Raw genomic sequence first — 288,358 nt, forward strand, 5'->3', positions numbered from 1 at the left:
TTATTCTACTATTTTTTTCATAAGATGACTTGTGTTTTGATCTTTAAAAATATTTAACCAAGTAATACATCCTAATCAGATGAGCTGACATTAGCATCAACACCGAAATGCAACTGGCTGAGGATAAAAAAAAATGCTACTCACAAAAGCATTTGCCCATCTGATCTTTTGTATCCCATCAGTCTTCTTCCCGTGCTATCTAGGTAGTGATGTTTACCAAACTAGTTTTGAGTTTATCTCCCAGAAAAGACTCACTTTATCAGAAAAAAAATATATAACATTTTTTATAGTTCTATTTTCAAAAATCTTTGGAATATTTTAAAATAGCATAATTAAAATAAAAGATCCATCAGCAACAAATATATATAAAACAATGTACAAAAATACAAATTTTGTTTTGTAGAAAAGCATTATATACAGGTATAATACGTATAAGTGCTAAGTCCTCAGTCTCAGCTACAGTATATGAAAATGCATTTTCTGCACTACGACTGGACAGTGAGGCCTTTATCCAGCTGAGGAAATTCTTCTACTTCAGCATGAAACATCAGTTCTGGAAGAGAAAGAAAATCAGTATTTTTAAATGCTTTAGTGAAAAACCATATAAATGATTGCTGAATATTTTCTCCTGCTTTTCTCCAAACTTCCTCTTTGAGTTGTCTTCTAAGTAATAATACCAACACCTTGATAATGGCAAGCGACATCCCTGTCCCCACCAAGCTGCCATTGTACTAAAAGCCTTAGTACGATGAGGAATGTTCAATGCCAGCAAACCCCCACACAGCAGTATCCTCCATTTGGACTAGTGACATTATCAAAAATACAAACAGCAAAATAAACTAACCAGACAAGTCAACATTAGAAAGTTTTTAAAATTACATTACAATCAGAAAGCAGAATTCAATTTAGAATATTATCAATTTTTATCTAGCTGGCAGCACATTTAGCTGAGGAAAAAAATATACTTCAGCATATAGCTGGATCCACCACATTTGCTGATGACCTCCATATGCTGTTTCAGATGGCGATTTTTTTTTTACTCAATGAAGTATGAGCTTGTTAGACTGTTTTTGAATAGTTTTGAGTTTCCTTCAGTCTGTTTAAGATAGTCCTGAGATGAACCTTCTCAGAATTTCTCTCTCAAAACTTTTAAGGCACTGTCCTCTAGTCAGTGGTTAGCGCCCGGAAACACGGAGGAGTTCTGGGCCAGACCATGCCATCGGCTCACCTTGGGAAAGTCAATTTCACCTCTTTGTGTCTCAGCTTCCCCATTTCTAAGGCTCTTTTCAATAATACTATTATATATTGCTTGCAGTCCAAAGATTTAAAAATCCAGCTGGATTTTTGAATTTCAACTCCCCTCCCAACACGTATGAATGACACCAGGAAAGGGAGTAGGGGACAGCAGGGAACTGAGATATAAAAAGTTGTTAAATGTTGTAAAGCAGCTTGAAGAAATATTTTAAAGCTCCATAAATCTACAAAATACTATCAAAGGGGATTTTTTTGGTGACATCAGTTGACATGTGATTGAAACCCAAGCAACCTACATATTCACTGTAGGTTCACTGGACTGGCTAAGCTGTGCTCTGTACAAGTCTGGGAGGAGTGGCAAAGGTAGCATTAAGCAACCTTTTAGTTCCTGATCCTGACACCAAAGGGCACTAGCCCCATTCCGAGATAACAGAGCAGCATCCAGGCTCTGCACCAAACAGACAAGGGGACTATGCACTGTCCCTGAGCTCTGGAGGACCCAGTACATTCAAAGCCTGCAAAATTTGAACTGAATAAGTAATTCAATCATAACATAATAAATGACGCACTATTGCTGTGTGAGGGAGATTAATGGGCCTGTATCACTGGACAGGGGGAGTTTGACGGTGTAGGAAGGTCTAGGTAAGGACTACGCCTGCTTTTCTGGTCTGTTAAAAAGAATTTGCTGCCCAAGCAGTATTGTACATACATTCAACAAACGTCATTCATGAAATGTGCACTTTAAAACATAATATATAGTCTTCTAATATATAAGCAGAGTACATAATTTTCAAATGGTTTGAACTTTTTTAAAATCAAAGTCATGCTTCCCTCCTTCCCTCCCTCATATTTCAAAAGTCATCTTATTTTGCGTTAGCCAGGACAAATTACTGGTTAGGTTTCCTTGTTTGTTTAACACACACAGGGGGAAAAATTCCATCCTACAGCATTCAAAAATGACAGTATTATTTCCTCAAATTTAAAAAAAAATAATCAGAAGAGAACAACAAAGGACAATTTAATTCCAAGAAGTGAATTCTTTGGAAAGTTCTGAGTATTCAGAGGGAGAGAGAGAGAGAAGGAGAAAAAAGGATTATAATAGAATTATAATGCTATTTTACCCTTAACTATAGCACTGATACATTTCTAAGGACCAGTTCTGAACACAGAACAGAGTAGATCTGGGAGGGCCAAAGGAACATAGCAGTCTCCAACTTTCCTCTAGGCTTAATGTTCCATACCTTCACTGTGATCTAGCTCTGGTCGGTAAGATAAGAAGAGCCACGATAGCCCAACTAGAAGGGCCACCACCAGATTCACCACAATCCATGGCTGAAGAATCTGTTCCTCTGCACCTGCAGTCCTGAGAAAAGCATTAGATACTTATTAGGGTGAAGATAGTGAGGCTTTTCCTGGTGTGTATATATTATTATTTTAACAACTTCTACCATGTAGCACTCTGGCAGCTAGATGCTTTAACTGGAGAAATTAAAAACACCAAACAAAAACAAAATCAAATACTGAACAACAAATGTTTCTCACCTCATGCTCTAAAGCAGGGGTGGCCAACCTGAGCCTCAGAAGGAGCCAGAATTTACCAATGTACAAAAAGAGCCACAGAAATATGTCAGCTGCCCCCATCCATCAGCTCCCTTGCCCCTGCTCCCAGCACCTCCCACCCACCAGCAGCCCTCCCCACACCTCCCTGATCAGCTGTTTCATGGCATGCAGGAGGGAAGAGGGCATGGCAGGCTCAGGAGACGGGGTGGGAAGGGGTGGACTGGGGGCTGGGCCTGTGGCAGAGCAAGGGGTTGAGCAATGAGCACCCCCCAGCACACTGGAAAGTTGGCACCTGTAGCTCCAGCCCCGGAGTCGGTGCCTATACAAGGAGCCACATATTAACTTCTGAAGAGCCGCATGTGGCTCTGGAGCCATAGGTTGGCCACCCCTGCTCTAAAGGTTTTGGGATCTGACGGGCTGTAGAGGAGAGTGAATACCAAAGGCTATGATGCAACTGAGAAGCCCCACTACTTAGCATGGAGTGAGTGTTCAAGTTAGATTTCATCACTAACCCACTTCCCTAGCTGGGAGACAGAAAATAAAGGAGCAGGATTAAATGGTCAATTGTCATCCTGGCAAAAGGTTAACAACAGGGGGCCTCAAGGTTCCATATTAGACCCAGTGTTGTTTAATATATTTATTAATGATCTGGAAAGGGGAATGAGTAGTGAGGTAGTAAAATTTGCAGAGGAGACAAACTTTTAATTATGACTGTGACAGAGTGGGATATGTCTATATCAAATTACCAATTCTGTTTTTACTTTGTGTTGAACACTTGTCTGAACTTCCCTAAGGGCTGCATTCCAGACAGCTGTCCTGCCTAGAAAGGAGTATGACACCTTGTTGAAGGACTGTCTCTGAGAGCCATGAAGACTACAGACTAGGAACATGAAATTTGATTCTGTCTCAACTACTGGCCCACCCTCCAAGAAGCGATGGTCTTTCTACACAAAGGCCGATAATTCTGTAGTAGCCTCTTGTTTAGTGTCTTTTTATGGCACTTTTCCCTAATTTGTTAGAGAGAATAGATAATCTCCTCCAAAAAAGACACTGGCACTCCACAGATTGATCTGCTCCAGGAAAGAAAATGTGCCATCTCTGTGATGTGCCATTTCACAGTTTGGTCACTTCCAAAACAGGGGCCTGAGGACAAAGCCAATTAAGGTGTATAAAGGATACATTTAACCATTAGACACAGTGAGCCCTATTGTGAGTTGCTAAACACCCTCAATTCTCAAAGTCATCAAGGGCTCAGTTTAAGGTCTCAAATGCAAAAATATTAGGACAGGTTTAGTTTTGGGAATCTTTTATAACACTTAGATGTGTACTACATGACATCACTAAACCAATGTTAATTAAACATTCTTACATGGTCTGTGTCATAGAAGGGGCAAGAAAATGTTAAAAAATAATGCTATTTAGATTTCCTACCAGAGGCTCCCATTCTCCGAAGGTGGTGTATAGAGGTTGATTCTGTCACTTGTCATCTGCTGGCTCAGAGACAAGATGAGAGCAACAAAGTATACTGGGATAAATGGAAAGAAATGTGCAGCTTTCACTAATTTTACATAAAACACTATCTAGTCACAAAATAATGATTTTTAATAATGCTCTCTCTCTCTCCCTCCACCCCACTGTCTCCAAAATCATAGAATGTGCTGCTCACTTCCACTGCCCAGTCTTCTTCTCCAGCACTCTCCTTAATCTCTCAAATCTGCCTTCTGCCCCCTGCATTCTACCATCCTGACCAAGGCCACTAACCACCTGCTGGCTAAGTCAAAGGGATATGTCATTATTCTTGTTCTACTTCGTACATGTGCTGCATTCAAAATGGAAAAAAATACATTACAAGGGGTAAGGAAGAGAAAAAGGATTCAGAAGAACTACAAATCCCACCACTCATTCCAAACTTTTACTTTTAAATAGTTAGTGAAACATTCAGCTCTTTGACCCTCCATTTTTATCTAACAGACTGAAGTGATAATATTTAATACAGTAATGTAAATTTTTTTAAAGTAGGGAACAATTAGGGATGAAATTTCCATTAACAGTACTGTAGATTGCATGTTTAAATTCAGCACTGAAAACGTATGCCAAGATGCATAAAGGCTGTAATTTTCTGCTACTGAATGTTATGGTCTGCTGTATACTCACAGAAAGAGGCTATGGCTGCTGGATCCAGGGTCAGGAAGCCTCGCACTGCTACTGATGCTTTAGCCAAGTCAACCCTGGACAGATATATTATATAAATATAAAGAAATGAAATCATTTACTTATAATAAAATTTCTTCAGGATGGCTCTGTGTATGTACACTTACGGGTACTGAGCCACCTCGTGGTAGAAAGTTCTTCCAGCAGTGTAAGAAGCATTCTCATGCCCTGCCTCCTATGCCTCTCCTCTCAGTTACTGACATTCTGAAGACAAGGCTGTATAGGGGTAAGGTGCCCTCATCACTTCAGTTCCTTCTACCACAAAGCCAGAGAAACCAAACAAACAAAGACTCTGACAGAGAGAAAGTCAGGTGGGAAGAGTGAATATGCAGAGCAATCTCAAAGAACCTTGGTTACAAGGAAGTAACCTTAAGTTCTTCTTTGCGTGGTTCTGCATATTCCCTCTTAAGGGATAGAGCGATAGGCAGTGCTGAAAACTGACCTGGAGGTGGAACAGAGTCCTAATTGAATAGACTAGCACCGCTTTACCAAATCCAGTGCCTACCCTAGAGGCCATGTCCAAGGCATAATGTTTACTGGAAGTCCAGGCAGCAGCTCTGCAAATTTCAGCAACTGGCACCTCCCTAAGACAAGCGAAGGAAGAAGCCACAATGATAGAATCAAAGCAGGTATAGGAACTTTTGCTAGTGTGTAACATTCAGCAATACATCGTTAATCCATAGAGATACAGTCTGGAAAGAAACCATATAACCCTTTCAATTTTTAGCATAAGACACAAACAATCTTGATAATTTACAAAACCTCTTAGTTCTATCTATATAATAAGCAAGGGTCCTTCTGGCATCCTCTTTATTAGAGCAAGGCCTCGGGGAAAACAGCAAATTAATTGTCTGCTTGATGTGAAAATCAGATACCACCTTAAGTAAAAGCCTGGGATCAGGTCAGAGAACTCCTCTGTTTATGAAAAAAAGTGAAAGTTGGATCAGCCAAAATGGTATTCAATTCTCTCACTCTGAAGGGGATAATGAAAGCCATCTTGATAGATCAAATGATACAGAGAACATTCAGCAAAGGGTTCAAAGGGCAATTTTACCAGCATGGGCAATACCAAATTTAGATCCCAAGAAGGGACAGGATCTCTAACCAGGGGGTAGGTGGGTGTGTGTGTGTGTGTGTGTGTGTGTGTTATGCATCTGATAAACCTTTTGACTAAACACGGAACTGTTGTGGTTTAAATGCAAGACAAACAAAGCTTTTAGCAAGCAAGCAGGCTGGTCTGCCGTGTTGGCTTTTTACCCTTTTTTTAATTTTTTTTTATTTATGCGCATTACATACTTTAACAGCAAAAGGAAACAGCAAAAGGAATAATATGACTTTGATTAATATTTTTATTTACCAGCTTTTATTTACTACATTTTTTGCTCTTGGACCTTGAGCCCAGTCTGGGGAGGCTTCCCACGGTTCATGTCCTTTGGACGACTTCCCATGGTTCATGTCCTTGGAAGGAGCAGTGTGTGCACTGCTCCTACACAACACTCAGGGTGTGCCCTGAATGTTTCCTAGTGCATGAACCCTGCATGAACCCTTCACGGAACAAACAGTGATCTTTCATCAACTAGAAGTCTGATATGCTGAGATGGCTGCCAAATAAACTTTTAATGATGAATCAGTTAACACTTAAGACTTCAAGTATATTAATTATTCCAGAACACAAGGAATGGAAGCAGATACAGGGGAATCAGGTTTTCCCTTCATCCATGCTTGAAATCTGATCCAATTTAAACTAACAGCTTCTAGTGGACTGTTTTCTAGAGTTAACTAGTATGTCCTGTACAAGCAAAGAAAAGCAGGAGCAGACCGAGTGAATGTCCAATCACCCACAGCATCTGGTGAAGAGACTGTAGGTCTGGGCAAAAGATCTTTCCCTCCTGCTGAGACAGCAGGTCTGGAGACAGAGGAAGACACAAAGACTCTGCAGTACAGTTGCAGGAGATTGGTAAATCACTGTTGATGTGGCCAACCCAGGGAAAAGAAAAGGAGTACTTGTGGCACCTTAGAGACCAACAAATTTATTTGAGCATAAGCTTTTGTGAGCTTCAGCTATAGCTCACGAAAGCTTATGCTCAAATAAATTTGTTAGTCTCTAAGGTGCCACTAGTACTCCTTTTCTTTTTGCGAATACAGACTAACACGGCTGCTACTCTGAAACCAGGGAAAAGAGAATCATTTGGGAGAAGCATACATTAGAGTCTTTCCCCAGTGGAGAAGGAAAGCATTTGACAGAGATAGATTGTCTCTGCCCGCTCTGGAATAGAAGAGGCAACACTTTTTGTTGGACCTCATTGCAAACTCGTCCACATCTGGGTGATCCCAGCGGAAGAACATGGTCTGAACCGACTGATACTTTAAGGACCATTCATGCACTGTCTCTGCTAAGTCGATCTGTAACTACATTATTTTACCTTGCCAGATGCAAGGCCACAGGACAGACATCGGGAAGGATACCCCAATACCATAGATTTACAGTCTCTGCACACAAGAGCAGAATGAACACCCCATGCTTGTTGATGTTCCACATTGCCAACATACTGTCCATCACCACCTGCACCACCCTCCCTTATAGGTGAAGAAGGAATGACTTCAGGGCCAAACAGTTCTCAATTCCAACATACTGATGTGCAGGGTGTCTCCTGATAAAAGGAATGCCCTTGAACTGTCAGCTGATTAAGATGAACCCCCCGCAACCCTTGCTTGAAGCATCCAACTTGACTATCAGAGATGGATCTAGGAGACTGAACTATATACCTCTGAACAACTGCTCTCACTGACCACCATTTCAGGGAGGCTATAATGTTCTGAGGTATGATGATCAACATATGGAGGCTGTCCCAACTTGCTCTGTAGACCCAAGACATTCAATGCTGCATAGGTCTCATACTCAGATAAGCAAAAGGAGTCACATAAGTAGTGGCTGCCGTAAGGCCCAAAAAGAATTTTATTCTTTGAGCGACACACCACTGAAATCTTTCATCTGGTAGAAAACCCCTCCCTTCCACAGAGTCTGGTATACAGCCTATAAAGGGAATCCTTTCAGTAGGACAGAGAATTGACTTTGGGTGGTTGAGAAGAAGTCCAACATCTGAAAAGAGATTAGTTGTAAAAACAATATGGCTTAACAGGTCCTTGCATACAGCAGCTCCAGTAGCCAATCATCCAAATAAGGGTAAATAAAAATACCCTCATTCCTCAGATGAGCCTCTACCACAGGGTGGCATCTTGTAAAAATTCTGGGCACTGTGGAGAGGCCAAAAGAAAACACCTTGTACTAAAAATGGCATCCGGCCACCATGAAACAGAGGTACTTACAATGCGTGACAAATTGATATAGGGAAAAAATGAGTCATTTAAATCAAGAGTTGTGAACCAATCCATGACTGAAAGCGAAGGGATGTCAACATAGGGAACTGGAACTTCCAAATGTGCTTGTTCAAGTCACTCGAGTCTCGTATCGGATGAAATACCGCCCCCCATCCTTCTTCCACACCACAAAGTAATGGGAATAGCAGCCATGACTCTCCCCCTCTCCAGTATTCGGGGACCTCCACAACTGGTCCCACCCAAAGTAATTTTTCTATTTCTGCAAGAATACCACCCTTGTGAGAGAGGTCCCTGAAGAGTGATGGGTATGGGGGTAATGGAGGATGATGATCAATCTTTTGAATTGTATGACACAGCCCCTTTCCATAATCTCTAAAACCCATTCATTCAACATAATTTGTCTTCATGTGTTAATAAAGTGAGCTAGTCTCTTTCCAAAGAAGGGGGCTGATTGGTTCTGACTGGCTGGTTCTTGATTTCAATCATCCTGTCAAAATTAAGGCTTGTTTCATGATGAAGGTGCTGATGAGGAAGTGGATTGTTCAGATTTAGACCTCGGGCTGAAAAAGGCCTCTTATTATGCTGGCTCTGGAATGCTGCAGACTGCTGATATTTTTCATGTCTCTGACCTGACAAAAGTAAAACCACGAAGACTTGGTAGAGCTGTCTCTGGTACCGGAAAGAAGGAGTAGAGGGTCTACTCCTAGCATGGGAAATCATACCCAAAGAGCAGGCAGTCGATCTCATGTTCTTTAGTTTTTCTGACTGCAGGAGGTGATCCAGAGGGTGATACAAGGAGAGGCACAAGTCTCTGCATTTTTAATCTATCTTCCTCCTGGAAAGGATCCAGGTCTAGATCTGAAACAGAATGCACCATGGATAACAGCAGATCCAGAGAGAAGTATGGAGATCCAGCTCTTTGTGGAGACCCTGTACGGGGTCCCAGGAGGAAGCAGCATAAGGTGTTCCAGGGAAAAGACCAGCAGCATCTTCTGATCACTCCTTCCTAACAAGAGACAAGGGAGAAGATCTTGGAACCAGGATAACGTGCCTCTTTTTGAATGACTTGTGTTTCACACTCAGAAGTAAAACGTGAACTGGAGCTGGAAGATGAACTTGGGCTGCCATGGTGACACAGCTCTCCAGAACTGAGGATATAGCCCGAACGGAGCCAGGAACTGACAACGGATGTGACAATGTGGACAACCTCAGATCCAACATTATAAATAAATCCATGTTCCTTGCTACTGAAGGCAGGTCTGGAACAGATCTCCACTTTGGAACTGTAGAGGCCCTGTCAGAATCGGATGGATCGGACAGTTCTGATACCCAGGAACCAGCACTGCTAACAGTGATCATTTAGTCTCTATGCCTCTTTCTCTTCAACGCTGTGACAGACTGAACTAAAGGTGCTGAAGGTCCAGATTCTTATACATCAGTTCCATCTTCCTGGATCCAGAAGTGGAAGTCAGAACCTATTCTGTTCCATAGGAATTCCGTCAGGTCCAGGTAGCTGGGATGAACAAGGTACACAACCAGTGGCCAAACTCTCTCTCAACCTCTCTTCCAGACAGGGGCAGTTAGATCCAACCACATGGCACTTGCTTTGGACATCTGTAGCCTCGGGGGCTTAACTGAGGGAATCTGCAGGAACCAAATCAGGCCCCGACAGGGGTTGCAGCTTCTTGAAGCCATTCAGGTCACAGAGGCAGAGACTGGCCTCTTAGAGCTAGGATCCAAGACCTTAGCAGGTCCAGAGGATCTAGCCTCAATACCTTCCTTTAGAAAGAGGAGCTCTTGCGAGTCTCCCTATTCTTATGGCCTCTGGGAATAAAGGTTTGGCAAATAAAACACTCTGTAAGAGACAGTCCTTCTCCCAGGCACTTAAGGCACTGCATGGATAGTGGGAAGACAGCCATGCTGGAACTGCACTTCTTGAGTCCTGGCTTCCTCTGTTTCTTCATTTCCTTCGTAACCCGGAAAAACACTAAGGGTATGTCTACACTATGAAATTACGTCGATTTTATAGAAGTCCATTTTTTGGAAGTGGTTTTATACAGTTGATTGCATGCACCCCCTTAAACCCAGTAAGTTGGCATAGTGCGTCCACAGTACCGTGGCCAGCATCGACTTTCTGAGCAGGAGACTGTGGGTAGCTATCCCACAGTCTCCACTGCCCACTGGAATTCTGGCTGAGCTCGTAATGCCTGATGGGGCAAAAACATTGTCGCGGGTGGTTTTGGGTGCATGTCGTCAGTCGCCCCTCCTTCCCTCCATGAAAGCAATGGCAGACAATCGTTTTGTGGCCTTTTTCCTGGGTTAACTGCGCAGACACCATAGCACTGCAAGCTGGAGCCCGCTCAGCTCACTGTCACCACTGCTGTTGCAGGCCAGTCTACTGTGGGGGCTGCTGTGATCCAAGTAGCCGCTGCAATCATTGATGTTCTGTTATCAAGGATAGCAACTCTGGGAAATGTGCGGGCCTTTTTAGATTTTAGGTTCATCATATTCCTGTCCTTTGTTGCTGGTGAAGAATCTTGCAGCCGTACATTCCACATGTAACAAGTCCAGGGCTCTTGCTCTTTTGCTTTGGCCACACAGCAGCAGCTCCTGGGTGCCTTCGCATCAATGGTGAACGGCTCTACCGCTTCCGCTGCAACTCTGCTATCCTGATCTGCTGCAACTCTGCAGCGGACTGTGCAGTAGGACTGCTAGCTGTCCTCATCAACAGTGATTTGCTCTCTCCACCGCTTCCCCTGCAACTCTGCTATCCTGATCTCCTGCGAGCCGGAGGCTTATGCCTCAGGCTGCTCTCCCAGCTGGCGGCACTGCACGGTCGCACCTACCCCAGCCTACCCCTTGCTCCCATGGCTCATGAAGCCTGGACAGTAGTAAGGAGCAGTTCAATCATAGTCTGAGCAAGTGCAGAATGGTGGCAGAATGTGCCTTTGGACATTTAAAAGCTCGCTGGCGCTGTTGGTCAGACCTCAGTGCAACCAACATTCCCACTGTTATTGCTGCTTGCTGTGTGCTCCATAATATCTGTTAGAGTAAGGGGGAGACGTTTATGGCAGGGTGGTCGATTGAGGCAAATCGCCTGGCATCAGATTTTGAGCAGCCAGACATCGATTAGAAGAGCACAGCAAGGCGTGCTGCGCATCACAGAGACTTTGAAAACCAGTTTCATGACTGGCTAGGCTACGGTGTGACAGTTGTGTGTGTTTCTACTGGATGCAAACCCACCCCCTTTGTTGATTTTAATTCTCTGTAAGACAACCACCCTTCCCCCTTTGAAATAAAGTAACTATTGTTTTGAAACCATGCATTCTTTCTTTATTAAATTTTTAAGAATTGAGATAACGGACAAGGTAGCCGGGGGTGGTTTTGGGTACATGTCGTCAGTGACCATTCCCTCCCTCCATCCGTGAGAGCAATGGCAGACAATCATTTCTCGCCCTTTTTCCTGGATTGCCCGTGCATACACCATAGCACTGCAAGTGGGAGCCCGCTCCAATCACCGCTGCAGTTGTGGGCATTGTAAACACCTTGCATTTGCCCTTGGAGATTTTGGCATATATATTGGCATTACGTCTTTTGGAACGGAGTTCTGATAGCACGGATTAGTCTCCCCATAAAGCGATCAGATCCAATTCCTCCCATTCAGTCCATGCTGGAGCTCTTTTGCGATTCTGGGACTGCATGGTGGCCTGTGCCGATGAGCTCGCCATGCTGGCTAAACAGGAAATGAAATTCAAAAGCTCCCAGGGCTTTTCCTGTGTATCTGACTAGTGTATCTGAGTTGAAAGTGCTGGCCAGAATGGTCACAATGGAGCACTCTGGGATAGCTCCCAGAGACCAATACCGTCAAATTGCATCCCACTACCCCAAATTCGACCCAGCGATGTTGATTTTAGCGCTAATCCCCTCGTCAGGGAGGAGTACAAAAATCGATTTTAAGAGCCCTGTAAGTCGACAAAAATGGCTTTGGCGTGTGGACAGGTGCAAGGTTAAAACGACCTAACGGTGCTAAATTCGACCTAAACTCGTAGTGTAGATCAGGGCTAACTCACAGACTCTTCACAATTAGCTAATACTAACTATTCCTAAGAAACAAGAATCTCCAAAGAGACCGGAGTACTTCACATCTGACCAGGCACATGGTTGGAAGCAACTGAAGTGGTGAAGATGCTCCTCTCCTATATAGCCTTGTCCTCAGAACACCAGTTACCCTGACAGGAGATGCGGCGGGCACAAAAGCGCTCTAGCTTACACCGCAAGAGGAAGGATCTATCACAAAGTACCACAAGTGGGAACATACATATCCACTCAAGGAAGAAAGGCTCACTGAACACAGTACAGGGAGACAGTAAATAACTGTCTCCTTTAGTACTTTACCATTCTGTTATTTTTGCAAAATACATGTGTATGCATCCACTACATTCCCTTAATGTAAAAATATATGGCATATATACATATGGAGGATAAATCTTCTTTTGTCAAGGTAGAGCAAGGCAGAAATGAACTGCAGCAAATGAAGCAATCTATAGTACGTTCTATCACCAGTGAGAAAAGTGCCACAGAAAGAAATTTTGTGATTAGATGACTTTAGAAAGGGATGTATGGCATACAAATTATGTAAGTTATACAAATGAACATTTTACCTGTCAAAGGCTGAAACTGTGCTGATCGCCAACAACAAATAAAGGAAACTCTGAGCAGGATATGCTAAGGCCTTGTACTGCTCTAGCAGGTTTGAGAGTGTGGATAGCTTGTTTCCTGCGAGAATGTATATTACAATAATGTTCCACACAGCATAGCCAGCAAGAAAGCCATGAGTAAAGAGTCCAATCACCCTAAATGGAGAAGAGATTGTTAGAGTTTTTGTAAGTAGCTGTAATCTCAGCAAAAGTTCATGGTCCAGATTGTCATAGAATCATAGAAGCTAAAGATGGAAAAGACCTATTAGGTTATCCACTCCACCTCTGCTAGGACAGGAGGATTGTTCCTTATGTATCATTTCTACCTGTTCCCTTGAAAGACTGCTTCACAGCCTAAGAGGTCTTACTAAGGAAATTTTTACTGATGTTTAGCCTTTTCTCTATCCCATTACTCCTATAGCTATATTAGTTATATTCCTTTGCAGTGCTCTAAATAATTCCTCTCCAAACTTGGTGTTCATACTCTTCAAATATAGAAGCTATGTGCACTCCTCCCTGCTGTAGCCCCCCAATTCCATTTTAGTAGTATTTTATCCAAACTATATGTATCTTTTTTCCCCCTTATAAGTAAGTCTCTCCAGCTCAATGTTAATTTTTGCTGCTGTTCTCTGAATTCCTTGCTAACACATTGCCCAGAAGTGAACACAATGTTCACACAGTACAAATATACCAGAGCCAGATAGAGAAGAGCTATTATTTTCCTGCTCCATATCATAATGTCTCTGCACTACCAAAAATCACATGGGCCTTTTTGCTACTATATCACATTGCAAACTCATGCCTAATTTGATTTAAATTTCATTCCTAATTCTTTTTCAGCATTACTAATTTCCAAGTTTTTCCCTCATGAGCTACGTATTTTTCAAATATTTTCTTCCCAGATGCATTACAGTAGTTACATATATCTCATTTTTAATCTCTTTCCTCTGTAGGTCCCTGGGTATTACTTCTGTCCTCACGAACATTTGCACCTCTTTCCACTTTAGTTTCATCTGTGAATTTCAGTGAATTTATTACTTCTTCAAGATCATTTCTGACGACGTTAAATAAGACTGGACCTAACACAATCACTAATCACCTCATACTAGCTCATTACACTGCTGTTTATCATTACATTTCACTTTGGCTGTTACAACCTCTCTTCAGGCTAGTCCATTTGCCTTTTTTCTACAAATGGTACACTAAAAACAGCTTCTGTATTTCATTCAAACTAAAAATCTGTTATTTTCTAAAATTATACATGATACATTTACAGTCTCTCCTACAGTTTAAATTCTGCCTGCAAAACTGCAACTTTTTCCCTGTCCCCTCAGAAGCAGGCACTCTCAGGCAAAACAAAACAAACTATACTATAATTTGCTAGAGTGCTGAGAAGCTTTAGGCATAGTCCATCAACAGAAAAGCTTGCAGTTATTCAGTTCTGCACTCATCCATTGTTCGTTGAGTGTGTCCAAAGAGACTAAAAGAGACATCTACAAGATAGACAGAAGGCGTTCACTTCAAAAGCATTCCCTAGCCAGAGAGAAAAAGAAATGGATTTCACACAACAGGTCAATATTTTGAAGAAAGAAAAGAGACTATCAGATACCTGAAACCACGGTGCACTGAGAGTGCCACATCCCTGGTGGTCCATAAAGCCTTTACATCCAAAAATACATCAATGTTTTCTGTGGTTTTAACCAATTCTGTGCGGTCAGCTGCCTGGAAATGCCCTAAAAAGAAAATCTTTACTGAATCATGGAGATTACTATTACTTCCTATTATTTGTATTGCAGTAATACTTTGCCCCTTGTCTATACTAGGAAGTTTTACTGACATTCTGCTACCAACATAGCTATTTCAGTAGAATGCGTCTACATGTGTACCACTACAGTGTGTCCTCAGAATCAAGTTGTATCAGCAAAGGACATGCTACATTGTAAGCAGGCATCCAGTGTCTCCCATACCACCATCAGGCACACTAACATCCAGGAAATTTTTGCATTATATTGTGGGATATCATCACTCCTCTCTGGGAACTGTGGGAGTTTGGGATCAAACCCATAATCCACTTTTTCACGCTGTTTTTAAATCCCTCCATTTCTTGCAGTCCAAAAACATAGATGCTGCACAGACCAAAGAATCTTTCATCTATTTTAGGACAAGGTAAGTGTTTCTTTTATATTTGTGGAATCTTGGTAACCCATCATGTAGAGGGGATACTGAGGAGTGGATGATGATACAGACAGTGAATGAAAGCAACCAGCTGCTTCAGATATTCATTGACTAGCTGCACACAGAGGAGCGGTGGTTCTTGGCACCGAGTGATGGGACCAGATTGTGATGCAAACCTGGGATGACCTACAGAACTTTTGGATGCAGAAGGTCCCATTCCTGGACTTGTGTTCTGAGCTCACCTCAGTCCTGTAGCAGACACTCCAGAATGAGAGCTGCTTTAATAGTGGAGAAACAGATAGCAATCACTTTCTGGAAGCTTGTAATCCTGGACTGCTATCTGTCAGTAGACAATCAGTTCAGGGTTGGAAAATCAACAGTTGGGATGGTCATCATCCAGGTGTGCAAGGCCATTAAGCATGTCCAGCTGTACAGGATTGGGACTCTGAGCAATGCTTAAGGAAATAATAGATGGATTCTTCCCTAACTGTGGTGGGGTAGTAGATGGAACACATATCCTGCTTCTGTCCCCTGCTCCTATCTTACAGCTGAGTACATAAACAATGATGATCCCCAAGACGTCCTGGCAGAGTACTATGGGAAGGTATCCTACCAGGGTGAGAGAAATGTTCCTCACCTAGAAATGTCCAGAACTACTCACTTGTTACAGGGGACCAGAAAACTAAACATAAATGGTCTTCTCCGCAAGTGGCAGAAGGCCCCCGGGACTCCTGGAGAACAAGTGAACCTGTCCATATCAAAACCCTCCTTCCCCTCCCAAAGCTACCCACACACTGTTTTTATCTCTTTATCTATCTTTTATCTTTCCTGAACTAGATGCAAGTAATATGATTTGGAGTTGAAATCCTGCATCCAATCAGTTTACAACGGATTTTCTGCAAAATCACATACAGTAGAATGAATGCTCACTTATCGAGTTGTGTGTAGCTTACAGTCAGTGCAAGTATGTTTACTGTCTGTAACATATTGAATTGTACTTGGTTATTGTCAAGCATTGCCAGCGAAAGTACTGGCAAAAGTATATATTTGGAAATGGTTTTGGGTGCTTTAACCCGATTCTCTGATTGTATTACTTACTACTGCCAGTTCACACCCTGGAAATAAACTGGCTATTTTAAAACAGAATTCCTTTGCTCCCTGCCCATGCACAGTCGGCTGCCAATTTGACGGGGGAGAAGACGGTGACCTCCCCTCCCCAGTGGGCCCTGGAGAAAGTAAAAAAATGGCATGCATTAACAGGGACAGTAAATTACACCTACAGGTTGCCCCCTTCTTCAATAATTAGTTCTCTCTCTAGGTTCAGCTGGGTCTCAAAGAGGTCCTGGTGTCAGACTTGCATCATCCACATCCCCCTCATCAGCAAGCTCCTACTTGGTCTGCAGTTCCAGGGTGCCCTGCTCTGGAACTTGCAAAGTGCCCTCCGTCACTGGTGGGTTGCTTGTGGATGCTCTACATGGCATTGAGCTCCACACAAGGTGGATAAATATCAATGAATTATTTTTTAAATAAAAAAAAAAGATTTTTTTTATTTAAATCCAATTTTTTTGATAAAATGCTTTTAGAGGAAAAAACCTATCTAAAGATAGTTTTAATTATGATATCTTTGAGCTATGTATCTCATCATGGAATAGGGATTACAAATTCTAATTCTATAGTATGAAACAATATATTCATGGAATGGTTAAGAAAAATTTTGTAAACGAGTTTCAATAGTTCATGAAATAGGGACCCAATCTTATGGGGTTCCAGGGGCTTCTGTATAGATTATTTAGGTTAATCTTTTTATCTACCCAATGGGACCCAGTGCTTAGTCTAGAAGATACCATCAGAGATGCTTTGTTTTGCAGTTCTCAAACTGTGGATTTGTGTTGCCAGAGATAACATGCTTGTTAACAGCAAAAATGTTTTTAAATAAAATAAATAAATAAATATATAGAGGTGAGAAATAACAGACCTCAACCCTATTGTCCCTCTGCAAATTTGTGTACACAGTCAATCCCTTACCTCTCTCTAAAAGTGCAAAGTTTCATAAAGTTCAATGAATAGAAGATTGTTGGGAGCAGAACAGATCTGGACATGGAGATGAAATCTGGAGATAAATGTGAGAAGGGAGGGACAGGCAGTAGAAACAAAAGTGAAACTATTTGAGCAGCATATTCCAGAAGTCTTGAGGTCTTTCTGAGTGTAGCCTTCATTGATTTGAGATCTACCATACCATTCTCTCACTAGAAGAGAAAACCTATAATGGCAACAGGCCGCAAGAGAGACCCAGGTTGGGAATAAGAACCATTCAAGAAATATATGTTTGCTGATGATGTTTTAAAGAAAGTCACACCAGTGAACTGGTGGAAGTCGCTTAAGAACCTGGATTCAGAGACTGTTGAAGTGATAATCTCACTTTTAACAGCAGTAGCTTCTACTGCCCGTGTAGAAAGAATATTTTCTTCCTTTGGACTAATTCATTCCAAATTGAGAAATCATTTGGGACCTGAAAAAGCAAGAAAGCTTGTTTTTCTTTTCTAGATTATGAATAAACAGGAAAATGAAGGTGAAGATGACTGAGTAAGCTGTAGAAGCTTTATTTAAAGTTTCTCATGTTGACCTGGCTGACATAATCAGTTTAGTTTTTGTTTTTAAAATATTTCATTTAACTATTTTAGTTAACACAATTTTAACAAAAACAAACCTGTTTTAAAAAACTTGAATGTTTAACTAAATTCAAAAATTCATATGTTTGTTTTGTTAAAATATTATAAGTTTGCTGTTGAAGAAAACAATCCAGAATACATAACGTTGTTGTTTTAGTTAAATAAAACAATTTAAACATCTGTCTGGTGATGTTCTCCTCCTAATACAGCATGGCAAGAAAATCCTCCAAATATTAATGATTAATCTGTTGAACTGGAGATATTTATGAAGTCATTGGGAGGTGAACTATCTGCTTCAATTACATGTGGTAAATGAAAAAAACAATTATTCATTTTCTGATATAGCTGTAAAACTAATCTGAAAAGTTTTCAAAATAAATCACTTTAAAAATGTATAGTGTGTACCTTCTAAAAATGAAACCTACATCTATCTCTGAGTTGTGAAGAATATGTATTAAGGTTATAACAACCAACAAGAATGCACTTTTATTAAAAAATCCATGACTCTTGAGGGGAAGTGCCAGACTTTTTGTTGCCTTCCTTTTTCTTCTGTAAGCCTACTGCAGCTCCTTCCCCTTTGCCTGGCATAGGCCCTCATCCTTGCTGTGTCCCCCTGCTTCTGAATCTCCTTTGCAATATCAGTATATACATCTTGATTCCTGTGGCTGTACAACTCCATCCACTTCACAGACTGAAGAAATCCAGGACCTCTTTCCTGGACCAGGTAGCAGCATAAGGTTTAGCTGGAATCATGCTGGTACAAGAGCGCTTGCAAAGGTGGCAGGCAGGTTAAGTATTTCCAAAACATGCTGGCAAATTTAAATGGGAGACAGGCTTCCAGTCACTGCAAGCCCTGTGCAGCAGAGTTCAAAAAGTTGACCAGAGAGGTCACTGCTGCTAGGACAGCTGCACTGTGGGCTTGTTGCTGGAGGACTGCATTTGCTGGTACAGGTATTTCTGTCTCCTCACAGGCAATTTGATTGCACAACTATACTGATAGAGGCGTTATGTCACTTGGTGAACTGGTTTAATTTTGCCAGCAAAAGTTCAGGGGTTTGTTGGCTGGACTCAGTTTTTAGTGTGGATGCATGCAGAGCTATGCTGAATACAGTTTTGCCAGTAAAACCTTCTAGTGCAGATCAGACTTTAGAAATCTCAATCAGGATGAAGTCCTTGCAATACTGAGTGCTGCACAGGGAGGAAGACTTTAAAACATTTTGGCTCTTATGTTCCCTAACTGTTACCAAGACCCCAAAACATACCTGGTTTCAATAATAGCTTCAGAGCAACTACAGTTTTCACTTAAAAGAAAAATGCTTTGGCATCCCATTTTGTCTCCCATAAAAACCTCTTTCATGCCTCTTCCTTTGTATTCAAAAAGTATATGAACATACGGGCCTTCCTATAGTATGTTTTCCCTAAAATTTCTCACCAGGGTAGCAACACTGAAAATACTAGTTAGATAAAGCTCCGTCAGCTAGACTTGCTCTGAGCCGGGGAATCAGTTAACTCTGTGATTAAAAAACTAGTGCTCGCAGGACTCGCGTCAAGATGAGTGCAAGAGTAATTCTTGCTTTCCATTAATTTAACTTTGGGGAGCGTGACATTTTCAGAAAGAATGCTCTACTTCAGGAGTACACAATGATATATTTTAAGTCAAATTACACATATGCAGAAATTTGATAACTTTAAAAATATACATAAGGCCACATGCTCAGGCGGTTTTAATGTTGTAACTATTTCTGCAGAAAAATACATTTGGACAATTTCTCTTTTTTAACAGGACAGCATTAACTTTTTCATTATTATTAAAATGTCTGAAGTTAAAGGAATAAGAAATTACTTACGATTTTTTTCAACAAACACCTTGCTCACAGGCTGGCTAGCACCAGTGGGAGCAGCAAACACAAGCTGCTGATCTGGACTTTTTGTTTGTTCATCTTCAATAATGTCCTCTTCCTCCACTCCCAGTTCATTGGAGCAGCGTATTTCTGCTGGCCGAGTCTTCCTATCATCACAGGATATGTGGAGAGAAAAAGAACAAGGTCAAAAGCTTTAAAGACTAATGCTCTAATACTGTAAACACTTAAGTACATGCCTAATTTTACTGGTTTGAATAGTATGGAATACTCACGTATATAAAGTTTCTTCTGAGTGCAACTGCTTGTAGGATTAGGGCCTAAAATTCTTCTTTATGGAAGTATAAAATCACCATCATCAAGCAAACCCCCAATAACTGTTTTAATATTTTACTTTTGTTTTATGACAAACCAGACATGAAAAGATTATTGTAATAGAAAGAATGCAGAAGAAATAAGTTAAAGAAAAAAGCTAAATAAACTGAAATACTTAGGCAGGAAGAGAAGTAAAAGTGTTTTAAAGGAGCAACATTCAGAAGCTGAAGGAAAGTGGAGACAAAATAAAGAGCAAAAGTAATGTTCTGACAAAGTTAAGAAATAAGAGTGAAAGTTAAAGAAAAGCAGAAATCAAATGATTAGGTTCTATCTACACTACAGACTCCTACCAGCACAGACAGCTATGTCAGTCAAGGGTGTGAAGAGGTGTGATCCCTGACTGCAATAATTGTGCTAGCTGAAGTCCCTAGCCACACTTTTACTGGTATAGCTTCTTTTATTTGTGGGAGGTGGTTTCACGATACCAGTACAAAGCACAGCTTTGCAGGTATTGCTGAATCCACACTAAGATCACTTTTGCCAGTGCAATAGTGGTATTCCTATACCATTAAAGCACTCTAGTGCAGATATGGCCTATGTTACATATTCTGATTTATTTTTTAAGTTCTGTGATTTAAGTACTGTATTTATACTATCATGCTCACAATTGTAGTGTAGATTTGAAGAATGTTTAAATTAATAAATTGCCAAAATCTACCTCAATATTTCTTAATACTAAATTCTAAGCATTCACTGTGACCACGGATTAAAAAAAACAAAGTTAATCCCTGACCCTGCAAAGATTTCCACACACGCTTACCTTTCCGCACACGAACAGGCACAATCTGATTTCCACACATGCACACGTACATTTCCGCACACGCACAATCTGAGTAGCTCCAGAGACATCATGTCTTTGCAGGATCAGGGCCTTAAATACTAACACATATTAACACATTATCATAAGTATTCTGTGACAAGAATTATAATGCACCTCAGAAATTCTCACTTTGTTTTTTTCCGATGTTTACGAATCACTGTTTCTTCAGAGGGCTGGGGATCCATGCCATTTCCAGTATGAAAAAAGGATGTGTTGGGAACATTCTGCTGGGTGAAAGAGGTCTCAGACTCTGAAGATTTAAAATAAACCGCAAAAATAACCTATCTGCAGGCTAGTACAGAGTAGGAAACATATGCACTGAGACATTTGTATAACTATAATGCATTCACTGTGAACAAAAAGCACCATGTTCTGAGTTTCAGTTAATACAAAATGCTAACAGAGGATCATCTATAATTCTCCATTTCCAAAATTTGATGTTTCCATTAATCTTGTGACAATTTTTAACCTATTTATCTTTTAATATACTTTTAACAATTTAGGAATTGTGATTGTGTGCGGCAGTATGGTGCCAGTAAACTAAAGCGTTACATGTTTTCAAAGTAACACTTCTAAGTGTTTCAAAGGCAACTTTCACAGCAAAGACTGGTGTGCTGTTTGTCTCATTAAAAATATTAAATCTGGGATCAGCATTGGAAAAGCAATTTTCTATTTTTCACTCTAAGAAATAATCAAAGTTCTTACATTATTTTCTTATGATCACATACAATCAGCCCACCACTGGTCTTTAAATCTTTTAGCAGATGCAGACACCTCAACGTGTTTGCTTTTGGACTGAAAATAGATACTTGAATAATACAATATCCTAAAAAATATTACAAGATTGCTCTAATTTATTCTATTGTTAAAATCAGAAAATATTCAAATTAAAAAACTAGCAATAATGAAACCCTGGAAAAGTAAACATTCAAAACTCAGGAAATTCCAAAATGTAAATTTCTACTGGAACACTGATTTGGCCCCAATTCACATTATATATGCATATATTTTATGGTGTAGATTACAAAACCTAGCAGCAGTAATAAAATATGGCTCATATTTAACAAGATAAACGGAAGATACTACATAGATGGCAGAATACTACATAGACGGCAAGACAGAAGAGTTATCACTCCAGTAGAAACCTGAACATCTAGAATTGCATGACGCTTGAGTGTTGCATTTCTCAGCCTACTGCTTCATTGACGTGAATTTTCACAGACTCCAAGGATTTACGCTAGAGATGACTTTGGCCTGTAAACAATGCAGATGCACTTATTCTAATGGCTTAAGAAATAGAAATTTAAGAAGTGGGCTCGCAAGATTTTATGCTGCCAAGCCTAATTCCATCTTCCATCCTTTCTGTCAGTCTCCACATACCGGGAGGCATTCTCTTCTTCTTGCGTTTCCTCTGAGGTGGAGCATCCTGAACCTCAGGAGTTAGAGGCTCGCTACTCTCAGATGGCCGACGGACAGCTGCATGAACGATACCCTCTGAAAAGCAGAATAAAAGAAAAAGAATTCAGTTCAATGGTAGGGTGAGCCTTCCTGGGAAGGCAACCAGGGCATATCTGCACTTTGTATTTCCTCTTTCTCTGTTTAGCTACTAGGTTGAATTCATGTGGAACACACTTTGTGAACAATCCATCTCCTCTGTGAGATGTTAAAGAATACCTGACAATATTTAAATCTATTACAGAAACAGGCATAGTAGTATTTACTTGGATTTGTGTTGAGTCAATTCAGAATTCAGAGCACTTAGTAAAATCATCAGTTTGCAAAGCATTTCATGGCTGTGGATAACTGCCTAGTCTCAAGGACCCAAGCAACTGAGGTAACCAGGAAGGGAAAAAATAGCAAGAAAAAAATTCAAGGAATTTGTCAATGCTGTATCAGCACCTGCTGCTTTATTAGCAACCAGAATTGAGGGGAAAAAGCCCAATGACTTTAGTATTAAGACTATAATTCTAACTCATACCGCTTCAGAAGAAAAAAAATCACAATGTATAAAAACTGTGACAAATATGGCAATTTCCTACAATATCTTTGGGAGATCTTATTGAATTATATTTAAATAGCTTTGGAGTCCATTGTATTATAAATGCTAGTTTATGTATTATTGTGGGATTGTATTCAGAGGAACAGCCGTGTTAGTCTGTATTCGCAAAAAGAAAAGGAGTACTTGTGGCACCTTAGAGACTAACCAATTTATTTGAGCATGAGCTTTCGTGAGCTACAGCTCACTTCATCAGATGTGATGAACATCTGATGAAGTGAGCTGTAGCTCACGAAAGCTCATGCTCAAATAAATTGGTTAGTCTCTAAGGTGCCACAAGTACTCCTTTTCTTTTTGTGGGATTGTATCTAACTTTTCCAGGGGAGAGACATGGACAACGTAAACCCTGGGAAACATTAGGTGCTTCAAGGGACTATCTTAAACAACGTAACAGAAAAGAAGGAACTTTCAGGACCAACAAAGTTAAATGGGTTAAGTGGGAAATATATGGGGGAAAGGGAATGCAAATGGCCACATCAGCACCTAACCTTTTGAAGCTACACCCTGAGAAGAGAACCACTGTCTCATTGATTACCTATTCATAGTTTCTGAAGATCAAAGACTCAAGCTAAATAAAGGAAAGGCTAGCCAATGCATAGGGGTGCTTGTTCTGAGGAAATAGCTGTTAAGAACTTGTAACCACAGAAAAACCCCATAGTGGGATTTAAAGAACTGATCATGTCCCAGAGCCGTTGCTGGAGTTTGGGGTGATCTCTGGTAAGTTTACCACCATGTGTGTAAGTTATTTTATTTTTCTTAATACGTTTTCTCTGTGATGCTTTCACCATAAGAACATAGGTGCTTGCTTATATGTTTATAGCCTCTGAGGAGAGAGCAAAGCAGGCCTGCTTAGGCAATCTGATTTGCTGGGGAATTTGCAGTGTAAGGAGAGAACTTTGCAGCCCAGAAAAACCCCAGTCAGGAGGAAGAGACAGACAGGTTTCAGCCCAAGAGAGGTGATGGCTGGGGAGTCAGAAGCCTAAAAGTGGGTCCCCTTGTTGGACCATGAGGGGGAAATACAAGTGCAGTTGCTTTGAACTGTGACAATAACCAATGAAGATGAACGACCCAGGAAGACTAAAAGTTGCCCTGTTAGGAATGGTAGGTATGAAATCCAAGGATGCATTTGTCAGGAGATCAGCTACAGTACAGAGTTCCTCCAGCATTCCAAGTATATCTTTCACTCCTGGAAGCTTCTTACCCAGTGCATTTTTTCCTTTGGGCTTCTTTCTTTTTGGACGACTAAGTGGAATTTCATCTGTAAGATGTAAAATAAAGGAACTAGTTACACACTATGGAGGAATCCGTGCTCTCTTTCTAACAACTCTACTTCAACCCAGAAAGGGGAATCCCTTTGGAAGTGAAGAGGATTGGGATTTCCTAGCCCTCTCTTTACACAAGAGAACCCTCATCAGGAGAGTAAAGAGAAGGAAGAGTACAGCAAGGAGTGGGGAAGTAATAGGAAATAAAAAACCTGCCCAGACTGCAAGATGTGTTAAAAAAACACATAGGATGGGCATTTAAAAAAAACAAAAACAAAAAAACCAGGAAATTATAATAATGATGCGCCATAGGAAAAATTTCTCATATACAGCATAGTGTCCAATTCTGGTCACTTCACCTCAAGACAGATATAGTAGAGAATGAAAAAGTCCAGAGAAGGGCAACCATGAGGTGAGGCCTGCACAAATGAGTGACTTTAAAGACTCTCTCCTCTTTTCTAAGCTATATAACTCTCGTCTGAAGATAAGGCCCCTTTAAGGTGTCTCCAATTGACCACCCAAAAGCATAAGCCACTTTCTAAAATCTTGACCCATGTACACATAAAGCACTAAATAAATAAATTATAATACTTACCATACTGCTTTTAGGCAAAACTTTAAAAATGATTAACTGAAGTCAACAGGAACTGTTAAACAGAATGCACAGCACTTAATACTTAAACTCACCTTGGCTTCCACTTCAGATCCAAGATTTTCCCATTTAAATAAAAAAAAAAATCAGAAAGGAATATAAAAGGAACAAGAATGTTAGTTTTGAATTAGTTACAACTCAGAACTGTGTTAGAGCTCACAATGCAATTGGTTTATGTGGTCACAGAACTTATACATAAAAGCCATCCACCTCCCCTGAGCCCTATTTCTTTTTACGAACATTTGAATATGACAAGATTGCGGCTGCTTAGCAATAGACAAAACAATAGTCTGTTTGCTACTTGTGACTATGTACAGTTTCTTGATTTGTTAACTGTTCATGAGATTGAAACTTTCATTTTACCTGGCTCTTTAATTGGAACCTGTCTTACTGTCTGACACAAACTAACAGAAGAAGTTATATGATAGTGAAGCAAGCAGCTAACAAAAAAATATTCAGACTCCTCAAAGCGTTTATGGGCTACTATGTACATATGTCTTAAGGCACTGAAGAGGATTTTCGACTTAACAGACCATAACAACGTTCTTTCCTATCATCAAAATCTACCTTGGCTCATGGATCATTGAACCCTCAGAACCATAACCTCTCCATCTTTTGCCTCAATATGGTATTCACTGATGATATTATTTATACCACACTCAAAAGTATGCTAGGCACCAAGTTGATTTTAAAAAGTCTCTGCCCCAAAGTGCTTGCAATTTAAAATACAGATGAGAGACAGCATTCAACAGCAATAAACAATGAGGCGAAGACCAGGAAAAGAAAACAAGGGGTTGAAAATACAGAAGTTACTGAGACTGAAGTAGTTTTTAAAATCTTTGATGCATTTTTCCCCTCCAAATGACAGAAGCAATGAGATATTATGAAGTAAACGGTTTCCCAATCTTTTTACAACACAAAACTTCTTTTCTACTATATGATTGGAAAACAAGCATCCTATACCCCAAAGCCCATGGAAAGTCAAAGGAGGAAGTTACACATACCCAAACTCTTACATTTTTAAGGTACTTTTTAAAAATTAGATAAAAAAAAAGTTATTTGCTGCTAGGCTAAAACTTACATAAAAATGTTAAAAGAAAAGACGTACTTGTGGCACCTTAGAGACTACCAATTCATTTGAGCATCAGCTTTCGTGAGCTACAGCTCACTTCATCAGATGCATACTGTGGAAAGTACAGAAGATCTTTTTATACACACAAACCATGAAAAAATGGGTGTTTACCACTGCAAAAGGTTCTCTCTCTCCCCACCCCACTCTCCTGCTGGTAACAGCTTATCTAAAGTGATCACTCTCCTTACAATCTGTATGATAATCAGGGTGGGCCATTTCCAGCACAAATCCAGGGTTTAACAAGAACGTCCGGGGGGGGTGGGGGGGGAGTACGAAAAAACAAGGGGAAATAGGCTTGAATAGAGACTGGGAGTGGCTAAGTCATTATGCAAGGTAACCTAAATTAATTGTATCCAATTTGCAAATGAATTCCAATTCAACAGTCTCTCACTGGAGTCTGGATTTGAAGTTTTTCTGTTGTAATATCGCAACTTTCATGTCTGTAATCGCGTGACCAGAGAGATTGAAGTGTTCTCCGACTGGTTTATGAATGTTATAATTCTTGACATCTGATTTATGTCCATTTATTCTTTTACGTAGAGACTGTCCAGTTTGACCAATGTACATGGCAGAGGGGCACTGCTGGAACATGGTGGCATATATCACATTGGTGGATGTGCAGGTGAACGAGCCTCTGATAGTGTGGCTGATGTTATTAGGCCCTGTGATGGTGTGCCCTGAATACATATGTGGGCACAGTTGGCAACGGGCTTTGTTGCAAGGATAGGTTCCTGGGTTAGTGGTTCTGTTGTGTGGTACGTGGTTGCTGGTGAGTATTTGCTTCAGGTTGGGGGGCTGTCTGTAGGCAAGGACTGGCCTGTCTCCCAAGATTTGTGAGAGTGTTGGGTCATCCTTCAGGATAGGTTGTAGATCCTTAATAATGCGTTGGAGGGGTTTTAGTTGGGGGCTGAAAGTGACGGCTAGTGGCGTTCTGTTATTTTCTTTGTTAGGGCTGTCCTGTAGTAGGTGACTTCTGGGAACTCTTCTGGCTCTGTCAGTCTGTTTCTTCACTTCCACAGGTGGGTATTGTAGTTGTAAGAATGCTTGATAGGCCAGTCCTTTCCACAGTATGCATCCGATGCAGTGAGCTGTAGCTCACAAAAGCTTATGCTCAAATAAATTGGTTAGTCTCTAAGGTGCCACAAGTACTCCTTTTCTTTTTGTGAATACAGACTAACACGGCTGTTACTCTGAAACCTATAAAAATGTTAGTCTATTGCAATTTTTTGTGGTGAAATGCAAAACTGAAATAAAGCTAGGTTTATAATGAAACTGCTGACACAGCCTTCACCCTAGTTTCACAAATGCAAGTTTGATTTTATTTTAAACTTTGTTCAGCACAGAATTGAAAGCATATTTGTCTCTTTAAGACACTTAGCAAAATGTCACTAAAGTCAGTGAGAGCATTATGAGATTTTTGTTGAGTTCATTTTTCTTAATTTCACAACTTTCAAGTACATTCCAGGGCACAAAAATTACCATATTTCATATAATCAGCTAATCTTACCTTGGAACTGGAGGAAGGGCACGGGGTGGGCACTGAAATAAAAAAATCTTCCATTAGTATGTTATGAAACCATCTCCCTTCTAAACCCTTGCTAAGCCATTTCACAGAAACAAGCTAATTCCACACATCCAACAAATATTAAAACTTCTGATAGGCGATTCTGAACATAACGTACATATGTATATGTACACAAGTGCATTGAGATCCTTGGATGGAAGGTACTATGTAGTATATGATACTAAAGTAGTATATGATACAAATTTGATGTCAATGCCTAAATTCAGATGTGTGCTGGATTTTAGAGAGATACCATAGACACCTCAGAAGCATATGTAGCTGTTCTCTTTAAATATTTTTACTTCTCTTATAATAAACTACACAAACAGGAAAGTTAATTCATCACTCCAATCAGTTGTTGAAAATATTATCTACAAAAACACTGCCAAAAATTAGGCATTTAATATCAACATATTTGCAGATTATAGTATGAAGAGTTGCAGGTACTTTACTAGTGAAATTATAAATTTAAAGATAGAACAGTCTAATATGATAAAATGTGCAAGAAAACACAACCTTTTCAAATTATTTTGACCATAAGGTCAAAACAAAATTAAAACTACAAAATAATAAAACCTCTCGTTAACAGACTAGCTGAAGCATAGCTCACACACCTGATAAATGTTTCTCACCTAGAAAAAATGAGGCAGCTTAGATTCAGATTTTGTATTAAATAAGTAAACTGGACAAAGGAAAAATCCCCATTCTCCGAAGACTTTATTTCAATTAAAAATTACACAGACAATGTAGTTAAAGGCTTGCTAGAACTGAACTCACCACTTGTTTCTTCCCCATACCATTCAAAATCAGTCCTTGAGAGAGACACTGAACAGCTTCCTAAACCCGACAGTGTTGACTCTGACCTCAGCTTACTCTGCACAAAAATAAGCTTCTGATAGACAGGATTAGCTAGACATGAACCTTGTTGTCCCTGATATTGCTCTTATTTAAGTCTATGGGAATTTTGCCATCAACTTTCCAAATGGAACAGCAGTAGGTCTTAATGCTGCTTGCAATTAAAGAAATCCAAGATCCCATGACCCTTTACTCACAAGAGTAATTCTTACCCATGCTTACATTGATTGGGATGTGGGACAAAGGGTTAAATATCGGGACATCTGGTCACCCTATCCAAACGTGACCCAGGCTAAATTGCACTGAACTGAATTTATTTGCCACAGAAGCATAACGGGCTAAGTCAGCACTGCCAGGATTTAAACCAGTGGTTCTGAGGAGTGTAGGTACTGCAAGTCCTGAGATTTAGACCATTCTTATTTTTATAGCTCTTTACATCTTCAAAACACATTACACTGATTTAAAAACGCTATGATATAAACATATTTATTATAAGGATAAGGAAACCAAGGCAGTAAGAGAGACTTGCTTGCCCAAGCCCACAACAGAACAGGGATCAGAAATTCCTGGCTGCCATTTGCACGAGACCATGATCATGTTCATGTACAAGACATTGCTAGTTATTTGATCAATAAAGGGGGTTAATATGTCCCCTTGGAAAAAGTCACTCTTTTTGGTCTATATGGGGGGGGGGGGCAAAAAAAAGCCCACAATTGTTAACACTGGTGAACTCCAACAGCAACAGCACCAGTGTAAACAACGCTCCCACAAGCACTAGCATTCTTAATACAGTACTGTATTATGTAGGTCTGAGCAGGGTTAACAACACTGTTAAAAAAGTTGGTGGCCACAGGAGCTTGGTCTACGCGAGGGCTCCCAATATTGCTACAACTAAGATGCAATTGCAAAACACGCTGCCTGCTCAGTTATTTCAGCAAACTGATTTTAAGCACTGTTTTTAAAGCTACAATCTCCTAACGTGGCCGTGCTGGCCAGCTCAGATGGGGCACAGAACTTCACTGAAAGGGCTTTTGAAAAAAAGACTTTTCAAGATTGGTCTGCACCATGAACGGTTCTTAAACTACAGCTTTTAATCAAGATCTGGGTCCCATGTGCACAACCGAGGTAGCAGAATCCATATTCAACACAGTTACTTAGCACAGCTGAAAATGCAGGTCAGGTTGGGGGCCTCAGAAAGCTCAGCAGGATTAAAAGCCTCCATATAGCCATCCATCTGTGTTACACACCGAACTGGAGCTGAAGGGGGGCCACTGACAGGGAGACGTCAAAACCCCTGCCTCCAATCTGAGAGGAAGAGGCTGTAAATCTCAAAAATAACTCTAAGAGCCCCCCCCATCCTGCACCCTCCCCCCATGAGGGAGCTTTCCCCCCCACACCCCTTTCCCAACCTACAACCCTCCCCCACACACTCTCCCTCTCCACCTACACACGACCCCCATGAGGAAGCCTCACCCTACCTCCAACCCCCAACACATTCCCCCATAAGGGAGCTTCTCCCCACACAACCGCTCCCCACCTGCAACCCCCCCCTCCCTCCTACATGCCCTCTCCCCACACTCCCTGCTCCCCACCTCCAACCCCCAACCCATTCCCCCGATAAGGGAGCCACCCTGCATTTCCCCTCCTCTCGCCGCGGCAACCTGCCCAGGCCCCTCACCTGGCGGGCTCCCTGCTGCGGGGTCTCCATGCCGCGCCTTGCCTGGAGCTCGCCGCCGGCTCCACAGCCCAGCGCGCCCGTCGCCGAGACGCTGGAGCCGCGGGGGAAGGGGAGGGTGCTGCCGGGCAGGGATTTCCGGGCGGCCACCAGGGGCTCAGCGAGGAGGCTGCGGGCCTAGAGGTTAACGCCCCCCCCCGCCCCGGCCCCTGGCTCTGCCCCTGCCCCGGCCCAGGCTGCACAGCAAGGCGCGGGCGGGCCCGCCCCCCCAGCAGGGACCACCCCGGCCGGGCTGGAGCCCGCGCTGCGTGAGGCGGGGGGCTGGAGCGTACGTGTGGCTCCGGCCCCCGGGGAGAGGATGGCGAGCTCGGGGGGGGGGGCGGCCTGGTGTAGCAGCTGGAGCCCCCCCTCCAGCTCGGGGCGAGGCCGCTTTTGGCTCATCGCTCCTGCCTCTGGCCTAGGCGGGGTTGGTGGGGGCTCCGCTCTCCAAGGCCAAGAGCGCCGGGGGTAGCGCCCAGGCCCCCAGCTGCTGGGTCACGCAGCCATCGCCCCTAGCCGGCTCCCCCTCCGGCCCTTGTGTCAGACACTGTAGGGTGTAGGCGTCAAGCAGGCCCGAGCGGGCAGCCCCCTCTCCTTACAAGCAGGACCTGCAGTTAGGGCTCCGCCCCGGCGGCCCTTGCGCCCCATGGGGCTGTGGTCTGCAACCTTTGCTGGAGCATCTCTCCCTAGTGACGACAGGGAACCTCACTTTTAAGTGCATCTTGAAATGTTTTGTTTAACCTGGACCAAGGGGGTGGGGGGGGGGGGGGGAGGGCTGGGGAAGAAGCCTCAAAAAGAACACAACGATGAACAGCAGGGCCCTGCAATAGTACTTTGCATGGCCATCCTTGGAGCCTTTGCTCGTTTACCAATCGAGTTAGCTCATGTTCATTTGCGATGCCCCCTGCCAATTCAAGGTTCCTCTGCAGTCCTGGACAGGAAGAATCAGAAGGAAAGTGGGGGTTTGTGCAGTCAGGCTCTGAAGGAGAGGAAATAATATAAGTACAGAAATAAGTACAGTATCACAGAAAAAAAATGGAACTAGCAAGAGGAATCCAGACTAAGAAAAACAAAATATATGGATTTGCACAATTCTAAGAAAAATCTAAACAAAACTCCCACTATCTAAACTAGGCTCTCTGTTCAATGACTGAACACATACTCTTAAAAGGGCAAAATACAAGAGCCACCAGGATGGTGTGAAAGAGCTCTGTGTGGCTTGTCAAATACAACTATTTTCCAACTCTACCATTGCATTAAAATATGCTTTTAATATCACCACTTTTAAATGTGCAGGTTTTTTGTTTTGTGTTTTTAAAACAGCCTTGACTGGCAATTATGAGAGACCAAAGATTGCATTTTAAAAGCTCTTACAGGAAATCAAATGTAGAAAAAAGACAGGAAGACCATAACACCAATGCCCAAGCTGCCCTGTGATCAAAGGAACTGATTGTTGGGAAACACACCTACACATGAACACGGCATAGTGTTTCAGAAGGAGAGAGAAACCATCACCAGGTTCTCTTCAGTTTGCTGGTAGTAGGGAGGGAAAGAACTGGAAGGAACCTATTCCTTTATACTGTCCTGACGTGTACTTTACACACTTGTCCAGAGTAGTTATGTATTGGCACATGAATAGTCAATAGCTGGTATAAGATACCAATCTCTAAAAGTGCACTCAACTGGAAGTGTATTACCTGGGTTTATTGTGTATTATAATTTTTAGCTAGAGCAGTCAGTAGGTGTAAGAATTGTGCGAAGGGAAAACCCAGAATCTTTTCTATTAGACTTAAGAAACCCACATACATAGCCTTAACATTTGCGTTACTTATTTTCTGTAATGGTGAATGACTAGTGCAACACGTACAGTAGAAAACTCAGGTGCATAAGGCACTGGACACTGAGCTCTGCACTCTTGCTTTCCCTAGCTTTGAAAATAAAACTTTTTTGCTAAATGCTTTAAACCTCTAATTGTTCTGTTTTACATAAATTAAAAATGACCCAGGAAAAGGAAGTTTTTACCAGTTTACCCAATTGACCTTGCAACATGTTTCAGTTATACTGGTTAGGATGAGAGAGGAGTGCAGAGTAACCAAATGCAAGTAAGTACTTGATGGAGTTTATAGTGTTCTACTTCTACATAAATTCGGACGAGAGAGGATTCAGTTCTAAAGATGCCATTATTCTTTAGTATATTACACAAACCTGTTCATTATCAGAGATCATAAATACACATTTGCTTCTAGTGGACAACAGTGGATTACTAGTATAAGCCAAGATGCACCAAAGGGAGTCAGGAGTTAGAGTTACCAGCAGCTGTCCTCCTTTTGATGGTGCATCTCATTTCTAAATCCTGGACCAGAAGCAGGGTGCTGCCATCAATCAGTTGTGCACATCATCATCTGCCATTCTTATTTACTGCTGTGTTTGGGAACCCTTGCAACCAAAGGACTCAGAACCCAAGGATGCTCTCTTACACTTAGGCACATGAGTAACTTCACTGATTTGACTTCAGTTAGACTAGTCATGTGAATAAGCATTTGCAGTATCAGGCACTTAACTGCTTCTAGACTGATAAACCTGCTCTTGTAAATTGCTTCTGCTAACCTGCTATGGACTAGATCATCATTACATTTAGTGATGTGTCTTTACAAAGATGATATCTGTCAGCATTTAATAGCTGTAAAAAAATTAAAATAAAGTCAATTTTATTTTACAGGTGAATGTGAGTTCTGGAGTCATTTGTGTTGTGAATGGCATTAAACCTAATTTAAAAAGAAAGATCAGCTAAGAAACTTGTTTGAGACAGAAGCAAGCAGCAGAATAATACATTTATAAAGCACTCTCCCCTGGTGCATCAAGTCAACCTACTAAGCATACTCCAAACTTGCTACATCTTGATAAAACCATGGGGGATTATCCTTTGGGAATACACAAGCATCATAAAAATGAAGAAGGCTCTAACAAAAAGGAAGTATGGGAAGCACTTTTTCTTTAACTCAGGTATGATTAGACCACACAAGTACATGCAAGAAAACAGATCTTTTATTTTTGTAATTCTGAGATACTACAGCACTTTTTTGGTACAAAATTGATGTTAAGCATCACATGTTGCAGTAAGAACTACAATGAAGACAGTATGATTATCTCATTATAGCTTTTTTCCTAATCCCCCTCCAAACTCTCTCCACACAAAGATATATTCTTACAATCCTGACAGGATTATTCTGGAGGTAAAACATAAGATATAATCTTTGTGAAGCTGCCTGCTTCTCAGAATTATGGCTGAGTATCTGAACAAATCCATGTAGCAGGGACCCACTGGGGATCATCCTGTGCCTGATGGACTGCAGACAGCAGCTGCACACAGGCCTCTTGTAAGTTGTCATTTACAATCACTTGATCAAAGAATTGACCAAACTGAGCTTCCATTTTCTTAGCACAGTCCTCCATCTCCTGCAAGTCTTCCTCCTGTAAGAGACAGTACAGACCTATAGAACATTATAGTTTCATGTGGGACACTTTTGGATGGGAATAGGTTTATCCAAGTTTTCACTTTCTACTCTTCCAAAGAGGTACTGGAGGTTAGTGGCTAGATGACAGAACTGGGAGCCAGGAGATTTGATTTCTCTTCCCAGCTCTACTATTGACTCAGTATGTGACCTTGGGCAAGACACTTAGCCCGTCTGTGCTTAAGTTTCCAATTTGTAAAATAAAGGATACTACTACTTCCTTACCTCACAGGGAGGTTATGAGGGTTAATTCACTGATGTTCATAAAACACTTTGAGATCCTCATATAAAAGGTGGCATAGAAATACAAAGTAATATTATTATAAATAAAGACCTTCTATTCTGCCATGGTTCCCCCTGAAAGTGTTGCAGACATCCCTTCAGAAAACTTAGTTTCTATATGTCAACTCCAAACCATTTGCATGCGTGTCCCATTATAAACCTCATGCTTCTTGGAATAAGCTCCCCTGTATTAAAATATGATCACTTGATATTCGTTTGAGAATAAGAGGGAGTTCTTGCATATAATTTCCAGTGGGACTCAATCCTGCAAACCATCTGCAAGCAGAAGCTCTGACTGAAGTCATTGCAAGTTCCACGGGGCTTCCAGGATCAGTTATTTTGTATGTCTTTTCAGGGTAGGGACGATTTGGAAAACCACACCATGGGCCAGATCCTCAGCTAGTGTAAATTGGCGAAGTTCTAGTGACTTCAATGAAGCCATGCCAATTTACATCAGCTGAGGATGGTTCCTGTCTGTAAATGTTAACACAAATGGAAATTATTCTGACTTATAACCTATAACAACTGTAAGATACGCATGCCATTACAATGGTAATCAATTCTAAACCTTTGGAGCACGACTGATGGCTTGCATGGTTCACAAGAAGTCTTCCTCTACCCCCACATGCTGCATTGCACAGTTGCCTAGATGAGGTGAGGGTGCTGTTATTTGCCTCTGAAGTATCACTGTACTGGCTAATGCTACAGGCAGAATCCAGATGTGATAGACCAGAGGTCTGATCAGTCTTGCCACACCTATGTTCCTAATCTGTATTTCAGTTTGTCAGCAATATTTCCCCAAATTCCATGTTTTTAGTTATGTAATTATGATCACCTCCCACAGACAAAATGAAGGAAAAGGGAGTCTAGGAAGTCATCAGAAATCTAAAATTTTAAAATACAGAGCTAGACAATGAAGGTCAAATTGAAGACTAAAAGTTATAGAAAAAAGTTTGACTTTTTTTGAATCCTGTTCAATTTTTGTTAAGTGTCTAGACAAAGTAAGGCATCAATAATTTTACTGTAATATAGGTAGGAATGCATCACATGCAGAACACAACCACTGTGCTTTTGTTTGAAATATCTATAGCGGATGTCTATAGGAAAAGGGACTCTATGACAACACTGAAGGAAGATGGTTCCACATATTTAACTTTAAATGACATGGAAGTGCCTACCCAGAGATCTAGGCACCTTGGCTATATATTACAAAAACAAATCAAATAACGCAAATATAAATACAGAAATCAGACTTCCTCCAAAGAAACCCACTCTAGCCACATATCCCAACCCCAGGGCACAATTCCCAGCCCTCTGTTCTCCACTTCCACTCCAAAACACCAGGAAGAGAGAGGGGCTTCGCAACATGCTGAATGTTATCAGATCTGATTTATTTCAGACCAAAGACACGAGGGTCCTTTAAACCATTAATACAATATAGGAATGTGGCAGTTTCTGACTGAACCATCACTGTTGCACCACCTTCATTCTCTGAAACTCACCTTGAATTTCATGTTCACATAATAGTCTGTAATGACCCTGGCGTTTTTCCGAGACTGTCTCATGCAGCTCATACTAGGTGGCTTGATGAATATAATATAGGCTTTTAGATCGTGTGTCCGAGCCATTTGGATACCCTGCAAGTCAAGGTCAGATAGTAGTTACATTAAAATGTATAAGTCGTATTCATCCCATATTTTATTTCTATTAAAAACAAATGGTTATGTACCATCATTTCCAGACTTTGCAGTATTCAAAATCCTAACATGGCCATTAAAAGGTTACATCCGCTACCTTTTAAGGGAGTTTTAAATCTTCAATTGTAATTCTTTTTTAGAGGCTCAAAACTGTCTTGGTTTTGGGGCTGCCTTTGGAAAATATTGATTCTCCTGCTCCATGTATTGCAAGGCAATGTCTGCCTTTTGTTTCCTTCTCTCCATGCATTGATGCAATTGTTGATGTCAACAGATCACTGTGAGTAAGTAGTATTTGTAACCTGTTGTGAAAAGCAGGGGGAGTTCAAAAACTAATGAGTACAAAGTATGTTCTGCCACAGTGGCAAAATCAAATTTCCTTTTTTCATTGAGAACTGAATTCAGGTGAAGAAATGGACAAGAAGAAAAACTCGAAAGGCAGCAGGAGCACAGGGAACATCAATGCGCAGCATAGGAGCCTTCATGGTAGGTTGTTTTGTTATGGTTTTGAGCAGCACACAACTTCACACCTGAGGCTGTGTAACTTATCTTCATTTCTTCAACCAGCACAAGCCACTACACCAAGTCAAAGCCTGCACAATTCCAGGTCCATGTATCTAAAGGAAGTTTCCCTCTGGAATTTATTGTGCCACAGAGCCTTTCTTCCAGTTATGTTTTTAAATGATATTTTGTTAGGTTCCCAGAGACACCCAGGTATGGAAGCCCTCTAAAATTAGAAGAATACATACCAGCAAATAAGGGAGTAATTTAGAAAAATTTTAGAAGGGTTCTTTGCAGGACTTAAAGCCTTCAGCACCTTCTGACAACTACTAACTCAGACCTTTATTAGCCTTATCCCTCCCTACCAGCAAGCCTAGGGCCAGGAATTAGAAAGAAGAAAGCCTATGTGAACTAGCAGGATGCTGACTTTTTCATTTGGCTGAGTGGTCTAGAAATGGATCAGGAATCGTAAAGGGAGCTGAGAGAAATCTTGTTCTTTTCTGGCCTTCGGAGAAATATTTTTTGCAGTGCCCAAAAGAGGAGCATATGTGGAAGTTATCTTAATGTTTGATTTCAGAGTAACAGCCGTGTTAGTCTGTATTCGCAAAAAGAAAAGGAGTACTTGTGGCACCTTAGAGACTAACCAGAAGTGAGCTGTAGCTCACGAAAGCTCATGCTCAAATAAATTGGTTAGTCTCTAAGGTGCCACAAGTACTCCTTTTCTTAATGTTTGAAGCACTGATTGTGACCATCAGTTAAGAATAGTAGCTCCATCTAAGGAGCAACATTTTTAGACCTTTAAGGTGATACAACCTAAACTTCTCTAACCAATCACCTCGCTGAGGAGATATAGTGACCATTCCGCCTCATAAAAGAATCTCAAGTCACACAGGCAGCTTCTGAAAAATTCTTTTGTTAACTCCACCCTGGTTCTCACCAATCAGTGAGAAGGAAGAGGAAAAAGGGGTTCTCCCTCTAACCCAGGGGTGGCCAACCTGAGCCTAAGCCGCCAGAATTTACCAACGTACATTGCCAAAGAGCCACAGTAATATGTCAGCAGCCCCCCCATGAGCTCCCACCCCACCCCAGCGCCTCCCACCCACCAGCAGTCCTTCTGATCAGCGCCTTCCCCTCCCTCCCCGCACCTCCGGATCAGCTGTTTCGTGGCATGCAGGAGGCTTGGAGGGGGAGTGGGAGGAACGAAGCCACAGCAGGCTTAGGGCTGGAGTGGGGGCAGGGCCTGTGGCAGAGCCAGGGGTGGAGCAGTGAGCACCCCCTGGCCCATTGGAAAGTTGGCACCTGTAGCTCCAGCCCCGGAGTCGGTGCCGCATATTAACTTCTGAAGAGCCGCATGTGGCTCTAGAGCCACAGGTTCGCCACCCCTGCTCTAAGCATTTAGAGAGAATTGGGGAAGGTGTTTCTTCAGTGACATTGCTGTGGCACTACTTTTAAGTCTAAAGAACACAACAATGTAAAATTAAGCTGGGGACACTTTAGACTGTCTCGGGAGAATCATTCTTTCTTAAACGTTCCCGTCTCTCCTACTGGATTAAGTTTCCAAGCTATGAACGAACAGTTTTTTCAGTCGCTAGTAGCATTCGTTCAGGATGTACTGTCTTATTGTACAAAACAGTATAAGGCAATATGGGTCAGTGTCCATTTTTCCTGGAAAATTTTCAATTGGAAGTATGTGATACAATAACCAGAATAGACTTCTAAACCATGGTGATAAGCACATTAGAAATGATAGCATGTGTGCATGTATATACTCCACCTCACTTTGTTGTTTACAATGTACACAATCTTATTAATGAATCCTGATCCAATTTTATAGTAAGTTTGCTAATTGAACCTTCTCTCCAAGCAGTTCTCAGGACCTGTAGGATGCAGAAGACAGTCTCTTCCATGAAGTTTAAGTCTTAGATCCCCCTAGTTACCTGTGGTTCCAAATCCACTATACAGATCTTCCCTTCATCAAGAACTGTTCGCACAGCATCAACAGTGGTGCCATATAGGTGTCCCTTGTATTCCCCATGCTCCAGCATTCTGCAAGAGGGGTGAGAAGGGAGAATGAGAAGAGAAGTGAAGCAGACCCTTTAAATGACAGCCTCTGAAATATGCATTTAGCAATGAAATCAAGAGACCGAAGAGCTAAAGAAGGATTACTCCTCTGAGAAAACTGAATGATATTAAGATACAGGAACTGTTACTGAGGATAAAAATCTAGATTAAACAGGACTGTCAGATCCAAATCTCCAGTCTCTGAAGAGACTCCAAAATTATGTATTTCTACCCACTTCCCCTCCAAATATACATGAGAAGGTTCAGAAGTCATGGTTTTGATTGGTATCAAGACATCTATATGGAAATTCTACACTGGTATTTACTACAGTAATAACAAAACCAATACTTTGCATTTATGTAGGGCTAACCATCGGGATCTCAAAAAGACAGTTACCTTTTCCGTAACTGGTGTTCTTCAAGATATGTTGCTCCTGTCTATTCAACTTAGGTGTGTGTGCTCACCACATACACCGGTCCCGGAAGTTTTTCCCTCAGCAGTATCCGTAGGGGACACACATGCCGCGGTATATAGGGCACTGCTAGTTCTCCCCACCCTCAGTTCCTTCTTGCCAGAAACTCCGACAGTGGGGAAGGAGGGCAGGTTGTGGAATAGACATGAGCAACACATCTTGAAGAACACCAGTTATGGAAAAGATAACTGTCTTTTCTTCGAGTGCTTGCTCATGTCCATTCAACTTAGGTGACTCCCAACCAGTATCCCTCGGAGGTGGGTAGGAGTTCACGGACGTGGAGATTGCAACACTGCTCTGCCGAACTCAACGTCATCCCTGGCCTCCTGGGTAATGGCGTAGACGGCTGTGAATGTGTGCACTGAGGGCTACGTTGTGACTCAAAAGATGTCCTGGATTGGGAAGTGTTCCAGGAAGGCCACCAAAGATGCCTGTGCTCTGGTTGAGTGGGCTCTGATGATTGGCGCCGGAGCACTGCCAGGAGCATGGTCCTGGTAGCAGGTGTGCCCTAGTCCATAATAGCCCAGAACTCCTTCCTAGAAGCCTCAGGAAGGGAGCCCTTGAACTTGGCTATGGCTTGCCACATGTTAAAATCATAGCATCTCAGGAGGGCTTGATGGTTGGCCACCCTCAACTGGAGGACGAATAAACCTTACGCCCAAACAAGTCTAGTCTCTTGGAGTCTTTGTTCTTAGGGGTACCCCAGGTTGACCTTGTTGTCCCCTGTGGATAACTGCTTCTACCACTAGGGAGTTGGGAGCAGGGTGGGTGTACAGGTACTCGTGGCCTTTGGATGGCACAAAATACTTGCGCTCGGCCCTCTTGGAGATGGGAGGAAGGAGTTTGCCACAGGGCATTAGTGATCTTAGAGACCCCATCATGAAGGGTAGAGCCACCCTGGCCAGTGCTGTGGAGCAGAGGACATTGAAGAGAGAATCCGAAGGCTCCTCTAGCTCCTCCGCCTGAAGATCAGGTTGGCAGCAACCCTCTTCAGTAGTTCCTGGTGTGCTTTACCATCATCCGGAGGAACCGGGAGAGGTGACCCCGTTATAGCCTCGTCTGGTGATGACGAGGAAGATGCGGGTGCAGTAGGGTCCTCCACAACCATTTGTGGCCCAGTGGCTTGTTCCCCTGGTCCCTCTTTGACCTGCGGGGTCCTTGCACCCAAGGCTTTGTGCACCACAGGAGGGCGGGAGAGGCAGCTGGTCTCTCCGAGGCGCCGGACACCGAGCGGGCGGCCTGGGAGGGCTGGGTGAACCTGGCCTGAGGCCACGGGGCTGGTTTTGGGGCTGACCATGGAGCCAGTACCGCTGATACCGGAGCTTGTCCCGCTGTCAGGGAACCTTGCTCTGAACCAGGGCTGGATCCTGAGTGGTCACTCCCAGGTGACCAGGACAGAGAGGAACGGTGGCTCTGTCCTGACCGGTGCCAGTCACTCTTCCTGGAGTCTGATCTGGAGCGGGGTCTTAGGGACCAGTGGCGCTCGACGGATCCGCGATGGCTTGGAGCTGGTGATCTAAGTCTCGCACTTGACAAGCGGTACCGGGGTGAGGAGTGGGCCCAGTGCCGGGAAGCGCCCAAATGTGGTGGTGATGTCCTCCTACGGGATTGGCAACAGTCCGAGGAATGGTGACGTCGATCCCTCGATGGGTCCCTGGAGCGGTTCAGCAGCCTCATAGATACCGGGTGCCAGGACTGGTACTCCTGCTGGGGGGGTGCATGCCTCCAAAGGTCTGTGCCCGGTGGCCAGCAAGCTACGCCTCGAGCCTCTCTGCCCGTGCCCAAGGTCTGGGGACCAAATGGGGCTGCGCTGCATCTGCCTTTTGTGGTCAGATGCATGGCGGCTACGGGAGGGCAAGTGCTGGTGGGACGTTCCCAGAGGTGAAAGTAAGCCGGTACGGCATACCGGCAAGAGCCAGTATGCCGTGCCGGACTGGCTTCCCCAAGCTGATGCTTTAAAGGGCCCTGGGCTCCCAGGCCCTTTAAAGTGCCCCCCGAGCCCCGCTGCCAGAGCCCTGGGGTAGCAGCGGCCGGAGCCCCCGGGCTCCCCCGCAGTGGCCCCTCCCACAGCGGCCGGAGCCCCCGGGCCCTTTAAAGCACCCCCCGAGCCCTGCTGCTGGAGCCCTGGGGTAGTGGCGGCAGGGCTCCGGTGCTGATTTGAAGGGCCTGGGGCTCCGGCCACTGCGAGGAGCCCCGCACCCTTTAAAGCACACCCCCAAAGGCTCCCCGCAGCGGCCAGAGCCCCCGGGCCCTTTAAAGTGCCACCTGAGCCCTGCTGCTGGAGCCCTGGGGTAGCGGCGGTAGGGCTCCGGCGGCAATTTAAAGGGCCCAGAGCGCTGCTGCGGTAGCAGTGGCCAGAGCCCGGGACCCTTTAAATCACCCCTGAGCCCCAGGGCTCCCAGCTGCCAGCTCTGGGGGTGATTTAAAGGCCTCAAGGCTCCCAGCCGCAGACAGAGCCTTGGAGCCTTTAAACCTTGATTTAAAGGGCCTGGGTATTTAAAGGCCCCGCCTCTTCCGGTCGAGGCCAAGCCCCCTGCTCAGGACTCCCGAGTACCGGTAAGTCCTTTAAGTTACTTTCACCCCTAGACGTTCCCCATGACGGGGAATGGTGCTGCTGAGGGCGGAAGTGGCCTGAACGCGTATTTACCCCATGACTGAGGAATCGCAGGAGCTGGTGTGGGTGGCATCAGGAGGAACATGATTTCCTGTGCTGCCTGCAGGGCCTCTGGCATGGACGGCACCCAGAGCTGATGGAGGCCTCTGCCGTTATCCAGGGCAGCCGGCGGGGAACGGGTTGGGCTACATCACTCCCTCGGAGCTTGGGCCTGAGATCCTGACATGGGTGAAGAGTTGCCTACCATGGGACCTTGTTCACACTCTGTTTTATCCTTTCTCTTGCGGGAGGTTGGAGACTGGCCTCCCATCACCTTCTTTGGCTTCTTGGTTGGAGCCACGGATGGGAACTGGTGCTGGCCAGTGGACGGCCAATGGGGCGCTGCGTACCAAGGTCACGGTGCTCAGTGCAGAGTCAGAGCATTGCTCTGGTGCTGGGGTGAGGGCTGAATATCGTGCTCCTTAGTCCTTGGCTTGAAGGACTTGCAAATTTTGCACTTCTCACTGACGTGTCCTTCGCCCAAGCAACGCAGACAACTGCTGTCTGAATCACTAATGGGCACGGGCCTCTTGCAGCAATCACAGGGCTTAAAGCCTGGGGATTGGGACATGCCCCATCCCGAGGCAAAGTCCAATTCAGAACCTACAAAGTCTCTAACTATAGCTAAGGGATTTATAAACACTAACAGAAAACTACATACACTATAATACAAGAGATAACTAGTTTGTACGAATGAGCAGCAACAGCACTAGCTGAAGCAACAGTTCCAGCACCATCACTGGCGGCAAGAAGGAACTGAGGGTGGGGAGAACCAGCAGCACCCTATATACCGCGGCACGTGCACGCCACTCCAGGGGGCGCCAGAGCCAGTCCCCTACGAATACTGCTGAGGGAAAAACTTCCAGCACCAGTGCATGTGGCAAGCACACACACGTAAGTTGAATGGACATGAGCAAGCACTCGAAGAAGAAGGGTACATCTACACAGCAAAAAAACCAAAAAAAACACACCCAAATCCTGTGACAGTGAGTCTCAGGGGCTGGGTTTACACACAGGCTCATGGAGCTTGCACTACAAAGCTAAAAAAAAAATAGCCATACTACAGACCTTCTGGCTTGGGCCTGAGCTCAGGCTACGAAGCCCAGGGAAGAGGGTGGGTTTCAGAGCCCAAGCTGGAATGGCTACATCGCTATTTTTAGCACTATGGTGTGAGTCCAAGTCTATAGACCCAGGCTCAGACTTGCTGCTGCAGGATTTTTTTTTGCTGTGTAGATGTATCCAAAGTGTTTTACATGCTTTAATGAATTATGCTTCATAACAGCCCTTTGAATTATGTAAATATCCTCATTTTACTAATGGGGAAACTGCAGCATACAAGTTAGAGGGCACTTTTGAAAATTTGGTCCTTAAAGGTTCTGGTGCCTTCATGGAGATACATTTGACTGCAAGGCCCACTCCCACTAAAGATGTGGATGTGGGATCAGGGCCTGATTTTGAGTGCTCAGTTTTAGCCTTATTTTATAAATGTACAGTCTGATTTTTAGAAGTGTTGAGAACCCATAACTCCAACTGAAGTCCACAGGAGTTGCAGGTGCTCAGGCCTTCTAAGAATCAGGTCCGAGGTTGCTAAAATTAGGCAGTCAAAAACCAACACACTCTAAAGGAGAGGCTACTTTGAAAATCTGGGCCTAAGGGTATTCATGTATACACAGCAATTAGACATCCACTTCTGGGCAGTGCCAGCTGACTCAGGCTCATGGGGTTCGGGCTGTGGAGCTGTTTAATTGCAGTGTAGGCATTCAGGCTTGGGCTGCAGTCCTAGCTCTGGGACTCTCCAACTTTAGAGAGTTAGAGCCTGGGCTTCAGCCCAAGCCTAAACATCTACACTGCAATTAAACAGTCCCTTAGCCTGAGTCCAGTAAGCCCGAGTCAGCTGGCATGGGCCAGCTGTGGGTTTATAAGTGCAGTGAACACATATCCTACAGCTCACACCAGAAGTCTGTGGCAGAAAAGGAAAAGAACCCTGGTCTTCTGACTCCCAGCATTTGGGCTAAACCACAAGACTATCCCTGCCTTGGAGCATGTTAAACTTCAGAGATGAAAGCAATAGGAATCCCAAAATTACCTGTGACTATATACCATGTTTTCAAATGTTTCCTTTGATACATAGTGATACTCACGACCATTCTCTTCATAGCTTTTCTGAGCACGAGTGGTGTCTTAAGAAAGAAAAATAAAAGTTTTTAAAGTTCTTGTAAGTATTTTCTTTCTTCAGTAAATCAATTTGAGAACAAAGTTCATAGTGAAAAGCCAGGACTCCCAAACTCCATTTTTGGAGCTGTGAATATATAAATTTTAAAAACTCTGTTCATTTTCACAAGTAATCAAATGGAAATAATATAACTAATGGTTTCTACTTTCTAGCCCACAGCAAAAGCCCTGTCTACACTAGAGTGAGATCAGTAAATCTTCCAAAATTGAATGTGTGTCCCCACACTACCCCTTGGGGTCCATTTTAAGCACAATGGGCATTGTTCCTGAAGGAACAGTGAACCATTAGACTTAGACCTTGTCTACACTACACAGTTTTGTCGACAAAAGTCAGCTTTTGTTGACTAAACAGTAGAGTTTTACACACTGCAATGCTCCTCCCGCCAATTTAACTTTCCTGCTACACGGAAAAAATAAAACCACCTCGACAAGTGGCAGTGCATGAAAACTGTTCTGCATTAGTTTAAAAATGGCCTGCACCGCTCCACTTTATATTGTATTAATTTCTTCGAGAAGGCTAAGAAATGTAAGATTGAGGAACTGGAGCAATTTATCAATTTTAAAACTATTAAGACAGGGATTTAGAGCCTTGCACTTCTGGAGTTTTATCTTCACAAAACCTTGTACCGAATGAGCAGATGCCAAACATCTCTCCATTCAAGTCAGAGATGAGAAGTTGTGAGAATCTGCTTTAGATTTAGTATGCTAGAAGGGAAATCTGCAAGGCTTGCTAGTTTCCTGTCTATCTGGATATTTATATGGCCCTCATTACCATAATATCTGGACACCTTATAAACAAACATTCAATGAATTTATCTTCACTACTCCCCTAGGAAGGGCCTCAGCCCCATTTTACAAATGAGAAAAAATGAGGTATAATGAGATTAAGTGACTTGTCCAAAGTCACGCAGGTAATCCATTGGCATAACAAGAATCAAACCCAGACATACCAAGAATCAAATCAAAATAACAGTGGCTTAAACCCAAAGACCATCCTTCCTCTTCCCCTGCCAGTTGCAAATTACTGGCCAAAGACAATATTTTAAATAAAGCCCCGTAAAATAAAGTAGCTTTTCCTTCTTTCCTGTAGTTCCCACAAAAATAAAAGGAAATGTGTATTGTTAGTCTAGACATCTGTGCCCTTTTAACAAATTCACAGATAGCTCAATATTCTTGATTGATAGGGAAACCATCCCTGCAGCAAAGAGTCTATAAATATTCTGTGGCAGAGGAAAGGGAGCTGATATTTCATGTTTTCTTTCCCCAAAACAGGAAGTTAAAGAGTGAAAGGAACATGTCACATACGGGGTACAGCACTTTGAAAATGATGAGGGTTCATTCCAATAAGCCGCCGCCTTAGCTCATTCACGCCAACCCCTGAAGGACCTGGATAGTTTTAAAAAAAGCCACACACAGTACATTAATGACTGAGACTACACATAAAATAGTTTACTAAAACTATGAGTATATTATATTTATAACAGTCATGTTCCGGTATTATCTCATATGCAAGAACTGGTGAAGCAAATGACTAGCATGGAAATCACGTTACTGCTTCCTCCACTGGGCTTCCCAATTGGTGGCATCACAAATTAAGTGCCTGACTTTGAAAAGTGCAAGGCACCTACAGTTCCCATTGAATTCAACAGGAGCTGTGACTGTTTAGTACTCTTCAGGATCAGGTCACCACTTTCTAGCAGAATAGCTACAGGCAGAAGGGGACTCAGCAATACTAATTTGAATTATATCTATAGATCTAGATCTATAGACATATCTCAAACATGTACAGATCTAGGATGAGAGGTTTTCCCCTCACCACAAATACCCAGGAATGCTGCGCCTAGCAAAAATATGAGCAGCTTCCATTCAAACAGTTATTAAATCTAAAATTCCATTTTAGGACCAGCAACCCATCACATATCATGATACTCGCTCAGGGCGAGCCTTATGGGTGGGCAGTGAGGGCAACTGCCCAGGGTGCCGGGGAGTGGTGGCATTTCATGGTCAAGAGGCAGCAGAAGGGCCATGCCCACCCAGGAGGCAGGGGGAGGGGATAAAGAGGGCTGCGGGGCAGGAACCATGACAGCTGCAGTGCTGCTGCCGTTCCTCTGGCCGATATCCACATTGATATCCACTGAGCTTTCCCAGCTGCGTAAACTGAAGTTTTCTAGGCTGGGTTTTTAACATCCCTCCCGCCATTGCTGTTTCTGTTTGTTCTTAACCATAGTCCTATAAAAGCATCACTTCAAGGTCTTGGTCACAAAGGATTTATAAATGTTTTATCATTGCTATATATATAATAACCCCATTGAAGTTAAACTGGACTCCGTTTTTGTAATGAAATGTGTTTTCATCCAATATTTGTTACTGTAGGGTTGTCTGAGAGTATTGCATTGCTGAAACTTTTGAAGCATTGAAGGAAATGTTTTGGAACAACAGGAACCACATACTAGCACACAGACTTTATAAAACTGATGTTTGGAAAAAATAAAAGGTAGGTCAAACTTTGGGTCGACCACCTTAAGGAACTATGTGTTAGGGCCCATGTCACTGCCCACTGCAGTCAGTGGGAGGACTCCCACTGGATTGGGTTTTATTGAATCTCTCATTTCACAAGCGCTTGAGCAGTAAGGACACTTCCCTCTGTATTTACTAGAGCTTGTAAGATTTGCATGAGTAGGTGCATCCCTGTCTGGAGGGCATGCTCCTGTCAGTTGCTGGAACATACCCACTAGCACAATTAGTCGGTTTCGATCTGTCGGATGTCGCTGGTATCTCACCACCTCCTCATAAGGGGCTGCTGCTGCGCTGCAACAGCTGCTGGGACACCGTGCGTAACAGGGCTGCTGGGTGTTCTGGGATTTCCTGCGGCAGAGACGCATGCTTCTACGGAAACCAGCTGAGAAGGGCAGAAAGTAACTAATATTGAAATCCAAGCAGTGGGTGCAGGTGATAACTAGTTCCACTATCTGAATGATCTCCAACTAGGCTACCAAGAACATACTGTGAGTTGTAGCTTTTCTTAAGGTAGAAAATAATTTATCTATAGTTCTTGATACAAGAGTTCGGTGGGGACTCTGAAAGCAGCTTGGATTTCCAAAATAGAAGCACAAGTATTGAAAGTCACTCTAACTTTGTCCAGAATTAGACCCCCAGAAACAAGTCTGCAAAACAAACCAGAGGGAGATTTCCAGCCATATAGATCATTAGGAATGGGTGACTTGCTCTGGAAAATGTAACTGCTCCAAAAATTCATCCAACCTCTCAACTGAATTCAACCTTTTTTTCAGCTCAGTTCATAAGAGTTCCGTAGTTCACTTACCAGACTTGCTGCTTAGCCTCATCCCCAGCAATGGAAACCTCACATGGTCTGCACTGTATAGCTTGGGAAAGCCCCAGAAGCCATTCACACCACAGCATGAGATTTAAGGGGGAGATCTGAAGGACCAGAAGCCTAGTGCAGCTAAGTTATGCAGGGGCTGGCAACCTACTGGGGAGGTGGGCTTATTGGAAAAGAATCAACAAGCAAGGAGCTGAAAGGGAAGGATAGCTTACTGGGATCTATAAAGGCAAAGTGAATACAGATCGGGTCAGGGAATCTTCAGAGGCAAGGGAAAGGAATGCTTCTGAGAAAAATCACACACAATAGATTTAGCCTCAGACAAGCATCCAGTCTAAATCAAACCTTTTGCCTATTCCTAATCACCACATACCAATAAAGACCCGTTGGCCAGATCCACTGAACTCCTCCTCTTCTAGGCATGAAGAACAAACAAGCAGGAAGGAGAAAGGAGGGTGAATACTGAACAGTCAATTGAATTTCCCCTCATCTTTCATATCACAGAATTGGAAATATTTAAGTCACTGATAATGCCACTGAAATAAGGTCATGAAGTACAGAGACCAGTTTACTAAAGTACTGTATAATATCAAAGATTTAAACCAAGTCACTAACATTTCTATGAAAGTGAAATTTAAGCTCATCACCCACTAGAAAGTCTAAATAAGAGTTTAAATTCCTCACTTTATTATCTTTGAAAAGAACAGCTAAAGTGTCACACACTGTTTTTAAATATTCATAATGTAGAAGAGCGGTGTGCAATTTAAGTTCTTCAAGTGAAATCTAGCCATCATGAACTCCTTAAATGCAATATTAAAATAATCAAGAATCTGGGAGCTCAAAATATCAGTAAACCTAAAAAAAAAATCCCAGAACAATTGTAAAAACTTCTGCTGTCTACATCTCAGCCTTAGATTCCACAACCAAAGGCACTTTGATACCTCGCCACTGCCCAAATCACCTGCCTAACCGATCTTCATTTCCTTCTCCTGCACTCATTTTCAGACCTTCTCCCATGCTGTGCTGTGTGCTTGGAACAGCCTTCCTGAACAGTGCACACATTCCCTCCTTAAAACTCCTTTCTTCTGCAAAGCCTCTGATTTCTAATTCCCTACAAATCTCATATCACTCTTCTAGAATAAAACATTTCCAAACTGTATAATAAACAAGATGAAAAAAGTTAAAAATAACTAGCAAGAAACCTATTTTGACAGCAGTGTTCAGATCTCATTTCCCATGGGAAACTGTGCCTCGCCTCGCCTCCCCTCCCCTCCCTCCTGCCCAAGCTAAGCTGTATCTTCTTTCCTGTTATTCAGTTTTATTCTCCCTACATCTTCTGTCTGCTGTCTTTTCTTTGTCTCTTTGGTCTAACTTTATATGGAAGTTGTTCCAGGGCAGGGACATTGTCTTTACATTCACCTGGAAAGTGCCAGGCATGCTATGGGATTACCTTTTAAGATTAGACACTACATCGATGGGTGCCTCATGAACAAATAAGCGCCAAAAAGGTAGTTGAATCGCATGGTGTTGTCCATAGTGGACTTGATAATAGATTCTACTCTTCACTTTTCTCAGGTTCTTTGAAGCTTTTCTTCCTGCCTGTGTACATCAATGAATATACACTAACAACACCTCATGTTTGGTTATAGTGAGAATTCTCTGACAAATAATGGGTTGTGGAGCATGCTCTGAAGACATTCAGGCTAAGGTATATAGCGATAATAAATTGCCTGGTTAGCGAAGATGACAGATTTCTGGATCAGAATAAAATAAAATTGCATTTTAATCTGCCTACCTCACTTCCATGGTCATTTCCTCCTAAGCTCTTGTTTGTTCCTCTGCCTGACCTGACCTCTCCACCCAGAGTTAACAAGCGAATTCAACAACTATGTACTGCAATGGGCTGAATTCCCAAAGGTAACAGGGCTATTGTCTGTAGTATTTTTCTGGCTTTAGCAGATTACTGTTTAAAATCTATAGGAGACAAAAGTTTAAAGTTACCTTCTTTAAGCTCCTCTGGAGATTTGGATAAGTATGTACAAACAAGAAGAGAGAGATGAACAATTAGGGCTCCGAGGAGACCAAGTTCAAGCCTAACTGGGCAAAACTGGACCAATTCATATGTCCTTCAACTTGAGTGCAAACTATGAAACACACAATGCTGGTTTGAAATTAAAATAAGCATGTGCCAGACAAACCACAAAACTTGGATCTGAATCCTACCTCCCTAGACAAGAGAGTGCTCAGGTACAGAGTTTGGCTTTGGCCACTCTCCAATAGCGTACTTGGAAAGTACAACCTATAGTTGCTCCAATGACTCAGTTGTCAAGGTAGAGCAGAGGCCTGAGCTGGGAATGATCTTTGGACTTTTTTCCCTGGCTGCCTGGAAACAGAAAAGAGGGGACTCAGCTAATGAGCAGGATTTGAACTAATTCTCCAAGAACGCAACTATTGCGGGGAAAAGGGCATTAGTGGCCCTAAATAAAGATGCAAGTGACTTCCTCACCAACACCCTTATTCTGTTTTGTAAGCCTCAAGCATTGCCCTCAAAAGAGGAGAAGAATGAAGGTTCTGTGAGTTGGAGTTAAGCAGATGGGGAAGAGCCCACATCCAGATCCTTGGTACTCTTGTACAGCAGCAACAGCACAGCAAGAAAAAGAAGAGGGCAAGTAATTTAACCAAAATAAGAAAGCAAATTATTTGAACTGAGAAATTTAGAAGTGTTGTGGGATCTAATTTGTTCTAAAAGACCAAGTTTTGTAGTACTTCAGATACACAGTTGAACATGTATGACAGGACTTTCAAAGTGTGATTGTACTCTGAAAAGTGTCTGTAAAAATGGCATCCTGAGGTTCCATGATTGAGTGCCATGATTTTCTCTCTGAGGTGCTCAGTTTACAATAAGAAATGTGTTTGTTTCTATGCCTGCCCTGAAAACACAGATTAGGATTTAACAAACAGTTTCTTCATTTGTCTTCATCCACAGTAATAAAGATACCATGGACTAAATTAGGGTCTCATTTATACTTGAGAAATCCCATTATCTTCCAGTTATCCCTTCTGACACCTTCGGTTTGCAAAACATGTAATGGATTAGAGCTTAGTAAACATGACTGTCATTGCTGCATAAGAAGGAAAAGAATTGAGCTCACTTTTCCTTCTGTATATGGGCTCTGCAGGGCAAACAGGAACAAACAGCAGTAAAAATTTATTTTGGTCACTGAAGTCACCCAGATATGGCTCTGGATAAACACAGGGAGCAGTTCTACTGAGTAAACAGGTATAATTTTAGAGAGTCACTTTTCAAGAGAGAATTGCACTTAAATCCTATTGCTTTTTGTTTTTTTTGTTTTTGTTTTTTGTTGGATACCTCTTACTTGTCTTTGAGTCTTAGAGGATGAGACAGAACTGAAATTAAGCAAGAAGAATTTGACTTACCAGACTCAAATGTTTCTTCATCTTTTACGTCACCCAGATAGCAAAAATAGCAAATAGATTTTGTTTCAATACTATTTCTGCTTAAAATAATTTTATCACATCAGAAATTATTTCCCTTCCAATACTGTAAGGACCACATAAGGCTCTGACTCCTGCCAACTTCCCAAACATACTTCCACTGCTTTCTTTTAGTTCAATTAGAAATGAACTTGACCTGCCAAGTGAGAATCTGGATCCAAACTTCTGTCAAAGTTGCTGAAAAGTGAGAACTGGAATCCAAATGTCCACCAGAGTTTGAAGATGTTTGGATCCGGGGTTTTGATTTTTTTCCTCATTTTTACCATCAGTGAAGCACATCCAGCTCCTTGTATTTCACGCAATCCCATTCAGAAGGTTAATGTTCCAGAAATCAAACACAGTATACATGAAAGCTCTGATATGAACATCATCCCTAACTCAAACTCCTTATGGACTTGCATTGAGAAATATAACAGTGGAAAATAGATCCTGCAATTTAGGAACATAGGACTTGCCATACTGAATCAGACCTGCAGTTCATCTTATCCAACATCACAGGGGTGGCCAACCTGTGGCTTCGGAACCACATGCAGCTCTTCAGAAGTTAATATGCAGCTCCTTGTATAGGCACTGACTCTGGGGCTGGAGCTACAGGTGCCAACTTTCCAATGTGCCGGGGGGTGCTCATTGCTCTACCCCTGGCTCTGCCACAGGCTCTGCCCCCACTCCACCCTTTCTGCCCCTTCCCCTGAGCCTGCCTTGCCCTCAGTACTTCCCCCCACCCCACCCCCGAGCCTCCTGCACTCCACGAAACAGCTGATTGGGAGGTATGGGGAGGGAGGGGGAGGCACTGGTCGGTGGGGCTGCTGGCATTGGGAGTAGGGAGCTGATGGGGAGGCTGCTGACGTATTACTGTGGATCTTTGGCAATGTACATTGGTAAATTCTGGCTCCTTCTCAGGCTCAGGTTGGCCACCCCTGCAGTATCATGTCTGCAAGAGTGGCCTTTGCCAGTTGCTTCCGAGGCTAGTGCAAGAAATCCTGTTATGGAATAGCCTGCCTCCAAGAAATCTGTCTAACCTCATTACTAAGAGTTGTATTTGTGCTTTGAAGCAAAAAGGTTTATATCCTTTCTAAAATGCTTGTTTTTTAAATCTGTATTAGTATAACTCTGCATAGTCTTGTTATCAATATATAAACATCCAATCCGTGTTTGAATCCAGCTAAGCTTTCTGCCTCAATGAAAACTTGTGGCAATGAGTTCCAGAGGGTCTTAAAAACCACAGTAACTTAATATTATAGGTTTAATGAGCCAAATTGAGACCAACTAGGTTTTACCCCTTTACATCAGTTCTGAATTTGGTCCACTGAATCTATAATCTGCATGGTAAATGCACTGGATCTCAAATTGAGTTTTATGTATTTAGAACAGCCATTCATTTCAACAGAACATCTTCACTACAACCAAAGATTCATTATAACCAGAATTGCAATCTGTTCGTCTGCAGTGCTTTGAAATGGTCTGGGGCTTTCACTCTACTTCCCACACTCTACTATAAATAGAGTTTCTCTATATATGAGCTCACTATAAGGATGTTCCATTTTATTCAAGAAACACTAGTGGTCTGTCTGGCTGGTATATTGCTGCAAACACAGATGAATCTCCTTAAATGAAGTCAGTTACCTGTTTCTACACACTTCTCATCAATCTGCATGTCGTCCTCTGCAGGTTATAGCAGATAAAAAGAGAAAGGAAATAATCTGATCTCTAAAAGCATTGAAAAAAAAAATCACCAAATTCAAGACTTCAACATCAGAATAAAAACTAATCCCCCCTGAAGCTCAAATTGGGTTAAAACATCTTTAATATTTCAATAGCGCGTCGCTCTGAAGTACTAATAACTTTCTCTTTCAATAGGCAGAGGAAAGAGGCTTCTTATACCAGTGCTCAAAAGGGTTCCCAGCTGGCAACACATCTGATTTGAATTGTCCAGCTGAAGCAAGAAAGGGGTTTAATTTGAACTGATGCAATGTTTATATTTCAGATCATCTATTTGAGAAAGATCAGTATGACTATCAGAACATCATTCCCCGCCCCCATACCCTTTGCATATTTTGCAAGTGTATGTTTTTCTAGAATGCTATACGTACACTGACAATTTTTAAAATTACAATTGGAAAAATAAAGCTTTTTAAACATCTCTCTCTTCTGTTTTTAGTAATTCCTTTGAAGCTTGAAACTGAAATCCATTTCCTTATCAATTTGCTCCCTCCATTGCACACACCACACTGGTCAGCTCTTACAGGTAGGGATGTAAATACCATTTAAAAAGTTAACCATTTAAACTATTAAAAATATTGAGTTTAAATGGTTAACTGATTAAAAGGGCAGGCCGGCACAGGGCTGCTGGGGCCGCTCCAGCTCAGGGGTTAATGGTTGAGGTGGGTTAACCAATAAGACTAATGCTTACCAGTTAACTGGTTAACATTTTACATCCCTTCTTAGAGGTTCATACAAGAATAGGGTGAATATCCTGGTTTTCAGAGTCGGATGTGCTCAAAACACACAGTTTTGTCCTAGTGTTTGTATAGATCTGCAGACTGGATCCATGAAGGGGCAGCTACCCAGCTGGGAAAATGTGACAGCAAGCGGGCTATGTTCCTGGTACAAACTTCAGGGACTGTCCTCCACCAGGCCACCTGTTGTCACCCTTCCTCACTGTGCACTGCCCTCAGAAGTAGACTCATAGGATTTTAAAGCCAGAAGGATCATCTAATCTGACCTGCTGCATAACACAATTAATAGGATTTCACCCAATAATTCCTACTTCAGGCCCAACATCTTGTAGTAGGGAGGCAAGATGCCCTACTCCCTACCCTCTTCCCCCTGCCTCTTAATATATGCTTCACAGCTGCTCCTAGCATTGGTGGGCTGCTGCAGCAACAAGAGAACAAGAAGGTACCCTTTTCTTCTTCCAAGCAGCCTGGTGTACCTTCCTGACTGCCCACCAAAACTCTCCCATTCCCCTCTCCATGCAACACAAGCTCCGAGTTTTCCAGTTCAAACATCTGATCAGACACATGACTGCTGAGCTATGGGTATTTTTAAGTTAACAAAACCACAATGAAGCATTTGTTTAGTCACCCTATTTACACATAATGCAGATAGACTTGGCAGAGAGATGTAAAAGGAAATCTGCCCCAACCAATCCTGACATGTATCCTTGTAAGTACAAGTATAGCATCTAGTCATTTTTAAAGTCTTTATAAACAGACAGAAAAGGAGTACTTGTGGCACCTTAGAGACTAACCAATTTATTTGAGCATGAGCTTTCGTGAGCTACAGCTCACTTTGAAGTGAGCTGTAGCTCACGAAAGCTCATGCTCAAATAAATTGGTTAGTCTCTAAGGTGCCACAAGTACTCCTTTTCTTTTTGCGAATACAGACTAACACGGCTGTTCCTCTGAAACCTATAAACAGACAGTATCTTGTACATTTAGATATCAGCTAACATTGGACTTGAAAGGGGATGTGAGGTACTGCAATGTGGTGTCATCCAGGCATCATCTCTTACCTTCTTCCACAGTACTCACTGTCCACGGCAAATCCATTGAAGCAGTTAAAAATAAATACACAGCTAAAGCTATTGCCAGTGCTACAGTTACCAAGTAAAATCAACTGCACCAGAAAGACTCTTGAAAGATGAAAATACAGAGCATTGACTTAACTGTGAAATTCACCTCATGGGTCATTAAAAGTATCAGTAAGTAATAATGCAGACCACAGAAAAACAGAGAAGTTGTGGGAGAGGGAAAGGGGAAGTAGGAGAAAGTAAATGTCCTGGCTAGGAAATTATTGCATTTATAGCCAGTAGAAGGATAGTTTAGGTGGGAGGTACATTTCTGGCTTCTTACTTTACAAATAAACCACAAAGTCAATTGGTTATATCTGTTTTTCCATGTCATCTTAGACACTAGGCCCAGAAATCAACTAAAATTCGCAATGAACAAGCATTCATATGAGGAAAGAGACAGCTTTAATAAGAGAACTACAGTTTAAAACTATCAAATTTATTCTAAAAGGAAAGAATGAAAAATGAAATGGTATGATTGCAGTAACTGAAATGCTATACATGACACATTGCAGAATATTTTCTGGTACAGAACTGCTAGCTATTCCTTAGTCTCCCTTCCATGGAAATCTACAATAAACTTGTCTTATAAACACTTCAGGAGGGAATAGACAGATTTTTTGCTGCAAATAGCCTATATATAAGGCTCAGTCCTGGATGGTGTTGAGTACTCTCAGCTGCCATTGACTTAAATGGGAATTCAAGGTGCTCAGCACTTCACAGGATCAGATCCTAAATATACTGTATTCTGAGAACAATAATGATCCTTAGAATCCAAAATAGGTTAAGTGCCAAATTCAGATACACCTGCTACTCCCACAGATTTCAGTGGGGATTCTGAATGCATTTCTGAGGTCATAATATGGCCCAATGAATGATTCTTGGTATATAAACTCATTTGATCATGTTTAATTTCTGTATTACTGGATGAAAGAAACAAAAAAAGTCTTCTCCCTCCCCACTTTCACTGGGAGCTGGAGAATTTTGCACTCACATATTGTTGATTTGAGACAGACATGGGGCTGGAAAGGCTGAGACCACCAGAATTCTCGCTGCTTCCTGAACAGAAGAGAATCCAACACAGTAAGAAATCAATTCAGCGTTGCATTACTTTCTACTTAGATGCTCCATTCTATCACCTGCACACAAAATTACAACAGTGCTCAGATCTACCTGAAGGATAAACATCATTACAAACCACCAAGAGCATAGCTAGTGTCTAGGCCACCTACAACTATTGGAGGAAAGCCAGTGTCCTACCACACCTATCAGAATGCCAATATTCAACGTCTCTGGCCTGAAAGTACTGCCTTAAATTAATGAACGTAATGGAGGAGAGCAGTATTAACTGTATTGTGGTACACATGGTTGGAAGTGTGCTGTATTGGGATCTCTCTGAGACACAGTCTTAATTACAACTCCCTCTGGGCCTCTGTGTGTTACAACTCTAAGCTTATCAGTAGTCAGTTGTCTGGCACAATTAGGGGCACCCTACGCTTTTTTTGTTTGTACCCTGGATAGTACAACATGGTTCTAGAACCATGCTAGAGAAGCTGTATAACTAGGCAACTTTGTGTAAAAGGGTCCTTTCTATATATAAACTGACCATATGCAGAAAACAGGGAGGTGGTTGTGTTTTTCTCATTTAAAAAAACCTGTCAGCTCTGCTTTGAGTATGAAAAACACAAAGCTACAGATGCCTCAGACACACCTTTAAAATACTGTAGTGATTTTTAGAAATAATTATGCCTCTGTGGCATAAATTCTGATTTTTATCTTTACATTTTTTGTACCACGAAGGACAGCCCTGAGAAACCAAAGTCCTTAATCTTTGTCTGAAGCTATTTATCTTAGTTTGTGTATATAGGACCGATATTGTTAGGGGCTTTACACACTAATATAAAGACAATGTCTCTGCTCTGAATTACTTACAATCAGACTTAAGGTGAAAAACATCCTGTTTTCACACAAACGTCCATAGTACTATTAAAACAGGAGAAGACACATGCAGAAAGGTCAAACTGTCTGTCAGGCATCAGTGTGTCTTTATTGATTGAATCAATCTGTACTATAATTGCTAAGTTCAGATCATGAAACCCAAGGTAACTGGCTCATTCTCCGGTTTGAGTTCAGAAACACTAATTTTCTTACCTCTTCAGAAGATGGTTTGACGGTATCAGCCCAGCACAGGCACTCAGGTCTGAGACTTGCCTGGCCTGCCACCAGAGGACATCATTCTGGTCAACAATCTGAAGGATTTCACCCTTTTTAAAGGGCAAGCCTGCATCAGCACAAGGTATGGCAGGGTCCTGCAGGGGCCAGTAATCTGCCATTGCTCTCACATAGAGCTGATACAGAACATACAGACATAAGTGAAGGCGAGCTTCTTCAGAACAGATACAGTAACAGTGTGTATGAATATTTACAAACTAAGGGCCTAATCTGACTTCAGATGAAGTTAACAAAAGTTTTCAGAGTAACAGCCGTGTTAGTCTGTATTCGCAAAAAGAAAAGGAGTACTTGTGGCACCTTAGAGACTAACCAATTTATTTGAGCATGAGCTTTCGTGAGCTACAGCTCACTTCATCGGATGCATACCGTGGAAACTGCAGCAGACTTAATGTGTGTATATAAAGTCTGCTGCAGTTTCCACGGTATGCATCCGATGAAGTGAGCTGTAGCTCACGAAAGCTCATGCTCAAATAAATTGGTTAGTCTCTAAGGTGCCACAAGTACTCCTTTTCTTTTAACAAAAGTTTTGTTATTGACTTCAATGGGAAGAGCACCAGGTCCAAAATCCAATTATTTTCCTGATCAAGAAAAATGTAGTCATCTAGTATACTGTGAACAATTTGACCTTCTCCCTCTGGATCACTCCAGAGATGCCTTCACTATCTTTAATTTTATCACAGCTTGCTATATTTAATTACATTACCTACAGCAAACTATTAATTTCAGTGGAGACATATATGTCTAGGCGAGACATGTTATTAGAGATTTCTGTGAGCTGGGCTGGCAATAAATGCTTCTAAACAACCTTACCCTCGTGTATCATACTGTGCAGACTGCCCATTAGACATTATTGGATTAACTGCAGTAACAATAATAATCTGGAAGAAAAAATAAATTAATCTCTTACTGTTGTTTGGTTGCTGACTGGCCGATCAGAAACTGGAATCAGTTTGAACATAATTGTTCCCTGGGACAGAGTCTAAAAGATTTCAGAAATAAAAAAGGTCAAAATATATTTACTACTGGTAACACACTGAAAGCATTTTAAGTTTCATCACTGCAAGATGAATGATGGCTCCAAAAGCCTGTTATAAATATCCTTTCTATAAGAATGGAAATTGCTTAGCTCCAGCAGAATGCCATATACAGAATCATTGTTAAAATAAAGATCTTTAAAGGAAAAAGATAGATTTAATTCCTGTGTCGGAAACTTTGGAACCTTGCTAAGACTTCTAATTCCCTTAAATATATGTCTTGTTATTTTCAGTATCAATTCACAATTAATTTTAGTTCTCAAATCTAATTTAAATTAACTATATAGGGCTGGGAAAGCATACAAGCAGGGAAAAGAATTGTTTTCAAGATTTGTAGATTGTGTGTTATGGTGAAGTTTGTATTTCTAATGGTGTGTTATGCATCTGAAGATAGGTGCTAACAGAGAAATCACGAGAGATAAACAAATAAAAGAACAGACACTAACCAGATTGGAACCTCACTGATTGGCACGAACAACTAGAGAGCCAATGAAGAATACTAAATATTGTGACCTGGTGAGCAAGCTGACCAACTTCAGGGGTAGTGCATCACAGAGTGATCTTTGTTTGCTAATTTTGACAAAGATTATTTAGTTTACATTATTTATGACAGTACTTGGTAACATAGGAGTTAATGCGTTTTGTAAAATGAATGAAGGCTTAGGAATGTGACACCTTATGACAGCATTCTACAACTAATCCTTTGCAGAGAAATGGAGTGAGACTGCTGGGGTAAGGGTTGGCTGAATTATTGATTTTAGATAGAGAATTAGTGAGGTTCTACTGGATTTTGTCCCAAAGGACCCCTAGTACAAATGGCAAAGGGTGGAATGCATCTCTACACAGAGATCTGGGCTTATGCACCACTTCAGCCCTATTTGGAAGGCTTAAATAGCACATAGGCCATGTGCTGGCTCACTGCACAGGATAAATGTGATGTTATTGACATACCCTGCAACCACTGTTATATATTTGCAGCAAATATTGTACAGCAGTTGTCGGGTAAGGTGTCTATATAAAGGCTATGGTTTGCTGGTTATGATTATGCTGTGTGTGTGTGTGTGTGTGTGTGTGTGAGATTTTTGTAGTTGAAGTTATAAATGTTGGCTATGTACTTGTATATCAATGTGTTTTGATTCTGAAGTAGCCTTAGTAAAGCATTTGGTCAGCTTCTTGAGAAAGCAGCGTGCAAATTTAGTGCCCAAACAAGAAACACTTAACTGACAATGGATCTTGGAAAACTCCAATCCACATAAGAAGTCTTCCTGGGAACCTGCAAGGTAGCATGTGGGCCATGGCTGCCACCTGTAAAGAACTGAGTCATGCATCGACATGTGACTTGCCCATGTGACTCCAGACTCCATTTTGCTGTAATTTTCCACAATAAGAACAAAAGGGTGTTCTTACACCTGGAAGAGACTATAAAAGGCAGCTGCCTCATCTCCATCTTGTCTTCAATCCTGCTTCATACCTCTGGAGGAACTTTGCTACAAACTGAAGCTTTGAACAAAGGAATGACCCATCCCAGCTGTGGATGTACTCCAGAGACTTGATTTGAACTTGCATTTTATTCTATCACTGCTACAAGCCTGAACAAAGAATTTTGCCATTACTGTATGTAATTGATTCCATTTAACCAATTCTAGCTCTCACCTATATCTTTTTCCTTTTATGAATGAACCTTTAGATTTTAGATTCTAAAGGATTGGCAACAGTGTGATTTGTGGGTAAGATCTGATTTATATACTGACCTGGGTCTGGGGCTTGGTCCTTTGGCATCAGGAGAACCTTTTTTCTTTTACTGGGGTATGGGTTTTCATAACCATTTGTCCCCATAACAAGTGGCACTGGTGGTGATACTGGGAAACTGGAGCGTCTAAGGGAATTGCTTGTGTGACTTATGGTTAGCCAGTGGGGTAAAACCAAAAAGTCTTCTCTATTTGGCTGGTTTGGTTTGCCTTGGTGTGCATAGAAACCCTAGCCTTGGGCTGTAACTGCCAAGCTTAAAGCAATTTGTCCTGAATTGGCACTCCCAGTTGGGTCCCATCAGAACCAGCATCGTTACAATGAACTTCACCCACAATGAAAAAACAGACAAAGTAGTACATTACATATAAAATTATTGCTTGTGTGTAGGTCTTCCTCCCTCTAAAGTTTACATTGAGAATTTAGGCTGCTCTTTTTAAAGTGCATTTATGAGTACATATAATTACACTTGAGCTACAAATAAATAAAAAAAGAAAAAGAAAAAGAAAAAAGTAAAGTGCATTTCATACCAGAATGTGGATAACTTGCTCTGGCTCTAGTCCCTCCACTGAAACTCCATTCACCTCTACCAGCTTGTCTCCAGCATACAACAACCCTAAAATAAAAAGGTACAGGAAAGAAGACACTTATTATAGAGAAGACGTGATTCTGAAAAAGTTCAGAGATGCAACAGAAGACTGGAGAACAGCCCTGAAATAAGAAATGCTCCTATCCTAGATTCGGACCCGAGTCAGGAATTTCAGATCTGAAGTAGTATTGTGTTGTGGATAAAGCAGACAGCTCTGTATAGCCTTCACTGTGCAATCTCAAGCAATTGACCTGACTTCTCTGAGCCTCAGCTTCTCTATCTGTAGAATAGGTGTATTCAATCTTCCTCTTTTCTGTAAAGCACTTTGAGATCTAGTGATTATGAAAAAGGACTTAAGGAGTGTTAACTATTCTTATCCAAACTAGAGGTCCCCCAAAACTGACGTGTTCCGATTCAGAGTTCTGGTAGTTGCATCTTCCCCTTTAACTGAGTTGAACAGGTTATCTCATCCTAACAGGATTTCATTCAGCCACTGTATACAACTTGCAACTGTATATCCTTGCAACAAACCCCGTTGCCAACTCTGTCCACATATCTATTCAAGGGACACCATCATAGGACCTAATCACATCAACCACACCATCGGGGCTCGTTCACCTGCACATCTACCAAGGTGATATATGCCATGTTCCAGCAATGCCCCTCTGCCATGTACATTGGCCAAACTGGACAGTCTCTACGTAAAAGAATAAGTGGACACAAATCAGACGTCAAGAATTATAACATTCAAAAACCAGTTGAAGAACACTTCAACCTCCCTGGACACTCAATTAAAGACCTAAAAGTAACAATTCCTCAACAAAAAAACTTAAAAAACAGACTCCAACGAGAAACTGCAAAACTGGAATTAATTTGCAAACTGGACACCACCAAATTAGGCTTGAATAAAGACTGGGCGTGGATGGGTCATTGCACAAACTAAAAACTATTTCCCCATCCTAATTTTTCCCCCCTACTGTTACTCACACCTTCTTGTCAAATGTTTGAAATGGGCCATCCTGATTATCACTACAAAAGTTTTTTTTCTCCTGCTGATAATAGCTGACCTTAATTGATTTGTCTCGTTAGAGTTGGTATGGCGACCCCCATCTTTTCATGTTCTCTGTGTATATATCTATATCTTCCTACTGTATTTTCCACTCCATATATCTGATGAAGTGGGTTTTAGCCCATGAAAGCTTATGCCCAAATAAATTTGTTAGTCTTTAAGGTGCCACAAGTACTCCTCGTGCTTTTTGCTGATACAGACTAACACAGCTACCACTCTGAATACTGTAAGATTGTGTTTGAAGCTAGCTGTCTCACCTTTATTTAATGCAACACATTTACCCTGGAATGAGAGAGTCATGAAGAAATAAAAAAAAAAAGTCAGAAGTACTTCAATGTGAGGCAATTACTACTATTTATATGGTATTGTACAAGGTGTGTGCCTAAAAGTTCTAACAGGAGAGAATTTACAGTTGCAGAAAAAAAAACGACTTTTCCCTGCTGTGTGTTTCAAATGACACTTACCACTTCTGTCTGCTAGCCCACCATGGATCACCCTGGCAACCACAATGTCACCCGTTATCTCATGGCGTTTAATGGTGGCACCCTGGAAAAATAAAAATAAATAAATATCTTTCGATTCCTTTAAAACTGCAAGTCTGATCTCCTTAATGCCTGGAGATTACTGAAAGAGATTCCTTTTCCCCTTAAAGCTGCACAGTATTGCAGGACCCGTAAGTACAGTGCACAATACGTTAAAAGATGTGTAAACCTAGTCTCTTAAGGGACATGAACAAAATGGTCATTATACAGCCCAGTTTCCGACTCTCACATTCTATAAAATCTTACATAGGGCCTACTGTAATGCATCTTTTCCATCTCTAATGTTATGATTTTCCAGTGCTAATCCCTGTATTTATCACAAGCATAGTACAACATAAAATCCTTAGTTCACAAGGGCAAACAACTTCCAAGAAATTTTGTTAGTTTTTTTCCTCCTTCCCCCTCCATTTGCCAAGGAGGCACTTTATTTGTTCAAGATGAGTCTGTCAATTTAAAAGAGAATAGAAATAACAAAATTTCTATAGCATTGCTTATAAATAACCCATTTATACAAAACACTTTATTGAATCGATTGCACAAGTTCAAATAATCAAAACATGAGAAAGCTTCCTTACCAGGGGCTGCTTGTTCTTCACTAAGCAGACAATCCTCATGGCTTCTTCATTTTCAGGGATGTTATCTGGTAGAGGGGGAAGGATTGGTTCAAAATCTTTCTGGGCCACAGTATCATGAGCTGATAGTAAGGCCTGTGACATGAAGAAAGAGGCAAGCAAAGGTCATCCCAAGAAATAGCTTTGATTGGGGTCCAGGAGTCAGAAGCGGGAGACTGTATTCTTACATGAATACAGACCCACACAGCGGTGAGTGACATCATAGCTCTTTCCACTGAAAAATTCAATCACTGGACATTTTCCTGATTTCTTGGAATTTAATCTTAGGAGAACTGTGTCCTCGTTTGATGCTATAGCACAAGCACATAAGCTTTGTAATAGTTTTTAAGACAAAACAAGTTTGTTCATGTAAAAATCCTGCCCCGTGTCTCTAAGAATCTTTTTTTAAACAGATCTCTCAAAAGCATAGATATTAAAGACAGCAGTTACCATCAGTCTGTTGTGAGTACTGTAGATATTTAATTCTTTCATAAGGTAGGGGATGAGACACAGACTTCAGAGGTAGGGAAAAGAATCCCACAGTTGCAAATTCACAGATACCATTGTCCACTAATTTCTTCTTGCCATAACTAATCCAAATTTCTATTGCCTTCTTTGCTGTCTTCTGCAGGCAGCTGCAAAGCTCATTCCCCCCATACTGCAGTCGTTTCAGTGAGAGATGTTTCCACTCCCCTTTCAACGGCCAGCACTTGCCTTCAAGTTTGGATTTCGCAGAAGTCGTCTCAGCTCTCTGATCTCTGTAGATTGAGGGACTCCACGTAACAACTCCACCACCTGGTGATGAGAGAGTGGGAACTGGATCCATCTGGAATTCCTATTTTAAATACTGTAGTAAACTATTTGGTGAACTTAATTTGGTAATGTAAACAGACCTTTTCTTTAACTCCATGCTAAGAGACTAAGTGAATTCTCTTCTCCAGTCCTACAACTAGATTTAATGACCAGTATAAGTTTCTAGCATGAACCATTAAGCTTCCAGCTAATTCGGTCATGAACTGATTAAAATCATCCTATCAGAAACCTTATAAAATTCACAGATCTGAGCCAGGCTCCTTTATGGTCAGTTCTTATGACAAGGCAGATTTTGAATTGGGGAAGAGGGACGATCTAGCAGTTAACGCACAGGACTCGTAATCGCTCTGCCACAGCCCATGGGATTCTGGGAATTCCACACCTTCTATGTGCCTTTGATCCCCTATCTGTACAATGGAGATGATTAACTACTTGTCTCACAAGGGAGCGAGGCTACATTCATTAATGCCTGTGATGTGCACTCAGATCCTTGGACAGACTGCGCCACAGATATGCAGAGTATTATTATGTGCAATCAAATTAACAGATTAGGGTTCGGTAAAAAAAGGAATATAGTCTCTTATATAATCTCACCTCACGAGACAGTGCACGTGCTTGGGGTGTGACCGGGACTGGTTTTTTTCTGATAGATTGATGGAGGCATTCATAAACCTATAGGGTAAAATAATAAAGAAAAGGCACAATGCAATACTACTCAATGGGGCGATCCATTCACATGGAAACATACACATATACAGCAGTGCCACACCACTAAGGATTTTCTAGGACTAGCTAGAATAAAAATCATAAATAAGGCTATGAGCTAGTCACGGAATCCATGACTTCCAGCAACCTCCATGACTTTAGCCTGCGGTGATCAGGAGCTGCAGGGTCCCTCGCCACCAGCGAGGGCAGGGAGCTGCAGGGTACCCCCAGCACCTCTGGCAGCTCCCCGAGCCCACAGCTGCCGGTGGGGGAATCCCTGAGCCGCCCGTGCTGCGGATGGCTCCTAGCCCCTACACAGTTGTGTGGGGACTAGCAGATCCCCATTTTGTCAGGTATATTTTTAGTAAAAGTCACGGCGTCCGTGAATTTTTCTTTTTTGCCCATGACCTGTCCATGACTTTTACTGAAAATATCCATGACAAAATCTTGGCCTTTATGATTAAGGCTATCAATCCTTCTGATTCAGGACCTAACTACAGATTGCCAGCTGAGGCCAATCTTAAATCTCTGACATTGTATAGTATTACGCAATTAGCCAGGTACACTGGGGTTTTCCACCTTAATCTGAAGTATCTGGCTGTCAAAGGAAGATAACAGGCTCACTGGACCAGTGTTCCAATCCAGTATGGCAAATCCTCAAAGATTCCACTGTTTCCTTTCTTCCCCTAACTATAATCCTTACTCAAAAAGCAAAGCTAAAGTAAATCACCAAATTTAAAGACTGATTTCAAGGAAATTTTTATTCACCTAGACCAGTGGTCTCTAAACTTTTTACGCCCAAGATCACTTTTTGAATCTAAGGGCAACCCAGGATCTGCCCCGCCCCTTCCCCAAAGCCCTGCCCCACTCACTCCATCCCCTCCCCCCCCCCACCCTCACTCACTTTTACCGGGCTGGGGTAGGGGTTTGGGAGGGGGTGTGGGCTCTAGGGTGGGGGTTCACAGTGTGGGAGGGGGCTCTGGACTGAGCCTGGGGCAGGGGGTTGGGGTGCAGGAGGGGGTGAGGGGTGCAAGCTCTAGAAGGGAGTTTGAGTGCAGGAAGGGGCTCCAGCCTGGGGCAGAGTGTTGAGGGTACAGGGTGCTGGCTCTGGGAGGGTGTTTGGGTGCAGGAGGGGGCTCTGAGCTGGGGCAGAGTATTGGGGTGCAGGAGGGGGTACAGGGTGCTGGCTCCAGGAGGAGGCTCAGGGCTGGGGTGCAGCCTTCCGCCGGGCAGCACTTACATCCAGCAGTGCAGCACTTACGGTGGCGGGTGCAGCAAGACTGAGGCAGGCTCCCTGCCTACCCTGGCTCCACACTGCTCCCAGAAGGGGCCAACATGCCCCGGGGGGGTTGAGGGGGGAAGACACGTGGCTCCGTGCGCTGCACCTCTCTGCAAGCAGCTCTCCCAGCCAATGGAAGCTGCGGTGGTGGTGCTTGCAGGCAGGAGCAGCGCACAGAAGAAGACCCCTGCTCTCCCGCACCCGTGGGGCCACGCCAGCTGCTTCTGGGAGCGGCGTTGGGTAGGGAGTCTGCCTTAGTGGCAGCCACGCTGTGCTGCCAGAGATCGCAATCGACTGGGAAATCCTCTAGGTTGGTGACCAGTGACCTGGAAGGTTTTTTTTATTTTTGTTTTATTAACATTGGACCTGTTTACAGACCTTAAGTTACTTTCCTGCTAAAATGTTTAACTTAGTTTTTTGAACTATTTTGTCTAACAGGAAAAATTTCCTTCCCAGTTTAGTCTGATGCTAAAGTACAGCCCTTGATTATACATCACACCAATGCAATCAATAGTAAATAATATTTCACCCTCATATAGCACTTTTCATTCATTCATTTGTACAAAACAGGACATCACCCCCATTTTACAACTGGGGTACAGATCACCACCTGCAGCCAATCTTAAATCTCCCTGTGATTGCATGGTATTACCCAATTAGCCAGGTACACTGGGATTTTCCACCTTAATTAGAAGTATCTGAATTAACCTACAACCTCCGCGTGGCACATTGAGGCAGATGCCAGTTGGACATATTGTTCATAGAATCATAGAATATTAGGATTGGAAGGGACCTCAAGGAGGTCATCTAGTCCAACCCCCTGCTCAAAACAGGACCAATCCCCAATTTTTGCCCAAAATCCCTAAATGGCCCCCTCAAAGATTGAACTCACAACCCTGGGTTTAGCAGGCCAATGCTCAAACCACTGAGCTATCCCTCCCCTTCTTCTCTAAGGAAGACTGGCCTTGCAGACAAAGAGGACTTTACCTTTAGGAGAGCTTGCAGCCAGGGAGATCTGAGCAGGTCGTATAACACTCCAACTCCATTGACATCTCTTTTACAGAAGAGACTCAATTCTTGTAATACTAGAGTCAGAACATGAGATAAACGTGAGCCCAAGAAACAAGGAAGTGCAGTGCATTTCAGCACCAACAGCTGAACAAAAAAGCTAAGTATTGGCCCAGACCTCTGAGAAGGTAATTCATTTGAATTTACATTCCCTTATAATGTGTCCCAGATACCCAACTGGTAATTCCTTAAGAAAAGGTTCCCTGTCCTCAGCTCTATGGTACATACCTTCTTATCAGCTGTATTTGTGCAGGGCAAGCAATTGTCCACTGATCAGAGAAACATATTCCCCATAGGCATCCCACACCTACTAAGTTTGAATCCAAGTTGACATTTATTCCAACCATGTACTGTAGTAACTCTGCCTTGCCCATGTTTTAGGGATTTCTTTTAGATTGTAAACTCTTTTGGGGGCAGGGCTTGTATCTCTTCTCGACAGCGGAAAGTGCCAACCACATCTCAAGGGCTATCGAATATATAATAATGATGCACATTCCAGTCTGACCTGATAGTTCAGTTAATAAATCTGTACCACTATCAGCCATCCTGTACATTACCTGCTGGGAATGGGGAAAGAGTCAGTCTTATCAGAAACACCACCATTTCCCCTACATAAAGAGAACAGGAATAGTGTGCAGACACAATGGAAATCTAGACCTATTTAGAATCTGAAGGAGGCATAAGACTTTTGGCCCTTATCAGTTTATGACCATTATTCAAAATCAGGCCTATATGCAACAGGAAACTAGATTTTTCCAGCAGTATTGGATCATTTCTAAAGTCCTATGCTCTGCCCAGGAAATATGAGAAAACTGAAAATATTAACATATGAAAGTCTGAGGATATGTGGCTAACTCCCATTGAAAGTCAATAGGACCTATGCATCTAATTCACTGAGGCACTTTGTAAATCCCACTAGGCACCTAGCTGCATCTTCAAGTGCCTAAATACCTTTGTAAATCTGCTCCTAGATGATTTTCTGACACAGGCCAAATAAAACTGATCTGCTCCCTCACCCCCAAATACACTCCGATTTTCAACACTTTCTATTATTTCCTCTCTTCCTTTTTTGTGCTTCCACAGGGTGACTATGCTTCTCCGTCCTGCCTCAAGTCAAGCATCTCACTAGTAAAACCAGTCAAGGGACAACATATTCTCTTCATTTCCTTCTTTCACTCCCCTTTGTTGTTAAGCGCTGAAGGCTGGAATGTCGTTGCCACAGTAACACTGTCCAGGCTACTAAGCTGTTACAGATGCTCAGTGCTTCTGTCAAGGTTCCTTCCCCACTCTGAACTCTAGGGTACAGATATGGGGACCTAGATGAAAACCCCCTAAGCTTATTTTTACCAGCTTAGGTTAAAACTTCCCCAAGGTACAAACTATTTTACCTTTTGCCCTTGGACTTTATTGCTGCCACCACCAAGCATCTAACAAATATATAACAGGGAAAGAGCCCGCTTGGAAACGTCTTTCCCCCCAAAATCCTCCCAAACCCTACACCCCCTTTCCTGGGGAAAATCCTCACCAATTTGCATTGGTGAACACAGATCCAAACCCTTGGATCTTAAGAACAATGAAAAAGCAATCAGGTTCTTAAAAGAAGAATTTTAATTGAAGAAAAAGTAAAAGAATCACCTCTGTAAAATCAGGATGGTAAATACCTTACAGGGTAAACAGATTCAAAACATAGAGAATCCCTCTAGGCAAAACTAAGTTACAAAAAGACACAAAAATAGGAATATACATTCCATTCACCACAGCTTATTTTATCAGCCATTTAAACAAAACAGAATCTAACACCTATCTAGCTAGATTACTTACTAAGTTCTAAGACTCCTTTCCTTTTCTGTTCTCGGCAAAAGCATCACCCAGACAGAGAGAACCTTTGTTTCTCCCCCCTCCAGCTTTGAAAGCATCTTGTCTCCTCATTGGTCATTTTGGTCAGGTGCCAGCGAGGTTATCCTAGCTTCTTAACCCTTTACAGGTGAAAGGGTTTTTCCTCTGGCCAGGAGGGATTTTAAAGGTGTTTACCCTTCCCTTTACATTTATGACAGCTTCTCTTCTTGGAGCTCCGGTGTTATCAGCATTGGAAGAGAGTGCAGCCTGCTAACTTAGCAGACCTTGATGTTACACGTAAGAAAGACCACAAGCTCAGTTCGGTGACAAAGGCACTTGGCCAAGTTTATTGCGCTCAAGACACATACCGGCTCCCTGTCTCTGTGGTTACAGGTACACTAACACATGGTTAGGAGTGGTAAGGAGTGGCTCAGTCATCTGTGGGAGTCTCTTCTGTCACCTCGGCTGCACAAAGAATTAAGGTGAGGTACCCCAACATTTATCGACTGAGACAAAAACTTACTTACTACCTTATGGGTTTCATGACATCTGCTTGTTACCTCCCCTTGTACTTTGCTCCTGATGTCTCGGGCAAAACATCCCTCTTCATCACTTCTGTCAAACCCTCTTATTTTGCGCTAGGTGAGGGTGTACCTGGGCTCATCTTTTGGAAGGTGTTCACGTACATACCCAGTGCCAGGTACTTCTTAGGAGTGCCTGTGTTTTAGCAACGCTAGCAGTACCCTTGCCAAGTTTATGTATCAGACTGCGAACGTGTAAGCACCTGCTTTTAATACATGGCCTGACTTTGGTTCACAGCTTAGCCTGGATTTGCTGACTGTGGTTCAGGCCTCAAGTCTTGCACCAGGCCCCGTGCTCCATGCTCGCTCTCTCTTGCACTCTCTCTACACTACACCCTTTTTGTGCTTTTTTCTGTGCTGCCTTTATGCTTGCAAATATCTCCCTGATCTAGTGCACCAAACAAGTTTCTTCTCATTCAAATGTCTCATAAAACCTCAATTCTTCCACCCGACTGATCATTCCCTCACATAAAATTTATATTAAAAAAAAAACAACCTAGCTACAATACAGTCAGCTTGGGCCACTGCAGATAGTTACGCCAGAAAAAGACTACATCTCTTCTTTTGTTTCCTGCCCTCCTGTCCACAGCCTCTCTACATTTATTGACAGTTCATTTTGGTTTTGCTATCACTTTAGGCCTTGAGCCTTATGCCTGTGCTTAGCTTTAAATTAACTGACTTCAAAATAAAATTATTCAGGTGCTTGTTTGCCAAATCAGTGCCTTAGAGAGTGTCAGCTTTTTGAGGTACGGACTTTGACCTACATTATTGGGAAACACTAGTGATTTTGGATGCTCAATTTGAGAAATTTTAAACAGGTGCCTGATTTGGAGGGAAGGTGCTCAGCGCTTTCTGAAAAAAAAAATCAGACTCTTTTAAGGCATTTAAAAGCAGGCTTCCCAAATTCACTACTCACTTATAAAAATTTAAGCCCTTACCTCAATTGTGCCTGTAAAGCCTGACTCACACCTGTCTGGTACTATATAAAGAATCAAAAATCCTGTTCTTGCTTGGAATTTAGTCTTGTGATGTATACTATCAGTAATATTGTAAAATATCTGCTGACTTGATAAGAAAATCTGCATGTTCTTTCTTGTTTTGAAAAAGAAACACAAGAGTTATGTGCTGTACCGGTTTCCTGGCCATGTACTGCAAGCATCTCCATCTTCTCCTTCCTTCTAGGAGATTCTCCTTGTTTCTCTGAATGGATCATTCACAGCAGCAATGTTTCACAAAACAGACTCCGAACTGGGAAACAAAGAATAAGCATGTTGGAATAACTTTCGATTTGTAAGAAAGTAGAACAAAAATACAATGGGGGATGAAAATAGTGTTTCAGATTCAAATGTCACAAAACAAGATCACGACCAGTTTAAATTAGATATGGGCCGAGAAAACCAAACTGGCAGGACTTGCATCTCAGTTTGAGTCCATGTCGACTGCTAAAGGTTAGGGTGGAATTCAAATTAAAATGCTTTTAGCCTTGTTCATCTCTAATTTAAACAGAGCAGAAGAATATGGTGCACAAAGCCCTGGTGCTCAATGGGCAGCCTACAGGTCAAAAGTAGTCCATGGCTATATTTAAATTAGTAAGTAGATGTATTCTCCATGGGACGCTTGTGCTAAGGTGCATTTCTTTACCTTGATCAAAAGAGTCTCTGGCTGCTTGTAGCACATCTTGGTGCAAGACCACATTTAATATTATCAGCAGTTAATGGGAAAGGCTTATCTGGTCAAACCATTAACTGTTCGAATTTTACCACCGTATTAAACAAGGCATCACTCAGACAGTACGGCTCAAATCTGTTTACGCCTCACATACAGCCCTCCAATTCATGGTAAGTTGCTAATGTGGCTCTTAGCGGGACAAAAATTTGGGAATCCATAGTCAAAAGTAATTGTAGATTTAGTGGTAGTCTTATGTGAATTCATAATTAGCAATACTTTGAAGAGTTTGCCCCATTTGCCATAAAGCTGTTATAGTTTATTGGGTACATCCACATTTTACAAAACTCAGTTTAGATATGACTGAACTATACTGGCTCCTTGCAGTGGGAGGGGAGGGTTTAAGTTGCATGTTTTCAAGGAGTGTCTATGAACTCAAAATCTGCATTACAGTATTACACTAAGCCACTGTATTTAAATTATGAAGTTTCCACTGCCCCCTCAAAAACAAGTCACCCGTGTGAAAGCATGCCATACGCCACATTTTTAAATGCACCACCACGGATAGCTGTAATTTGTTTCCCCCAAGGTATCTGAAAATAAAAATGAATAGCCCGTTTTTCAGTCTACAGGAACCGTCAAGTTAAAAGTCATTTAAAAATAAACCAAATTTCTTGACCTATTACTAATACGTTAGACTATTCATATTGAAAGAATTTGGAAAATCAGATTTGCTTTCCTACCACTAACAGGGCCAGAATCTGCAAAGACGTCTTTGTATAAAGAGTTTAATTGCCTCCAAGTTGCTCTGGTATTCCAGACTTTGCCAGGCATTCCAAGGTATTGACTTCTTGGTATTTCTTTCATCTTGGACAATAAAAGTAGGCTTATCGCTACCACACCCTAGTTCTCATGCACTAATTCAATGCTACAGTGAGCAAGGGAAAGAAGCCATTTAAATCCAAAGTGATTTTCAATTTCATTAAAATTACAAACACTGCTATTAATATAGGCTTTCATCAAACTTACTGTATGAACAGCCTTACAGTATCCCTCTAAAATTTTAGGTATAAAATTATGAAATGTAAAGCGTACACCAAAAACAGCATTAAAAACCAATAAATTCCATTTTTTGTTTTCACTCATAAAAACACTAATTTTTTCCTCAATTTCTCAAAAAATTCCTTCCAACAATCTCTATGATAACATTAAGCCCAATTTACATTTTTATGGGCAGCTTAATACAGCAGTCACCCCTAAAAACTTAGCAACTTTGCCTTCGAGAACTAAGATCCTGATCCTGAAAACACTTATAAACATGCTCAGCTGTACCCAGGTGACATCACTAGAATTGATGGCAAGAGTAAAGTTAAGCATGTGCAGCAGTGTTTGCAAGACTGGGGCCTAAACAGTCTTATCTGAGTATTTGCAAAATAATCTAGACTTGCCTATACTTTCTGTATGGAAAAACGAAGACATTAAAATTAAAATTATTTAGTAATCAAAGGCAAAATTTTCCTCTCTTTTAGGGCAGCCCATGATATAAAACCTGAAAATGGTGTTTGATTATGGAAACACTAATACTTTCCACAGCAGCATGAATCATGGCATTCAAAAATGCTTGCAACTTAAACAAGTTCTTTAAACTTTTTTTTAAGTACACAACATATGGGCAAATGAAATCTGTCAAATGATTACATTTTAAATTAATGATTAGACACAATGGACAACACACCCAGACTGAAATCAGAGGAAACTCTCCATTCCATTTCTTTTAGCAATTGTTGCTATAGGGAGACTGGATCAAGGATTTTTAGAACTGGTATTTTACAGTGGCGGAAGAGTGAATCATCTATTCTAGAGAAAACTGAAGTTTTATGTTCAGTTTTTCATTTCCAGCAGCTCAGTGCCATTCATGAATCTGAAGGAACAGGATGAACACACCACATTCAGTCACATGCAATCTATCAGATTTGAAACCTAGGTCTCCAAAAGTAAAAGATCTGTATCAACCTAGTGTGTCTCCTGGACCCTAATATGATCTGTGTCTTCAACAGTGTTCTGCGTAAGGTTTCAAGGTATAGCCAAGATTACAATTATAAAATTAACATTGAAGAAAACCCTTCCACTGAGAAATTCCTATGTTATAGCTCAATCCAAAGGTAATGCCTCTCACAAACATTAATGAATTGCAACACAAAACATTTGAGCAAGGGAACCAATAACAATACTAATGTACAAGTAGTAAATACCATACCAACCTGTTTTAGATATACTGCAGTTTATCTCCTGGATTACCAAGGCAAGAAGGCAGCCATTTTCCCACTACTGTGGATGGGAAATTTATAAGGTACACCAAGAGATTTATTATCATGATCTGCTTATAAAAGCAGAAGGAATTACTGTCACTTTTACTGCACTTCTTAGTGCCTATTTTTGAAAGGCACTTCTTCTCTTGGGTCATGCCCTATCTTGAAAAGGCAGCTGGGATCAGGGAGAGAATTCAGAAGAGATACCCGATTATGGTTTAATCAACGTACTATTGAATATACCCTATTCACCACAAATTTGCCCCATAAGGGAGCAAAGAAAAGTACCATTTTAAACGTTTGGGGATCTGGTAGGTTCTCGTGTACTGCTTGTATAATTCTATTCCAAGAGATGGTAAAGAATAGTCTTTGAAAACATGCCTTATTGTTTTTTTTTTTTTAAAAAAACATAACCCAGGCTTCCCCCAGCACAGTGTGATTTTCCTACCCCAACAATACACTGAGCAGTTTCTACTTCATTTCCTCTAATGACTCGAACTATTATTCATACATTTTATACATGCGGAGGTTTTCCCCCCTGTATCTTGTAGGTGCCGGTATTTAATGTTCCTCAATAACTTTGAATCTGTTCCTTTAAGAGTCTGTCTTCCCCTTTGTTAAGCAGAGCTGATCTGCCTAATGCTGGGATTTAAACCAAGGAGGCTATGTAAGACAGATCATTAAATACCTGCTTCCTAAACTACTGAGCCATTAGAAAGAGCAATGCAGAAATCCTTTATTGCAGGGTGGCAGAGTGAAGGAAAGAAAATGCTATATGAAGGAGTAAATGAATTCAGGATAGGAGGACTCCTAGCTTCCATTCATTTCAGTCATACTGAAAACACATTACTAACTGCAGGATTTTGTGATATATTTGCAGTTTAGGTGCAACTGTTCAGACTGGTTCCAAAATGCAAGTGCAAACTGCACCCACAGAAGGGGAGGCAATGTTTCTGTAAACGTACCCCTATAGTCTGTGTGGAGAAGTCCAATTCATTTCTTATTGTGGAAAACTAGTCCTAAACCATTTGTAGCTTGATAACTATTCAGACATTGAAGAAGTGGAGATATGTCTCAACAGCTCTGAACTGGGAATGTGGAGCCAGACTTGAGTGCAATTTATTTTTAAGATTATACTGATAAGACATCCATACCCCATCTGAGAAGAGATTTTCTTGGTTTAAAAAAATCCCTTTATCACACACAGGCTTTCTGGGAACTGCAGTTTACATTGAGAAGTTGAAGCTACACTGGAAAATTTCATTTTGAGTAGTCTAAAAGTTTTAAAGTTATGTAGGATGACCATGCTCATCTCCATGTATTTGTTACCACATATATAAATTTTGTAGTAGCTGGTGAATACGAGACAAAAAATAATGACGTATTTTTATAGAGCCAGTCTTCCATCCTCAGGGATCTCAAAGCACTTTTCAAACTATACAATTCATAAACAATAAAGACCAAACTGTTAAGGCTAGGATTCATTCCTGATTGTACTTTTCCATATTTTGTCCAATCCACATTTAAAGTCTCAAACAATGGGGTTTCTCACTACATGTCCCATGGAGTAGACAGGGGATTCTGAGAACACACATGTGGTAAGGTAAAATATAAACCCTAAAAGGAAGCAGAACAAAAATGTTACAATGCACAATATCACCTTCATTATAAGTTTTCCCAGAAGCCTTGGTCAGGAAGAGAGTTTTGGGGGAGTCTTGGAAGTAGTTCAAGTTTTCTGCCTTCTTGTATTAGGTCCAATAAGAGTACCTTTTATTTCTCTTTATTGAAGTCTAAACTAAAACAAAAACCAAAACAAAAAAACCAAAAACCAAAACAAAATCTTTTCAGCTGTGATAATCGCATTGAAATTCCCACCAGAATTCTGATCCCTCTGCCTCTATTTTCTTGACTATTGTAGTCACCAGCCAAACTTGCATGCTGATGTATTGCCCAATGCATAAGGGAGCAGAGCTACGTGATTATATCCTCTTATGATACAAGCAAGTTGAAAAATACTGCATCTCAATGAAAGGCCCAATTACGTACTCCTTACAACCTACAGGGAATTCTCTTGTGCAAGAAATATTGATATCAATATTTGGCTCATGAAGGGAAACTCAAGTTTGAGTATTTCTCAGCTAAGGTGAAGTATACACAATAGATATGGCACCCAAACCAAGAAAACCCACATTTGTAGCTATCTGAGGCATATTTTACAGGTTTCCCACTGGGCAGCTATATTTCACTACAGTAAATAATTGTCAAATAATTAAGTCATGCCGCAAATAAAGCTCAGGCGCATTTCTGGAGGGATAATGACTTTTGAGAGCAGTGTCTCTTTACAATTTCTGGCAGATCCCTTACTCCTTTGTCCATTAAACTAATGCATAGCTCCTGTTTACAGACCATTTGTTTTAATTGAGAATGGATGTGGGATTGGTCTGAAAGTAAGTGCTGTACATGTTACCTAATTCTGAACTTGCCTTTCGCCTTATGGTCACTGACCTCAGTTTTCATGAAACTTGGGTTGGGAAAGCTGTTGCCTGTTGGTAGCCAGCAGCTGAGTGGGAACTCTTGTGCAGCTGTCAGATACCAGATGTGAATGTCAATAGACAAAAACCAGTTACAGATTTCTGGGCCCTTTTACCTTCTAACTGTAGGTTTCCTACTTTACTTTGAAAGAGAAGACATCTAAATATCAAAAGTTTCCATCAGCCACTCAGATTCCTCTCTTTCTCACAAGGTTCACTTCATAGGTTAAAAGGTGGCAATTTGCAAAGAGTGTGGCTACAGTGAATACTCACATACCTCAGGGTTGTTCCAGCGTATGAGGCACTAAGCCAAAGCAGAGGATCTTTCAACTTGTGAGACCCATGAAGCCTGACTTTAGTAGATGCTAGTGCTGAAAGATAATCAGGAACCACTAAGGGAAAGACACATCCCTTGATCCAAGACAGGGCGTTAAAAAGCAGCAGCAAGCAAGACTCATCCAACCACATGGCCTACCCAGGTAGCTACTAGGGAAAGGAGGATAATTATGATGACATCTTCTACAGGGATTAGCACACGGGTGGACAAACTTTTTGGCCTAAGGGCAATATCTATTTGGAGAATTTATATGCAGGGCCATGAATGTAGGGCTGGGGCAGGAGGTTGGGGTGCAGAAGAGAGTGTGGGGTGTGGGAGGGGGTGCACTGTGCAAGGGGGGTGTGGGATGTGGCAGGGCGCTCAGGGCAGGGGGTTGGGGTGTGGCAGGGCACAACAGGGGGCTAGGGAGCTCAGGGCAAGGGGTTGGGGTGCAGCAGGGGGCTCAGGTGCAGGAGGGGGTTGGGATGCAGGACATGGGGTTAGGGTGCAGGAGCGGTTTGGGGGTGCGGGCTCCGGCCCGGCGCCACTTAGCTTGAGCAGCTCTGGGGTGGCAGCGTCGCGCAATGGGGCTAAGGCAGGCTCCCTGCCTGCCCTGGCCCCACGCCGCTCCCGGAAATAGCGAGCATGTCCAGCAGTGGCTCATGGGGGTGGGGTTGGGCAGGCGGCTCCGCCGCATGCTGCCCTGACCTTCAGGTACCATACCCAAACTCTGATTGGCTGCGGTTCCCCGTTCCCAGCCAATGGGAGATGCAGGGGGTGGTGCCTACAGGCCAGGGCAGTGCTTCTGGGAGTGGCGCAAGGCCAGGGCAGGCAGGGAGCCTGCCTTAGCCCCACTGTGCTACGGGCAATCCCACAGGCTGGACTGAAAACCCTGACAGGCCCAGATATGGCCCACGGGCCACAGTTTGCCCTCCCCTGGATTAGCAGCTGGGACTCTGCTAATCTGCCCTAGCACTGATATGATCATGTATTCTACAGGTGTCACAGCCCAGAGAGTCTCCTCAACCCAGGATCATAATAAATTAGATGGCAAAGAACTACTAGAATATTTGGCTTATCTCCCTACCAATGTAGCACTGTTCCCAAAAGCATAAAAGTGTATACACATTACACACATTTTAAGAAGTATGCATCACCATAGTATCTGGGTACACCACATAATTTGGATGAAAAAGCACATTTCTTCAACAGCAGGATGCAGAACTCCTGCATCTATTGAGCCAACTACCTAGAACAAATACTGGCAGGGAACTAATTCAAAGGGAAATTCTAATACCTACCATTAGTCACATGGGTGCAAATTTACAAAGCTTTCTGAACATGGCCAGATTTGAACTCGGATGAAATTCTACTGAGAACAAATGCCAGAGATGAAGTCCAGACATTCAGAAAATCCTGCCTACATCTCCTGCAAGCTGCCTTGCAATATCAGTGATGCTACTGAGCACTGATGTGGCAGAACATAGAGGAAGAAGATGAGCCAATCTATAAGATTACCAGGACCTAGATAATTTAGCTCTTTGTAGATTACAAATTAGTACTAGGGCAGGGTGAAAAAATGCAAAAAGCTTAACTGAAAAAATTAATGAATTGTTTGATGAATATTCAACCAGCTGTAATTATTCACTTCCAGGTGAAATTTAAGGTGTTAAGCAGGCAGTGTATATGCCCGAGAACAGATACAACGTGCTTCCACTGACCTGCCCTTCTCAAAAGTTTCTAATGCTTTGTTAAACAACAAACTAAAACTGGAAAAGTCACTTGATTGCTATGCCTCAGTTTTCCCATTGATGCAATGAGGATAGCATACTTCCCTGACTTTGTAAACTGCTTTGAGATCTACTGGTCAAAGATAATATTACGGTTTTTATATATATAAAATTTTGGATTTACTCTACCCTGTTTTTGACATCAAAAGAGTAAATATTGAGATCTGTTCTTGAAGTTATTCCATGGTGCCACGGTATTGATGTCCACATGCTAAAGTTGCTAATGTAACAAAATATTTGCACATTATTTGCACTGATCTACATTCAGTTATATGTTGACTTCTACTTCCCTCCTGAGCAATTTCCTACTACCTCCACTACATGTATGTAATATTGTTTATAATCGGGACAGTTCCACTGTCAAAGAGTCTGCCGATTAGGTAGAGTATTACATAAGGAAATTACGATTTACAGTGCACATGGAGTTCTGTGAAGCAGTCATCATACTCTCTTTCAGCTGATAATTTGGCCTTGGGTACACAGATCAGCCACAGTTAGTTCATGTTTATTGCTTAAACACATGCTGGCTGACGTATAATAAAGTATGAAAATTAACTCATTGACACACATGGCAAAATCATTCATCATAAGAATGAGATATTAAAAAAGTTGTTTTAAAAAACAAATGCAAAGCAAGGGATATTTGACCAGTCTATTACATTACATACAATAGCAATAAAAGCAGTTAGAAAATTAATCTGGATCTTTACTAGCAGAATAATTACTCATTCTACTGGGTAGAACCTGTCAGTATCATAATGCCTTCTGAAGTTTTGGAAAAAATGCATTTGTTGAAGTCAACAAAATTCTGTTAACAAAAATCACATGATCCTATTTTTATTAAGGAATAACTTTTCCCCTACACAAGTTTCCAACGTCAAATCTTTAGCTAGCAGGCAAAGAACTAAACAGATGTCACAAGTTTATTTAGGGTCCCATTGGTACAAGCCAGATATTTTAAAGACATTTAAATTGGTTTACCTAGAATTATGTCACAGCAACGACATCAAAAACAAATTTCACAGTTGCAGGTGAGAAATGCATCTATGCTGTACAATTTGTCTCTTTCAGCAGAGTGTAAAATTTCTTACCTGTAAATGTTGCAGTATACACCATGTTCCAATCATGTAGAATTGCCACAAGGAAGAATATCTGTGGGCTATTAGTAGCCTAAATCACCTCACCGCCTTAGCTAATCTATGGACATCCTCCCCTTTCTAATCCGCAGAAATCTAACCTTAGAACCAGGGAGAGGAGAAATCTTCTTAACCCTTTTCTTGCATAAAAAGCCTACTTTTAATCATCTTTAACTTATGTAGTTACTTGTTCCCACCAACTTTCCCCAATGACCAACACACTTGGTTCTTAAGGTCTCTCTGCAGTACCACGCCTGTAAATGCAGATGAAGAGAATATGTAATATTTTAGCTTTGATCTCCTATTACACGCAAGCTGAAATCCTGTAACAAGGAAGAAATACCCAGATTTTAATTTATGAACAAAATGTGGTAAAATAAAACGTGGTAAGACAAGTAATAAAGGGAGAGAATCCCTGCAGGTTAACTCATTTCTTGGTTACCTACAGGAGCATACAATCAAAGCTGCCCCTTACTGCATCAGACCACAAAGGTTGAAAAGAGGAATCTTGTCTGATACACATTTACTCCCAAGAATCTTGTCAGCTAATAATTGAGCCATACATCAGAAGGATCAGAAATAATCCACTCACACATTCAGTTGTTTCCACCAATCAGAGGACAAAACACATTCGCAACATCATTGAGTTGCATAAGGGGATTATAAACCTAAAGCAAGTTATTCAATTCTCAGACTTCACATCAGACAATCGGCACTGTTAGAAATTGCCACATCTTTGCAGGTACAAAGTCCCTTTCACGAGCAAGAAATGGGGAAGGGCTGAGGGGGAACCATTTACTGTCCTTAAATCAGTTGCATTTTAAGGTTAAATTTTTTTTCCTACTTTCTTCCTCACGCTTTAAAACACAAATTGGGGCTTTTAATGTGCTTTGAACCACAGGTCAAGGTTAATTGTTTCTACTGAAACTGACATGAATTTTGATCTTCTACAAGAGACACAGGAAAATACTGTTTGTAACGTGATCAGCTGTTGTAGAAGAAAAACCGAACCCTGAATTTAAATCTTGGCAGGTGAGCAGAAGAAGAAAATTATTTCCGTTTATTTTAAATTGTATTTGCTCAAGTCAAATCTGCATGATATTTAGCATGATACACTGTTCCTTTTCAATAGCAATTCTCCCATCGCATGTTTCAACTTGATATTTTCTGTGCACAGAAGTTCTAAAAATTACCTACCTCGAAAATCTACAGCTAGACCAATAATTTACATTGCTGCCTAACCTTTCTTCCTCAGTCATAAGTCTACACAGTATTTGAAAATACTTACTTCTTCTCTTAGGACCACCGCAATTTTATTTTTCAATTGTCACCTATCCCTGACTCCCCCCAAAATATTCAGTATTACATATGGCTAACAAAACCACATTTTAAAGTGAACAATTTTGTTCTCAAAGCATCAAGGGGCCTGATTTTTTTCCCTGTTGAACTCAGTGGCAAAGTTTCAATAGGACATTATCAGACCCATCAACCATACAGAATAGCTTTTGGACTGAAAGGACAACTTCTCAGATACATCCAAAAATTGCAGCCCAGGAAGAAATCTTTCTACAATTATACAAACTAGGATTTCAAGCTGAAACCTTTTGAGATCACTCAGATATTAATGTGATGGTCACATAAATGTCTTGATAAATTAGAAGGAACTATTAAAATATCAGAAGATTGTTAAAATGCACACCATTTCTATATTGTATTGTATTGAATATACAATATATTGTATAATATTGTATCTATATTGAAGTAGTTCACCATTTCTATATTGGCTAAAAAGTCTTGGATGACTTGTATCAAACACCTTCATCTTTTCTCATGTGTACATATAGTAAATATATAGTCACACAAATATGGTAAAGATATAATAAAAAAAATATTTTTATTTGGACTTCAAGAATGTACTTGTAGAGAAAAGAAAGTAATCCCTTTGGAAACTCCACAAGGCTAAAAACTAATTTTTATCACCATAAGCCAACAGGATTCTGATTAAATGAGTCACTTATAGCATTGGAACCACCAATAAAAGTTTGACCTTCTTCTACTTAAATATAATTTTTTGGGGTGGGAAGGGGATAAGGAGAAAGTAGAGGACAATTGGTTTATAAATGTTTCTAATAAAAAGACATGTATTTAGGATGATTGAAGACAACCTGGGACTTTGTCAGTAACTATAAAATGGAGGAATACTTTCCTCCCTCGGAGGTATTCTGAAAGGATAAATATATAAAAGATTTGAAGCATTGTAAGATCCACTAATGAAAAATGCCATAAGAGCCAAAAATTATTAATTATTATTATAGTTTAAGGAGTCTTTGCTATGTTTGAGCATTTTGCTCTCAAAAAATGAAACATCTTACATTTTAAATAGGTTTTTTTCCTGTTTGTATATAGAGTTGCAATGGTATCTTCTTCCTTTAAAAAAAAAAATCTATACTGAAACGATCCATAAATATTAGTAGTCATTATACGTTGACTTGTTCAACACAACCATTAGCTTGGGCATCCAGAGTTAAGTATTACAATTTAAGTACCTTGACAAGACTTTAAAATATGGTAGTTGGCTTCAACTGTCCTCCATTTCAAATGTTGTCATCTTATTTTCTGAAGTGCATCATGCAGACCTTGCATCAACCTTATGCTTGGATGGACAGGAATGTCTCATCTTCTGGACTTGTACATAAACAGGAAGCCTGCCAGAAGCCTGTCAGTTTCTTGGATTGGCTAGTTAGTTCAGCCATATGAAAAGCCCACTATCTTGCTGAACCTACAGTTCCCTCTAGCCTGAAAGCTCTGAAGTACCTTTACTAGTACAAATATGAGAGAGTGTGTTGTTGTATCTACACAAATATTTTATTCTATCAAGGCTGAGATAACAGCTGAACAGAATTTTGCATTGAAGCTCAATTAATATTTCTAATTGAGGTTGTACACATATTTGGCTTTATTGTGATATTCTTTGACACCTTGTTTGGTATTTTCCCAGAAAAATGTTCACACCCAAGAGGAGAAGAAACAAAAGCACAAAATTTGCAAACAATATTGGTCTCTGCTAACCATAATCAAGAATGGGTGTATAAAAATAGATTACTGTAAATGCTAAACAACAAAAGTTTTGTCCATCTAGAAATTGATTTGCATCAGGCACTGCAAATTCTATAGGCTGGTAGAATGGAGATTCAGGTATATCAATTGCACCCAGGCTGGGAACATTTGGATTTTGTTGTAGCATGCTTTTTTTCAGTGTAATCTTAGGTAAGCAGGTGAGCTGTTGATGAACAGACAGTATAAGATAGGCAGATATATTGATAACAAATAAAGGATCAGCAGTATCATGATAAAGTTTTGAAGTACAGAGGAAATACAGGTATGTCTCTGAGGAAGGATTAGGGAGACAGTATGTATAGGAATGTGAAACGGAATAGCCCTTTATAAACATTGAGCCAAATCCTGCCCTCTGATGCATGTATGTGGCTTCCCCTGAAGTCTGCATGGGGAGGGGGGAAGAGAGGAGTTTGGCCTTATTTAGAAAAGCATGACAACAAAATGGGGGGGACTTTTCATTGCATAGAAAGACGGGAGGTGGTCAGTTTTTGTCAAGTTTTCTAAACTTGTTTTTAACAAGTTTTTGCAGACTTCAGTGGTTTAATGTCAGCTCTGCTTCCCTATATTTACTATAAATGTTTGGACTTCACACCTGTCAGAAGATGGCAGATCAGTAGCCCCACTTCCTCTGCTGGTAAGATTCTTACAAAGCGGTATAAAGTAACCTTCCCACATTTTCCACCTCCCCATTCCCAGCACTTATCTTGCTTTCAGCCGTTAGATGGGGACCTTTCTCTAGGAAGTAAGAATAATCAAATAGTTACCTTGGGGGAGGAGAGGCAGGGGACCTCTATATTGATGCAAAATAATATTAAACAAACTACTTTTATTTTGTTTAAGTCATTACAAACTTGTTTGCACCTTTGCTGAATATTGATATAGCTACACCAGTGGTATAGCCAGAATATTTAGAAATGTAACAATATACATCTATAGCTAATTATATTACAAAATGTTAAAGCTAATCAAAGAAATTCCAGAAGGGTTCTGCTTTTATCTCCCAAGGACAAACAAAGAAACCCTTTGACTAAATAGTGGGAGCCAGGTCCAGGAGGTGCCAGAAGAGAAATAATTAGGAAGAGTTGGCCTACCATCTCTTGTTCCTCGAAACTAAATATTTTTAATTGTTTTTAAAACAAAGTAACTTGGCATCATCAGCAGCAATCCCTTGATTTGAGGATGATCTCTACCACGGATTTATATATGGGTCCTGAAACAACTCAGGAGTCTGATCCTGGAACCACAGATCTGCCCTCAATAGGTACAGATATTTCCTGGTGGGCTAGCTGCCAGCTGGGAGAAAGTTTTCTTTTTCCATCCTTCTCTCTCTCTTTTCAGCTTTGAAGGCAAGGCACTTCTCCTTGAAATGGGCCACAGCCTGATGGAGAACATGGCACCACTGGGGTTGGTTGGTGGCATGCTCTCCCAGCTTATGATGTCTACATCAGTTGTCTTGATACACTTTGTAGCATTTCCTTTGACCACCATGGGTGAGCTGAGAGTAAAAGGACTTGTTTTGGGAGGTGAGACTCTGGCATCCGCACACAATGTCCAGCCCAGCAGAATTGGTGCATGAGGATCATTGGTTCAATGCTGGGGAAAATGGCTTCAGTGAGGATGCTGGTGTTAGTGCAGTGATCTTCCCACTTGATGTGAAGGAACTTCCGAAGGCATCATTGTGGGTACCTCTCCAGACTCTTGAGGTGCTGTTGAAAGGTTTCACATCCATAAAGGAATATAGGAATAACAACTGTCTTATAGACCTGGATCTTGGGGTCCTGCCGTAGGTAATGGTCTGAAAACGCACTGGAGTAATTTCCCAAAGGAAGCACTTGCGCACTGGATCCTGTGCTGGATCTCGCTGTCGATTTTTGCGTTTTCTGGAAAGGAAAATCTGCAGAGGACATGTGCATTCATGGTGTCAGTTTTGCAATTAGGAATAGTTAGTCAGCTTACAGTAAATTTTCATGCAACAATTTAAAACTAAACTTTTCAACCTCGCACCATTTAGGGACAATAGCAACACTGCCACGGGTGTGTGTGTGTGTGTGTGTGTGAAGAGAGACAGACAGACACACAATGCCAAGTATTTTTCAACACTTTTCAAAATTCATTTTTAAAATACATTTTAATTTTAGGAAATATTAACTGTAGCCAAATAAAGCCCTGATTAATTGTCTATTGAAATCAACAGGTGCAAGATAAAACAGTTACTTACCTGTACTGTGACTTGTTCTTCAAGGTGTTATGCAGATGGGTATTCTATATAGTGTGCACACGCCCAGACAAAGCTGGAGAATTTTACCTACCAGTAGGGGCAGCATTTGCACCCTGTGGCCCTAGCCCCTCCCCAGTCTATAGGAGAGCAGTGCCACCCAGACCCTCCTCAGTTCCTTCACACTGAATATTAAAAGTATGGACTCTGAGGCAGGGGAGACAGAGGGTAGGTTGTGGAATGGAATACATGTCTACATCACATCTCAAAACAACAACAGTTACAATACAGGTAAGTAACCATTTTTTCTTCTTTGACTAGATGCAGCCATGTATTCCATGTAGGTGACTCAAGCAATACTAGCAGGAGGTGGGGCTCCGAGTCTATTTAAACAAGGACTGCAGGATTGCCTTCCCAAAGTTTTCATCTGATCCGGATGCAGTAATAATGGCATAGTGGTCTGTAAATGTATGCACAGAGGACCAAGTGGCAGACCTGCAAATATCCAATATAGGAACCTCACTTACAAAAGCCATCGACATTGCCGGGGCCCTTGTGAAATCATCTTGCACCTTTTGAGGAGGCATAGTCTGAGCTACTTTGTATGCTGTCATGATGCAAGGGAGTTATCCACCTTGAAAGAGAGTGAGTCTGTGAAGAGAGCGCGCTCACCCCTTCATTCAGTCCGCATATGAAACAGGCGGACGAGATGAATGGCAATGTTTAGTCCTATCCAGGTAAAAAGCTAAAATATTGCATGACATCCAGTGTGTGAAGATGCTGCTCACCTGGGCTTGAATGTAGCTTAGGGAAAAAACACTGCTAGATATAGAACTTGGTTCATGTGAAACCGAGAAGCCACTTTAGATAAAAAGCTTAGGGTGCAGAGCAACAGGGTTACTTTGTCTTTGGAAAATTGCATGTAAGGAAGCTCTGCCATCAAAGCCTGCAACTCTCACACTCTCCTTGCAGATGATACCACCAAAGGGAAAGCAATTTTCTGACACACAAGGGAGAAAAGTTGCCAGAGGCTCAAATGGAAGTCCCATGAGAGCCATTAAGACAGCATTAAGGTCCCACAAAGGAACCAGTTCTTTAACCAGCACGTGGAGATGAGTGTTGCCTTTCAAGAACTTCACTGGCATGGAGTTTGAAAACCACTGATTTCGCATGGATGGGTGGAAGACCTGCTGCCAGATGCCCCAACTCCGACTCCTTCCCCAAATCCCTGCCCTGGCCCTGCCTTCCCAGTCTCCTCCCCTGAGCATGCCATGTTCCCACTTCTCCCCCTCCCTCCCAGCATGCCGGTGGCGAGCAGGAAGCGCTGGGAGGTAGGACGAGGAGCGGGGATGCGACATGCTCAGGGGAGGAGGCGGAGAAGGAAGTGGGGAGCTGGGGGGAGGAGCTTGGCTGCTGGTGGGTGTAGATAACCCACTAATTTTTCCCTGTGGGTGCTCTAGCCCCGGAGCACCTACAGAGTCAGTGCCTATGGTCAGGGCAGCAAAATAGTTACTGTGATATAACATAGGGAATATAGTTGCCAGGGTGACCATAGGGAATCTCACATATCAGATGTATTTGTTGACAGAGGTGGAAGACCCACCTTCAATGCTCTTTCCTGGGATGGGGTGTAGAAGAACTACAGGGCCTCCAGCAGGAGGCCACAAAGGGCCAGGCACACCCCATCACAGGGACGGGTATCGTTTACTGCATGTTTTGCCAAGGGAGGCAATGAAGCAGAAACACTCCAGATGGCCTTTGCAGGATCCAAGAGATCCTCATTTATCAGGAGGGCTACTCTCTCTCTAGAGCGAATGACTGGACAATATGCAACAGCTTATGCATAGTCTCCTGCAGAAAATTCAGCCTGAATGCCTACGGTGGTGGCCATATGCCTAAGGAGATACTGATATGACTTAAAGTCCTCAGGCATCGAGGGAAAGCCCAGCACAATAAAGTCATCCAGAGAGGATGAAGAAGTGGTTTGCTGAGTCAATGATGGGTCCTGTTCTTGAACCCCAGGATCCATTTGGGATAACCCTGGAAGCCCAGAGGGAACAGGCTCAGCAGTTGCTTGTAACTGATCTGAGAAAGGGAACCCCCAATGGGATTGGCGATCTCACTGTGGAGTGGGTCTAAGAATGGGACCTCAAAGATCTGGGAACTTCAAAGGAGGATACTTAGCAAACAGATATGGCATTGGTGGCCAGTAGGCACCAGGCCAAACAGCTCTTCTCCTGACTGAGAGAACAATGCCATTCTCCATACCAATGGTGATCCGAGGATAGTCTCTAGTGCTTATCAGGGCAACAAAGGGGAATACGACCCTGATCTGGATCTCAAGGAGTCTCAGAGATTCAGAGACAATGAAGGAACCAGCCCCGACCCCGACGGGGCAAGCAAACAACTGGACTCATCCAAACTGCAACACAGGGGCGGCATCAATGCCAATGAGGGAATATAGAATCGGCATTGGCAGAACCAAGTGAGATACGCTCTCATCCAATATTAGGAGGCAGTACTGGCACAGAGGCCAAGGGCAGTATCGAACTTGATAACGGGATCAGCTGCTATGGCAATGACAGAGCCGAAGGGCACACCAGCATTGAGGGAGCCTTTGGTGTTTGACACAGCGTCAGCCTCAATTCCAGTCTGGGACCAGGGCAGTGAGAGCTGTGGTGCCGACAAAACCAATATCTCTGCAATGCATCCAGAAGGTTCCAAGGGCACAACAGAGGATGAAGCAGTAGAAGCTCTAATACTGGAAAATTTTCCAGTGACTGGGCTTGGTGTGTGCATACACCTACATTGGAATGGACATGTGCAAGCACTTGAAGAAAACTCCTGAACTAGTGGAGAGTCAGACACAGCAGGTCAGATGCCGCTCAATATGCCACCAGCATCAAAACAGTAGGCACTGGTGCAGACGTGATCAGTACTGGACTCAAGCGCCCCGTCGCCAGAACTAGTGTTGACAGTATGGGCTCTTCCTGATCTTAGCGTTGTACCAGAGAGCAGTTAGACAGACCTACTCCATCCCACATGACAGAAGAAGCATGGTGCCAGTCAGTATTCCTTTTAGAAGATGAGGAAGCATCTCCCCAAGCCGTGGAGTTGTTCCAATTAGTCTTATGGGACCTCTTCCTCATTGCACCAGTGGGGGGAGAGTAACTCCTCTTCCTCTTAGGGGGAACACCAGAGTCCAAAAGTGGAGGAGCATCACTTCCTCATCTGATCAGTGGTAGTCTTTGGAACTGGATCTCAGTGCTGAAGCGGGTCTCATGGCCTGCTCCCGAAGGTGCTGCTTCAACCATAAAAGTCATTCGCCCAAGTCCTCTTTTTGAATGATTTACAGACAGAGCACCACTCCTTAACGTATTCCTCACCAACGCACAACAAGCACCTTGCGTGGGAATCGAGTACAATGCCTCAACCCTGGTGAGGGCACCACACAGAGCAGCCAACTACTCTAACACTAAACTAAACCTAACGTACTACTATTATCTAGAGAAAAAACTCAGAAAACGGAGATCAAAAACATGAGGTGAAAACACCGCACAGATCTTGGACCCTAGCTGCCAGGAGAGGGGCTAAGTCCACAGGGTGCGAGAACCACCCCTACGGGTACTGCTCAGCAAAGTTCTCCAGCTTTGGTGCTATGGGCATGCGCACAACCACATGGAACACACAGCTGAATCTACTGAAAGAAGAAATGGTTGTAAGATACTTTTTTTTAAATAAAAAAAGCCAAAACAAAAATCCATACACTGCAGTCTTCCTTCCCCTTAAGAGGTTTTTGAAATTCAGTAGGAAACACGTTACTTGGATCAAAAATAGTTATTTTAATTATTAAATATTTTCTCTGCAAGTGCATCTTTGATAACAATCATTTGCATTAAAGAGACACCTTTAAAAAAAAGATATTAGCGGGACTCTAGAGATACTTCCTTTATCATCTCTGAGCAGTTAGGTGTTAAATGACATTTTAAGTAGACTCTTGCTATACCTTTTAATTTTCTTTTTTCCAACCATCCACAAAAACAGTCTCAAAGACAAATACTCTTTACTTTATTATGAAAAGTGCTACGTTACAGTCACTGCTCCCAACAGCGTTTCAATGAACAGTTTTGTTTCTGTTTTTTAAAGGGTCAACACACAAGCCATGATTCTGATTTCAAAAACCGATTTAGCCTTTGCTATGCTAATTCAAGGTAAGTCATGAGAAAATTTCATACATCTCCCACTTTTCTGTCAGACATGGTAAAGAACAGCACCCATTGTATCCAAATGTTCACTGGCACTATTTGTATAAATCAATATAAATGTAAACCACAAAAGAACATGCACACACACAAAAACCCAAACACTGAGATTAAGTTTTTGTTTTACAATACCTTTGAGAATGTAACAGTGAGTTTTCCCTTGCTAAGTAACTACAACATAATGGAGGGAGTCAAAAATCTCAATCCAAATCTAGTGTCACTTAGTTTAAAACATATTCTCATTCTCCTGCACCATGGACTTCACAAGACAACTGTTCCAAAAACAGCCTGCACATTGTTCATCCTTGGGCCTTAGAATGCAAGGCTAGGAACAATTAAACTAATAGCTCTGCAAAAAAACTTTAGAAGTACCAAATTCAGCAATGAAATTCAAACCTGCTAGTGCTTTTTGTTTATGAAGTTAATTAAATAAAAAGGATATGTTCTTACCACTACAGATGTAAAGGAGCCCATGTCAATTTGATCATTTCCATAACAGCAACTAAGGGCTGCTTTCAGCAATCCTGCTACAAATGATTCAATCAGAACCCTTCCAGACAGATATTCTGTAAACTGCCTATTATAAATACTAACATAGTAACTTTTCTTCTTTTTTCCCTTTTCCAGAAACAAACATAGTTAGCAGCTTAATTCAGGAAGACACAGAGTGGTTCTATGATGCAATGTAATCCTTTCAAAGGAATCTGTGGTCAGTGCAGGTAGATTCAGGAAAACCAGAAACCCATTGTCTAAGAAGCCATATGCCCAGACTACTCTTTGCATATGAACTCCAAGTTGATGTCATGCCTTTTAAAAACACTGCTAATTTGGGAAGAACAAACAATCCCTCCTTTAGACCAGCAAATAGTCTCTCTTCTTGGAAACTGTTGGACAGGCCAAGTTTAAGTATTACTTTTCTGCTTCTGTCATTTCCTCTAGATGGCCTCAGTACTTGTTTTTTTCAATCTTTATATGAGTTCAGAAGCAATATCCACATATCTCTGTTGTAAGTGCCATTCTAAGGAACATGGATGTTGCTGAAGCTCCACTCAGTAGATACTCATCTACTTTGGTTGCAGAGGCGATCTAGGTCAGCTTTTCATGTTGAATCTGGTAGTAACAAGCCTGAATTGAAACAAAATTCAGTTCAATTTTAAAATACTACTTTCCATGATTTCCCCCTCCCCACCCCCTCCAGTTAACCTACAAAATGTGCTACATATATAGGTTTAATTCCCGCCCCCCAAGAAGCCCAGGAAGTTAGACTTTCTGTGATCAGTTGTGCAGTGACAACATTCACTGTGTGGCAATCTTGTGAAATGTCATGAAGTATCGGGGGAAGGTCTAAGCTTTTAAGTTCAAATTGTGTTTAACGCCTCATGGAGTGGGAGGATGGTTTGGGACTCCGGATACTCAGACATTACAATGAAACGTCCTAGGAGTAGCTAGAAAAAAGAACTAGCTTAGGCAGCCATTCAGTTCCAAAAAACTGTTTCATATATAGTTTAGGTGGGTAGCAACTGGAAACTTTGGGAAAATACTCATACCAATGGCAACCCCCCCCACAATTAGCTACCTTTTTGTCATGATTATTCTTTGAGATGTGTTACTCCGTGTCCATTCCATTCTAGGTGTGCACATGCCCACGTGCATGGTTGTTGGAGATTTTTGCCTTAGCGGTATCCATAGGGTTGGCTGTGGCGCCCCTTGAGTGCTGTGCTCATATATCAGTATATCAGGCACTGCCAGCCCTATGGCCTCTCAGTTCCTTCTTGCCGGCAACTTCGATAGAGGGGCAGGAGGGCGGGTAATGGAATGGACATGAGCAACACATCTTGAAGAACAAGATACGAAAAAGGTAGGTAACCGGTTTTTCTTCAAGTACTTGGCTCATGTCAATTCTATTCTAAGTGACTTACAAGCAGTGTCCAATGGAGGTGGGCTCAGAGTTCACGGTCATGCAGCTTGCAACATTGCTCTGCCAAACCCAGTGTTGTCTGAAGCTTGCCGAGTGCATAATGAGATGCGAACATCTGGACAAATGTCCAGGTAGCGGCTCTACAGATCTCTGATTAGAACCTGTGCCAGGAAGGCTGTTGGTGACCTCTTTTCCCTGATGAAGTAAGCCATCATGAGTGCTGGCAGAGGCACATTTGCCAGCTCTAGCAGTAAGCGGATGCAGGCAATGATGCAGGATGAAATCTTTTGAGTAGACACTGCGCGACATCTCATTCTGTCTGCCACCGCCACAAACAGTTGCATCGACCTACGGAGCAGCCTTTTCCTGTCTACATAGAAGGCCAATGCCCTCCTGACATCCACAGCGTGCAGCCTGCACTCATCATCTGATGTATGAGGCTTTGGAAAGAAGACATGTAAGCATATGTGGTAAGTATATGTCCTGGCCAGTATGAAACTGGGAAACAACCTTGCGTAGAAACACCAGGTGTGGTCGCAGCTGGACCTTATCCTGAAGAATACCATACAGGGCAGTTCTGAAGCAAGCACCCTGATCTTGGACACCCTGCGGGCCAACGTTATTGCAACCAGCAACAAAACCTTCCAGGAGAGAAGTAGGAGACTTGAAGAGGGGACCCATGAGTCTCGACAGCATGAGATTCAGATCCAAGAGAGGAACGGGATCCTAGACATGCAGGTAGAGACGCTCCAGACCTTTCAAAAAACGGGTTGTCATATCATGAGTGAAGACTGACCTGCCTTGGAATGGAGGGTGGAAGGCCGCAATAGCGGCTGGGTGGACCCTGATTGATGACAAGGACAAACCCTGAAGTTTGAAATGCAGAAAATAATCTATGACCTCCTGCAGGGAGGCCTGCGAGGCCCAGATATGGCATTCCGAGGCCCAGCACATGAACCTTTTCCATTCGGCCAAGTAAGCCACTCTGGCGGAGGGTTTCCTGTTACCCACCAAGACCTGCTGAACGTGGGCGGAGCATTCTCGTTGGTCTGAGTTTAGCCATGCTGTCAAGTGTAGCGCCTCCAGGTTCAGGTGCAGAAAGCTGCTGTGGTTCTGGGACAGCAGATCTGGCCAGAGGTGCAGCTGCAGTGGGGCAGCTACTAAAAGGTTCGGCAGCATGCCAAACCAGTGCTGGCGAGGCCAGACAGGGGCTATTAGTATAACCACCCTGTCCTGCTTGATCTTCACAAGGAACCTGTGAATTAACGGCACTGGCTGGAAGGCATATATTAGAGCCCCTGAGAAACCCATCTGACAGGGAGCCCCTTTCCATCCCTCAGAGTGAACAGAAGACATGGCATTTCCTGTTCTGCCTGGATGCGAACAGGTCCACCTGGGGAGTCCCCCACCTCTGGAAGGATTATACTAACCCTCTCTGGATGGAGTGACAACTCGTGGCGAGACAAGAAGATCCTGCTGAGGTGATCTGCTAATATGTTCCTGGTCCTGGTCAGGTGCGTGGCTACCAGATGAATGGTGCGGCACACAAGTCCCAAAACGCAGAGAGCTTCTTGGCAAAGGGCTGATGACCTGGCTCTGCCCTGCCTGTTGATGTAATACATTCCGGTGGTATTATCTGTCAAGATCTGCTCTACCTTGCCCTTGGGTGGGGTGGGGTAAGAAAGCTTGGCAGGCCAGATGAGCCCCTCTGAGCTCCCTGATGTTGATATGGAGGGTGAGCTTGTCCCACAACCAATGGCCCTGGGTGCTGAGCTTGCCCAGGTGGGCTCCCTAGCCCAGGTCTGAAGCAATGGAGACCAGGGTCAGCGACGAGGCTGCAAAGGGAACTCCCTCCAACACCAACCCGGGGTCCAGCCATGCTACCAAGGTAGTGCCATAGAAGTCAACGCAGCCTCTGCTGCCCAATCATGCCGGTGTAGTCTTGAAGAGGGGCTAAACTGCCCTTCTGTGCTGGAGGAATCCCCTTCTGGTAACCACGATGGGGCCATTGGCCCCTGTGTTTGTCTGCTGGCTGTTGCCACTGGAGATTGGTGCTTGGGATGGGAGGACTGTTGCTGGTGTTGGGGAGGACTGGTGATGGGGCGACCGGTATCGTGACGGAGAGTGCTCCCATGGAGTGGGTGACTTAAGATTTGTGCTGAGAGGAAGACTGGCAGGAGGGCGAACGGCACTTGAGGCAGCTGCTGTGGGGGTCACTTACAAGCATAGGCCTGTTAAAGTCCACACAGGGCTTAAACCTGGGGATCAGGTCATGCCCCGCCTGGGACGAAGTCCCCGATTGGACTCTAACTTCTAACTACACTTAACAAATACTTAACACTAACTACTATAAACAGCTATTTACAAGGCCTTAAGGCTCGAAGTCAGAAGAGGAGAAACCGTGAGCCCTTGCTATGCAAGGAAAGGCGCTCCAACTAACCACCACGGGCAGTAAGAACGAACTGAGAGGTGTAGGGCCAGCGGCTCCTCATATACACCGATGTATGAGCACAGCACTCCAGGGGGTGCCACAGCTGACCCTATGGATACAGCTAAGGCAAAAATCTCTGATGACCGCACACCTAGAATGGAATCGACATGAGCAACACATCTTGAAGAACCAGACAGATTGTGTTGTTACTAATTTAACAAAAATAAGATTTTTTTGATATTTCACCTAGAATTTTAACTGCAGTGTTCACCTCCCCTCTGCTGCACCAGGACATAAAAGCAATCCCACTTCCAACTTCCACACTTGGAACCCTTGCACACTAGAACAGAACATCAATAGTTACCATACACTAGAGAGCTCAGTAATCACAGGAGCCACATGTTCAAATCTCTTTATACCAGGAATCTGATTTTTCTGGTGACAGAGAGATCAGAACCAGCACACTAAGTTTAAGTCTGAGCAACATGAAGTGATTTTGTACATGTACATGCGATTTTATTAATAACCAGCATTAACAGGGCTTTGTTACCTTGAAATTTTATCAGTGGGTGGTGCTAGAAGTGGTTGAAAGAATTTGTTGCTAACTTTCATTGAAATGTAAATTGGCTTAGTTGTGGCCATTGCCATAGGAAGAGTACAAAGATTATTAGCTGCCAGAGAAAGGAGAATAGGAATTTTAGACAGTTGATGTGTACATTTCGTACTCACCTTCAGAGTAGTGAACATGATGCCTTGTTCCCCATGCTGGAGATACGGATCCATCAGGTCCTCAATCAAGTGCACCTCAGACCCCAAATTCCTTATCCTGTCACATGAGGAAAAGTCACTATTATATTTTGTTCTAGCCTTGTATACTTTAAGAATCTTTTTTAAATGGGCAAAATGTTTTTTCCAGCCTTTTTCTCAGAAATGGCTGAACTGTTTTAGCTGAACTAGTTAGGGTTGCTAACAGCTCTACCTGCACTAACAGACTACCTTAAGACCCTCCAGCTGTACTGAATACAGTTCTATTTCAACTTTAATAAACCATTCCCATTCAGGAAACAATTTTAGTTGGTCTGTGGGTTCTCTCACATTACTTTAAAACAGCTCACCTGGCTCGTAGCACCACATAGAGAAAAACAGGAAATAAGTCATCCATTGACCACAAGAAGTCTTCCTGAAGAGTGTCAAGCACACTCTGAGAGATCTCCTCAAAAGTCTGCTGGATCACCTTCAGTTTGTCAGATGGGGTAAAGGTTGTACTATTGGGAAAGGAAACCATCAGGATTACAATGAATAGCCGCAAATCGACTTAACTAAATAAAAAGACAGTTTGTTCATTTGTGTTTTTTCTTTCTTTTCTAGAAAGACAGCACCCTTCAAAACAGCCACTGATCACATTTGCATCACAGCCATCAAAAGCTGCCCATTTCTAAGAATATACCACCTGCACAGCATACTGAATTGCAAGTGAACCAGATCAAGAGATATTACTGAACATAAAACAACATTAAGCTATTTTAAATCAGTGCTTGCTGTTCGAAAAGACTTTCTTCATTACTGCCACTCAAACATTTTTAAAACAAGACGACCAGCAACTGAGATGTCTTTTCCAGCCATTAGCTGTGAAAACTCTCCATAAATACGCCATTTTGTCCTGACTGCTTTAAAAAAAAAAAAAAAAAAAAAAAAAAAAAAGCACGTGCACAATTGATTAAGTATATTCTCCCTTTCGTTTCTGTCAAGGTAGCTTACAAAGACCTGCCTAGAAGATACCAACTGCCCCCACACAAAAGGGCTCACCCACCTCCTCACTTTGAAGAGTTATTAACATTTTTGGCAGAAAGACGGAAAAGTCTTTCAAGGCTTCTTGTTACAATGTGAATGGCAAACTGAAGATCACAATCTAATAAATAAATTAAGGCTTTGCCTACACTACCCACCTTTTAGCAACGCAGCTGTGCCACTTCAGCTGTGCTGCTAAAAGGCACGCAGTGTAGCTGCTGATTGTTGGCAGGAGAGAGCTCTCCCACCGACAAAAAAAAGACTTCCACCCCCAACAAGCGGCAGCAGCTTTGTTGGCAGAAGAATGCTCCTGTTCACAACAGCGCTTTTTGTCTGTAAAACTGTTGTTGTTCGGGGGATGTTGGGTTTTTTTTGCCCATGAAGTTCCAGTGTAGACAAAGCCTTAGACTGAAGCAGTATTCTGAGCAGGAAAAGCAAGTCAAAGGGATAAAGTGAAAGGATTACCTGATCTGTTGTAAACATTCAACTGCTGAGGCAAAGCAGACATCTTTTGTGTTTGGTATCACCTAGGTAATCAGGAGAAGATCAGAATCTTTCTAGTAAATACCTCTGACAGCTCACAAGAAAGCGAACATGGCTATTGCAAAGTTAGCTATGCAACTGTATTAAATATAACAAGAGTACTTTTGGCACCTTAGAGACTAAAACTTATTAGAGCATAAGCTTTCGTGGGCTACAGCCCACTTCATCAGATGCATTGAATGGAACATATAGTAAGAAGATATATAGATATAGATACACACATACAGAGAAGGTGGAAGTTGCCATACAAACTGTAAGAGGCTAATTAATTAAGATGAGCTATTATCAGCAGGAGAAAAAAAAACTTTTGTAGTGATAATCAAGATGGCCCATTTAGACGTTGACAAGAAGATGTGAGGATACTTGAACATGTGGAAATAGATTCAACATGTGTAATGACCCAGCCACTCCCAGTCTCTATTCAAACCCAAGTTAATGGTATCTAGTTTGCATATTAATTCAAGCTCAGCAGTTTCTCGTTGGAGTTTGTTTTTACAGCTTTTCTGTTGCAAAATTGCCACCCTTAAATCTTTTACTGAGTGGCCAGAGAGGTCGAAGTGTTCTCCTACCGGTTTTTGAATATTATGATTCTTGATGTCAGATTTGTGTCCATTTATTCTTTTGCGTACCCAATCAGATTCTTAAAAAACAGAACTTTATTAGAAGAACAAAAAAAATAAAAATAAAAGAACAACTCTGAGATTAGAATGGAAGATAATATCACAGGCAGTCAGATTCAAAACAGAGAGAATCCCTCTAGGCAAAACCTTAAGTTACAAAAAGACACAAAAACAGGGATACACATTCCCTCCAGCACAGTGAATGTCACAAGCCAAAAACAAAAGAAAATCTAACGCATTTTCTAGCTAGATTACTTACTAACTCTATAGGAGTTGGATTGCTTGCTTTCTTGATCTGTCCCCGACAGAGGAAATTACAATCCATCAGTGATCTTCCAGAAAACACCATCCTGGCCACTATGGATGTAGAAGTCCTCTACACCAACATTCCACACAAAGATGGACTACAAGCCGTCAGGAACAGTATCCCCGATAATGTCACGGCAAACCGGGTGGCTAACCTTTGTGACTTTGTCTTCACCCACAACTATTTCACATTTGGGGACAATATATACCTTCAAGTCAGCGGCACTGCTATGGGTACCCGCATGGCCCCACAGTATGCCAACATTTTTATGGCTGACTTGAAACAACGCTTCTTCAGCTCTCGTCCCCTAATGCCCCTACTCTACTTGCGCTACATTGATGACATCTTCATCATCTGGACCCATGGAAAAGAAGCCCTTGAGGAATTCCACCATGATTAAAACAATTTCCATCCCACCATCAACCTCAGCCTAGACCAATCCACACAAGCGGTCCATTTCCTGGACACTACTGTGCTAATAAGCAATGGTCACAAACACCACCTTATACCGGAAACCTATTGACCGCTACACTTACCTACATGCCTCCAGCTTCCATCCAGGACACACCACACGATCCATTGTCTACAGCCAAGCTCTAAGATACAACCGCATTTGCTCCAACCCCTCAGACAGAGACAAGCACCTACAAGATCTCTATCAAGCATTCTTACAACTACAATACCCACCTGCTGAAGTGAAGAAACAGCTTGACAGAGCCAGAAGAGTACTCAAAAGTCACCTACTACAGGACAGGGCCAACAAAGAAAATAACAGAATGCCACTAGCTGTCACCTTCAGCCCCCAACTAAAGCCTCTCCAGCGCATCATCAAAAATTTACAATCTATCCTGAAAAATGATCCCTCGCTCTCACAGATCTTGGGAGACAGATCAGTCCTCGCTTACAGACAGCCCCCAAAACCTGAAGCAAATACTCACCAGCAACCACACACCACACAACAGAAACACTAACCCAGGAACCTATCCTTGCAACAAAGCCCGATGCCAACTCTGTCCACATATTTATTCAACTGACACCTTCATAGGACCTAATCACATTAGCCACACCATCAGAGGCTCGTTCACCTGCACATCTACCAATGTGATATATGCCATCATGTGCCAGCAATGCCCCTCTGCCATGTACATTGGCCAAACCGGACCGCCTCTACACAAAAGAATAAATGGACACAAATCTGACATCAGGAATCATAACATTCAAAAACTGGTAGGAGAACACTTCGACCTCTCTGGCCACTCAGTAAAAGATTTAAGGGTGGCAATTTTGCAACAGAAAAGTTTCAAAAACAGACTCCAACGAGAAACTGCTGAGCTTGAATTAATATGCAAACTAGATACCATTAACTTGGGTTTGAATAGAGACTGGGAGTGGCTGGGTCATTACACATATTGAATCTATTTCCACATGTTAAGTATCTTCACACCTTCTTGTCAACTATCTAAATGGGCCATCTTGATTATCACTACAAAAGTTTTTTTTCTCCTGCTGATAATAGCTCATCTTAATTAATTAACCTCTTATAGTTTGTATGGCAACTTCCACCTTCTCTGTATGTGTGTATCTATATCTTCTTACTATATGTTCCATTCAATGCATCTGATGAAGTGGGCTGTAGCCCATGGAAGCTTAATCTCTAATAAATTTGTTAGTCTCTAAGATGCCACGAGTACTCCTGGCTTTTTTGTGGATACAGACTAACACGGCTGCTACTCTGAAACCTGTATTACATATGAGTGAGAAAAATGCAGTAAAATAAAAGTATATTTTTATAAAGTGATTTTGGGGCTCACAAAAGATGCTGGATTGACTTAAGAAATTGAAGTCCTCTGTCAACAAAACTGTTACCTGTCTGGGCAATGTTTACGTAGGTTTCTTCATACTGCCCCACCAACAGATCTCAACTCTCATCTGGAAGGGCCAAGTCCAGAGGCAGAGAAATTCAGTCTTTTTTTATTCAGTCCTTCGCCTCACTCCTCATGATACCAACCAGGAGACTGATTAGAGTGAATTATACTGAAAATTTCTGAGATGGTGATACTTGTCTAAAACGAATTGGAAGGAGACCACCAAAATAGTCTCACATAATAGCAACCATCTGATGGGAAAGAAATTTGGTCACTACTGACCTGTGCTGACTGAAGTAATGACCTAAAACTGAAAGACTCTGCATCTCCATGGAAAATTGAATTTGACGTTTTTGATTAAGTCTTCCACATTTTTCTTCCTCCACAGCATAAATCTAGCCATATACTTAAACTAGTAAGAGACGTCTGATTGTTAAACCACCATTAGCAGAAAACGGAAACTGGCTACTCTAAAGTGGCTATTGTTCCTAACTGTATAATCTGTTCCTTTATCATCCTTATTAATAATGCCTTTTTTGGTGATGATCTACAATAAAAGTGGTATTACTCTATTTTTTAAAAGTCTTTATCAAATGCAATTTACAGCTTATCCTGGTAAGAGATGTTTCTAACCTCATCCTCTTTCACAACTGTGGACCAAACAAAACAGATGCAGGCTTCTTTTAAAATATTACAGGTTCTCAGAACTATGCATCCTCTAATATATGGAATAAGGAAATTCTGGATAGAGCTGCACTTCTGAAGTGACAGCTGCTTACAGTAAGGAAGTCTAATGTAGCTTTAAAATACATACAAAAGATGTAAGCACAAAGGAAAAATAAGAGCATAATAAATGTATTGCCAAGCATGTGAGCTCACATATTCCTCTGTTGCATTAAAAAGTGGATATACCTTTTTATTTTCTCCAAGGATGGACACAGTCACTGGCCAAAATTTGCTGTAAGAAACCACATGTATTCAATTAACAGAATGAGTTGTTGTTTTTAAAAAGTGATTTTAACTTCTCTTTTGCTTGATGCACAGAAAGGGACCCTCAAGATTTTTCTAATTTCCTCCCTCCACCACATGATTACCTACACTTAGCAGAAATAGTGGAAAATACTATAATTTGGAACACTACCCTCGAGTTCTTTAAGAATTGCCATGCCGCTTAAGCAAATTTTACATAACTAAAAAGTTATCAGGCTACTTCTTTTCCTATGACCAAGTCCCATATTAGTTTAAAATGAGCGTGTGTGATCAGCCCCCTCACATACTATTTACTGCAAAGATACAGTTACATATAAATGTTCTGATAATAAAAGAAAAGGAAATATAGAACAGCCCATGAGAGATTCATAGCGCAAAGGACAGCAGTTCTCAAACCGCAGCTCAATTAGCACACAACTGGGGCCCAGCTGTGTGCTAATGGCCGTCGAGACACATGGGGTCTGGGTTCCCGACTGCCTAGCCAGGTTGGAGTTGCTGGCCCCACATGGCGAGGGCCCGGGGCTGCCATTCAGCTCCCCAGAGAGTCAGGGTCGGGGTTGGTCTCGGGACTGCCGGATGGCCCTGCGGGGTCAGGGTCCAGGCTGCCGCCCGGCTCCACACCTAGGTCCAGGGTCGGGGCTGCCACCTAGCCCTCCACGTGTGGCTCCACTCTGTGGAGGTGTCTCTGGGTGGCAGGCACTGGATATAGAGGTCTGTGGGGCCCACAATGATAAGTAGGTCGAGAGCCACTGGCATAGGAAGTTTTCTGGTACAGTGCCTTCACTTGGCCATCATTTTCCAAATATCACATTTTTGTTTTAGTGTTAAGGCCATTACTTTTAACAGCATACTCACATCTGAACTCCAAGAAAGCTCAGAAGAGCTGTATCTGACTGTTTGTTTAGACGAAGAACACATTCCCAGTAAATATCTTCTTCGCGTTCATTGTCTAAGGCATATAACATAAACAAAGGAGGGTAGAGTCGTGGTAACAACACAGGAAGCAGCAGCCCAGAACTGGTTACCACATAACTGAAAAAAGCAGAAAAGACAAAAGGGGTGGGGGGGGGGAGAGAACCAAGACACACATTTATAGAAAATGAATTGAGCCAAACAATTAGAACATATACATAGCCATTTCAGGGTATGTTCAGTTGGGGGAGGAGGATTAGGAGAGGGTGCAGGTTAAGGAATTAACACTTGTGCTAAAGTTACACTTATGAGTAAGATCCTTTATTTAACAACACAGTCCAGGTACAATGCTGTAACACCAAATAGGTACCAAGTAGACTTTCCTACATAAGGCCATAAGAACAGCCACACTGGGTCAGATCAAAGATCCATCTTGTCCAGTATCCTGTCTTCTGGCAGTGGCCAGTGCCAGATGCTTCAGAGCGAATGAACAGAACAGGGCAATGCATCAAGTGATCCATCCTGTCATCCAGTCCCAGCTTCTGGCAGTCAGAGGTTTAGGGACACCTAGAGCATGGGGTTATGATCCTGACCATCTTGGCTAATAGCCATTGATGGACCTATAGCCATGAATTTATCTGATACTTTTTGAGCTCAGTTATACTTTTGGCCTCCACATCATCCCCTGGTAAGCAGTTGCATGGGTTGACTGTACGTTGTGTGAAGAAATACTTCCTTATGTTTGTTTTAAACCTGCCACCTATTGATTTCATAGGGTGCCCCTGGATTCTGTGTTATGTGAAGAGGTAAATTACACTTCCTTATTCACTTTCTCCACACTATTCTTGACTTTATAGACCTCTGTCATATTCCCCACCCCCCGTTGTCTCTTCCAAGCTAAGCAGTGTCAGTGTTTTTAATCTCTCCTCATATGGAAATGGTTCCATACCCCTCATTATTTTTGTTGCCTCTCTCTGTACCTTTCCCAGTTCTAATGTATCTTTTTCGAGATGGGGTGATCAGAACTGCATGCAGTTCCTTCAATTCTAATTCAAAACTTGTATGTAAAATTTGAACTATAATGTAACACTCCTCTCCAAGCCATTCAAGTATGGTATTTGCATTTAGTCTCTACTTTAGGCCACTCAGAATTAAATATTTTTTGTGAATTCACATGGATGTTTGCTTAGGACAATCTGTCCTCAGAGCCAAAAGCTATTTTTCCGCCCTCCTTACTAGACACACTTTCCAAGGAAAAAAGATTTAACATAGGTACAAATCTAAGGTTCCAGTTCAGGACAGCACTTAAGCACATACTTAAATGCTTTCCTAAGAAGGGATTGCTTTATGAATTGGGTACTAGTTTATGAACTGAGTAGTTTATTGGAGATGATTTTTCCCCTACACACCCTGGTTCAGGAGATTCTGATCTGGAGTCCATTTTCCCACTACAGAAGGATTTCCTTCTCTTTGTCTCAGTCACCAAGAGTGGAATTGTGCTGCCCTCATCAGGAAGATCAGGAAACAAGAACCTCAAAAATAAAATCATAATTGCATCACTTGATTTATTAGAAGAGTCCATAAATAGCTAATATATTCATACTCCTCAGGAAAAGCAGGGGAAGTTATTTATTTGAGACACATTTTTCTAACACAAGGTGCACATGGTGATTTCTCCTGCGTGAGCCTAGCAGCAAAGCCATATCCAATTACTTAAGCTTATGACACAAACAGAAACAGCTTGATATACATTAATTAGGTTATTTTTCCTTAGCTTCTTTTTCATTTGGTTCCTCTCTTAATTAGCTAACTATTCAGGGAAGATAGTGTCTTTTTTTAAGATATGACAATCTCATTAAGCTACATCTGGGACCAGTAATTTTAAGAAACTATAAACTATTGACATCATACAACCTCACAAGAGTGCTCAAGAACAGTCAGATTCCTGGAAAATTTGGAGACAGAAAACAAGTATGAAATTATGCGATATAGCACAGAGAATGAATTAGGGTATACTGGAGTTGAAAGAGAATTGTTCTCCTAATTGAAGATTTTCATCCCACATATCCTTATTTTACAGTTCATCCTCTCCTTAGTAGTTAATAATTGAAATTGTCATCAACTACCGACCTGGACAGAGTAGCACACTGTCAGAAGGTTTGCAGAGTGCAACTACTGTTTGGCTTGGAAAAAACAAACAAACTTAAAATGTGTTTGAATATCCTACAGTTTTCTTATTCAGAGTTTCAGATTTCTTATTTAAAATACACGATCTTTAAAAAGCTTACACTAGGGTTCACAGTATGCGTCCACATGTGTAACCATAAGATTTAGTTAAAAGTCTCAGTGTATGTTGGTGTACTGTTTTCCTAGTCAAAATTAAACTAAAACATGCAGTTTTGCACAAACCTTAACTATATTAATATCTACATCTACACCAAAAATGCAGATATCCATGGTAGAATAATAGCTTTGAAAATTACTTACTGTACTATAACTATAGCAGCTAGCAAGAATCTAAGCACAGCTCTTCACTTTAGTGTGAATGGAGATTACTACCAAGAATTCTTACGGAACACACTCTGTGAACCCTGTGCTATGTGTCTGAGCTTGGTTTATATACTGCTCGAATACCATCCCCTCAAACATCCCCTGTACACACTGGTTTGGAATCAGACATTAGGGCTGGTCTACATGATGCACTAGTCCACACTAGACGGGCGTAAATTCTAGTGTGTTGCATACTAACTGGGCTGGCATCCACTACAAAGCTGCATTACTGTAGCACTCTTTGAAACAGGCCAGTTAGTGCACAACATGCTAGTGTGCACTAGAATTTACACTCCTCTAGTGCTGACTAATGCACTATGTGGACAAGCCCTTAGCGCCCAGCTAGAAACAACCACACTGAAGAATGCCTTCCACTGTGGACAGAGCCTTAATGGGTTCCACTGTGGACAGAGCTTTCAGGGGGAAAGGGTTTTCTGTCCAGATTCATCAAGTCAGCTAAGCACAGAATCCTATCATGACTCTTTTCAAATTTAAGAGGAATGCTGGTACACAGAGCCAAATTAATACTAACCAGATTAGGAGAATGAAATGTTTTTCAGTACATCCAGAAGCAATCTAACTTAAAACGTGATGCTTCTTACCTGATCAACTGGAAAATGCGTTTGAGGTAGGATTTAATTTCTCTTACTGCCTCCTGTAGTAACCGCCGATTGGCTCCCACTCCAACGTAAGTCATTCTGTACACAGCTACTAATGTCTCTACAAGCCTCCCCAGAGGGTGGAGAGGGGTGTCACAGGCCTGTTTGGAGAGGTATTAATCAGAGTCACCAGCTATGCAGCAGTAAGACACAGATCCAAGAGACAGAAATGTTATCCCTTATGAATAAAAAACTTGAGTACAAGAGACGCAAGCAGGAGTCTCAGTTCAACTACTCAAGGTTCAATAATTTAACCTTTTTAAAAAGTTATACATGCATATCAACTACATACAACATACTACACATATAAACTAACTTCAGAAATAGTCAAAACTTTATTTTGACCGTAAAGTTTACACTTAGCTGAAAAGTGTAGCAAACTCCTCTATTAGGTAAGAATTCACACTACAGCCGCCTCAGGTAATTCAGCAAATCATCTATGCAGTTATACAGAAAACCCACAAAATATTTCAGTAACCTCACAAGCACTTCAGAATTCTACAGAATGCTCTATTGGGACCCAAACACTTTTTAGGGTGATGAAACATAAGAAGCAAGGAACAGACTCCACGAGCAGATTGGTATTACCAGAGAAGTGACCATGAGGGCTCAAACTTTAGAGAAAGTAGTACCCATATATTTTTCTTAATAATTGGTTGGTTAGGTGAATTTGGCAATTACTTGAGAGAGCAAGAACTTAACTAGGACCTTACTACAGAGAGTAAGACACTGTACATTGATACTGACTGAAATCAGCTGGATAATTTAAGTGGAAATGAACAAGTTACGACACCTGAAATCATGCTTTATAGACAACAGCCAGCAATATTAGAGGATGCTCACGATACCTTTATTAAATATTTCTTGATATTTTCATATTTCTCTAGTGTGAAGGCACCAACATGTTGTGGAATGAACTCTAAACTCTCCAGTGTCTGAGTGTGTGAACGACTCAATAGTTCTGGGCTGTAGAGATATAAGGACAGAGATATTGTATGGATTATACATGAAATAGGTACAGTACATGTGCATATATTTAATCAGATTTTACAGTCTAAAGATATATGACAAAAAAATTTTTTTTTAATTATATGTCTTAAAGTGTGGTGGGAGGATAAATGGTATATTAGGAAACACTTCCCTTCTCAAACCTCTTAAATGTTGACACTGTGGTTCACACTGAACTTTCTTGCTCCTTCTGCATCTAATACATGCAAATGTGCCTATCACCACTTGAACAATATTGCCTCAATTTCATCTCTGCTGAAGTCCTCATCCATACTTTTATCTCTTCTCAACTCTGCTACTGCAATTTACTTCTCTGTGGCCTTCCAAAAATCTCACCTCTACAGAATCCAGGATGTGCAGAATGCTGCTGCCCACTTTGTCATGTCTATGAAACAACATGACCTCACTATATCTCTTTGGTAGAAATATCCATGGAGTTGAACACTGATTTCAGTATCATGTTCAAAATGGCTACTTGTCTGAAAAACCCTGCATAGATTTGCTCCAGCTGTCTCTTGGATCTCTCCCACCTTCATCTAATGCCAACTTCCTCTTTTCCTTTGCACAATTGACACACTTGGTACAAGAGCCTTCCCTAAAGCTCTTTAAAGCCTTTCTGTACCTATTTTCTTTATTAGCGATCTCCAAATTTCAAATCTTCTCCCTAGCTTCTACCTCAGCGTCTCTTCTCCGCAGCTTTTATTTCTTATTTGAACTTTTCAAATACATTATGAATCATTCTGAGAAGTATAAAAGTTGGATTATGTTCTGTACTAACTAAATCCTCTATTACAGAGTTTTTACTTCACTGTCAAGTATCAGGGGGTAGCTGTGTTAGTTATCCACAAAACAAGGAGTCCAGTTGCACCTTAAAGACTAAACAGATTTATCTGGGCATAAGCTTTCATGGGTAAAAAACCACTTTTTCAGATGCAACTGTACTGTATATTTTAAATATACTTCAAAACAGATCATGACTGTTTCTAAACATGATTTAAAATAACTTAAGATATAGACACTTATGTAAATATACAAATATGTTTAAGGAAAATCTCTAATACATATCAATCTGTTGTGACAGATATGGCACTTTCCCAACATATCCTGGACAAACCTTACTGAATTAAGTTAAAATATCTTAGGAATTCATTTTATTACGAAAGCAAATGTTTATGTATTAGTGTGGGATTGTATGTATGGTCTTTAGTGGTGGGGAGATATGAGTGGGTGGTGTTATGAGCTTCAAAAGGACTCTTAAAAATGAATCAGACAAGACAACTTTCAGTTGAATGGGTACCCCCTAGGAAATACTTGAAGAAGAAGGATGGAATTCTGCCCTCCAGACCCATTCTGAAGAGAAACCCATTGTCTGGCTGATTACCTATTCAGGGTCTCCGCAGATCAAAGACCCAAACTCTATAAAGAAAAGATTCAGATTCATAGATGTGTTTCTTCTGAGCTAACAGCTGTTATGAACTTGTGACTCCTTTGTGGGTTTGAAGAACTGTTCACCTGCCACTGCCAGAGCCCTTGTTATAGTTAGGGTAATCTCTGGTAAACATATTAGCATGTAGGTAGGTTCTTTTGTTTGTGATTTTTTTTATGTTTTCTCTGTAATGCTTTCACCTTAAGAATAAATATACTTGCTTAGAAAGGGCGGTGTAGCTAACTTATACCTATGGGCAATTATGCGGTTTACAGCCTCTGAGGAGAAAAACAAAGAAGGCCTACTTAGGTAGTCTGACTTGCTGGGGTACTCAGTGAAGGTAGGGAACTGTGCAGCCTGAAAACCGTGCAGTCAGTCAGGAGACAGACATGTCTCTCCACCCAAGAGAGGCAATGACTAGGGAGCTGAAAGCTTATGAGTGGGTACCGATGAAGGACGAGAGGGAGTGAATACAGGTGCAGTTGCCCTGCACTCTGACACCTGTATCCACTCACACATATATTGCAAAATATGTATAACACCATCTGTAATGATCTAAACTATCTCCTACCAACGGATCTGTTCTGAAAAAGAGATTTTGCATTATGAGGTGAAGTTAAACAATGCACTTCTGAAATTTTCATTAACTATAGATATCTCAAAGAAGTTTTCCTAGTCTTCCCTTGGTGTGATCCCAGCTTCTTCTGAAATAATTTCTTCATCCTGGCTACTATACTTCTGGACACTAACCTGTTTTTGTGTTGACGGCGGTTGGTGGTCAGAGCCACAGCAATGCTGTCCCAAGCCTTCCATCTGTCTCCCTGGCCTGGATTCTCACAACCCAGCTGGTGCCAGCATTCTTCAAACACTGCCTTCCATTTCTCATCAGCAGGCACGGCTAGGTTTCCAAGCTTCCTCCTGATAAAATCATCACCAAATGCCACTCTGATTTCAGACAGTCTTGGAACACAACCCAGTGTGAAACTGCACCTAATTATATCTGTGTGCTTGTAAGATATTCACACTTGTTTGAGGAAATCTGAACATTTAAGATTATATGAATATTAAGTCTTGTGTCTAATGTTATTATTGGACCATTGTAAACTGACCTGGTATATAAAATATCTTTTCTGTTAAGCGTTAGGATTGAATCTAGAACTACTCTGATCTAGAGTAGTTTGACTATCAAAAATTTCTGAAGAGTTCATTTAAGGATTAGCATGGCCCTTATGTTTCTCACTGCAAAGAGAAGCCTTGAAATGTACAGCAATCTGTGTACCTAATAACATTAACAGATTAAACAGAAACTGATACCCCTTCCACAGCTAGAAATGTCAGTCTACTCTTTTTAATAGTGTCTTCCTATGAGACACATAATCTGTTATAATATGGAACACATGTGGTTCCTCAAATATGCATTGCTTTGATGTAATAAATGGTTTTGAGACAAAGGAATGTGCTGCATTTGGCTGTGTCTACTTTCACCATTGTTGATACTCCCAGAAAAAAAGCCTGGAGATCCCCAGAATGAACAAAAGTTACCAGTGATCGACAGTTGTATACAGATTTATGTATAGCCATTAAGATGTTATCGATATGGATAGTTTTTTATTAGTATTCAATTTATTTCACAGCACTTGAGAACTAAGCACAATGAGAACTGCCAGCACTTTGACTGAAACTTTGTCTAGTTTCATACTATCACAAAAGGTGGGCGCTAGCCCTTTTCACAACGATACCAATAGATTACGAACATCAAGGCAACTTGGAAAAAAAAAAAGAGATAGAACTCTTGTTGTTTCACAGCCAGTCTTCACAAGTGTGTACATACATTTATTCATAGACTCCCTACTGGGGTGAAAAGCAGACAGCTAGCTAAGACTGCAAGTGTTCAGTTCAGCAGGGATGCCTGTTTAACTTTGCATTAGGTTGTAGGTGTCACTGCTGTCAAAAGAAACTACCAGTGAATGCTTCAGGAAGCACAGTGACAAGCTAGCCAAGTAAATACACGTGGGTTATAGTTCTCATTCTAACATACGTTTCTGAAATTTCAGAGTGAGCTTTAGTGATCCTGAAACTGAAGAATCTATAATACAAGTATAACCAGGCACAATGCTAGTAAATACTGTGAAGCTTCATCCACAGCTCTGCCAATGAATTTTTGGACAAATGAGAACAAGGATGAAATCAAAATGTATCTTCGTTATGACTTAAAAAGAGACTCAAACACAGGTCTTAGAGACAACAAGTCAGCAGACTAACCCAACGTGCCACTTGTTCCTGATGTTTTCTAGAATTAGCTTTGCCAAGGTGTGAAAACACCATCGTTTGTGATCCAGGAGGTTCCCCCAGTACATTTCCAGTTGCTGTTAGCTACTTTCTCTGCACAGCCCTAGTTCTACTAATATGTTGGGTTTTTTTAAAAACAGATTTCTCCACAGAACTAATGACAGGTCAAAAGGTCTGTGGCCAACAATCCTGCAAATATAAACTATCCCATTCTTTTCCCCTGCAGTCTCTAAACACAGTCATATAACTTGCGTTCTGAAGCGGTCATTATCTTCACCCCCAGCTAGTGTTCTTGGGAGAAGAAAGGAAAAACCATGAGAGAAAAGTAAGCCTCCCAAAGTCCACCATCCTGCACCTTGTCTTCAAGGGCCCGCAATTCCTGCTCAGCAATGCAATGCAGTAATGCCATGCCCTGACCCTTCTCCAACCAGAGAGTTGCTGTGAATGACCCTAGGAAAGCTACAGAAAGTCAAAAGACACTGTTCCAGATCAAATGTTTTTTCCTGAACGTAGCTAGCTTTGAATGAGATTGGTAATGGATTTCAGTTACACTCAAACGCACTACTCTATACTATCAGAATAGCAGCGATTCCCCACCCATAACTCACAATGCTTTAGGTCTGTCCTTCTCACTGTCATACAAGCTGGGTTTGAAGTAGGTTCCAGTGATTTTTATCCCAGATCCCCATTCTCCAGTGAAGAGACCTTCAATGTAATCTCCATTTGGCAAGGTCAGGGTTCCCTTGTGGGGGAGAAAGAGAATTAAACTGAATCCCACTGAGAAATGATTCAAAGAAGAGAACAAATTTACAAAAAGGTACCCAAAAAGTATAATTACAACCTTTCCACTAAGGGTCCAGTTATCTGAAAACTCTCCTTCATAAATTGTATCATCTTCAGAAAGCAAAATCCCAGTCCCCTATATAAAGGGAAAAAACCCGTAATTAACACAACAGAGCAATTATGGACACATGGCATATACAGTAGTCACTATTAAAAAGACCGCATTCTAGGTATAGAGATATCCTAGGAGATCTCAGATTATATCCACTGGCAACTGTTGACTTTTTAAAGTGACAGCTACTATAGGAGATTGCAGTAAAATGTAGACCAGTCATTACAAAGACTATTTTAAAATTACAGGACAGAACTGAAGTGTTAGATTTTGATAGTGATATGTAGAGTGCTGCACAGGATAAACAGCTGGGGAAAAAAGAATATATAGTTTAAGGTCCAACTCACCATCATTTTGTTGTTGCTAAACGCTCCTTCATAGTACAGTCCAAACTGAGTAACCACAACACCATTTCCCTGGCAGAGGTCATCTTGCCATGTTCCCATATATTTTTCTCCTCTGCAGAAATAGGAAAGTATATCTAGATAAAATAGCCTAATTTTTACAGGAAAAAGTGCTTATTATATCTGCTCTCAATTGGGCTCCACTAGGACATTGAAAATGTGATGTCACAAGTTCAGGAAGTCACATGCCATACATTTGAACTCTGTATGGTGTTTTTTAATCTGGTTTAATTAGTTTAATGGAAAGAGGATTCTCACCAGCAGAAATATATATAAACCTTAACTAAAATACTAACTTAACTAAACTAACCTTAACTAAAAATACTCTGAAATGACTGGATGTGGCAAGAGTGTTATTATGAAATTTAGTATTTCAGATGTTCTGGGAGATTTGAGTGTATAAAGAACAGAAAACTCAATAATAATGGGGGGTTTCAACTATCCCCATACTGACTGAGTACATGTCAGCTTAGGATGGGATGCAGAGATGAATGTTCTTGACACTATGAAGGACTGTTTCTTGGAGTAGCTAGTCCCGAAACCCACAAGAGGAGAGGCAATTCTTGATTTAGTCCGAAGAGGAGCACAGGATCAGATCAAGAGGTGAATATAGCTGGACTGGTTGATAATATCAATCGTAATATAATTAAGTTTAACATCTTCATGGGGAGAAAAACAACTCACCAAAAGAGCCCACCACAGTAGCATTTAACTTCAGAAAGGGCAATACACAAAAATTAGGAAGCTATTTAAACAGAAATTAAAAAGGTATAAGTCACAAAAGTGAAAGGCCTGCAACCTACATAGAAACTTTTTTAAAACACCATAATAGAGGTGCAAATTAAATGTGTACCCCAAAATTGAAAAACATAGTAAGAGGATCAAAGAAGTGCCATTATGGGTAAACAAAATGAAAGAAGCAGTTAGAGGCAAAAAAAGTTATCCTTTAAAAACTGGAAGTTAAACCCTATTGAAGAAAATAAAAAGGAGCATGAACACTTGGAAGTCACGTGTAAAAGTATAATTAGGCAGCCCAAGAAAGAATTTGAAGAGCAACTAGCCAAAGATTCAAAAACTACAGCAAAAAAAATTATGTACATCAGAAGCAGGAAACTGCCAAACAAGCAGTGGGGTCACTGAATGATGAAGGTGCTAAAGGAGCACTCAAGAAAGATAAGGCCATTGCAGAGAAGCTAAATTAATTCTTTGCATAGATTTACACTGCAGAGGATGTGGGGGAGATTCCCACATCTGAACCATTCTTTTAGGTGACAAATCTGAGGAACTGTCCCAGATTGAGGTGTCAGTAGAGGAGGTTTTGATTAAACAAACTGTAATAAGTCACCAGGACCAGATGATATTCTCCCAAGAGTTCTGAAGGAGCTCATATATGAAATTGCAGACCTAACTATGGTATGGAATCTAGCCTTAAAATCAGCTTCGGTACCAAACGACTGGAAGATAGCTAACGTGACACCAATTTTTTTAAAAAGGCACCAGAGGTGATCCTGGCAATTACAGGCTGGTAAGCCTAACTTCAGTACCAGGCACACTGGTTGAAACAATTGTAAAGAACAGAATTGTCAAACACAGATGAACACAGCATGTTGGGCAAGAGTCAACATGGCTTTTGTAAAGGGAAACCATGCCTCACCAACTTATTGGAATTCTCTGAGCAGGGTCAAAGACATGGACAATGGGGATACAGTGGATATAACGTACTAGGACTTTCAGAAAGCCTTTGACAAAGTCCCTCACTGACGGTTCTTAAGCAATGTAATCAGTCATGGGATAAGAGAGAAGCGAAGTAATCAATCAGGGATCAGTAACTGGTTAAAATACAGGAAACAAAAGGGCAGGAATAAATGGTCAGTTTTCAGAATGGAAAGAAGTGATTAACAGTGTTCCCCAGGGATCTGTACTGGGTCAGCACTGTTTAACATATTCATAAATGATCTGGAAAAAGGGGTAAACAGGGAGGTGGCAAAATTTTCAGACGATACAAAATGATTCAAGATAGTTAAGTCCAAAGCAGACTGCAAAGAGCTACAAAGAGACTCACAAAACTGGGTGACTGGACAACAAAGTGGCAGGTGAAATTGAATGTTGACAAATGCAAAGTATACACAATCCCAACAATACATACAAAATGATGGGGTCTAAATTAGTTGTTACCAATCAAGAAAGATCTTGGAGTCATTGTGGATAATTCTCTGAAAACATCTGCTCAATGTGCAGCAGCAGTCAAAAAAACTAATATTAGGAACCATTAGAAAAAAGGGACAGCGCATAAGACAGAAAATATCATAATGCTACTATATAAATCCATGGTATACCCACACTTTGAATACTACACGCAGTTCTGGTCTCCCCATCTCAAAAAAAGATATATTCGAAATGGAAAAGGTACAGAGAAGGACAACAAAAATTACAGGGGATACGGAAGGAGAGATTAAAAAGGCTGGGAATTTTCAGTTTGGAGAAGAAAGGACTAAGAGGGGATGTGATAGACAGCTATAAAAATTGTGACTGGTGCAGAAAAAGAATAAGGACGCATTATTTATTCCTTCACATAACACAAGAACCAAGGGTCAACCCAATGAAATTAATAGGCAGCAGATTTAAAACAAACACAAGGAAGTACTTCTTCACATAATGCACAGTCAACCTGGGGAATTCTGTGCCAACTTTGTGGAACTCATTGCCAAGGGATGCTGAAGGCCCAAACTATAATGAGGTTCAAAAAAAAAAAAAGAACTAGTTAGGTTCATGGAAGATAGGTCTGTCAATGGCTATTAGCCAAGATGGCTAGGGATGCCACCCTGTGCTCTGGAGTCCCTAGCCTCTGATTGCCAGAAGCTGGGACTGGATGACAGGGGGTGGATCACAAAATAATTACCTGTTCTGCTCATTCCCTCTAAAGCACCTGGCATTGGCCAGTGTCAGAAGACAGGATATTGGGGTAGATGGACCATTGGTCTGACCCATTATGTTCTTATTTTCAGAAACTGAAAGTTTTAATAAAGCAGAACACAATAAGCCAACATCTAAGCAAGTAGACCTAAACAACTGCTACAGAAGTAACAAGGGAAAAGCCTGCTGGCTGATCTGGATCAGCATAAACTGAGCTTTGGAAAGAGCCACATAAAAGGAGATCCTTACTGATGTGAGGCATGTGCAGAGGGTGAGTGAAGGTTAGATGAAACAAAATAAGATTTCCTTACAATCTTTTTTACCCAGACCTCTTGACTGAATCTTTGATTCCATGACAAACTAACCTGCCCTCACTTGAGCGGGCCCACATTATATACTGGGGTAGGACCAATAAGGGAGGAAGAAGGCAAGTTCCACAGGCTGCAGTTAAATTCAAGAGGGTATGGGGGGAGAAAAAAAAAAAAACACTGTCAGAATAGTCATTTGGTTCATGGACTAATTATATTTAAAGCAAAGGGCTGAAATAAACCAATCAACCAGACATTCATTTTGAGGGTTCTGCAGTATCAAACAAACATTGAGAAAATAAGAGCCATTCTGAAAGAAAGATATTTTGGATAACAACTAAACCTGATTGCTGTCATAAATAGATTAGAGGATCTGAGTTATTTCTTACACATAAACATATGAATCTTTCAAGGCCACTGAAAGACACACGCAAAGGGGCCTTTCCTTTCCAAGTAAAAGGGATCAGCTTAGACTGTATGAATTTAATTGTATGCTTGGAAGTAGATCGAACACTCTCTTCATTTTTTAACTGTCCATGAAAAGGCATATGGTTTTATGTATTTCATGGTCTTCAATTAGTAAGTGAAACCAACTTACAAATGACTTAAAAAAAACCAAAAAACCAAAAGAAACAAACGAAAAAAAACCAAGGGAGCCCAATGACGACTAAACAAATATAATTTTGCCTATGGAATATTTTGCTTTGGCACTCAAGAAAATACAGCCATGATAGAGAGGAAGCTCAATAATGTATTTACCCGGAAAAAAAAAAAAAAAAAAAAAAGCTGCTTGCCACTTAGTACCATGGCCTAGTGGGAGATGCTGGTTTGATTCATGGTTTCAGCCACTCCTGTCTGGTTGGGACTTCTTAGGAAGAAGATGCAGCAGGCTAAGCTTCTGGGACGGAGGAGGGGAGAGGTAAATTTCGGGCTTTGCTCAAAGTCACTATCGCTGCCCAGTAAGACACTAATGGATGAAAGCAGTCTATCCATTCCTTATTCACAGTGCCTTGAGTAAACATACTGAAAGAAATCCTCCTGCCCAAAAACCAATGTTTAATTAAAGTTAAAGAAATATAAAATTCCACATTGCCTTTGATTTTTAATTATCTACAGAGGTGGCAGTGAAAGCTACTTTCTGAAGTCTCCTCCAAAATTCCTAGCTTTTCATAAAGCCAAAACTGAACTTGCAAGTGAAGAGTATTTCAATAGCAAGAATGGCAGGCCTGATACGTGGTTAAGTATTATGGAAGTCTGAAGAATTTTGAGGAAAGTACCTTATGATCAGGACCAAATGTGAAACTGATGTTAAGAACAAACTACAGAGGCCAGAACAGTTCTCCCTCTCATTAAAAACCCAGACCCTGGGTCATGGCTTTTTACTCTTCTACCTCGTAGATGGGCTTTCAGCTCTGAACTAGGACCAGCCACCTTAGCTTCCACGAAAAGCTCTTAGATTGGAGAAAGGAGACCTTGGCAGAGAGGGTTCAGGTGTTTTGTACAGGTGGCTCCTATTTACTTACCTCTGCTCATATAGAATCAGGGGTTTTAAGTACACTCCTGCTACTTACCCCATCTTTTCATTTTGCTCATTCATGAGGAGATGAAGTAACTTGCCCCCAGCTGCCAGAATGAATCAGTGGCTTTACCTGGATTAGAATCCAAGATGACCTAGTTCCTAAATCTTTACTCTAATCAATGGGCAACTCAGCCTTCTGGCTGATGGGATGAGAGAACACTACATATGCCATTTGCAAAGCATGCAGATGTACGGATGGTATTGAAGAAGCTATCACAGTCAGTGCCACACTTCAAGCAGAAGTATGATGGAGAGCATGTAAAAATACTGGTTCAAACAAAAGCAGTGGAATGGAACTCATACTTTGAGCTCCTAATCATCCCCCATCAGCCCCAAAAGCCTACAATGGACTAAAGTCAAATTACAGAAACTGAAAACACAAAGAGATATCTACTGAACATTTTCCCCCCAAGTTTATGTAGTTTTGGGTCAGATTAAAAGTTTAGAATTCCTGCTATCAAACACATTACCTTGTGATATCATCGAAGACGCCATATCCAGTCTTCTTATCCATCACCCACTGGCCAATGAACATACTGGGAGAGGAAGATGTCAGTTTGCCACTGCGCAGGAGACCATGCCCATGACGCACATTGTCCTGAAAACATCCTTCATACACCTCACCAGTGGCATAGCTGTAATGACAAAAAGAATGGGTATGGTTCTTATGATCTGTATTCTTTCATCCCAAGGTTTTCTGGAATAGATACTGAATTTTTCCCTTTTTCTTCAGAGACTGCACTAAACCCAAGCACAATTCTGGAATCAGATTAACAAATATGATTAGGAGGTGAATAAAAAAGGGTTGCTGCTTATGGGTCACTATAACAATGTTAAGAGCCTTTCTTAAGTGAGACATGCAATACCATGAGACATTTGTCACAATGCATTTCAAGAGAACTTGCAGGTTGAAAGAAGGAAGCAACATTAAAACAGAGACAGTGTAACAGCTATCAAGAGTGTGTGTGTGCGCACATGTACAGTAAGAAAACTCCCAAGAAATCTGGAAATTAAGCCATAGTAACTGCAGCCAGGAGTTTGGGAATATGAAAATAGCAATAGGAATGCTAGTGGTGTGGAGACCTGAAACATTAGCCCTCCCCACTGGAAAGAAAACAGATCTAGTGCACCAACCAAAAGGGAATAAACTGCTACTGAAAGCTGCACTAAATATGTTAGCTGAAGTTCAAATAGCTATTGTTCCTTCTTGAACCATACTCTTGCAAGGAGCACAGATTATCTTAATGAAAGAAGGCATTACCTGTAGACTCCTTGTCCACACATTTTGCCCTCCTTCCAGTATCCCACATAATGGTCATCCTTGGTCAATACTTTGTTTGGTATTTTGTATTCACCATACCTGCCAATGCATGAAGATCAAACAAGTGCAGTCATGATACAAATGTACAGATAAACCCAAACTCAGTTATTTACAAAAGCAGGCACAGAACCAAAACCAACATATTTCAACATTAGACTGCACTGGGTGGCTCTGTCTCCAGCTCCAGCAGTTAGAAATAATTTTTTTGTACTGAAAAAAAGGAAGAAGTTCTAAATCACTAGGTTTTTTGTTTTGTTTTTTTTACTGTGTACTGTTTTCCACACATTTAGTTCTTCTTAGAAGTAAGTCTTCTCTTGCTCCATCAGTGCTTAGGCTTTTTGTCCTCCACAGTGGATCCCTGCAGCACAACAATTTGCAACTCTTCAGTAAAGCTATGGAAATTCAAGTCACTCGTGGTGTAGCAAGGCCTCAGTCTACTCTTTGCAAGAATCTCTCTTATTTCAGATCCTAAGGCAGAAGTGGGCAAACTACGACCTTCCAGCCCGGCCCCTGAGCTCCTGGCCTGGGGGGGCTAGTCCCTGGCCCCTCCCCTGCTGTTCCCCCTCCCCCGAGCGCTTGCTGGGCAGCACAGTTGCCCAGTGCTCTGTGCTGTGTGGTGGAGTGGTTGGCTGCAGCTGGGCAGCACGGCTGCCTGTCCTGCTGCTCTGGGCAGCGCAGCTGTAGCGTTGCCAGCCACCAGTGCTCTAGGTAAGGGGGTGCGGCGGTTGGATAGAGGGCAGGGGAGTTGAGGGTGGTGGGAGTGTGGATAGGGGTCAGGACAGTCAGAGGGTGGGGAACAGGGGGGTTGAATGGGGGGGCAGGGGGCAGCCAGGAAGGAGAGGGGGGGTTGGATGGGGCAGCAAGACGGGGGGCGGGGGCGCCAGGCAGGAGTTCCAGGGGCGGTAAGGGGACAGGGAGAAGGAGTTGTTGGATGGGGCAGGGGTCCTGGGGGGGCTGTCAGGAATGAGAGGAAAGGTTAAATGGGGCGGCGGGGGGCAGTCAGGTGCAGAGGGTCCAGGGGCGGTCGGGGGCGTGGATGGGGCAGGGGCCGGGCCATGCCTGACTGTTTTGGGAGGCACAGAGCCTCCCCTACCCAGCCCTCCATACAATTTTGGAAACCAGATGTGGCTCTCAGGCCAAAAAGTTTGCCTGCCTCTGTCCTACGGGATGGTCTTCACTCCGGGGAGAGCAATGCTGCTGCAATTGATGCAGCAGGGGTTGATTTAGCGGGTCTAGTGAAGACCTGCTAAAAACTGATGGCAGTGCGCTCTCCGGTCAACCCCGGTATTCCACCTCTGAGAAGAGTAAAGAAAGTTGACCAGAAAGCGTCTCCTGCGATGCAGCACAGTGAAGACACTGGGGTAAGTTGACCTAAGCTACGTCAACTCCAGCTACACTACTCCAGTGATGTAAATAATGTAACTTAGGTCGACTTATACCAGTAGTGAAGACAAGCCCTAAGTCTGTCTCCATCGCCTGTGCACTGCTCAGGTAAAACAGACAGCTCTGCCTTCAGTATTATTGCAAGCTAAGTTCTTAGATCTCTTTTTACCTTTATGAGTCAGTCACAAACGCGGTTATTTTGGCTATGGACTTAAACATTTATAACCATTGAGAATATCTGAAGGAATAAAAGGATTGTAAAAAGCATCTAGCTAGATGGGGAAGATGGCACAGGTCTTCAATATGCTTATGAAGTGCCAGAGGCTCAAGATGTTGATGCTGCTGTCTTTCCAGACTGGCTTGTGGTTGGGTAGATGGTTCAGACAGGAAGCAATGGACAGCAAAGTATTCAACACTGACCACATGAGCTGCATACTCCCAAATATGTGTAGTGGTGTTTAATTACAAAATTAGTATTTCTAATCTTAACTACAGCTTAATGTTTTTGACCTAGAGAACTCCCCCCCCCCCCTTTTTTTTTTAAATGGATATTCCTGAGATACACTGTTGGCTGTGAATGACCAAATGGTCAGTTGGGGCTCTTAGATCTGTTATGTTGAGCTAGAGAGTTTAGGAAGTTGTCTGGAGGCTGTAAACATTCCAATCTTCCAGCCCCTACAGGTTCAATTACATACATTAGGAAATCCTGCTGCAATGTCTAGGTTGAAGTCCCTTATGAAACCATAAATTCCTTTTAAGTACCTAATATAACCACAGTTCTCATTATCCATATAAAATGTCTATTCCTCTTTTGAAAACTATTAAGCTCTTGGTTTCAATGATATAGTGTAGAAGGAAATTCCATGGGTTAAACTATATGTTGTACACAAAGTTATTCCTTTTTATCAGTTTTAAATGCTGCTTTTCAATTGTATTGAATAGCTCCTTTATCTTGTATTATGAGATGGGAATGCCTATTTATCTAAGTTTTCCTTCTCTATACTATTCATTTTACATATCACTATCATGTACCCTTTCTTGTTCATCAACTCTCTTAAAAGCAGTCCTAACCTCCAGGCTTCTCTTTATGGAATCCTTTGCCTTTTTATTTCTTGTTGCTTTTCACCAGGCCTTTTCTATTTCTACTCTTTTGAGACGAAGTGACCAGAACTTAATACACTATTCAAGATGATGGTGCACTCCTAACTTATATAAAGGCATTATATGCCTTTTGAAAGAACAAATAAAAATAATGAAGCCGAATCATTTAAAAAAAAAAATCTTCAGATACAACAGAAGGCTTACCTGGTAAGCAAAGATAAGAAAAGCATCAGGGGGTAGCTGTGTTAGTCTGTGTCCACAAAAAAAAAACCAAGGAGTCCGGTGGCACCTTAAAGGCTAACAGATTTATTTGGGCATAAGCTTTCGTGGGTAAAAACCCACTTCTTCAGATGCATCTGAAGAAGTGGGTTTTTACCCATGGAATCTTATTTCCAAATAAATCTGTTAGTCTTAAAAGATAAGAAAGTTGACCGATTTTTGCAGTTGACTGATCCTTCTTAAGGGAAGAAGACACAGACTCGCTTGCCCATCTCTCACCATCCCCTCCTCCACTTCCAAACTTAATTTGTTTTTGTATTGTTTACTTACAGACAGTAAGCTTTTTACATACACACAACCTTGATCTAAAAAGAGAGATAACACTATCTACCATAAACACTTTCTCTGTGCTCTAGCTCAGAGGGTAGTGAACTCTGCTCTTACCCATCTTCCAGGCCATTTCGGAACATCCCGGAATACCTCCTTCCATCAGCCCATCTTAGGATCCCTCTGGAACACACGTACACCCACTACAGTTAAGCCAGTTTCACTAGTATTTCATGTTTTATGCAAGGAAAATAATGATTATTTTGCACAGCACCCGAACTACCTCTTCCTATCCCATTCAAATGTTGAGTTTGAATGCTTTTACCTGCCATGGGGTTTCCCAGAAAGCCATCGCCCATCATAGGTGGCATCTTTAAGCCGAGGGTCCTTGTAAAAGGTGTATTTTGCACTACGTGAAATAGGGGGCTCCTGCCTCTGAATATTCCCACCACTTCCATAAGATGGTAAGTCAGATGTCCCCCTTAGGGCCTGATCCACAGCTTGGCTTATAGCCCTCAGCCACTTTGTCTGAAATAGACAGTTTATAGAAGAGTTTATTAGTAATCTAATCCATCTCTCTTTACACAGGTATTACTGCAGGACATATGTAGATAAAAATATAAGACTTTTTAGTTCCTTGGATGAATACTGCTAACATGTGATACCTATTCACATAACAGAGGTGTATCTTGTCTCTCAGGTATTTTCCCCATATCCCCTGTATAGAAGGATGCTTAGTATCACCACACACTCCCACACCATGGAGGAGGAGGAAGAAACAGAAGAAAAATATATAAGGAAAGTTACCTGCAAATCACACAAGAAATCCAAAACAACTATAAATATCTATATCTCATGACAGTCATCCAACAGAAAAAAAACCAAAAAGTGAAACTGCAACAACAGACTGCCACCTCCAGGAAAAAACATGGCACCAGTACTTACCACTTGGACGCTACATGACACCTGATCATCATCAAACTTAATCAAGACTACCCCTAACTGGAGCTGAATTATCTTTACTCTAAGGGCACAGGTGAAAGTAAGCTGGTCCGGTTCGGTCCAGCGTACCGGAAAGAGCTGGTACCCTGTGCCAGACTGGACCGGCTTTCCCATGCTGGTGATTTAAAGGGGCCGGGGCTCCCTGCAGCAGCCAGAGCCCCGGGCCCTTTAAATCAGTGCCGGAGCCCTGCCACCACTACCCCGGGGCTCGGTAGGCGATTTAAACGGCCAGGGGCTCCAGATGCTGCAGGGAGCCCCAGACCCTTTAAATCATCGCCCAAGCCCCGCTGCAGGAGCCCCAGGGTAGTGGCGGCAGGGCTCCGTCGGCGATTTAAAAGGCCTAAAGCCCTGGGCCCTTTAAATTGCCCCTGAGCCCCAGGGCTCCCAGCTGCCTCTGCAGCTGGTAGCTCTGGGGGTGATTTAAAGGGTCCAGAGCTCCCAGCCGCCACTACCACAGCTGGAGTCCCAGGGCCTTTAAAGCTTGATTTAAAGGGCCCAGGTACTCAAAGGCCCTGCCTCTTCCGGTTGAGGCCACGCCCCTTGCTCAGGACTCCAGCATAGGTAAGTCCTTTAAGTTACTTTCACCCCTGTCTAAGGGACTAAATTTCTACCCCTCCACAGAACCTGATACCACACTAACATGTGGAGAACCAGAAGAATTATTCCAGTGATTCTGCCTTGAAGAATTCTTTCACAACTATGATGTCCTCACTGACAATCATAAGAAAAAAGAATCATCTGACTGGATACCAGAGTGGACAAAACAACACTCTTGATCATTACATGGATTGCTCCGGGGGGGAGGGGGGGGGGGGGGAAGGGTGAGAAATCCTTAACATACACCAACATCCTTCACAGTGACAGCATAGCTGCCTGCCTCAAATATTTACAAGACCATGGACAACCCTCAGATAGCCACCCAAACACATCAAACTCAGCCAATTTCATCCTTGCCCAGAACAATTTTACATTCAACAAACATTTTGTCCAAACCATGGGAACAGCCATAGGTCCTAGGACTGCTTCCCAATATGCCAACCTCTTCATGGGCCCCCTTGAAGAGAATTTGTGGACAAATGCACCCAAAACCAATGAAATACCTTAGATATATTGATGCTATTTTTATCATCTGGACTGACTACTTACATTCCCTCAGATTTCAGCAACCACCACTTCTTCATTAAACTCTCTGTGGGACACATGCATCAACTTCCTGGACACCACAATCAGCTTCAAACAATGGAACCCTACGGACAACTATATACAAGGACCTCCCAGATCACCACACCTATCTTCCTAGATCCAGTAACCTCTCAACCAACCACCCCAAGAAATCTGTTATCTACAGCCAGGCACTTAGACACCACAGAAGATGCTCTGAGAAGGAAGTCCGGGATACACACCTTAAACACACAAGACCACCTTCACAACAAAAAACAATACAAAAACAACCAAAACCCCACGCTTCACCAGAGAAGTAGATCACATCATGGAACAGGCCACCCAAGTACTCTGACAGAACCTGCTTCAATACCTACCACCCCACAATGAAACCCATATGGGGTATCAAATTACAACCCATACTCAATGGGGACCCCATCCTGAAGAAATCTTTACTGAACCCCCCACTTCTGGCTTTCATACATCCCTCCAACCTCTCCAAGCTCATCAAAAGCAAGCTACCCACAGACCGGGATACACCTACTCAAAACTGTACCAGACCCTGCCAGAACAACAGATGCAAAACCTGCAGACATATCTCCACTGCTACAAAGATCAACTCCTCCCATAACACACCTTTCAAGATCTAGGGTCCTACACATTTCTATCACAACACGTGGTCCTCACCCAGTGCACTAAATGCTTATGTGTGTGAAACCAGACAATCATTACAATCTTGAATGAACTCACAGAGGAAAATGATACAAGACAAAAACATCGTATCACCTGTTGATGAACGCTTTTCACAAAACGTTCACTCTATACCTGACCTCTCAGTCCTCATCCTTAAAGGAAACATGCACAACACTTTCAAAAAACAAGACTGGGAGTTTAAATTCTTAACTTTGTCAGACACTAAAATTCATGGTCTTAATAAAGTCACTGGATTTATGTCTTACTACAGTAATCTATAAGCCATTACGCCCCCACCCCTCTGTTTTTGTCCTGTTACTACAGAGATGTTAACAGTCCACTCTACCTTGATTGGTCCCATAGAATATGTGATAACTACTTACTTATTCTAAACTATCTGTTCAATCTTGTATTTAGCTGTGACACTCTATGTTTCCCAGGATCTGAAGAACTCTGTATAGCTTGAAAGCTTGTCTCGCTCACCAACAGAAGTTGCTCCAATAAAAGATATTAGCTGACCCACCTTGTCTCTCTAGCGTCACCAGAGGTAATTAAGAAGTTCTGCATCTGCCTACCTTTTCCTGTGGTGTTGATGAAAGAAGAATGAAGTGTTCCTCTGGTGTAGTAACCTTCAAACCATTCCTAAGTGGAAACAAGAATAAAACCATTCAAGAAAAGACCTTTCACTAGCTGGTGAAATTTTCAGCCTGGAAAAATAACCTAGGATTTCTTACTGAAGGAGGGATAGGTTAGCTTTTTTTTTTTTTTTTTTAAATGAGTGTTACAGTGAGCATCACTTAGCTTTAACTGCTGGTTTAAAAGAACAGTAACAAGGAGTCTCAGAAATTGCTAATTTTTGCACTTTTCCTCATCACCCCAACTGTAAATCACATGAGTGCATGAACAAGTACAAAACAAGAATATAGGATTCTGCTATTTTAACCAAGCACAGTGAAATACAAAAATAAATAAATAAATAAATAAATAGAACTACATTAGAAGACTATATGGACCAAGGACACATCCCGTACCATGCCTGGCTTACAAGACTTAGTCCAAATGGTTGCAAATTTTATTTATTATTATTATTATTATTATTAATTATTTAGAGGCATCTGACTATTTCAGCAATAAAAAAAGAATGAACCCTAGTTACAGAGGAATACTCACACATTACCAGCTTCTTCTGAAAGAGCCTCCACCCACAGCGTGGAAAGGGGGAAAATATGATGTGTTGAAAACTGTAGCAAGGGGAAGGAAGGGGGAAAACAAAAAATAAATTGCTCATACCCCCATTTGCCCCAGCCCAAATTCCTTATGATGTATCTTCCCCGCAGTTTTGTCTCCCCGCAGCTGAGAATGCGCATGAGACTTGTGCCCTGAAAGCTAGTTGTTCCTACAAGTGCCAGCTGCAAACCATGACCCCTGTGAAGCCATAATGAAGACTCTGACATATGAATATTTTTTATGCTGGACACACAGGGTTATTTCAACTCTTTGGAAACAGGCAACACTTCTCACTTTTAGGTATCCCAGCACCATCGTGAGACACAATATAAAAACCTAGATTAAGAATGACAGACTCACCATATGACAGGTTTCAGAGTAACAGCCGTGCATCCGATGAAGTGAGCTGTAGCTCACGAAAGCTTATGCTCAAATAAATTGGTTAGTCTCTAAGGTGCCACAAGTACTCCTTTTCTTTAGGCTCACCATATGGAAATATTGTCACATGCTTTCAACCAGCTGGGGTGAAAATAGTTCAGTTCTGAGAGTTATGGGAGCTGGCTCACCTGAGCATGGACAAGAGCATCATTAAAGAGGATGAACCAGTTCACCGAGAATCTCCCAGCATGCTGTAGGGACAACCCTCGATTACTGCTTTCACAGATTAACCGACGTTCTGGTCTCCTCAAGGAATCCTACCATTAAGATTTAAAAAAAAAAAAAAAAAAAAATTATTAAATGTGCTTGAGTGTCTGAATTTCAGTGCAGTCTGTGTTATGATTATTGTTTACAAAAAGGGCCAAATTGAGATATTGGGTTAAAACTTCCAAAAATTAGAGAGGCTCAAGTAGATCATCATCATAAAGCAGGGAAATGTAGGGAGAGGAAAGTAGTGACTTCAGAGCCAGGCCTATACAAACATGCAGTTGGATGCTAGTGGTAATAGCAACTTAGCTGTCATCATACTGTCATTTTCCCAGGAAAGGTCTTCCAGAAGCTTAGTGTGTATTCTGCTTCCTTCCTTTTCCTATTGAGATGGACAGCAAGAGTCTCATAGCAAGAACTGGAATCTTGTAGTTTTTGGTATTCTGGAGATGTCTAAAGGGTAACGAACAAAAATAAGTGGTTCTGTGAGACACAACGTTTCAAAGGATTTGTACCAACCACAATGGGTTAGTAGTTATGAGCCCCTGACTGCAGGGGAGGCCACCCTGCTGCCGAGTGGCTCTGTCCTCAGGCCCTCTGTGACAGCAGAAGTGCAGAGGGCTCCCTGTGCTGCCAGTGACACATGATCCCTGCAGGTGTGGAGAAGGCTGCAGTCCTGGCCTGGCAGAGCAGAGACCCTCAGCCAAGGCCGCAAGGAGGATGACTAGCCCCTGACAATGAGGGAGGCTACCCCACTACTAAACTGCTCCTGCCCAGGGCACAGCCCTTTAGAAATAGGATGGCCTCCCCCATGTCCCGGGGCTCATCCTCCTCCCTGCTGTCACAGGCATGAGGGAGCAGGGCCATGACAGCAGGGCCACAGAAGGCTCCCTGCATGGTGGCAAGGCCAGTGACACTGAATCTCTGCAGGCAAAAGTGAGCGCGCGCCGGGGGGGGGGGAAGAGGAGAAGAGGCTGTACACCTACCAACTGTTACCAATCAATTTTTTTTTTCATCAATTTCAGCATGTCAGCTGAAATCAATGTGTACTGACAGTGATTAAAATAGAATTCTGCCAAGCCTACTTATAAACCTAAAGAGATAAGGGTTTTAATCAAATTGTTGTAGTATAGCCTTATAACAAATATTAGTTTAGTGATTTCATGGTTTGGTGATACCAATGTGTAATCAAAAAACAAGCAATCCCACCCCCAAAATCTCCTACCAATTAAGGTTCATACATGACAAGATGGCTTACCACTTCAAAACATGTAGCAAGCTTTAGCAAAACTCTAGCATAGTTATGAAGTCGTCTGACTGGCAAGAAAAACAGGGTATTTAGCACTTCGACCAACTGTATGTTTTCCTCCTTCATTTCAGCTAGATCTTGTAACAACTCCTGGTTTTTACCTAAAAAGTCACTGAAGGTGAAAGAATGATACAACAAAACAAAACCTTAGTAATGCTTTGAAGTACTATTACAGAGCTCCCCTTATGGGGTTATATCAAACCAGCAGAGATTAAAAAGAGCAAGATGAACAGCACAAAGGATCCATTCCCATTATGGTTTAAGTAGATTTAGTTATAACACAGCAACATAGCTCTATGCTTACTTCAGTACTGGACTTGTTTGCTGATGTCAGTTAATTTAGTGACTGTGCATGTATGCGCAGATTTGCTGAAGGAACAGTTACTCTCCAAGGAGGAAACTAGACAGCTACTTGCCTTTTTCCCATTAGATCTCTAAGTAGCCAGGTGAAAATATACAAGGAGAATGGGTTTCCATGCCACCTGTTAAACTAATGTGTCTCCAATACTGAGAAAAGTGATTTGCATAACAAAGTGCAATAAAAAGTCCCTATCTTTGCTCCAATGTAACTCCCTAAACACCTTTGTGTATTCTATTCCCCACCACTGTTGTTCAATGAAGTTGAACAGCCTTTTCCCCCAGCTAGAAAAAATCATATCCTACTTCAAAGATACACAGGGAATTTAAGTCAATCCTCAGTCTGATTTCCTAAATGGAGGATTAATTTAGTTCATGTAAGAGGATGGAAATAGTTATGAGAATACTACATTTGGGAGCAAGAACAAGATTTCCTCACACACACAAAAATCAACTACACTTCTCCTTTCCTTCAACAAAGGGGTGGGTGGGTGGGTGTGTGTGTGATGCGTGTGCACACACACGCACACACAGGCAATTATTCACAGAAGCTATTTGAACAGGGAATTCTGTGAGGCTCAAGCAATCTGAAAAGCAAGCAACAGAGAACAAAGAACCAGCTTGGAGACTTGCACAGCAGGACATCTAAGAGTTCTACATGATCAGCAAGATGCTGTCGCACAAATATCAAATGAATATACCTTGCCTCGTTCTGCCCATGAGATTTAGGAGTCTTCTTGTTCAATAAGCATAAGGGGAAAACAAGCCTTCTTTGGAGATAAGACTGCTTTTCTTAGGACACAAGACTAACCATCTGGATAGATTGCATTTTTAAAGTGCTTTGAGATCCTCACATGGAAGTCTCTGTAGCAGTATCAAGTAATAGAGTCCTCATGCCCACAGGTCTTGCCCACTGTCTCAGAAGAAATACCCAAGAGTCTGCCAACAAATTAGGACTCCTGGTGAAACTCATACTTTGAGTTTTTTTGTTGTTTACATATATAAGGTTTGACTACTAAAATGTCCATATTGGGAAATATCTATAGGAGATCAGCTTACATTAACCATTGACAGAGACTATCCTGCTGAAAAGCGCTCACAGATAGAATGAATCATTCTAACGACAATTATCTGCAAAGAAACCTTCTTGTTTTTTGTTACAAGGAACAGACCAAATTTCTAAAACTCATTTCCTCCCTGAAGTTTCAGAACCTGAAAAAGTGTTAGCTATCTAATGCGACTTAGGTGTCAGTATTAGAAGCTGTCACTACTGACAGTGACACTAGATAAAGATTTCAGTATGCTGAGTAGCTCCAGTATCTGAAATTGTCAGTGGATCTACAGTTTGTCCCAGAAATTTTGCCTGTACTGGGAGTTTGTATTTAGAGCTTGCAACACTGCACTATTAAAAAAATTGATCAATGCATAGGTAGATGGGTCTGAACCTTTTTCCATTGAAAGATTTCATATTTAGCAAGGCACAGATGGTCCTCAGATGCACTCTAGAATTCTTTGCATTGGCTCCTAGGACACTTTGAAAGGAGGTAACACAGACATGGTTTATGGAGTGCTTTGTACACCAGAGGATGGACAACTAACTGAGTCACTCCCATATCACTGGAAGAATTGAAACAAGAAACTTTTGCAAGACTGCAACTCCTAGGACACCAACTTATAACCCCCAAATTGCAATCACTTTTCCAAAGAATGAAGAGAGCCAAAAGATGTATTAGGTTGTTAATTCTGCATTGACAGAGATGAACTGTTATTTTCAATTGTTATCATACAACTGATAACCATCATTTAAAGAATAAACACTAAACGTCAGTGACATCATTCAGAGCAGCTTGAGAGGATCAACACTATGGAGAGTAAAGTACAATTACTCTTCCTTCCAGTCAAACAAGAGTTCCACTCACCTAATAAGGGACAGTGTTCTCCTTGACAAGAATAAGAAAAGAATAATATTCTTAAAAAGAGAGATGCCTCAAAATGCTGTACTATTAAATACTGCAAAATTAACAAAGATAAGTTAGGAGCAGTATTATCTAAGCTTATTAGCTCTTGAAGAAAGTTAGCTGCCATGGATTTACTTGGGAGTAATCTATATAAGGATCATATTTATAGGCATTGTGAATGGGTGATAGAAGGTTTAGCCTTCAGCTAAGCTCTCATGAACCATGATCTGACAAGTCTATTTAAAATAATGTCAGTCAATTTTTGTTTACTCTTTCTTTCTCCACCTTCAAGAAAGCAGACCTAACTAAATACCTTCACTACTATTTATAAAAAGGGATAATATATCACAGATGAGGACAGGTATACTGAAATTTCTCTTCACCTGATGGGAAAGAAATTACGGTACCCAAAAGTCCTGAAAGATTATGTGAGGGAAGCCAGGAAAATAAAATAAATAAATACATATATCTGTGTGTCCATTATCATGCATATATGTTAACACAAAGTAAGTCCTTCTGATTAAGGAAACAAACACTAGAAAAGATTTACTTACATTGCTGGCTTTGCAAGAAGCATGAATCCTCCCATCACCAGAAAGTTTGTTACAGCTGTGCAATACCTAGAACAGATAAGAAAAAACAAACCTCATTTTCAAATTAAAAAACCACCTTCTGAAATCTCTGGGGAGAAGGGCAGTGAATTCCTTTATCTCTCAGCATTTTTACCAAATAATAATAGATTTTCAGTACCCACTTTATTACAAGAGTGCTCGAAAGATGCTTTTAGGTCAGGAGAGAGAGAGACAGCGCGAGCGAGCGCATGCATGCACGCTACACTTGCACATTTACATTCTCAACAATAATGCAGCTCCGAAGTCAAGGTTTCCATAACAAACTATTAACTCAGCCACATTCAACACCGTGTACATTGCATCCCAAAGTACCGATTTGGCCATTAGTGCCATGTAGCTCTGTTACTTTGCTATAGAAACCTTAGCATTTGGATTTCCCGACGTCTGTGTATCCATGAAATGGCTATCTGGTCCTACACAATGGGCTAGTTTAATTTCTTATTATATTAAAAACAATAGGATCTCTTTCTTGCCATTTTAACCACTCCTTTAACCGGAAATTTGAACAAACATTCCTCTGGAGTGGTTAGGGACAGGCCTTCTACAATCTGACCAAAAGGATTCTCTTGGCCATAGTATTTAATACAACAAATTGTCAGCAAACCAAACCAAAAACAGCATGCATATGGGATATTTTCTGCAGTGTCGGTTTGAGCTTTTCTTTATTGGAAAACTGATTTTGCACTTCATCTTTTGTCCATGCCACAAAGGGCTTTTGTTGAGCAGTACTGATCTTCAGAAGAGAGAGATAAGGTAGGATTTCCATTTTTGCCCTGACAAGAACTTTTGTTTGTTCAATGAATCTTTTGGCATTTCTTGAGCATGCCTGCTTAGCCTCAGTGATACCATGAAGTGGTGAATGTAAAGGAATACAAAAGTTCACATTTTTGACCTGAAGGGATTTTAGTTTTCTGCTGGTTTCCTCCCCCTCCTTCTTTAATCCTCTTCTCCTCTCTCTTACTGTCTCTCAGGCCAGATGTTAAGTATATTGATGAGTAGAGCCCTGTAAATCTGTGGATATTTTATATCCGTAGATGCTGATTTCCACAGACCATTTTTGCAGATTGGATGTGGATACAAATTTTGTATCCATGCAGGGTTCTATTGATTACTATTTTATTATTCATATGACCTTGAAATATTCAGGAACAACCACCTGTCATAAAACCTTGTCCTCCAAACCTTCAGGTTCAGATTCAGAACTTGCTCTTTCTTCAAAAAGGCAACAGGGGAGCTGCTGTAGGAAGAAAACATTTAGTCTGAATCTTCACGACTGCTGGATGAAGATCTTGAACGATGAGCCTTCTTATACTCTCAGACTAGTGCCTTGCTAGACTCTCTTCCGGAGAGGAAAAAAGATAAACTAAAAAACGAGAGACTGCTTTAAAAAAAAATTTCTTGAGCTTCTTCCTTTGTTTATGTTTAGAGACCTACAGTTCTAAAGCAAAGGAGAAATTCCATTTCTGTACAGCTAGACAAAAATATTCCTCCAGATCAGGGAGGACAGTTTTGGTTTTCCTGCAGATCAGAGATAGGAGCCTGGGGATTTATATCTTAACAGAATGACAGGCCCTACCTTTGAAGCATTAAGTAAAGCTTAAAAAGTCACCTAGCATGTACCCTTTTTTAGGCTTTATAAAGAAAACTGGAAAGGATTCTCACTCCCAGGCACAAATGAGAAAATCAGGTTGTATCTACCGTAGAAGATGATTCTATGGTGACTGAAGAACTAATCAAATTATGATATCATAGGAATTGAGAGGAAAGGCAATTTTAATCTTACTATTTTGAACTGTTTTTTTAAAATGGGTGTAACATCAGTACCCAATGAACATTTGGAACAAAAGAATATCTTCGTTAAAAGACAACATTCCTGAGATTTCTGTGGCCCAAAAAAAAAAAAAAAAAAATCAAGCAAATTTTTAAAAAGCTCTACAGGTCATAAAAAATTAGGCTTGGTCTACAACTAAGACTTAGAAGTATAACACTATTTCTTTGGTTTAAAAAAAGAAAAATCACACTACTAAGGTGGTTATACCAGTAATAGCCCTACTGTGGATACACTTATATCAGTATACAGGTGACATAATAGTATAGCTATTCCCCTTCCCCACACAGGAATAAAAGTATCTTTATACTGATATAACTCTGCCTGCACTAGGAGGGCTATACAGCTTTAACTATACCAATAACTTTTATGTTTAGAAAAGCCCTTAAGAAAGGAGGTGAGGCAGTAAGAAGAGGTCTCCACTGACACAAACCTTTCCTGTTTCCCAAAGACAAATATACCTGAGGCCTCTGAAGTAACTGTAACCTTCCTGAATACTCAATCTTTTTCTTCTCACCAACTGCAAGAGATGCAGGGCAGGCCACAGAGATGTCTGCCATAATCAACAGTTTTGTGAGGTATAAAATTCAGCTTCCCTCTCCTGTTGTTCTCCAACCTGGGTGATGCCTGGCTGAGAGGGAGGTTGCCTCTAGCTCTGCTGCTTTGACTGCACTACTTTTAAAAAAGGCACAAGTCCCCCTCAATATATAACTGGAGTATTCAACGTGTGCACTTTTTGAGGTACTGTGAGGACCTTTTAGTTTTGTAATTGGTTCCCTCAGTCATTTGGCGATTCTACCTAGAACTGAAGGAGCACTGTGAGGTGCTTCAGAAAAGAAGGTGCTAATTATCAGAAGACTCCTAAAAGCTAATTTATCAATTTAAGTAAGTTGCCATATATGCCCCTTTTAGGGGGTAAAATTGCTGTTATTTATGCTCTGCAAAGTGGGAGGCCTGAAGGTAGCCAGGTCCTGCTGAGAGAGAGAGAATAATATGGCAAGGAACAAGAAGATAGGATTTAAACCGAAGCCAAAGAGTAACTGGTCCTTAACCCCCAATCTGGCTGACAATAGGCTAGCCCCTCTTTACCACGTCTGTCATTCTTATAGTGGCAAATGCTGTAGTATAACAATCAAGGATAACTCAAAAGAGTTTAAGGTCTCTTTCAAACCTCAGATCAGAAACTGAATCTGTAGACTTGGGAAAAAAAGGAAGATCACAAATCAATGCACTTTCAGAGATGTTAACATCAGTTCCTCCACCTATCTACCACATCAGTTCAGGTTCAATGTTTCCACTACAACAGTGACACCAAACTTTATAAACATTGCAGCAGGCACAGGAAGAAAGTAGTCTCTACAGACCAGCACTTTACATTTGAATATCTAGATTAAAAGACTCACTATAGGAAAAGACAGAAAACGGCTTTAAGGCAGCAGCATAGAAAGACTGGCTGGGAAGTAGCAAGTTCAGCAGTGTCTGGGGCCACAGGAGAGAGCTTTTCCACTGGAACAAAGGACCATCATAAACTTCACCACATCTGCTCTAAGTGCAAGGCACATGCCTTTGACCTTGCTTTTTTCAACATGAATATGTAGCAGCACGTGTTTACACCATATTTTTATAAATTAAAAAATAAAATCCCAAACAAAAACACTCCACTGCGCACTTCTCCACCTGGAGAGAAGTTGACAGAACACATGACAGATACTAGCTTAATGCACTACTAGAAGGCACTCAGATACAACCATGACTAATGAAGTATAAGAACCTACAGAGAATAGAATGGATGGAGAAATATGCAGAGGAGATGAAGAAAAGCATTAAGGACCTGAAGAGAAAGACAGCAGTGAGGAAAAACAGCAGCAGACAGGAGGTGAAAAACAAGAGGAGACTAAGAAAGAATATGCAGAGATCCCAGATGAGAAGGAAAAACAGGGAGAGAAACCAAGAAAACCACCCCGCCAGAAGCAGCACTCTGTTTCAGTCACCAATAATGTGGAAAGCACCAACTACATAAGAGCAAACTAATAGTAAGAACCGGCTCTGGAAACCAAGTCACAGGAAAAGCTGTACCTGGAACAGACAGGAATAGAGACGGTGGGGAGATGTCTGTCGCTGAATAACTTATGGGATGTACTTAAATGCATGATGAGGTTTTGGTTTTTATATGTTATAGTTTTTTTGCTGAGCAAAAAATATCCACTAGTATTGTCAGTTCAGCTCATTAAGAGAAACCAAGTGTCATTTACTGTTGCAGACAGAAACATGAAAATTGTCATCTTGGACATCAAAGAGAGGGAAAGAAACTGGTTATTCCAAATATATTTAAAAACAAAAACATTTGTGTGACTCACACTTAGGAAAGGTGATGTACTGACTGCCCTGGTGACTGAAGTTCAGCCACAAAAACAGGTACAATACAGGCAGCTGTCATGCAGAGTTCCCTTAGAGTCTCTCCAGTGTACTCCAATACTCACCTGTAACAAGGCAACCTCTCCGGTTGAAAACAGGACACATTTTGTGCCCAAGATTTTTGGTAATCTTGACAGAGAGGCCAAAAAGGATGTCAACTGTGGTGGGTTGTAATACCTATCCCCTTGGAAATGAACTAAATACTAAATTCAACTGAACGATTCTCTTTAATCTTCTATTTCTGATCTGGATTCACATTCCCCTATACAAATATTACAATCACTGGGCAGTTAAAACTTCAGGCTGAAGCTGCCTCACTTTTCGTCACTTTTAAAATGCACAAGTTAAGGTGCAATAGCAGACTGCAGTGCCACAAAATCCCAGAAATTCTACATGGGCAGCCATCTGCACGAGTGCAAAGACTGATGGACTTCAAATGGGGCTCTGACGATAGATCTCTGTACAATCACTTACCAGATGGGGACCTTTAATAATTAAATATAGTTCCTATTTCACACTTCTTGATTTAAAGAGGTCAACTAATGGAACATTCAATAAAAATACAGAAGATTGCATACTTAGTGCTATCTTTAATTGTTATATGGTGGACATCATGGTGACGAGTGCTTTGGGAAAAAAGGGCTAGGATATTTAAAAATAATTATTCTAGAAACTAGAATGGCTCCAGCTTTTGGATATAAGTTTGAGGCAGTTATCAAATGTATGTACCTAGTTAGTTAAATATTGCTCCTGTGCCGGGCAACTTAAAAAAAATATTTGTGTAATAGCCTCTTTGAGACAGAATTATCTCCAAAAAAAGAGCATTCAGATTAATCTGGTAAGACCCTTTATAGTACAAGTATACGTATTATATTGACGGTGGAGATAAATTGTTCTGTAATAAACTTTTTTGCAATATTACTTCCTACAGATGTATGTGCAGCAGCCAATCAAATGTGAATAAGTGAACCACTTTTTAAGTATCAAAAAGGTCTAGGCCACTGTATAGACAAAGGACTTGAAATCTGTAGTTTAACACAGAGGGTTTTTTTTTTTTTAAATCTTATTGCAAATTGTTTGAGTTAGGGTTTATCTATGCTTAAAATGCTACAGTGGCACAACTGCAGCGCTACAGCTGTTCTCCCATCGCTGTAGCCAATCTATCTCCCCAGGAGGTGGTAGCTAGGTCAACAGAATTCTTCCATTGACCTAGCACAGACTAGATGAGGGTTTAGGTTGGCATAGCTACATGTCTGAAGGGTGTGGATTTTTCACATTCTTGAGACACGTAGCTATGCCAATGTAAGTTTTCACTGTAGACCAGCCCTTATATTGCAAGATATTAAATTTGCAGAACATTAGGATTCTGCTTGGCAACTGAGGTTTCCTTATGCCAGTCTCCCTATGATATATTCTTCTCTGTTACAGAGATATTCTGCTCTACAGAATAAACCTGCAGACACTCAGTATGAGACAGATGTTAATACTTGCTCTGTATAACTGTCCAAGAAGAGACTAGAATGTTTCAGGATGGCCAAGCTCTTTGCCTCCTTTATCCCATGAAGAAAACTACTCAGAGAAGCTCCATGTTGACCAATCAGATAACACAGCTTGCTGAACCTGCTTGCCATATCCTGCAACTGCTGGACTGTAGTTGTAGTGCCCAAGTTATCTGTAAAAAACAAGAAAGCAATAGAACGTACATTTCCAAAAGAACAGTAACAGTTATATTAATAATGGGAATTAATCCAGGCACTTAATTTGCTATTACAATTTTTGATTTCAAAGAATGCTATCACCTAGTGAATGTCTTCAGACCAATTGGGGTCCACAATCTATGCAATTCCTTCATACACACACACACAGTTTCATCATGGGAAGTGAAGATAATTCCTTGAATCAATTATTGTCTCTTACCTAAACCTAGGAGGGGTCTGAGGACCTGAGATTTGATCTCACTCAGTTTGCAATAGAACCTTCTCTCTGTAGTAGCCAACTCGTGCAAGCTTGCAATATATCCCATAATGTTTCTGTCCACCAAGGCCAAGGAGTTGTCCCCACCTGCTGTCACGCTGCTTATGTACCCTAACTGAAAGAAAAAAATAGAAACTGCTTTAAACACAGTATCCTAATACAAAATGAAAAGTAACCTAAGGTGATGAGCACAGTATAAAAACCTAGACTGGCAGATTAGGATCTTTGCTGGTACTAAATAATTTGATGTCCAAGAGTGTATCCAATACTAGGAAAGTTACTCATTTGTTGGGTGTCAGCTATCTGTTCCCCTTCTTCCCCACCCATCTATGCTAACAACCAACCCATTTTCAAAACTGTCTGACTGGAGCATGATGGAAAGGAGGAAGTCAGAAACCCATATTTAACATCCACTGTCAACCACTGGTAATTTTGCAAGTGTCAACAGGGCCTGGGAGACAAGAGATGATCCTTACCTCATGCAGCTGTCACTCATGCATGAGATACTGACCATGAATTCAGCTACTTTCAAAACAGCAAAATGTTTCTTTGATTTAGCTTTCCCTCAGTTTCTTCATGCATACACACCACATTCCATCCCCAAACAATCTCTCAACTAACCAGGCTATTTCTCCTTAGTGGAGGAAAGAAGATTTTCTTTTTTTCAATGTTTGGGAGTCACGCTGCTCCATTTTTCTCATTTTTTCAGAGCTATATCAATCAGCTCCCTTTCTGATGTGGAAAACATCAGTTAACTGATTGAGTAGGAGTAGTATTACAGTGCTGATTATGGTGTCTACGCTAAATTGTATCATCCAGGCTGCATTACTACTCCTACTCTATCAGTTAGGTAATGATTGTAGGATGCCTCACTACAAGGTCACTGTGAGCTCTTAAGACTTACTGTGGAGCTCCACCAATACTAACTCAGTTTCAGCTATATATAGTGACAGTGTTTCAGATCTCTACTTTTAATTCCCATTTAGTTAAATCTCAAAGAGCTTCTTAGAAGAAACAATGAGCCATCTCAAGAAAGCACCAGTACTATCTAAACCAAACAGAAGGAACAAGAAGTACTCACCTTACTACAGGCTAGCAAAAGAGCTGGAAGCTTAGTGTAATTGTTTCCAGGTGAATTATTTTCCCTAGTCTCCTCTCGACCACTGTAATATAATCCAGGCTGGAAGTCTTCTCCATCCACTAAGAAGAGGGAATAATCTGGTCCTGCTGCTGTGCTCCAGACTCCACTATCATCACACACCTGTAGTTTAGGAGGAAAAAAAAAAAATAGTATCCACCACCTATCAGAGAAGGGAGCCTTAATCTCACACATGATGTTTCTGCACAAAAGAAAGAAATCTGAGTATCAATAAGAATCCTACAAGGACTGACATTCTTTAGACAGACATCAGTCTCCGTAACAAGTAAAATTCCTGTGTCTTGTCGAAAATCTGGCATGTCTCAATCCTTGTACCCCATGGCTGATGCTTTGTAAGATTCATCTGCTTTGTAATGTAAAAGCAAACAGACAAATATGGAAATGGTTCAGATGCTGCTGTCTATATACACATTCCAACAGCATAAGAGACAGCCATTTAAGTTCCTATTGACTAGTTTGTAGGCGAGCTGCAGAACTTTCCTAGCTTTGTGTCAGTGTTTCATTCAGCCAGGCAAACATCAAAAGGCACAGACAAGTGGTTTAGTTCAGGGGTTCTCAACCTTTTTCTTTCTGAGGCCTCGACAACATGCTATAAAAACTCCACAGCCCACCTGTGCCACAATAACTGATTTTCTGAATATAAAAGTCAGCAAAGGTGTTAGGGGATAGCAAGCCGGGAAACTGTGTGGGGCCACGTCACAGGGCCCCCCCGCGAAGCTACATTGATCAGGCTTTGGCTTCAGCCCCAGGTGGCAGGGCTCCAGGCCGTGGGCTTTCGCTGTTTGCGGTAGGGCTTCAGCTTTCTACCATGGGCCCCAGCAAGTCTAATGCTGGCCCTGTTTGGCAGCCCCACTGAAACTTCTTACGGCCTCCCAGGGGGCCCCAGACCCCTGGTTGAGAACCACTGGTTTAGTTGAACCTACACTCATCATTTGGATACACATATCTGATCAAAGAATTTGCTTCTAAAGCCGATCACGACAAACTGATTCTTCGTAAGGCATAACTAACATGTCCAGAAGTATATAGACAAAGGACAACAATGGTAAATTAGTGATTAGGATAACATGAATGAACAGCTTTAACTAAGATTACTGGAACTTTGAAGGCAAAAGATGAATAACTGGGGAGAGACAAGTTATGCTATCAACATCAAATCTGAAAATTATCTTTCAAGGAATAGTATTTTAGATTTGGGCAAAGAGGTAGATATATTTTTAAAAAGAAACTTAAAATTTAAGACTAAATATGCTGGAAATTTCTGTTTCTAAACAAATTAGAGTTTAAAGTCAGAACACTGGAGCATTAAGAATGTGAAAAAGAAAACTGCTAACAGAAAGGAAACTTATTTGAAAGAAATGTAAGATAACTTTCCCTGTTTGTAACTCCCATGTTACAATTCTTATAAATAATTCAGTTGTGACTTTAACTTTGTGTAAAAGTGATTTTTTTTACATTAACAGTGCCTCCTTAAATAACGCTGCTACCCGTTACCATGGGATCATCTGAGGATCAGGGTAACAATGGAAACCAAAAGGTTTTGCAACTTTAGAGCACTATCAAAAGCTTTTCATGGGGTATTTTAACAAAAGAGAAGGTCAGACAGTTTTTCAAAATTCCTTAAAACTCTCTGCTCTGGGAGGAGTCTGTATTATAAAACAGATATGGAATCCATAAATATGAAGACAGTACCTTTGCAAGACGAGGGACAGTAGTTGGAGAATTTAAGTGACCAAGCTGGCCGAAGGTATTACTACCCCACGAATATACCTGTGTAAAAACATGGGGAAAAAATAGTTTGCATGCACAGAGTACACAATAATAAAACCACAGTGACAGACAGCATATATAAACAAGACATTTATGCACGTATGTATAATATCCCTATGGATAAAAATTTTAAACAAAAATCTATATTTGAAGGGGCAGCTGAAGAGAACTTTGGGAAGTGCTTCCTTACCTCCACTCTCTTCCTTCTTACATTTCCTCGTGTGTGTGGGGGGGGTAACCACACTCAAAATATCACATTCTTGTAAGCACAGCAGCAAGGACACATGTTCATACAAAATGCACAAAGTTAATGCAAAAATCAAACAAAAATTCATCATGCACACCACTCAAGACTCTCATTCCACATACGAATACAGAGCCTGGAAGCACATAAAATAAAGAGCAATCCAGAAAACAGTGAACAAGTCAACTATGCTGTGGATGCATGATAAAAGTGACCATTATCCTCATACCTGTGATTTGGCAGTGAGGGCCAAGGAATGGTGGCCACCAGCCGAAAGCTGTATCACTTCTTTACTGTCCAGACTTTTTACACATAATGGTTGAAGCCTGTAACAACCCCACAGAACAAACAAACAAAAAAAACAACCCAGAATCAGGGGTACTCTCAGCATGAAACACAAGAGGCAGGGAACACCAAATATAAAACATTTGGTATATTTTTGAAACAGAACAAACATACACCATAGCACCAGAAATCACAAAGCTCTAGGGTGATAAACCAGCTTAGTCATCAGAAGAAGGGTATTGAGCCACTCCACTGACACTCTAGGTATAATTTCACAATTGACTTCGCCACTTGAACCAGGATTTTGCCCTTCAAGTCCACTAATTAGCCTGCATAAATCACATTAGCGGTAATAGTTAAAACCAAGATTTTCAAAAACAGGAGCCTACCTTTGGGGTCCTAAGACTATATTCAGGCAGTTGACAGACTTTCAAGAGTTCTGAGCACCCAAAAACTATTGTCCCATGAGGTAAGATTAGCTTTCTGCCACTGAAATCTTACCTTGGTAGGACATCACCATGTCCTAACTGTCCTTCCTTCCCTTTCCCCCAGCTCCACACCTCAGTTCTTAAAGATGGGAGAAGTGCATCAGCCTCTCCACTATAGGTTGGGGTCAGAGCCACGGTCCTCATTTTTGCCCGTCCTACTTTTCTTAGGAGCCTTGGAGAAACTAGAAGCAGATCAGGAGAAACTACAATCAATTTTATTTTATTTTATTTTTTGAAAAAGCTCCACACAGAAACTGAGATGGACAACATTAGTTTATCCCTATTTTAAATTAAACACAGCATTTACTCAGAGCTAACGTTTATATGATATGGGTACCATATACTAAGTCACTTGACTTCACTGAAAAAAAAGTGTCCTCTTAGGTATTTTACTTAAGAATTAGTAATGCTGGAGAGAAAAAAGGTACATAGCTGAAGGCAGCTGTAACAGCACATATGCTGATACAGATCTAGGTCTTAAACAGAGCTTACCCATTATTTCCTTTCAATAGCTGTAAACGCAAAGTATGTAATTACACTGAAGTGAATATGACCTGTGATGTTCACTGCCAATAAGATTTTTCTTTCTGAAATAAAAAACTACCCTGTAGAGATCATACACCTTCTGATAATTTCTCTCAGCTTGGAAAGAGTGTCACTGAACTCAACCTTACTACTGTGTGTTACACAAAGTACTGCATATTCAGAACAGTTAACATTAAAAACAAGAAAGGAGAAGACCACCTGGCTAAGAAGTTTGGTAATGGGACAGGGAATTTTTCTAAACCATTGGCTCCAAATCAATCAAGAGCAGTAGTGACAGAGGGTCAGACCAACTGACATCTGTTATGCAGACTACATAAAGTGAGTTGGTGGTTACCAGTCCCTTTTGTAATGAACAAACATCCATATCACCAAAAGCAGCACCACAATGGGTTTGAAATAATCCTTATTTTAAGTCCTTTGTCTTGCTCAAATAGCATGCATTTCCCACTAGTCTTCTCCCCTCTCTCTCCACATTCAATAAGGTCTGAAGGACTCTTCCTTACACACATCTCAGCAGGGGGTTGAATCTGTGTTCATACTGTAGGTAATATTGTCAAATGAGGCATACATCTAGGAATTACCACACAACATTAACTCTCCCTGGCCTCTTGGTTCCTCCTAGTCACTATCTTACCTTGGGACAACAAGCCAGGGAGGGAAAGTCTTCGACTGACTCCTTCAGATTCTTCTTCTCGAATATCCACTAGGCTAGAACTCTTCTTTCCTTGCATTGATTCCAGTTTGACTTGCTCTTCCCGAGTGTCCTTCAGCCCCTCAGGACCGGGGGAAGGACTACCAGACTGAGATCCTAGTTCACCTGGAGTTGTGCCATAGAAATTCATTACTTTCTTCAGAGACAACGCCCCAGCTTCATATGTAGCTGCAACTCTCACACCAACTGCTGATGCACAAGAGACCACCAAGCTGTTCAAGGCAGATGTACTTACACCTGGAGGGCCAGGGAGACAAGCAGTGAGTTCTTCTTCTTGAGAAGGCTAAAAACAGAAAGAGAAATCAATGAAACCTATCATAATTCCCAACCCAGGGCAACAGTGTGACCTTAAATAATTCTAGTACTCTTACACCCTCTGTTGCATTTATCAGACACTGTTAAGACACTTTTTAGTAGTTTAAGTCTACACTTCATAATAATCCTTTATAGTTGGAAGCTGGAAATCAATACCTGTTTCTGTAATAAAACAAAAAGAAAAGGAGTACTTGTGGCACCTTAGAGACTAACAAATTTGAGCATAAGCTTTCGTGAGCTACAGCTCACTTCATCCGATGAAGTGAGCTGTGGCTCACGAAAGCTTATGCTCAAATAAATTGGTTAGTCTCTAAGGTGCCACAAGTACTCCTTTTCTTTTTGCGAATACAGACTAACATGGCTGCTACTCTGAAACCTGTAATAAAACAGGTTCTCTGTTGCATATTGGTTTGGCAGAGAAGGGCTGTTAATTAGTGCTGGGACAGTGGGTTTTTGTTTCTGTTTTTTGTTTTGTTTTAAGAGAAGAATGCATGTTTTGAAAAAATAAAATAACTTGCGAACAAATATAAAAAGAGGGGTTACATTTTGGGCTTATAACCTTGACTATGTGCCTTTAAGTTCAAGTCTCTGCTGTTGATTACAGTATATCAGCAAACATGCTACCTTTATGAGAAGACAGTTGGGAAAGCTTATCAAAGGAAAACAAATTATTAACTTTGCTCATACTGACAGACATCTAGTTAAGTTGTTAATAAAGCTTTATACAGACAGCACTATCATAAGCAGGAATGTACCAGAGAGGCTTCGTCAGGCAGACCTCAAAAATTATGGCTCTGGTGTAGATCAGAAGACAGTCCTCTAAAGTTTATTGTTATAGTCAGCCAATTAGAACCAGTCATTATATAAAAAGCAGTATACTAAAACCCTACCGAAAACAGCTTTCAAGCTATTGACAGATATCAAATACAAAAGGCAGTAAACCCCATTTCCCTTCTTCATATAGGTCCCTTAATACACATCTTCCTATAGCCTCCCTGTAAAAAGGGATCCTTTTGACATCTTCATTGTGAATAAAGAAGACTAAGATACTGGAATCATTCTTATTTATGAAATATAAATATGACCGATATGACAATTTCCTGTAATACTGTGGATAAACCTTAGTGAATTAAGTTCAAGTATTTTAGGAGTGTACCATACTAAAAATGCAAATGTTTATATATTATTGTAGGATTGTATATAATGTCTGGAGGGGGAAAAGATAGATATGACTAATGTAAACCCTGAGAAGTATTATGAGCTTCAAAGGACTCTTTTAAAGAACGTACCAGAGAAGCATGAACTTTTAGTTGAGTGGGTTTCCTAGGAAATACCCGGAGGGAGGAATGCAAATTCTAACCTCCAGACCCAACCTTTTAAAGATACACCTTGAGGAGAACCCCACTGTCTGTTGATTACCTGTTCCAAGATCAAAGGCCCAACCTGTCTAAAGGAGTGACTCTCAGATTCATGGGGGTTCTTGTTCTGAGCAAAAGATGTTATGAATGTGTAACCACAGAGAAACTCTTTGGTGGGGTTTGAGGGTCTGACCATCTGCTAGAGCCCTGGTTGCAGTGGAGTGATCTCTGGTAAGCTTACTAGCTTGCAGGTAAGTTCTTTTATTTCTTTTAATATGTTCTCTCTGTAATACTTTCACCTTCAGGAGAAATATGCTTGCTTAGAAAGGGCTCTGTGGCAACTTCTAACAGTGGGCAATTATGCTTTTGATAGCTTCTGAGGAGAAGGCAGAGCAGGCCTGCTTAGGCAATCTGAGGGAATGGTTGCTAGGGAACTCACAGTATAAGCAGGGAATGGTGCAGTCTGCAAAAACCCGAGTAAGGAGAGACAGAGAGATGCAAACCTGTGCCCAAGAGAGGAGAAAACTAAGGAGCTGGGAGCTTAGTGTGAATGACCATGGTGGACCATAGAGGGGGAATACAGGTGCAGTTGCCCTGAAGGATATACTAGCAGGCTACAAACACTTCCAAGCAACCCAGAAAGACACAATCCATTTGTGAACAGAAGCTACATCAAGAGGGAAAACCTCTAACTGCCACTGTAAGTGAAACATTACACAATCACCTTCCGTCCTCATCTTTCCCCTTCAAACAGCATCCATATATTGCATGGTGTTAAGATTCAGTGAGTCTTCAAGGCTTTGAGGTAATACTATACTGTATTTCTGTGAACTGTGCATGCGAAAGTATTTTCAGAAACATGGGGGGGGGGGGGGGAAGAGAGGAAGAGAAGAAAATGAGCAGGAGACTACTTGTTTTCTACTCCTCAGAGGAGTCCACAACTGTTGAAAATAAAAAGTTGGTTTTAACTTTACCACCTCCTCTTCCTTAACTCCCAAAATCCAACAGCGTGGGAGGATGGAACTGGCCTCTCTAGAAGAGATCCCACATACTTACAAAATATAAACTCAAGAAAGTGACTCATACATAGTACCTGCAGCTACTGCAGTAATTTTCCAAGTTCATCTGTGAAGCCACCATGCTGCTTGTATAGTAAGATGCCACTAGCAGTACAAAGGATTTTCCAAGCAGAAACAAACTTCCCTAGCATAAAGTTATCTAGTGGGACAGAACTTGGGTAGGGATGGGGAGACAACACTGCTGGACAGATAAATCTGGTGTGGTCGTCTACAGAATAATCTACCTATTACATCACTTAAATATTCTTATTAAGTCAACCAAGTGATTATTTCAGTTTGAAAGATGACATGTAGGCAAAAAGTTTGAAATGGGTTGTTTCTTTACATGTCAGACCACCTCTCCTCTTCCCCTAACCCTCCAAAATAGCAACACATTTTACAGCAGATTTGATAACTCAAATCAAGAGTTTCCCTTCCGATGGCTACTAAAAGGTCTGCTGATTACTGCTGTCTTTGGACCGTCATAAGTTTGACATGTGGAAGATTAATTCGCCACTCATTACACTTGCCACGGTCTCCCAAAGTGGGGCAAATAGGGAAAAAAATGTGGATCCTTCAATAAAAGTTAACTATCCAGCTAAAATCCTTAGCTTGCATCAAGAAGAATCAGACAGAATTGTGAGGGTGATGGGGGTCTCTCTTCACAGGAACAGAAGTATTATACCAGCTGGCCAAATCCCAGAATATTGATCTAGCTGAACAGGATACCAATATATCCTAAGGAACTAGAGAAGGGAACGGGAGATGGGTTTTAGTGGGTTCTCACTACTGCATAGTCCACAGCACACGACTAGAGAACTATCTGGCAAGGCTGCTCATATAGAGGCCCAGGACTGAACAAGCATGACGACAATTCTACTTTCAGTCCAAAATCACTTCTGTATTTGTGTTTGATTGCTAAAAGTGTGAAAGAAACACTGTGATAACTCCAGAATTGTAGCTATAGGTTCAAAATTATGTAAATATTGAGAATCCTTTAGTTTTCATGGGCACATTATGGGATGTCATGCATACAGTACAAATATTAAGAGAAAAAGTATAGACCAATGATGGCTGGTACCTGTTCAAGTTCTGTACTGATGCTTTTCTCCTGGCTGTCATTTAATGGGTGATCTGACAGATTCTCCAAGTACTCTTTTACTGCTTTTTTATCAGGAAACAAAACATTTCCAGGACTGGAAATTCCACTATCTTCCTGTCCATCATTGTTAGAAAGCACACTTGTCACCTCTGATTCTGAAGCAGCTGGCTCATCTTCTACAAAGGTTTTCTGACAATCCTCACTTTGGCTACCTGTAGCACTTTTCCCCTCAAGAGTCTCCAATGAGGAACAGGAGACATGGTTTGCTGATTGGGAGTCAGCCAGTGCCACACCTAATGGGCAGCAGTGACTATCCGATATGATTACATGGTCTTCTTTATCGGTCATCGTAATCAGGAGCTGGCTGCAATGATTGCATCTCTCTGGGATAGGTTTCATGTCCTGTGCAGGGAGACATTGTACAAGAGCCAGGCTGTGGTACGCCCCACAGGCAACTTGGAGCACAACACGTCCTGCCAGGTGTTCTACCTTTTGAGGCTTGGTCACTGGGAAAGTAGTTGTTATGAGACCTAGCTGACAGCCACTTCCCCATGCCCATATTTCTCGGCTTAGTGAAAGTGCCAGGGTGTGCTCCTCTCCACATGCCAATTGCAAAATCCTGACTGACAGCAGAGGACTGGTTTCAGAGTCAGAAATACTAATAGGATTTGGTTCTCGCAGATAGGGCTGGTTAGCCACTGCACACTGTCCAGCAGAATTGTTTCCCCACATGTATACCACACCACTCTCGGTCACTGCTCCATTATGGTAGCTTCCAGCTGCCACAGTAGTAACATGCTGTCCAACCAAAGCATTTTCTAAGATGGGGCTCTTAGTGCAAGTTTCCTCTAGCCCAACCCTCCAGGGAAGTTTTCCAAAGCTGTAGACCTCGCCACCTGAAAGACAGCATCATTCTAATGAAGTTAACCATATAAACAACTAAGGAACTCATTTAATCAGATTTTCATTTTTAATTTGTTCTGGGCTCAGTGTTAACTGCAGTTGTTGATTTACTGAAATTATCTGAGAGATCTGGTTTCAATAACTATTAGGGACTCTGTGCTACTGCTGGCAAGAAGTCCTACACTTGATACTGATTTATCTGTTGGTCCATTCTAGTAAACCACTAGCATGGATGCATTATACAGTGGGGATTTGACCTAGTATTGCATGCTGCCTTTAGAAATGAATTCTAGTACATCCAATTTAAATTTTTATCTATTCTGAGCAACCTGCTAATCTATTATGGGCTCAAAAGAGGGCTTTTCAGTCAATACCTTCATGAATGAGTGTAATTCAGCCTGCCAGTGCTAATCATTCTGATATACTAATATCAAGAGAATTTGCATAAAATTCTCTTAAAATGCATAAAACATATTCCATTTCTTAATATTTACACTGTTCATCTTCAGTAGAAGTTAATTTTGTACCATTATTAATATTGTAGTATCAGACTTGAAATATAACAAAGGAAAGTCTAAACTGAGGCTTCCACGGAGACTGTGGGCCTACCATGTACTCTACAAATACAACAATGTTGGAGGAGCAGGTTAAAGCATGGTTGCCTTCTAGCTGTACAAATATTCAGTGTCCCTGAAGCATGCCAAAGTGCTGGATCGTGATATGTAGCAAGAGTGCATAAAACAGTAAACAGTTTGTCCTACTATTTATTCCTTAATTAGGGAAAAATATACTTGGTTTGACCTTTTAAACATAGTCTCTCTGGAATTTCATCAACATTGTCCAAGATTGTGGTAACAGTGCCAACTCATTTGAAATGAATCAGCAAGCAACAAAAAAAGACAAAAAAATAGAATCCTATAAGAAGGACTGATTTAGTTAACACTTTTTTGATAGTTATATACCAGTGATCACTACAGTCATATCCATAAAACAGTGCACTTCAAGTCATATGTGCACAGAAGCAAAGTTTTTCTAGCTCAGAAATGTTCTATTAGACAGGTCTATCAGGTCAGACAAATTACAACTGGCTCTAATTGGCATTCCCCTAAACTATAACATTCTTTACCTGCAGCTCAGTGATATACAAAAGGTGTGAAATTATTTTCTTCCTTTGAAAACATCAGAGAAATATCAAAGACATTACTTCCAGTCTAATCTTTACAACGGTAAATTGATCAGTACAATCAAGTGGCAAAATATATCACAACCAAAGGAATTGTCTTTTGGAAAGTATTTTTTGATTCAAAGAGACAACTGATCAAACCAAATTTCACTGCTGCATCTACTTGCTTGCAATTTTTCAGAACACAAAAAAACCCAAAGTTATCCCATATCAAGATGACTTTTTGTAATGTTGTATTTTTTAAATCCAATACATTGTTGTAACACGCATTTAGAGGTAACACAGAGGGTGAAGTAGCTCCAGATTATCTTGCCATTTTATAAGTAAGGCTTCTCAAACTTTGAGCCACTTTTTATTAAAGAGAAAAATTAGCCTAGTGCAATTTAAAATGACTGATGAAAATAAAGCAGAAAAGTTGACTTTTACTCAGGCTTTACAATGAAGACATTTTGGTACAAATCTTAAAAATATTTCTTTAAAGTTTGTTTTAGAATTTTACACTAATTTCAATCTAGTGTTAACCGGAATTTTAAGTTTTTCATAGTCTGAGACCTAAAACAATACTGTCTAATACCTTCTGTTAGAAGCAACCCATGGTTTATTCCGAGAGCTGCCTGCAGTACTGTCTTTCCACTCCAGCCTGGAAGTCTCTCAGGTGTTAAGGAGAGGGAACCAGCCTGCCAGATATGGACCAGGCCTCTCTCTTTGGCTCCTTCTGCCTCTGCTGAGCTATAAAGAAAAGGAAGAATCGAAGAATCAGCTTGTAGTTTTCTTTTACTTTTCATTTACATATAGGAAAGAAAAGAAGGACGGTTCAGTGACTAAGGTACTAAAGTTTGGACTTGGAACCAAGGTTCAATTCCCTACTCTGCAACAGACTTCCTGCGTGACCTTGAGCAAATCACTTACTTTGTACTTTGTTTCCTTGATGTAAAATAGCACTTACCTACCTCACCTAGATGTTGTGAAGTTAAATGCATTAAAGACTGTGAGATGCTCAGTTACTATGGTAATGGGGGCCTACAGTAGAGTATGAAGTGACATCTCACCTCCAACCTAAAAGAACCTAAAAACAATTAACCTACTGCTAAGGGGTGATCTGCACCCATTTGAGCATGGTACATCCATTATTGTTGGAGGGTGGCTGCAGCAAATATTCATACATTTTATAGTCTCATCAAACCATCTCTAACTATGAAGGAAGTCTATTTTTGAGAAACTCTGGAATATCCAAGATCAGGTGAGACTAAGTTGTTCAGATGGAATGTTGTCTTATTTCAGTTCTTTTTCTTTCTGCTGGGTTTCCATGTCAGAAAGCTGAGGACAAGGACAACGACGACCGACAAGAGCTCTTGTAAAGTTATAAGTACGGCATTTGGTCCAACTAGTAGAACCAACATTTAAATTTAAAGACAGTTTTTACTTTAGATAAATTTTATTTAAAATAGAATTTGCTGAAAATTAACTAACTGGATTTTTATCCAATTAAGAAAAGTAGTAATTAATGTGACACATTTTACTAAAATTATAATATACATTTTGCTAGGGGGCAGAATAATGGAATACAGAGCCTTTCATCACCGTACCATGTTATATTCAGCCGAAAGTGCTAACGAATGGATACTGACCATCTAATAGCCCTCTGTGAAATTAATGTGGTGGGTTTATTGCCCGAGTGTAAATGCCCACATTACAAAAACTATAACTACAACTGACACTAACCAACCCCTTTGTTGGTAGTCACAGTAAAGCAGCTAAGGAGTGAAAGGATATGAAGAATGAACTCTCTCTTTCACTTAAGATTTCACCCCTTTAGGGCAGGCTAAAGCACATTAGGAGGGCAGTGCAGTGAAAGTTTATACAGCCACTGCTGCATGTGTTTCTCTGAATAATCAGAGGGTTTGAGTCTCCAGACCTGTCAATCCAGTGCTGTTCATAAGAACTGAAAATCATGCACACAATTTTTTTAAATTAGTAAATTCTACTGTACACAAGTGTTAATGATTTCTGGTGAATTCATATTTTCAACCTTTCAACAGACATTCTGAAGTTTCAGTAGCTAACTTAAAAAAAAAATTAAAAAAAATAGTCACAGTTGCAAGAAGTCATGGAGAATACCAATCATCCCAAAATCCTGAAGTATGATTAAGCTACTACATTTTTTTTACTTTGGCCTAAAATACTGTACAGTATTCTAAAAAATTATATTGACAAAGAACATTTGAACTAGAGCTGTGCAAACTGATTCCTTGATTCGCTGGCCAAATTGGAAAATAAACAGAAAAAAATTGTTTCAAGATGGCACAAAATGAACATTTTTCAGCAAACAAAAAAAAACAACCACTTTTGTTTCAGGTCGAATTAAATGTTTTGTTTAACGCAAAATAAAATTTTTTAATAAAACTAAAAATCAAAAGAAAAAGTCATTTAAAATCTACATTTTTTTTAAAAAGTGAAAAAAAATTTTTTCCAGATTTTTTTTTACCAAAATAATCTGCTGAATTAAATACAAATTCTTAAAATGTTTTAGTTGACTCACACATGCATTTTTTGTCCCCCCCCCAAAAAAACTGTCCAAACATTTTTGCCCAACTTTAATGTAGACCTTAGAAATTAATTTTAAAGGCAGTTATTAACTGAGATGGTTTTATGGGGTCTGTATTGTCTCAGCATGTTTTTACCTTCTCTCTTGTTGGTCCATCAGTCAGTGGAAGCACTCCATCACCAAATCATTCCTCTTTGCAGAACGTATGGGACAGCTCTGTCAACTGTTCCGTGAAACTGTAAGATGAATAGGCTATAGAACTGCACATCACCCGTAAGCACTGTAAAAAGACAGGAGATAAAGCTTTGAATACACACTATCTTAGATGTCCAATAAATGAACATCCACACACTATAACAATGCTTAAAAGTATTTAGACTATTTCATACTGAGTGGCAAAACAAAAGTCAGACATATTCTGCCCACTCATCCTACAATGGCGTCAAACAGATTGAACAAAGCTATTTCTAAGACAGAATAGACTCAGCCTATAAGCAGGCTGTTTGAGCTTTCCCAACCAGCAACATCCTTATTACAAACTGCTAAAAAGTAGTATTTAGGATTCAGAAATCTCTGGAAAGTGTTGTGTTGCTTTTGCAATGACACTTCTCTTTCCTGGACAAAAAGGTAGTTTATACCAACATCTCTATAATACGCGAAAGATGTCATTCAAAAATTTAACAGCAAGACAGCAACTTTTTCACTGATGTCTGATAGTTTAATAATATACTTCTATACTCAGACTTAATAATACAGCAATAAAGCATTACTGCAATCAGCTCATACAATTAGGAGTGCTGAATCCATAAACTTATTCCCAAATCATAAAATACATACTACTACTAAAGTGCACAGTTATTAGGCCTTTTGCTATAGTAGGAATTTAATAATGCAAGAATTAAATTATAGATTAAAGACTCTTTACTGTGCAACCTGATAAAGGAGTGTGCATACAGCATAGCCAAATTCACAGAGAAATGGGAGAGTTTAAAACTGACAAGGTCAGTTGTCTCCAACCTTTTTGTCCTTTCAGCTTTCAAACCCTGGTCTTTCTTCCCCCCCACCCACCATCTTATCACCTCTCCTCCCAGCCCTCCCACCCCAGGACAACAATTTCCCATTTCTACTTTTAAAATCTTAGATGGAAGCCCTTAAACACACTTCCAGTGCAGCAGGTTGCAATTCAGGTAGAAGGAGGCTAAACAATTTGATTTCAAATCCACTGGAGATGAAAAACAGATTTAAAAGAATTGTATACCTTTCTGCTCTGCATTAAATTTTATACCATTTGTCAAAGACAGAATACCTAGACCATCATTTACTCTACTGTAAAACCTTCCTAAAGCAGAGACTAAGTTAAAGATGCAATTACATATTATATTTATTGAAGACACCAGGTCCCATAAAGATTCTTATATACGGCCTTTTGAATGCAAAGAAACCACAGTACGTCTTTCAAATAATTTTAATTTTGTTTATAAGAAACAGTTACCAATGACTTTTCACTCAGTTATCAACATCCAGAAATTCAAAACTTTGATTCTTATTGGCCAAATGCCTGGCTAAACACTGAACTAAAAATAATCCTTGATAAAAATGACAGCAGTGCATGCTGGTGATATCTTATCCATTCAAATCAATTTGGTTTTATGTACAAGAGATCTTTGGAAAGTTTTGCAATATTATGACAAGATAACAGGGTTTATTATGACAGGGAGGTGTGCTGAAAAAGCATTCAATTTGATTGAATGGATCTTTTATGCATCAAAGGAAACAGAGAAAAGACTCAGAACCCGGAGAAGTTGTAAGCCTTTTACTGTAGAAAGATTAGAACTAAAACTCTGTCAGTCACACTCATGAAGTTTAGTTATGTGTAGATAACCTCTTGTACTAGAACAGAAGCATCTAGCATTCTACAATTTAACAAAATATTAGATAAATGTGAAATATCGTACATTGAGTTGGGAAAAAACAGAGTTTTGGGGAACCAGACACAAAATCCAATTACCCCAAATAGTTACATATTTGAGAGAAGGGGGGCAGAGAGGGTGACATTTCAGGTACATAAAGTTGATAGGTAATAATGGCTGTGGCATAAAAGTGTTCAGTTGTTCAAATACAGTACATTGCACTATTGTTGTAGCCATGTTGGTGCAAGAATAAGAGAGACACAAAAAGTAGGTGAGGTAATATCTTTTATTGGACCAACTTCTGTTGGTGGAAGAGACAAGCATTTGAGCTTCACCGAGCTCTTCTTCAGGGCTGTTGAAGATAACCAACGTGTCAAACTGAAGAAAAGCTCGGTGAAGCTCAAATGCTTGTCCCTTCCACGAACAGAAGTTGGTCCAATAAAAGATATTACCTCACCTACCTTGTCTCTCTCAAAGATGTTACACTGATGCATATTGTTTGTCACATGCAGTCATTCTAATAAAAACTAAGTCCACGTGATGACATTTTTCAGAGATAAATAAAAGAGCCATCAAATAAAAATGCTCAACTTATTTTAATATGATACAATCTGAAAACAATGATAAAATAAATTAGATAACCTTGATTAAATATTGTGGCCCATTCTCTAAGAAATAGGACACTTAAGCCATATTTCCCACAACACAGTTACTAACTGTCTCAGTTACATTTACAGTTAACATCTGTTGCAAAAAGTCATTTTAAAATTATCTTTGATTAAAAATCTCAAAGTCATGATATGCAATACCTGAGAAAAATCAATAAACCACAGCTTAAATTTTTTAAAATGAGTCACAAAATGTTTTTGGAACCTCTAGCCATGTGAAATATTCTTATCCGTAATAATAATACATTACAGTGAAGAAACTAAAAAAACACAAATTCTTAGGGTTAGAAAGTGTCAGACTCAAAGATTCACGTATGCTTAAATTCACCAGTGCCCCATCACTGTGGGCAACCCAGGCTTCAGAGATACAGATACGATTGAAATATGACTCCAATGAAGGAAGATTTACACAGATAATGGTAAACACCCAGTGATTAGATTGTAGTCATGAGCAGGAAACTAAGCTTACTCAAGATCATGCACGCACATGTTTTGTAACATCAGAGGCTACAAAGTTTTAGTTTTGTTTTTGTTAAGGTGCTAAAAACAACTGAGCAGTGGACTAAGTTTTAGATATCTGGCAAGATCTCTTCTAGCACTCATCTGAAGAATGGCACTATACAGTTGATGTAGTTAAGTATGAAAAAATTACAACATGGATTGAGACTAGGCAAAATAGAAAAGGTAAGTGGTGTTTTAATTTTTGTAAACACACTCCGTATACTAAAATTAAAAAGTTACTAGGTATACTGATTAGAAAGTATTATTTAAATTACACATTAACCGTTTTACCTAAGTTATCTTTATACAATACCTTGTCATTCATTAGAGAGAGACAAGGTGGATGCGGTAGTAACTTTTTATCATACCAACTTCTTTTGGTGAAACAGCCAAGCTCCTGAAGAAGAGCTCTGTGTAAGCTAAAAAACTTGTCCCTTTCACCAGCAGATGTTGGTCCAATAACAGATATTACCTCACTGACCTTGACTCCTGGGAACAACAAACAATGTCATTTCTAAGGTATTTAAAACCTTTAAATTCTATGTTAGGATTAATTAAAGCTTATATCACTCCTGTGAGGCAGTTCGTTATTATTACATTGTACAGATAGGTAATTGAAGGACAAAATTTAAATAACCTGCCCAAGCCATAGTGAGTAGCTCAGATTAGAGCTTGGGAATACCCAATTTCTAACTATATTCTGATCACTGGACATGCTACCTTAAAAACAAAAAAAAATTTTCTTCCTTTACTTATCTTCATATGTTCTTAAATTCATCTCTACATTATATTAGATTACAAAGGTTTTAAAAATGTTACTTGTCTCCATGAGTTTAATGCTCATGAAAGTGAGCCACCAGGTGCAGACTTTTAAAGCCATGTATCACGTGAGAACTTTACACTATGCCAGTACTTATGTAGCTCTGCCCACACATCGCAGTCCTGACATGCAACATCCCTACTATTCCAAACCTAGGCCTCTCTTGAACAAAAACTAGAAATAATGCTGAATAGAGCCAAATTATGGGATGGTTTTGTTTTGTGGACAGATGGTGACTATCAAGAGATGGACCTTATACTTTCCATTGGTGACCTAACCTCGGATTTTAGCCCAAATGCTCCAAGAAGTGAAACATCAGTGCACTATCCTATAACCTAGTAAGAATAATTTCAAACTCAAGAAAAAAAAAAAAGTACAATATTATACAATATATAGTATGCTGGTTACTATAGAACTGTGTTCCTTATTGACCATTCAGTGATAAAATCACACATATTCGATGCCACAGTACATTTCCCATTACACTCAAAACTCAACCAAAACAAAGGACCTCATTTTTATAGGTACGTCCCCCTTTGATTTACTTACCATTTCCATTTAATAACTGGACCACACATTTCAGTGACTATACAAAACACAATTAGCTAAATAGTCACAAAGGAAGTTTTAACTAAATGTGTTGCAGCATATGCTTCAAATGTATATTAACAAAAACATAAATTTGCAATATTTCTGTCAAACTGATGAAGCAGCAGCAGGGGTTCTGGAGGAAGTTACATCCAGCCCTCCTCAGTCAGGTACATAAAGTCAGACAAAAGTTGGCCCTGCTGATGTTTGGAAAGTTTTCTGTAACTGTCACGTTGTTGCTAACAGTGGTTCAGGTCCACTGGTATTAGCAATGCAGGTAGCCCCCATGTATATGGACCACTAGTTGCCAACAATGTTTTTAACACTGTGCCAATTAGGTCTGCCCTAAGCCAGGTTAAATGACATAATGTTCAAAATGAAGCAGGGCTGCAGCAGGTGGTCCATCTATATTAGGGCTCCCAATGTTGCTAACACCAGTGCAGGTGAACCTGTAATTGCAACTGCAGAAAGCGCTGACATATGGCCTTTGGAAATGTGATCCTAGGAGACCTAGTGTAGAAAAGTAAGCAGAGTGGGGAAAAAGAAGATTTTAGCAAACCAAAAACAGGGTAGGAGGGAGGAGGAGAGACCAGCTAAAATAAAGAACTTTTTAAAAAAAGAGAAACATCTAGACACAGAAGAGAAAAAACAGAGAAGATGTGAACAGCTTAATATCAGGAGGAATCTGGTAATTGGGCTGAAATGCTGAAAAGCAATAGTACAGCTCCAACACAAGGGGAAAGAATTTATTGGAGGAGTAAACAAACCTTCAATAAAATATTCAGGCTAGAATTGCTAGTCCCTTCTGTTTGACAGCATGTGAGTGGGAGTCACTGACGAACAAAAAAAGAAATTAGATCTGTGCACCCTTACACCTATTTGATTTTTTTTTTAAATTAAGATATTTGATCTGTGCATGTATTTCATCTGACGTTTATGCCATATAATTGGTCACAAAAAAGCACACCCACACAGTACTATTAACAATAGTGCATGCTCCTCCATAAGCACACTTCAGCCTGGCCCTGGAAGAGCCACCTTTAATAAATACTACTACTTAGCAACCCATGGTCTCTCTTCTGACATTATCAACACGTTTGTCAAATGAGCACCAGTCAAGCTGGACTCCCTCCACCCCTTCATGGTGGGCACTAATCCTCTGGGAACTGGAGTGACATTACCAAACTTATTTTACACAGGTGACTGAACAGCCGCCAGATAACCTTCACTTAACGCCCGAGGGAGCTGAATTCAACACAGCGACCCAAAGAGGTTGCACTGGTCCATGGACCTATTGCCACCCCGTGAGCTAGCCACTGGCCAGCCCAGCCTCTGGCCGTTCCAGCTTTAACTGCGCGAGGGGCTGCCACAACTCCCGCCCCAGAGGCTGCTGGGCCGGCTGCTGCATCTCACTGCCCGGCGGGGCCGCTGGCCCCTTTCTTCCGTGTATCTCACAGCCCTAGTTATTCCCCCACTCCGAGACGCCACCGGCCCCCTTGGCAGGTCACCTGCACCCAGACCCCAACCCGCTGCCCTCCTCGGAGAGGATGCAAGGGCCTGAGGCAGCCTCACCTCAGCGGGGTGGCCGGGGACCATCCCCGCCCGCCAGAAGCGCTCCGGGCTGCGGGGAGGCGCTGAGTGCCCAGCCGGCACCTGGCACCCCCAGGCAGTCACGTCCCAGCGACCCGGTCGGTGAGGGAGACGCGCACAGGCGGGGGACGTGCCACGGCAAGAGCCCCCCGGCTCTCGGTCCCCGCGCGGAGCGGAGCGGAGCTCTGAGGGGCACGGGCAGGCGGACGGCGAAAGATGGGGGCCTTGCGCGCCCTGGGGAACAGATGAGGCGGTTGGGCAATTGGAGCGGCTCGCCCCCCCCTCCCCGCGTCACGTGACTCAAGTTTCACTCCCAGCCGGGCTCCAGCCCTTCGCGCCCTCCTCACTGAAGCCGGCGCTCGCGCTACCTCAGCCGGCCGGGAACCACTTCACCTGGCACCGCTCTCGCCTTAACAGCCGGATCGCCGCCGGCTTCTGGGGCTCAGAGATCAGCTGATTCACGCGGGGGCAAAGGGGCGGAGCCTAACGCCAGCTCCCTCCGAGTCAGGGCGGGTTGGTAAAGAGGTCGAACTGAGGGGCGGGGGCTGGACTGAGCGCGCAGACGGGCGTCCGTTTGGGACAAACTAGTATGAGGGGCGTTAGAGAACCGTCCGGGATGTGAGCGCCGGGGAGGGAGAGTTAGCACAAGGCGGACCGCGTGGGGATGGTTTGCCTCCCCCGCCCGCACGGTGCAATGAGGGGGTGGAGAGGCGGTGGTGCTAGGGGCATCCCCCCCCCGAGGGGAACGGCACAGCCCTAACATTAGACCGATCCCATAGAGCCGGGGTAAATGCACCTTTCCCTGCACCCCAAGCACTGGTCACCACCCACCAGCACAGGGCAGGCCTCAGCCACATCGCCCCATAGCACCCCATATCATCCTCCTGCCTCCCAGCCCTCGGCCTGCATAGGTGGCATCCCCCACATTGCCAGCCACAACCAGCCATGTGTTCAAAAATCATGTCAAGCCCCTCAAAACTTCAGGGTTCTTTTTATTTGCCTTCTGATGTTTGAGTCTCTGACGTGCACTTGGGTCATGGTTCAAGCTTTTCTCTGTCACCACAATGGTTAGAAATGTTAGAAAAAATTTAAACTGAGAATCTTGTGTATTCACATGACTCCAGGAACTGGCGCTTCGGGAAAACAACCAGATATAGTGACGCAATAAAATTGTGAGAGTTGGTAATTCTGCATCCTCAGAATGCCGGGATCTCCTCCAACCCCACTCCAGTCTCACTCCTGTAGTGCTAGGAAAGGGGTTCTCAACCTTTTTTGAATCATGTCCCAATTTTAGTATTGTTTTTTTTTTAACTTGAAGGCCCCCGTTACAATAGCAAGACGGATACTGCCACTTATCATTGCTAATGCGTTTCTTCAGGAGATACCAGGCAAATTACTCAAAAATGCAAGTCAAATGGTACTATAAAAACACCCTTACCTGTATTAGTGCTGATAATGCCAGTCAGTGATAGATTTGAGTCAGTGGTTCGCAACCTTGTGCACAGGGTCATAACACTGTTCAAATTTGGCCAATCTGCTCCTCTGTCATGCCATGTAATTCCTGAATTATTAGAAGACTTGCCGCATTCTCCTAGGAATTTTGATGGATCCCTGCCTGCTTCCCTGTCTGAGAACCTCTGTACTACAGCAAACCATTTTATAACATTGTACTGGAACTTGACACATACGGTAAAAACACCAATAAAACCCAGAGTTTTACACATTCAAAACACTGGATTTGTATTACTTGCAACATCGATGTAAAGGGGTTCAGCATTATTATTCCCACTTTACACATGGATCAGTGGTGGTAAAGAGAGGCAAAGGGACTTTCCCAAGATCACAGAGAGTGGATGACAGCACTGGGTTTAGATCTCAGGAGCTCCAAACTCTATATTCATTTATCTTACCATTAGAGGTCTGCTTGGACCTAATTTGAAAGCCCGACTCCAACTAGCCCACAAACGACCTGAACCCAACCTAAGCCTGAGTGTCGAGTTGTTTTCAGACCCAACCTGACCCTGACAGTCCTCCTCTGTAGGATGTAATATGTAGACTCTCAGGGTCACCACCTCATCCTTGGGGCTTGGCCTGATGGGGCTTCCTGGTCCCCAGGTCCTGTGCCCACAATCCATTTCCTGCTGCCTCCTGCCTGTGGGGTTGGCTCAGCAGCAGCTGCATGCCCCACTCCTGACAGCCTCCACACCTCACTGCACTGTGTGAGCTACAGAGTGAGAGGTGCAGTGAGGTTGTGGCAACCAGTAGGAGTGGCTCACACAGCCTGGACCACCGTGCCAACCCCACAGGCAGGAAGAGGTGATAAGAGACCACTGAACCTGTGCCTGAGAGTGTTGGTTGTTTTCAGGGCTGACCCAACCCCGACGCTTGTAGTTGGGTCCCATCAGACTCAAGTCACATTGCAAGACTCTAACTACCACTTACTAAAGCCAGAATTTCTGGTAAGTAATAGCAGACACACAGTGGATCATTTCTGATCCCATCCAGTAGAGGGCAGTGTTGCACATACACACTTGCAGTTCATTACCATATAAACCATGAGAAGGTACAGGAAAAGTAAAACTTAATATTGGGTACGTTACATCATATAATAAATGCTAAGAAGCAAAGTCATGACCATTTTTTCATATTATTATTATTACTATTATTATTGAAACTTGAATCTCTCACCCACCTTATTTCCAAGATTTGCAGTGTGTCAAAAGAGAAGCAAGAAGTTATATTTTCAGTAGTACCAACTCTCACAGTTTTATTGTGAATCTTATGAAATATGGTTTTATTCTTAAAGTCCCAGCTCTTGGAGTCATGTGACTAGAACCTTTCTGAGCTTTCGTTTTTTTTTAAAAAGTAAGTTTCTAGTCCTTAGGAGCGCAGAGAAAAGTTTCAAAAAGTGATAAAAGTTCATAAAGGCTCAAAACTAGAAGACCAATGAAAATAATTCAATATTTATAAATTTTTAACTAATCTTATTATTTTTAAACTAATCTCATGATTTTGGGGCCTAACACGTTTTTTGAACATGTTTAAACAATACTGTGTTTTACTCTGAAGCCTTCAAAATACGATAAAAGACCCAATCCTTCCTCAACTCACAGAACATCCTTAATACAGGGATACTTTATACTTCTATGGCATCTTTCGTCTGAAGCTCTCTAAGCACTGTATAAACATTAAGCTTCATAATACCCCTGCAAAATAGCAAGCGTTATTACTGGAGAAACTGATGTACAAAGAGGTTAGGAAATTTATCCAAGCTCACACAACAAGTCAGTGGCACCCCTGAGAACAGACACCAGAAGACTTGACTCCTTTTCCTCTGATCCAACCCTCTCACAAATTATCACAACCTCTTATGTGAGAGTCCACTGGCATGTCCAATGAGAAGATAATTACTATGTTTATAGAGTTAATTGGTTTGGGGCTATGACTGAAAACAAGGAGGTAGGAAAGGATAACAAGTAAGTTAGAGGGGGAATTTGAAAGCTACTCTTTACAAACAGTGTGTTGTTCTTATTAAGGCACTGCCAGCTTGTAATTAACAACTAAATTATTTTTATTTAAACATTACATAAAATCAACAAGAGTCTGCTCTAGGGCCTTGTCTACATATGAAAGATTTTTCAATATCTCTTTAGGTTTTTTGGCGTAAGTACCTGCATCTGCACACAAATAATCTTTTTCTACCTTATTTTGCATCTTATCCTGCTATATACATATATAATTACTCCACTTTGGAAGCAACATATTTTGGAATGAGTTATACCACTATAAGGTTCATATGGATGCAGCCCTATTTCAAATTAATTATACCACTTTAGGTACTCCTTCCATAGCAATACCACACCTCATTGCTTCATATCTGGACTGACCTGTCTGATTACCTGTTATCTGCACTGCTCGGGGTCATCTTGACCAGATGTCTCCCTGTATTTGAATGCTGGTACACACCTAAGCAAACCGGCTTATGACAAATTCACAGACCCTGAGTCCATTATACTCACCTTCCTCATGGTCCTGTCAGGATATCCTGGATTTCATTCCCCTCTGGGGAAAGTTCAGTCTTATCTTTCCAGTAATCACCAGAATGCAAAAATCGACCAGTGGCTTGTAGAGCAAATGCAGGGGTATTCCTCGGATTCATGCCAGTGCCACGCCAAAGCCAATGAACTGCAGAATAATTACAAAAACACCAAAGACAAAAATAAGACCTGCAGTAATACTCCTGGTACATGTGGACGCTATGAGGAGCTGGATCAGAGTTTTGCTCAAGAGGCACCACAGAACTCCATTATATGTTAGACAGTTTAACTGCAGCCTGCTACACCATGGTGCAGGGACCCTGTCACCAAGGAAATAACTAACAAGTCTTACCAACTTCAAGTGCATAATAATGAGCCATAATGGTAAATTAATAGTCACTTTAATACAAATTATATAGCATGGTGCTTAGAATTACAGAAAAACTGAATGTGTGTGTGTGTGTAGCATGCAGACAGAATACAGTTTTTAGGAGCTATTAGAACCTATGATCTAACATAAACTCATTAAACCTGCAGCATTACTAAGACAATGAAAATCTTCTTGAAATCAAACCACACTGTCTCAGTTAGCAGCAACAGCTGCTATTACAAAGTCTAGATGGCTTTAAACGTGGCTACACAGCCTACTCTGGCTTGGTGGGAAAATTAAACTTGCCATTTACCTTTCTGGCAAAGATAGCTGTCTATGACCTACAGTACCAGATGACAGATGAAAACCCCAAACCCAGTCTCTCCCAGAGAACTATTAAAGAACATACTCAAACTGAGGCTCGGTCTCACTTAGAAGATGGGGAAGCTGAAGAATGGAGAGGTTAAGTGATTTGAGCAAGACCACGACTGATAGGCACCCAGACCGCCAGTTGGGCACCTATGGATGCATTTACATTTTTGAAGAAACAAACAAATGATAAAGCCCACACAGGAAATATGTGGAAGGTCTAGTAAGCAACCCAGGGGGGTTGATCCTACTCTACAGAAGTCAATAGGAGTTTTGCCATTGAAGTCAATGGGAGCAGAATAAAGCCCCAAATTTCCAAAGTCCCACTCCAGGGCATTAATTGCAAAGCCATCCTTTGTTTCCTTTTTTTTTAAATTATATTTAAAACACTTTAATGTTTTTAAAATAATGTGCTCTTCTGTGTAATTATTTGTGTAGTGATAAGAATGTCTTTTATATTACCTTGCAGCATTTCTTTAGATACTGAGGTGCCATAATGCAGCAGTTACAGGGAGTCCAGTATTTGCTCTCACCTTCCCTCACAGTAATCATTATAACAGTAAATTAGAGAGTCTACCTCTGCTACGTGGGCTGAATACTCCATTTTTATTCAGTACTTTGAAGTACAGACCTATTGTGATGCTTGTTCGTTTCACTGCTTCAGCGAGCTGGGAGAAGTGACATTAGCATTTTTGTTATAACAAAGTGATTTTTTTCCTGTGATGTAGTATGAGGTGTGTCATGGAGAAATAATTCTAATCTAATCTAATCTATCATAAATTTACATCTTTCATTGGTATTTATGCTTAAATGTATTTTAAAAGGCAGTTTCCATTCACTGGGGTTTGTACAGGTGTACCTCTCTAATTTCCCTAAGCTAGACAAGTTCTGACTCAAACATACACACTTAGGATCATAATGGAGCAACAAGAGTCAGAGGATACAGAGAAAGGTGATAAATGCTCAAGAAACAGGATGTTCAATAGGTTGTTAACTGGGGAACTGCTTGGGTTGGATTGGGAAGGGAAGTCCATATAAATGAGATACCTGCTTTCCGTGTGCCATAACTTCTGCCCCCAGGACACCCATGACATGCCTCTTCCCACCCTATATGCTGGGTGGGAGGGGGAAAGTTGGTTTAAGAGGCAGCAGAGCCACTTCCACTGGCAGAGGGTTCCCATGAAAGGGGGAGATTCTTCACCCTCTCTCTGGCCAGTTTAAGGCCACTTTGCACTGATTATGCAATGTACAATTGATGGGATATATTTTGGGCTGGATTCATCACTCTGCTAAAGCTACTTTGTGCTCATAGCCCAGAATATATTCCATCAATCACAGTGTGCTCTGTCCTTCAAAAAAAACAACCAAACAAGGACATGCAGTGCCCAAAGCCTACATTATTATTACATGATGGCTAACAACTTAGATGCACAGAAGTGAGGAAATTCAAATGTACAGTTTCTGCAGAAACCATAGCTCACCCACACTGTACATATAAAATGGCATAAAACCTAACAGCATGTACTATAATTAATGCAAGCTATTATATATGTATAAGCAAACCAAGACACTGTTGCTGGGGGAACCAGAACATTTAATTACTCGGTAAATTACACTGAATTAGTTCATTAAAACACTATTGAATTAACAGAGGTTTTCTTTTCCCATTGAGCTTGTACATAAATATTGGCAGTTTTTAGAAGCTACTGGGCCAAATTAACTGAAATCAATGGAGTTACACCAGGGATGAATTTGACCCATTGGGTGTTGGACTGATGGAGGAAAACTGCTGAAATCATGAGACTACTTGAGGCACAAACCTCATGTGAGTCATATGAACACTCTGGCATAACACGCTTCGAGCAACAGAGGAGCAGAGAGTCGAAAGAAAGAGATTGAGATAATGTTTTTTTACCAAACTCAGGAGAACATGGGGGAAGCACTGTGTGTAAATGCTCTCAAACCTGGATCATGCTGTTGCTGTTCAGAGAGAAAGGGCTCTCAACGCAGCCAGAGTACCCAGTCTGTGGAAGTGGAGTCTGTGATGGAGGTATTCAGTATCCCAGACAGCGTTTTAGCAGAGAGATAAATAAAGGAGCTCAGTCTGCCATTCTGTTTGGAAGTCGGAAATGTCTGCTGTGTTTTTCTAATTCACTAAGGGTCAAACTTTCCATTGAAACCACACAGAGGACTTCTAGCTATCTCAGCTCTAGTCTTGTGGATTCCCTGCTGAGAGGAATTATAATCGCCCCATGCTTTAGCTTGTGAAGAATTCCCTCCATCTGATGTTTTCAGAAGTCCCACTCCAGCTATCTCTGTGCAAGACAGAAAGGGGAGCCAAAGATTTACAGCTTGCTAAAGGAGGAATCCTGCTGTGGATTAGAAATCCTGTTACATCTGGATTAAATAGTATATAGGCATCCAACCCAGTGCAGTTGTGCTATATGTGTTTGGAGGCTGCACACCACTAATTATTATTTTTATTTAATGTTGACATATTAAATAAATGTCATAACTTTGCATGGTGTTTTACAGCAATAAAAAGACATATGGGTCAAGTTCAGAGATGATGTATAAAAATGTGTCAGTTACATAGTGGTAAGAGAGTCTCAGTGCTTATTCTTTAATAAATTTGTTAGTCTCTAAGGTGCCACAAGTACTCCTGTTCTTTTTGTGGATACAGACTAACACAGCTGTTACTCAGAAACTTGTCAGTATGAAGGGTAATTGTGGGGGAAGGGAGCAGAAGAAGGTGTAAATTTAGACTTCCGTAAACCTCTCTTCTGAATTTGCTTCGCAGTCCCTGCCCCAAACAGATTACAGCCAAAACAGAGGGGTAAATCAGCCCAGTTACTGATGCACTCTGAAATACCAGCTTCACAAGCTATACCATATACAAAAGCTGTAAAATTTAAACAGTTGATCCCATTATGGCTACTTAGAGAATCAGCAGATGGGCACATGAGTGTGGGAAAGGAGATGGGGAAAAAACAAGAGCTGAAAATCAGAAAAAATGAGGAGAAAAGAGAGAAAATCATCAATAAGTAGGAGGAATTTGTCTTTGATTTAGTTTGCTTCCTCCCTCTCAGTTACCAGATCTGAGGAGAGTGCCACATCCCATGGATTCACTCCAATCACAGTGGTTCCAAACACTCCAGCTACAAAAGTCTGGGAGAAAGAGACTACGGAGTAACAGCGATCCTTCCCAGGAGATGGATTTTGTGAAGAGATTTCAGTGGGTGAGTGTGCAGTATGTATACAGCCATTATAAGATGTTTATCCAGAGATGATCATTAGCCATGAATCACAGTATAATTATCCAGCATTGTGTACAGATGTCATGCAAATAGCCTTTGTTTTGCTGGGGGGGAAAAGGATCTAAAAAAATGCCTTTTCCTCATCTAAGCAGAGACAGGGCCTCCCGTTTGGAACGGCCTCATCCTACCTGAATCTGGAGAAGCTGTGCGAAGGTTCTTACTCTACAGTTTACAAGGGGATTAGCAGGTGAGCAGGTTCCAGAGGGAGCTTCCTGCCATTTTGCCATTCATTTAGTTCACTGAAACCAGCGGAGCTTCCCAGAAGTGAATTTGAAATTAGAAGATTCTGAATATTCAAAACGAGAGAGGAGCAAATAAAAGGTTTTGTTTTCCCTTTACTGGGATATTACACACAATTGTGAGACCCGTTCAATTTCTCAGAGAAGTTATTTGTTAAGATGGAGGGTGCTTTGCCCTATCAGAGCTGTGCGGTCATCTTAAAGCTGTTCCAAAGGAGGAGCTCTAGATTCCCCTGGCAAAGCAGAATCCTCGGATGGTGTGAAGCTGCTTAAGTCTTCATTGTGGGGGGCTGCCAGGAGGCAAGGAGGGTGTGTTTTGACACGTGGAGAGGGCAGAGTGGAAGTACAATGCATTCCACTGACACTTAGCCAACAGGATGGTTCTTAGGGGACTATTTTAGCCAACTCAAATTTGTGCCAGTGCCCAAATGGCCACCAACCTGTCCAGGATTAGAGGAGCCATTAAGGTGGTTTTGAATCACCTTTGCTGCCCCTTCACAGTTGTGCTGAGCATGACTTTGACAGAGTGTGTGACTGAGCCTTTAAATGCCTTATTAGAAAAGCGCAGAATAGTCCCAAGTGAATTAGTATTAGTTGGCATGTTAGGCACTGATGGGCACCTTCTGAGTCCATTTATGTCCTTTCACTCTGACCCTTTAGAATAAATGGCCACTTGGTGGCTTTGAAAGTAATCAGTCTGGAGACAGAGGAAGGAGTGCCTTTTACCGCCATCCGAGAAGGTAAGGACATATAGTCAATCCAAACATTGAAGAGAGAGTGGGAATATCATTTTTCAACATGTATTTTAATTTAAAATCTCCATATCTGGCAACTTCCTAACTTCTTTTTATTTTCTTGCCTGCTCTGCTCTTCTGCTTATACTTTATTATGAGCATTAGTGTAATTCTGTTTGCCACTGGTGGATTTAGGAACAAGCAGAAGTTTGGTTTTGTGATTAAGGCATTGGCATTAGGACTCTAGACATCTGGGTCTGATTTGTGTGTCACTTAATCACCTAATCTCTCTGGGCCTCAGGTTCCCATCTGTAAAACATGGATAATAAGACTTCCTTTCTTGCATTCTTTATCTGTCTTTAGATTTTGACTGCAGGCTTTTCAGGGCAGACAACTACTCTTGTTTGAACAGTGCTTAGCATAAATTGGAATGTGTAGGTGCTACAATAATAAATAATAACAATTGTAGATAATTGAAAATGTCCATGGCAATAAAAATATATGAGTTGACAGTGATTCTTTAATAATACAGTAATACTTTTGATGAAGATCCCAAATGCTTTATATAAAGGGTATTATTACTAAGTATTTTACAGCTGGGAAACAGAGGCACAAAGAGACTGAGTAATTTACCCAAAGCTGCACAGGAAGTTAGTTTCAGAAATTGGACAACAACTTAAGTCTCTTGACAATCAAAGTCATGCTTTAACCACTAGACAAGACTGCCTGGGGAGAAAAAATAGCATGCGATCGTATAATTAAGGATTGTGTCATGCATATGAACAAGGGAGATGGCTTTGAGACCCTGATACTCTTTTAACATGGCATGTTGTATGTAATAGATTATCATACTGATGGCTGCTGCTATCAGGAGCATTAGAAATTCCGGTCTGATGGCAGACATTTTTAGATACAGCTGACTTTTGGGAAAATGCACCATTTCAACATGGCAAGAAATGTTTCTCAACATGAGACCTCACAGAGCACTGGGCTAAATGTCTGCAGCTTTCTTGATTTCTTTCCTTTATGTCTTTCCTTAAGTTCCTGATTTTTTGTCTTATAGGTTTAGATGCCCCTACAAACATAATTTCCCAAACTGCCTGTTTAATCTACCATTAAGGCTGCTTTTTTAGTATAAGATCCCAAAGGAAATATAATCCAGTTTCTTTTTTACGCTGAGGAGAATAGAAGTAGAAATATGTAACCTTTCTGCCAGTCTGTTGTCTAATATAAGTAAGATCTATAAATGGAAGGGGTCATGACACTCCAGTTTTATAGTTCCACTCAGAATTGCACTTCAAAGCTGGGGTTGATTTTGCCAGTGCTCACATTAGTGGTATGCAGGGGGAGACCAGATGGAACCGCATTCACAGGACAACCCTAGAACAGAGAAGGAGGTCCAAACTCTGCTCTCAGTTACACCAGTCTAAATCCAGAGTAACTGCAGAGAAGTCAGTGGAGCTGCTTCAGGTTTACACCAATGTAAACAAGATCAGAATTGGACACTTTACCCCAATTCTGGGTGAAAGCAAAGCGAGATACCGAGCTGTCCCTATTTTCAGGGAAGCTCATATTATGGGGCTGCTGACACTCAAAGTAGGACCATTTGCTGATCTACTTGCCACAAGAACCTTACCAATACAATAAGCTTTAGAAGAGAATCCCTCCAACATTTACCTGCTTAGAACTCTGGTGCTAGTTCTTTACTCAAAAGATCAGGTTGCCCTAATTTAGGGTTAGCTGCTTAATTGAGGTGCCTTAATTGAAATGCCAAGAGCCTTTAACTTCCATTCACTCAGATAAAACTAAGAAGTTCCTAAGAAGGATCTATTTTAAATAGTTCTTTTGTGTTGTATTGAGCTTTGTGACATCTGACATCTTAAATTTACAATGTAAGTCAATAGTGCAAGTGTCATTAAACAAAGCTTTAGATTTATTAACATGTTGCACTCTATGTTACCTTAAAGGAGTGGCACTAAACACTTAACAGCCAAAGGGGTAATTTATCTGAGAGAGCCTCAAAAGGATTAAACATACTTAAGGCACAATTATGGCTGTAATGCTACAGTAGAGGGATGCTGAGATGCACCAGCTGAAGGGCACTGAGACCTCTAAGAGGCACTATGTCCAACTCAGGACACAATAGTCTTGATTCTTCATTTCACTATAGAGCCTTTGTGCTGCTCCACTGGTACAAAAGGGTGGGAAACCCACAGGATCTGGCCAGCTGGGAATTCCTTCATGATAGAAAAATCTCTGGGTAGCATACAGCCAGTATAGTTGCACTATATCTCTCCCCTCCACAGCATAAGGGATGTGGCTAAAGCATCTTTATTTGGTCCATAGGAAGCCAGATACAATTTTTAGAGGAGCCCTGAGTCTATTACCCTATGTCAAGGGCTCGACTAACCCCTGGATGGCCTTGGAATCAGGGAGTCTCAAAAGGCTGCTTTTGCCGACCTCTTGGTGTCCTGGACTGAGCACAAATTGATCGAGTGCAAGAATTGGACTCAAAATCTCTGGAGCACCAGAGATCTGCAGGCTAGCAGCCTCTGATACATCCTTTCTCCTCCCTCTCCATTGGGAAAGCTATTATTGTCTCAAGCCTCAGGCAGAACAAGGCCTCTGAGGATATGTCTACACTGCAATTACGAACCTGCAGCTGGCCTGTGCCAGCTGACTTAGGTCACAGGGCTCAGGCTAAGGAGCTGTTTAATTGCAGTGTTGACATTTGACCAAGGCCCTCAGTCTGAGCTCTGGGACCTTCCCAGTTTGCCTGGGCTCTAGGACCCTGCTCCAGGGTGAACCAGACATCTACACTGCAATTAAACAGTCCCTTAGCCCAAGTCAGCTGGCACAGGCCAGCAGCAGGTTTTTATTGCAATGTAGACGTACCCTGATTGTGACTATCCCCTAAGCAAGGCACAAAGTGCTGAGACTTTGTGCAATCTCTCCCTGCCAGCCTGTCTCTGCTGTGCCAGGCAATCTAGACCTCAGAATACAAAGATGAGTGTAACAAGCTTGTTTTATAGTAGTAAGTACTGCGGTCATCAGCGCAAGTTACAGGAGGAACCACCACCATGAACCAAACATTTTCACTTACCTAAGTTGGCTACCAACATAAAGATTTAACCTGTCTGTGTTTTATTTTAAATTGGTATTTTAACCTCTGGAGCTAACCACCACAGTGTCAGGATGAGAGCTGTGCATAAGTAACTTTTCGGTTCAGCGGCCAAATCAAAAAAATATTTAATTTCAGTTCAACCTGAAATGAATTTTTTTTCAAATTTTTCGGCAAACCCAAAAAGTAGAAAAATAAAATAAAATAAAATTGTTTAGGTTTGAACAAAACATTTAGGTTAATTTTTATGGGGTTGTTTACCTTTAAAAAAATAAAACTGAAGTAAAATTCAAATCAAAAAGTTGTTTCAAGTAAAAATGTAAACTGTTTTATTTCAAAAATGTTTCAACTTGTTTTATATTTTTAAATGGAAACAATTTGGCGAATTCAACACAAATTTATGAAATGTTTCAATCAGTCAACCCAAATCTGCATTTTTCAGAAAAAAAGGGGTTTTCTGAAAAATTTTGCCCAGTTCTAGTTAGGACATCATGTGATGCCTCCCGCAAGTTGGAATGCGCAGTGCTTGAGCCACATGTGGCTTGTGAATCTGATGGTTGAGTCAATGCTCTTTTTAAGGCAGAAATTGCCTGTTAATATGTGTGTGTACAGCGCCTAGCACAATGGGACGCTGATCCTGATTGGGGTCCCTGGACTGGACTGTATTACAAGCAATAAATACTAATTGCTCTAGCATTTAATGTCCATTCAAAATTCTAGAGACATTCTGTTGGGAAGTTTCCTTCATGAGATTGTCAGCTGCAGCCCATCCCTAGTGTGAGAAATGCTAAAGCATGCCCGCAGGGGAGAGTTGAGTCTAGGGGGCTGTATACTTGCAGTGGCTCTGCCAGCTGGTTAGGCAAGCAATAAAAACATGCTGAAGTTATATAAATGCAGTTGAGGTACTGTTAACTTAATAACGGCACTCTTGGCACTCATTAGAGAGCAGTTCTGTGGAGCATGAAGGTGTGAGAATTAACTAATATGCTTTTCAAAAACAGAAACTGGCGAAATCCTGCCTAACATCTAAACCAGTTTACACTGGCATAGATATCAGCACAAACTCCCTGATATTGTACTTCTTGAAAGTGACTACAAACCCTCTTCTGCACAAAGTCAACCTTGCCCCAAAATTGGGTGGCAGCTCCCATGTGCAGCCTGGGAAGTCATAGAACGTGCTGAATCAGCGCATCTTCTCAGAAACCATGAGAGAGGGCAAGTGGTGACAATGTTGCCAGCCTTCCTTTAGGATGAAATCCCCCTTGCAGTACACAAGGGGCCAGACTGTTTCATGAGGCCCATGTAACTCCCTCCCTCAGCTTCAGAGTATCTGGCCCAGTGATTTTTCCAGACAGCCTGATTGATGAAGCCATGTATAACCCAGGCCATAAATATGCTACTTCCACTGCCAAAAGCAGCTCTTGGGCTCATAGCTTCATTTCTGTTTCACCAGCATCTCTTCTCAAGAGTCTGAAACACGCCAATATTGTGCTCCTGCACGACATTATCCAGACAAAGGACACTCTGACATTGGTCTTCGAGTACATGGTGAGTTGCTCTTTTGCTAGTTTGTTATGAAGCATCAAGAAGAGACCTGGTGATTGTATAATGAATGTTAATATTTCATAGCATTATAAAAAGAAGGTGTTATGAACAATTTCGTTACAGTGATTATTTCTTTCACTCTCAATATCTGACTTCAATCTATATGGCCTTGGCTCTTCCTGCTTCCTTTCTCCCTTTAGTGACAGCCACATTCAAGAAGGGTCTCCCACCTTATTTGCACTACACTGGCAGAAGCTGATTTCCTTCATTGCTACCATGATAGAGTGGTGAAACCTGTGCTGTTGAGACACAGTTTCTCTCACCATTGATCTCAGTCAACAAGCTCCCTAATTTCAGCATCTGGTTTGGTAAAAATCAACAAAAAGACCCATTAAGCAAGCGGGAAAATACATGAGCCATGGTTTCCTCTATCTGCAATTTTCTGATGAATTCTGACCACTAGTAGCCCCTGGTCTTAAACTGTTAGGATGGGCCAACATGCTGATCAGGGCTCTGATTTCATATACCACTTAAGCATGTGCTTAACTTTAAGGATGTGCTTAAGTGCTATGCTGGATCAAGACTTAAGTGAAGTGTTTCTTTCCAGGGTGAAAAAAATACAACTTTGCAACCAGTGTTGTTTTCTACACGTCACTCACAAAAGGGTCACTGCCATTATATGTATGTTGTACCACTGTGGATTTGACTTAATAGTGTGATCCTAGTCAGTCTTCCCTAGAGCTGATTCACCTGCAGCTTTGTCCTAAGTCGTCTTTCCTTCTCCCCTCCACACTTATTTAGCACACAGATCTGGCACAGTACATGGCCCAGCATCCTGGAGGACTTCATGGTCACAATGTCATGGTGAGTTCTTTAAGGGACAAGTATCCCTTAAAGCATGAAATGTATGTTTATTTTCCATTATGGAGAGTCATTGTAAAATGTTGTGGTGCTTAAAACATCTTAAATCTTTTGCTAATATCTATTTATCTCAAATACCTGACAAACAGTTCAGAGAAAAGATCTAGTTGTTAAAGATTCAACCATACTCACTCTTCAATTAAAGACTGAAAAAGTCCTCACTCCAGTTTTCTGACTGTTCAAGAAGGCTTCAACAACATCTTGTGGCAATGAGTTCCATCTCTATTTAATTCATTATCATCTCCCCACTCACTGGTCTCTTCTCAAAACTCAACAATCTATCCCTCCTAATACGGAACTATCTTCATGTCTCTAAGCTTTCTAGATCCCTTTTATTTCTGCTATATCTTTCTGAGGTAGGTTGACTACAAGCGAGGGTGAGGGTGTACCATTAATTTATAGAAGGGCATTGTAAAATTTTCTATATCTTCTATCCCATTTCTTACACATCCTCACATTTTGATTGCTTTTTTTTACCTCCACTGCATACTGAGAAGCGGTTTCCATTGAGATGTCCACAATGAGCACCCAGGTCTTTTTTCCTGAGTAGTTTCAGTTAATTTAGAACCCATCACTGTGTATGCATAATTCAAACAACTCCTCCCAATGTGCTCCATCTTACGTCTGTGAACAACGAATTTCATTTGTCATGCTCTCCTAGCTTTATTAGGCACCTCTGAAGTTCCTCAAAGTCTTCTCCCATCTTGACTAATTTAAATAATTCTGTCATCTGCAGATTTTGCCACTTTACTCGTCGCCCATTTCCCCAGATCATTAATAAAGTTATTAAACTACACCCTTTCTGACGGTCACCCCCTCTAAATCTTTTGCCTTGTTTAAAAATAAGGACTTATCTGAATCCTTGTTCAGATTTCAAACACTCTCAAAGTTCAGAGATGTCCAAGATCCAGTGTTTTTGTTTTGGCACAGTTCTACTTTTTACAAAATCTTCGTCACATTAATATTCTAAAACAAAATGGCAGGTTGCAAGTTCTCTGGAGCAAAGACCATATCTGCCTGTATGTTTATATAGCACCTAGCACAATGATTCTCTGATCCTGGTCAGGGCATCTTAGTACTACCCTAACATAAATGTTAAATATCAGAAACATTTCAGAATATCAGAAATGTTTAAGGCTGAATTCTGGTTCCATTAACTAAAGATGAGTTTTGCCACTAACTGTAATGGGACCAAAATTCAGCTCTTAGGTTGTTTAAAAAAAGGAAGATTTTTTAGTGTATAGTAAAATAATTTAGGAAAAGCAGGTTCATACCCTGCAGTTTCTACTCTCCTGTAGAGCACTGGATGAGCAAATGGCTCCTATTCTAATATTTTTAAATTAATGCTACAATTCAGAATGGAAACCTAAATTAATTGGAATGGAATTGTGGAGCTCAGCCTTTGCCCATTATAATTCCAAAATTAATGCCAACCTTGACTGACAGGGGAGATCTCAGAAGCGTGTGGGCAACAGTCACTTGCCCCCCTGAAGATGGAGCTGCTCGGCGTCTCCACTTCCAGAAAATGACGGGTCGGTGCAGTGCACCACACAAGTGCTATGCCACCAGGAAGGCTTGTTTTAAAAAAAACCCAAAAAACTGTAACGTGTTCTGACTGGCACTTGCATTAGTAAATACGAGCCAGCTGCCCTCCTTAGATGTTTTCATTCGTCATTGACAAGAAGACTGGAAAACAGCAAAGTGATTTACTATGAGCCTGCAGGAGGGTGTCGTATGGCTTGTTTCTTTCATCCTTGCGAAGCAATTTTTGAGATCTCACATGGAAGATGCTATATAATCATATTTTGCATTTTTTTATCTGATTTTTGTTTGCCTCTTTTCCAGTAGAAAAGCTAACCATGAATGTCACCTTTTTTTCTAGTCTCCAGGAAAGGTCTCAGATAAAAAGTGTTTCCCCTCTGGAGAAGGCTAATAACTTATGCAATGAGTTGTTTTCTATCCTTCATGCCTTTTCAGACACTGTTCTGGGCCTGATTCTCATTTACTTTAGGATCACTTTACACTGCCAGAGTAGTGAGAATCAGGCCCTCTGGCTTTATTTTTTCCTTCTGTGTCCTCTCTCTTCTCCTTCTCCCTCTTTTCTTCTGCGGTTTTTCCTCCTCTACGTACATTTTTCCTCTCGGTGTCTCCCTCAGTGATTAACACCAATACCAGGACTTCTGACATTGCAGATGCTGAGTCTGTGCTTTGGGAAGCCTTAAGTCATCTTTGCTCCTAAAATAAACAGTCAGATTCTAAAGGGCAAAGCTTTTGAAATGCCCATTTAGGATATGAAGAGTGACAGCCCCTTCACTGTCATAGTATGACACACTGAAAGCATCAGGGAGACTGGTAGGAAGCATATAACCATCAGCTGATGTAACTATCCAAGATTCCATAATTTTTATTGTTGCAATTTTCCAGTCCCCCTGCTCAGCCTGTGCCACTGCTTAACAAGTTGACAAAGTTTTTACTGATTCCTCCCTCCCTTTTGCACTGTTTCATTGTAAAGGTTTTCCTGACATTCAGAGTAAATATATTGATGCAAAATCCCACAAATCTGCTAAAGTTTGTTGCCCGTTTTTTCTAGCTCTTCATGTTCCAACTTTTGCGAGGCCTGGCTTACATCCACCAACACCACATTCTTCATCGTGATCTGAAACCCCAGAACTTGCTCATCAGTTGCCTTGGCGAGCTCAAATTAGCTGACTTTGGTGAGTCGCTGCCTAGTTACAACTAGCGCATCTAAGAGCCGTGCTTTCACATACTTATATTTACGCATCCAAAGCCACCAATGGGTACGTGAGCATAACCTCTCTCACTGCACTTCAAGAAAAGCATTTCTGTGATCAATCTGTAGACCTGATCCTCCTCTCCTTATACTGGTTTACACTGAAAGTAACTTTATTTAAAACAATACAATTCCAGTAGTATAGGAGTAATTCCAGGGAGATGAGAATCAGACCCCGACATTAAATATGTTGCATACAGAATAGATGATTATGTAGGGAAGGGTAGAGATTTTATTGGCATGAACTTACTTTGCCAAAACTGAATTATACAGGTCATCCCAAATGTGGGCTAATAAAACTTTCCTTCCACACCATCATGTATTCTGCATATGCCACATTTTACAGGACAAAATTATGTTAGAAATGTTTGAGATTTACTTTTTTTTTTTAATTGGCAGCATTTTTGTTACCCTTCCTCTCTGTATTGTCTGTAAAGTCAGTTCATCTCAGCCCCACACAGCCAATGTTACGGACTTTGTAGAGAGAAAAAATATAACTAAACTTCCAGAAACCTTTAAAATAATTTTTATAAAAATCATAACGTCTTGATTTTAAGGTCTGATAATTTGAGATCTAAGAGGGCTACGAATAAAGGTCTTGAATTCTCCCTTACACTAAGGCCCCTTTATACCCCTCTCGCAGTTACACCCACTTTAAGGGCCAAGCTACAGCAGTGTCAAAGGGCCTTAGTGTAACTGAGAATTCAGGCCAAATGCTTCAGAGCTGTGGGAAGGAGAGATTCTCACGTCTCCAGTGGTATAAGGCTTCCTTTTTCCAGCCCTGATGAGTCTCACCATATTTTGGGACAGATCCTCAGCTGGTAGTGTTGCCACTTCTGGGTGGACATATTCCTGAAGGTTTCATCACATGACATAATCTTTAATTAAAGATTAATCTTTAATTCCTGGGGACTACAGGACAATCCTGGAGGGCTGGCAATCCTACCAGCTGGTGTCAATGATCATAGCTCCATAGAAGTCCATGGATGGAACTATGACAGTTTTTACACCAGCTGAGGATCTGCCTTTCTATCTTAATCTGCCGGGATCTAGGACTGACTCTGGCACATCCTGCACTTCGGATCCATGTCATTTTGAGGAGTTGGGAGAGAATGTCACATTTTGCAGGAAGGAAAGAAACATTCTGAAGGTGTTTGTTCATTCTAAAACGGTAGCTATCTGAAGCTGCTCAGAGGTTTGCAATGCCAATAGTTGTCTCACCTGGTTTGAATCAGTGGGCTAAGTGCCTTAGAAACACTGAAAAGGTGGAAGATAAATGCAATTTATACCATGGCTATACATACTGTGTATGTATAAAATGTATGCAAATATTATGTACACACAAATCAGCATATCTGCTGAAACTGGATATTTCAGACAAAATCCAAAACTTTTTAAATACATGTCGTACATATCTTTAAACTGCATGCTCTCTCTATTCTGAAACAGATAAATTAAGTACCACAAAGGTAAGTATAAGTGGGTTTTTAAGTAGAGACCTTAGAAGCCAAGGTCCATCTGCTTTGCATAAAAATCAGTGGCATGTTTTTTAAGAGCAGGGCTTTGCCCATGTTCTCAGTCAAAACATCCTGTTTTCCTCCTCACTGATTTACAAAATGCAGCAGGTTGTATTTTACATACTTTGTATGTATCTGTTGATTGTAAAGTGCTTTGGGATCACTTAGGATGAAAAGTGCTACAGAAAAGTAAACTGTTCTTCTGATTCTTAGGACTCGGGCACTGTCCAGGCAGAAGGAAGTGGGATGTCACAATGAGTTACAAAGGGACATGAAAGTGTAACTAGATACGTGTTTTTCCTGTTCTGACAGGTCTTGCTCGTGCCAAGTCCATCCCCAGTCAGACATACTCCTCTGAGGTGGTGACGCTCTGGTACCGTCCTCCTGATGTCCTACTCGGAGCCACTGATTATTCTTCTGATTTGGATATCTGGTGAGAAACCAACTTTGACACATTTTGGTATCTCTCAGGGAAACTGAACTATCATTTGCCTCATCTTTAGATGACTGAAACGGAGTCAGCCAAGTTTGAGCAAATATAGACTGAAAGATGTATCAAGGCCTGTGAGTAGTGAAGGTGCTGTGCTTATACTGTTGGGTTCCTACAAGTGGCAAACATCAGTAGCTATGCTTTCAGGAGTGCCATCCTCATATCTCACCTATATACCTCCCAGAGGTGTCATGAGTTCACTAACCTTTGTAAAGCACTTTCAAATCTAATGCAAAAGTGTATTATTCTGGAGGTATCCGACTGGCCAAGGCTGTGGTATCATTCTGGAAATACTGGTTTCTGGACACATGATAACTAGAAGAATTACACCAAGAATAAATCTGACCTTTGATAACAAAACACAGCTCTGGCCATCAAAGAGTCCTAGATGGGTTTGGAGTTAGAAGGATATTTGGATTATCTTTACTTCTGCGATACCTCATCTTTTACACCACTGTTTATTTCCAAACACACTCCACAGTTAAAATAGGCAAAGTCCCATGCTCTATACAATTACACAACTGAGTAAACTTCTGCTCAATTTCACTCCTTCCTCAAGCGCCAGTTAATACCTTGTAACTCCATCATTCTGCTATGACCACTTCTGTGCCTGGACAAAGACCTCATTAGGGTCTTTGGGGGACTGGGCAGGAGCCTAATAGGCTGACAAAATCTGCAAGAAGCACAGGGAGACTTGCATTAGCAGGTGTGTGCCCAGCAGAACTCCAGCGCCACAAGGCAGGCATATTCTCCAGCAGCATGAGGCTTATCGGAGGTTCTGGTGGCCTGGGTCAAGAGGGCAGTGCAGGGGAGTGGGAGCTCTAAGTCTCTTCCTCTCTCCAAGGCTACTGCCACTTTAATTGCATCAAATTTTCAATGACTAAAATAACCTGTTTCTCCATTATAACAGCTCTCAGCGGCTAGGCAGATCTAAATTGGAATGTCCTCCCCCTGCCTCTCTCTAAGCAGCCACAGGTCCATTGGCTCTCCCCAGGCTAAGCCACCTACAGCCCCTCATGGACTGTTGAAGAAGATGCCTGCCTGCCTAGTGGAACATGCAATTGTACTCAAGGGTGTCAGAGCCTTCCCAAAAGTAGGGGGGGCTGCGGGCCCACCCCTGCCCTCCGAAGCCCCACCCCTGCCCTGGGCCGGACAGGGAGCCCAGGGGTGGGGACACAGGATGGAGGCTGCTCTCGGCCCCCCTCCTCCGCAGGCAAGTGGAGGGTCTGCACGGCTCCCACAACTGCCCAGGCTCCCTGGCCAGGCTTCACACTGGCCTAGCTGGGGGGCGGGGCCTTGGGGGGAAGAGGAAGGGAAGGGGCAGGGTCCACTCCGGCAAAAAGTGCACAGGACAGGCCTGTCCACTTTCAAAAAGTGGGAGGGCTATGGCCCCCTTGTTCCCTCCCTGGTTCCAGCGCCACTGGTGTACAAGGCAGACACCTTCTGGTACCCGCCCTCCTGCTCCTCACTGACTCAAGGCCAGTCCACGGGCCTGATCATCCCCTAAATATATAAACCTGGGGTTCCTGCTGTACAAAGCCAGGATCTCTGTTGCATAATTTTGCCCTAATGTACCATGTAGGACACAGGGGCTTGTCTATAAAGATTTCATCCAGCACTATCTGTCACCAGTAGCACAGCATAAGGGACTCTGAGCCCCACTCCATTACATTCCAGTACAGCACCTTTGTTATAACACCTCCTTATAATAATAGCATTCAAAGTGTTCGCCTTTCAGAAAGACGTCATGCTGAGAGAATGGAAAGTATGTGAACTCTATTCCCTGACTTCCTCTCACAAGAGTCATTTATTATCTTGATGTAGGCTCCATATAAGTTCAATTTTTATCTATTAGGAAAAGATGTCCATTCACACAGACGTTACTTGTCTATCAAGAAAAAAATCCTCTTCTTTCGGACATAGCAAGTTACATGAAATTGGGTCGGAATGCCCTTGGCAATGGCATGTGACAATGAGTGTTAAAGCCTTGGTTTAAAGGAACCAATTATAAAAAATAAAACATGATGGCAATTCATCCATAATGCGCATGAGCAGCAATATTGTCAGTGGGAGGCACATGGAAAGTGAATAGGGCCTTAAATAGATTAAGAGAGATATAGAAGGAGGCTCACTAGCTCTTGGACTAACTTACAGAGCTTTTTTAATCTCTTTCTCTTGCTCTCTTTCTCCCTCACTGTCTTTCCGAGACCTTAGAAGATTCAATTAAGGGACTTCAGGGAGACTAACAGAATGTTTCGGGAAGATTACACTGAACATCAGGGAAATTTTTTTTTTTAAACACAAAATTCTTTATGAATACTTAGAGTTGGCTTTCGGCAGCTGCTGGTTTTGTGAGTACTGCCAGCTTGGCTGTATATCTTATTTTCAGTAAACCCTGCCCCCACAAGTGCCGAACATAATCTTACAGGAATATTACACCCAGAGCAGATTCATGCAGACCTGGAGCCCCCATGAGGTCATTTGTTGGGGATCTGTCCACTGCAAGGCCCTAGATTCAACATTCTTCTCACTCCTGCCTCAAATTTCTCATTCCTGCCAGCTAGGGCACTCAAAGGTGTTTAAGGACAACAGGAAATGCATTCAGAACTGGGAACTGTACTTGAAGATGAGGGGAACAGTAGATGAAGGTTTCCCATTGAACAGGAGGATGGGGAAACCTGCAAATTACCCTCCTCAGTGACATGATAAAGAGGGAGAGAGAAATCCTGAATCCCCAGAGGGCCCAAGTTCTTATCACCACAGAGATCACCACCATACGCCACATGATGTAGCCCAGGAGCATGAGCAGCAAGGATCACACTAGCATTTGAACCTGTCCCTGGTGAATTGAGAGATGCTGTGACAGTAGATTTGGTAGCATTGTCTAAACCTGCCTTGATTACACCCACTTGAATTGAAGAATCTAATACCAAATTTTTGCACTCATTGCACTTCAGCAATTGGTATCTTATTTTACAGCCCACATGAACATCAGGAACTTGTTGAAATCACAACTGTAGGCTCCTTCGTGAGGGATTTTACGAAGGGATTTAAGATAGCGCTCCCTATTATTTAGTATTGGGGTTGGTAGGAAGGTCTGTTCAGGTTGGGTCACAGGAGGTGGAAGAGAAAATCCAGGAAGTACCCAAAAAAGGCAGAAAACATACTCTTAATTGGGTTAGATGCTAATCTCACTTGCCCCAATTTTACACAAGTGTAACTCCATTGAATTCAGTAGTTACTCTTGATTTATACCACAGCAAGTGAGATTAGCATAAAGGCCATACTCTGATTCTCCTGTATCACAAGTATACATCAGAGGAAACCCAGTGAAGCAAGTGGAATTACCCCAGTTTAAAACGGGTGCAAGTGAGAGGAGATTCATGCCCCCAAGCTATTGAATAATCTCAAATGGAGCAGTAAAATGCCCCATTGCATTTTTCCCTTATGGAAGAATTTGCTATTTGATCCCACCTACTTGTTTTTCCCACCGATATACCCCTTCATCTCCACTGATTCCTCCAAAAGGTAGCTCTACAGAACAGAAATCCTTTGAGAAGCTTGTAGATATGAAGGGGCAGGGAGCCTCAAGAATAAAAATTCAGAAATTTAAGAAAAGAAATAAAGAAAAGAAAAAAGGAAAAAGCAAATTAAACGATTGTGTGCCTGGGCCTAACTCTTAGAAAATTTAAAATAAAATGTTGGTTTTAGAAACATCCTGCGTAAGACAGCAATGAAGAAGCACTGCTTATTCCTATGGGGCTGGATCCAGAATAAATACCACAAAGGCTACTGAAAAGCAAAAGAAGAAAAAAAGAAGGGATGTGGATATACGCTGAGGCAAATGTAAACATTTAAAAGTACATATTTAAATATTACAGAAGCACAGCTGCCAATTCCTAATTCACAGCAAATGTTAACTGAGCGTGGAAAAACTTGTTGAGTTCTTCTTCCAGTTGTCACCCCTGACTGGATCTCTGCACTAATGATTAGCAGCTCTGGATTTCTGTTTCCTATATTCTTTTCTGTTCAGATTGGAACTCTATTGCTCTAGACCCTTGTGTCAGATGGCAGTTTAGGTAACAGAGATCAGTTTTGCAACACCCTTTTATGTCACTTACATGTGCAAACTTCCTAGCAGGACAGAAACCCTGGCCCTGATCTTGAAGAGGTGGAATGCACCTCCAATTGAGAGTTAGAGACACTTTGGCCTTGACGTCTTAGATTAAAATAGCAGCCCTGGCAGCACTGTACTGACTTATATTTATCAAAACAGGCTCTCCAGAAAGCTGCCTAGTTCTATCTACCTCATCTTGGGGACTGCAAATAAATTAGGCCTGATATGAATCGATGTAAGAAGTCACAATCTCACTGTTGCTGCTAAAGCTAATGACCATTTCCACCTAGCATTTCAAAAGCCATCAAAAAAACCCTATCTGTATCACTGTGTAAGTGCCAGGGACCATTACTACAGTACTATTTACCACCCTACCGAGAGTTACATTAACATCTAGGCCAACATGCTGAAGGATAGACCTTTTTTACATATATATATATATATATATATATACACACATACACACTGTACGTGCCGCTTACTTGAATGAGTTGGTATTTCTTTTTTGCAGGGGTGCAGGTTGTATATTGGTTGAAATGCTCCAGGGTCAACCCGTGTTCCCAGCAGTTACTGGTACTCTGGAACAGCTGGAGAAGATCTGGGCAGTGAGTAAAATACAGCCAGGAAATTGAAAGGAAAATATCAATGTTGTTAAATTTTACATCCTGAACATGGCTGCTTTATACAAGAGACGTAATTTGGTTTGAATCCTCAGTCCGATGTGTTAAGTTTACAGATATATCCTATAAACCATTTTATATTTGGTAACTTTCCTACAGTCACTAGAGTGCATCAAAATGACTTTCCTTTGATGTTTGTCATCTCATCAAAAATTTAAAACCAATTACACTAACATCAAACTGAAGGAGTCATAAAAGGTATGTTGTTACTGCAAATCCTGTTCCCTCTAGTTAACACCCTTACTTGTCCAAGACATAAAGTAGATTGTCCTCTTTAAGAGGTGCTAACATTGTCCTAGCGCAGCATTTCGCAGATTGGGCTCCTTACTCCAGGGGGTACATGGGCCCCGCTGATCAATTACTCCCCCGCCCTCCCTCCCTCCTGTCCCAGTATCTCCTGCACACTGGGGAACAGCTGTTCAGTGGCATGCAGGAGCTGGAAGGGAGGGAGAGGAGTGGGGGCGGGACACGCTCAGGGAAGAGGGTGGAAAGAGGCAGGGAAGAGGAGGGGTAGGGGTGGAACAGTAGCGGTAAGAGGTAGGGCAGGGGTGGGACCTTGGGGGAAGGGGTGGAGTGGGGACAGGGCCTGGGGCTGAGTGGGGAGTTTGGGGTTCGCAAAAAAATTTAAATCAAAATGGGGGTCCTTGGGTTGCTAAAGTTTGAGAACCGCTGTCCTATCAGCTTATGCTGCTGATTTGTGACTGCTGCACTGAAAATGACAACAAGATTCTGGGCTGGTCTATACTAGAAAATTAGGTCAGTAGCTAAAATGACCTATATCCTGTGACAAAGGTCCTCCTCTGCCTTGGTGGGTCCTGCGCTTATTGGCAGATTTGCTCACCTCAGAGATTCACGGCAGCCCTCAGTTTGGCCACCCTTGCTAGTGGCTCAAACCTGCCATCCACTCAGCTAACCTCATCACTGGCCAGCATGGGGGAAACGGAGAACAATCCCCACAGTCTCTGTGTCCCACTTAGTGGGTCGGGGGCAGGGCAGATCCCTTTCCAATTTAGACCTTCCCTTCTGGTGTTTCTCACAGACCAGGTCAACTCCTCCTGTGTCTAATCAGGAGCTGGGGGATGGGGGGAACCCCGGCCCACCCTCTACACCGGGTTCCAGCCCAGGGCCCTGTGGATGGCAGCTGTCCACAAGGTTCCCTGTATCAGCTGTGTGACAGCTACAACACCCTGGGCTACTTCCCTGTTGTCTTCCCCCCAGCACCTTCTTTATCCTCACTGCAGGATCTTCCTCCAGAAGCCTGATCACGCTTGAACTCTTCACTCCTCCAGCAGCACGCCTTCTCACTCCCTGCTCCTTGCACGCCCCCCTACTGACTGATGGGAGGTCCTTTTTAAGCCAGGTGTCCTGATTAGCCTGCCTGCCATAATTTAATCTAGAAACTTCTTAATTGGCTCCAGGTATCTTGATTAGCTTGCCTGTCTTAATTGGTTCTGGCAGGTTCCTGATAGCTCTAGGGCAGCCCCTGCTCTGGTCACTCAGAGAACAGAAAACTGTTCATTCAGTGGCCAATATATTTGCCTTCTACCAGACTCCTGTATCCCACTGCTCTGGGTCTGTCGCAATCCCCATGTAAACAGCACTAGGTCAATGGAAGAATTCTTCTGTTGACCTAGCTACTGCCTCTCAGGGAGGTGGATTACCTGTGCTGACAGGAGAATCCCTCCCATCAGCATAGGTAGAGTTTACACTAAAGTACTACAGTGGCACATCTGCAGAGCTGTAGCGTTGTACGTGTAGACTAGCCCTTTAAGGACACACTCCTGTTCCCATTGATGTTAATGTCAACACTATCATTGACATCCATCAAGGGGAGTAGATTGAAGGCCTAAGCCCACACCAGAGACTACTCAAGGAACTGTATGCTGCTGGATAATTAAGAGGATTAGGAAAAATCAACAGGGTCTGCCATCTTTCTGTATCACAGACCCACTCAGAAATTCTAGTTTTCATTTTTCATCTGGTTCCAACTGATGCTGGACTCGAACTATGGGTCTACTGATATCCATGGGATTCCTGGTGCACCAGCAGAAACCAAGAAAAAAAGACAGTTACCTGTTCCGTAACTGGTGTTCTTCGAGATGTGTTGCTCATGTCCACTCTATATTAGTTGTGTGTGCTCGCCACATGCACTGATGCCAGAAGTTTTTCCCTTAGCAGTATCCATAGGGGACCGGCTCTGGCGCCCTCTGGAGTGGCACCCGCATGTTGTGGTATCAGGGGCGCCACCGTCTCCCTCCACCCTCAGTTCCTTCTTGCTGGAAACTCTGACAGTGGGGAAGGAGGGCAGTTGTGGAATGGACATGAGCAACACATCTTGAAGAACACCAGTTACGGAAAAGGTAACTGTCTTTTCTTCTTCGAGTGCTTGCTCATGTCCATTCCATATTAGGTGACTCCCAAGCAGTACCCCTGGAGGCGGGTAGGAATTCATGGACGTGTCGATTGCAACACAGCTCTGCCGAACCCAGCGTCATCTCTGGCCTGCTGAGTGATGGCATAATGAGAGGTAAATGTGTGAACAGAGGACCACATTGCAGCTCTACAGATGTCCTGGATAGGGATGTGCGCCGGGAAGGCCACCGAAGAAGCCTACGCTCTCATCGAGTGTGCTCTGACAATCGGCGGCGGCGGAACCCCCGCCAGGTTGTAACAGGTCCGTATGCACAAGGTGAACCAATTGGAAATCCTCTGCGAGGACAGCTGGTGACCCTTCATCCTACCCACTGTAGCGATGAACAGTTGAGTCGATTTTCAGAAAGGCTTAGTACCGTTCTAAGTAGAAAGCCAAGGCCCTCCAGACGTCCAGGGAGTCGTCCAGAAGACGCATCTCTTCACTGGTCTTGTGCGGTTTGGGACAGAACACCGGGAGGAAGATGTCCCGGTTCATATGGAAGGTGGAGACCACCTTTGGCAGGAAGGCTGGGGGGAGCCGCAACTGAACCTTATCTTTGTAGAAGACAAGTTACGGAGGTCCTGAGGTCAAGGCTTTAATTTCAGAGACCTGTCTTGCCGATGTCACCGCCACCAGGAACGCAACCTTCCATGACAGGTGGAAAAGGGAGCAGGAACCCAGCAGCTCAAACAGCAGGCCAGTGAGGCTAGACAGGACCAAGTTAAGATTCCACTGCAGAACAGGAGTCCGTACCTGCAGGAAGAGTTTCTCGAGGCCTCTCAAGAATCTGACTGTCATGTCATGAGAAAACACTGTCTGGCCCTGGATTGGCAGGTGAAAAGTGGAGATGGCCATGAGATGCACTCTAATGGAAGAGTGTGCCAGGTCCTGGTTCCTCAGATGAAGCAGGTAGTCTAAGATAGACTGTATAGAAGAGTGTGTGGGAGAGATGCCATGCTTGGAGGCCCAGTGGGAAAACCTCATCCATTTGGCTAGGTAAGTCAGTCTAGTTGAGGGCTTCCTGCTTCCCAGAAGGACCTGTTGGACTTCATCTGAGCAGGTCCGCTCCTCCGGGTTCAGCCACGCAGCATCCATGCCAAGAGGTGGAGGGACATGAGGTTGGGGTGAAGGAGGTGACCATGGTCCTGTGACAGCAAGTCTGGTTGGTTGGGCAGGAGGCAAGGGCCAGGGAGGGGCCACTGCCAGGTTCATAAGTGTGCCAACCAGTGCTGGCGGGGCCACACCAGGACAATCATGATAAACTGTGCTGTGTCTCTCCTGATCTTTGCCAGGACCCTGCTGATGAGAAGAATCGGAGGGAACGCGTATATCAGGTTCCCTGACCACGACAGGAGGAAGGCATCGAGAGGGAGGCCTTGCCGCAAACGAAACCAGTGGCAGTTCCTGTTTAGCCTTGTGGTGAACAAGTCCATTTGGGGAGTTCCTCACCTCTGGAAGATCATGCAGGCTACCTCTGGGTGGAGCGACCACTTGTGATAGGAGGAGAAGTCCCTGCTGAAGTGATCCACTAGCGTGTTCTTGACACCAGGGAGGTGACAAGCTTCCAGATAGATTTTGTGGCTGATGCAGAAGTCCCAAAGATGGAGTGCCTCTTCGCAGAGTCGATGAACGTGCTCCCCCTTGCCTGTTGATGTAGAACATCGAGGCCATGTTGTCTGTCAGGACTCTCAGCACCTTGCCGAACAGGTGAGGTAAGAAGACTCCACATGCCAAGTGGACCACCCTGAGTTCTTTGACGTTTATGTGTAATGTCATCTCCCCTGGGGATCACATACCCTGGCTCTTGAGATTGCCGAGGTGCGCGCCCCAGCTGAAGTCTGAGGCGTCCAATACCAATTCGATGGAGTGATGGGGGGTGTCAAATGGAACACCCTCTAGAAGGGTCATGCGATCGGTCCACCATCACAGTGAGACAAGTACCATCAGGGGAATGGTAACAACCTTTTCCAGGTGATCTCTGGACTGGGATTAGACTGTTGCCAGCCATTGCTGCAGGGGTCACATCCGGAGCCTGGCATGGTGGACAACGTAGGTGTACACTGCCATGTGACCCAGCAGCCGCAGGCAAACCCTGGCCACAGTCAGGGGGGACGTGGAGACCTCCGCGATGAGGTCCATCAATGTCTGGAACCTTTCTAGTGGCAGGAACACTCTGGCGCATGTTGATTTGAGCACCGCTCCAATGAACTCTATCCTCTGCACCGGGACTAACGTAGATTTTTTGTCGTTTACCAGTAGACACAGGGAGAGGCACATGGCTTGCAGCACTGCGACATCCTCTTGGACCTGAGACCTGAAGTTGCCCTTGACTAGCCAGTTGTCGAGGTACGGGTAGATCTGGATACCCTGATGCCTGAGGTAAACAGCCACCACTGACATGCACTTGGTAAACATGCTGGGTGCTGTGACCAGGCCGAATGGGAGGACCACAAACTGGTAGTGGTGGGGCCCCACTGTAAATCGGAGGAAGCATCTGTGACCTTGAAAGATTGTTATATGGAAGTACGCGTCCTTCGCGTTGAGGGCAGCATACCAGTCTCCTGGATCCAGGGAGGGGATGATAGAAGCCAAGGAGACCATGCAGAACTTTAGCTTCTTTAGATACTTGTTGAGGTCCCTCCGGTCCAGGATGGGCCACAGACCACCCTTGGCTTTTGGATCAAGAAGTACTGGGAATAGAACCCCTTGTTTCTGTACTTGAGAGGAACTTCTTCCACCGCACCCAACTGTAGCAACCCCTTTACCTCCTGTGCGAGGAGACTCTCGTTAGAAGGGTCCCTGAAGAGGGATGGGGAAAGGGGTTGCGGGAGGAGGTAAACTGTAGAATATAACCCTCCACCACAGTATTGAGGACCCAGCGGTCTGAAGTTATAGCTGTCCATGCAGGAAGGAAAAAAGAAAGGCAGTTGGAGAATGGCAGGACAGATGGATCCGGGGTAAAGTCTGGTAGGTCACCCTTGAGCGCACACTCAAAATGCTCGCTTGCCCCCCCTACTTGTTGCGGGTCAAGCCTGACTGGGCAGAGGGAGGAGGTGGGTGGTTCAGGCGGTGCTTGTCACCCCTACTCTTCATATGGGGAGGCTCCTGTTGGGTTTGACTTCCTTGGCCCTGAGATTGCTGCAGTTTGAAAGGCTTACAGGCTGTACCTGGAATGTCGGTCCCCTATGGATACTGCTAGGGAAAAACTTCTGGCACCGGTGCATGTGGTGAGCACACACACCTAATATGGAATGGACATGAGCAAGCACTCGAAGAAGAACTAGAAGGAATAAGGAGAGACCAGTAGGAGTATTCTAATGAAGTCTATTAGGGAATTCACTAGAGGACATAGAATTTCTGAATGAGAACTCATTTCTATGACCTGCAGTGTCCCATCCTTTATTTGAGCTGCTGAATGACCTACATCTCCCTGCACCTGGGCTAAATCAAGGTGGATGTAACCAATATATGCGCTGTTGTATATTGCTCTTGGTCATTGACTCTTCAGAAACATGAAACATTAGCTTCTTGTTATTTTTTGCTTTGAGTGGCCAACACTGCCATCCTCTGGCCACATCTTCAGCTTCTCTGTGGACTTACCCCTCTGAAATGGGACCTTCCAAAAGGTGATTGATCCAAAGAGGAGAAAACACAGAACTCTTCAACCAAGGCAGTAGGAAAATGGTTCTTTAGCCTCAAGCCCGAGGCTATGTCTACACTACAAATTACTTCGGTTTAATTTAGGTCACTATATATCTGAGCTGTTTGAAAGCTTCTTATGCGTTGGGTTAATAATTCATACTACAAAAGACAGAAATAATATTTAAGAATCAGAAGGAAGGTCTAAGAGCCATGAAATAGTTAACCCATTACACAGAAGGTTCGTTGTTGTTATACATTACATCAGGAAGATGACTATACTGAGACCAAGATTTTCAGAAATGATTAGCGACTGTTGGGTGTCCAACTTGGGACACTTTAAATGATGTTTAGAGGATAGGTGCTTGGTATTTTCTAAAAATCAGGTCCTTTAAAATGTCCCAATTTAAGTACCAAAAACTGAGGCAACCTCCATCACAAGTCACTTTTGAAAATCTTCAGCCTATGTCTGGTGTGCTTTCTCAGTTTGAAGCTGTTTGTATAGAATCAGCACCAACGTAGACAGTTCTGACGCTGTGAAATGAGCATTGATCCAAACTAGTCAGCAAGGCTGAGAGTCTGATAAAGTAAAATGTGTTCTTTAAAAACGTGTGTTGTAGATAGAAGTAAGCTTAATAAGCTTAAATTATTAGCTCAAAGCTCCCAGGTGTCAGAAACGAATTTTGCACTAGATAGTCACACATTCAGTGACTGTCAGTGACTTCTGTAGGGCTCAATGTGGGTACAGGAGTTCACCCATGTGGTTCTAGGAATGGGGCCAAAATAAGGCAAGCTCTACCAATTAATTGTCCAAAATGTTACCCAGCTAAAGCACACAAGGGAAAAATATAAGAGGGCTGGTAACACAAAGCAGCCAACAGACAAGGTGGGAGGGTGGTCTCTGTAGAATATAACATTGCATTTGTATGAACTTTTTTACAAACTGTTTTACGAATGGTAGCAAGTGCTCTAGCCCAGTCAGGCTGTGACATTTCCTTACCTGTGTCTTAGTTCCAGACATGTTGTATAGGAGGATATTTTTCATCTACAGCATTCTGTAGGAGTGTGTGACATCGGGAAATAAAATGCTTTGGACTGTTTTTATACTGAATATGTTTGTTGTGTGAAATGGTAGAGACAGCTGGATTCAGCACATGTAAAATCATTTTGTTTCTTTATAGTGGTGTTGATGCAGTTGACTGAAGGGCAGAAGAATATTACGAGGAGGGAACAATATCTTTCCTGGTCTAGGAATTAATATTTTATTTTTCTTTGCAGGCTGAAATTGAGTGAATCCTACAACAAGTGTGACAATCAAAGGATGTTTTATATTTAGAAATGTGCAGATTTTGTGGCTATTTTTCAGGGATAGGGCTTCAATCAGATTGATTTTAGAAAATGGCATGTAATTTGTCAGACAAGAGGTTAAGGTATTCAGGAGAAATCACATTCTGTTCAGTCATGTGCCATGCTATCTGAAACAGAAATTTTGCCATTCCTATATCAGATGTAGTGATGCTGCACCGTGAGAGTCTGGGAGGACAAGATGCCTTGTTTCCTTGAGCAATTTTAACTTACTAATGCTAATTCTAGGCTTCTTGTTTTTCCATACAAAATGTTCGATAACTTGACCCAGAGATTTGTTATAACTAGGGGTATGTCTACACTACGGAATAAGGTCGAATTTATAGAAGTCGGTTTTTTAGAAATCGGTTTTATAAATTCGAGTGTGTGTGTCCCCACAGAAAATGCTCTAAGTGCATTAAGTGCATTAACTCGGCGGAGCGCTTCCACAGTACCGAGGCAAGCGTCGACTTCCGGAGCGTTGCACTGTGGGTAGCTATCCCACAGTTCCCGCAGTCTCCGCTGCCCATTGGAATTCTGGGTTGAGATCCCAATGCCTGATGGGGCTAAAACATTGTCGCGGGTGGTTCTGGGTACATATCGTCAGCCTCCCGTTCCCTCCCTCCCCCCGTGAAAGCAAGGGCAGACAATCATTTCGCGCCTTTTTTCCTGAGTTACCTGTGCAGACGCCATACCACAGCAAGCATGGAGCCCGCTCAGGTAACCGTCACCCTATGTCTCCTGGGTGCTGGCAGACGCGGTACGGCTTTGCTGCACAGTAGCAGTAACCCCTTGCCTTCTGGCAGCAGACGGTGCAATACGACTGGTAGTCGTCCTCATCGTGTCCGAGGTGCTCCTGGCCGCGTCGGCTGGGAGCGCCTGGGCAGACATGGGCGCAGGGACTACATTTGGAGTGACTTGACCAGGTCATTCTCTTTAGTCCTGCAGTCAGTCCTATTGAACCGTCTTATGGTGAGCAGGCAGGCGATACGGACTGCTAGCAGTCGTACTGTACCATCTTCTGCCAGGCAGGCAAGAGATGAGGATTGCTAGCAGTCGTATTGCACCATCTTCTGCCAGGCAGGCAAGAGATGGGGATGGCTAGCAGGCGTACTGTACCATCTTCTGCCGAGCAGCCATGAGATGTGGATGGCATGCAGTCCTTCTGCACCGTCTGCTGCCAGCCAAAGATGTAAAAGATAGATGGAGTGGGTCAAAACAAGAAATAGACCAGATTTGTTTTGTACTCATTTGCCTCCTCCCCTGTCTAGGGGACTCATTCCTCTAGGTCACACTGCAGTCACTCACAGAGAAGGTGCAGCGAGGTAAATCTAGCCATGTATCAATCAGAGGCCAGGCTAACCTCCTTGTTCCAATAACAACGATAACTTAGGTGCACCATTTCTTATTGGAACCCTCCGTGCAGTCCTGCCTGAAATACTCCTTGATGTACAGGCACCCCCTTTGTTGATTTTAGCTCCCTGAAGCCAACCCTGTAAGCCGTGTCGTCAGTCGCCCCTCCCTCCGTCAGAGCAACGGCAGACAATCGTTCCGCGCCTTTTTTCTGTGCGGACGCCATACCACGGCAAGCATGGAGCCCGCTCAGCTCACTTTGGCAATTAGGAGCACATTAACCACCACACGCATTATCCAGCAGTATATGCAGCACCAGAACATGGCAACGCGATACCGGGCGAGGAGGCGACGTCAGCGCGGTCCCGTGAGTGATCAGGACATGGACACAGATTTCTCTGAAAGCATGGGCCCTGACAATGCATGCATCATGGTGCTAATGGGGCAGGTTCATGCTGTGGAACGCCGATTCTGGGCTCGGGAAACAAGCACAGACTGGTGGGACCGCATAGTGTTGCAGGTCTGGGACGATTCCCAGTGGCTACGAAACTTTCGCATGCGTAAGGGCACTTTCATGGAACTTTGTGACTTGCTTTCCCCTGTCCTGAAGCGCATGAATACCAAGATGAGAGCAGCCCTCACAGTTGAGAAGCGAGTGGCGATAGCCCTGTGGAAGCTTGCAACGCCAGACAGCTACCGGTCAGTTGGGAATCAATTTGGAGTGGGCAAATCTACTGTGGGGGCTGCTGTGATGCAAGTAGCCCACGCAATCAAAGATCTGCTGATATCAAGGGTAGTGACCCTGGGAAATGTGCAGGTCATAGTGGATGGCTTTGCTGCAATGGGATTCCCTAACTGTGGTGGGGCTATAGATGGAACCCATATCCCTATCTTGGCACCGGAGCACCAAGCCGCCGAGTACATAAACCGCAAGGGGTACTTTTCGATAGTGCTGCAAGCTCTGGTGGATCACAAGGGACGTTTCACCAACATCAACGTGGGATGGCCGGGAAAGGTGCATGATGCTCGCATCTTCAGGAACTCTGGTCTGTTTCAAAAGCTGCAGGAAGGGACTTTATTCCCAGACCAGAAAATAACTGTTGGGGATGTTGAAATGCCTATATGTATCCTTGGGGACCCAGCCTACCCCTTAATGCCATGGCTCATGAAGCCGTACACAGGCAGCCTGGACAGTGGTCAGGAGCTGTTCAACTACAGGCTGAGCAAGTGCAGAATGGTGGTAGAATGTGCATTTGGACGTTTAAAGGCGCGCTGGCGCAGTTTATTGACTCGCTTAGACCTCAGCGAAACCAATATTCCCACTGTTATTACTGCTTGCTGTGTGCTCCACAATATCTGTGAGAGTAAGGGGGAGACGTTTATGGCGGGGTGGGAGGTTGAGGCAAATCGCCTGGCTGCTGGTTACGCGCAGCCAGACACCAGGGCGGTTAGAAGAGCACAGGAGGGCGCGGTACGCATCAGAGAAGCTTTGAAAAACAGTTTCATGACTGGCCAGGCTACAGTGTGAAAGTTCTGTTTGTTTCTCCTTGATGAACCCCCCCCGCCCCTTGGTTCACTCTACTTCCCTGTAAGCTAACCACCCTCCCCTCCTCCCTTTAATCATTGCTTGCAGAGCCAATAAAGTCATTGCTGCTTCACAGTCATGCATTCGTTATTCATTCATCACACAAATAGGGGGATGACTACCAAGGTATCCCAGGAGGGGTGGTGGAGGAGGGAAGGAAAATGCCACACAGCACTTTAAGCACAGCACTTTAAAAGTTTACAACTTTAAAATTTATTGAATGACAGCCTTCTTTTTTTTGGGCAATCCTCTGTGGGGGAATGGCTGGTTGGCCGGAGGCCTCCCCACCGTGTTCTTGGGCGTCTGGGTGTGGAGGCTATGGAACTTGGGGAGGAGGGCGGTTGGTTACAGAGGGGCTGCAGTGGCAGTCTGTGCTCCAGCTGCCTTTGCTGCAGCTCAACCATACACTGGAGCATACTGGTTTGGTCCTGCAGCAGCCTCAGCATTGAATCCTGCCTCCTCTCATCACGCTGCCGCCACATTTGAGCTTCAGCCCTGTCTTCAGCCCGCCACTTACTCTCTTCAGCCCGCCACTTACTCTCTTCAGCCCTCCACCTCTCCTCCCGGTCATTTTGTGCTTTCCTGCACTCTGACATTATTTGCCTCCACGCATTCGTCTGTGCTCTGTCAGTGTGGGAGGACAGCATGAGCTCGGAGAACATTTCATCGCGAGTGCGTTTTTTTTTCTTTCTAAGCTTCACTAGCCTCTGGGAAGGAGAAGATCCTGTGATCATTGAAACACATGCAGCTGGTGGAGAAAAAAAAAGGGACAGCGGTATTTAAAAAGACACATTTTATAAAACAGTGGCTACACTCTTTCAGGGTAAACCTTGAAAGTTAACATTACATACATAGCACATGTGCTTTCGTTACAAGGTCGCATTTTGCCTCCTCCCACCGCGTGAACGGATTTTGGTTGAATGCCAGCAAACATACACTGCAATGCTTTGTTCTACAGTGATTCCCCAGTACGTGTTGCTGGCCTGGAGTGGTAAAGTGTCCTACCATGAAGGACGAAATAAGGCTGCCCTCCCCAGAAACCTTTTGCAAAGGCAGAACCGCAAATGCCAGGGCAAAGTAATCCTTTCACATGCTTGCTTTTAAACCATGTATAGCATTTTAAAAGGTACACTCACCAGAGGTCCCTTCTCCGCCTGCTGAGTCCAGGAGGCAGCCTTGGGTGGGTTCGGGGGGTACTGGCTCCAGGTCTAGGGTGAGAAACAGTTCCTGGCTGTCGGGAAAACCGGTTTCTCCGCTTGCTTGCTGTGAGCTATCTACAACCTCCTCATCATCATCTTCTTCGTCCCCAAAACCTACTTCTGTATTGCCTCCATCTCCATTGAAGGAGTCAAACAACACGGCTGGGGTAGTGGTGGCTGAACCCCCTAAAATGGCATGCAGCTCATCATAGAAGCGGCATGTTTGGGGCTCTGACCCAGAGCGGCCGTTCGCCTCTCTGGTTTTCTGGTAGGCTTGCCTCAGCTCCTTCAGTTTCACGCGGCACTGCTTCGGGTCCCTGTTATGGCCTCTGTCCTTCATGCCCTGGGAGATTTTCAGAAAGGTTTTGGCATTTCGAAAACTGGAACGGAGTTCTGATAGCACGGATTCCTCTCCCCAAACAGCGATCAGATCCCGTACCTCCCGTTCAGTCCATGCTGGAGCTCTTTTGCGATTCTGGGACTCCATCATGGTCACCTCTGCTGATGAGCTCTGCATGGTCACCTGCAGCTTGCCACGCTGGCCAAACAGGAAATGAGATTCAAAAGTTCGCGGTTCTTTTCCTGTCTACCTGGCCAGTGCATCTGAGTTGAGAGCGCTGTCCAGAGCGGTCAGAATGGAGCACTCTGGGATAGCTCCCGGAGGCCAATACCATCGAATTGTGTCCACAGTACCCCAAATTCGAGCCGGCAACGTCGATTTAAGCGCTAATCCACTTGTCAGGGGTGGAGTAAGGAAATCGATTTTAAGAGCCCTTTAAGTCGAAATAAAGGGCTTCATTGTGTGGACGGGTGCAGGTTTAAATCGATTTAACGCTGCTAAATTCGATCTAAAGTCCTAGTGTAGACCAGGGCTAGATTAAAAGAATGTAGGAAGGACTTGTAAAGGGTAAAGTAATCTTAGGAGTATGTTCATATCAATTAAATATATAGAGTCCAGGCCTAGATTCCAATCAGGAACCTATTCATTGAGGGGTCAAACTCAAAACAAAGCCCTGGATCCCAATCCCTGAGAATTTAACAGTGGACCCAAATGTCATGGTTTGCGACCACATCAACTTTTAAAGAGCAGACTGAAAAAATGTATTTCTAGCTTCTGATGAAATTGTGTAATTGATACTATATACTGATATTCCGAGCCCATGCCTCATTCACACTCCAGTCCAGCAAAGCATTTAACTATGCACTTTAATCTCTCCCTGCTCAGCAAAGAACTTAAGCACATACTTACAGTTAAGTGCATTCTTAAGTACTTTGCTGAACAGGATGATCTGCTGCATTGGGCTACAGAGCCAAATTCTGCCAGGTGCTGAACTCTCTCACTTTCCACTGACTTCTGTAGGAATTAAAGACTCTCCGTAGCTCACAGGAGGTGCTCAGCATGTAGCAGAGTCAGGGCCAGAATTACAGTAGGAACAACAAAAAGAAAAGGAGTACTTGTGGCACCTTAGAGACTAACCAATTTATTTGAGCATAAGCTTTCATGAGCTACAGCTCACTTCAAGCTTATGCTCAAATAAATTGGTTAGTCTCTAAGGTGCCACAAGTACTCCTTTTCTTTTTGTGAATACAGACTAACACGGCTGTTACTCTGAAACCTGTCAGTAGGAAGAAGACTTCAAAACGTAGAGCTGGATTTTCTACACTGTGTATTTCAGGGATTTCAGATTCAGAATTTTGATGTGGCTTGTTAAAAAGATAAGAGTCTACTGCACAATTCTGAACTCAGGTTCAGATTATAAATGACCCCCTCCCCCACGATTTAGGGGTGTGCAGGTCTGGGGTTTGCTTTGAGCCAATCTGTAGACATAACATATCCTATTTGTGCTATAAATGTGCTATTTATAAATTAATGTATCCTCATCCACATCCAGTCACCCTAGCTGTTCTGCCCATCTTGCAGAGTCTAGGAATTTTCATCGTAGCCTCATTATTGTTTCCAAAATACAGGTGAAAAATGCATGCCACTTTTAATGACCACTCTCCATATTTGCTGTCTGTATCATATTTCACAGTGTTGTCAACTCTTGCAATTTTATCACAAGTCTCTTAATATTTGGTGTTTACTTAAAGACCCAGCTCCTGATGTCAGGTGATTATATGAGAATCTTAGCTTTCATTTTAAAGAAAGGTTAAGTTCCTAGCCCTCCTGGTTGCAGAATAAAACCTGAGAGCAATCTAAAAGGCTCTAAAAGCAGAAAGCAAATAAATGATTTTGGGGGCCTGACTCAGATTTCTGAATGCCTGGAGATGGCAGTACTGTTTCTATCATCTCATGCCATAAACTGGGTATGAGCTTTACGTGTTTGGCACAGCTCATTTACAGAGTGTTATACGCAGGGCACTTTGTATGTAATAAATAATAACTATCACACTGAACAGCTGCAATTCCAAAGAGAAAATGTATACATATGTGCTCAGTCTCATAGTCCCCTGCAGCAAAAGTGACCTTAGGGGATACTTACTGGCCTGAACTCCACTACTTGAGAGGTGCTGAGCTGCACTGATTGACATTCAAGGCAAAAGGAGACGTTGAGGCTCAGCACCTCTCAGAATCAGGCCCTGAATTATTTTTTAGCACCTGTCAGTAGATGTTTACCATCTTTTCTTTTTGATCTCGAAACAGCAGGGGTCTCTATTACAGCTACAGTGCATGGCCACTGAATGCATATCATGTGGTGCAAGTACAACTGCAGAGAACAACTCATCAATATAATCCTGGCCCTAGAGGGACATCTTTAGCTGTAAACACGGCTATACAATGACCCTGTTATTGCACATACCCTTGTAAATGACACCTGTCAGTGCAGCTGCACATGTACATTGATATTCCCAGCAGCAGTGGCATTAAATTTTGGCAAGTCCCTTTTTACTATAAATTCAGCAGTACTAAAGCATATCTCTCCTTTACACATAGGGCCAGATTTCAATTTCAGCTACACTAGAGTAGGTCCAGGTGTAAATGCATTGATTTCCAAGGGATTACTCTGGATTCACACTAGTGTAACTGAGGTCAGAATCTGACTCTGTCTCAGACTGTACAAATGGATTCAAACAGTTGATTTCTGATCTCTTGCCCCACACAGGTGTTGGGGGTCCCAACTGAGGATACCTGGCCAGGACTTTCCAAGCTTCCCAACTATAAACCAGGTACAGTCTCACAGAAAGAGCTTCTACATGCACTCTGAGTTACTAACCTTTTAAGAACTGGATCAGTAATTTTCCATTAAAAAAATGCAATGCCTTGCAGAAATTAGGTGGGGGGGTCTTAGTACATCCCTAAAGCTTAGATTGATTTAACATTTTATTGTACCAAGTGCTGAAGAGTCAGGCTTTGCCTACACTAGCACTTTTGTTGGCAAAATTATGTCGGTCAGGTGTGTGAAAAAACACCCCGGGACCGACATAAGTTTTACTGACAAATTCGCTCGTGTGGACAGCACTATGTCAGCGGGAGATGCTCTCCCATTGGCATAGCTACCGCCACTTGTTGGGCGTGGTTCAGTTATGCTGGTGGGAGAGCTTTCTCCCGCCAGCACAGAGCAACGATACAGGAGACCTTACGGTGGTGCAGCTGCACCACTACAGCTGTGCCACGGAAAGGTTCGTATGAGACAGAGCCTTAGTTAGGGCTAGTCTACGCGGCAGTGCTTTAACGTGGCTTGTGTAGTCACGGCAGGGCGCGCTCTCAGTCGCGGGAGGGCGCTCTCCCAGTACTCGAAAAAGCCCACCTCCATGAGGGCCGCGGCTCCCAGCACTGGTGCACTGTCTACACTGACGCCTTACAGCGCTGAGACTTGCTGCACTCAGGGGGGTGTTTTTTCACCCCCCTGAGTGAGAAAATCGCAGCGCTGTAAAGTGCGAGGGTAGACAAGCCCTAATTAGTCTACTGTTCAACTTAAAGGGCCAGCATCTCCTACTTTACACTGGACAAGATGACAAATACTTGTAGGTATGATCTAACTATGCCTTTTATTCTTATGGAGCTGAGGTCTGAGGCCTTTAAACCTTGCTTTCAAAGGTCACTGCCCCTGATTCTGATGTGGGCAAGGTGAGAAGTGTGTGTGATTTATAAAGCTGGTTTATTCTATTTCCATGCAGGCTGGCTGAGAAGTCTGTGTCCTGAACTTCAAAGGGCCAGTTGTTTCTTATTTTGATGTGGGCAGATTGAGAAGTATGCTTTGAAAAGCAGGCTCTCTCTCTCTCTCTCTCATTAATGTTTTCTTCTGGGATATCTTTCAGTGCAATATATCCAAGTGTCAATGAGGGGGAAATGATGAGTACTGATTCTCAGCCTCTCAGCAGGATCATTCTCTCAGAGAAATATAAAAGTGAAATATTAAAAACCCTGGAACGTGAAATCTATCCATCTGCAGACCTAGACCTCACTCACTCCCTGAGAGGTGGGAGCGGGGAATATCTATCTTGAAAAAAGTGGAGGAGGGAAAAGAAGTGCTTTGAGCAAGAGGTTTACATGTTTAGTAGAGCATAGTAACATCCCTTCAAAGGAGTGGGTGTTGCTCTGTGACCCACTCCAAGACACCCCTCCTTTGACTCCAGCACTTGGACACTAAACATCCCCCATTTTCACATGCTAACTGTGATTGGATGAACAATAACCTGGTCTCACATTCTAAAAGACTGGAATCTTTCACACAATTAGCCGAGACACATTAATCAAACTGGCGTGAAATTTGGAATGTGTCGCCTTCTTCAGCAACTTACTAGTCTGGCTGGGGAGGGAGCACAGAGCAGACAGTTGGGGGGAAATGAACGGTTTTCCTCACTAAGTGCTGGATTGGGATACTCTCACTCATAACAGTGATCAATATTTTATAGCACAAACTATCCCAGACTGCTTGTGGAATAAAGCAATCCTTATGCGACAAAGGGTAGCATAATCTGACCCAAGGAAAGGAATTTTCTGATGTCAACAGAATAAACAGGCCCATTCACAGGCAGAGTTATGGTAAGCTTTAGCACCAAACTCCACCCAGTCCAAACTGTACACATTCAAATGCTGTCCCGGGTGACCGTGATGACACCAGAGCTGATACACTTCCATCCACTATGGCAGGGGGATTCTAGGCAGTCTTGAAATTGTTTCAGCAAAAATGGATCAGGTCAGCTTAAGCAGCTCTGTCTGGTTTTGAAACCACTTCATCTGAAGTGGTCTGAAAACCGATGAGAAAGTTTCTGCAGTGCAGACAAGCCCTAGGAATTCATGAGGGCAGAGCAGGCTTCCCATCTGCTGTGAAGCCCACAGGCAAGGCATTTCTGTGGGTGGGGCAGACTGGGAGCTGGTGGACACATCCCTGTATATGTCCCCTCTATTCAGGCACCCACATGGGGGAAGGAAGAAGGATTCCCTTCCCGTCTTCAGAGCCCCCCTGAATGACTCCCGCACACACCTGGCGTCTCTTGCCATACTCTCGAGCCAGCATTTGATTCTAAATCAGGAATACATGAACCCATTTGGATAAAATAAGAACCTACCTGGGCATCTGCCCTAGACATGAACTGAACCAAGCCATTTCTGATGGAGAGGGGGAAAGGATATATGAAACAAACATGGTCACTTTTTTAAAATGTATTTTTCATTTGCACACTCTTCTGCACTTTCTGCTTCCATCCAAAGCAAAAATGCTGTTATCCCTAAGATATGCCAAGCCTGAGGGGAGGCTGTGGAGATCGGATGAGAGAATCTTTTCTCTTGAGATTATTTCCAGCCCAGCTGTGCCAATCCAAGTGGCTGGGATAGTTCAGCTAAGCAGACAAACTTCCGAGTTTCAGAGGAACAGCCGTGTTAGTCTGTCTTCGCAAAAAGAAAAGGAGTACTTGTGGCACCTTAGAGACTAACCAATTTATTTGAGCATGAGCTTTCGTGAGCTACAGCTCACTTCATCCGATGAAATGAGCTGTAGCTCACGAAAGCTCATGCTCAAATAAACTGGTTAGTCTCTAAGGTGCCACAAGTACTCCTTTTCTTTTTGGAAACTTCCGAGTGCTTCTCCAAACCTAGGTACTAGTCTGTATATAGCTAGTACCATTGAAGTCCCAGCACTGCAGTATAAGCACAGATAACAAATAACCAGGTCCATGCCTGGAGGCACAGAAGGAGAAATATCACAAAACAAAGCACAGAGGCTCTGATCCTATTCTCATTGAAACCAATGGGAAATCTTCCATTGTCTTCCACAGCACAGGATCAGCTCCAGAACCGAGGTGACCTCACTGTTTTGTAGTTGGAAGGGTTCCTGGACTAGATAGGTCTGTAGGAACCTATTAAACTGGAACCTCCAGGTGTACCTGGCACCATGAGGGGCTCCCCAAGTGTAGCTTTGTCACAAACCCTGACCGAGGGGTGACATGCAGTTGTGCAGGCCCTGCAATCACTTCCTGCCCACAGGAGGGGAAGTAACAGCCCCCTGGGAGGATGCGCTCTCATAGCCTGTGCAAGGCAGTAATAGGGCACCTTAAGCCCCTTTGCTCCCTTGCATAAAACAGTTCAGAAGAGGGCCCTATATTAAAGAAAAATCTGTCCTTCCTTTACATCATTTTAACCCAGCTGTCGTTGCTTATATGCCAAATCCTCAACCCAGGTCCAAAACCCAAATGAACAGGAAGGTGAGGCAAGGAAGTCTCCCTCAGGCCAGAGAGCAGTGCCCTGGGCTGCCTTGTCCACACACTTGCCCTTGCACTCCACCTCTTTACACATAACTGTGGATCCATGGGCACGCTGCCCTTACTCTGTCCCTGCCTGCATGGCTGCAGAACCAGTCACTGCAGCATGCTATGGGTGTGGAAAGCCCCTGTTTGGGCTCTCAGTGGCCCACCTGCCAGTCCCACTGCACCCAGGAGCCACTGTATCCTCAACAGCAATGACAAGACTTTGCCCTGTGTTTGTTCATGTTTTTGTCCCTCTCCTTTTGCTTCCTGTGAAAGAGGCAGTTGTAGCTCTGTTAACACTATTTTTGAAAGCTCTCATGCTGTGTGAGCTCAAATCCTTGCATTAATCTACTGCTGTGTTCATTTCACCACACTGAAAAGCAGGGAGTTTAAATCCCCTCTCAGCTCCATTTGTGGCACGAGAAGGCCAGCGTCTTGATCCATCTCCACTAATGGTTACAAGTTAGAATCTAGACACCAGGGGTCAAAGGCAGGAAAGAATTAGGAGTAACAGCATGACAGTAACCAATGCGTTTGCCGGATTGTATATTAGTTACTGATATACTGAGTTTTTCACATCTCCGCTTTCTGATGCTTTTCTGATTCCAAAGGGAAGGGAACAGTTCATAATGTTCTTACAACTTTGTTAGAACTCGTTGCCTTAAATGCCTTTTACTGCATAAGCTGAGCAACAGAAGAGCATTTAGTTTTTTCTGTCGGTTAGTATCATCTCAACTGTGATAGATGAGTTTTACAAGGAAGTTCTCCTGATGTAGCAATGACATTTAAAGCAAAAGAGGCTCACTAGTATCATTTATCGAATATATGCAGATGGCTCTGCTACCAGGAATGGGATTTAGATGCTTCTAAAAATGAGCATTTTTTCCCCCTCCTCCAAATATAGAGGTATTTTCCGTGTCCCTTGCCTTTTCAACTTTCCACCAGCAGATGGAAGCAAGAAGCAACAAGCACTGAAACACCAGCATCCAATTACATTTTTGCAAATGAAGTCTAAGCTCTCAGAATGTGTGGGTTTTTTTAATCTCACTTTCTATACTGAGACTTCATTTAACAAGAAGTCTCTATGGGATAGAAGGAAATTGAATCCTAAAATGATGGAGATCTTTATTTCATAATAAACTGCGTATGGTTTTGGACCCAAAGGAACCCAGGAACTCATGAGCAGTGCCGTCAGTCTGCAGGGCAACTTGCTATGTCTGGCGTTGGCCATGTACTGCAGTCTATACCACACAGCCACACTGATTCTATCTGGCTGCACCACCAGTTTTGCTGATGATAGATAAATATTTTCTTGAGGCAAGGTGGGTGAGGTAATGTCTTTTATTAGACCAACAGAAATTGGTCTGAAGAAGTGTTCTGGGTAAGCTTGAAAGCTTCTCTCTCTCATCAGCAGAAGTTGGTCCAATAAAAGATATTACCTCACCCACCTTGTCTCTGTAATATCCTGGGACCAACATGGCTACAGCAACACTGCATACAAGTATTTTCTTATGCATATATGCAGAAACATTGCCTTCAGTTAGCAGCATTTAATATCATCTTCAATGTTCATCAAACGGGATTGTTTACTACTTTAACTTTTGTCCTCTAGGTTTGCTTGTCTTACCATCTGCCCCTTAGCGGGTCTTTTGTTTTGCAATGAGGAGGGATTTTCTAATGAGCAGACACTGCATTTTGAATTGATAGAAAATAACAGAATTATTGAGTATCTAGGGTTTGCACTCATTGTTAGTGAAGACCGATCAGCCATAAATGGTATCATTATCTTGTGTGTACATCACCATAATCATATATCACTTGATCAGCATTTTACCCATTTTGTTGAACAGTATTCAAAGATCCTTGAATTCCTTTATCTTTCATCTTCAATCAGTATCTATTTACATAGCTTTAAAATTGTAGGTCTGTTTTACCATTTGGGGCAGGAACTATATTTACCTGGGTGTTTGTAATGTGCCTCTTACAATAGCGCCTCAAGCCTGTCTGAGGTCTTTGAGAACTACTTCAAATAAGGATAGTAATAATATTTTTTTCCACACTAATGAAGTTGGAAGGTGTCCATCTTGCCACTGGCCTTGTTCAGAAAATAGGAATTGCCAAACTAGATCAGACCGAAGGTCCATCCAGTCAGTGGCCAGAACCAGATGCTTCAGAGGAAGGGGCAAGAAACCGTACAGTGGCAGATCAAGGACACTTTCTCCCCTCCACCAAATTAGGTCTCATCCTGATCCCTAATAGTTAGAGATTGCCTTAAGACCTGAAGCGTGAGGTAGTTACAAATTCTGGCAGATGTAACTACTTGTAAAGGATTTGAAAAACATGTTTTTTTAATATTACTCCTGTATCCCCAGGGATTAAAGCAAGTAGCACAATTTTGTTAGCTCATCATATTTAAAAATGATGTTTTCAAAAAAATAATTACATTTTGTCTAGTCTCTCATCTATTATATTATAGTTCTTTTCTGAATTTTGCACCTGTTCACAACTGAACTAATAAAATAGTAATTCAGACCTCAATTCAGGGAAAGATTCATGTTTAGGAAGGGCACTTAAGCACATGCTTTACTTTACAGTTAACTTTTAAAATCCCAATGTGCTTTCCTGAATAGAGATGGATTAAATCACATGTGTAAGTGCGTTTCCTGAAGCAGGACCTAACATTTATAGTGTTTTGCATACATTTTCAAAGCTCTGTACACACCATATGGCAAACACAACAGTACTTACTGAAGCAAAAGACTCCTATGGGAGTTTTGCTTGGGCAAGGACTGCAGTATGTTGCTCATTAGCTAATCCTAATACCACCACTCTGAGGTAGATAAGTATTATTCTCCCCATTATACAGGTGGGAAACCCAAGACAGAGAGGTTAAATGATTCACCCAAGTTTACACAGCAAGGCAGTGGGATGTTCAGGCGTAGAATTCAGGAGTTCCTGGCTCCCAGCCTTGTGTTCAGAACACTAGACAACACTGTATCTCTAGCCTAATTTAAGAGGTAGAGCTGGTTGGACCCCAGAATCTCATTTCACAGGAAATTTCAAATTTTTTCATTCCAAATCAGAATGAAAATTCAAAATTTTGAAATTTCCCACAGAATGGGAATTCTGAAATTTTGCTTAGGAATAATCAGAACATTGCATTTTGACTTTACTGATGCTACTTTTGTGTTATATTATATTGTAGATTATAACATAATAAAATGTAACACTGAAGTCTGATTGAAATGTTTTGGTATGGTCAAAATGAAATATTTTGAATTGTTTGAATGATTTTTTTCAAAAACATTGATTAAATTGATACATTTCCATAAAACATTCTGATTTTGTCAAATCAGCATTTTCTGATGGACAACTGTTTTGTCAGAAAAATTTCAATCAGTTACATTAATAGGCAAAAAGTTCTATAATAAGCTAAATAATTATAAATCATGTAAAATTATAAATAATTTTACACTCTCTTTGGGATAACATTATTTCTTTTCATCCTTTTTCTTTGCTCTCTGCTTTCAAACAAACTGCATCTCTACTCAATACAGACAAATAATTACCACAAATTTACTGAAAGGTGAGAAAACAAAATAAAGCAAAAAGGAGGGGGAAAGGAAGATCCCAGGGAAATGGTTAACAGTGATCCAACAGGTACATGGATTTGAGTTAATTTAAATGATTGATTAGAGGAAGGGGTTATAAAAGATGCTAATAGTAACTCCCAGGGAGATATTTCCAGAGCTCTGGCACTAAAACAGTAATGACTCTAATCACAATGTATACAGTCATCTACTATTAGTGACTTCATTAACATTTGGCAGCAGAAGTCTGCTACATTTCTGAAATATTGCTTACACTGTGATACAATCAAAAGGTGTCAGCTACTTGTTTGCCCAGCCTAATGGGGAAAACCTGTTGCTGAAAAGATTAAGTTTTGAGAGCTTATTTATTTATGTCTTTGCAGACATGTCTGTGCATCAAATGAAATAATGCATGACCCAGCCCTAAAGCCTGGCTCCCCACTGTCTCGCACCCTCTGTATTTATTCACACTCACTTTCCAAGGGTGTAAATTACTACACAAGGTGCAAGGCAAAAGAGAATCAGGCCCCCAGTTAATAGTCTACCCTGAAGTAGTTTGTGGCTCCAAACAAGGTGGCTGTTAAGCAGTTACGCTGCTACCAAAGGCAAACCATGAGCCTGATTCTACACTGCTTGAGCCAGACCCTAGCTCTGAAGCTGTTTTGCACCTGTCTACTGGCACAAAACTGGCTAAGCCAGCTACCTGAGGATCTCCCTGGTACATGTGGCATGGGGCTAGAATATGTGGCTCTGTGCTACTCCATCCAGTTTCTCTTAGGATAGAGAATGTGGCCAAGGAAGAGGGGCATGTAGAACACCCTTGCTCTTCAGAGATCATCATCGTCACAACAGGCACTCAAGGGCCTTTACAGATGGGCACAAGCTAGAGCACCCTTGAAGCCACTCTAATGTATACTGGGGCGTGAACCACCCCACAAACAGCCCCAGGACAGGGGGGCATAAAGGTAGCACACAGTCTCCTTCCAACTCCCTACCTACGGGACTCCACTGAAGTCATGCTGCCAGAGCTTTCCCAATCCCAACCCATCACTAGCCCTGAAACTCCCCTCACTTTGAGGGAGGTGTGACAGGGCCCTTGTCCTGGGATGCATGTGCCTGTCCCAGCAGTCTGTTTCAAGGGGGTTCCAAGGCAAGGAAAGGGCTCCAAAGAATATGTAACCTAGCCTGAGGCTGCATTAACTTTTCTGACGACTCCTGGTGAGGTTGGTGGAAGAACAATGCACATCCATTCCTCCAACCTGGCTTACCTCCTTCCTCTACACTGAACCTGTGGAAAGCTGTTCAGAGATCTGGGAACAAGGGGTGGGGTGGGACCATGTGACTGATATAACCAACGTTCCCCTTTGGAGCAGAAAGCATAAGATCTGCACACTGATCTCCGGGAGGTCGAGCTGGCTCTCCTACAGCAATTAATTACACTGTCTGAATTGCACATCTTTGTGTTTTCATCAGAATTGAAAAAGAATTTGAATTGGAGTTGTTTAGGTTGCCTCATATTCTCCTCTCCTGTGTTCTCCTAACACTGGGATTTGAAAAGCCAATCAGCAGAAGGAAACATCCCCCGTCAGGGGGAAGGCGGGTGGGAGAAGGTATCAAAGAACTGCCATCTGTCCATTCATATGTTTATTAATTAAGTTATGGTTCTCAAGAAATTCCAAGAATAAACCTACAGTGTATTTCTGATTTTACCTAAAATCATACTATTTTTAAGCACCTACCTACTCTTCTGTACCATTGTGGCAGATTACTAAATATTACATTGCACTGTAAAAGTGAACACGGGTTTGTGACAGAGCTCAGTCTTAATTTTGTTTGTCTTATAACTCACTGTAAAGTTATATGTCAAGGCAGCTAAGTAAGTCTGGTAACAGTTTCAGCCCTTACTATCTCAGATCAGGAACAGGAGGACTTGTGGCACCTTAGAGACTAACAAATTTATTTGAGCATAAGCTTTCGTGAGCTACAGCTCACTGCATCAGATGCATGCATTTTTGCAGATACAGACTAACACGGCTGCTACTCTGAAACCAATCTCAGATCAGTAGACACAGTGCATTGCCGTGTGGCAGTTTTGGGAGTGCTACTTCAATTACACTTAGAACTGCAAAGGAATCCTGTAGGCATTGTAGTAAAATGATGGTAACTATACACCTGTATATCTCAAACTTGTAAATCAACATGGTGAACATTAGTAAGACTAGGAGTACTTGTGGCAATTTAGAGACTAACAAATTTATTTGAGCATACGCTTTCGGGCTCTAAGGTGCCACAAGTCCTCCTTTTCTTTTTGCGAATACAGACTAACACGGCTGCTACTCTGAAACCTGTCATTAGTAAGACTGTTGTGCTTTCAGTGAGACAGCACTGTGGTTAGGACATACTGTGGACCCAATCCTGAAATCCTTACTGACTTCAGTGGGAGTCTGGCCTATGAAGCGATTCAGGAATGGTCCCAAGATTAATTTAATTAATTTAGCAGTTTCTTGTAATATTACTACAATAGCTATAGTTCTTCCTTAACCTTCGCCTTCCTGTAAAACCTATGGGTTTGATTCAGTCCTGCTGCTAGGGATGCCTGGAGTCAGCCGTGCTCTAGAAGTGTTTGCACTGCTACCCACCGTCAGTGATCTGCCAAGTGAGGGCAACTTTTAGATGTAGCTGAGACTTCATAGGAGTCCTCTGCCAATAGCGTCTGACTCTGGCTGCCCTGGCCAGCACTGCACACTTTGGGTGACATTCATCCCTGTTCAGAAAGCCTGCTTAATACATATGAACCGCTTAAATCCCAGTTAAGTCCCATTTTGAACACCATGCGCTGTACAAGCCTGCTGTGGGCTTTCTACACAGATGTGAACATCTCCTTGAAAGCTGCACTGAGTGATTGTGGACATCCTAGCAAAGTGGGGAATCATAGGTGCTTTGTGCCTCTACAATCCCAACCCAGCAGACTTTGCAGGAGGCATAAGAAGTGGCGAAGAAGGCTCCTTTCATTCTCCCCACCTCAGTGCACTCATGCAACAGCCAGGCGCTACCTTGTGACCCTAAATGTGAATATACTGGGCCAGACCCTCAGCTGCTGTAAATTGGCACAGCTCCGTTGAACTCAATGGGCGAAATCTTCAAAGGGTATACATCATCATAAAACCATTGAAGTCAGTGGAGTAATGTGTCACCAACAGAGGATCTAGCCCATAGAATTTCTGGACTACAAACTCCTTCTGAGCCATTTCAATCTAAAGGGTGCAAAGCAGCTGCAGGAAATCTCACATTAAAAATTATTTTGAAGGCTTTGGTATTAAAATGGCTGTGCAGATGCAATACTTCCCTTGTTTGAAATGAAATACAATAGACCCTACTAATAGTTTGGGAGAGAGTGAAACTCCATTGAACAGTGAAGTGGAATGAAAGCCCTGAACTGTGTCAGTGTATTTTGCAGACTGCAATTCCAGTGACAGGGAATTGTTTGGTGATAAGAATGTACCAGTTAAAAAGCTCAAAGGGGATTGTTTCTTTCTTTTTTTTTCTTTTAAAGCTTCAAGTGACTAGTCCATACTATGGATGCCATAAATGTGACGTTACATTAATTTTTGAGCTTGAAAAATGGAAGATGACATTTGAAAAATCTGTTTTCATTCTCAATGTATAAATCACGAAGATTCCAGTTGTTTTGAAAATTGACCATTAAAAAAACCAACCCCCTCCCATACTGCAAAGTCTGCAAGGCTTCAGTTTGCTAGAAAGTTTATAAAGCAAGCATGACAGTGGGAATCTGGATAAGCACACTTAGCCATCCTAGAGCAGTGGCTCTTAACCTTTCCAGACCACTGTATCCTTTTCAGAAGTCTGATTTGTTTTGCGTAACCTCAAGTTACACCTCACTTAAAAACTACTTGCTTACACAATCAGCCATAACAATACAAAAGTATCACAGCACAGTGTTACTGAAAAATTGCTTACTTTCTCATTTTTACCATTATTTTATTTATTTATTATTTTAATTATAAAACAAATGAATCTGAATATAAATCTTGTACTTACATCTCAGTGTATAGTATATATATCAGTATAAAACAAGTCATTGTCTGTATGAAATTTTAGTTTGTACTGCCTTTGCTAGTGCTTATTATGTAGCCCGTTGTAAAACTAGGCAAATATCTAGAGGAGTTGATGTACCCCCCTGGAAGACCTCCGCGTACCCCCAGGAGTACACATATCCCTGGTTGAGAACCACTGTCCTAGAGCCCTCACTCAGGCTCTGTCCTGCAATCAGATCCATAAAGGCAAACCCTTGCACCTATGTGGGAGCTCCTGGACCTCAGCGGTCCTCTCTGTGGGTGTAAGGGTCTGCCCAGGCAGATCTCCTTGCTGGATTGGGTCCCTGGTTCTGACTAGGCAACACTACCCCTGATTTCTTAGTCTTAGGTTTTGGGGACTGATCTTGCTTCTGTGGAAGTCAAAAGCAAAACTCCCACTGGCTTTAATGGAAACAGAATCCGGCCCAAGACCTGCCCTCATAGGTGTATGAAAAGAAAGGGTTATAGAACGGTAACAGCCTTATTAACATCACTGCTGATATTCAAGTTCTATAGGAATAATGTATATTTATAAATGCTACAGCGACAAATTCTATAGAAGCCTTTGAAATTCCAAGCGTATGTTTTTGTGAGGGCTCAAAGAATGGTTGGTTGCTTGATTTTTGTTTAATCTTTTGATTGCATATTAACTTTCTAGAGAGGGTCGTCTCCAGTAGACCTCAGAGGCTCCGAATGATCTGTGCCAGGTAAGCTACCTATGACAGCAACGTCAAAGCGGCCTCTGGGTTTGTTTGTTTTTATATGCAACCATTTAACTTTAAATGAGCTTCAGTAAGTTCAGGATGAGTACGGCAGTTCTTAGTAATAATCAGACCTGCCATAAGGTAAGCATCAGACTCTGAGAGACTGCAGTAGGGATAGGCACTTAGTGGCTTTATTAGTCTCAGACAAGCAGCAGTTCAACAGCATTATGTGTGGCTGTTTGAGGGGCACAATTTGATTCAGGAAGGTTATGCTTTCCCAGGCCCTCTGGAGAAGACTTGATGGCCAATTTCTCTTGCATGGAAATAGTTGATAGGAATATTGCCAGAAAGAGTTAGTTAAGTTATACAAGGGTCTTGTCTACACAACATCTTGGGGTTAATTAGGGCAGGAGAACTCACATTCTTCAGTGACCAAATGCTACTAGAGATGGCCTGGGCCTTGATTTAGCAGCTCATCCTAGAGACAGCACTTCAAACACTGTAGTAGAGCAGAGCACATTTCTCACTCACTTTCTCCTGGGCTAAAGTGTCAGCATTAAAATAGCTCCCCCTCCTCCTTCCCTCCACATCTGTCCATCCCACGGCCAAGGAAAGGTATTTATAATCTGGGAAATTGCTCTTCACTCAGCACAGTACCCAAATCTATTTCAGAAGGCCTGGTCACTACAGTTTGATTTGATCAATAATAGAGAAGTATTATTGTGAAGTGGCTCCGAGAGGATTGAAGTCTTCCCTGGTCACTGCTGGCTGGCAGTTTTTAGTCAGATAGGTCGCCTCATAGAGATAACATCCCTGCACCTTAATCCCTGAAGATCGGATCTGAGGTCAGGAGGGGAACACTGCCTGATCATGGACTGGCAGCAGCCATGCTATCATCCGTAATTAACCTGGCTGCACCAGATTTGGAATAACTCTGTGGAGGTTTTCCATGCCTGAAATAAAGCTGCACAATGTGGCCATGGACATTCAGCACTACAGATCTTCCCTCTCTAAGAACCCCATTGTGCTAGGTGCTTTGCACACACATAGGTTAGCCAAAAAGACTATTCCTGCTTGTAACAGGGTGCAGCTGGCCCTCCTGGCTCCTGCCTCTGCAAAGTCACTCAGAGGCCCTTGGGTTCTGAAACCACTGGTGCTTTTATTTACAAGTTTGTGCTCCCACCACCTTCTCACCCTACAGCTTGTACAGCTCTGGGTTCCTTGGGTCTGGACCCAGAAAGGAAGGGCTTTCTCCTTGTGGGCAGTCCCTCACTCTCCTCCATCCCACCACCCCCACTTCCTTCTTCCCAGGCTCTTATATAGCCCTGGGCTAACTTGCCTGGCAGCTGGCTCTCATTCCCCAATTAGGGCAGGTTCTTTCCAGCCAGCTCCACTTTATTCTCCGAAATGGGGCTGGCGTGGCAGACGGCTGATTCTGCCGTGTTTCTGCTCAGCATCCTGTCACACCGCTCCGCTCACACACCTATAGATCCAGGGTGGAATACGGCCTTTACACAGTAACTACCCTTTTCATCATCGTTGTTCAGTACCTCACTGCTTTGTCCAGTATCGCTCCATGGGAACATATGCTCTGCTGTAGAGCTGGCATCCTTAGCCTCTGTTCTGAATTTCTGAAAGGAGATGCTGCTGAAGTCTTCAGCAAAGTACCGTTCCTAGACGCACGTGCAATTTTAATCCATATCTTCAGAAACTTTCAGGAATACACAAACTAACATTTCTCTAACTTGAATTCCAGGCTCCCTGCTTGCTACCATTAAAAACAGGGAAATGGATGTATTCCCTGAAACCATGCTGGGTGGCATAGCTTCCTTCTCACTCATCACAGTCCCTTGGTAATAGGACCCAGTCGCTAAAACTTGAAAGGGTCCATTACAGCTCACACCAATGAGCTGGCCAGCGCCTTGGTGGCAGAGTTCTGCACTGAATGCTAAACCCGCTTTGATTCTTTGTTTCTGACTCTCTAAGTCAGCAGGATCTAAACACTACAGAGGCAGCACACTCAGCTCTTGAGAAGGGAAGGAGAACTTCATCGTGTTAAACCCTCCATGGCCAGTGAAGGAGTTCTACCCAGTGCTTGGTAGCTGTGTGGAGCCTGGAAGAGGGGTACTGGAAAGCTTCGTGGCATTGCATGGAGCCTTGAGCATGGGGATACCAAGCAGGGCAAAGGGGATCACAGGAGAGGGGGAAGAAGAGCCTGGCACACTTTTTCCAATGGTCTGCCTTCCCACAGGCTAACACCTAGAATTTGAGTCCCAGTATCATACTCCCCTACACAGCAGGGGCTGGTATGGTTTTGCCTGAGGTGAGAATTGAGCAATCAACCATCACAGCCTAGAGAAGCTAAGACCTGACTTTTCCCAAAGCTGTGTGCTCTAGCGTCTCATTTTTTTAACATCCTCTCTCCTCAAAACATGACACCCAGAGCATGAGGCCCTCTGTGCAGCATAAGCATCAGAGGAATGAAACAGTAGGACACATGGGCGATACCAGTCCTGTGATGTCATTTAGAGGGGAAGCACCAGCTGGGGTAGTCAGTAGAAACACAACAGGCCAAGCTCTGATGTGCCACCTGATGCTGAAACCCCAGGAGCAGAGCAAACAAAGTAAAAGCCGTAAAACCAAAACCACTGTTTTTATTAGTTTGCTTGTTTGTTTGTTTTCTCTCTTTCACTTCCTAGTCTCCCAGCTGCTGTCCTCTCTGGGAGTCGGCCACTTGCCATTGGCATTTGCTGGGCATATTTTCTTATTTAAAACATTCATCCTGAGCAAGTGAGTCACATCGGCACACCCCCAACACATTTAGAGCCGAACTGCATGGCCAAACTGGAGGGTAGTAGACGGGGAAAGGATATTTTATTTGGCTTCTTAATTCTGAACGCAAATCTGTAGTGGCCACTGAAGGTATCTCTCTACACAGCAAAGAAAAACCCATGGCGGGCCCGTGCCAGCCTTCTTGGGCTTGCAGTACTCAGGCTACAGGGCTGTTTCATTGCTGTGTAGACTTCCAAGCGCGGGCTGGAGCCCAAGCTCTGGGATCCTCCCACCCTGCAGGGTCCTAGATCCTGGCCCCAGCCCACGCCCGGAAGTCTACACAGCAATGAAACAGCCCCACAGTGCGAGCCCGAGTTGCTGCATAGACATACCCTGACAGGTCTAGCAGAGTACTGGCAAGTTGACATTTGACATTTTCTCACCTGTACATTTCTAAGAGTCTGACCGTAATAGTAACTTATGAGGTTCCAGTTATGACCCATGTAATATACAGCTCTCAGTAATTGCAAAGTAACAATTTATCTTCAAAAGGGAGAAGGGAGGATTCTAAACAGGTTTATTTGGAGATAGGTCTGAACCAAATTCCTGGACATATGCACCCTCAAAATGGAGTAAGTTCCCATGAAGCTCCAGACTTCAGGACAGGCCCATATCTCCATAACGGACATACCCCAATTCCCCAGATTGTACACCTCCCCCCATACCCAGCTTTAAGGAAGTTCAGATCCAGATCTGGTTCCAGATCTTAGCTATCTGGCTTGGACCCTCTCTGGGGCAATTTATTTCTCTTGCTTTTCTAGGCTGGGCCGGGTACCAGGAGCTGAAGACCTCGCACTGAAAATGTTAAAAGCTTTTCCTCGAGAGCGGGTCTCTGCACAGGATGCACTTGTTCATAACTTCTTCAGCGCTCTGCCGTCTCGGCTGCATCAGCTTTGTGATGGTATGTTATATCCTGATTCCATCCCAGGAAGAAGGGGGCTACTTCACATTTGATTTGTTAAGAGCATCCCTAGTAAATTCAAAGCCTGAGGACTCCTCCTAGGCTCCCATAAGCTGCAAAGTTTTGGGGCTCTGAGCTGCAGTTTGAACAAGTGTCAGCTTTTTTCCCCAACACATGACAATATCTTAATATTAGAAGAGAACATGGAGGGAACCTTAATATTGGGGGTTCATTGAAAAAGGAATGGTGTGAATGCCTTGATATAATGCCATCCTTTCCCAATTGTGTCACTACGTGTCCAAAGTTCTTTCCTAGAGCTGGATGATGCTGTATTTTCATTTTTAGTTTAATTCAAATTGTGATTTGCTCATATCCTGAATTCCCAGCTGCTTGGCGCAATGTGTTAGGCCTGGTTCCCTGAAATAGACCTCCTGCTGCCTTTTGAAGTCTGAAGACACCAGCTGTCCCTTGCATCCTGTCAAACCAGCTCTCCCTTGGAACTACCTGCATTTACTTCTCTCTCCCACTGTAGCTCACTCATCACATAAAAACAAAAACCACACATTCACATACTACCCCAGTACTTAAAGAGAATAGTGCCTGCCTAGCTACGGAGCTGGAAAATCTCTTACCCACCCTGTATAATGTGCCCAGTGGTCTTGGCATTCTCCAAAGATTCCTGGGCACCAGCTCCTCTTCTAGATAAGGGTGATTAAGGAGGAATCTTCTTGGCCCAAGCTGCAAAGTTATTTGAAAACTTCTGTTTTTGGATTTTCTGACATATCCTAAGCAAAGGAGCTTGCAGCTAGCATCTCTCCTGCACGGCCACCTTTCTGAAGGTGCTGTGTGTGTGTGTGTGTGTGAGTGAGAGAGACACATCTGTATTCCCTTTCTGTTCACCCAGCCACAGAGCACAAATCTACTTTGACACTTTCAGAAAAATGAAAAGATGGAATCTCGCAGGAGCCTGCCTGTGCTGGGGGGGGAGGTGGGGAGCACTCACAGCAGGAGGGAAGTTGACTTTTCTTTATACATATAGGGTTTTTTCCATGCAGAGTTTAAATTATGCCTGATAAAAGGAGTTTCGTGGCTGTTTCAGTTCTTTCAAACCCTCCTGGCTTCCTCCCAATTAAATGAGGTTTGTCAAAGCCACAGGGCTCTGCTGCTGCTGGAGAGGCGGACAAGCACTTCCTGCAGTGACATCTCAAATCCCCAAGGGAGGAGATGAAAGTGTCAGTGCCAAGAGACAGAGAAAGAGAGAGCGTGGAAAAAATAGGTACAGAGACAGACAGACAGTGAGAGAAAGGAGAAATAGGAGAGGGAATGAGACAACAGATTGGCACAATGTGTCACTCTCCTGGACAAGATATAATATCCAAGGCATATTTCCATACAGGAGAGGAATTCTTTTCACATGGGTTTATATACCCATCTCGTATTTATTGTCACTGGTATTCACAGCATAGCAGCGAGAGGCACCTCAGTGGACAAGAAATTACATGTCGTTAGCATAGCGACGACTATGCTGGGAACAAAATTAAAGTCTATTGGATTGAAACAAGTACAGTATGATTGTACAAGATCATATCCGTGAGCAACTCATTAGGACTGTACAAATTAGGCAATTTTGAATAATTCCCAATGCATCCATCTCCACTGCTATGATCATGTAAGACATTTGTTCTCCCATGTCATTTTGGTATCACATCATTTTGGAATTGAAATGTAGCATTCTGGTTGCTATGATAACAGTGCAGATTTTAAATATGTTCTGTTCCTACTCTGTTCTGAAGGATGCTGGGGGGTAGTTTCTGCCCTCAGAAGGAGAAAGTTAAAGCAGGAGGGTAAAGAATGAGATGGCAATAAAATGTAAAAGGGGGGTGGGTAGACTTCAAGGGATGCAGGGAGGAACCAAAATAAGGGGGCAGAAACCAACATAAAAAATGCTCCCCCTGGAAATTTTTTTCTCTTTTTGTGAAATAATTGTAGCCTGAACTGTCCTTTACATAAGTTGCCCTGACAAGTTTGTAGCCAGAGGATATCTCCTAAAGGTTACTTCTGAGGGGAAATTGAGGGAATCAACGATTCAAAGGCAAGAGCCCTCCTAAATAGCATCTTTGTGATTACTGAAATGAATGCTGATGGACAGACAGTGGCTGCTGGCCCGTGAGCCTGAGAGTTGGGCAACAGGAAGCAGGGAGCTCTTTCTTCCCGCTTGAGAACCCTGAGTAGAGGGGGCTAGAATGCTGGCCTTTGTGCTCCATTAATACAAGCTACTGGGGAACTGGTGTAACCCACGCTAGCAGAGTGTGGGTCTTAGTCCACCCTTTACTGGTTGGTCCACATAAGAAGATACAAGCTACCAGCTAATGTTCTCCCCTTTAGCGCCAATGACAGAGATTCAAGCTTTCAGCACGGTAGGTCCTAGGTTCAAACCCCACTCACAATCCAGCTGGGCTCAAATACATCAGCACCCCAGTACTGCTGTATATCAAAGGGTTACAGTCTTGCCTTTTTCAGGATGAGCTGGTAGTCTGGAGCCAGCAATGCTGTCCCCTTTAAAAAGGTGTAGCAATTTTCACTCCTTCTCACCCTGAGCTACCCTATGACACAGCCCCTGCCACAGCAGTGCAGATAAAGCCACAAGCTAGACCTGTGAATTGCATCTTGCTGCCTGTTACGGCTCAGGGTTTACTGCCTGAACACCAGCATGTCGACTCAACCATTTATGTGGCAAAACAGAGCTCCCTCTTCCTTTCGTTCTAGTACCCCACTTCCAATGGCCTTACACTAAGGTAGCCCCCGAGGTTGTGTGCTATCAGAACAAGGCAGAGTAATATTTGCCATAACTGCAAATTTAGTTTATTTTTACATTTCGTTTGCTTTCAAAGGCTTTAGAGCTGTCCTTTGGGATGGGAATGCAGCAAGCCGTGACATGTGGATGGCACCAATATAGTCCTGTAGGAAGAACTTAACTAGAGAGCAGCTTCACCCAAGCGCCCAAGACTGTGATGCTTGATTAGCAGCGATTGAGGAAGCACAGAGGTCTGAGCTTGGTGTGCCTTCAAGTTCCCATTGGACTCAAGGCCCAGCTCAACAGAAGCCTTTCTCACAACGTGGGTGACATTCAGTCCTGTGCAGAGGATCAGCCCAAGGTCTACAGACCATTAAGTCTCATTCAAGTCCTATTTTGACGGGCTAAGATTTAAGTGGTGCATAGGCCTGATGCTGGGCCTTTGCTAGCAGAGAAATTTCACCCTTTGTGAACTGGTGATGAGAGATTTCAAGACATGCAAGAGTGCTTCCCTGCCACCTTCAGGCACACATGGTGTGTCTGCTCTGCCTGATTGGCCTAAAAATTCCCCATTGTTGCTACCACCACTTCAGTTCCAGTGCATGGGGGTGCTGGTGTCAACAGGGCACATGCCTTTTAGCCGCTGTATCGTGTAACTCTGCTCAGAACACAGTGCTTAAAACAGCACTACCTTGTCACTGCCTACACTAGAGCTTCCACTGCTGCTTCCACTGGCCCAGCTGCACCGGTGAGAAATTTCAGTGCAGCATAGTGTAAACAATAGGCAGCCTGCAGGAGGCTTCTGTCTGTGAAATAATCTCTTGACTGAGTCAGCTGCTTTGATTAGATTCTCAGTCACAGTTGAAAAGTTTATGTACTCACATCAGTGTCCGACCACGTGCCTGATCCACCGCTGAGTTCTGCCGTTGGGATGGAGACATCCTCAGGACTCACGGTTAGACATCTCATGTTGAAAAGCAATTTTAGATGCATTGGAAGTTTTAAGAGGAACAGCCGTGTTAGTCTGTATTCGCAAAAAGAAAAGGAGTACTTGTGGCACCTTAGAGACTACATCTGATGAAGTGAGCTGTAGCTCACGAAAGCTCATGCTCAAATAAATTGGTTAGTCTCTAAGGTGCCACAAGTACTCCTTTTCTTTTTGGAAGTTTTAAGGCCATTTTAAATGTATAAATCCAGTTTTAATACGTCTTATATGGGCGTGACTCAAAGTTCTGCCTTTGGTGATAAACCACCACCTCAATTTATGCTGGCCCATGAATCAAAGCAATCCTTTCCATAGGGCGGGGGTGGGCAAACTTTTTGGCCTGAGGGCCACATCGGGAAATAGAAATTGTATGGCGGGCCATGAATGCTCACAAAATTGGGGTTAGGGTGGGGGGGGCAGTGAGGGCTCTGGGGCGGGGATGAGGAGTTTGGGGTGTAGGAGGGTGCTCTGAGCTGGGATCGAGGGGTTTGGAGGGCGGGAGGGGAATCACGGTTGAGGCAGGGGTGCAGGTTCCCGCTGGGGGTGTGGGCTCGGGGGTGGGGCTGGGGATGAGAGGTTTGGGGTGCAGGAGGGTGCTCCGGGCTGGGATCTAGGGGTTTGGAGAGCGAGAGGGCAATCAGGGCTAGGTCAGGGGGTTGGGGCATAGTGAGAGGCTCAGGGGTGCAGGCTCTGGGCAGCGCTTACCTCAAGCGGCTCCCGGAAGCAGTGGCATGTCCCTTCTCCAGCTCCTATGCGGCGGTGCAGCCAGGCAGCTCTGCATGTTGCCCCATCTGCAAGCACTACTCCTGCAGCTCCCACTGAAGCACTGGAGAGGGCCACTGGAGCACATAGGAGCTGAAGCAGGGCCATGCCGCGGCTTCTGGGAGCTATGTGGAGCGGCCCCTGACCCAGTGCCCAGCCGGAGCGGGCCCAAGCCGCGTGGTACGGGCCGCGACCCAGCGTCCTGGCTGGAGCAGCCCCTAACCCAGCGCCCCAGCTGGAGCCGAGCCGAGCTGCATGGTGTGGCCCCCGACCCAGCGCCTCGGCTGGAGTGGAGAAGCAGGGCAAACCCCAGACCCCGCTCCCCAGCAGGAGCTCGTGGGCCATCTTAAAACAGCATGCAAGCTGGATCTGGCCTGCGGGTCGTAGTTTGCCCACCCCTGCTATAGGGTTATTTCTGGACAATTTTCCAAATCTTTTCTCATTCCTTATTCAGGCAAAATGCCCATCAGCCTCAAGTGGTCTGATTTTCAGAGAGGCTAACTTGTATGGGAGTTCTGCCTGTGTAAAGACTGAGTGCCTTTATACCACAGCTGTCGGTAGCAGGCAATGCAAAGGTGCATCACCCTAGAGCAGGAGCTCCTGGAGGCAGAGTACCTGAGACACAGGCCTCTGGAAATGTAGCCTCTGCTAAACCCTTTGAAAGTGCCTGCAGCTGACCTCACGCTGCCTGAGCGCAAGAAGTAGGACTGTGCCTGGCCCCTTTACAGGAGCACAGGGGAGTAGGGCTGGGTGATGGGAGGGAAGGAAGGTTCCCTGTGTCTATTCCCCCATTCATGCTCCTGAAAAAGTACAACTAGCCTTGAGTATAAACCTCAAAGGTTGGCCCATATGCACTCTGGCAAACTAAGTACAACAGACAATAAGGTGAATGCTGCTCTCAGTCACACTACTGTAAATCCAAAAAGAAAAGGAGTACTTGTGGCACATTAGAGACTAACCAATTTATCTGAGCATAAGCTTTCGTGGAAACTGCAGAAGACATTATATACATTATATACACAGAGACCATGAAACAATACCTCCTCCCTCATGGTCTCTGTGTATATAATGTCTTCTGCAGTTTCCACAGTATGCATCCGATGAAGTGAGCTGTAGCTCACGAAAGCTTATGCTCAAATAAATTGGTTAGTCTCTAAGGTGCCACAAGTACTCCTTTTCTTTTTGCGAATACAGACTAATACGGCTGTTACTCTGAAACCTGTAAATCCAAAGTAACTCTACAGTGGGCCTATGTTTAATAAGTAAATGTTCAGGCAGCAGAACGTCCATGACTGATGGGTGCTGTTAATACCCTTGAATATTACAGACACCACACAGTAAGAGTCTGGCTTATTTTGTCTACAAAATTGTATCAGAGGTTTCTTTAAGTTGCACTTTTCCTTTAAGATCATTACAGGCAAATCTAAAAAGATTTAGCTGTCTTGTTTGCTGTGAAAGGTGCTGAGACCAGCAATACCATTTAGTCATTTTCCACTCTCAGCTGCACTTCTGCCTTCATCGGGTTATCAGCAGAGAAGCATAAATGGAGATGCAGTGATCAGATTTCTAAGGCACAAAAGTTAAAGCTAAGTTTGAGACAGTGACAGCAAGCAGCCATGAGCCTAGGAACTCAATTAGTCTGAAAGACAACTATCTCATTATCTTTCCCAAAATGATATAAATACATAGGAATATAAAAATTTAAAATAAACTCTCTCTATTGACTGTCTAGATGACTGAATTTGCCTTCTCAATTTCTTTAAACACCCACTTTAGTATTTATTTATTCTAAGCGCGAAGCAGCCGTGATAATTAGACTGTCAGATTCGGTAAGTTAATGAGGAGTCACTGGAGTGGAAGGTTTTGCATTTGTGAGATTGCTGAAGGAGAGAAGCTCTATGCCTTTGCTCTCTCTCTCCTTTCTTTTTCTTTCTTTTCTCCCTCCACTGGGTGGGAAGGAGAGAGCTTGGCAGTGCACAGATCGATTTGAATCCTTTTGATTAGCGGGTTGCATTCCCACCACTGTTCTGCCAAATAATGTTTTCCTATTGTTTGTTTGCTTAAAAAAAAAGGAGCAAACAAACAAAAACAGAGATGAGATTTTTAGGGAGCCTGAGTTTCAGAAACACACCTGCATTCTCTCCTTCCCTCTCCAAAAATGCGTAAGAAAGTGAGCTGTGAGAAAGAAGTTTCCAAACTAATTTATGTCAGGTGATATGAACTGCCAGTATTAGCAAAGTAGTAATATAAGATTCCCCCTTCCTCACACTTTATAAATGGAGGTACTGTAAACCAAGGAAAGTGATTACAGGTTTGCTTCAACTGAAACTGGAACAGGGGAATTTCAACAGTTCTGCAGTTAAAAAGGTTCCCTCGTTCCACTGGCTAAACAAAGTTTCAGTGGATTTTAGTTAACTAAGGGGGGGCCTGATCCTGCAAAGACATAAGCACACAAATAATTTCATTCATGTGATCAGTAATGAGATTGCTCATGCACTGAAGGGTTTGTGGGATCAAGTCCACAGCTAATATGTTTTACAGCATCCTATACTTTGTTTTCTAAAGTGCCTGCTCCTGAATTAAATGCCATATTTTTAACACCAGGAGATGGGGACAATTGTGATTCAGATAAACAGTTTATCTGCACTAATACTAATACAAGTGGAAGGATTTGCCTGGGTGAATGTCCCATGTATACGAAACTATATTTCTCTAAATAGTGGCTTTGGGAAACATTAGGCAGATCAGAGCTTCTCTGGTGTCTCTGCGGCCATTGCTGCTCCCACCCACAATTTTAGGTTAAGAAGCAAAGATATTTGCAGGTGGAATGAGAGTGCAGACGATACAGAGCAGGTATGGTGAGGAAAACATCCTTTTCAGTCTCTTTCCTCAAACTTGGTTTCTCCACAGCACAGTCACTGTTTACAGTTCCGGGAGTGAGGCTGCAGCCAGAAATCTGTGACCTATTTGCTCCTTACCAAAAGGGTCATCGCCAAGCCAGTTCAAGCAAGTTTTGGTGAAAAACAAGAATGTTCAACAGCCTTTTAGGTGAGAAACTAAAAGAACAGTGTTCGTTTTTCACTATAGAAGCTACTGCCAACATCCTCACCAAATGAGAGCCCATAACGAGTCCTCATGTGGGCTGGTAAGGCCCTAAGGTGGGGAGAGCGGGACAGAAAAGAGTTACAATCGCTCATCCAATGGCAAAACCCATGGCTGAGGAAAGGGTAAGCAGGAAATTCTAAAAAGTTCTTATTCCTGAGCTTCCACCCAGGTGGAGGAAAGGGGGATTGCAGGCCTGTAGCCTCCCAACACAGCTACATCAACATCCACAAAGATATCCTACAGCTCTCAGAATAGCCAGACAGAGGGCAGACCTGTCTGCCACTAACCCATAGGTCCTCTCCCTTACCCGCCATCTGAAGGGTGTAGGGGCGAGGAGCAGACTCTGCAGGCGTTATAGCTCATAGCATTAGCAGCATTGGCTCCCATGGAAACTTCCCCATCTCTATTTTTAATAGCAATATGTTTGCCACACCAGCTTCCCTAACTCTCAGACCAGTGCCCTTTCTTTGCTTGGTCTGCATTTGCCAATGGTGAGTTAATCAAGTTTTGCAGTTAGCTTCTGAGCATGATCAGCAGTTAACTTCTTCAAACTTGCTTACTGGTATTAGTGTCCCAAACATTTTTCAGTCATACAAAGAGATTACTGTTGAAGTAACTGGGGAAAGGTACAGGGGCTCTACTCATCTGAACAGGGTGAGTCCTAACAAATGTTCCCTGTCATGCTTAGCATTTGCACTATATACATTCCTTCAGGGGTGTGTATACCCTACATTAGATTATCTGAGCCTAGGAACCACTGATGGATGGCTTCTCAGCTCTGGGACTGCTGTTTGTCATATTAACCTATTCTAGTTCTCCACAGATCTCGAGGCCGGAATTTATTGTGTAGGCCTTTTCCTTTTAGGGTTAAAAATGCCAAAATGTACACCCAGGTATCCCCACTACCACTCACACCTTCATTATCTAAGGCTATGTCTACACTTGCAGAGTTTTTGCGCTGTCAGTTTCACTGGGAACCAGTAAAAGGAAAGCACTGGTTTGTGTTCTCACTTACTTCCAGAGGGGTCAGATCGTGTTCACATTTGCAGCACTTCCATCCCCGATGAGAGCCACACGCTGAGGGCAGCTATCCCACAGTGCAGCTCTCTCCATTTTGAGGATAGCTCTTGTGGGAAGGGATGGGAGGTGATCGTGAGGCATCCTGGGTCCCTGCACAGCCTCCTCTCCCCAAACACTGATCAGCTCCAGTAGCTCAGCATTGCTCCAAGCAGGGGATCGTTTGCTCCATGGAGCAGCCATTGTCACCTGGCCAAATGATAAGTGAGCACTTGCCAAGAAAACAGGAAGGGGAGTTTCAAAGTTCCCGGGGCTTTACAGGGGAAGGGGCGGACGTCTGTTTACCTGGCCTCAGAGCAACAGAGCTGCTGGCCAGAGTGGTCACCAAGGCGCTGTGAGATATCCTCCGGGGGCTAAAAGCTGTGTAAACAGGAAGAAAGTGTCTTCATTTGCACATCACCGCAAAGTAGCACCAGTAAGAACTGTACGCTTCTTGTGGAGGTGATTTTCTGTTTGCGGTGAAATGTCTGAGTGTAGACATGCCCTGAGTAACTCAGCACACATGCCATGGATCAGATTATGCTTTCAATTACATCATTGTAAAACCAGGACCACTTCAGTAGATGGAATTACTTTGGGTTTAGATCAGCATAACAGTATTATCAGAATTTGGCCCTATGTGTGCTCTAATGTCTGAGAAGAGCTAGGTAAAGATGCTGAAGTTGTCTTAAATCATAACAGCATTGATTTTACCTGGTTTGTATTTCAGTTTTACTGGGAAATTGTTAACTTAAAACTCCCACTTCTGTCTGAATACCTTTTACCTACTGTTGCTACAAATAACACCTCAGATCACTATTACTGAAAGAAAATACAGAAAATAAGTTCCATTTTTTTTTCAGTTTGTTTACTTTGTGCATTTGTCAGGAGATTTTGTGCAGTCAGTTTTGCTGTTTCCTCTGTGCAGTCAGATAGGTCCTGATCCTGCAAACACATGAGTGACTTTATTCTGGTCAGTAATTCCATCGAAAGCTCTAGGACTACTCACTTGAGTAAAGTTATGCTCGTGCTTCAGCATTTGCAGGATCAAAACCTTAATCAGTTTGCCCCATTTTTGGGGGTCTTTCACACACAAAATACACAATCACAAAAATAATTAATTTTTAAAATATTTACTAGATTTCATGTTGACACTATTCCTTCTTATTTCCCCATCTCTCTCTCTTTCACACACATGCCTTACATACAAGTTTAAATGTCACTCAAGCTTTCTTCCAATGTTCAATTACTGGGATGTAATCTAGTAGTGTACGAATTTAGATTTTTTTAATTTTTATTACAAAAAGAGTGAGATGTTAAATGTATTTTAAAAGCTGCCAATTAAAAGCAGGTTTAAAATAATCTAAATAATGGTAACTTGGCATCTAAAGCACAACATTATGCTCATGTATGAGAAAGTGAAATGGACTAGAAACAGTGAAATTGGCAGCCTGCTTTCACTACTCAACCTGAATGGGGTGCAAAAATAAAAACAAACAACAGAACATAAAAGGTTCAATGGTGGCTTTGCCATGAACTCAGAGTAAGGGGCACCACATCACTGTCACAATCTCCTCCCTGTACTCCCTGTGCTCTGTGAGGAAATAAACTGTGCCAAGTCCATATGCAGGATGTCCTATGTTCCATGCCATAGCTCCATTCAGTCTCCACCCTGTTGTGAACATCCATCTGAAGGAGAGGGAATTTAGTGGTACCCTTAATGCAAATATCCAATATAGGGGCCCATTTATACCTTTGTGCTACTGAACTAGCTGGGCCACAAGGGGTGTCCATGCAAAGCTTAGAGTTGTTTTAAATTCATCTTTAATAATCGAAGTCACGAAAGCAAATAAATCTGCAGAATATTTGGGATTATACTTTTTTCTTTGGATTCATAGATTTAGTCGATCAAGAATTCTCTAGGCACAAGATTTTTATCCCAAAAGCATTCTTGGTTATAGGGGCAGATTCTGTTCTCTGTTGCACCTGTGGACATCTCGAATAGCTCCTCTGAAATCAGCAGATTTACACTGATGTAACTGAGAAGACAGTCTGGTCCAGGGAGATTTCTTTATAAAAGCCACCTTTCAATGGGAAAGAAGGAGACAGTGCAGATGTCCTGATGTGTCTTTTGTATTTTTTAGAAAGCAACGTCAGGAAGATTGACTTAGCAACCAAGAAGTAAAAGCACAGTCTAGAGTTTGGACCTTCCAAATAAACCCAGCCATTTGTCTCTTAATAGAGAGATCCCTGGACCAGAAGATTGATGAACAAACGGGACTGATGGGGGTTGACAATTGAAAGAAAGTAGGGACTGATCCAAGGCTTACAGAGACCTGTCAGGCCTGGGCTTGCCTACAATCTCCTCCAACAAAAGAGCTCCTGAGGGAAGGAGGGGATTAGTCTAAAGTTGAGTGAAGTTTCCAGGGAAGATGGTTTCTTGGATAAAGTCATCAACAAAAGGAATTGTTTGAGACTATTTGTTATAATTTCCAAGGGGGAGCTTCTGCCATTACTAACAGGATTATCACTCTACTGATTCCACACCAGCAGAGCATTAGAAATGTGCATTGTGGGCCAGCTGTTTAGAGCCTAATTCAGAGGTCTTCTTATGCTGTATCCAAAAGATGTGTAGGTGTTGATGAGAGCGAGCGCAGTGCGGAATTAAGATGACTGAAAACAAAGATTGGTTATGGTAAAATTGTTGCACAGAGCACTGATGCACTAATGAGTTACCAGCCTGTTTTAATATCCTTGATCTCTGGGCTGCTGACAGACTATGAACAGAAAAGGTACTCTCTGGTGTCTCCTGACAGGGAAGGCTGGTGGGAGTAGCTGGGAGTTCTTTCACTCCTACCACATTTCTCACAGGGATTCTTCCTGGAAGAAGTTAGAAGAAGAGTTCTTACTAACAGTGCTTTTCTCTGTTTCATTCAATCATCTAAAGCACCTTTGCTCATCTCCTAGAATTTGGAGAAATTCGGAAACTGGAAGCCTCAGCATAGTTTCAAAGCAAAGCTGTGAGGGAAATTTAAGCAAAGAAATTATTCTAAAGGCCTGATCCTGCAAACCTTACATGCGTGAATAATCCTTATTCACCTAAGTAGTGCCACTGAAGTGAATGGGAGAATTGTATGAGTAAGGAATATGCTGATGATTAAAGTGTGCAGGATTAGACCCTAAATCAGTGATGACTTAGGACATACTTTGAATTTCTTAGCATATTTCACAATCTCAATGCTATCTACCTTGACAGGGAGACAAACTATGACTTCTCAATTTATACATTGAATGGACCTAATTCTCATTTACACTAAGTCCCCTTTACACAACCTCAATGTGGGTGTTACTTATGCCCACTTTCCAGCCCCTTTACAGTGTCAGAGGGAATTTAGTGTAAATAATATGACCCTCTGATTCTGATTTTGAGTTGATTTGTGCAGCTTTAAATTGGGAGTAATTCCACTATTCAGTGGGGTTATACTGGTGTAGGTGTGGGATAAGCAAGGTAATAGATTCACAGGTTCCAAAGCCAGAAGGATCCATTCTGATTATTTAATATGACCTCCTGTATAGCACAGGCCATAGAACTTCCCCAAAATAAACTCCTGGAGCATATCTTTCAGCAATCTTGATTTAAATGTTGTCAGTAATGGAGAATCCACCAATTTACCCTTGGTAAATTGTTCCAATAATTAATTACTCTCACTGTTAAAAATGTATGCCTTATTTCCAGTCTGAATTTGTCTAGTTTCAACTTCCAGCCACTGGATCATATTATACCTTTCTCTGCTAGAATAAAGAGCCTGTTATCAAATATTTGTTTCCCATGTAGGTACTTACAGACTGCAGTCAAGTCATCCTTTAACAGTCTCTTTGTTAAGCTAAATAGATTGAGCTCCTTAAGTCTAGCACTATAAAGCAGGTTTTCTAATCCTTGAATCATTTTTGTGGCTTATCTCTGAACCCTCTCCAGTTTATCAACATCCTTCTTGAATTGTGGACACCAGAACTGGACACAGTATTCCAGCAGTGGTTGCACCAGTGCCAAATTTAGAGGTAAAATAACCTCTTTACTCTTTCTCAAGGTTCCCCTGTTTATCCATCCCAAGGATCGCAACAGCCTTTTTGGCCAGTGTAACACTGAGAGCTCACTTTCAACTAATCTTTTTCAAAGTCACTGCTTCCTAGGATAGAGTCCCCTGTCCTGTAAGTATGGCCTAGATTCTTTGTTTCTAGATGCACGCCTTCATATTTAGCCGTATTAAAATGTATATTGTTTGCAGTACTTGCAGTACGCAGTTTACTAAGCAATCCAGATCGTTCTGTATTTGTGACCTGTGCTCTTCATTATTTACCACTTCCTCATCTTACGTGTCATCTGCAAACTTTATCAGTAATAATTTTATGTTTTCTTCCAGCTCATCAATAAAAGTGTTAAATAGTGTAGGGTCAAGAACAGCTCCCTGTAGAAACCCACTAGAAACATACCCACTTGCTTAATGATTCCCCATTTACAATTACATTTTGAGACCTATTAGTTAGCAAGCTTTTAAGCCGTTTAATATGTGCCAAGTTAATGTTATATAGTTTTATTTTATAATCAAAATGTCATGTGACACCAAGTCAAAGGCCTACAGAAGTCTAAGTACATTACATCAACACTATTACCTTTGTCAACCAAACTTTTCAACTCATTAAAAAAAAAAAAAGACTTCAAGTTAGTTTGACAGGATCTATTTTCTATGTTGATTGCTCATAAATATATTATCCTCCTTTAATTCTTTATTCATTGAGTCTCTTTTGAGCCACTCCATTATCTAGCCCCAGGATCAATATCAGACTGACAGGCCTATAATTATCCAGGAGATCCCATTTACCTGTTTTAAATGATGGCACATTAGCTTTCTTTCAGTCTTCTGGAACTTCCTCAGTGTTCTAAGACTTACTGAAAATCAACATTAACCACCAGTTCTTTTAAAACTCTTGGATGCAAGTTATAAGAACGTAAGAATGGCCATACTGGGTCAGTCTGTCTTGTCTTCTGACAGTGGCCAATGCCAGATGCTTCAGAGGGAATGAACAGAACAGGGCAATTACCAAGTGATCCATCCTCTGTTGTCCAGTCCCAACATCTGGCAGTCAGAGGATTAGGGACACTCAGAGCATGGAGTTGCATCCCTGACCATCTTGGCTAATAGCCATTGATGGACCTATCCTCCATGAATTTATCTAATTCTTTTTTGAACCTAGTTATACTTGTGGCCTTCACAGCATCCCTGGCAATGAGTTCTTCAGGTTGACTGCATTTTGCAAAGAAGTACTTCCTTGTATTTGTTTGAAACCTACTGTCAATTTCATTGAGTTACTCCTGGTTCTTATGTTAGGTGAAGGGGTAAATAACACTTCCCAATTCACTTTCTCCCCACCATTCATGATTATATATATATACACACACACCCATACCCCCACACCCCTCTCTCTCATATACCCCCTTAGGTCGTCTCTTTTCCAAGCTGAGTAGTCCCTCTCTTTTTAATCTCTCCTCATAGAGAAGCTGTTCCATACGCGTAACCATTTTTGTTGCTCTTCTCTGTACCTTCTCCATTTCTAATATATCTTTTTTGAGATGGAGTGACCAGAAATTTATGCAGATTCAAGGTGTGGGCAAACCATGGATTTATATACTGACATTATGATATTTACTGTCTTATTATCTATGACTTTCCTAATGGTTCCTAACATGGTTAGCTTTTTTGACTGCTGTCGCACATTGAGTGGATGTTTCGAGAACTATCCACAACAACTCCAAGATCTCTTTCTTGAATGGTAAAAGCTAAGTTAGACCCCATCATTTTGTATGTATATTTGGGATTACGTTTTCCAATATGCATTTATCAATACTGAATTTCTTCTGCCATTTTGCAGCACAGTTGCCCAGCTTTGTGAAATCCCTTTGTAACTCTTCACAGTCTGCTTTGGACTTAACTATCTTGAGTAATTCTGAATCATCTGCAAACTCTGCCACCTCACTGTTTACCCCTTTTTCCAGATCATTTCTGAATATGTTGAAAAGCACTGATCCCAGTACAGATCCCTGGGAGACACTGCTATTTCCCTCTCTCCATTCTGAAAACTGACCATTTATTCCTTTTCTTGGTTTCCCGTCTTTAACTAGTTACTGGTCCACGAGTATTCCATGACTCCACTGCATTTATTTGGAATACAAAATACATGGAATACAAAATTTATTTGAGCATAAACTTTTGTGAGCTATAGCTCACTTCACCGGATGCATTCAGTGCTTTTTTCCACTGCATGCATCCGATGAAGTGAGCTGTAGCTCAAGAAAGTTTATGCTCAAATAAATTGCTTAGTCTCTAAGGTGCCACAAGTATTCCTTTTCTTTTTGCGAATACAGACTAACAGGGCTGCTACTCTGAAACCAGTTGTTAGATGGTAACAGCTTTTTTAACAAGTAGAAAGGCATGGTGCATTTCAAATGTGTATTATTGACCATAATCGCTCTCCATTGTCATTGTATAGTCCTTTACAAGTGCAAAATGGGTGTCAAAAGCTACCAAGTCAGAATGGTAGTGTTTTGCACTCTCTTTGCAAAGGTGTAAATGAACACACAAGGTGCAGGGCAGTGGAGAACCAAGGGCTATAAGGTCTATTCTGGAATGATTATGGTCTGATGTCTCTTTCTAATTAGGGGCCATTAAGCACCAAAAACATGTTAAATGAAAGGATTTGTAGTGAATAGATGGTGACAGAATTCTGGAAGCTGGAAGATTGGAAGCAGACCACTTTTTCAGAGTGGTGTCTGTTGGGACTATGCATTACAGATTCCTATGGAAAGTAGTTTTTGCAATTGCAGAACAGCTACTTTTCAAAGCTACCTTCCCTTGCCCCATAAAACTCAAATTGCCAAAGGGACAAATCATACCTTGTGCTCCTGTGGGTGGAGGAACATGAAGATCCTGGCAGAAGGATGTACTGCCCCTCAGCACTCTTTTCCTGTTCCTGATCCCATGGTGGAAGTGGTCCATGGATATTCTGTTTAGAAAATTTGTAGGTGGGACTTTGGGATGGAGAGGGAAGCTGCCTGCTCTACACAGCATCATTGATACTACCTGCCAACACCTGCCAACAGGGATTTTCTTCCTAAACTACTGATGACTGGGGAAGCCCGAACTTAAGCAGGTTTCCCTTTTGAGATTTGACACACACACCCCAGCCCAGCAATGATTTCAGGGGCAACAGCTAGCCAGGGAACACCATGCCTGGACAAAACCCTTTACAAATGGCATGAAGAGGAAACCTTGATAGCAGCATCAGCAGAGAGGCCAAGGGCTGAGTGAACTGTCCTCTCCCGCGACACTCCCTCAAAACAGGGATACGGTTAATTAGTAGGGTAGGGTGGGGGACATAAGTGGAGAACTTCAGGCTCCAGCCCCACCACCACACCAAAAAAGCAGGTCATACAAAAATACATATATTTAAAAAGAAATTTGAGTGAAAAAAGCCATTTAACTTATAAACATCCTTTTATAAAATGTGCACAGTTAAACAGCAGATTTTTTTAATGAATATTTGCCTTTAAGATAAATAAATAAATCAAACAACCTCCTTGCCAGGTTAAGATTCTCTCTGTTTTGCTTCAGCCGAGAGCGAACTTTTATGGCCAATTTATAAATCCCAAGAAAAAAGAAGAGTTTTCTAATACAAATGCTGACAAAACTCTATCCATAATGGCACAAATGGGCAATGCACCGTGCACAAAAAAATCCCACCGTAACCCAGAACTGCATTTGGGGAACACAGATAAAAGACTTGACTTGGGTCATGTGACAGGTGTCACTTCAGTAATGATATTGGGGGCAGAGATAAAAGTCCTCTCACTCTGGTCATGTGACACAGCTTCATTACTCTCACAGCAGGTGGTCTGCGAGGCTCAATGCCTTTATTTTATTTATTTATTTATTCTGTGATAATGAGAAAATGTTTAAACTCCCATCCCTGTGTTTAAACACTTCTTTCTGCTGACAGCAGCGGGGGGATCCCTTGATCAACTGTCAGATTGGAAAGTGCAATTTTTCTGGAAAGTAAACATCATGTTTGCCAGTTGGAAATAATTTTCTGTTTGTTGGAACTGCTGTTGTTGGAGTGAGGGAGCCATGTCATGGCGTCTGACAAGTTGGGAATGGGGTATAAGAAACAGGCTAAAAAATACCTTTTGTACTGTGCCTCTGATAACAAGAGCCTGAGATTTTTTGATATTTCACTATTGTCATGTAGTAAAAATAAAATCACTTAAGGACTGTATATGAAAAACTTTTAAAGCAGTGGCTCAGACTGAGGATGGACACGTGGGACCTACTGTTAGCTAAACCCACTGTGTTTTAATAGAAACTTTCCTTCATCTCGGGTGATTAGCCAAGATGGTCAGAGATGCAACCCCATGTTCTGGGTGTCCCTAAGCAGGGACTGGATGACAGGGGATGGATCACTCAATAATTGCCCTGTTCTGTTTATTCCCTCTGAATAACATAAAGGAGACTCATGAGCTTCCAGCCCTCTGTGTGGGATAAGACAACGAAGTGGATTTTATGGTCCTACCTTATTTTTTCAAACTTGGTGAGCGAGCTGGCTATAGGGGATGGCATTGACCACTGTCAGAGGGCAGGATACTGGGCTAAATGAACCGCTGGTCTGACCCCGAATGGCCATTCTTATGACAATGAAGTAGAACTAGAGAAGGACTAGGTGGTGAACTAGATGATGATTGTATTGGGAAGAGTATATTACACGGATTTGACGTCACAGCAATGAGACGTTCCCTTTTTTCAAGGATGAGAAAAATTAAAGACAACTATCATACAACACAAACAATGAGGGTTAATGGAAGTCAGTGGGAGTTTGGAGTGTAACAAGGAATGTAGGCTTAGGTCCTACAATTATAGGAATTAAACCCCGCTATGATAACTGGCGTGTTATGTCTGAAGTCATAGGTACACAATACCATGAAACTGTTCATAACTTCCTTGAAATCAAACAAAATATAACTTTATGATCTGTACATTTTCTCTCTTCTATTAGACAAATATATTTTAAATCAATTCTCATTAAAAAAACTAAAGATACACTGTGTATAAGATTTCCATTAAAAATGGTTTAAATGTACATTCACACAGAGACTCACACAACATTGTATATGCAAACAGGAGGAACCATGTTAAACTTGATTGCAATATTCAATAAGCTAAATGGCAACATTTGCTTACAAATGATTAGAAGTTTTCATTCCACATTGAAAGTTTATTTAATTTATACTAAGTTGTGAATTAATAATATTTCATTTCTGAGCATGGTCAAGTGTGTCCCCTGTGTGAGTCAGCTAAGAGACCTTCAGTGTACTGATGAAATGTACGGTGAGCTAGTTGCGTGTGAAAATTTGCTGTATGGAAGCCTTGTTTTCTCAACATCTTACTCTGGTGCCTGAATGTTAGTGTCCAAGGGACAGAATTGGATTGGGGTTTTTTGTTTTTTTTTCTTCTTCTCTTGATAAATGTCAGTACTAAGGATTCACTTTTCCTCCCGTTATATGAAGTTTCGGTTTGTTACAAGAAAAGATTTGAGGCCAGATTCTGATCTCATTTACACACAATAAAAAGAGAGTACCAACCACTACCACCTAGAGTATATCACTCCAGATACAGGCCCTGATTCAGGACAGCACTTAAGCACATGCTTAATTGGAAGCATGTGCTTAAATGCAGTCCTGAATAAGGGCGCTCTCCTGAATTGAGCGTAGCCTACTCCTCCACCCTTCAATTAAGTTATGGCACTCCAGGTTGGCATAGATTTAAGAGAGATCAGAATCTGGCTTTTTGTCAGTAGTCATTAAAAATATACAATTTTTTAAATGATAACATTCATTTAGCAGACTGACAGTTTGCATCTCTGAAATGGGGATTTTCCTGGGGAATCTCTGAGTCAGTACAGCTGCTAACACTGAAGCAGCTCTGAACAGTAGATTATCCCTCTCCAAACCGAACAAGTAGGAACAGGCCAGACATGAGGAAGGGTTTATTTGGGGTTATATAGGAAATAGAGCCCCTGCTTTTCCTCAAGGCCCTCTAAAGGTGACAGCACAGAGTGTTAGTCACAAATGTTGGAAAGAACAGGGAGGATCATGGCACCAAACTGTAACTGCCTTAGACATGAGACTCCCTGATCTCTGACAAACACTCTGACATTTGGCAGCCTGACAGCTTCACAGTTCCATAAGAAGCTTCCTAATTAGAGCCTCTGTGAGAAATAATCCACAACTTGAAGTTTGTCTCTGACTTCCTCGCTGTACTGTTTTCCTTTTTTGTTAGTTCCCATTCTCTCTCTTTTTCTTCCTCTTCTCACTGCTTTCTCTCTCACACTCTCACTGCCCCTCCCCTCCCTCTCTGCAGGCAGGGGCAGTGAAGTGTAAGGCAAGACACATGTTGATTTCTTTCTGTCCCTTCAGCTAAGTACACACATGGGCCGAAGTGCACCTTCTGCGATCTAGGGTCACCTTTGGAGATGGCAGATAATACGGAAGAGAGCACAGCAGAAGGTGAGGCAATGAGACAAAAACGATTCAGTATAACTAGTCTGCAAAAAAAGCGTTCATTTCATCCAAGTTTGAATAAGCTAGAACAAGAGATGGGCCTAGACCAAACCCCTGGATACAAACACTTTCTAACTGTGGGGAAGCAAGAGACTGTATATTCTCATCTGGATCCAGATCTGAATTTTGCAGCTGTACCCTAAATCTGTACTGGGCTGACCCACTATCCTGGATCTGCACAACCTTGATTTTCGGTTGGATGAGAAGGTGAACTATGGAGGAGAATTTAGCAGCTCAGGCCCCTATATTTAGAACACCGCTTACAACAGAAATAGCGCTGTTGTATGGGGGGGAGGGATTCACCCAGTAGACCTGAAGAGGAGAACATATCCTTAAATGTACATGTGCCATTAAAAATGTCTCGTTTGTGGAGCTTATCATTTTGGGGCACATTCTGCCACCTTTACTCACACTGAGTTGTACCTTACTCTCCAAGTAGTCCAAGAATCAAGCCCTTGGTGAGCACTTTAAGCACAATAAGCAGTGCCATCACCCTTGGAATTTGACCACATTAATAAGCAGTATCTGCTATCACAAGTTTATGCGACTTAATGGATCAGATTCAATGGGGGGATAGATTGTTTTAGATGCGATATCCCAAAACCCTTTACAGAGCAGTCAGACTGGCAGCACAGTCACGAACACATGACAGTCATTATTTCACTCAGCAGTAGCTTACTCAGTGGACTGGGCATTAGAACCAGCTTTATGGAGCCAGGGAATTCAATTCCCATCTGCTACTTTTTTCAAAGGAGTGCCATAGACTCTAACTTCCACCTGGACAGTCACCAGTGATTGGCAGAACCCAAGGGATTTTGGCTCAAGCTGATAAACGATGGACAGGCTTGCATATATTCCATAGGACTGCTCTGCAGGTGTCAGCATTAAGTAGGATCCCAAATCCCATTGTGGAGCTTGAATCTACAATTATTAACCATTAACCTTAGTGGAAATTAGAGATTTAATTCAAAGCATGCAATGAGACTACATGATTTGTGTGAAATCATTAAGGCTCTTGATCCAGTGCCCATGAAAGTCAGTGGGAGTCTTTCCACTGGATCAGGTCCTCAGAGAATCAATCCTTTTAGTTACAAATATTTTCATTTGCAAACATTGCAGATGTCATTCTAATCCTTGCAAATCCAGGTACTTCAAATACTGCACTTGTACATACATCTGTTTCAGAGTGATCTGGATCAGTTGGTAAATGGGGCACAAGCAAACAACGTGTTTTAATACAACTGAATGTAAATGTACACGTCTTGGAACAAAGAATGCAGGCCACACTTAAAGGATGGGAGTACTTGTGGCACCTTATAGACTAACAAATTTATTTGAGCATAAGCTTTCGTGAGCTACAGCTCACTTCATCGGATGCATTCAGTGGATTTTCTAGTCTCTAAGGTGCCACAAGTACTCCTTTTCTTTTTGCGAATACAGACTAACACGGCTGCTACTCTGAAACTTAAAGGATGGAGGACTCTATCCTGGCAAGCAGTGACTCAAAGAGATTTCCAACAACAGATGACCTTCAAGTAAATACAGCTGTTTCCCATGGCTCATATTTACAAATGCTCCCTAAGCAGACTGTAGCTGTGGATTCTCTGAGACCATATTTAGTGTTTTTATATAAACTGAATAGATTTGTATTGTTCAGGTGCACTCCATCTACATACAACACTTGTACTGAAAAACTCATTTTGCAGTTCACTAACTATCTATAGAGCCCAAATCAAAACACTCGTTTTGAACACCCTGAAGCAGCAGGAGGGTAAGGCTGCATCTATAACCATATGCCAATGCTGTCTCCAGCTTCTGCAATGGGCCATATCAAAACTCGGCCTCCAAACACCTCAACATTTTGGAGTCAGATCCAGAACCAAACTTTGTGATGTGGGCCCCTCTCTAATTTAGTGCATGAGCTACTATTCAGATTAGTACAGACACAGATGAAGAGGAGAGCACAGACTTGGGGAAGGTATTCATTTAGCAGTGGCCTGATAGAGGTTTGTTGTAGAGAACACAGGGGAAATGAGACAGAGGCACAGGTGTCGACTTTCAGCTTTCCCTGGAGGTGCTCCACCCTGAGGCTCTGCCCTACTCCGCCCTCTCCCCCAAAGCCCCACTCTCACCCTGCCACTTCCTGCTCCTGCTCCGCCCCTCCCCGAGGCTCTGCCCCACCCAGCCTCTTCCCCCAAGTGCGCCCCGCCCCGCCCTTGCTCAGTAACATAGATTATACCATCGGAACACTTGTGAAAACTAAAGTCATGTTATGAAAGGTCCTTCATACCTTGGATTAAATGCTGCTCATCAGCCTTCCCGAGACAGAAGTGCCGTCACGTGTCTATACCCACTTATGCCAGTGTGTCTGACAAAGCAAATATTAGCAGTCAAGAACATTGAGCTGATTATGCAGAATCTCTGAAGGATATGCCTTACCTAGGACTTGATTTTATTGGTAACTAAGGGTGGGATTTTCAAAGGCACTGAAGAGTATTAGGTGCCCATATCCCACTGAAAAAAAATCACAGCTTTAGCAATAACCCAACATTAGCTTAATCTTAAAACTTCCTCCCCATGCTTGGCTGTTCCTAGGTTTTCCCCACAAAAACCTCTGTTCCAAACCCTGGTTTTCTCTATGCCTGAAAGAGGCCCTGGTTCATCTTATATCCTGGCTGTATGTAACTAAACCTTCTCAGCAATAATTACATCGTAACCTAATGCAACATTCCAGCACCTGGTAACAGGATGATTCAATAGAGGAGCCCTGTGTCCTTAAACAGGGGGCTTGAATCTGCCACACTCTTGTAAAGAAGATGCAAAACTACTACCAAAGGTAAGGCCAGATACAAGCTGACTCAAAGCAAACCCTTAGCACTAGGGTTGATCACTTAGAAAACTGGAAGAAACTAACATGCCGAACACCGAGATGACTTCAACTCCATTTTCAAAGGCAGGTGCTGCACGTGCAAATGCTGAAATGCCAACCTTGTCCCAAAACATCAGATGCAACATTAAGGAGGTAGCCCAGCATGCACCTGATGAGTGCAAATGCTGATCAGGTGTGAGACAAACCAAAGTTATGGTTCACAGGATGCATGATCATAGAATCATAGAGCTGTAGGACTGGAAGCTCCACCTAGATTGTGTTTCCATAATTTGTTTATGAGAAGGTTGTGCGTATCAAAAGCCTCACTAAAGTCAAGATATACCACATCTACCGCTTCCCCCTATCCACAAGGCTTGTGATCCTGTAAAAGAAAGCTATTAGGTTGGTTTGACATAATTTGTTCCTGACAAATCCATGTTGACTGATGAGATGCTGGAGCTTCTCACTTTAGTAGAAGTCACAGCAAGTCTGTTTCAGGCAAACCTGGGATCCCCTAGGAAGCCATTCAGTTGGACATGTGTCTGCAAGACCCAAGAGTCCATGTATGTCCTCCTCCTCTACAGCCAACCTCAAACAGCTCCACTATAGGGGGTGGGGTGACCAGACAGCAAGTGTGAAAAAAATCAGGGCACTTATTTTCCAGGGTCAGGTGTATAGTTACCTATATAAGACAAAGCCTCTAATATTGGGATGTCTGGTCACCCTAATGGGAGGGAGGGAGGTGTTAGTTTTGTAGCGTGGGGGCTTGCAGAGAATGCACCCAGAAATGGTTTGTGCATTGCCCCTTGAGGGATTGAGTTATCTCCACAGAACTATCAGTCAGCCCTAAGGAGCTTATATTCCACACCAGGAGCAGAAGTGGTAAACATGTCAGTGTCATTTCACCATGTTCATATGGCGTAGGGTTCCAGTGACCCAAAGCACCTCTGCTGGTACAGTTTTAGGCAGTTTTGACAGCCTGGAGTCAGCTGGAGGCAGCTGCTACGTTCAGAGCTATAATCACCACCAAGGCAGACTGTGCCCAGATGCTGCAGGACAACATGGAGCAGAACTGCCATTTTTAAGCAGACAACAGATGAATTTTTAATTCCTCAGGGCTTCTTGCTCCACTACTTATAGAAGGTCAGGTCAGCTTTTGCAAGGTAGCCACGGGGACAATATCCCAGCCATACACACCTTGGAACCTATGTGGGAAATTCAAGAAAGCAGCTGATTGGAGCGAATACAAGGAGCCATGCCATTCAGGTTTGGCAGATGAGCGCATACAATTCTCTATATTTTCCCATATCCTGTAGTTAATTATCTGTGTGTGACAGTCTGTACCACAGTCACACCCATGGAGGGGACTCTGATGGAGTTAATGCATTAGCTCAAACTCAGTTATCCAATTGGAAAACAACAGGGTCTGGAGGAGCTGTGGAGACCAACTGCTCACCTGCTCCATCCGTGGCGCTGGTCCCAAACTCCTGTGAAATCCAATCCCCAGGGAGGACCTTCCATCGGGTCCTGGGGTGAAGTGGATACTCTCTGCTCTGTTCTCACCTTTCACAGCAAGCTCTGCTAAGTTTAGCTGCCGTCCATTCACACGAGCAGAGAAGGAGAATATAGCCCTATCTGACAAATTTCTATTGCTTCTGCCATGCTCCTAGATAACAGTTCAGAGGGAAGTAGACAGAGAAGCTTGTCACTGATAACTGGTGTCTCAGCCGTCAGCAACAGCCGACGACCAAGCCGCGGTGCTCAGGCCGAGTGGTGGAAGCATAAGAGTTCGGCCTACCAGTTAGAGCTGGGTCTAGGGCGGGAAGAGTCCGGGAAACAAGCTCAGGGTCAGTATCGGAGGGATGGAAGCCAAATGCCACAGCCAGGGGTAAACCGGAGTCAAAAGCCAGAAACGGAGCCCGGCATCAGTACCAGAGAGGCAGAAGTCAACTGACAGAACTGGAGGGTCAGCCAGAGGCAGAGCAGAGGATCAAAGCCAGAAGGCTAGGGCTAGGGCCTGGCACATGGTACACATTGAGCAGCCACTGATCTGCTGGGAGGGTCAGGCTTATAAGCAGGGCTGTGGCCACCATGTCAGTTCCAAAGCAGTGCAGGTGGGCTCACTGGTTGCCTAGCAGTGAAATTAGGGAGCTGCTCAGCACTGGCCCTAGCTGTTCTGGGCCCTGACAGCAGCACACATTTTAGTAAGCTGCGCTGTACCTCCACGAGCTACGCTAACTCATGCTCCACTGAAGGAACAGCGAATACCATAATGCATGGTTAGATCCATGTCAATGTAGGTTTGGTCTCTCCTTTGTTCAAATGAATCCTCCAAATGGCGCTGACGCAAGCAAATGAAGCCTTCCATCTCAGGCAGATGTCTGAGCTCTCAGCATGGTATCCAGATTTACCATGTGTTCAAAACCACTTTAAAAGGGCTGGACAGTCTTTTTATACATATTATAAACTCCCACACTCTCTTGCTCTCTCTCCCACACACACAAAATAATAGTACTAATGAGAATTGAAGCCAGTCATTGTATGATCTCACTCTAACCCATTTAGAGAATAATCTACTCTAGATATTAATATTTTTATTAATGTAGATCCTTTTATCCCTGTATTTTGGCACCAGGTTCTGATTTATTAATAGCTGGTTCCCCCTGGACTAGAGGGAGCAGGATGCCATGTTGCGATGAGCTTTAATAACTCACTGTTACCCATTAGTAAATCACAGGCTCGCACTTTGCATTCATGGACAGATTTGAGTTAGTTCCATTCACCTGAAGTATCTTTGCCCTGTTGTGCAAAATTACCTGCTAAATGATTTTTATTTAACCCTCTGAGATCTTTAACCTGGATTCAGCGGGCTCTGCTGAACTTTTAACTATATTTCAGGGAACCGAGACCAAGTGCGATAGAAGAATTAAACGTTTCAGAGTAGCAGCCGTGTTAGTCTGTATTCGCAAAAAGAAAAGGAGGACTTGTGGCACCTTAGAGAGCACCTTAGAGACTGGTTAGTCTCTAAGGTGCCACTAGTCCTCCTTTTCTTTTTAGGAGAATTAAAGAATTTCACTGGCTGTTACTGCCCATATTCAGTCTGCCCATTTCATAACAGGGTGTTTTTCCGCAGGCAGCAGCAGTATAGCATGCAGCAGAATTAATGTATTTATTATTTTAGAGGAGCTCATGTTTTTTTAATGTCTCCCAGTTTGAAGGGAGGGTTGAAATTAAGGCCAACCTATTTGCATGGTGAATAAAGTTATCCACCCACCACAAATATGCAGAAATAAATGCCTTCTAATGAACCCTGGAGGGCTGAGCCTTTGATATGGATCCTGCTAGGGGCATGGGGAGGGGGGGAGGAGGAGAGATGTTTTAGCCAGACTGAAACCCAGCATGGCACAGAGGGTAGGCAGGCCAAGCAGTCTTCCTCAGAATGAGAGAGAAAGGAAATTGGATTATCTTGCTAGCACTAGCAGTTGGTGTTTTTCTATAGTCAAGAATCTACAGCTGAGAGGCCCCAGTTGGGAAGTTAAATTCAGCCTTGTTTAAACAGTGTGCCTCCTCCCCCATCAAAACAAAACAGATCATTGCGACCGAGATCCAAAAAGCTTAAATCTGCTGCTCTGGCTGGATCCAGAGCTGGTAGAGAAAGAATAAAAACTTCTGGGTCTGAATGTTGTTCTTGTGGCTGCTGAAACAGAGAGAGAGAGAACGAACACACACAGACAGACATTACTCTCTTTGAATGTGACATCTGGCTTTCAAGGAGCTCCCACAGCAGGCAGAATCAGAGCAGCACACACTTCAGTTCCCTCAGACAAATCTATTGCAGTTTACAACGCACCAAATAAGCTCAAAAATCAACAAATGCAGCTGAAGTCCCTTAACAGAGAAAATCTGGTTAAATGGGTCGTTTCCTGGGAACAAATTGCTGGATAAAAGAATACCCTGGCAATGGGGATGTTCTCTGTGTTGTCAAGGGTCCCTTAAAAAGACCATTTTACTATGTTAACCCTTTCCTTCTAGAAAGTCAGAGTATGCAGCAGTAAGACACCAATGGCTGGAGAGTGGCAATGTAGAAAGATAATCTGATATAATAGCTGCTGAAAAAATTGAGTATCCAATGTGATGCCATAGTGATAGTGGGAAAATGCAATTTTGGGATGTAGAATGCGGGCTTCACATGTCATGGCAGATCACGGAGGTAATCCTTCGTCTTGACTTGCAGACAGAACTAGAGGCATGCTTCCTAATAGAGACGAGGCAATGGTGGGAGCACAGAACAAGCAGGCTGGTGTCTAGGATCTGGCATTGCCCTCCTCCTGTGTGAGGGGAAAAGGAGTCACTAAGATCTCCCTTCTCTCCAGGCAGACATGAAGATGGGGGGGGGGCAGGGTGGAGTAGGGCATGTATAACACTGAAAGGAGTCTCAGAAAGCCACAAAGGGATCAAGATGTGATGTCCCAATATTGGTTCACAGTGTCTGTGCCACAATACTGCATCAGTAAATGAGTCACAGAAAGATGCAGCATCCTAATGGACTAGTGCAATGTCTCAAGAGCAGTGGGTCAGAACATTTGTTATTAAATGTTTATTTATTAAATATACTAAACTAACCAAACAATTATTAAAGACTCTTTGCAACTCCATTCAGTGGCAGACGAACCGGCCCTCCCACATTGTGAGTTGTTGGAATCCTTCAGAATAAGGCTGTGAGGTACTGAATGTGTCCTGTGAAGTGTTGCAGAGCAACTAGAGGAATTCACATCAGTCGGTACTCGAGTTGCCTGCGACAGCCTAAGTATGTTATATTTGGCTACAATGGTTTAGTATCAAAAGGCATTATGAATTTTAATGATCACAGGTGGCCAGGACAGGACCCCAACACCATTCTGGCTACTGACCCAGGAGAAAGCACCACCTATGGAATCACCAGTGCCACTCTCTGCCCCACCTGGGTCTTCCCTAGAGATCTCCCATCTAATAAAGAAGGTCCCTCAAGATGTATAAAGCCTTGTAGGTGAATGCCAAGGTAAAGTATTCCTGATCCAGACTCTTCAAGACATGCCAAATATAGAGGAGACTTTGTATACCCTCTGAATTCTTCAAGATTGTCATTAATTTGAACACCTTAATTTCTGGCTGGGGGATCAGATTCCCATATTTTTCCATGCTCTTACGGAGGTTACTCTGTTATATTTTTACAGAAACTGTGCAAAAACATTACAAATAACAGACAGATCTTGGCAAGGGGAGAATGGGGAAGGTGCACACCATTTTCCTCATTTAAGCATGCAGGGAAATAGAACTCCCTTATCCAGCTGTGAGCCTTTCCAGTATGCATTCTGGAAGTATGGCTAATGTGTATCCCTCACACAGCTTGTAGGGTTTGATGCTATTCCAGGCATGCTTCATAGGGAATACACTGTTCAAAATAATTATCCATTTGAGCAGCGTAAGTACCAATCCATGCTAAAGCCACTCTGGCTGCTATCGGGGAATGAATTACAAAGCAAATGTGGCTATGTGCATGCCTATAAATTTAAATTACTGGGGAGATCTATAGGTCTAGACCAAAGAAAGGAGATGTCCAAATATGGTTACTTTCTCCTGCACAATGAACCAGATCCACAGCTGGTATAAGTCAACATACCTTCACTGGATTTCAATTAGGCCAATTTACACCAACTGAAGATCTGGTCCAATATTTCTAAGATCCAACCTTTTCTCTCTGTCCATGCAGTTAAAGCTCTCATCCGAGCCCTCATATCCCATGTTGATTCCTGTCACTTCCTCCTCATGGCTTCCCTGACACACGCAATGTTCTACCTCCAGGTCAGACAAAACAAAGAAGAGGATTTTAGCAACTTTGCCTGGCAATCTAACTATGTTGCCTTCCACCGGATTTCACATCTCCTTTAAGCTTCTTGTCACTACCTTCACGGTCCTGCATAACTCTGCTTCTCCCCATTAATCCATCTAATTACAATGCTAACTGGTTGCCCTTCATGGCACCAACAATGGCTGCTTAGTTGCCCTGTTTGTCTGCCTGCATCTCCTCCCCACCCGAAAATAGTCTCCCCGCTTTCTTTCACGTTGACCACAATGCATGGAATGGCTTTCCTGAATAGGTCTACAAAACCAATACCATTCCTTCCTTAAATCCCTCCAGAGCGCCCACATCATCTGTGATGACCACAAGAAACTAGATGACTATTCCCTCTACTTAGCCATTTTACTTATTTATCTCAGGAGCGAACTGCTCACCTATGGCAGAGTGCAGAGTACCAACACTGCATGCCCAGTCAGCCTGGGCATACAGTGCAGTGTAGATGGTGAGTCGAGTACTGAACCTGAACACACCAGAACCTCCAGTGTAGGTACCCTACACGCCCAAGCAGTGCCTCTCCCATCTACACTGCTATTTTTAGCAGTACAGTGTCCCACTGCCTCCCCGCTACCAGACCCTTTCCCCGCCCCAGCAAAAGACTCCGGCAGCAGGGAAAGGCTACAGCAGAGGACAGCTACTGGATCCTTTTCCCGCTGCCTCTCCACTGTTGGAACCACACACAGCAGACAGAGATGTGGACACAGCCCGCCTTTCTACATGCCACTATAAGTGCAGCCATAGCCTCTATGGAGGGAGAGGGTTGAATTTTAAAAGGTTGGGGTGCAAGAACGTTGGCGTTTAAGCTGGGAATTGGTGTAGGAGACACATCAGGGCGGAATTGTGGGGAGAATTTTGCGTGTGACTTAAATAAAACTAACAACCACATAACTAACGGTGTGTTCCTAGCAGCACCCTGATCACTCCGCCTCCTGGGGCTCAAGAGTAGTCTGCAACGTGTGACAAAGAACCAGGATATTAGGGATACAAAAATCATTCATGCAGGAGACAAAGTGCTGTGGGATTTATTTGTTTTAGTGTAAATAATCCTTTCTGTGACTTGCCTCGTGTTTCATTCTGATGCAAATCAATTTGCACCAACAGGAGGGAGGGAGTCACCAGATTTGTATGAAATGTAGGCAAGGCAAGGCAGAAACTGAACTGAGAGAAATTTTCAGAGGGCTGGCGGACCACATATTGTCTCTCTTTCCCCTACAAATCATCTGCCTGTCTCCTTTAAGGCCATAAGCTCTGTTGGGGAAAAGACTATTCCTCTGTGTCTGTAAAGCACATTGCATAGTTTGGGCACAAATTCGAATATATTTGCAACTAGTCCATATGGCCAAGAAAGAGGAAATTCTTGACAAATAATCGTGAGCAAAGGCAACACGGGAGGTAGCCGACCACAGGGTAAAGAACACTGTGGGATACACCCCTTATATCCCCACAGGCCTAGGAAGAAGGCAGAACATAGGAAGGAAGATACTGGTCATGGCCACAGTGCAGGGAAAGGGTTAACTGGATTCTGACTCTCTCACTGTTGAACTCAGTGATTCATTTTCTCTGTTCCTATTTCTGTCTTTCACTTTCTTCTCTGTCTTACAGCCTGATTAAAAACTCTTTGAGTTTGAAGGTTTTTGTGTCAAAACAGCTCTGCTGCCAGCTGGGTGCCAGGCAGTGAATATTCATGGTATTTAAATGGGACAGGATGGTGGGGGCTGCAGGCCAGGCTAGTTCACTCTTTTTAGATGGAGATTAACTGCCACTTTGCTCCATGTGTTCTTAATCACCACTGTTGTTAAAATATTACCTCTTCTGTTACAACTAATAATGGCCTAAACGAGGAACAGGCTCCTCCAAATTATATCAAACATGAAATGGTCACTTCTACTTTTCGGTTGCATTTCTTCCCACTTTGGTAACGTGTATTTTCAGTTTAAACAAAAGATGTGCCCTGGTACCAGGTTGCTCAGTTGCAAGCTCTTACTATAGGGAGGAGTTGGGATGGCTTAAGAGAGTGGGGAATGAGATCTGGAGCTTTCACCTCTGGGTGACTGGTTCAGTAAGGGCAGTAGCTAGCCAAATGGTACTTACTGTCCCAGGGCTGCTTGGAGCCAGACCTCAAATGCGGTGATAGGTACTGTTTATTTCCCAGTAGACAAGCATCCATGATCTGCTGCTATAATTAAAACCCCTCCTTAGCAGGGTCAGAAGAGAGGCCAGTGACAGCAAGTACATGAATAATTAGCTCTCTTCTTGCACCTAGCCTAGGTGGTCTTTGCAAGGCAGAGATGGGCACATCAGCAAAGCCAGGTCAGAGAAGGGTGCCCTGCAGCTCCCTGTGTGTTGCTTTTGTTCTGTGGATAAACGGAGGCAACAGTTTTCATTTCTGCAACAGCAACATTAACTATGGGCCAAATCAGAAGGTCCTTTATACTCAGCCCTCACTCAGGCACATCTCCCACTGGGTCACATCCTGAAACCCCTACTCAGCCCTTACTCAGGCAAAATTGCCACTGAAGTCAAGGCCTGAGTAAGCTCCGTCTGAGGGATTTACATTCACAGCAATACCTAGAACAGTGTTTCCCAAACAGCAGGTCGCCACCCACCACCGTGCTGTGGGAAGGTTCTAGCTGAGTGGTGGGCCTGAAAGCGAAACTGCCCCGCACTCACCCCCCAGGAGTGGCTCTTGTTCCAAGAGGCTGATCCCAGCTCCCCATTCCTGGCAGTGCGACCTGGCACACAGGGTAGCAAGGCCACTCATGGGCAGCTGGGCCAAACCTGGGTAGGACTGTGACCCCATACTCCAGGTTGCAAAAGCCTGAAGGAGGGAGCCAGGCCCTGTGAACCCCTCCAGGACAGGAGCCACCACTGCAGAGTGAATGTGGGGTGGGCTCCCCCTCCAACCGCCTCCCTGCTGGGCCTCCCCTCTGCATTGGGCCAGGTTTAGGGTTGTGGTGCTACTGCAGGTGGCCAGTGCCTGTGAGGCAAAGAGGAGGCAGTGGCAGCAGAAGAGAAGGATGCTGACCTATGATTTTTTTTGGGGGGGGGGAGGGGAGTACCTTCCAATTAATTTGGACTATGGGTAGGTTGCAAATAAATAAATAAAAAATAAAGTGTGGAGGGACACGACGTGCAGTTGGTGGGTCACCTTACTAAAATGTTTGTGAGCCACTGATTCAGACTGAACCTTGACGGAAGAGATTTCACCCATGAAAAAGCGGGACAGCCCTTGAAGGAAGTGTCTACCATCACTTGGAACCAATCTGCGTTATCCACAAAAAAAAAAACCCGTTATCCAAAAACAGGGAGTGTGAGGAGGAGGAGGAGGAGGAGGAGGAGGTGGTGGCGGTGACGACACAGGTGTGGTCCTTAGAGTCTGGCAGAACACCGCACTATTGATTTCATGTTTGCTTGAAAAACCAATAGGAAGGAGTTGCTGGAGTAAGGCTGATCTGCAGCCTGAACCAGACAATCTTCTTCCACAATGTCACATGCGTTCCCCAGAGTCACGGTCTTTCGGAGCAGGATGCAATTTATGGCCCTGCACACTCCTGTCAACATTAGTTGAACGGTTGACTTTCCCACTCTGAACTGGTTAGCAACGGATTGGTAGTAGTCTGGAGTAGCCAGCTTCCACAGTGCAATCAGCACACACTTCTCCAGAGACAGAGCAGCTCTCATTCTCATGTTCTTGCATTGCAGGGCTGGGGCGAGCTCCTCACACAGTCCCATGAATGTGGCTTTCCTCTTCCGAAAGTTCCGCAGCCACGGCTCGTCATCCCAGATGTGCATCACGATGTGGTCCCACCACTCAGTACTTGTTTCCCGAGCCCAAAAGCGGCGTTCCACTGTGGTCAGCACCTCCGTGAATGCCACAAGCAATCTCGTGTCGTAGCTACTACTCGTGGCGGGATCAATGTCGAACTCCTCTTGCCTTCGTAGTTTAAGGAATAACCCCTCTGCCACTCGTGGCGTGTTAGTGAGAGAGAGCAGCATACTGGTCACCAGTGTGGGATCCATTCCTGCAGCCCGAAGAGGCAGAGCGAGCAGTACACAAACCGTTGAAAGATGGCGCCAAATGCCGACGGAAGCACAGGGATTGCTGGGATGTGAAGCAATGCCTCACAAGGCATGGGGACAGGACCCAGGATGCCCCGCGACCCCCTCCACCTTCCCACAACTCTTAGCAGCAGAAGAGGAAGAGGTGCTCGGTGGGATAGCTGCCCAGAGTGCACCGCTCCGAATACCACTGCAAGTGCCACAAGTGTGAACACGCTGTTGCGCAGGCAGCTGACAGCGTGAACACACAACAGCAGTTTCCCTTCAGCGCTCCGAGCGGCGTGGTAACCGCCTGTGCTGTAACTCTGCCAGTGGAGGCATACCCTTACTATATATAAATATATAAATATAAATAAAGGCACAGAACCATGAGATTGTCTAGAATTCAGATCTTTCTCAGTAGAACAGATGGATAGAGATTGCTTGTTTGCCAAGTTCACCATGAAGGAAAACCAAAACAAAAAGGCATTCAGAGAACCATTAGAGAACAGCAGACTTGAGCACTGGCCTGTTAGAATCATTAGTTTCCATGGGCGGCACCCAAAATATACTGTCCCTGGCCCTTTAAAATTCCTCTTGTCTGGCTGGAAATTTTCTTGCCTGCAGGGAAGATTCTACTGAATAACAGTGAGTTCCTGTAACAGAAATTTAAAGATATTCTCTTCTAGCAGGAGAATAGGAATTTTAAAGGGTGAGGACTTTGGTGAATCCACATTTTAGGACTCCACAGATTACACTTGACATTCAGGATGCATTTGGGCAGCTTGGCTGCAGAGGGAAAGTACTGTAACTTTAATTTTATCATGGCTACCTTTGTAAAGTACATCCCATTTAGGAAAAAAAAATAACTTCTATTTAAATACTCAGAAGAATCTACTGGCCATATTATTACTTAAAGCAAACAGCTTCCCAAAGATTCTTGGTGCAGTATTTAAAAGTCCCTAATGTTCACAGTAATAATACTAGGTTTCAGAGTAACAGCCGTGTTAGTCTGTATTCGCAAAAAGAAAAGGAGTAATAATACTAAAGCCTTCAGATGTCTTATCTATTGAAGTTAAAAATGGCCTGAATTGAATGTGATTTTCCCTTGCACAGTGGCTGCCTCATTTTTTATGTGTGTTTTTTTTGGTAAATCGATGGTACTTGGTACACACTTCTGGAGGAAGGAAAAAGAAAAAAAGATGGACTTAGCTCCCAGCAGGCAGAAGATGGGTGCAGTTTTCAAATACATTGACAGCCCCAGTCTATTCTTTGACAGACTGGAGTGTCTCTTCCCTTCTTAAAATAATTTTCTTCAAATCTCTTAGCAATGTAAATTGTCAGGATGAAAATGCCTCTGAAAATGAAAGACCTAAGACACAGCACCACTGGAAAATACTCACTAGTAATTCACACTCCATGGCTATAAGTGGTTAGTAAGAAACCGTCAACAGAATATCTTCCAGTTTGCAGTGTTGTAGCCCTGTTGGTCCCAGGATATCCGACACATGTTGAGTGAGGTAATGTCTTTTATCAGACCAATGATAAACAGAATGTTAAACATAACTATAATAATAAGACTTTGCACTCCTTATTCGTGCCTAAACTTCTCTGTAGACAGATCTTCATATATCATACAGTGACATGCATCACACTATTTGATCAGCTGTCATGCCAAACCCACAAATCACTTCATCTGCTCCCATTAGCTCCACAAAAGGAAGGAATCTATAAAAACTGGAAACCTCCCTGATGGCACCATTTTGCTCTAATGCAGGTGTCTGGAGGCATCTCTCTCTTCTTTCAGAACTACAGGGGGGGCAGATTGTTTTGTAAATAGGGGATTGTTTAAGAAAGAATGGTCATTTTCTAAAAACTATTAATCTTGATTGGAGTTAATTAGAATAGGTGAAAAGGCAAAAAAAAAAAAAAAATTCAGTGAGTCATCAAAGATGTAGCCCCAGGGCCCTAAAGGAAGTGGTGAATCTGATACCTGCCCTCACCATCTCCACTGCTTTCAGAGTAACAGCCGTGTTAGTCTGTATTTGCAAAAAGAAAAGGAGGACTTGTGGCACCTTAGAGACTAACCAATTTATTTGAGCATAAGCTTTCGTGAGCTACAGCTCACTTCACCCTTGTCCATTCTCTTGCCTGGATTACATTCCCTCTCACTTCTTCACCAGGGCCGGCTCCAGGCACCAGCGTTCCAAGCAGGTGCTTGGGGTGGCAGTTAGAAAGGGGCGGCAGAGTTGCCGGGGCGGCAGCCCCTCTGTCCTGCCAGCCGCGGTGACAATTTGGCGGCAGCTGCTCCCTTTTGCCGTCCGCGGCGGCAGGTTTTTCCTCCACTGCTTGGGGGCGGCAAAAACTGTAAGAGCCGGCCCTGCTCTTCACACTAGTCTAACCAAAAATGCAGCTGCTGAATTGATTGTCCACTACCTTGGTCCAATCACGTCACCTTCCCCACCACCACCCTTTCATTTAATTCTTGTCCCCTCATATTCAAACTCTTCCACCTCCCATTTGAGGCCTATATTTCTGATTTCAGTCCCTATTCACTCCCTACATTCCCCCCAACCCTCTCCCCTTACTACTCCCTTTTCACACACACTCAGCTTTGCACTCATCATCAGTGATGAGCTGCCAAAATCTTAACAACCGGTTCCCTCCTCAACCCACGGAGGAGGTCGTTTCCCACCCCTGCTGCCCAGGACCCCTGCCCCATCCACCCCCCACCCCTGACTGCCCCCAGAACCAGGCAGGAGGGTCTCATGGGCCACTGTACTGGGTGTCCACCCCACCCCCAAGAGCCAGAGGGACCTGCCGGGGGGTGAAGTGGGGAGTCCCAGCGGTACTTACCTGGGGCAGCTCCCAGGAAGCATCCAGCAGGTCCCTCTGGCTCCTAGGGGTGGGGAGCGAAGCTGGGGGAGCAGTCGCCCCCCTCATTGATCACATCAAAAGTGGCACCTTAGGCACTGAGTCTGTGGGTGCTCCGGGGCTGGAGCACCCACGGGGGAAAATTTGGTGGGTGCAGAGCACTCACCAGCAGCTCCCTACCCCACCCCAGCTCACCTCCACTCCACCTCCTCCCCTGAACACACTGCCCTGCTCTGCTTCTCCGCGCACCCTCCCTCCCCTGCTTCCCGCGAATCAGCTGTTCGGCAGGAAGCCAAGGAGGGCTGAGAAGCAGGCGGCGGCTTCCCGCTCAGGCCGAGGTGGCGGAGGTGAGCTGGGGCAGGGAGCAGTTCCGCTGCTCCCCTCCCCCCAGTTACCTGTTGCAGCGCGGGCGGCCCCCCTTGCACACCTCACCTCCGCCTCCCTGGGCCTGAGTGTGAAGCCGCTGCCTGCTTCTCAGCCCACCCCGGCTTCCCGCGCAAACAGCTGATTCGTGGGAAGTCTGGGGGGGGAGGGCGGAGAAGCAGGGCAGGGCAGCGCGTTCGGGGGAGGAGGTGGAGGTTAGCTGGGGCTGGGGGTGGGGCGGGGAGCTGCTTTTTTTCCCCAATTTTCCCCTTGGGTGCTCCAGGGCTGGAGCACCCATGGAGTCGGCACCTAAGATGCCGCTTTTGGCTAGTTAACTTTAGAAGCCCTTTTAGAACCGGTTGTCCCTCGTGGAACAACCGGTTCTAAAAGGGCTTCTAAATTTAACAACCGGTTCTAGCGAACTGGTGCTAACCGGCTCAAGCTCACCACTGATCATCATGCTGACCCTACATGCTTGGCACAGTCTCCCCATTCATAGATATTAAAGGTCAGAATGGACCATTATGATCATCCAGTCCGACCTCCTGCACAACACAGGCCACAGATTCCCACCCACCCACTCCTGCGATAAACCTCTCACCTATGTCTGAGCTATTGAAGTCCTCAAATCATGGTTTAAAGACTTCAAGGAGCAGAGACTCCTCCAGCAAGCGACCCGTGCCCCAGGCTACAGAGGAAGGTGAAAAACCTCCAGGGCCTTTTCCAATCTGCCCTGGAAGAAAATTCCTTCCTGATCCCAAATATGGCGATCAGCTGAACCCTGAGCCTATGGGAAGATTCACCAGCCAGATACCCAGGAAAGAATTCTCTGTAGTAACTCAGATCCCACCCCATCTAACATCCCATCACAGGCCATTGGGCTGTTATTTACCATATTTACATATTCCTGATCACCAAGCCTCCCACACCATAGGCACCACCTTTTTAAGCAATTCTCCAGCTCTTCCCACTGTCCCAGGTCTCTTGATTTGTAAGATGTTTGGGGAGACAGCTTGTCTTACTCTATGTTTGTAAGGCACTATAAATTTACAGAGGTGAACAAAAGATTTTATTTTCTTGCTTTAGTAAGAGTCTTGGTGTTGGTCTGTTGTTAATGAGGTTCACAACCAGTGGGCCCTTTTAGATGCTTAGCTGGAATTCAAGGTAGTACACCTAGCAAGGTATGAGTCCTTTCATTTTGTGTTTGTGTCACTCACTATAGGTCTTCACCTCTTCTTCTATGGCCATAGGCTACAACCCGGGTTGGCTGGGCCTTTATGGCCTCTAGACTACATTACTGCACTGCACACTACATAGTGCTGATCCTGAAGCTCATTGGAAGACATAGAATGCAAAGAGTGGCCGTCTGCTTGCTTCTCAGAGCTTCTCCATTACAGCATGTTACTCCTGTGCTAGGCAGGTGGGCCTTCGCTTACCAGTTTGCTTCTAGGCACTCAAGGCTTGATACAGAAAGAAGTCCTATATGGTTTGCATCCTGGCTATATGAGAAACCATTTGTCTTCTTATTCACATTCTCAGCAGGGGAGAACTGGGCTGCTTTGCTAAATAGCCACTGAGCTACCTTCATCTCTGATTTATGCTGGCTTCTGTTGGCATAATCCAGATGTGGTGCTCCTGTCAGTGAAAAGTCTGCCAGAGAATAGGCTGGAACAGTGGACAATGGAAGTAATCTTTCCCCAGCAATCATTGGGCAGAGCTGGCTGAGAAAGGGTGGCTAACCCGTATTCTGGTTCTAAGCAGCCACATGCATACATTCCATAGTTCCCCCGGCCTCTGAGAAGGATTCCTTTTTTGCATATGCCTCAGGTATCCCTCATTTCCAGGGACATTGCTCATTTTAGTGCCAAAATAACAGACGTTCCACACAAACGGGGTGTTCCCTCTCTCTGGTAAAAATATTTCCGCCATTAGTCATGAGATTGAGGTAACACAAATGGATGTTTACACTAGCGGAATTTCCTGCATCAACCAATTGTGGGTCCTTCATTTTGCATCCCACAGCTGGGGCTTGGCAGGGTGAGATATGTGCTTCTGCGCGGTACAACTTCTTATCTGAGTATGCACAGGGACCCATTTTCTGCGTGGGCATAAAATCTGAACCTTTCCCTGACAACCTACCATGCCTCCTCATGAAAAGCCTGCCAAACATCTTCTCTGTGAAGGAGACGCCACAGGAATGGACAATCACCAAATCAAACTCTCACTGCTGCCCATGGGTTTTCTGGCACACACCTGTGCACAGCACCAACTAGAATTTGGTGTCTGCAGTGCATGAATCCTCTAGCCTCTCTTCCACTCCTCTACTCAAGCAAGAGTCCAGCTGAGGCTCCTAGAGACGAATGCATCTCCTGCTCTGTGCGCGTGCACTCTCGCACACTCACTTGATCTCTCCCTCTCCCCGCCTCTCCAGCACAGTTTTTAAGCTTATTATTTCCATTTTCTAGTCGAGATCATTACCTCTTATTAGGGTTCTGTTCATTACAGCAATCTGTATTTGCATAGTGGGTTTGTTTGTTTGGACAACTCGTGACTGCTTTGCCACTGATCTGCCGAGCAGCATTAAGCATGACGAGGAAATTGAATGCAGGGTCTGGATTCGTTTCACAAGACAAAAGCCTGGTTTTCCTCTGGGACGGTCATGTCTTCACACATCAACTCTGCAGTTCAGACCCACAAGGACCTTTGTGCTTTCTTCAAGGAGCTTTGGATGAGGCGCACCTTCACCTTCTTACTTCACAGGACAAATATTGTATAGAGGAGCAGGTCCTTAAATCAGCCCCAGCTTCAGGAATCTAAACCCTGGACAGGATTAATTACCCGGCAAGCGGCTTGTTAGAAGCTGTGCTGGCACGCAGATAAGGGGAACTGTAGCAGAATCAGCCAATTAACCAGCCAATGGTGCTGAACTAAATGTGACCTCACAGCTAATTGTGGAAGTTGTTTCTCAGCAGTTTCTCATCTCACTGGGCACTTTGGTGAGGGGAGGGAGAGCGCGTACTCATAGGTACTTAATTTATTTCTGCTCACAAACAGGAATCATAGAATATAATCTTAATGACAATTACAAGGTAGAATTTTCATTCTCAAAGCACCTGCACTTTGGTCTTTCCTGAAAACAAGGAGAGATTACATCCAGAGGTCTCCTTGCTCTCTTCAGCACACTAAACAGCTGTCCAATATAAAGAAGACTTTCTAATGGAGTTTGCCTACAACACCGCATAACAGGAACTCTTCTTGCTTTGTTACAGAGTGCATGGCCCAGATGTGCTGTACATAACCGAACATAACGCTTTCTAAGAGTGCTGGATGGAGAAAATTAGAGATAGTTCCAATCCATGGTCTTTGTATCTGGATCCAAACATTCCCGAAGTCCAGAGAGCCTTAGTTCAGCCCATTACAGAGCTAGAGAACCAGATGCAAAGTCTGGAAAGGAGTTTCCCTAAAATCCAGGAGAATTCAGATCCTGGGTTTTGCTTTAGAATTTAGATCCATCTCTAGGGATGACCTTTGTTTTACAGCACTTATGGGGCAAAGATCGTGTCTTCTTGTGGCCTCTCCCTCCAAGGAACCCACTGAAGAGCTCTTTGTAAGAATTACCCCTTCCATGGGCTACCATTACGATACAAGTTAGCATCTGCCACAAGAAACATGATCTTCATTGCAATGTGTAATATTGGCTTCTGTAGAAGCTAAATCAATGATTTAGCCATGAACTTGGGTGGGACACATTAATACAGACTCTTTACCTGAGAGACATTCCCTCACTCCTCCACCTATCTGACAGGTGCTCACTGCCCCAGTTTTCCCCCTACTATAATCAAACAGGCATGTGTGAGCAGGATCATCCTTCTGGATGAGGAGGACTGGTTGTGACTCCTTAATCAGCCAGAGGCAACAAAGCTGAGTGATGCAACACACAACACTCCTTTTCGATCCTAACACTGGCATTTTCCTCCTAAACACCAGCACCCTTCCTGCTGCAGCCAGTTCCCTCCCAGCTTTTGCCATCCTGATCCCTTCCCCACCACTGCAGTGCCCCAACAGAGAGATCTTAAATTAAACCCAGGGCTCCCTTATAGTAGCTCAGAGTGCGGCATTCAGGATTTGACTACGGAGAGAAGAAATCGGAAAGAGAGCTTTGGACTAGTCTGTTAAAACTACAAGCTTGGTCAAACGGCAGAGAAGAAAAGGTCTACGACTGTACTAGTTTAGATCATTTCCTGAAGGGGACCAGTGTGGGATGGCAGTCTGCAGAATATTTTCTCCAGTTTGGTTTTAAGTGTCCAATGCACTGGGGCTCCCGCTCTTTCCCATGGAGAACTCTCTGACATCTCACCTTCAGGATGTTTATCCTTGTATTAGCTTAAATTTCCCTTTTTTGTTATTTAATTCCATTACTTCTATTCATATCACATTATAGCAACTTAAAGAATTCTTCTCCCTCTCTGGAGCTTACACTCTCATCCCCACCCTCTTTGTTATTTAGCCAAGCTATATTTATTTCTTCTAATCTTGCCTCATAAATCAGTCCCTCCAGGCTTATAATAATTTTTAGTGCTCTTCTCTGAATTCCCTCCAGTTTTATCTATACCTTTCTACTGTGACATAGCCCAGAACCAAACGCAGTATATTCTAGATGTGCTCTCAGAGGAGTAGAGAGGAATTGTTCCCTTCCTTATCCATGATTTGATGTCTTGCCATAAGCAGCCCAAAAAATCTCATTAGCCATTTTTTTTGCTGCCATCTCACATTGGCTACAGCGTGAAACTGCAATTTGCTGTCCACGGTCACCCTCATGTCTTTTAGCGCTATGGCTTTTCATGTGCCTCTCTCTCATTTGCTAACTATGGGCCAGCTTCTCAGCTAATGTTAGTGGAGTTATGTCAGTTTACAGCAATTGGGGATATGGCCACATGTTCTGAATGTAGCCTGCTTTTGTCCAGGTTGAATCTCATGTTATTTCCTGCCTGTAACCTTGCTAGAATCCTGTGGATTATTTCTCTATTCACAATTCCTCCCTGTTTGCTATCAGCTCCATATTTTCACTAGCATATTATTCACCCTCACCTATCAGATAATTAATTAAGTTAAACAAGATGATTCCACCCCCGCTCACATACCTTCCCCAGAGGAACCCACTAGACATCTCCCCCAACACAATGCATTGTCATTTATCTTTACATTTTGTTTATGGCTCTTCTGCAGGTCTCCAGTCCAGGTGACAGTGTTAATTGCCCAAACAATTTGCAAGTAATTGTTCGAGCAACACTGTGCCTGTTTATCCAACATGTTTGCCCAGTTTTATTCCATTTGAACTCTGACTCCAATGGAGTGACACCAGCATGGAGTTGTAGTAATGTAGCTGCAGCACAGAATCAGGCCTACTGTGTCAAAGGCTTTCCTAGCATTAAATTACATCTAGGCTGTCCAATACAGCAGCACTAACTCCAGCAAAATGCTCAAAGAGCTAACGCCTGCAGATCTCTACATTTTACTTGCTGAAGCATAATAGAGGCTAACACCTTAGTTTCTCTGAGCCAACCCTCCATCACCAACTGCAGCAGAGAATCTTCCAGGACTAGACTAATGAGAATGGTTTTGACCTATATGCTCTCAGATGGGAATTGGATCCCTTGCTAAGCCACAGAGATTCTTCACATTGCGACACCAACTCCCTCCTTGTCACCATTCCTCATAAAAAGGGAGGGGATGTGTTCTTTTGCCAGCTGTTAGGAGAGCAGGGATATGCAGCTGCAGAGAGAGAGAGAGAGAGGTTTAGTGTAACCTTCCACTATACCAGTGGAAGAGATTGGGTTGTCTGGGTTGGAAGGTGAAATAGCAAGTATGACTTAGGTATAAGGGAGAGAGTAACTTGGCATGACCATCCCACTACTCTCTCCAGTACTACCTATGACTTGGCTAGATGAAGAGGGGAGCCCACCCCAGTGCTACAGTAGTAGTCAAAAACATGCTTATTTAACGATTAATAAAAAATTCCTTCATATTTTCCCCTCCCATTCCCATGGGCGCTAGAAGATCCAATCTGTAGTGCAAAGGACCTTACACAGATTTCATAGCGCACCCAAGTTCTAGAAGTGCCTTGCATGTGAAGATGAAGGCTGGTGCACAGCTCCATAAATGGAACATCTAATAGGGATGAAAGGGCAGCTCAGTCAGAACCCCTGGCAATGGGCACATGTTGAAAAGGCGGAGGAGCTGGCCCTGAGATCGGTGCTTGTGGAGTGTTAGTGGAGCAGGTCAGCTGGGTCAGTCCTTCAATAAGCAAAATTTCCTGAGATTTTAGGGTGCCGTTCCGTCGTTACAAACCTATTAAGAGGACTTCACACTACTAGAAATCAAAGACTCTCCCCTCCCCTCAGAGAGAGCCTGAAATATAACCCTGTCTTGTAACTGCCCATGGCTCTTCCTTCTCAAAGGCATTCTCATAACTATGGTTACCAATCCTACTCCTTAGGGCTGGCTGGACTGGACAGGACAAAGGAGACAGGATAGGGGTAAAGGTGGCTTTACACTATCATATGCTTCCCTACCAATTCTGGGGCTACCAGAAGCCAATATGGTGCATGCTGTGAGTTACAGCAGCCTCAGAGCTTCTTTAACTTGCACTTGGAGTTATCTGGCAGTCAGGACTCAGGGGAGCTCAGCAATGCCTCAGCCATACCTCCTACACCAGGGGCTTCAAGTGGGTAGCACAGAACCAGGTGTGCTGGGTATCAGGGAAATCCTCAGCTGGTTATTTATGCCAGCATTAATTCCTTTTGCCACACTGGAGTGGTGCAAGGGGGCCAGAGTGGGACAAAGGATCTAACCCACCGATTCTCCTGTATCCCCAACAAAAAGCATGATTGGACCTTTAGTCCGGAGCCTGATGCCACCCTGAACATCCGTGTGAAGATTGAGTTGGAAGTCAGGTAGGGCCCTGCACCCTGTCATAATGCTATTTCAGGATCCATGCAACTCATGAGTGTCTGACTTAAAGCAGACAGCAGCTTTGAGTAAACAAATGGCCAAGATGCAACATGTAAGTTAATCCGCACTTTCCCTTGCACCTTACATGCATGATTGCTCGCTATATATCCATGAGGGGCTTCATGTACTCCATGTTCCTGCTCCTGCCCCCCAGGAGGTTAGGACAACATATTTTAAAGACACTCTTGGGAACTCATTCAAGCTCCCTGTTTACACAGCAGATTGGTTGCTTTTTGTTTGAAGTCAGGATTTAAGCTGTTCCTTCTAATTACAGAAAGACTCTGAAACCTGAGATATCTACTGCTGAAGAGTAAGAGCACACGTGTGTGCACACACACACTCACACACACAAAACGGTTGCATGGGTGGAAAAAATGCTACATCCCAAACCCCAGAGTTCACGTTAAACAAAAGACCCCTGCAGCAAAGTAAGACACGTGCTTATTTTCCTTTTATACTCTTTTCCTCACTTATTTTTTTGTTCATCATCTCTGCTCCTTATAAAATCACTGCCGTCACTCAAGCACATTTGTCCCAGTGGATAGGGGATGCCAGAAAGTGACTGAGTCCTAATGACCTTCAGTACCTGGACAAAGGAAAACCTGTGTATTTCCACACATCTCCAAACTGAAGATGGTGGTGGGATCCTATGGAAGTAGACTACAGTAATCACACTATAGGCTGAAGGTCTTTTGAACTAATCACTCAGTAATATTTCCCTTAGGAAAAAAATGGAAACACCACCTCCTCTGCCCTTTCAGAAAGGTGGTTATTTAAAATTATAGATATTACTTTAACAAGCAGCCCTATTATTGTGTTACCAAGAGGTGGAGATAGGCCTAAGCCACAAAGTTTGGATCCAGATCCACAAATTTAAATCCGGATTCCTAAAATTTGTATGGCCCATCTCTATTTGGGAGAAAGGACAATGTGGGCAAGGCACTGCATTGGGATTCAGGAGATATGGGAATTGGAATACTACTACTTCGGGCTGGTCTACACTACCACAGTAAATCGATCTAACTTACGCAACTTCAGTTACATGAATAATGTAACTGAAGTCAACGTAGTTAGATCCACTTACCGCGGTGGCTACACTCAGCCATTAACTTCCCTTATGCTTCTCTGGGAGGTGGAATACACAAATCGAGGGGAGAGTGCTCTCCCATCTATTTAGTGTGTCTTCACCAGACCCAGTAAATTGACACTTGCTGCATTGATTACCAAATACCCGGTAAGTAATACAATTAATACTATCAGCAGTGTAAAATAGGAAATGGTCATTATTTCGGGCTTACCTTGCTATCCCTAACAAGTGCAAAGCTTTGGTGTTGATGGGGGAGGAGGAAAGCTGGGAACAGACTGTGGGAACTTCCCAAGCACAATGTAAAAGGCTTAGTATTAAAGCAGCAACAAACAATAACTGACCTGGTTCCCACCTCATTTCAGGTGTGTTGGTCAAGGCAGGAAATGTTAGTCATGCATTAAACAAGAGATGGAAACACTTCTAATGGGATAAAGTGCACTTAGTGTGACAGTAAGTCCAGCTCTCCACTAAAACCATCCAAGCAAAAGAAAAATCATATACATTTGTCCCAGCCCGTTTTCCTGCTCTGTGCTGAGAGGCTGGCATCTTTGTAATCAGATTAAGGGCCTCAAACAACAGCTGTGTTTGTTCTATAGTTTAACAGCAGAATAATTATAAAGGATTGTCTTCCTGTAAATTAAAAGACTAAGTGTCTCCTATCCTTGTGTTTTCCAATTTGTTCTTGAATAAATACACCCTAGCATCAATAGCAATGAAGTATTGCTGTTTGAATCACATTGATCTGTGTAGACTTCATAGCAATTTTAATCTTTTATCTGAAAATGATTTTAGGAAAGGAGGCCATAAATCCCATTAAAACTGAATTCTTTCCAGTGTTATCCACCATTCAAATGGATATAGGTTGAATAATTGGGCCTGATTAAACAAAAGCTGCAGGGCACCAGAGGGTGAGACCAATATAGGTCCTCACATTTTGTTTTTTTTAAAGTCACTTTTGTACAGTCTTTTAAAGACACAAAAGCCCTTTCTCACTGCTTCATTCATTGTAGACCAAGCGATACCTGAAAGTAGGATCATTTTTGCAAGCATAATGGCTGCCATCTTTCTTTCAGACTGTGGGACAAACCAGTGATTCTCACAGCATCGTGGCCTAGTACAACACCACAACAGCATTCCAATGTGGATACCCCCCCCCAACTAATTTAGGGGAATGTTCAAATGTCCAACAACCCTCTGGTACTTACATGGCCCACATCTGAGTTTCTGAGTAGTTCATAGTCATTAATGAATTTTATTTTCAACATCCTTGTGAGGTAGGGAAGCATTATCTCCATTTTAAGGGTAATTAAATGACATACCCAAGGTCACGCAGCATGACTGTGGCTGAGCTGGGGATGGAACCAAGTCTCCTACCAGTAACTTATCCACTAGACCATCCTTCCTACCTATCTACACTGAAGCTGCTATTATTGCTACCATGGTGGAGCTGCATAGGTGGTAGATTTCCAAGCGAAATCTAGTGCAGATGCAGCCCTGGATGAAAAATATCATAAAAATGTAAAGAATGAACCAAAGGTTGATGCTGTGGTGAGATTTAGACTCAATTTTCTGTCCTGCATTGCCAGCCTTAATATCCCATGGACACAATACACTCAATAAAAGAAGGTTGTTCTAAGGAAAACCTGTGATGCCAACCAAACTCTTACTCTGTTAAATCTCCAGTTGAAGTCAATGAAAGTTTTCCTGACTAAGGACTGAGTAAGGACCTCAGGATTTGGCCCTGTATTATGTCAGAAGCAGGAATTAGCCTAGTGGAATTTCTAAAAAGTTTCTATTCCAGCAGCCACATTTTGGTCAGAAGACAGTGTAGGTAAAGAAACTGTGTGAAATCTGCAATGTACATAAGTTGTTCCTCCTCCATTCCTCATTTATGGTCACTGGCTTCCCCCAATTTGGAAGATTATGCACATAGCTGTAGACCATGAAACAAGAGGGCTGCGGTGATGTACTTTTATTCCCTTCATTAGTGTTGAAACAGAAAGGAGAATAGTGAATAAAAGGCAATAGACAACGCAGCTCCCATGCAGGAGAAAGGCTAACTTAGGATATGAGAGTGACACTGGCAAGACTCTACTGATGTTTCAAGTTGACATTACAAAGTATGCTTTAGGTATGGGGGGAAAAAAGCTAAATTCAACTCATCAGCACTCCTCAAGCTCTGTTTGTCCACTGGGGAGGCTTGCCCACAGAGAAACCCCATGGGGCCATATGTGATGTGGGGAATTCCTCAATGGTATGTAGAACAGGAGTCACAGTGCTGGTAGTGGGGTGCCAGCTAACTCAATTTGAAACTCCATAGTGAAGTGAATCTGCCCCCTGCTTGGGTGGAAAAGTTCACTCTCTTACTAAGAGCTTAGCTCTCCCCCCTCCCATTGTCTTTATTCTGACAGTCTCCAGAGAGTCTCTCTGTAAAATGTCAGCCAGAAGCAACAGCTGACTTTTCTACAACAGTGGAGCTGGGAACAGAATTCAAAGTTACCATCAGCTCTGCTTTAATCCATACCTCACAGAAAATGCTCCGTTCTATTCAAGTCAAAGTCAAAAAGTATTAGCGGTCTATCAACTAGAATAGCATCTGCCTCCCATTCCTGACATTAGCCGGTTTTAAATCAGACTGTAAGTTCCTCTGGGGCAGGGGCTTAAATAAATAATGATAATCTGCAATTACACTAGCTAGGAGAATGGAGGGAATTCTTATTAAACATCTTGCCCAAACTACTGCAATATATACTGAAAAAGATGGTTTGAGTGTTCGTGTATTAACGGGAGCCAGCCAGCTGCTGGAAAAAACGCAAGCAAGTCACTGAACTAAATAACTTCAGTACATGGCCTGAGAGGTAAGGCAATTCACGGTCAGTGGTGAGATGGACAACTATAAAACACTGAAGCAATTTTCATGTAAGAGGTGTGGTCCTGCAGTCTTTACTCAGGCATAACGCCCACTGACTTCTTTCTGAATTTTTAATTCTCAGTAAGAATTACACAACCGGATGCTAAATCTTGGCTGTTTAACCCTGATGTGTGGTTTGACACAGCGTACTCTGGAGTCATTTACAGTACTAAAAAGATAAAACTAAAACTTCAAAACCATAATTCTAGGACCCTCATGGTATATCTCACAGTACCAACAGTATGGAGAGACACGGATCTGAATCCAGCTCCAGGCAATAGCACCCAAAAGTTATTATCTGATGGCCATATGATAAATCTGTGTTTAATGAGTTGTAGTCTCAGTCCAGTTCACTGTGGACCAGCATATGCACATTAGACATTACAACAAGCAACAACTGGAAATCATTTTGGCAGTCTCAGCAGAGCCCAAGGACTGAATGGAGCGACTACAGAGCTTTTCCTTTACAGGTGATCTCTCATAGGGCTGAGGCACATTGGTGGGACAGTGTAGCACAGGAAAGCTGTACAATGTTGCTACATGTCCTGGGGCCTGTTCTCTAGACGGAGGACTTCTGTTTCGAGTGCCATGTTTCAAGGGCATGGAATTCACACACATACATGCATGCACACAATGGAGTTGAGCTGATATAGAGCTGGTATGGGTGGCTTAGGGCTACATAAATACGGAGACAAGATCATCCCCAGGTTAAACAAGGATGCACCCAGATCAGGCCTGAAGAACGGAGAACTGTAGGTAAGAAAAGAATCAAATGAAACAGAAAATGAATGCCCTAGTGCCCTTGAGACAGAGTTCAAGGCAGGAGAGTACATTCAGTTTAGGGATGATTCAAGGAGCAGTTCAGAACAGCACTTAAGTGAGCATTCCTAATTTTCAAGAAACCTTCAGTGCACAAAGAGTTAATACTATAAAATGCATTCACCATGCCTGCAAAGTTGAAGTTTAAGTACCGTACAACCAGACTGGGAAAGTCAGAAAATTGCTAATGATCCTGTAAGCCCTCCAAACTGTCCTTTGAAGGTCCCCGGGCAGGAGCCTGAGAGCACTGGCACTCAATCAATCACGATGTGTGCCATTTTCTGTAGGCAATAATACAAAGCCAAGAGTTTTAAAGACAGTGCATTCTGTTGCTGGAAACTAAACAGCCTTGTAAAAGTAAAAGTCACGTAACTGAGGGCTCTGTTACTGAAGAAAGAGTTGGAGTTATCTGTTAGAGAGAGGCTGGGGGGAGGGGCACAGCTACCATTTTCTCCTGCTGTGTTTGCTTAAGGAGTCCAGGGCACCTGATAAGTTAGTCCTAAACAATTTAATGACTCAGAACTTCCCTCTCCTCTGACCTTGCAATCAGGCTGCCTATGCAGAGAAGCTAGCTCACATAAGTATTTGTTGATTTGATCTGCTTAGGTTTGTAATGAAAGGTCTCCCTATTTCTTGCAATAATATAGGTAAAGATGTTCCTGCAACCACGTACAGAACTTCTTCAAAATATAAAGAAAAGGAGTACTTGTGGCACCTTAAATTGGTTAGTCTCTAAGGTGCCACAAGTACTCCTTTTCTTTTTGCGAATACAGACTAACACGGCTGTTCCTCTGAAACCTTTCAAAATATAAGTGTCCCTGGGAGAAGTTTCAGAGTAGCAGCCGTGTTAATCTGTACCTGCAAAAAGAAGAGGACGACTCTTATCTGGGTGCCTAGAGAGCTTAGGGGATAGTAATGGAACAGGGAGTAGGTCACCGTGTCAGACCAAATCCAGTTCGGTAGGGACCAAAATATTATTTATTAATATATATATATATATATATATGCGCGCACACACATACACACCATTTAAAGCCTGTTCTATGGCTTATATGAAATGAGTTGGGTGGTCTCAGTCCACTTCCCCGTGGAGAAGTGCCCACACCACAATATCCAATGGCACTGACTAGCACCTAGGTTAGCATTCTCACTAGGGAGGCCAAGGAGCGAGTGGGCAGGGAGACTTCCTACAAATGGCCCCTCCAGAACAAGGGCAAAGCACATTTGCAGCAGTGTATCTTTCCAAAGGCAGTCCTAACACCACTGCCTTGGTGTCAAATGCTCCAGACAATCCAGGTCAAGCAATGTTTTAGTCCCATATTTCCACTTTAAGTACTTGGTTAAGGACCCACATAAGCACCTGAATCTTTGCCAGATCTCTGACTCATCTGCCTGAGGAGTCAACATCAATGGGCTCTTAAAATTGCTTTAGCTCTGGAACAGTAATATCCCCTAGTTCTGATATAGTGTTTTTCATCCATAGATCTCAAAGTGCTTTAGACAGGTGGTAATTATCAGTGTCCCCATTTTACAGATGGAGAAATGGAGACATAGGGAGGGATGTGACTTGCCCCAGATCACTGAACAGGCCAGTGGAAGAGCCAGAAATTGAACCCAGGTCTCCTGAGACCCAGTCCAGTGCTCTATCCACTAGGCCACACTGCTGGTTTTGATTCCTTCAGGAGTGCCAATCTGTCCTTCTCAGCAGATTGACAAATTGGCTGTTAAGTATTAAAATGATATTTTTTAAGAGTTTTGCAAAACTGCATCACATAGCACCAATAGAAACGAATAGGCTTCGGTAGTGGTTGAGATATTACCACCTTATTTTGCAAATAGTACTGTAAATATTCACAGCTTGGTCTGATGGATAAACTATACCCCAAAGAGATTACACTCCAAAAGCACTCTCTGGATATACAGAGGATAGTAAAGTACACTACTATTTCATGCAGAACATAGATCGACCGGCCAGTGCTGTGCATAGCTGAAACTCTTCACAGAGCAGGTGGGTTTTCAAAGGGTACTGATGCAGGATATGGAGGGAGGCATGGTGAACATTAATTAGGGTCAGTGCACACAGGTACATCTCAGAGAGGAGGAGTTAACAAGACAGGATATGGAGGGGTAAGGAGGATATGAAAATTATAGTTAAGTTTAAAACTGAGATGGGCCTAAAACCAACACACATTCCGAGTCTTTGGGGATTCAGAGATGAACTGTGCAGATCTGCTACAAATGTGTCTTATGCAAATCAGAATCTTACCCTTTCTAACTGGCAGGAAATGCACTTAGTTAAAATTTTAGTTTAATGTATTTGCAGGCCCCTTTAATTCACAAAATAATGACAGCATTGTCTCATTGAAGTAATTTTTGGACCAAAGAGCAGTGTTATTTTGCGTGAGTAGGAAACATTTATATATTCTACTATCTGCTCACGCACAAGTCCATAGCCCTCCTTTTTAGGGATGAGACTTTCTGCATCTGTGAAGTTATAGAGGAGTTCTCATCACCAACATGAAGATTGGGAATTAACTCTGCAATATACGAGTTTGAATCTCACTGTGCCAAACATGTTTTGTGCCAAACATGACTGCCTCTTCAGCATGTTGGTTGCTCAGCATACTTGGCATAAAGAATCAGCCCTGGTAGAGTTTAGAGTAAGGCAGCTTGTTACTGCTCATCAAATACCAGCAGCTTCCACTGTGAGCAGCAGAAATGTCTCTCATCACATCCGTTTTTTTGTGTGCGATTGTATCAGTATTTTTCTGAGATGCACTTCGGCTCTAGTACAAAAGCATCTCTTCACCTTTGAACAGACGATAGTAACATTTCACCTACCCCCCCAAAAGAAAGTCTCTCTCTGGAGATTAAAACAAAGAATGTCACCCACCATCCCTTTTGGAAAGCACACAGTAATAAACCTGTCATCTGTTTGGCAGCAAATAGCATGGCAATTAATGCAGAAAATCCTCTCTGAAATATATGGCTCATAAATAATGAAATACTGCAGGACCTCCCCAGAATAAAAATATAAAAGCAGATGTGAAGAACCAAGGGTTCATCAATGCCTGACACCACTACCCTGGTCATCGCCTTCCACAGATACAATACAGCTTTTGCAACTGTAGTGTATGGGACACGTCTGCCATACTCTAACAGGTATCCTTGCTGATACGACAAAAAGGGAAAGACATTTCTCAACACAAAACTGGGGATCATTTCAAGCCTGTTCATATAAGCAAGAAGCAGCGTGTCTAAAATATAGACAACAGTGTCAGGAAACAGGCTTACAGCAGCGTTGCAGAATGTAGTGTAGATGGAATGTTAACCATGTTCTGGAACAGGTTTAATGTCCCATCTAGACCACAAATTGAAAGTGTAGTAACCAGGCCAGAGGAAGTCAACACCCCCAACTCAGTTCACAGTATTGCCAACCCCAAATGTTCAGAAATCATGAGACAGGCTCACCAAAAATCATGACATTGTCTTTAAAAAAAATAATAAATTAAAAAAATCACAAGATTATGTAAATAGAATATATTAGATGCACTTTTTATTTGCCTTCTGCTTTTTGAGCGCTTAGGGTCACATTTTGAATCTTTCTCCATAGCCATGCGGGCTAGAAACTTACTTTGTCTTTAAGAATGAAGGCTGAAATCATCATAATCCACTTGACTCCAAGAGCTGGGGCTTTAAGGACAACAATAATTATCATGAGACTCATGACAAAAATCATGAGTCGACAACCAACACCGAGTTCTACATACAGAGATGGAGTCGGCCTGCCTGAGTATTGACATTGGAAACTTGGATAGGTAAAAGGGAGAGAAAATAGAAGTTATTTAAAAGATGTCATTTAAAAGATGACTTGACTATGGGGGAGAAGAGGAGCCGCCCTGGCCACATTCACTGTAGTGTATTCTTCAAGCAAGACTGAACAAGTGTGCTGCCCAGGATGGTAATAGCAAGAGAAAAAGACACTTTTAATTTTGCAGGGGAAAATGCATCAAAGCCCCCTTCCCAATAGCGTTTCTTAGGTGCGAAACTCTAATTGCAATTATTATAATTTGCTTTGTTACACAATCAGGACATTGGGACCTAGTTTTATTTTTCAGAGGCAAAGCAAGCAACTCCTCTGGGTGGCCAGCCAACCCAGTGGAGTATAACAACAATTAACTAATTAGCTCCTATAGCCAGTGACTGTACTAACCCAGCTCAGCCAAAGCTGTTTCTGTTTCTCTCGTGGTCCACATAGGTGGATGTTAATTTGTTTTATTTACTCTTTGCTTTTTCTGCTTGTAATTTTTCTTCTTCTTTTTTTCTTTTTTGCACTGACCTGCACCCATCTATAACCTAGAAGCGGAGTTCAGCCTCTGTAGAGCCAACAGAAATGGACATTTCCCCATATCCTATTATGGTTAGCCTAACATGAAACAAAAACTTCTAGCTGCATGATCATCTTTTCTCTCACTATCTTCCTGGATTCTATGCTGTTTTTAGAATCATGCTGTCGCTGAACATGAACACATCTGAATGCCTGACCCATGAATCCAAATCTGAACACAATTGTTAGAAGCTGAGCATACCCATGGTATTTAACAGGCACCATGGCAGACAGGAGAGAGACTTCTAAATATGCAATTAAAAGCTGTCTGGAAAAGTGATTAGATATTTTATTAATAGGTCTGGGATTCCATACGCTCATAGTTTTTAGCCTTCATGATAAAGAAAAGAAGCAATAGCAAATTTGCTTTTGAGGCAGGTTCCAAAAGTCAGAAAACAGGCAACATTTCTGAGCCTAGCAAGCACGTATGATTGAGACTGGGAGGGAAATGCACTCATGCTTCTTTGTATCTTTGAGACAGCAAGAGTTGCAAATTTGGGGACAGGAAATCTCAGGAGGCTTTTGAGAACTGAGTTGCATACAGGCAGGGACATGAAATTCAGCAGAGGTGGAGAAGAAGCAATGAAGTGCAGCAAAATGTGTTTATAGATGCTTATCGTTCCCACTGAGTATATATTTGCTGAAGGCAAAATGTGAAGGTAAAGATTCAATAGTGACCAACTATGCTTCTTGATCTGATAGCCATGTTGGGCCCATTCCCCAACTATATTGCACCTTGGGCATTTAAGCAAGATGAATGCAAATTAGAGGTAAAACTTAACAGGCCGGATTCTCCATTCTCTGTGCACAGCTCTGCTGCAGCAACAGGCCTGTAAAGACAGCAGTGCTGGGAGCCAGAAACTCCCTTTTTGTCACTCCAAGGAAAGGGGACAAGGCTGGAGTGTCTCCTGCTCCAGCTATTTCTGCTTATCAGAATGACTTCTTGGGGCCATAAGCAGCCAGGCAAAAATTAGAGCAGCCTTGAGGCTGTTCTAATTTACATCAAGGGCAGCCCCCAGAACCTAGGAGTTGCAAAAGTGGAGTGAAATCACCTTTACTCAGCTGTTCTTCTCTTCTCCCCCACCCTCCGGTCCTGCATCAAGTGCAGGTCAGCTAGACATGTGAATCAGGCCCTTCCATTCCACTCTAGCAGCATTTCATACCCCCTTTGCATGAGTGTAAGTGACTGGGGAGGATACAGGGCCGTGGAGAATCAGGCTTGTTATCTTCTAACTATAGACTAACTTATCAATTGAACCCTGTGTGTTAGGTTCCTCTTGTATGTATTTTGCCTAGCTGTAAACACATGTTTTACATTAGCACTCTATACAACTCTTAGGAACTGTTATCATGGTTGCATGCCATTACATAAGCCATTTTAATGCTCCTACAAGATAATTTCTGTAAAATATGGAAGTTGTCACCGTTGAGAGTGTCCATACAGGAAACATTAATCTCTGGCAAAAAGCATGACTTATATCTGAGAAATCCGAGTCCACATCAGCAAGATCATGAAAGATATCACCAGCACCAAGATTTCCCCCACCAGCACTAAGATAGATGTGAAGCACTTAGATACTATGGGGTGGGCACTGTAGAAATCTCTATGAAAGGCAGACAGAAAACTACTACACACACACAAACACAAAATAGGAAAGGACTAATTCAGTGAGGAGAGTTTTCCCCTCTTCTCACCTACTATCCTTCCCCTTTTAATTCCTGTTCCCGTTTTCTGGCTCATCCTTTTGACATCAGGACAATTGCAGCTATTCATACCTAACCCTCAGGCCACCTGCCTGTGGGCCATTCTCATTCACAAGGGGCTAAAGATCAGGCACAATGCAGACCAATCGGAGGTATTTTAACAGGATACCACTGAGAGCAAGTCTCTTTTGGCCCCCACTGAGTGTATTCAGGGCAGATGTGGGCCCTCTTGATTAAATTCCAAGGAGGACTGTGGTTAGACGTTTCAAAGCAGAAAAGATGCCCGAGCCTGTCTCAGTTTGGTGACTCAAGGACCAGTAATGTGAAATTGTTTACTATAGGAGGTTTGGTAAACAAGAATTCTACCTTATGGACAAAGAAATCTGTCTAGCACAACTAGATTTGAAGACAACAGGTATGGCAATCTGGTTTAAAAAAAGCCAGTGGCAAGTTTGCATAATTCCTCTTAGTTACAAAGGAGGGCATAATTACACAGTGTGAAATGTCATCCCTGTTTGGGGTTTGATCCAAATCCACTGAAATCAATGGCAGCTTTTCTGTTGACTTCAGTGATAGCTGGGTCTTTCCTGTGGAGAACAAACCATCATTTGGTACCAACTTTACATTGCCCCTTTCTGATAGCATTTTTTGTTATTTTTCTTATATATTTATACTGGTGCCTACTTTTTACAGAGCCAAGGAATTGATGTCATTGCCAAAATTATGATAAATATATGGTAATTGATCTGGAAGCAATTAAAAAGATCTAGTAAGAAAGAAAAAACCCAATATACACAGACTATCTGAAGCTAACACTCATAATGGTCATGCTTAAAAACCTACCAGTTTTCACAGATAATATTACTTCAGTATGTACAGTATTCCTTATATCAACCAATATTTAATATAGAAATACCTAGGGAATGCAATAGATACCAGGGTAATGCCATCTGTGGAAGAAAATGGGCATGGTTAAACCACCCTTGAACTCCAGCAACCCCGTCTGCCAAACAGCCCTTCAGGTCTGTGGGCAGGCAGGTATAACTTAGAGCAGCCCTGAGGCTACTAAATTACAGCAGGGAACTAGACCCCAAGAATGCAGAGGAATATTAAGAACAAATATTTTGCCTGTGAAATCTATTCAGGACATTGACGAGTTCCAAAATCACAGGCACTGTGAATGCAAAATCAAATTTTAAAGTTGAGATTTTCAAAGTAACCTACAGTATTTAGACACAACCACCATTAAAACTGGTGGGATACATATCTCTAAATCCCCTAGATTGCTTGGAATAGCTCAACTACAATGTATATTTCTGCAAAATACTGCAAAATTCAAATTAGACACACCACTTAGCTACTAAAACAGTGGCATGAACATGCACATATTTGAAAATGATGCAAAAGTTATTTAGCAGAGGTTTATGCATACTCCTGCCATATTGCAGCTAGCAGGAGAACTGGGCAGTCTGTGCACACTATGGCCTTTAAATAATGTTCACAATATGTAATTTCATCCATATAACAGCTACGGTGGTTCAACGTCAACAGGGAGCTAGTCTCAGATATGGCTCTAACTCATAGTTCACTAAGGCCCTGACTGAATGCTCCCTGAACTGAATGGAAGGACTCTGACTTCAGTGGGAGCTGGATTGGGCCCTAGGGCAACGTATCTTATTAGGGCTGTATATCTAAGAGGGCTTGGGCAGTTTAGTGCAGCATTATCCTGGGTTTTGAAAGCACTTTGGCTGACATGGTTTAGAAGCCATTTTCTACACTTATCAGTCATCAGGGCTTAAAACCCTTGCTTTTGTATAAAGAATTGCATGTTGGTCACTTGCTCGCTGCTTTTTGGGGCTTATAATTATTAAGACTCACACCACAGCAAAAGAAGAAGGTGGTCGCTAATAGACATGAAGCAGCTGTTGTGCCAGCTGCTGAGCAAACCTTCTCCTTTCATTTCCCTCTTGTGCTGCCTTCATGGTGCTCCACTTACTGGTGCTGCATTAATGCAACAGACACTTAATCATTTTGCACCTTTGAAAGTCCAGTCTAATTTAGTGAAAAAGTAATTTTGCCTTGCATGTGAGCTAAGGATTTGATTCTAAGAATCCTTTCATCTCCCGATCTTCTCTCATCTCTGCCTTTCTTGAAGCCTTGCAGGACACCAAGGACCAAAAGTGCGATACCCTTTAAAAAAGGCACAGCATGTGCTCCCCCAGCCAGCATCAACCCCAGACTGAGGGCTAGGGCTTATGGGGAGCATCTCACCAGGACAGTGCCGAGACTCCTGTCTGCAGAGCTCATGGGGTGGAAGCTCCAAGATTCTAATTACCTCCTCTGGGAGCATGCAAGAGGAAGAGCCCTCTCCCCTCTCCTCACCCAATACACCCATCCAAGAGCTGTCACAATTGGGACCACAGCACTTTCTAATCCAGGAGCAGACTACCCCTGTTTTATAGGCAGGCAGGCACTGGGATTCCGATTATTTATATCGTGGTAATGCTCAAAAACATCGAACAAGATTGGGGCCCCAGCATAACAAGCACTGTACAAAACACAGGAAGACATGATCCCTGTCCCAGTGCACTTATAGTCTAAGCAAGATGCAGAAGAGAGCAAACCAAGTAATAGGGCAGGAAGGATAACGGGAACAGTAATAAGAATGTAAAACAGGACAGCTTCGTGCACAACTGGATAGTTTTAAATTAATAAATCAATCAGCCATTCCTGAGTGCCTCTTAGCCTCGTTGGCTGATTTCCTGTAGGCATCACAGCAGTGGTCGGTCTTGAAGGATTGGACTGAGGTAAGTGTAGCAGCTTTACACACAGAAATATAACTCAAAATTATGTATTATGCCAGTCTTACCAGACAACAGAAGGATAAGTGGAATCTACCTTACTTAGATTGTTCTGTTGTCACAAATTTTATCCTTTGGTTTTGTCATTGGGGGCTTTATTCTGATCGTTCTTGTCCAATCCACAGACGCATTCTGCCCTGTGGCCAAATACTAACACACAAGAAGAGAGGGAGAGCTGTATAGTCTTCGCAGTCTCCGTTGATAGCTGTCCAAGAGTTGCCCACTTACAGGGGATGAGGAGTGATAGGTTCAGCACCTCCCTTCCCCTTTCCCATTCCCCCAGCACCAAACATCTCTTGCATCTCCACAACATGCCTAATCTCTGCTGGCTGGCAAACTACAATCTCTTGGCCTCCCAAACACAAGTGAAACATGGGACCGCCGCTTTTCCAATCCATTCCCCTTTCGGTTCTTAAAATAATCTGCCAAAAATATGTTGCATTTAAAAATAAACAGCACTGCGGGGAGTAGTGTTGGTGATTGAGTGGGTGGTACTCCTCCCTCTGCATCAGTATCAGAGCAATCCCAGGAAGGGATTGGGCGGTGCTGTGCCACTACAATGTAAATGAGCTTTGAAAATGAACATTTATAGTCTAAAGATATTATCCTGTAACAACAGAAGGAGTGTGCCACAAAGTCCTTGCCTAATTTCAGTGTGGGTAATTACATTCTGCCTCTCTGAAATGCCCCTGAAATTTAAAATGGCTACCTTATTCTTCTGTAGCATCTCCCTAAATTATTGTGTACGGTTGCTGTACACTGGTAAACAACTGTTGCAGTCCATCCCTGAGGCTGGCTGCATTTCAATGGCAGTAATTGCATACACACAGAATTAACCACTTCAGAAACCTCCATGCTGAATAGCTCTAAATAAATGTAAAAATAATTTGCAATAGACATGTAAATCCAAGTTATGCAGAACTATTTTAAATGTATATTTTATACATGGAATTCTTTAGAGCACTTCAATATATAAAACATATTTAAATACATATATATTTTGTATATCACACTAAGAAACTAGAGACAGAACAACAACGCAAGAGAAAAATTGCTTATTTAGAATTAATTTCATTCTTATCAGGCATATATAAATGAAATAGAAGCATTCTGTTACAGATACTCCCATAGCACATGGATTTTAATCTAAGAAGCAATGGCAGACTCCATTCTAATGGTATGAGGGCCACTTTGCTGTAAATAATTCACAGTGTAAACATCCCAAAAGGTAAAGCATACACTCTGAAAGATGAAAAGGAGTACTTGTGGCACCTTAGAGACTAACCAATTTATTTGAGCATAAGCTTTCGTGAGCTACAGCTCACTTCATCAGATGCATACTGTGGAAAATACAGAAGATGTTTTTATACACACAGAACATGAAAAAATGGGTGTTTATCACTACAAAAGGTTTTCTCTCCCCCCACCCCCTCTCCTGCTGGTAATAGCTTATCTAAAGTGATCACTCTCCTTACAATGTGTATGATAATCAAGGTGGGCCATTTCCAGCACAAATCCAGGTTTTCTCCCCCCACCCCCGTCCCCAAACCCACTCTCCTGTTGGTAACAGCTTATCTAAAATGATCAACTGTGCCCACATATCTATTCAGGGGACACCCTCACAGGGCCTAATAACATCAGCCACACTATCAGAGGCTTGTTCACCTGCACATCTGCCAATGTGATATATGCCATCATGTGCCAGCAATGCCCCTTTGCCTTGTATATTGGTCAAACTGGACAGTCTCTACGTAAAAGAATAAATGGACACAAATCAGATGTCAAGAATTATAACATTCATAAACCAGTCAGAGAACACGTCAATCTCCCTGATCACGCGATTACAGACATGAAAGTTGCAATATTACAACAGAAAAACTTCAGAAACAGACTCCAAAGAGAGATTGCTGAATTGGAATTAATTTGCAAATTGGATACAATTAACTTAGGCTTGAATAGAGACTGGGAATGGTTGATTCATTATAAAAAGTAACTTATTTCCCCTTGTTTATTCCCCACCATTCCTCAGACGTTCTTGTTAAACCCTGGATTTGTGCTGGAAATGGCCCACCTTGGTTATCATACACATTGTAAAGAGAGAGATCACTTTAGATAAGCTATTACCAGCAGGAGAGTGGGGTGGGGGGAGAGAAAACCTTTTGTAGTGATAAACACCCATTTTTTCATGTTCTGTGTGTATAAAAACATCTTCTGTATTTTCCACAGTATGCATCCGATGAAGTGAGCTGTAGCTCACGAAAGCTTATGCTCAAATAAATTAGTTAGTCTCTAAGGTGCCACAAGTGCTCCTTTTCTTTTTGCGAATACAGACTAACACGGCTGTTACTCTGAAAGATGGCTATCAATTATCTGTAAGGATGTACTTTCAAGGAGAAGGATATCCTTTCAAGGCTTTGTTCATTTGTTTAGACAGCTATGCCAGTGGAGGAGTTTCTTTTAGATACCTTAAGTCTGCAATATTTCCACATGGAATATTTGGAAAATAAAGTTAAAGGTCAAATGGGAAAGTGAAAGACAAGCTGGATACATACGCTACATGGACTATCAATAGCACACATTGTTCTGCAACAAATCATTAATTAGGAGTGTGAAAAGGCATCAACCTGCTCTTTCCTAGAAAGAAACTGCTCAGAGACCTTCTTCTGATTAAACACCTCATGCAATTTATTTACAATGCTCTCCCCACCACCTTTATAAACTTGTACAGCTCTGTACTTACATAGCTCACTCAGCCATAGGGGGAGGGAGAACAGACAGTATTGTCCCTGCCCCCAAGAGATCACACCTGCTTTTGACTCTCAAAAACCTCTCTCTTTCCCCTAAGCACTTCCTTCCTGTGCCTTTTCTCCTTTCTGGGCTAATGGACAAATAAGCCTTCTGGGCTCCCCTTAGCCCATCCGAATCTATCAATTAGGCACAGCTCTGCCCCTCAGGTTTACTCCATGACAATTTAATTGGTGATCCAGGGATCAGAACTGGTACACACAGAGAAGGAGATGTCACATGATCAGGCTTCTCTGCATTAGGTAGAGAAAAGGGCACATGGGGGAGAGAAAGACGTCAGAAAAAGAAGTAAGGATTCTGGGCCAAGGTCAACAATGTTGTAAGATGACAGAACAGTCAGTGGAGGTAAAGGTTTAAACTTGGACTTCCATCTACTGTCATGGGTAGATACAGTACCCTCCCCAGAACATAGCCAAACCCTGGCTCTGACACCCAAAGCCAATATCCAGATCTCATGGAAGGTAAGAGGAAAAAGAGTCATTGTATCATACCAGTCCTTAGCTACTGACATTCCAGTGTCTCTTCTGCTCTCTTTTCAAAAGTATCTGTGAAGTTATGTGTGATAACAAAGTACATCTTGGGCTAGCTGGACTGAGTGAGATTGTTAGTCAGCGTAAACCAAAGGAGGTTAGGGGAAAAGTGCAACCAAAATCTTAACAAAATGTTCGTGAGGAGCCGGAATAGGGGCTGCAGCCTGGCGCACTCCAGGTAGACGTGCACCAGGGTTTCCCTCATGCCGCAAAAGGGGCAGGTGTCCAGGATTGGGGTGAACCGCGCCAAGTACATGCCCATGCTCACGGCCCCGTGAAGGAGCCACCAACTGATATCCCCGGCGGGCCTCGGGACTAAGGTGGAATAGAGGCTGGCCCACCTGGGCTCCTCACCCGCTAGAGGTGGCAGGAGGTCCTGCCACTTTGTGTCAGGGCAGGACGCGAGGGTGAGGACATGAAGGGTGTGGAGCACGAGCGTCTATAGATGTTTCCTTGGCGCGGTCTGGAACCGGAATGGCTGCAGCTAACGTAGCCGGCTCACGGTGAAGGGGCAGGGGGGTCGGTTGGGTCCACGGGGCAGGGGCCTGATGAAAAGGTCCGGAGGGCCTGGGGTGGAGGGTGGGCGGGGCGCGCCCTCTCTTAGGACCCTGTCGAGGTAAGCCCAAGCGGCCCTCACCTCCTGAAGTACGCGCAGGGGAATACGAGGTCTGGAGAGCCCCATGTGCTGAGCGAGCGTCAGGGGATCCAGCCAGTCTCCCCAGTCGTAGTCCAGGAGGTCTCCGACTCTGGTAACTTCTGCCAGGACCAACCTCTGGCGCACCGAGGGGGACTCCGCCACCTGCACACGGAGCTGGGGGTTGTGTAGCAGGGGCTCCGCGAAGAGATCTTCCCCCGCGGAGGCCGCCACGGACCTGGTCGCTGCGAACAGTTTCCAGGTCCGGAGGAGGTCCTGGTAGAAGACCGGCAGCCCGGAGAGGTCTCGCGGAAGACCCCTCGGATGGAGATAAAGGAGCTGCCGGTCATATCGGAGCCCTCGGAGGCGGCGCAGGAAGGCATGTGCCAATACGCTCCACGCCGGACTACCTGCACCATAAAGGAGCCTCTGCAGGGCTTGGAGGCGGAAGACATGAACCTGAGTGCGGAGACACTTCAGGCCCTGCCCTCCCTCCTCCAGGGGCAGATGGAGAACCCCTGCAGAGACCCAGTGCAGTCCTGACCAGAAGAACTCCAGAATCAATTTCTGGAGGTTGGCCAGGATATCCGGGGCCGGAACCAGGGTGTTGAGCCGGTACCAGAGCATGGACAGGACTAGTTGATTAAGCACCAGTGCCCTCCCTCGAAGGGAGAGACACCAGAGTAGTCCTGTCCATCTCCGGAACCGCTCTACCACCCTGCCCTCTAAACCGTGCCAGTTCTCCGGCGGAGACGGATGTGTGGCAGGAGACGGATGCATGGCATACAGGAGTCTGGTCCTATTGGGATCCAGGAAGTGGGCGGGCGGAGCTCGTCCACTACGAAAGGAGTCCCCCCCAGCCTAAGGGGGAGATCCACAGGTCCTGGAGAGCCAATTAATTACGGGGGACAACTCATGAAAAACAGGGACGGGAGTGCTGTCAAAGGGTCAAACGAAGGGAACCGGACGGGGACACCGAGCAGAGAACCCCGGACAGCGCCCACCGCTCCTCAAAGGCGTCAAGGGAGTCAGTGGACGCCGCCCAGAGGAACTCCGCCCGGAGGCGTGAACGGACAGAGGATCGGAAATAGGCCCCGCAGTCGCAGGAGACTCCATCGGCCAACCTCCTCACCCTGGTTTTATAGATGGCCACTTTAGCCAGGGCCAGGAGGAGGTTGACCAGGAGGTCCCGCGACTTAGTGGGGCCATGGACAGGGAGTGCGTAGATAAGAAGGTCAGGAGAAAAGTGCAACCAAAACCGTAACAAAAGATTGGTGAGGAGCCGGAATAGGGGCTGCAACCTGGCGCACTCCAGATAGACGTGCGCCAGGGTTTCCCTCACGCCGCAAAAGGGGCAGGTGTCTGGAATTGGGGTGAACCGCGCCAAATACACGCCCGTGCTCACGGCCCCGTGAAGGAGCCGCCAACTGATATCCCCAGCGGGCCTCGGGACTAAGGCGGAATAGAGGCTGGCCCACCGGGGCTCCTCACCCTCTAAAGGTGGCAGGAGGTCCCACCACTTTGTGTCAGGGCGGGACGCGAGGGTGAGGACAGGAAGGGTGTGGAGCACGAGCGTGTAGAGATGTCGTTTTGGCGCGGTCTGGAACCGGACCGGCTGCAACTCACGCAGCCGGCTCATGGTGAAGGGGCGGGGGGGGTCGGTCGGGTCCACAGGGCAGGGGCCCGATGAAAAGGTCCGGAGGGCCTGGGGTGGAGGGTGGGCGGGGCGCGCCCTCTCGCAGGACCCGGTCGAGGTAAACCCGAGCAGCGGGCGGCAAAGCGGCGCAAGAGCAATCAGGAACCTGCTAGAACCAATTAAGACAGGCAAGCTAATTCAGACACCTGGAGCCAATTAAGAACATACTAGAATCAATTATGGCAGGCAGACTAATCAGGACACCTGGTTTAAAAAGGACCTCCCATTGGTTAGTAGGGGGAATGCAAGGAGCAGGGAGTAAGAATGTGCGCTACTGGAGGACTGAGGAGTACAAGCGTGATCATGCTTCAGAAAGAAGATCCTGTGGTGAGGATAAGGAAGGTGCTGGGAAGTAGCCCAGGGAGTTGTAGCTGTAGCGGTCATGCAGCTGATACAGGAGACGTAGACAGCTGCTATCCACAGGGCCCTGGGCTGGAACCCGGTGTAGAGGGTGGGCCCAGGCTCCCCCCATGCCCCCACCAACTCCTGATGGGACACACAGGAGGAGCTGACTTGGTCTGTGAGCAACACCAGAAGGGAAGGCCTAATTTGGAAAGGGATCTGGCCTGTCCCTGACCCACTAGGTGGGACAGCAGAGACTGTGGAGATTGTTCTCCGTTTCCCCCATGCTGGCCAGTGATGAGATTAGCTGAGTGGATGGCAGGTTTGAGCCTCTAGCAGAAACGGCCAAACTGAGGGCTACCATGAACCTCTGAGACAAGCAAATCTGCCAAAAAGTGCAGGACCTAGCAAGGCAGAGGAGGAACTTTGTCACACTAATCATTGCTTTAATTCTATCACCACCCAAGGATTTATATCTGTTAGTTGCACAGACTATTCCTGACAGCAGTGGTGAGTGTAGAGGTAGGATATTGTCTGATCTCCCCTTTTACACCTGCAGTAAGGTGTCCCTCTCGTAACTACTCCCAGGGTCTGAGAACACTTCCCCAAACACCACAAACATGGACACCCCGACCTTTGGATCATTCAGCCCTTGCTTTGGGCTCATGGAGATGGAAACTGCTTCATTGTTCATGATCTAGAATTTACGGTTGGTGAAAAGTGCTGGCTTGACAGCCCTGAAGAATGGAACCCTCCGCTTATGCCCACAATGGAGACAGAACAGGCAGCAGCAGTACAAGCTTCTCCACACCACCCCTATCCGTGTACCTCAGCCCTGACCTGGAAGCAGCTTCCCTTGGGCTGAAAGGGTAGTTCATTCTCCGTGTGCATTCAGTACGTACCCTCCAGACTGAGACGGCACTCTAGTGCCGTTCTGGGATGGGTTTTGCCACCTAGGCAATTTGTAGTCTGAAGTGCACTGACCCTCTCTCGCATTTCGAACTCGGTAGGTTACCAATAGCCTTCAGAATGAAGCAGTCTAGACTGGGCCGGATTTGAATCAACAACCTGGAAAGTCTCCATATTCCATTAACAATCCCACTGCCATCCAGCCTCTCCCACACATTTTATTATTATTTTTTTTAAATAACTCAAATCTGTCCAAACAGATACTAACCTTCTTAGCATGGTTAAGTGGATAGGGCACTAGCATGGGAGCTGGGAGACCTGGAGTCTAATTCTTGGTTCTGCCACTGGTTTGCTGGGTGATGTTGGGCAATTCACATCACTGCTCTGTGCCTCAGTTTCCCCAGCTGTAAAATAAGGATAATAATACTGTGTAAAGTTCATTGAGATCTATGGATAAAATATAAGCAAAGCATTATTTTTGTAGATTGCACACTCTTCAGGTGCTTGGAAATCACCTACCACACTACAAGAGTGAATAGCAATAATATGTATTCATTTATTATTCTATGCGCTGGAAAAATATACTTCTGTTTCTGATATACTGCTGGATATCTCGCATTGCTTCTGAGCACAAGATTTGTCAATCAGGAATTACATTTAGTTCAAAGAATTATTTTGCATTGTTCACTGTTATGTAGGAAAGACACAAACATACGGTTGCATCACCCAATGTCCTTGAGCATATTCCTGTGGTTTAGTCTGAAACTGTGTGTACCATGAAAATACACAGCTTGATTTCTGGATATAATATTGTCTCACACATGCTCCTATCAAGGGGAGGGGTTTAATTTTCTTATTTAAGAAGAATGGAGGAAGCATTGATTTCATGCGTGTTTACATTGGCTCTGCGCAATCCTTTCCCCATATAATATTTGTTCTAAAGCAATAAGGGCTGACGCAGCATACACAGCTCTGCGACGATACAAGGAGGGTCCTTCATATGTCACTGCTGTCAACTTAGAACAAAAACTGAGATGAATGGGAAAAAATAAATAAATCTTTTGTTTTCAAAGCTAAATAGCCAAAAATGCAGCAAGAAAAGTTCCATAAAGGTTTAGCTTTCTGCAACACATAGTGGAAACAAAGCTGATTCCTCCTCTTGCTGTGCCCCCTGACCTCAGAGTTTTATATGTCACTGCCTAGAAGGCCTCCAGTCACGGCAGCCTCTGTGTATGGCTTTCCCAGGACTTTCAAGGTTTTCCTTGGGGGCTGTTCAGGGGGGAAGGGTTTTAGCACCGGCCTCAGATTTAAAATAGCAGGGGGAGTTTACTGATTAATATTCATGAGGAGGGAACAGTCTGCTTTTTGTTACCATTGCCATTTCTCATGCAAGGTGCGTTTAAAGGGAGGAATACATTTAGAAACATATCCGACTATCACAACCACCAACACCTTTAGAGAGATAGAAAGGCAGGAACCTAAGCAAAGCTCAAATGGTAAATATTTAACAGGGAAAGAATTTGCCTCCCCTTCTGTCCTCTCTTTCCCTGTATATATTAAACTCATTATTCCATTTTAACAAGGGGAACTGTGTTTCCCCAAAATCTCCACTCCTATTGAATCTCTGGGCCAAAGTGGATAGTTCACACACATGCCTATAAATCCCCTCCACCACTGGCACAATTGATTGTGTTCCTTTGTTTGCTTGGTTTTTAAAGTCACTACTGAATATTCACTTTGTAGCTGGGAAAGCCATTAGTTCTATTTTTTGAGACGACACTTACAGGGCCTGCTTGTCCATTCACTGACACCAACATGAGTCAGGAGTAACTCTACTGAAGTCAATATATTTACACCAGTGAAAAGCTGGAGTAAAAAAAGAAAAATCAGTAAAGTAAAATCTTTCAAAAGTAGCCTCTGATCTGGGGTGTCTTCATTTTTGGACACCCAACTTGAGAAACCTTGTGTCTGATTTTTAGAAGTGGTGAGCATCCATTATCTTCCTTTGACTTCATTAATGGCATTCAACACCTTGGAAAATCAGCCGAGGGTTCTCATGTTGGGCACCCAAAAAACAGTGGCCGTTTCTGAAAACGTTAGCCAACGATGCAAAGCCTTTCAGAGTAAAGAGAAGCAAAGGACGTCTTGATTCTGAGCTTCTACACAGCAAGCGGGCAAGTATCACTGCTTATCTAGTAAACTCAGCTATTATTTGTGGATTTCAGTAGGAGGTGATTTAAGAGAGACACTGCAGTAAACATGTTCATACTTGAGCTCAGAACTGGGCCAGTGAGAAACAGAGAACTTTAAATTTCTAAAAACTAAGAAATTTTCTCCTGGTCTCTTCTCCCCAGAACAAAGAGGCACTTTACACACACGGGGCATTTTCTGAAGGGTTTAACTGATTTAGAGTAGTTATCAATGGTTTTCTGTCAAACTGGGAGGGCATATCTAGGGGGATCCCATAAGGGTCAGTCCTGGATCAGGTCAATATTTTTTTTAATGACTTGGATAATGGAGTGGAGAGTATGCTTATAAAATATGAGGATGACACCGAACTGAGAGGGGTTGCAAGACTTTGGAGGACAAAATCAGAATACAAAAAACCTTGACAAATTGGAGAATTGGTTAGAAATCAACAAGATGAAAGTCAATGAAGACAAGTGCAAAGTACTACACTTAGAAAGGAAAGTCAAACGCACACCACTGCAGAATGGGACCTGATAACAGCCTCCAATACATTAAGGGCAATTATAAAGAGGACTGTGATCAACTGTTCTCCGTGTTCACTGAAGGTAGGACAAGAAGTAATGGACTTAATCCGCAGGAAGGGAGATTACAAAAATCTTTCTAATTATAAGGATAGTTAAGTTCCAGAAATAGGTTTTCAAGAGAGATTGTGGAATCTGGGTCATTATAGGTTTTTAAGAGTCGGTTGGACAAACCCCTGTCAGGGATGGCCTAGGTTTATTTGATACTGCTCCAGTGCCAGGGCAAGATGTGATGACTCCTCAAGGTCACTTCCAGCCCTACATTTCTATGATTTTATACTAAAGGAGTACAAATCCCACTGAACACCAGGGAGATCTGTACTTCTAAACCCAGATCTGGAAACTTGTGTCTGTGAAATAACGTTGGCTAAGGATGTGGTTTTTCTTATGCTATTTCTGTACCAAAAAGCCCTCATAGACATTAAGACCAGAAGGTCTGATCATCTTCTAGTCTGATGTCCTGCACGTTGCAGGCCACAGAACCTCACCCAACCACTCTTGTAATAAACCCATAGGCCCGAGCATGGAGGCTGTTATACCAGTAAAAAAGTGCCTTTGATTGCACAGTTTATTTTTTGGGGGGAAATGGTATACGCTATAACAGCAAAAGCATATTTTTGTCAGTAGAAGCTGTATCTACACAAGGAGGGTTTTGACCTGGTCTAGGGTAGACGAGCCCTAAATCACAGTGCATTTGGAAATCCCACCCCTAATCTCAGCACTGGGACTTTTTATTTCCTTGAAGAGTCACAAATAAAAGTGAACTATTTTTTTTCTGGATTGCAGCCTACTGTGTCTCTGTCACAACCTTGAGGACCTATCTTACAGGACTTTCTTCACAGCCCATCAATGGTACTACTCAGCCTCCTGGGGCCAAATCCTCAGAGGCCCTCACTCATACAGAAGTGAGCTGTGGGATGGTTTGGCCAATCCAGAGGCTAGGCTGATTGGCCTTGTGAAGGGTGAAAGATGGCTTCTCAGACCCTCTGTAGACAGGGAACAAGGAACTCTGCTGGGCCCATGCAGAGCGTGGTCCTTCTCTCCTACATGCAGTGAAGGTGGAGGTTATTGCTGCTGGGAGCCTCTGGGGAGCAGCTTGTGGGAGACACGGAGTGGGAGTCCAAGGATCTGGCACTCAGAAACAGTCCGTCAGGAACAGGAACAGGAACAGGAGTGCAAGGGAAAGGTTGGAAGAATAGTCCATGTGGCTTGTACAGCCCCAAACACTTCCTTTCCTCTGGGTGGTGGGCATCTCCAGACCTGATGGGGCACTGTGCCGGCTGACAGAGCCAGCTCTGATGCTGTGTGAGACAGCTGACAGAACAGTTGTGCAGCCCCCTTATGTCTCCTCAAGTGTCACTCATTCAGGGAGCTGCAAACACCACCCCATGCTGGCATCAGGCTCCCCAGTGACTCCTGCCGCCACCCCTGGCAGTGTGGTGCAGTGAAGTTAAGGCCTTCAGCCCCTGGGGGAAAGGTCATGGCTGGGCAGCCTCAGAACATCTCTCGTGCTGACACGGCCATGGTGAGCCTATCCCCCCCGAAATTGCATACCATGCCTTGGGTGTGGATCCCTGCTGATCCACAGAGCTGTGATTGCTCACCTTTGGAGCAGCAGAGTCAGGATTTGTCTTCTAGAGCGGGTCAATGTTGAGCAGTGATTAAAATAATTGGAAACAGGAGCATGAGCTCTGATCGCACCAGCCAAGGTGGAGGAGGAGCTGTGGGGGAGTACTGCTCTCCCAAGCCAGGGTAAGGAAGCCATGCCCCACCTCCAAAGCCCTTTAACCCCTGCTGTTGAGTGACACCAAGCATTTCCAATCCTACCCCCACCTCAAGGACCACGTCTGCAGCTCTCCTGCTTTGAAGAGCTATGCCTGATTCTGATCCTATTGCAAATGCAGCGCATGACCCGTATTAAGCAGGTAGGCCAAGAAAACCTGCATCTTTCTGCCTTTAGGGACCTGCTCAAAATACAGAGGACTTACCTTGAAAATGTTTTCCGTACTGTTTGATGTTGTGGAACCGTCAGTGGGAGTACAGAGAGCATTAGATGGGTGGTTATTGATTTGTTCTAGTTTTATTAAATTAAGTTCCTTCAGACACTTCCCTCTCCACATTGAAATACCTACTCTGAACACTGCCCCCGGGGTGGAGGGGTGGAAGGGAACTTGAAAGTTGAAACATTTATCTAAAGAAACCTGTGATGTGAAAATGGACTCCATAAAAAGTATATATTATTTATATCACTCATATATTCTTTTGGGGTATGGTATTTCCAGCAATTTAAATTCTGGAAAAAATTGGAGGGGTGTGTGTGTGTGTGATATTTCTAATGTCAAAACATCATATACATAAAAACATGAAGAGAATAAAAATGAGGCTACCAAGGAACTTTTTCCTTTTGTCAAGCAAAGAGGGGAAAGAAAGATTATACCATCAGCCTCATTTTGTGACCCTGAGAGTTGAGAATTATGTTCTTAGTAACCTATACCCCCAGAGTAATGACAGACACATTAAGTGCCTGAAGTCACATGATGACCAGGCAAGACATTTTATCCTTCCCAATTCCTATGTTTAGACACCAGTGGAGCAAAACAGTTTTCAAGAAAATTTTATACATTAAAATGAAAGTTGTGAGAATTAAGGGTGGTCAGCATCTCATAGAAGGTGCACAGGACCTTACAGAGTTGTCGAGCTGTTAACTGTTTTGAACTGGTTGCAGAGGAAGGAAGGAAATCTCAGTTGACACCCATTTTCAGTCACAGGTTATTCTCCTGGTATAAAGAGGGCCTAAGTAGGAAATCTGCTAGGATCACCACGATGAGAGTCTGCAGAACACAGGGATAAACAGCATTCTCTCTGGGCCCAATTCTGATCTTACTCCGACATAAATCAGAAGTGCCTTCACTCAAGTTGTATATCTGTGTACAACAGGCGTGAGTTCAGAATGAAATGTTCTCCCTGTTTGTATGATATTGTAACGAATGGTTCTGTTTGCACATCACTATTTCCTCTACTTAAAGTTAAAATGACTGTAGCCTGTGCTCTAATTGGGGGTGAGGAGTTTGAAAAAAAAAATTCTACTGTTTTCCAAGTGACAGCGAGAGGTGGGGGTATGGCTCTGTCACCTACACCCGCCCCCACACACACGCCACCAATTCCAGCACTGTCTGTAGCAGATTTCATTTTTGAGAGATGTGTAGTTTTCCCATGAAGATGAGATGAATAAAAGCTTCTCTCCCCCACCAAACACAGTATTCAAGAGCACACGAGTGGGTTAAAATTTGTAGTTCTTTCTCCTCTCTGGCATTGGATATATTTTGAGTCAAGATGCATTTGTCTGAATCAGATTTTTTTTTAATCATTAATTGAAACTGTCTGTCTCTATCTATTCCCCCTCCATTCTCCACCCAATGAATCAGTAATTTGTAACAAGAGAATCTGGCTAAACAAGTTTCTAATTCAAACGCCATCTTATGGACAAAGAACTCTTTGAAAATGGTTTCCATCTTCTGGCTCCTTGGGATGGAGTGGAAAGTTGCATTTTTACTGTTGATGGAATTCATCTGTCCCCTCAATTCTGTCAAATCTGGTGTGCTGTACAGTAAGAGAATGTGGAGTTCAGTGAAGGAGGTGAGGGAGGGAAAGAAGGCCCTCTGTTATACGAGCCCAAGTCAGGCAATTTCCTGCCAATTAACATGCGGCTGCTGCTAACATTTCTCCCAAGAACAAAGCTCCAGCTAAGGAAGAATTTTATACCCGTTGATACAAGGTTATCGATAAAAGCTGCCCTCGCTAAGGTCCTGGTCTTGCTCCCATGGAAATAACTGACTTCAGTGCAAGCAGTATAGGCCCTAGGGGCGTCCACAGCCAAATTTACTTTGTCTGATGACATTAAATGATTGATAGAAAACTCCCATTTTATAACAGAAGACTTCAAAAGCAGCCTCTAAACTTGCACTGACAATTTATCACATCTATGTTCACACCGGTGTAATTAACTTGGAAGCTCCACATACAAACTACATTTGCATTGACAAATATTGTCATTGAGTACACCACAGGGTGTTGCAAGGCCAAATTAAATAACATTGAGATCCTTGCTATAGAAATGCCAAGGATTATTAGACCATGATGATAAAACTAAAAACCAGCTATGAATCTTTGAGACTTCTTTCTGCAAACAAGTATATTCAATTAATTTAATTATACAATGAACCAATGGTTGGGAGGCCTGAGTGAAATGTAGGACTTGGGAATCAGAATAATAGATACTTGTAATTATAACTATGTTGGACATTTTGTATCCTGAGATTAGGCTCTTTTCCTTTCCTCTTCTGAATCTTGTAGCTTCTTTGAGGAGGCTGGTGGGAAGAGGTTAAAGGTCACATTGAGCTGCCAGTAAGAGTGAAAAATGGTGGATACTGCCTCTGAGCTTGGACTATGAGTTCCATTATTTCCCTTTGTAATGGTGATACCTTCCCATGGAAGGCTTGAATGTTGCAAATTAGCGTTCTGACTTATCTTTCTAATTACCTCTTCAGGTGTAACAGCAAGCCAGCTGTTGGGAAGAACAAAAGAAGCGGCTTACCAGTGTCCAGATTCAGGCATCTGTTACAAATGCTTGTAGAACTGTAAAGTGTCTGATTTGTTTTTAAGTGAATAAATAAAAAGGTCTTTTCCCCATTCCAGAAGAAACAAGGATCATACCACATTCACTTCAGCCCTGCACAGAAATAATGGTGAAAATCTCAGTCTCAAGAACAGAAACTTCAGCAATGAACCGCTGAAGCTGTTGTCCACATAATTAGGTGAACCTTAGAGAAAATGTAACATACAAACTGAGCTCAAAGCGGGGAGATTACGCATTATTAAAAAATGAGAGCGAGAAAGAGAGAGAGATAAGCCTAAAATACACTCCTGAGAAAGGATTGAATAAAGACTGCAGGATTTGGCCCTTGATGTCCACAATGCTCTTCCTATATACACATAAAAACTCCCATTGATGGGAGTGGACAATTTTATCCACAGATGCATGGGGATTGACTCTGTAACTTTCACTCATGCTGGCAAGCACTTACACAAGAAATCCCACAGATACTTTAATTTCTCATGCTTTCTCAGAATAACCCTTTGTAAACCTTACACTGAAATCTGATTCCTCAGCAAAATTTTCTTTCCTCCACCACACATCCAGGCTGCTTGATTATTGGTGGATATTGCTCCTGGGGACTGGGATTCTGCCATTTGGGGGAATTTTTTTGATTAGATAAAATAATCATTGACATTAGAAAAGAAATCTCTCATATAAAGAATTACATGGACTTTGCAAACCAACCGAAGGAATAGAAGACAAGTCGGGTTTTGGGATAACAGATCTGGGACTTGATTTTTAGTAAATTATGCAAGCGGTATTGGTGTATGTGCTTAGGATCTGATGCAATTCCCATTGGAGTCAATGAAAAAAGGCTTTCACTGACTTCAGTTGAACCGGATCAGGCCCTTATTGCATGTGCACTTACAGTGCAAAGATTTGTGCAAGCACACGGCCAGACAGGTTCCTATCAAGCCGCATGTGGACATAATCCCTGAGCGCTGCATGTGGACATCCACCACGAAGCAGATGTTCAAAAGAGCTCAGCATGTTGGGTACTGAGCACTTCTTTGGAAATCTGGTCCATAATTACTTGCCTAAATGGGAGCTGAGCTCATAATCTCTGTTATGAGATTAGGACTTTACAGTTGAAAAACGTGACCATCAGACATCAAAGTGTGACATATGACTGGCTGGCCGGCTGGAGAGCTTTTTAAATTTCTTATATATGGCATATTAAGGGGATTTACAAAGATTCAGAATAATGATTTGATGTTCTTAAATAAAAAGCACTACAATGTGCCCCCAAATTTTTGTTTATGCAAAATGTAGTCTTTCAGTATACCTCCTTTCTACATTATGTGTTTATAGAGTGCAAGCTCATATCCATATCACAAGTACAGAACTGATCACTAAACCAGGCATTTTCTTTCTTTTTCTCTTCTAGGAACATTTCAATTACTAAGTCCTAAATTCTGCTCCAGATGACCTATATTTACTACATTATTATAGTGTATAGTCTCTGGCAGGTTGCTCTCAGGAGACAAGGATATTGTATATTATAGATGGGTATTATGCTATGGGTTTATATTATGGATTTCAGTAGCTCTATTCGGTGACTGAGGGCATTAGAGTGACAGCACAGCGAAACTCTTGTTTCGCTTGTTAAATATTATTTACTTGAGGAGAAAAATATCCTCCTTTTCCCTTTGGTTTCTGGGAGCTGCGCACATTATCTTATTAAGTTGCATACAACTACTTAAATTGGATGAAACTCATGAGTACATCTTGATAACATAGGACCTGATCTCCACAAGTTCAGCATCATGTGTGCTTAGGACCTAGCAGGACGATCCAAGACTATGAAAACAGACCTCTAGAGATTACAATTAAACTTTACACAGGGAGCTTCCCCCTCAGAAAATGTAATTAAGGGAACTAAATTATTAATATCTATTTTACACAACGATGAGAAAGAAAACTAGAATCTTGCCTCATTCCAATCAATTGGAAAAAAATCATTCTTTAATAAGAGGATTGGGATCAAGCTGCATGCTTTGACTTTCTGATTGGAAGGGATTCTCCAATAATCAGTCCTCCATCCCGTTCCATGTTTTTCTCGTGTGCGGGTCCACACTGACAACTACCTTTTCCCTTCAGCTCACACAGAGGAAAATCCAATAAACAAAAGACCCTACTTCTATAGCATTATACCTAAAGGCAATTATTAGGTAGGGGGTCTAATAGCGCAGAGGGGTCAACTGCAAGAGGAGAAAATGTTATGGCAAGAGAGAGAGAGACTAAACAATGATGAATGTGTGAAATTGTGCAGTGTTTAATGTGTGGGGAGCTGGAGAGGGGAAGGCAACATTCTTTTCTATCCCTGCCATTGACTGGAGTAGTTTATGTCCTGAAACATATTTGATTACCTTTATCATGATGATGATATTAATATGCTGCACTTGTATACCATGTTCCATGCAAGGAGCTCAAAGTGCTTTAGGTGGGCGTTAGCAGCCACATTTCACAGTTGTGATGTTTCACAGCATACAGACAGAGAAACTGACAAAAACATGAATACTCTTGCAGGAAGGTTTCAGTATAACACTATTTGATTTACTCATAGACTCACTGACTTTAAGGCCAAAAGGGACCACAGTGATCATCTAGTCTGACCTCCCAGACATCACAGACCTCTCATCCATCCACTCCTGAGATAGACCCCTAATCTCTGGCTGAGTTACTGAAGTCCTCAAATCATGATTTAAAGACTTCAAGTTACAGAGAATCCACCATTAACAGTAGTTTAAACCTGCAAGTGACCTGTGACCTGTGCTGTAGTGGAAGGTGAAAACCCCCAGGTAGGGGGACCAGATGTCTGGTTTTGGACTGGAACACCGGGTTGAAAAGGGATCCTAGCAGCTCCAGTCAGCACTGTTGACTGGGCCATTGACTGTCTGGTTTGCGGTGCCATGCAGCAGAGCTGGCAGGCTCCCTGCTAGCCTCCGTGCTGCACAGCTCCCGGGAAGCAGCCAGCATATCCCCCTCTGGCTCCTATGCCTAGGGGCAGCCAGGGGTCTTCGCACGCTGCCCCCACCCCAAGCGCCGCCCCCCCGCAGTTCCCACTGGCTGGGAACTGCGGCCAATGGAAGCTGCGGGGGGCGGCTCCTGTGGACGGGGCAATGCGCAGAGCCACCTGGCCACACCTCTGCCTAGGAGCCAGAGAGAGGACATGCTGCTGCTTCCAGGAGCTGCTTGAGGTAAGTGCTGCTCAGAGCCTGCATCCCTGTCCTCCTCCTGGGCCCCAACGCCCTGCCCCAGCCTGATCCCCCTCCTGCCCTCCAAACCCCTCAATCCCAACCCGGAGCACCCTTCTGCACCCCAAACCCCTCATCTTCAGACCCACCCCAGAGCCCACACCCCCAGTCAGAGCCCTCATACCCTCCCTGCACTGCAACTCCGTCTCAGCCCGGAGCTCCCTCCCATACTCCAAACCCCTCAGCTCCACCCCCAGCCCAGAATCCCCTCCTGCACCCCAAACCCCTCATCCCTGGCTCCACCCCAGAGCCCGCACCCCCAGCCGGAGCCCTCACTCCACACCCCACACCCTGAGCCACCCCGGTGAAAATGAGTGAGTGAGTGAGGATGAGGAGACTGAGCAACACAGGGAGGGGGGAATGGAGTGAGCAGAGCTGGAACCTCAGAGAAGGGGTGGGGGCATGGGTAGGGCCTCAGAGGAGGGGCGGGGCAAGGGTGTTCAGTTTTGTGCCAGTAGAGAGTTGGCATCCCTACCCCCGGGTCTCTGCCAATCTCACCTGGGGGGAAATTCCTTCCCAACCCCAAACATGCCATTCAGTTAAACCCTGATCATGTGAGTGAGACTGACCAGCCAGACATCCAGGAAAGAATTCTCTGTAGTAACTCAAATCCCTCCCCATCCGCAGTCCCATCTCTGGCCATTGCAGATATTTGCTGCTAGCAGTCTCAGATCAACTACATGCCATTGTAGGCAGTCTCATCATACCATCCCATTCATAAATTTTAATCAAGCTCTTGAACCCACTGAGGCTTTTTGTCCTCACTGCTCCTTTTGGGAGGCTGTTCCAGAACTTCACTCTGCTGATTGTTAGACATCTTCATCGAATTTCAAGCCTAAACTTGTTGATGGCCAGTTTATATCCATTTGTCCTTGTGCCAACATTGGCGCTTAACTTATATAACTCCTCTCCCTCCTTGGTATTTATCCCTCTGATGTATTTATAGAGAGCAATCATATTTCCCCTCAGCCTTCTTTTAGTCAGGTTAAACAAGCCACACTCCTTTAGTCTCCTCTTGTAAGATAGGTTTTCCATTCCTCTGATCATCCTAGTAGCCCTTCTGTACACCTGTTCCAGTTTGAATTCATCTTTCTTAAACATGGGAGACCAGAATTGCACACGGTATTCTAGATGAGGTTTCACCAGTGCCTTGCATAATGGCAATAACACTTCCCTATTTCTACTAAATACCTCATCTGATGCATCCTAGGACTGCATTAGCCTTTTTTCACGCCATATCACTTTGGCGACTCATAGTCATTCTGTAATCAACCAATACAGCCAGGTCTTTCTCTTCCTCTGTCACGTCCAACTGATACGTCCCCAGCTCATAGCAAAAATTCTTGTTGTCAGTTCCTAAATGCATGACCTTGCATTTTGCACTATTAAATTTCATCCCATTGCTATTACTCCAGTTTTCAAGGTCTTCCAGATCTTCTTGTATGATATTCCTGTCCTCCTCCATATTGGCAATACCTCAGAAATTTATGTCATCTGCAAATTTTATTAGCACACTCCCACTTTTTATGCAAAGATCATGAATGAAAATGTTAAATAAGATTAGTGCCAAGACTGATACCTGAGGAACTCCACCAGAAACCTCCCTCAAGCCTGACAGTTCACCTTTCAGCATGACCCGCTGTGGTCTCCCCTTTAACCAGTTCCTTATCCACCTTTCAGTTCTCATATTAATTCCCATCTTCTCCGATTTAACTAATAATTTCCCATTGTATCAAATGTTTTACTGAAATCCAGGTAGATTTGATCTACAGCATTTCCCTTATCTGCAATATCAGTTATCTTCTTGGTCTGGCATGATCTACCTTTTATAAAACCATATTTTTTCCCCCAACTACCTTCTCGTTCAAAATTTGTTCCAAGACCTTGCATACAATTGAGGTCAAACTAACAGGCCTGTAGTTTCCAAGATCACTTTTTTCCCTTTCTTAAAAATAGGTACTATATTACCAATTCTCCAGTCATAGGGTACTAACCCTGAGTTTACTGATTCATTAAAAAGCTATTGGGCTTGCAATTTCATGTGCCAGTTCCCTTAATATTCTTGGATGGAGATTACCCAGGCCCCCTGATTTGGTCCCATTAAGCTGTTTGAGTTGAGATTTCAAGCCAATTGCACACAAGACTCCAACAAGAGAGAGAGAGAGAAAACAGGCTGCTCCCAAAGGCTGTGAGGCACAATTCATCCCACCTTGCTTTAAACTGACTCTTAACAGAATGACTCTGCTGTCATGCTTTGTTACAGAGAACTCAAGCCTTTAAGCAGGGCCAGCAAACTCTAATTCACCCCACCCCACGGCAATAACTTGCAATTCCAACACAGTCTTCAGCACAAGATAACAGTGAGGTGCTGTGGTCACAGAGGTAGGGAGCTAGGACTAGAAGCCAGTTCTTTTTACTCCCGGTTCTGGGCTTTAGCTACCAGACCAATCTTCCTCTCTTGTCTCGGACAGCAAATACACATCTATTAGTATCACAGAAAAATCCAGCCTTTTAAAAAATCCAGCTGTAGCATTTGCCTCTAACTTCCTGCAATAGTGAATCCCACAGACTGTCCATATGCTACACAATCATTTAGAATAACAGGAAATTCTTCTTTAGCATATTTCCTTTTATTAGTTTACATATTTTGGGCTTGAATCATCCCTGCTAGTCTAAGAGGGTGCAATTTGTGCACACACATTCCTGCCAGCGGAGCAGCTAAGCCAATCAATGCATTCCTTCCAGGAGACAGCAAAGTGGGGATTCCAAGTAGCTTGCATCATTGCACCCCAACTCCAAGCAAACTTGCCACCTGCAGCCTGGGTTCTGCCGTTAGGGTGAATCAGGCCCACTGGTTTTTAATTCCACTGAATATCACCAAATTCTCAGTACAGTTTTCAGCAGGCCCTTGATACCACAATCAAGTCTCCTCCAACCGCTTCTCATTCCTATGCTGAATGGCTGAGATTCTGTCCCACAGCACAGATCACACAACGACCCCTGCGCTTCCTAATTCTGGGATGCTCCATGGGCCAGTGTGGCCTGCCTGTGTAACTTAGCAGGCCTGGGTCATCACAGCTCTAAGTAACAGCAACTTCCTGAGGCTGCCTATGGCTTGCAAAGCAAGACAGAATGGTCATAGCAATGTGCATGACAGCTCTGCCTCCCGCTCTGGGGAAATTCTTCCTCAGCCCCTTGCAACACATTTACAGCCCCTGTATACTGCTAGGTTTCAGAGGAACAGCCGTGTTAGTCTGTATTCGCAAAAAGAAAAGGAGTACTTGTGGCACCTTAGAGACTAACCAATTTATTTGAGCATGAGCTTTCGTGAGCTACAGCAAGTGAGCTGTAGCTCACGAAAGCTCATGCTCAAATAAATTGGTTAGTCTCTAAGGTGCCACAAGTACTCCTTTTCTTTTTGTATACTGCTGAGATTGTGTATAGGGCCAGGGAGAATGACCCCACCCAATAAGCCTAGTGACTGCATTCTCTCATTACATTTAATCTTCTGCGTGACTCTTCACATGCTAAAGTGAGCAAAAGCACTTCAATCTCAGCCTGCCCCAGCCTCTCAGCTGTTTCCCCCCATCCCTGAAAATAAAAACACGCAACTCAAGCAAACGATTCTACTTGTCACTCTATAAAACTAGAGTCCGAGCGAGGAAGGCACAAAGTGCAGATCATCAGCAGACAGTGTATGGGGGCATGTTGTGTGCCTAAAGCACTGGCAAATCTGTTCAAGAACTTTACTTAGACCAAGTCAGTGTTGAGCAAAAGCTTCTTACTTTTTGATGTCAGGTGTGGCCTAGTCAAGGTCACAGTGAACAGGTGAGCAAATCACAATAGCCATCACCCTAACTAGCATTCCAGCTGGCACTCAGCAGAGGTGCGCAGGAATCAATGGTCATGGATGTGGAACTGTGGAACCCCTAAATCCTAGAGGTAGTCTATTGAAGTCAAGACTGAGGTGCATCCCTGCAGCAACATGCTGCGATACTCTGCTTGTGAACAGAGGGCTTACTTTTCAGTGCTGCAAATCTAGTACCTTTCACTAGCACTATATACACCTTCAGTCATGACACTCTTTAAAGTGAACTACCAGGACGAAGGGGACACACATTTCATTCTCCTAAAATCTGTTTCTGAATGCTTTGCATTTGTTAGCTGTGAACAGAAAGAATTTTTTTTTTTTTAAAGTTTTCACATTGCATTGAAAAGTAAAATGCTGCCACATCTGATTTTTGGTGGACATCATATGACTGCCAAGGTGAAGAAATGTTTAAAAACACAACTAACCTTTTCTATCCTCCCCCTCCCTGCAAAAATAACTCAAAAACCCATTAAAAAAAAAAGAAACTGCAACTCTTTTAATCATCATCAGTAGTGCTTTAACCTCACAGGAAAGGGAAGAGGACGGAAGGATTGTAAGAAATCCAGGCAGGCTAAAGGTCATCATCCTTGCTCTTGGGATGAATCACGTCATTTCTCCTCAAGTACAAACAGGCATTTAGTATATACAACCTGTCACACTGAACATACATGTTCCCTCTCTGTCACCATGTAAAAACACACCAGGTTTACATTTTAAAATGGAGATAGGGGCGGCAGCAGCAGGAGGAGAGCAAATGAAAAGGCAAAAGTAAAAGGACAGAGAAAACAAAGGCAGTTTGTAAAAATGACAGAATGATTGACCTAACCTGAAAATGTTTGGTGGCTATGTAGTTAAAATTCTTATGTGAAATGTATCAGAAGACTATTCTTCTGGAGGTCTTATTAGGACTATAGGGAGTTAGTCTGTCAACACTGCAGTCTTTTTTTTCAGCTCTTCTTGGCCTGTGCAAAAAGACTATCACTCGGCACTTTAGCTGCCCCAATCAATTAAAGAATGGCTGAGGGAACCTTATTATTTTACTGCTTTTGGGGAGAGACTCGTGCAAGCAGCTAGGTTCCATCAGTCCCATAGCAGCAGGCTGGGGGCAACCTGACCATGGATGCCGTGACATTCCCCTGGTGTTATCTGGACCGGTCACTCTCATCCTTGACTCTGGAAGCCAGCCTTACCCTGCTCTGCTGTGAGAACCCCCACTCCTGGGCTGTTCACGCATAGCCTCTAGCATGTAAGCTGCTCCTTGGATTGTGCAACCGAATGACACTAGCCAATATCTCCGGCCCCAGACACATCCTAGGAACCTCCATCTTGCAGTGTCCAGTTATGCTCGCTGGACGCTGCAAGCTTATATGAGTTTGTCAATTTAACAAAGAAATCAATATGTACCAGGCTTGTTATCCCAAGGGGAGTCTCTGACATGCTTCAAACCAAACACACTGCTTCAGGTACAATAAACAAAAGAATTTATTAACTACAAAGACAGATTTTAAGCGATTATAAGTGATGGGCAAAAAGTCAGAGTGGTTCCAAAAGAAAAGAAAATATAAGTACGCAGCCTAAACTCTCAACCCTATTAGACTGGGCAACATCTAGATTAAGCAGTTTTTCTCACCCCACTGGATATTGCAGTCCTTAATATACAGGTTTGTTCCTTAAACCCTGGCCAATCTCCTGTGTTGGAGTCTTGTCTTCTTCTCAGTGTCCTGGTTGCTTGCAGTGAAGGTGGGGGCAAGGGAAGAGCCCAGTATGCGTCCACTCTGTTTGTTTTATATCCTCAGTCCATGTGCTTGAGGAGCACAAGTCCAGGCATATCTGGGGGGCATTGCTGAGTCTTTCCAAGCAAAGTTGAGCAATTCCCCTGGTGTGGCTTCATGGAGGTGAGTCATTGCATTGTAGCTCCCTTGCTGGACAAGGGCTGTTGATGGGATATTTGGGACACCCTGCCTGGGCGCTGGTTACTTTCCTTGCTGTTATCATAGAATCATAGAATCTCAGGGTTGGAAGGGACCTCAGGAGGTCATCTAGTCCAACCCCATGCTCAAAGCAGGACCAATCCCCAATTTTTGCTTCACATCCCTAAATGGCCCCCTCCAGGATTGAACTCACAACCCTGGGTTTAGCAGGCCAATGTTCAAACCACTGAGGTATCCCTCCCCCTCTGGGGAGCTAATATCTGGCCGTTTTCCCCAATTTACAGCATGTTTTAGTGACCACCATACAACATAATTCTCTTAATTTCATATGCATTAATGATACACATATATGGATAGAGAAATGACTTTCAGCAGATAATAACCTTTCCCCTGATACCTTACAAGCCATGCTTTATATGTAAGATCAGGATTACATGAAAACGAGGAATATCGGGGTTACAGTACGCTCCCCCAAGGTAGAGAATATCACAGACACCCCATAAACACAGGCTCCACTGCTAGAAAATGAGTCAGCTAAAGGGACACTGAACACATTTCTGTATGAACATTTTTACCTACTATAGGTTGCTTACTGTAGAGTCAGTTGCCTCCTCCTCACACACAGCTCAAGGGGCTGCTCATTCACACATATTCCCCCCAGGCCCTGAGGAGGGCATTTTCCAGGAACACAGCAGCAGAGCTGCAGCAGCCTCAATTTGGGATCCAGAAGGGTCAACTTTTCCTTAAAAGTCCCTCTATGAAGCTGAGGAGCAACAGCAGCTGGTGGGTATCACCTCCAACAAGGCCCCTGCCTGGAACTGTGGGGTGGGGAGAAGAGACAGGAAAACACTTCATTCCACAAACCTCTACATGGGGCTGGTGAAAACTGCTCTCCCTTCCCGTGCTCCTGGATGGAGCCAGGCTGTAATGAGAGCTGGATGGGGAACCCATGGGAGCCCTGTTCTTCACTCCTCAGACTCTAGCTGCAGGAAGGAGTGAGTTCTTCATTCACTAAGGATCCCTCTTCAGGTCCCAGGGAGGAGGTTAGAGGCTGAGAGGCCGTACCTCAGTTATGCTGCTGCTGCTACGGAAGAGGCAGGCCACTAGAGTGCACGCTGGGTGGGAGAAAGGCATGCCCAAACACATGTGCTGGGGTGGCTCACAGGCTCCCTCCCTCTTGCTGAAAGGTCCTGTAAGCTGCAAAGAAACAGAAAAAACCCTTATAAAATTTCTCTTAAACAGAATTTCAAAATTAAAAAAAACCCAAACACACACACACAACCCTCGGGACTAGAATTTAAAGGGTAAACTATCAGAAATCAGGATCTGTAAAAAGTGAACAGTTTAAAAAAAAAATAAGTTCACAATGTTCCCTGCAAGTATGAGTGTGCCTTAATAATCACCTTACTCACCACCTACAGCATCCTCAAGCCCATCCTATGTGCATGAAAGTGTGATTATGAATGGACAGGAGTTGGTGACATTTGCACAGGGAACTGTAAAAAACTGTTTCACAGGCCTGCCTAAAAATACTAAGGGAGGCTCTGCTAAAGCAGGCTCTTTAGACTTTCTCTGACTTAACTGACTGGGATAAAAGCATTTCAAAATATAAATCAGCTGTTACACTCTTCTTGCTCACTTTAGGCTCAAATCGGTCTGATCTATAATGTACTCCTACCGGTATTCTTAAAATTGCAGTAAAACTGAACACCACTTGGGAAAAGTGATAGGCTGCCTGTATGCATCAAGAAAAGAAAGCTATTGTGCAAGTCTGAAAAGTGGGAGGAACATTTCAGAGTCAGATTGGCAGGGAGACACTGACAATGAAGAAAGTTTACAGGGTGCACTAAGGACTCGTCTCTAGAAGAGATTTTTGCACAAGTATAGCTGCACCAGTGTAGCCACAAACACTTCCCATGTAGATGCCTGGCCCCTCAGGCCAGAGTAAGTCCAATTTTACATAGCTGCTGGTCAGCTACACTAAGGGTTTGCATCAGTGTA

General features: G+C 42.8%; 5 protein-coding genes and 1 long non-coding RNA gene across 11 annotated transcripts in view; 1 reads left to right on the forward strand and 5 right to left on the reverse strand.

The window, feature by feature from the left end:
- Positions 1-255: 255 nt before the first annotated feature.
- TMEM237 (transmembrane protein 237) lies at positions 256-30,382 on the reverse strand. The gene is made up of 13 exons (XM_048869922.2): positions 30,159-30,382; positions 27,569-27,600; positions 24,965-24,975; positions 24,217-24,273; positions 22,340-22,453; positions 21,089-21,209; positions 19,753-19,913; positions 14,671-14,794; positions 13,026-13,217; positions 4,969-5,042; positions 4,246-4,339; positions 2,496-2,617; positions 256-553 (listed from the first exon to the last, which is right to left on the reverse strand). Exons 1-13 carry the CDS (start codon positions 30,186-30,188, stop codon positions 486-488), a joined length of 1,200 nt encoding a protein of 399 aa, XP_048725879.2. The 5' UTR covers positions 30,189-30,382; the 3' UTR covers positions 256-485.
- A 2,839-nt stretch (positions 30,383-33,221) lies between these two features.
- On the reverse strand, positions 33,222-69,639 carry MPP4 (MAGUK p55 scaffold protein 4). Its single transcript, XM_075118079.1, has 21 exons — positions 69,266-69,639; positions 65,637-65,734; positions 63,260-63,337; positions 62,567-62,647; positions 61,817-61,948; positions 61,164-61,245; positions 59,572-59,657; positions 57,169-57,240; positions 56,181-56,377; positions 55,024-55,088; positions 53,973-53,990; positions 52,082-52,120; positions 50,381-50,401; positions 48,944-48,958; positions 47,316-47,357; positions 46,331-46,501; positions 44,908-44,988; positions 43,457-43,550; positions 38,121-38,229; positions 35,491-35,625; positions 33,222-33,665 (listed from the first exon to the last, which is right to left on the reverse strand). Exons 1-21 carry the CDS (start codon positions 69,345-69,347, stop codon positions 33,474-33,476), a joined length of 1,890 nt encoding a protein of 629 aa, XP_074974180.1. The 5' UTR covers positions 69,348-69,639; the 3' UTR covers positions 33,222-33,473.
- Positions 69,640-87,259: 17,620 nt separating this feature from the next.
- Positions 87,260-156,215, reverse strand: ALS2 (alsin Rho guanine nucleotide exchange factor ALS2). Of its 6 annotated transcripts, none has more exons than XM_075118080.1 (34): positions 156,197-156,215; positions 146,237-146,380; positions 144,130-144,284; positions 141,449-142,365; positions 137,559-137,919; positions 136,392-136,560; positions 135,835-135,931; positions 135,284-135,361; positions 133,514-133,693; positions 132,376-132,547; positions 131,950-132,130; positions 126,138-126,203; positions 123,218-123,380; positions 122,281-122,412; positions 121,881-122,009; positions 121,258-121,328; positions 120,663-120,729; positions 117,557-117,759; positions 117,349-117,414; positions 114,142-114,240; positions 113,351-113,515; positions 108,024-108,135; positions 107,623-107,700; positions 107,390-107,523; positions 105,243-105,410; positions 102,907-103,024; positions 102,002-102,159; positions 100,259-100,381; positions 98,793-98,969; positions 97,860-97,905; positions 94,078-94,139; positions 92,940-93,089; positions 92,554-92,650; positions 87,260-88,600 (listed from the first exon to the last, which is right to left on the reverse strand). In XM_075118080.1, exons 2-34 carry the CDS (start codon positions 146,254-146,256, stop codon positions 88,562-88,564), a joined length of 4,953 nt encoding a protein of 1,650 aa, XP_074974181.1. In that variant the 5' UTR covers positions 146,257-146,380; positions 156,197-156,215; the 3' UTR covers positions 87,260-88,561. The 6 variants fall into 6 exon arrangements, with proteins under 6 accessions (XP_074974181.1, XP_048725389.2, XP_048725387.2 ...); XM_048869432.2 differs by lacking the exon at positions 156,197-156,215 and adding an exon at positions 152,571-152,669; XM_048869430.2 differs by lacking the exon at positions 156,197-156,215 and adding an exon at positions 152,546-152,668.
- Positions 156,216-158,722: 2,507 nt separating this feature from the next.
- Positions 158,723-221,676, forward strand: CDK15 (cyclin dependent kinase 15). The gene is made up of 14 exons (XM_048870274.2): positions 158,723-159,003; positions 160,043-160,192; positions 160,360-160,457; positions 161,170-161,249; positions 165,818-165,912; positions 166,711-166,773; positions 169,421-169,544; positions 171,451-171,571; positions 176,257-176,350; positions 191,063-191,126; positions 202,988-203,036; positions 206,627-206,766; positions 214,218-214,355; positions 217,613-221,676. The coding sequence occupies exons 1-13, from the start codon at positions 158,857-158,859 to the stop codon at positions 214,325-214,327; spliced, it is 1,335 nt and encodes a 444-aa protein (XP_048726231.2). The 5' UTR covers positions 158,723-158,856; the 3' UTR covers positions 214,328-214,355; positions 217,613-221,676.
- Positions 180,858-188,828, reverse strand: LOC142068493 (uncharacterized). The gene is made up of 3 exons (XM_075117639.1): positions 187,896-188,828; positions 187,048-187,507; positions 180,858-181,212 (listed from the first exon to the last, which is right to left on the reverse strand). The coding sequence occupies exons 1-3, from the start codon at positions 188,473-188,475 to the stop codon at positions 180,858-180,860; spliced, it is 1,395 nt and encodes a 464-aa protein (XP_074973740.1). The 5' UTR covers positions 188,476-188,828.
- Positions 221,677-285,884: 64,208 nt separating the features above from the next.
- Positions 285,885-288,358, reverse strand: part of LOC125645018 (uncharacterized) — a 6,193-nt gene continuing 3,719 nt past the window's right edge. Inside the window, exon 2 of the long non-coding RNA XR_007359168.2 lies at positions 285,885-287,554. This is a non-coding gene — a long non-coding RNA (uncharacterized LOC125645018). The remainder of the gene's footprint in view (positions 287,555-288,358) is intronic.

This window comes from Caretta caretta, chromosome 11 (assembly GCF_965140235.1).
Source record: "Caretta caretta isolate rCarCar2 chromosome 11, rCarCar1.hap1, whole genome shotgun sequence".
In the NCBI taxonomy this organism is placed as follows: domain Eukaryota; kingdom Metazoa; phylum Chordata; order Testudines; family Cheloniidae; genus Caretta; species Caretta caretta.

Coding starts and splice junctions, on each gene's coding strand:
- TMEM237 (XM_048869922.2), bottom strand. CDS start 30,188: ATGGAGACCCCGCAGCAGGGAGCCCGCCAG. Junction 22,454..24,216: donor CAAAGGAAAAAATGCACTGG/GTAAGAAGCTTC, acceptor TCTGCTTTTCAG/AGGGTATCGTTCATGCAGCT. Junction 5,043..13,025: donor ACAGTTTCAGCCTTTGACAG/GTAAAATGTTCA, acceptor ATATCTGTCCAG/GGTTGACTTGGCTAAAGCAT.
- MPP4 (XM_075118079.1), bottom strand. CDS start 69,347: ATGATCCATTCAGAGAAACAAGGAGAATCTCCTAGAAGGAAGGAGAAG. Junction 61,949..62,566: donor TGCGAAATCCAAACTTGAAG/GCAAGTGCTGGC, acceptor TTCATGTCACAG/GCCTTACTATCAGCTCATGA. Junction 33,666..35,490: donor ATGTGAACATGAAATTCAAG/GTGAGTTTCAGA, acceptor TGTCTCTTACAG/GAGGAAGACTTGCAGGAGAT.
- ALS2 (XM_075118080.1), bottom strand. CDS start 146,256: ATGGACCAACAAGAGAGAAG. Junction 135,932..136,391: donor CATGGTGATGTCCTACCAAG/GTAAGATTTCAG, acceptor GGGTTGTTACAG/GCTTCAACCATTATGTGTAA. Junction 117,760..120,662: donor CATCAACACCACAGGAAAAG/GTAGGCAGATGC, acceptor TGTCTATTTCAG/ACAAAGTGGCTGAGGGCTAT.
- CDK15 (XM_048870274.2), top strand. CDS start 158,857: ATGTTTTTTTACCAAACTCAGGAGAACATGGGGGAAGCACTGTGTGTA. Junction 159,004..160,042: donor AAGTGGAGTCTGTGATGGAG/GTATTCAGTATC, acceptor CCTCCCTCTCAG/TTACCAGATCTGAGGAGAGT. Junction 176,351..191,062: donor AGCTGGAGAAGATCTGGGCA/GTGAGTAAAATA, acceptor TGCCCCACACAG/GTGTTGGGGGTCCCAACTGA.
- LOC142068493 (XM_075117639.1), bottom strand. CDS start 188,475: ATGCAGAGCTCATCAGCAGAGGTGACCATGATGGAGTCCCAGAATCGC. Junction 187,508..187,895: donor AGGCGGAGAAGGGACCTCTG/GTGAGTGTACCT, acceptor TTTCTCCACCAG/CTGCATGTGTTTCAATGATC. Junction 181,213..187,047: donor CCCAGACGCCCAAGAACACG/GTGGGGAGGCCT, acceptor TGTTTACCTCAG/GCATCAGGGTATCCAGATCT.